Source organism: Nothobranchius furzeri, chromosome 17, assembly GCF_043380555.1.
Source record: "Nothobranchius furzeri strain GRZ-AD chromosome 17, NfurGRZ-RIMD1, whole genome shotgun sequence".
Classification (NCBI taxonomy): domain Eukaryota; kingdom Metazoa; phylum Chordata; class Actinopteri; order Cyprinodontiformes; family Nothobranchiidae; genus Nothobranchius; species Nothobranchius furzeri.
In genome coordinates, this window is record NC_091757.1 from 35,450,306 (window position 1) to 35,726,116 (window position 275,811).

Consider the following 275,811-nt stretch of genomic DNA (forward strand, 5'->3'; position numbering starts at 1 on the left):
TTTCTTTCTTTCTTTCTGTCTTTCTTTCTTTCTCATTTACCATTTCTAGTTTTACATTATTTTCCTCTTGTGCATTTTCCGACTTTTTTGGCAGAAATCACTTGAACCTGAACTAAAATCTTAAACTTCTCCAAATAGAAAGTACATTCATGAAAACCTTGTTCTATTGTGGGTTAAAGAAAGATAATAAAGTAAGAGAAAATAAATGCCTCTTGTTTAGAGTTGGATCTGAACATTCACACTATTTGTTTAAAATTTCTATCTGTGGAGAACATTTTGTACTCAGAGCATTTTCTGTCTGGCTGCCAAACTGGACTTTATTTCAGTGATTGACAGCAACACACTCCTCCTATTGGCAGGTGTGTATAATCCTGATGGACTAGTATGCTGTTTTCAGCAAAGTATGCAGCATAAAAAAACTGAAGAAGAACTTATTAGTTCTACATATTTTGGATGCAGAGGAATAACTTTGCATTAATCCTCAGCAGATGATGCTAAAGCACCTATTTTCCTGGATCGGTGCGTAGGGATGCATCCACAAGTGACCAGAAGGTTTCATCTACCTGTTTCACATTTTTCCGACTCTCTGGTTTAGTTTGCACATAATTTTAGTTGAGCATGTTTACAACAAAACTAAACCTCCTTGAACCGTCACCTTATTGTGGTGCAGGAGTTTGAGTGCCCTAATGATCCTAGGAGCTATGTTGTCTGGGGCACTTTGTGCCGCTGGTAGGGTCTCCCATGACAAATTGGTCTTAGGTGAAGGGTGAGACAAAGAACGGTTCAGAGGATCTTTCATGGATGTACAATCAAGGAGTCGGAGTACCAAGCCGGAGGGTTACCGGGGTCCCACCCTGGAGCCAGGCCTGGGGTTGGGGCCCGTGAGCGAGCGCCTGGTGGCCGGGCTTTCGCCCATGGTGCCCAGTCGGGCCCAGCCCGAACCGGATACATGGGCTCTTCCAACTGTGGACCCACCACCAGCCGGAGGAACATGAAGGGTCCGGTGCAGTTTGGATCAAGTGGCAGACCGAAGCGGGAGCCTTGGCGGTCTGATCCCCGGACAAGGAAACTGGTTATTGAGATATGGAACGTCACCTCGCTGGCGGGGAAGGAGCAGGAGCTTGTGGCAGAGGCTGACTGGTATCGGCTTGATATAGTCGAACTCAACTCGACACATAGCATTGGCTCTGGAACCCAAGTCCTTGAGAGGGGTTGGACACTCTCCTTTGCTGGAGTTGCTCCAGGTGAGAAGAGGAGGGCTGGGGTTGGCTTTTTGTTAGCCCCAAGACTCTCTGCCTGTGTGTTGGGGTTTACCCCGGGGGACAAGAGGGTAGCTTCCCTGCGCCTTCCGGTCGGGGAACAGTTCCTGACTGTTGTTTGTTCTTATGGGCCAAATATCAGTTCAGATTACCCACCCTTTTTGGATTCCCTGGGACGGGTGCTAGATAGCGCTCCATCGGGGGCTCCAATGTCCTGCTGGGGGACTTCAATGCTCACGTGGGCAATGACAGCATGACCTGGAGGGGTGTGATTGGGAGGAACGGCCCGCCTGATCTGAACTCAAGTGGTGTTTCTTTATTGGACTTCTGTGCAAGCCACAGTTTGGTCATAACAAACACCATGTTCGAACATAAGGATGCCCATCGGTACACTTGGTACCAGGGCAGCCTAGGTTGCAGGTCAATGATGGACTTTGTAGTCGTATCATCTGACCTGCGGACGTATGTTTTGGACACCCGAGTGAAGAGAGGAGTGGAGCTGTCAACTGATCACCACCTGGTGGTGAGTCAGATCAGATGGCAGGGGAAGATGTCGTGTAGACCTGGCACACCCAAACGCATAGTGAGGGTCTGCTGGCAATGCCTGGAAGAAGAACCTGTCAAGACAGCCTTCAACTCCCACCTCCGACAGAGCTTTGACCGCATCCCGAGAGCAGTGGGGGACATTGACTCTGAGTGGGCCTTGTTCCACTCTGCGATTGTTGAGGTGGCTGTTGTTAGCTGTGGTCACAAGGTGGCCATTACCAGTCGTGGTTGCAACCCCCGTACCCACTGGTGGACACCAGAGGTTCGGGGAGCCATCAGGCTGAAGAAGGAGGCCTATAGGGCATGGCTGGTCTGTGGGTCTCCGGAGGCAGCAGACAGGTACCGGATAGCCAAGTGGGGTGCAGCAGTGGCAGTTGCCGAGGCAAAATCTCGGGCGTGGGAGGAGTTGGGTGAGGCCATGGAGAAAGACTATCGATCGGCTCCAAAGAGGTTCTGGCAAACTGTCCTGTGCCTCAGGAGAGGAAGGCAGCAACTCGCTCACACTGTTTACAGTGGGGATGGGGAGCTGCAGACGCCACCTGAGGCTATAGTCGGACGGTGGAAGGAATACTTTGAGGAGCTCCTCAATCCCATCTATGCGCATTCCGAGGAGGAACCAGACCCGGGAGACCTGGGGATGGACTGTCCAATCTCAGGGGCAGAAATTGCTGAGGTAGTCAAACAACTACACATCGGCGGAGCGCCGGGGGGCGGATGAGATTCGTCCTGGGTATCTCAAGGCTATGGATGTTGTAGGGCTGTCGTGGTTGACACGTCTCTGCAATATTTTGTGGTAATCGGGGCAGTTCCTGTGGAGTGACAGAACAGGGTAGTGGTCCCCATCTTTAAGAAGGGTGACCTGAGGGTGTGTTCCAACTATAGAGGGATCACACTCCTCAGCCTCCCTGGAAAGGTCTACTCCAAGGTACTGGAGTGGAGGGTCCGATTGATAGTTGAATCTCAGAATGATGAGGAGCAATGTGTTTTTTGTCCTGGCCATGGAACTGTGGACCAGCTCTATACCCTTGCAAGAGCGATAGAGGGGGCATGGGAGTTTGCACAACCTATCCACATGTGTTTTGTGGATTTGGAGAAGGCTTATGACCGTGTCCCCAGGGGCACCCTGTGGGGGATGCTCCAGGAGTATGGGGTGGGTGGCTTTCTGTTAAGGGCCATTCAGTCCCTTTACCAGAGGAACGTGAGTTTGGTCCGCATAGCCGGTAGTAAGTCGGACCTGTTCCCAGTGAGGGTTGGACTCCACCAGGGCTGCCCTTTGTCACCGGTTCTGTTCATTATCTTTATGGACACTATTTCTAGGCACAGTCGTGGTGTGGAGTGTGTCGAGTTTGGTGGCAGGAGAATCTCTTCTCTGCTTTTGGCGGATGATATGGTCCTCCTAGCTTCATCCAGCTCTGACCTTCAGCTCTTGCTGGGTAGGTTCGCGGCCAAGTGTGTGATGACGATCAGCACCTCCAAATCAGAGACCATGGTTCTCGACCAGAAAAGGGTGGCTTGCCAACTCCGGGTCGGGAAAGAGGTCCTACCTCAAGTGGAGGAGTTTAAGTATCTCGGGTTCTTGTTAACGAGTGAGGGTAGGAGGGATCGGGAGATCGACAGGCAGATTGGTTTAGTATCTGCAGTGATTTGGACGCTGAGCCGATCTGTTGTGGTGAAGAGGGAGCTGAGCCAGAAAGCCAGGCTTTTGATTTACCAGTCGATCTACGTCCCAATCCTCACCTATGGTCATGAGCTTTGGGTAATGACCAAAAGAACGAGATTGCGGATACAAGTGGCCAAAATGAGTTTCCTCCATAGGGTGGCCGGGCTCAGCCTTAGAGATAGGGTGAGGAGCTCGGACAATCGGGAGGGACTCGGAGTAGAACCGCTGCTCCTCCGGATCGAAAGGAGTCAGTTGAGGTGGTTTGGGCATCTGGTCAGGATGCTTCCTGGACTCCTCCCTGGGGAGGTGTTTCGGTCATGTCCTGCCGGCAGGAGGCCCCCGGGTTGACCCAGGACACATTGGAGAGGTTACATCTCCAATCTGGTCCAGGAACGCCTTGGGGTCCTGCCGGAGGAGCTGGTGGAGGTGGCCGGGGAGAGGACGGTCTGGAGCTCCCTAGTCGGGATGCTGCCCCCGCAACCCGGACCCGGATAAGCGGAGGAAGACGACGTCGACGACATAGAAAATTAATTTAAAAGCATCTCAAAAGCTCTGTCATCATGTAAAGCAGTAAATAATCAAGTGGAGGAGTGTGTTATCACTGATTCCTTATCAACTTAATAGGTTAGTTCTCCTGGGTCAGTAAGACTCTTAAAAGCAGCTGAGGTTGGAGAGCTCCTGGGCCGGAGCAGTTTAGCTAAATGCCAACCGCATCTATGACTTTATAAAAATGGGGTGCTTCACTGGAAAAATGTGTTGGACCTACAAGATCATGTTTTAAAAACAAAAATATACAGCACTCTGGCCTCCTTGAGTACATTTTAATGACATGCAGGAGCTTCCTGGGGTTGGAAATGTGTGATTTTTCAGCTATAGCTGGATATTATCAAAGAAACACTGCCCTAATTTCTTCTAAAATATGCATCCAACTAATAAAAATATATCTAAAATCCATGATGCTCACACCATAAAAATAACAGCCACTGAAAACGTATCAGTGACCACCATATTGCTGATTTAATGTAATAGTTTTTTCTGAATCTCAATTCAGACATGAATGACTGAGCGTTTTGCTGATGAAGATGACTGTTGTCTTTGTTTGATTGTTATTCAGGTGAAAGCATGTTTTGAATGTTGGGCTGAGAACAGGAGATACTCACTGCATAAACATGTATATTTGGTTCAGTCACAGGGCTGCCAATAAAATGATTAAACCCTACTTCAACGCGCTTTCCTTGGTACTCTGCATATCGCCGCTGCCAAGTTCTTACAGCTTAGCTCCATTTTTTTACAACACGAAGAGATTTAGTAAATATAAATCAAAAGTTCACATCCCAGTTTCTTCTGTGAAATTGCATTTTGAGTTCTGCTTTCTTATCAAATAATTGATAGAATTCTCCTATATCCTTAACTTTCAGGTTTTATATGTGGTGTTCGCTTTTGTGTGCTTTTGTTTTCAGAGTCTCGACTTTGTCTCTTGAGCTTGTTTCATGTCTTAACCCAGGGAAATAACTTCAGCTCTCGTCCGTCTTCATGCACGGGAGGACCGAAACCCTCTCAGATCTCGACCCTCGTCACTCTGCTGGTCAGCTCACAATACACCGCCCAAAAGTTCACTTGTCTGCTCACTGATCAAATCCTGAATATTTCCTGGGACGAATAACTTTCATCTATGAAGAAACAACAAATGAATACCAGAGCTGACACACTCTGTTGGCTTATCTGTGTATCTATGCACAAGATAAAAGCAATATGTGCATGTTAGTGCCAGATATTCTGCAGAGTAGAAATTTAATCCAACAAATGTATTCTACATTAGACTGATTTGGAAAGCTCCAAAGAAGTGGTGTTGCCTCTTCTTTTATTTTTATTTTTGTAAGTTAAATTAGTCATCCCACACACACATGGCATCTGCAATAACACCGATTACATCACTAGGAGTTTCAACAGTCGCCACACTCCCAGAACAGCTAATTACAGAGCTTTCACACAACAATCTTCAAGATTCAGCAGGAACGCAGACACAAAAAAAAAGCTGCAACCACACAGTAAACAGTTATCAAACGCAGTCTGTCAGGGTTAAAAAGCTCCTGTAAACTGCCTGTTAGAGCTTATCTCAGGCATATAGATGCAAATGCTGTAGCTAGCAGGTCTGCTGAACCAATCACATTAAGACCTCGGTCATTGTCAGCGGATCAAGCCAGGAGTAGAGAAGCTTGAACGGAGAGGGCAGCTGTTTTCAATAATTTCAGCAAATTTAAATCCATATAAGTCCTTCACAGCATTACTCCTACACAGTCTACTGACATAACACTCAGCTTTTAAAGTTGTTTCTCCTTTCCAGCTCAAGGTTTTACACGCCTTCAATAAAATAACAATCCATCTCTCTCTTACATGATTTACTCTAATATAATTTCTCTAATTCAGTTATCTTCACTTCATGATCCTAAGAATCATATTATGGAAATAGTTTATGTACGGCAATAAGAAACAAGGCTATGGAAGGAAAACATGAAGACTATTTAGGTTGTGTATATATCGTACAAAAACAATGCAAAGCTTAGACCCGGTCCACATGGCAGGATTTTAAAATTGTCAGACGATTTTCAAAAGATGAAAGATCACACGTGGTATTAAAAAAACAGTTTTGGTCCTATGGTGTGTGGTGCAAAGCATCATAAAATTACACACAAAATAATTTCACACGCAACCATTTCATGGTCAAACGGGAGGTCTTGCAGAACCTCTCGAGATCAAAAATGACTTAAACACTCACGGGGTGAGGTGGAGCATGTGACGCGTTTCCTTCACCTCATTTTGTGCTTGGTTACGTTACATTCAATGGGCAGCACAGTCGTTTGTCTTTGAAATCAGACCGAAACAATCCAACATGAGGGAGAGCAGTCGCTCAGGAGGTAGAGCAGGTTGTCCAGTAATCGGAAGGTTGCAGGTTCTGATCAGAGAATGCTGCTGTTGTGTCCTTGGGAAAGAAACTTAATTGACCTGGTGCCACTGTTTAGCAACCCTCGCCTCTGACAGTGCGCCCCAGGGCAGCTGTGGCTACATCGTAGCCCACCACCAGCGTGTGTGTGCGTGAATGACCGATTGTGTTGTGAAGCGCCTTGGAGGGGTTGTAGAACCTAAGAATGCGCTATACAAATACAGGCCATTTACATTTTTGTCATTAACCATGTTTAACATCCCTGATTTATGTTGTGAGCAGTCCTGAAGACCAAAGCATTCCTAAACCACAAAAATATCTGATAAAAGTGAAACACTAAGCCTTTGCCTTAGAGTCATTATAATGTGATACCTTTGAAGGCACTCATCATAATGTGTGTATCAGAGTATTCCAGTCAGCGCATTGATCCTGTTGGAGACAAGCTCTAGTTCACTGAACAGATGCCTTTCAGGAATTCCACAGAAACACGTCTGCAAAATGGCCAAAAGTTCCCTTTGGAAGGATCACCAGAATCATTAGGTTCCATCCTGGGAGCACCACAAATGTCCGCACAAGTTTGATGAGCTATTTCAGTCCCTGCCAACCATTAAGTGATGAAAGGTTAATAAAATAAAGATTAAATGAATCAAAATTCAGAGTGAGTGGGCAAGACAGCTCTCGGTTTTCCATTAACATCCTTGTGTGGTTTTATTTCCAATTTAAAATTAACTGTAACATTTTTTTAAAGGCTAATCCTTGGTTATCATTGGGGTCGTTCAGCCTCAGCTCGCGGGGGCTCTTTCTAATTTGTGTGAAATTGAGGGCCTCTGGGTTAAGAGCAGAATCTGCAGGCACAGATAGTGACTCAGACTCGGAGCGTACAAACACGACAGCGCTGCCCCTCCTGGCTGGGACAACACCGCAGGACCAGTGACTCACTACTGCCATATTGTCTCTGTTTTGACTGGGCAGCTCTAATCCTCCCTATAGTCATCAGTTTACTGCCCCCCCCCCCCCCCCCCCCCCCCCATCAGGAGAACAACAAAGCAGAGCGAACACTGCAGGCTGCAGAAAACAAAATCAGAGGGCTGAATGTTTGCGGACAGCAGCATAAAAATGTGTCTTTGCCGTATCCATTTTGAAACAAGAAGCCGGAGTTAAAGTTCACACACGTTTGTGTTTCCAGTCTGCAAGCATGGCCTCTCACATGACTTCATTAAGATTTCTTCTCCTGCTGGAGTAACTTGTCTGCTGATTGTACTCTGAGGTAGCCATGACGTTCCCTCTGATTAGGAGCTGGTGATTGTGTTAAAGCTGATTGAAGACACACACATATAGTGACATTCCAATTACATCAAGTGCCATCCAGCCTTTGGTCAAAGTGTACTTCAGGCTATTTAGGATTCATCTCAGTTGGAGCTGATGAAAACATGATTATTCTGATGAGTAATTTCCATTAAGTGTGGTGTTTAAAATCACATTGCATAATGAATAATACATAGTTAAGCTACTATTTCACATCAGGTGGTTTGATTTAGATGCACTCTGGGATGGTATAAAATAGGGATAAAACAGTTACAAAATTGTAAAGGTTACTGCAGTGAATAACATTACTTAGTTTAACAAATCTGACTATATTCTTTATGATCCTAAATGCATCAACTGGTGTGTCCCAGGGTTCAATTTTAGGCCCAGTGCTTTTTAACCTTTATATGCTCCCTCTTGGCAGTGTCATCAGGAGACACGGGGTGAATTTCCACAGTTATGCTGATGATACACAGTTGTACATCTCTGTGTGTCCTGATGACAAACAGCCAATGGATGCACTTTTTAACTGCATTTTAGACATCAAATCCTGGATGGCAGGAAACTTTCTGCAACTCAACCTGGACAAAACCGAAGTTTTACTTATCGGTCCTGAGGCCCAGAGAGAAACTTTTACCAAAATTACGATCACTGTCTTTTAATCCATCTTCACAAGTGAAGAACCTGGGTGTCATCTTTGACCCTGAGCTGACTTTTATCCATCATATTAAAAATATCACCAAAATAGGTTTTAATCATCTAAAGAACATCGCCAGAGTCCGCCCCATTCTCTCTCGGGCCAATACGGAGACGCTGATGCATGCTTTTATCACCAGTAGGATAAACTACTGCAATGCCCTGCTTTCTGGTCTTCCTAAAAATAGGATTTCAGATCTACAACTATTACAAAACTCAACAGCACGTGTCCTGACGAAGATCAGTTTTAGAATCGCTGCATTGGCTTCCCGTATGTTTCAGGATCGATTTTAAAATACTTTTAATGGTTTTTAAGTGTCTTAATGGTCATGGGCCTTCGTATCTTTCAGAACTTCTTTTACCGTATAAACCCACGCGTCTCTGTGCTCCTCTGGCAGCCGTGTCCTTGTCATCCCTACAGTCAGGACTCATATTCATGACGAGGCGTCCTTCCAGTACTACGGTCCTCGCTTCTGGAACGAGTTGCCAGGGGACCTCAGGGCCGCAGAGAACGTTCATGTTTTTAGAAACAGGCTCAAGACCCATCTTTTTAGCTTAACTTTGAACTGATTACTATCACTTTTAAAATTAATTAATTAATTAATTTAAGTAGGTTATTCAGGTTAATTAGGTTCAGAAGATCTTTCATGGACGTAAAAACAAAGAGTCGGAGTACCAGGTCCGGAGGGTTACCGGGGTCCCACCCTGGAGCCAGGCCTGGGGCTGGGGCCCCTGAGCGAGTGCCTGGTGGCCAGGCTTTCGCCCATGGGGCCCGGCCGGGCCCAGCCCAAACCGGACACATGGGCTCATCCAACTGTAGACCCACCACCAGCAGGAGGAACATGAAGGGTCCAGTGCAGTGTGGATCGGGTGGCAGACTGAGGCGGGAGCCTTGGCGGTCCGATCCTCGGACAAGGAAACTGGTTATTGGGACATGGAACGTCACCTCACTGGCGGGGAAGGAGCAGGAGCTTGTGGCAAAAGTTGAGCGGTACCGGCTAGATGTAGTCAGACTCAACTCGACACATAGCATTGGCTCTGGAACCCAAGTCCTTGAGAGGAATTGCACACTCTCCTTTGCTGGAGTTACTACGGGTGAGAGGCGGAGGGCTGGGGTTGGCTTTTTGTTAGCCCCAAGACTCTCTGCCTGTGTGTTGGGGTTTACCCCGGGGGACAAGAGGGTAGCTTCCCTGCGTCTTCGGGTCGGGGAATGGGTCCTGACTGTTGTTTGTGCTTATGAGCCGAATATCAATTCATATTACCCACCCTTTTCGGAGTCCCTGGGACGAATGCTAGATAGTGCTCCATCAAGGGACTCCATTGTCCTGCTGGGGGACTTCAATGCTCACGTGGGCAATGACAGCATGACCTGGAGGGGTGTGATTGGGAGGAACGGCCCACCTGATCTGAACTCGAGTGGTGTTTCGTTATTGGACTTCTGTGCAAGCCGCAGTTTGGCCAAAAAAACACCATGTTCGAACATAAGGATGCCCATCGGTATACTTGGTACCAGGGCAGCCTAGGTCACATGTCCATGATAGACTTTGTAGTCATATCTTCTGACCTGTGGCCGTATGTTTTGGACACCCAGGTGAAGAGAGGAGCGGAGCTGTCAACTGATCACAACCCTGGTGGTGAGTTGGATCAGATGGCAAGGGAAGATTTCACGTAGACCTGGCAGACCCAAACGCATAGTGAGGGTCTGCTGGTAACGGCTGGCCGAAGAACCTGTTAAGACGGTCTTCAACTCCCACCTCTGGCAGATCTTTGACCGCGTCCCGAGAGCAGTGGGGACATTGACTCCGAGTGGGCCTTCTTCCACTCTGCGATTGTTGAGGTGGCTGTTGCTAGCTGTGGTTGCAAGGTGGCCGGTGCCAGTCGTGGTTGCAACTCCCGTACCCGCTGGTGGACACCAGAGGTTCGGGGAGCCGTCAGGCTGAAGAAGGAGGCCTATAGGGCGTGGCTGGTCTGTGCGTCTCCGGAGGCAGCAGACAGGTACCGGATAGCCAAGCAGGGTGCAGTAGTGGCAGTTGCCGAGGCAAAATCTCGGGCGTGGGAGGTGTTTGGTGAGGCCATGGAGAAAGACTATTGATCGGCTCCAAAGAAGTTTTGGCAAACTATCGGCGCCTCAGGAGAGGAAGGCAGCAACTCGCTCACACTGTTTACAGTGGGGATGGGGAACTGCGGACGTCACCTGGGGCTATAGTCAGACGGTGGAAGGAATAATTTGAGGAGCTCCTCAATCCCACCTATGCACATTCCGAGGAGGAACCAGAGTCGGGAGACCTGGGGATGGACTGTCCAATCTCGGGGGCAGAAGTTGCTGAGGTAGTCAAACAACTACACAGCAGCGGAGCGCCGGGGGCGGATGAGATTCGTCCTGGGTATCTCAAGGCTATGGATGTTGTAGGCCTGTCGTGGTTGACACGTCTCTGCAACATTGCGTGGTCATCGGGAGCAGTTCCTGTGGAGTGGCAGACCGGGGTGGTGGTCCCCATCTTTAAGAAGGGTGACCCAAGGGTGTGTTCCAACTATAGGGGGATCACACTCCTCAGCCTCCCTGGAAAGGTCTACTCCAAGGTACTGAAGAGGAGGGTCCATAGTCAAATTTCTAGGCGCAGCCGTAGTGTGGAGTGTGTCGAGTTTGGTGGCAGGAGAATCTCATCTCTGCTTTTTGCGGATGATGTGGTCCTCCTAGCTTCATCCAGCTCTGACCTTCAGGTCTTGCTGGGTAGGTTCGCGGCCGAGTGTGAAGCGGCTGGGATGAGGATCAGCACCTCCAAATCTGAGACCATGGTTCTCGACCGGAAAAGGGTGGCTTGCCAACTCTGTGTCAGGAGAGAGGTCCTACCTCAAGTGGAGGAGTTTAAGTATCTCGGGATCTTCTTGTTCACGAGTGAGGGTAGGAGGGATCGGGAGATCGACAGGCAGATTGGTTCGGCATCTGCAGCGATGCAGACACCGAGCCGATCTGTCATGGTGACGAGAGAGCTGAGCCAGAAAGCCAGGCTCTCGATTTACCGGTCGATCCACGTCCCAGTCCTCACCTATGGTCATGAGCTTTGGGTAATGACCGAAAGAATGAGATCGCAGATACAAGCGACCGAAATGAGTTTCCTCCGTAGGGTGGCCGGGCTCATGTGTGAATGTGCGCGTGTGTGTGTGTGTGTGTGTGTGTGTGTGTGTGTGTGTGTGTGTGTGTGCGCGCGCGTGCCGGAGGATGAGTGTTTTGAAGGGGGTTTTATTCTCAGACTGTTTTTAAATTCAGGGATGGAAGGGAATGTGGGTATGCGGGGCCTTTTTCATTTGTTAAGCACTTTGAGTTACATGCATTGTATGATTAAGTGCTGTATAAATACAGTTTGATTTGATTGCACTGTGTCAGGAACATCTAATTAATTTGTCATACGTTGTTTTTTTTTTTGTCATGGGCACAACAAACAGCAGATAAAACAGACCGCTCAAGGGAAAAAACAAATACTTTCCTAAAATCTAGATTCTGCCAAAGTTTTAAAGCTGCTTTTTAGAACTTTTCCCCTGCATGACTGTGCTTCTCTGAATCACAAAGAGATGCATGACTCCTATTCAAACATAATGTCAACAATCAATCAGCCATGCCACAAAGAAGTCGATGAGCCTTGACAGTATACCTATCAGATCATTGACTTTAATGCAATAAGGTCTGATGCCTCTGAAAGATAGACAGCTCTGCACACAACCAAGTCAATGAACTCTTTCACATGCAGCCATGACCTTTTGCCCACTTGCTGTATCACTTTAAGTTAAAATTACCCGTTGAACTTCTGAATGCATCACGGGTAAAAATGAATATAAAAAAATGAATTTGCATGCGTTTGCTCAAATATCTAACTTCCTACAGCACAAATATTCAAGGAAACTGGGTTTTAGACTGTATTCAGATTGCTCATGCCTTAATGCAGAATGCATTGCATAAATATGTAATATAGTGCAATGCTGTCTTAGCAGCTTTTTTTTCCAGAGAAAGCTCACGGGCTAATGACATTTTTATTAATGTATTATTGAATAAAACCATAATCCACTTCTTGTTCTGGTATTCCTGCATATTCTATGATCCAGTTGCACTCATGTTGCAATAAACCCTGTGAGATATGTTTATTCTTCTTCTCTTTCATCCAAAATGGAGATGTTCTCCTCCCTCAAAACAGAAACAACACATTTACTCTGTGGAAAAAGGTTAAAAAGTGTTTTGTTTTTGTCATATTGCTTTCTTAAAGACTTTATTTATTAATGATGCTAAAATGTAGAAGTAGTAGGCATGCCCAATTTTCAGAGAATGTTATTTAACATCTTTTTTAGTCAAAGGCAACTTGACTTATTCTCTTGTCTTGAAGTTTCACTTCATCATAACTGCTTCTACAGTTCTATTCACTTTTATAATTCAAGGCTTTTAATTGTCATTGCAAGGCCGTTGAGCTCTTAAAGGCAGGTGAGTTTCTGACCCACACCTCCATCATGTGAGTCTTTTGGGTTTTTGGCTCTTGAGGAATTCTTCTTAATACCCAGAAGTAATTTGTTATGAAAGGTGTAACCGGTTTTAGACTCCTGAAGCTTGACCGGATGTGTTGTCTCTTATGTGCTGTGCCAGCCTCTTGTGTAGCTGCTCTTTTATTTCACCCACAAAAAGGTCAAAACTACACAAAACTGCAGATACAGTGCTACTAAGCTAATGTTCGGGTGTCATTAGGTGGACTGATGTTGGGTTTGAAATGTACTGGAAAAGTATGCTTAGGAAAATCCCAATAAGTGTCTCTGAAACTCACATGTATGGAATGACAAGTGTTCCTGTTTTCTTCATTACCTGGATGCATTAACATCAGCCCAATTGGGGTATGTGTCTGTGTTCTGTTCAGCTCAATGATGAAGAGCTCTGATGACTGACTGTTTATGGATGGTGAGGTTCAAAAAGTAGATCCTAGTCTGTATTTGGTTTCCTGTAAACCTCTGCATTAGAATGTCCATCATCCTTAGTGAACTGAGCCAATGGTTTGAGTAAAGTCTTAATTGGTTTGGATTTTGACCCAGGTCATCAACATGAGATCTGGTGGCTTGGTGTTTTTCTTTCATAGGTTTATATAGAGGTTAGTTACAATGGATTAACTGGGACTCCCATGGCCCAGCCATAATTCTCTGTAAAAGTTATAAGAAATAGGTGGTGGTAAGACACAGATACAACAAGTTGCAGATGCGGGCCCTCATTCATAAAACTGTCGAAACTTTCCTTTATGCCTTCCTATGAATGAAATTTAGAATGTTAAGTAAGAATAACCAAAATCCTGATTTATGAAACATGCAGTGGCCACCTGTACACATGTCTCTCCACAATCGACTGATGATAAATCCCAACTGTGCCTACCCAGGTGCTCATGTCTGTTCAAGGTCACTGACATACAGAAACACACTTAATTAACTAGATTTGGTGACACCTCGTTCTCAGCTCATGAAGGGGATCCCTGCACTTTTCACTAAAAAGAAAAAAATAAACTATTGACAGCGAGCTCGAGGCACTGGCTGCTAAAGTAGAAGAAAACCAAACAAGTTGCAGAGGTTGTAAACATAGTCGAGACAGAGAAGATATCCCAGTCAGAAGAATGGTTGATAAATGAGAGCTCAGGTCTCCTCCTCCTTGAACCGTCACCTTATCGTGGTGGAGGAATTTGAGTGCCCTAATGATCCTAGGAGCTATGTTGTCTGGGGCACTTTGTGCCCCTGGTAGGGTCTCCCATGACAAATTGGTCTTAGGTGAAGGGTGAGACAAAGATCGGTTCAAAGGATCTTTCATGGAAGTAAATTCAAAGAGTCGGAGTACCCGGCCCAGAGGGCTACCGGGGTCCCACCCTGGAGCCAGGCCTGGGGTTGGGGCCTGTGAGCGAGCGCCTGGTGGCCGGGCTTTCGCCCATGGGGCCCGGCCGGGTCCAGCCCGAACCGGATACATGGGCTCATCCAACTGTGGACCCACCACCTGCAGGAGTAACATGAAGGGTCCGGTGCAATGTGGATCGGGTGGCAGACGAAGGCGGGAGCCTTGGCGGTCCGATCACCGGACAAGAAAACTGGTTTTTGGGACATGCAACGTCACCTCGCTGGCGGGGAAGGAGCAGGAGCTTGTGGCAGAGGTTGAGCAGTACCGGCTAGATATAGTCGGACTCACCTCGACACATAGCATTGGCTCTGGAACCCAAGTCCTTGAGAGGGATTGGACACTCTCCTTTGCTGGAGTTGCTCCGGGTGAGAGGCGGAGGGCTGGGGTTGGCTTTTTGTTGGCCCCAAGAATCTCTGCCTGTGTGTTGGGGTTTACCCCGGGGGAGGAGAGAGTAGCTTCCCTGCGCCTTCGGGTCGGGGAACAGGTCCTGACTGTTTTTGTACTTGTGGGCCAAATATCAGTTCAGAGTACCCACCCTTTTTGGAGTCCCTGGGACGAGTGCTAGATAGTGCTCCATCAGGAGACTCCATTGTCCTGCTGGGGGATTTCGATGCTCACGTGGGCAATGACAGCTTGACCTGGAGGGGTGTGATTGGGAAGAACAGCCCGCCTGATCTGAACTCAAGTGGTGTTTCGTTATTGGACTTCTGTGCAAGCCGCAGATTGGCCATAACGAACACCATGTTCGAACATAAGGATGCCCATCGGTACACTTGGTACCAGGGCAGCCTAGGTCGCAGGTCGATGATAGACTTTATAGTCATATCTTCTGACCTGCGGCCGTATGTTTTGGACACCCGAGTGAAGAGAGGAGCAGAGCTGTCAACTGATCACCACCTGGTGGTGAGTTGGATCAGATGGCAGGGGAAGATGCCGTGTAGACCTGGCACACCCAAACGCATAGTGAGGGTCTGCTGGGAACGCCTGGCAGAAGAACCTGTTAAGACGGTCTTCAACTCCCACCTCCGGCAGAGCTTTGACCGAGTTCCAAGAGCAGTGGGGGACATTGACTCAGAGTGGGCCTTGTTCCACTCTGCGATTGTTGAGGCGGGTGTTGCTACTGTAGCTGTGGTCGCAAGGTGGCCGGTGCCAGTCATGGTGGCAACCCCCATACCCGCTGGTGGACATCAGAGGTTCGGGGAGTCGTCAGGCTGAAGAAGAAGGCCTACAGGGCGTGGCTGGTCTGTGGATCTCCGGAGGCAGCAGACAGGTACCGGATAGCCAAGCGGGGTGCAGTAGTGGCAGTTGCCGAGACGAAATCTCGGGCATGGGAGGAGTTTGGTGAGGCCATGGAGAAAGACTACCGATCGGCTCCAAAGAGGTTCTGGCAAACTGTCCGGCGCCTCAGGAGAGGAAGGCAGCAACTCGCTCACACTGTTTACAGTGGGGATGGGGAGCTGCTGACGTCAACTGAGGCTATAGTCGGACGGTGGAAGGGATACTTTGAGGAGCTCCTCAATCCCACATACGCACATTCCGAGGAGGAACCAGAGCCGGGAGACCTGGGGATGGACTGTCCAATCTCGTAGGGCAGAAGTTGCTGAGGTAGTCAAACAACTACACAGCGGCGGAGCCCCAGGGGCAGATGAGGTGCGTCCTGGGTATCTCAAGGCTATGGATGTTGTAGGGCTGTCATGGTTGACACGTCTCTGCAACATTGCGTGGTCATCGGGGGCAGTTACTGTGGAGTGGCAGACCGGGGTGGTGGTCCCCATCTTTAAGAAGGGTGTCCTGAGGGTGTGTTCCAACTATAGGGGGATCACACTCGTCAGCCTCCCTGGAAAGGTCTACTCCAAGGTACTGGTGGGGAGGGTCCGATCGATAGTTGAATCTCAGATTGAGGAGGAGCAATGTGGTTTTCATCCTGGCCATGGAACTGTGGACCAGCTCTATACCCTTGCAAGGGTGATGGAGGGGGCATGGGAGTTTGCCCAACCAATCCACATGTGTTTTGTGGATTTGGAGAACGCTTATGACCGTGTCCACAGGGGCACCCTGTGGGGGGACGCTCCAGGAGTATTGGGTGGGATGCTTTCTGTTAAGGGCCATTCAGTCCCTTTACCAGAGGCACGTGAGTTTGGTCCGCTTAGCCGGTAGTAAGTCGGACCTGTTCCCAGTGAGGGTTGGATTCCACCAGGGCTGCCCTTTGTCACCCATTCTGTTTATAACTTTTATGGACAGAATTTCTTGGCGCAGCAGTGGTGTGGAGTGTGTCGAGTTTGGTGGCAGGAGAATCTCGTCTCTGCTTTTTGCGGATGATGTGGTCCTCCTAGCTTCATCCAGCTCTGACCTTCAGCTCTTGCTGGGTAGGTTCGCGGCCAAGTGTGAAGCGGCTGGGATGAGGATCAGCACCTCCAAATCTGAGACCATGGTTCTCGACCGGAAAAGGGTGGCTTGCCAACTCCGGGTCGGGGGAGAGGTCCTACCTCAAGTGGAGGAGTTTAAGTATCTCGTGGTCTTGTTCACGAGTGAGGGTAGGAGGGATCGGGAGATCAACAGGCAGATTGGTTCAGTATCTGCAGTGGTGCAGATGCTGGGCAATCTGTTGTGGTGAAGAGGGAGCTGAGCCAGAAATCCAGGCTCTCGATTAACCGGTCGATCCACGTCCCAATCCTCACCTATGGTCATGAGCTTTGCGTAATGACCGAAAGAACGAGATCGCAGATACAAGCGGCCGAAATGAGTTTCCTCCGTAAGGTGGCCGGGCTCAGCCTTAGAGATAGGGTGAGGAGCTCTGACATTCGGGAGGGACTCGGAGTAGAACCGCTGCTCCTCCGGATCGAAAGAAGCCAGTTGAGGTGGTTTGGGCATCTGGTCAGGATGCCTCCTGGACGCCTCCCTGGGGAGGTGTTCCGGGCATGTCCTGCCGGCAGGAGGTCCCCGGGTCGACCCAGGACACGTTGGAGAGGTTACATCTCCAATCTGGTCCGGGAACGCCTCGGGGTCTTGCCGGAGGAGCTGGTGGAGAAGGCCGGGGAGAGGACGGTCTGGAGCTCCCTAGTTGGGATGCTGCCCCCGCGACCCGGACCCGGATAAACGGAGGAAGACGACGACGAGCTCAGGTCTGCAGTGTTTAACAGCTGTTGGTCTTGTTGTAGCCATTTGCTAACCCTTGCCTTATACATGGGTATCCAGGTGAAAAGTGACATCACAGAGAAAGAAACAAGTATTTGTTTTTCACTGTTCTGTCTTTTTCTATTTTCTTCTTTATTTTTTAATTATTCTTTCCTTTTGTTTTGAATCTGATTTGCTGCTGTGACACAAAATGTCCCCAGCATAGAGAGAGGCAGAGCGATGATCGTTGGTGCTCTCCAGGCAGCTGCGTCCAGCACAAAGGTCCTTTCTCAAAGTAGCGCCACCAAATAACTATAATTAACACACAATCGTTCATGTCCGCACATGTTCTCTACTTTCTGTCTTATTTGTGCCTAAAGCGCTCTGCTACTGCGGAGCTCATCACCTGTGCTGCGGTGATTTCACCTCACTGACTCTTTGCGGTCAGGAGATCCCTTTGATCTGCTCAAAAGTAACTGATGAGGTTATAAAGTAAGAATCCAGGCAGCAGTTTTTCTGGAGAGTTTAGAGGAGATGCAGAAAGATGAGAGACAGACAGGGCAGAAAAATAGTTAAATAAAAACAAGAAAACAAAACAAAGTGTTGAAAAGTAAAATGTAGGTAGATTTATCTCAACTACAAGTTTTTACCTGTATAAAACAATAAGTTATACACATGTCATGTTTATATATCTGATACAATTCAGATCACCTTCAAAACTCAGTCACACACCCAGGGCCGTTTCAAGGCATTTTAGGGGCCAAGGCAAAACACCCACCCCCACCCCCACCCCCCAATAACTGGGCTCCCCAGAAGCCTCTGTGTAATTCATGTCCATGAGTATTAGTTATACACTGTTTGTAAAAACACCTCAGACATTACTGACATTTTCTAATATTATCAGATTAAAAACTAAATTATCAGACATGCTGTCTCATCTGCTTTTTTCAAAACTTGCAAAAAGTAACAAAACCATTTGAAAGCCACTATTTGTGGATTCTCTGAAAGTTTCCATGGAGTGTGGGACAACTTATTTTTTCATTGATCCTATTGTCTAATCTCACAGCTGAAACAAGCATCCTTAATAATCTGTGCACAGGAAGCTTACCGATGCTGTAGTAAAACAAAAGGTATGATAATTTCTTATTAATAAAACCTTGTTGCAGCACTAAAGCAGAAAAATGAGATTTTGCAATAAATATGCAAAATATTCACATATGAATTGTTTTAGAGCCCTTTCATTGGCAGAATCTGATATTAATTTTAATTCTTACAAAAAAATGGGTCCCAACGTGGTTTGTGTGGTGTTGCCATAGTGTGACATCAATGGAACAGATCTCCTGTCTTTTTTGGAAATGGAAATATGATCACCCTATATTAAATAAACTGTCCACCCGGGCTTTTGCGCTGCACAGAGACGCTTCGCTGCCTATGACTTTGAACGTCAGTTGAGAGTCAGTCTCACGCAGACTGACCAATGAAGAGAGGGCCTCAAGTTAAGACCCTCTCCTCATTGGTCAGTCCACACGAGGTGGGTCAAAGGTTACCCTCAGCGGGTTATGTGGCGTCAGGTATTGAAGTATTGAGTATATTCTCTGCATATAACAGTAAAATATTCTGTATATGACCATATTATGGTGATCCTTGGGTCGTGATGATGAGGCCCTTGAATATTGTTGCCTAGGGTACAACAAAGTGTTAATCTGGCCCTGCCACAGAGGGACCATGAAGGGATTGTCTATGCTATTCTATTTTCAGTTTTCTGATTTTGTTGGAAACATCTGTGGGGTTCTGAACATGAAGAAGGTTGTGACCGGAGTTAAAATGGCAGACAAAGTGTTTTCCAAAGTTAGAAGTGACAGCTGATGCTACTGGATATAGGTCTGAGTGGACTTCCTCTCTTATGAATCTTCTGTAGGCTATAAATGCATGGAGTGGCTTCATCAGGGTATAGTCGGTAGTAACAGCTTGATCAATCACTTTGTCTGTTTGCTGCCTTTTTAGTCTGTGACTTTCCTCTTGGAGAATCGGGTTGAGTCTCTGTTCAGAATCTCATCGGTAACTGTACCACTGTATAATGTAGTTAGTACGTTGTGGTAGTCAGATATCTCAGGGAACTTGGTGCATTTATCTTGTCTGCTCTTGTCTTTGCAGAGGGATGACAGAATTTCCAGATAAGAGCTGAATGAGCTTTTTATATGACAGGTGAAATATATTCAATCAACAAAGAAGAAGTCTAAATGCTTTTTAAAATATATATTTTACTGTTCAGATTCCATGTTGTTGATGAATGAAAATCTCTACCAATCTTCACCAGATTAGAAAATCTCAACTAACATTGATTTTCTGGCTAATTTTCCCCACAGCCAATGAGCAGCTTGCACTTTATGCTAGTGGCTAAATATTCAATGATAGCATGCTCAGATGTGAATGATATACAGGATGGTAAAGGTGTGAGAAACTTGTTTAACTTGCTTGGATCAGCACAGACAAGTCTTCTGCAACAGAGGGTGGCAACACACAGCAGGATTTGAACACTTATTTCCTGATATTTGAACAGCTTGCCTCGGATTGGATAAAAGCAACACGACTCTACCACTGACTTGCAACATTGATGTTTTGTCTATACAAATAACACAAGCCTGGAAGCCTTTACGCTAATGCTAACGGTTAGCTTTTATTAGTTGTGACTTTGTCTGCTAATTCCTGGAAGCAAGAACAACAACAACCAAGTCAAGATGGGTGAGTCCATGAATGTTAAGTGACAATGTGATGTAGATCTGTCAGGTTTTCAACTCCTACAGTTTCACCATCTATGTTCTATCAGAAGCTAGGTGTGGGAGACTATTTTCATGTTCATTCTGCATGAAAAAATCAGAGTGACCGATTATAATCAGAAATAATCATTAAAAATTGTGTTTCGGTAAACCACGCCTTTAAAAGAATGAGAGACTCCTGACAGAAGCTGCTTTTGTACAATTTAAAGGGCAGGTCAAGCGTGCCAGAGTCCTTCTCCACCCACGTATCAATTTTAAAAACTGCAACATTAGTAGGCGTTGCCTGGCGGACCGAGAGGGCGGAGCAGTGACAAAGATGGATGGGTAACGTGACAAAGCTAGCTCCCTTCACTCTGAGCAGTCATTGGAAGTGGAGGACGTCTCTCCCCCTCCTTACCCAGACACTCGAGAAGAAAGGGACCAAGTCTATTTGGAGGAGACAAGCGGACCTGAGCCATATTGTTTTGAGCTTGCGAGTTGCCTGAAACTACCGGAACCGACCCAACAGAACCAGCACTGAATGGTAAGTAGCCGTTAGCAATAGCATTGGATTAGCTGCAGGGTTTGGCTCCACTGCCCTAGAGAGTTAGTATTCAGCATTTTTAAGAGGTTTATCTGCTTCAACACACCTGGTTTTAATCAGCAACAAATGGCTGAGCTGCTTAACAGCTAATCTAACCTGTTAAAGCAGGAAAACCACTGAAACGTGCTGGATAGCAGCTCTCCAGGAGCCCTGGGCTTAAGTTACAGTCTGCTGCAGAGAAAGTTATGAAAATACCCCATGAGAAAATTAATCTGTAATGTGTTCATTTATGTTACACAATCCCAAACAGTCCACTAAAACTGCCCTGATTTCATTATTTATTTACTGATACCAGCTGCTCTCTTGGTCGTAAGTGATCCTCTGGTGTCTGCAGCTGGTCTCCTCTAGTGGTGTGGTCAGGATCAGGAGCTTCCAGAAGAATGTGCCTTTGAATGACTCTTTCCTTCTCTAAACAGTTATTTGTTATAATAATTAAATACATCTCAATTTATATATTTCCTGTTTTTGTTCATGTCCATAAATAGTTAAACATGCTTGAAATAAAAATGAGCTTTTAACAGTGAGGTGCTAGTTTAATTCATCACAATAGAGCTAGTTAAACATGCAATAATGTGATAGTTCAATTAATGTAATTTATAAATATCCATTTAAATATAAAAACTGGAATCAAAATGAGATATTTGGCAGCACAAAACATTTGTCAAACACAATATTTATTATAATAAATATTGACAGGAGACAGAGTTGATGGATGAGGGAAGTGGTTAAACTGCCGGCAGCCTACAGTCTCTCAGTACAGGTCCATCTTGACAAGAAAACTGCAGATGGTGGTTTTAGAGTGGACCAGTGTCACCCCATTTCCCTGGAGCTTGAGGGTCACCCCGTTCATTTTTTCGAAAAGGTCAGCAAGGTAGAAAATGTCACATTGGCTGGAAAACAAGTTATTCCTGAGATCTACATCTTTGGTCCCAAGAAACTCCAAAACTGTGGCAAAGAGTTCACAAAGACGAGACAGGCAGTTTCCTCTGGACAGCCAGCGAACCTCCATGTGCAGCAGCAAGCGCTCAAACATCTCATCATTTTCACTGCACAACTGTCTGAAGTGCCGGTCATTTAGCGCGTGGGCTTTGATTTCGTTAATAGACTGCAAAATCCGGCGACTTGTGAAGTTGAGGGCTGATGTTTTTAGCCACCAGGTTGTGACGGTGAAGAATACAGTGAACAGTAAGAATGTCTGGCGCGCGCTCTTTCAGCAGAGCAATGAACCCTCTGTACCTGCCCACCATGGCGGGAGCACCATCTGTGGCACAAGCAAGAAGGTTGCTGAAAGGTATAGACTTCTCCTGAAGATATTCTTCCAGCGCGCTGAAAATAGTCTGCCCTCGTGTGTCAGTTATGAGATATTTTCCAAACAAAAACTCCTCAGCCACTCCACAGTCTGATAGATAATGTACATAAGCCATTAACAAAGCGTTGTTGTTCCCTGTTGTGGTCTCATCCAGCTGAATGCTGAAACGATTGACACGGAGCGTGGCGCTGAGCTGCTCCTCAGTATCAACTGACATTTCTTTTATCCTTCGCGCCACAGTGTCATTGCTAAGTGGAATTGCGTTTACCACTGCTGACGAGTCCTGTTCCATGACTGTAGAGACAGCCTCTTTCACTGCTGGAAGCACTAGCGTTTCCCCAACTGTGAACGGTAGCCCACTTTTAGCTATTAGCAACGAGATATTGTAGGAAGCTGAAAATAGTTCAGTTCCTTTGACGCTTTGTCTGGATGCATTTTGGACAAGTGCTCCTTAAGCCGGGAGGGTTTCATTGCTTCGTTTGAAAAAACTTGTCCACAAAGCAGGCACATGGGGAGTTGTGGATTCGTGGGTGAAGGAATAAATCCATACCGAAGGTAGTCCACATTTTACTGTCGACACTTCTTTTTATTCTGAGCCATTGTCCGTTATGAATGTCCTGTATCGCTAGCGCCCACTATTAGTATCTCAGTGCCCCCTTCAGTGGCAAAAAACTTTCACCGCCCCCTTATATAGTCTGAATGCCCACTGGGGGGCGCTACAGCCCCCGTTGAGAAACCCTGCGTTAGAGTTTTCAAAGAAAACACATCAAAATGCAAAGATAATAACTACACATGTCTACAACACTGTTAGACACTCATTTATACTAGTTATCAGCTAAAATAAGTTGATTTTGATGTGACTTGCCCTTAAATTTGTTATAAATTTGGCATTTATAACAATCTGCAATGTGAAAATCAGTTCAACTCATTTTCTTCTCGTCCCACAATCATCAAAGACAATATTAGTCATTTTACAAAACCTTCTGACAATTTTTCAGCATGTCTGATTATTTCAACACAATATACAAACATGCTGACAATATTTTTCAAATTAACAAATTAAGAAAAGATAAATAAGTCTATCTGTTTTTGAAAGATTTTTTATATTTAAAAATGCAAATGTTTTTTTAGTAAAGACAAGGAGCTTTCACCAGATGACAATCTAAACCAGTTACATACAAATGTCCATTTTTTTCTCAAGCCAATTGACTGCACCTCCAGATACATTGTTCTAACTACTGTCATAGATCCCCACAGCATTTTAGTCGCGCCCACGCAGGAGAAAGAGTCGTAAATGGTTTTATACAATTAGTGCAGCCTGTAATGTGTCATCCTGTGTGCAAAGGATCTTTGGCTGAACTAAGTAAATCCTGTTTGCTTTGATAACACTATGTGAGCATTGTCATTGTGTGCATGTTAGCATTAAATTTAGCCCAGCACAGCTTTTAACAAGCTCCACTCTAAATTGAAATTGCCATTGCAGCCAGAGTTCATGATTAACAATGATTTATTGCGCAGACATAAAGGAAAATTGACAGCATGGCAGTGTGTGGTCTGCTGCAAGCTGTTTCTGCTCGCCGATGTTATCACTAGACTGAACACCGGCGAGCAGGGCACCCATCAGCACTAGAGTCCTGAAGAGAAGCCCATCTATTCACACACACAAGCATTGCATCAGCATGCTTGCCAATTATTTGCAACACACACAAACACAAATCTTTTTAGACCCTCCTCAACTCCTTTAATTGTGAAATTTCATTAAATTGAATGAAAGATCATAGCAGCAGTCATGGGGAGCCAATTAACGTTGGGCAGATAAGCTTTGTAGAAATATTACAGGACATTATACTAATGATATCTGAATTTACAGGGGGCAGAAAGCCTCTTTTGAGTCAGTGATTAGGAAGCTTCAACGTATGCCTCCCACACACACTTTAAGCATGAGGAGCATAACACATGGTACAAGGGATTTAGATGTGTCCACCCACTCAGTGCATCTCATAAAATGATCATTAAACAAACCAAAGTGCATGGATTCTCCTGCTAACTCAGAGCAAATGACGTTTGTGAAGACTGGAGATTAAACAGTAAAGTTAAAAATTACAGCAGTTTTTCTAGTTTATCTCTTTTTTTTTTATTTCCAAACTAAGAAAACCACCCAAACTTTGCCAAATTACATTAAAAAGGAGGAAAAAATATGCCTCTTTTCATCAGTGTCCCCGATGGGAAATCTCAGAAGTGCACTAAAGTGAGCTCAAACCGCAGCTGCATGATAGCCTTGATAAAAATACCACCAAGCCAGGGATTTCTACTTTTCTTTTTATGTTGTCATTTCAGTAAATAACTGAGCAAACCTCTGACGCACCAGCAGTGTTACATTTATCCATCCAGTACAAGCACCTCCAAAACACACTTATTTAAATCTTAACAGCCATGTGCTCCTGATACAAGTATAAGTGATGAGCTGTCAAAGGTAAGAAACAGAATTGAAGATTAAAGGTTTGCTATGACACATCCTGGACTTCATTTCAAATATTCCAGTCCAGGGAAACTGCATAGATCAGAGTCGAGTTGGAATGCAAATATCCTGCTTGAGCAGGCATCGTCCAGCTTGCAGGTTTGTTTCAGTTTGGTCTGAATGATGGAGATGCTGACACCTCATCAACAGGATGACATCTGAGGAAGGGGTTTTATTTAGTTTGTAGAGTCACACTATTTAAACATCTCCTGTTTCTCAGGTCTAGCTTGCTCACAGTTGTGAGAATGCAGTTGAGCGCGCGCCAACACCACAGGGGTATAGGTGAGGATCACAATAATGAATCTTTCTGAAGACAATTACAGATAAAAATCTTTTCATTCAGAAAAAAGAGAGACTAAGAGAGAAATTTTGGTGATAAAAAATTAAATCCTACAAAACGAATTGCATCCCTGTGGTGGCACATGCACTGTGAGGTAGGAACTCAAAGATGTAGGCTGGAGGTAATCCTTGTTTGGTCCCTTTTTTATCTGGCCTCTTAAGGAATGGGTGACAAGGAGGAGTAATTGGACTCTCCTCTGAGGCACCCCAGTGTGCTGCTTTAGTGGAACATACCTGGCAGCTTCAGGTGAGGAAAAGTCAATTTTCTTTCATAAAATAGTCAATTGCTGTTTTTAAGAATGTCAATATAATTTACCACAGGGATTTTATACGTTAAGTCCAGGGGAAAAAACAGATTTCCCTCTCTAATGAAGTTCTGCTTGTGCTCTGCAGATATTTTTCACCAGGATCCAATCCTCTCATTTCCTGATCTCTGATATCAATTGTCATCACTTTTCACCATGAGAGGCAGCATCCTGCAGGTTCATGACACACAATGCTCAATTAGGTTCAGACTGCGTGCGGATACAGAGAGGGTCTTGGCATAAGGCGAGCATCATTATCATATTCTTCAAGCCAATGAGTCACGCACTCACGGACAAGTGCTATCAGAAGAGCACCAAGAAAGGAGTAGCAACCATGGTGTGCACGCACTGAGGATGTATAGGACACAGAGTCTGATGATTAGATGTGCAACGTCAGAGAAGGAATCCATGTAGGGGATCGGAGTGTGTTCCTTCTAATTAGACATCAGATCTATGTCTTATTATTATTATAATTATTAGTCTGCAGCATTTTCAAATATTATAAAGATTTGTGACAAAGAAGCAAACATATTTATCCCAATGAACACAAAAAATGTGATCCAATTTCTCCTCTAAATTAAGATTTCTGCTCTCTTAAAAAAGGTAAAAAAAAATAAAAATAAAAGTTAGGTCACTCTAGGGGGGAAAACTGGCATTAACTGAGAGGATCAAATTTCTAAATGGCTTTTAATGTCAACCCTGTTCCCAAAAGGCAGAGCAGATTCATTAAGCAGCCCACCAGCTGCCCTCACATCTCTACTGTAAAAGCAGGCACCAAACAGCCACAGCAGATGCTGTTCACCCCCTTGTAACACTAATTGTCTAGTGCAATGTCACCAACACACACACACACACACACACACACAAAAATCAAATTTACATAATCAGCCTGCAAAGACAGGTTCTGTAAAAATTAGTAGGTTTTGTGTTACTTTGCAGCTGAAGTTGAGATAAAGGTCTCTCACTGGAACTTTTTCTAATAAAATAATTATGGACTTTGAGATGAATCCTACTGGAATAACTCAACAAGCCAAGGGGTAATAGCCCCAGTGATCCCGTGGCATCAGATAATCTCTGTCATGCTGAAATATTCATGAGAGAAATGTTATTTAGGACTAAATAAGCGCTGTGGGTGTGTTAAGCAGGTGGAGAGCAACTTCATTATATGACAGAAATAATATGAAGGGTGATCACTGACGGGCCGTATGTAAATCAGATGTCATGCTGCACAATTACAGGAATGACTGAAGTCACAACAACTCAAAGGATGCAACTGTGCTGCAGTTAAGTTTCTCAGGTGAGATGATGTCCCACTAAAAATAAATCGAACTTATTTTGGATTTCTTTCAAGGCAAACAAGAAGACAAATTAAATTTGCGCTTACCTCCCCAAAGTATTGCCACCGACTGAAGTATCAGGATGTGCAACATGTTTCTTTAAACCTTCAGGAAACAAAAAAAATAATAATAAAAAAATAAAAATAAAAAATACAAAAAAATCCCTTCAAAACTGATCTGCAGGTGGAAATTTCTTAGTTTGTGGAGCAAATTCCCACATCCAGCGTCGTTGGTACAAAATTATTTTGGACGCCTCATCCAGGAAGTTGGGCTGGCTTTGACGCAGATTCACAAATGTCTAATTTCGTATTTAAATCTGTCAGAAACGAAAAGCTTAGAGAATTGCATCAGTCTCTCTTGCATCTGCACTGCTAAACAATGAAACATCTGCAGAGGTGCATTTTCACCATTATTTTCAGGGAGTGTAGAAGCAGTTTTACCCCCCTAAAAACAACAAAAACAGCAAATGTTGCGTGGCAGATTCCCGAAGTTGTCTTTGGCGAAGAGGCTTGAAGTCCAACACTTTGGAACGAATCGAAGTATCTCCCGTCCGGTATCATGTATGATGGAATATGTAAAGACAGAAAAGTTCAAGTTGCATTAACAAGCAGGGTAGATGTGCTGCGTTCCAGCCTGGCGCCCCGGGAAGTCTCCAGCAGCTCTGCAGCAGTCCGTCACAGCGGCCGCGCTCCTCTTCTGCCACTTCTTAATAGAGCTTGGCACCAAGTGGTGCAGATGTTTCCCCAAAGTCCGGTTCCAAACCTCCGTGCCTAGGTTTGTGTGGACGGACGGACTACAGGCTGCACTGTCTGGAGCTTACGCATGTCAGTCCGTCCAATGCGCGTCGAGAGACTCAGCGGGGAGGAAAGCGGTGACAGCAGCTGCGAGTGGCGCACCTCGGGGGGCGTCTTCTGCTCCCAAACACCATCTATTCATAATGTGATGGAGGAAAACACTTTTTTGTTTATTTGTTATCGGGGCGCAAAAAATCAACCCTTCATTCTAAGCATGGTTGTCTGAAAATGTAATTTTCTTTGAAAAACTACTTTTCCAAATATCACGTTCATCAAAAGGAAAAAAAAAACTTAAAAACTTGTTCTCGAACATAACCAACAGCATCAGTGCGCCGCTTGGCAGGCTCTAGCGACCCCGTGTGGTCAATGACATTTGCTTTGTTTTGGTGAATTCGTGACACCATTTAGTTGTGAAAAAAATCATAATTAAATAAATAAATTAAAGCTAATTATAAAAGAATATATACACATTTAACAAATATCAGTCATACGAATAATTCATTAACATTTTTGTGAATTTTAGTGATTTTTGCAAACATTATTGAGTGATAAAATTCTGAGTAGTTCATTCAAACGTTGCAAGTGAACTTCCAAACGTAAGCATCACTAAAATAACTCACAGTTATAAAATTTTGTAGTTGTCTACATTATTTCTGTTTCTGTTTATACATGGACATGGCTTTTCATAAAAGCAGTATTGGTCCATTTCTCTACACCACTACCAGAAAAGACCAGACTCCAGCAAGAGGAAAATGGAGGGACACCTGCTGGACAGATGTCCCCATATATTTGAAGGTTTCCATCATCATCTTCACCCCCCCCCCCCCCCCCCCCCCCCCTCCAAAAAAAATGCTGTAGTGTCTCTCAACGGCTACAAATTCATTGGCCTGATGTCTATGATCATGAAGTGCCTGGAGCGAACAGTCTCTGAGCATCACATATCTCCTCCCTCCTTCCATTGTCCCACCAGTTTGCATACAGCGAAAATGGGTTCACAGAGGAAGCCATTGCCCTCACACTCCACACAACACTGAGCCACCAGGGGAACAAGAAGAGCTACATGAGGATGCTCTTTGTAGACTACATCTCAGCTTTCAACAACATCCTCACTAACAAACTACAGGAACTACAGATCGTCGCTCTCACCATTGCCTGGATCAAAAGCTTCCTGACAGGCTTCCCACAGCATGTGAGGCTTACCCTCAGCTCAGGTTCTCCTCAAGGATGTGATCTGAGCCCCTTAATAAATTCCCTGTATAACTATGACTGCTCTCCAATCCACCCAACCAACTCATTCATCCATTTTCTTACACTTATCTGAGGTTGGGTTGGGGGGCACTGCCTAAGCAGAGGCCCATACTTCCTATCTATCTTAGAGATAGAGCTCAGTCATCTGGGAAGAGCTTGGAGTAGATCAGCTGCTCCTCCACATCGAGAGAGGCCAGTTGAGGTGGCTCGGACATCTGGTCAGGATAACTCCTGGATGCCTTCCTGGTCAGGTTTTCCAGATCCAGGACACGCTGGAGGGACTATGTTTCTTAGCTGGCCAGGGAACACCTTGTGATTCTCCTAAAGAAGCTGGCCCGAGTGGCTGGGGAGAGGAAAGTCTGACCCCGGATAAGCGGACGATAATGGATGGATGGATGGATGGATGGATGGATGGATGGATGGATGGATGGGTGGATGGATGGATGGATGGGTGGATGAATGGACGGATGGATGGATGGATGGATGGATGGATGGATGGATGGATGGATGGCAATTAAAAAAATCATCTGTTAAAATTTTAAGTATGAATAATTATTTTTTCTTTTACTTGCTGAGTTGTTCCGTTCAGACTTATTTCTTATTTTGATCTTTCCAAAGTTCGTCAGCAGAAACTAGTATTTTTGAATGAAATATTAGTATTTAAAAAATATATATCAATTAATATTAAAGGGTGAATGTGTGTTATCTTTGAGCCTGCTCCGTCCTGACTCTAATGAGGATGAAGTGGTAAAGATGATAGATGGAGGGATGGAAAGCAGCCATTAGTGTAAATAAAAGTGAAGGAATGTGGCCATGTGAGGCCCCCATGCTGCCAAAAAATGAGTCCAGTTTCACCTTCTCTAGCCAAAACACGAAAAAAGGAAACCCCTCCATTAATAATGGGTTCACATTCAGCATTCATTCAGAAGAATGTGGGGATGAATGGAACCAATGGCAAAATAAAAGCCAACACCGACGGGTTACTTTGTTGGTGTGCAATGAATGAAAAACCCTGTTGATGAAGTCTGGGTCAATTAAAGTGATGCTCTTGGATTTCAGATTGTCTTCTTTAGATATTTAGTTTTGTGTTTTATTTTGGTTGTTTAGCACTTTGAAATAGTAAAATGTAAAGTGTATCACAAATATAATGTATTATTTTTATGATTGAAATTTGAAATTAAAATGAATGCAAGATTAAAAAAACTGGTCTAGTTATATTCTAATTGGATAACAACTATAATCCATCCATCCATTGTCTGAACCTGCTTGTCCATGCAGGGTTGTAGGGGGTCTCCAGCAGTCAACGGGTACACCCATGACAAATTGCCAGTCCATCGCAAGGCAACACAAAGACACAGAGGACAAATAACTAAGCACACACACACACCTAAGGACAATTTAGACAGACCAATCAACCTGACAGTCACGTTTTTAGACTGTTGGAGGAAGCCGGAGTACCCGGAGAGAACCGTGTGCACAGGGAGAACATGCAGACTCCTTGCAGAAAGATCCCAGGCCAGGATGTGAACCCAGGACCTTCTTGCTGCAAGGCAACAGCTCTAACCACTGTGTCACTGTGCAGCCCACAACAACTATATATCAATATGTAATTTTATGACAATATAACAGTCCTAACGAAATAATATTGTCCCCCGTTTGATATCTTGCATTAACATAACAGTTTAAAACTCAGTAGGGTCATTAGGATCTGGAGCATAAATGGGTGAGAAGCAGGGGACATCCTGGACATGTCTCAGGGACACATGGAAACCACACACTCACACTTAGGGGCAATTTAGGGTCTCCACGTAATCTGACACGCATGCTTTGGGCCTGTGGGAGGAAACCTATGTTTGGGATTCAATCTTATAGCCTTCTCGCTTCCAGGCAGTAGTGCTACCAACTGTGCCACCATGCAGTCTGGTAAAGACCAAAGCCTGGTCAATCTTGGCAAATGTGAAGGTTGTTAAAAAGTTTGAGGAACAGAATGTAGAAATGTTAGTTGATTTATTTGCACCAAAAAAAGTTTTCTTACTTTAACCTGAGTGCTCTATAGAGCTATAGCCTTCTTCTACTTTGAAGAACGTTTTGACAAAAAAGAGAGATGGGATATAAAATGAGAAGATACATTTTTGAAAAGCATGAAGTTTGAACAACTAGGAGAGGATAGTTTGTGGGACCGCACAGACGAACTGTGATTTGAAAAGCTGCTTTAGATAAAAGCTGTTAAATAAAAATAAACTGTTTTAAATCAGCATGCAGATAAAGGCTGGAACTTCCAAAAAAGCTCCAATTTTGACTCGTTAATCCACCGAACATATCTCCAGAAGTCAATTTGAGATGGGTCATGTGTTCTTCTTGTCAAAAGAAGTCTTGAGTTTGAAATTCTGATGAGGATGCTGTTTTTGTTCATGTTTTCAACTGACCTGCAGTAGGATGCATGATATTTTATTATATTTATGCAATGAATTTCTTTCTTTCTTTTGTACAAATTTGGCTTGTCTCCTTGATGACATCATCAACATTAAATACAAATGTGTTTTATACTTTAATGGTGACTGAACAAATCTCGCAACAGATTTTATTTTCTTTTGTTTTGTGACCCAGATGGTGAGTTTAAGAGCAGATCAAGAAAATGCATGAACACTGATAATACCCAGGGTCTAATCCTTCTTTTCTATTACTTTGGTTTATATAATTGTAGGAAAAGCATCTTGCTGCTTTGCCATCTAAGGTTTTATTGCAGCACATTCATGTGTGCATCTATAGCTTACGTAAACTTCATTCGTTATGCTCTTAGTTGTCCGGATATGTCAGTGTGGTTCTGTGGACAGTTTTCTCAAAAGACTATTTGAAATCTTTTCTATTATGCATTCCCTGTTTTCCTGCTACTTTTAGTCATCTCCTTTCTTTGAATCCCATTTTTTGCTCTCAAAAAGCCAAGCTTTTACCTCCTCTTAAATGTGAGCTATTTGATCCCAGAAACAACATCACTCTCATACAGCTGCAAAAAGCATTAGAGGTGCGGGGGGACAAAAGTGTTGATGCAGAGCTGTCACTTCCTTCGCTGTAATGAAGGACTGGAGCATCGCTTACACAAAGGCTGACAGACGTCAAAAAGTTACCCCTTATTCTGCAGAAACACTTGCTCAGAACCAGCCCACACTTTACACAGAGGCCCATTTGGCTGCTGGGAAGCAAAAACAGCACCAAACAGAACCCAAGTGGATCTGGTTACACAGTCTGAAGCTGGAAGTCATTAAAAAAATCCAGCTCCTCGCTCAATGCTGCACATGGTAAATCCATTTCTCAGATGACATTATCAACACAATTGATGTTGTAAAAGCCCACACATCCATCTTCTTACTGCTGGGTTTTAGTTGGAAACAGAAGAAAATTCAAAGCAGATTTGATGTGATGAAGAAAAAAAATGTTTTGTTGAGACCTGCAGACCTTTCAAGACATTTTTTAATCCATGGTTTCTGGGAAATGGTTTTCATTTTTAAAAATAGATCCTCGGTGGAAAATCCAGGCACATTCAGATGGAGCAAACTGAGCGTTTCTCCCTGCTAGGGTTGAGTGTGATTGATTTTTCAGAGTTTCCAGAACTGCACAAGTATTTTAAAGACTTTAGGTTTTTAAAGTCTCATCATATAAATCCATTAGAGAGTAATCTGAGCTATTGGAGATCAGTTGAGCAGTATTGTTGTCTCAAAACAGTCATGAAAACTAAAAGAGTCCTGTGGCAGATTGTCTGACCACCTTCGAGCCCCAATCTCACTGTTATCGAACCTGCTGAGGATTACAGGGAAAAAAGAGGCAATTGAGAAAATCTCTGTCTTCAGAGGCATGGAACCAACTGCCAGAAACACCTTGAAAAGTTAAACAAATGGTGACCACGTTTTGGTTTTGGTTTATTTTGCTATTTTTTTCCCAGATAAACCAGAACTAGTCTAGATGTAAATATACTTTTAAATGATTTCATTTCCTATGCAGTTGGACCCAGGAACTCATTCCATATTTTCCCTTCTATTATACATAATGAATCATCCCCATGCACCTTATTTCATTCAATATCATTCATCTGTGACCTTAGCTAGCCTCAGTAGCTTGTCCTCCCCTCACTTGACAGACAGGAGGCCCAAATTCATCACCACCTTTCATTCTCCTCCCTTGGCCTATCTGATCAATGATAGATTAATAATAACCGCTGCAGAGTGCCCTGTCGCCCTCCGTGCCTTGCCCACTCCCGGCCTGCGCAGATTACCACCAGCCATCTACAGCCCATTAAAAACTGTGTTTACTTATCAGCCTCTCTGGTGCCATCGCTCTATTTTTGAGACTCATGTCCAAAGGGAAGGCACAGAGTGACCTTCCTACAGCCGTCAGTGCTGTAAGTCAGCACTCCCAAATGCTTTGTCCTATAATTCACAAACTCTCCAGAAGTCAATGTCAGTGGCTTATAATAATAATAATAATAATAATAATAATAATAATAATAACTTACTTGAGACGCTTCTGCCGGAAACAGAAACCCATGATGCCAGAAGAAACAAGATAGCGCTAAACACCAAACACCATTTTCTAGGTCCAAATGTATTTTGTTGTCCGTAACTTCAAAGGATGTTTTTCTTTTTGGGACTCTGGTAGTTTGTCCTGAAGTTGACGTGGTAGCTGTTTCTCCATCTCTGATATTGAGCAGAGAACCTCTCACACTGGTGTTCTGTTGCTAAAACGCAATGAGTGGAGGACCCAGGTAAGTGCGGTGGTTCGGCGAGACAATAACCGAATGGTCCAATGGTTGCTTTCAGTCCAAAAGGTTATATTGGTGGGTTTTTTTAGACAAATGAGAGTAAACCACTTTATTAATTTTTTTCTTTTTTTTATCTTCACAACATATTTATAGGTAGACTATGTTAGAACATTGTTAAGAGGCATGAAAAAAACTTTTACGCTAATTTGTTTTCCAAATTTACCATTGCAGCTTTAAGATTAGTGGAGGAAACATGGAATCATAACTTTATGGTCAAATGTTGAAAACAACAGAAGATCTCACAAGATCTGATGTCACTCTCAGTTTATGTTGTGAATGGTTGTCAGCAAACACAAACATGCACCGTTTTTAACATGTAGATTTCAGATTTGAAGTGATTGTGGCTCCACATCGATGGGCCGTGGCAGCCATGGGGTTGATTGTAGTCGCAGATGTCCATCCGATGATAACTCGATGAGAGTTTTATCAAAATCCATCCAGCTGTTCCTGAGACTTTTGCAAACAAACGCGAATGCCAAATTTACATTATTTTTGAGTGTAAACTTAAAAAACTATTCTGCTTTCACTTTATTCAGCTCATCAAAAGTCCCCTTTTATGAGGTTGCTGATGCTCTGTTGACATACATTTTTGCTGCCATCACCCGTGCATAAGAAAGGGAATGATTTTCAGCTCTCTAACTTCTAAACAACATAAGTTACAAAATCCTTGCAGACTAGTGACCACAGAATCAAAGCTGCACTCCAGTGCTCTTTATACTTGGCTTGAAAATGCTTTAAATTCACTTTTGAGTTAACTTCAAATGTGCTATTTGACTGACAGTTGAGACTCGTGATAGCATAAATAGGACAAGGTGAACTCTCTTCATTCTTTATTATTTTTTCAGCGCAGAACGTTATTTCTTATCTGCCAGAGTGTGTCATGGTCTACTTTGGGTGTGCTTAACTTCCCCCGACCTTTAAAAGGGCTGATTATTTCCAGCCACAATCTTCACTCTGCAATGCGTTCCCAGCACAAAAGGATATTCCAGACCCGCTGGACTGATAATTCCAGCTCTCGGTGCAGCAGCAAGAGAACCAAAACCACGGTGCCCTGCCTCTTTGTTATCATTTGACTTCCTCCATCTTCACCTTCACTGCTGGTTTTCGTTCACTCCTCACCTCAAGCGGGCAACTCTGAGAGGAAAGGAGAAGCTGAGTGTTCCTCCAACTTCTACAGATTCATGCTAATTAACTTTCATGCATCACTCTCTCGGGACAAATTACATAATCTTCAGAGAACTCGCTGTGTAAATCTCCTCTGTGCAAGGAGAGTCCCATGCCTCCAGCTCGCAACGCTAAAAGACGAGGGAGAGAACCAACAGGTCTAAACGTTTAGTAGATTTTTATTCCACTTGTGGTAATCTTGTAATCAGAGGTTCAAGGGCGATCACATCTATCACCCAGGGAACAAATAAAAGTCTTATTGTGCCCTGCTTCCTTTCACCTCAGGAGGAAATGTGAGGAGCAGATAAATAATGGCCTTGTTTCAGGAGAGGCTCAGTCTGTTGGCAACGATTTGTGGGCAACAAAGTAATTTCGATACTGTTCTTTGTATTGATAGATGAGGCCAAAATTTAATATAGAGCCAATTTACCAGTATGGGTCCAGAGGAATGGAACTGCAGTTATCTCCCCTCTCTTTTCCCCTCTTTGCCTCCGTCTCTTCAATCCAGCTGAAAATTAGACGTCGGGAAAAGGACAAACAACACGAAGGGTAATATTTTTGACAAAGCTCTCTTATTAATATCCACCATTCCTCCTATACACCTATACCCCCTCTGAGGGAATCATTTGCACCCCGGCTAACATCAGTATAAAAAAATGTATGTTTTTCCATTTGACTTGTCAAATGTTATATCTAATAGATGACAGCTAATGAAATAAATGAAATATAATCATTTTTAAAAAGCTGTTCAGTATCTCCAATAGTTGTGGCTCTGAACAGTTTTAAATTCTACATTTTTTATGCCTGAAGGGACTTGAAAAGGCAGCACTTTGAGAACAACTCTGACACTTGCTGAGCCACAGGAAGGTCTGTAAACTTCCTGGAGAATCTGCTTTAATGCAGAGCATGAGACCTTGCAGGGGGCCTTACAGCTGAAATACACTGTTCTTTTCATGGTCTGATGCCAGATGCACTGGACCTCCTATTGTTCATGCCACATAACAAGAAACTGGATGCCCCTGTGACCACATAGTGGCAGTGGGGAAACGAGATTGTCTGCTTCAACAAACGAACAGTGAAGAAACTGTTCAGAAAGACTCACTCACCAGCAGCGGCAAAGGAAAGGTTATTAGTAATGGGTTGTGGATAAATTAAGTACACCTGTGAAAAGAGCAAAAGAGACTTTTGAGAGATAATATGCTCTAAAGGGCAGACATTCTAGGAGCACTGCTTTATTGATCAGGTTACTCAGATTGTGATTGTGTTAATTGCCTTAAATATGGCAAAATTAGAATGAATCAATCTGATCAAATGACTGAATTCTGTTTTCTGTTACACAAGTGGAGCTCTCAATTTGCCAAATGAATTCTACCAGCAAAGTTTGTCTGGGATTCAGTACATGGTCACATTTACATGATGAGTTAAGTTCACTTTCATGCACACATAAAAACGTTTACTGATGCATGAGCTGTGTAATAACAGCTGTGGATTATAGATCCTAGAGGCAGGATGTGAGCACTGCAATGCTGCCACCTAAAGACTGAGCATCCACACAGCAATGAAGTCACAAACTGCATCCAAAGTTTCAAAGAACAGTCGTTTTTAGAGTTTTACTTTAAGATTTTTTGATTGGCATCTTTCCTTATTTTTTCTACAGCTATTCAAATCAAAGTTGTCCTAATATCATAAGCAAAGAAACATTAAAGTGGGTTTCCTAGAGCAGATCCTTTGCGTCTCTACATACCCGAGGCAGTCTGACAAGAACAACATATGTTTTGTTCAAATTTGCTGCCGTTAGCTCACACAGAAAACACAATGTGCATGTTTCAAAAGTGACATCTTGTATGAGAGCCCTTCTCAGTAGTTTTCAAAGACAGCCATCTGTTACCAACTCAGGGGTTCGTTTGCTGAGCAGGACAAAAGCAAACGTTAGAAAACTGATGCTGTCAATGAAATTAAGTAGTAAAAATTGGAATTCCTGCTGCTGGACAATAATGTACCTTATGGAGATACAAATAATTAAAACAAAAAGTACCACCAGATGACTGCAGTAGTGAAAAACAAACAAAGAACATTTCTTGGTCAAAACTGACATGTCAGTTACTAACTTATCAGTGATTTGATTGCTGAATGAAAGTGGTATGTTAAATGTTAATGGTACTGTTGTGTTTGGGGAGATGAATGTAAGCTGCAAAAACTGTATTAGGGAGGAGAAATCTAACTTAATATTGGAAAAAAAAATGGGTGAAATTCAAACACAAATATTATCTAAATCACAGAAACAAAAACCAGCCTATTACATTTTACCACACTAATGTTTTAAATGCCTGTTAATCATTCAAAAGAAACTTTTAAAGACCATCTTGAGCAGTTTGAAACTCCATCACCCACAGTTTAATAATGTGTCTCCAAAGTGAAAGAGACAGCATTTTACATGTTCATTCAAGTGAAATAACATTTGAAGGGTTTTAAAGCAAATTATACCAAATTATATTAGGCCATCTTTAGACTAGTGAAAATTATTTATTGTTAAAAAAAATGTTTACAGTGTTCAATTGTGTCCCGACAATAACTTTTACACATGTGAGTTGCTAGTATCAAATTTGAATAGAGAACAAGTAATTTTACTAAACATTTCTCCATATGGAAGTGGAATTAATAGCTTTGCAATTTTTTTTATCATCTTTCCTTCAAAGCCGACACCAAGTTCTACATTACAAATAAAACGTATCATAACAGCTTCTTTTTCTTTGCTTGTGTTTAATCAAATTAGCCTAATCGTCTGTTTCATCAGTGTCAGCAACATCTTTCCAAAGTTAGTGCTCAGAAACATAAATTCAACAGATCTATAGGTTCTTAGTTTGCTTCCTTTTTTATTACTAGAATGCATTGTTCCCAATTGAACGCATAGCCTTTTAGATATAAAACAACATGATTTTTATTTTATTTTATTTTATTTTATTTTATTTTATTTTATTTTATTTTACACTGCAAACCGGAACTTTAGTCATGCAGTTTAAATGGGAAGGCAATCACCGTGGGACCACAGGGGTGTTCATGTTAACTTCCTGTTTTGAAATCAAAGGCTCGTAAGTACCAGTCTGCACTGTATTATTGTAAGAGTTTTATTCATCCATTAAGTAAATTCACTTTTTTTGACAAAGATAATGTATAAATAATTAAAGCTAATAATTTAATCAGTGAAGCTTCAATTATCTGTAGTTTTAGATGTCTTATGAACGAATGAGGTAAATATGTTCACGGGGAGATAACAAAATCGACCTACTTTCTATGAACAGATAGCGTTTATTTAAGACGTTTTATTCACAATTTTTACATAATTTCTGCTCTGTTACATACTCATGGAGGTCCGCTGAACTCACGTTGTTTTTAATCCCGCTCTGTAAGTCGCGCTGACACATCTCCTTTTTGATTTTCTTTTGGATTCTGGCCACGCTAGAGTTTTGTTGGAGTGTGTACAAGTGTAAAAACCATGCCTTTCCTCCACGGGTTCCGGAGGATCATTTTTGAGTATCAGCCGCTTGTAAATGCTGTCATGCGTGTTGTTGGACTTGAGGAAGAAGATGGCAGTCAAGACACCAGGTAATTCTGCTAAAAAAAAAACAACAACATTACATTAACGGGTAATTTTTTTTATATCATGATCAGTTTCTGTATCGTAACAACCACTGCATTTAAAATATAAATTGATTTTTTTTAAAGCTTTGGATGAGACATTTACTTATCTTTCAGTTGTGCCAAAAGTCCCGAGGATGAGTCCAGTAGAAGCAGCTCTTTGGTGGAGCTTCTGGAACAAGAGTCCCAGTCTGAAGTGTTTTTGGAAGGCATCAGCTATGCTCTGTTTAAAGTGGCCGAGCGGGGACTTGAGTATGCCGCAGAAATCCTTCTACAATATGGAGCTGATATCAACTTTGAAGGTGAGTCATCCTTGGATAGTGTGTCCAAGTTTGCAAACACTCCAGGAAAAAGGAGGATTGCTCATTTAGGGATGTGCGGTAATGCACAAATATATCAAAAACTAAATTTACTGAAAATGTTTATTGAGACATAGATGCTCTTTGGTTGTTGTTACAATATTACCTTGTAGTAAGTGTTAAATGTGTGTTTTACGTGTAGATAACTTCTTCTCTTCATCTCATTGCTGCATGTCTCTGATATGGGTTTTTCTATTGCAGAATCAGATGCATGTATGTAAAGGTCATGTTTAGCCGATGGCTGATCGTTGGTCCTGATTCTTTGGGCTAATTTTCATGGCTGATATTTAGATGTTTTCCTCCTTATTTGCAAGCTAAAATTTTGTTAATAACAAGAATGGGTGTACATTTCTGAACCTAAATCAGTTTTTGAACACTGAATTTTACCAACCCATCAATTTTAATTTTGTGCATTGCACAGCATTGAAACATTTCATTATAAAACTGGTAAATCAAAATAAATGTCAGTTGTTTTAGAGCATTTATTAAGCAGATGGTTTTAGGAAATTTAAATTTAAGTAAAATAGTAAATGAATAAAATTTTAGAGTTTAAACAATTTAATAAAAGTGTTTAAAAACTCAATAATAAATGCTGCTAAAAACACAATAAGAACCTGCTGAAACACCAGCAATGTCATCAAAAATGCATTCAAACTTTTTGTATTTTACTAACTTGTTTTAACTTCATTTAAAGTATGAATGAAACATTTTTATGCACTTGACTTTGCAGCACATCATAGCAACAGACCCCTCATTTCAGAGGTTGGATATTCCTATCTGGACACATCAGTAATTTCATCAGTAAGCGTTTTTCTAAATGAGTTACTGACACAAAATGTCCATCAGTCACTTTCAACTCAAGTGTTTAATTCATTCAAAGACATCTAAACTTTTAAGTTCATAAATTATGTGTAATAAAGTTACACATCACTTACATATAACTTACCCCGCTTACACAAATAACACAGGGAAAAAGTATTAAATACATGAAGGAGGGTAACAATGTGCAAAATGGCAAAGAAAGCCAGGAGACCACCTGAAATTACAGTCAGTATTAAGAGTGAAACCTTGCCACTTTTGCTTCCAATGTGCAGTAAGTTTAACCCCTACTGCACAGTGGAAGCGTCAGTGGTGCGAAACGGCACTGCTTCAAATAAAATCCATTATTTTCAATGGAGTGTAACAAAGCAGCCGCGGTGTGGCAATTTTCAGACATGTCCCAGAAGCAGCATGTCGCACCGTCATAGTAGGATCGGGTTCTATTTTTGTGGTGAGTCGCTTCTGGGATGCATCAATTATCGCAGTTAACATAGGGCTAGACAGGAAATCAGTTTCAGTGTAAAATCCCCAGTAATTTTCTAAATAAAAGTATTGCAGTGAAGCAATTACATATTTATGAAGCTTACGTGTGACCTAACGGTTTATTTACTCAAAGCATCATTCCCAAAGTGCAGCGGTGTGTTTTCGTGGCTTTTATCCTGGCAGTGGAGAGGAACAACATAATTTATGACATCAAACAGCGATAACGACGTGATTTCCTTCTTTTTTTGTTCAATAGTGGATTGTATGCTGGTGAAGGTTCTCGGTCATCCAGGTCATGGTAATCCAAAAAGGTTCAAATGAGGGCAACTGGACTTCTTTGGTTTCTCAAAGATGTTTCACTTCTCATCTGAGGAGCTTTGTCAATTCTAACTGGAATATGGGAGAGTCAAAATTATAAGCTGTAGCTGTCTGTTGTTATTTAACGAGCCAAAACTACTCTGGGTACCCCTCCTCTTATGGTGGATTGCATTAACAAACCGTAACCTTTAAAGTCTCGAGGGATCGTGTGGTCTTGCGAGGAGGTTGGCAGAAGTCTCGAGGGATATTGTGATCTTGCAAGTTGAACGAAGAGCATGGCAGAGAAGCTGCTTCGCTGCTGAGACTCTTGGTGTGCACTTAAGTGCAGTGATTATCGCGGGTAAACCGTTCCACGTCGCTGAAGCTTTCAGTGTGCAGCCGAGGTTACTGGGAGTCTGTAGTATGGTCAGATGAAAGCAAAATTGAACTTTTGGCTGTCGTTCTACACACCATGTTTGAAGAAGAAATGGCACTGCCCACCTATGACAGTTAGGTTTTGGGGTGGAAGCATCATGATGTGGGGCTGCATTTCAGAAAGGGGTACTGGCGGACTTCATATTATTGAACGCAGGATGAGTGAAGAAATGTACTGGGACAAAAATCTGGATAAAAATCTGCTGCCATCAACCAGAAAGCTGAAAATGAAGACTGTGGACAGTTCAGCGAGACAATAATCCCAAACAAAAGGCCAAGGAAACAATTAATTGGTTTCAAAGAAAGAAAATCAAGTTGCTTGAATGGCCCAGTCAGTCACCTGACCTAAATCCCATAGAAAATCGATGGAGAAAACTGAAGATCAAAGTTCATAAAAGAGGCCCAAGGAACCTACAAGATCTGAAGACCATTTGTGTGGTAGAATGGGTCAGAATCACTCCTGAGTAATGCAGATGACAGGTCTCTCCAAACATGAGGCGCCTAGAAGCTGTAGTCACTGACAAAGGCTTTTCTACAAAATATGAAACAAAGTTCGTTCAATATTTATTTCCTGTGTCATTTCACGTTATTTATTATGGCTCAACTCGTATACTTAATTGTTTTGATTTCTTGTTATGAATTCAATATTTGGCTTGATGACAACATCTGGTGCAAATGTTGTGTCAATAGCCCACTTAGACATACCCTTACTGATGAACTTGCTGATGTGTCAAATAATTTTCCCCGCTGTGTGTGGATATGCCTGATTTTAAATCCACTCGTATGTCAGTGAATGGTGATATATAAAATAAATGGTAAATATCGGAGCGATATAAATCGATCTACCCCTGACAGAGACAGTAGAGGCCTTGACACTACAATGGGAAATTACAGACATTTAATTTCACCATATGGTAAATCAAATAGTTTTATATAAACAATGCTATGATTTGTTGTTTTGTTTAACCTCCCTTGGTGGTGATTCCATAAATGTGACTTGTAGAGTCACACACAACTTCTGGAAATACATATTTGTATAAAATATTTGTATCTGAATAGGAATGTTAACATTGTTTGTGTTAAATGTATCGTAATGGAACAAACCTTTTCTGTTGGTAATGGTCAGTAGTAATGCAAAAAGTCATCTGGTCTGATCAACCTCATCATACCTTTTTCTTTGTGAGCACATTGTTGAAAGTTATTAGTTGTCAAACATTATTTTTTCATGTGTTTGGAGTCTTGGCTTGATTCTCAGTGGCTCTCAAAAACAGCGTCAGTGTAGGAAGATAAGACAAGTGCTTGTGTTCCTGGTTTTTCCATGTAGCGGCACATGTATAATGGGGGAGTTTTTATACACTTGACAGAAATAAGTCTTTTTATATCCAAAGTTCAGCAACACATACTTCACATGTTGCTGCAGCTGCCAGGACTCAGCCGAGCTGCGCTGTGGTGACCTCTGCTGGATTCAGACATGCGTTTTTCCCATGGGACATAATTAGAGGATTCTTGCAGAGGCTGCTTCATTCATCTCTCACATTTTTTGAATGTCTCTCTCTCTTCTCTAAGTTAGCACTGACAAATGTTCTGACAAAGCATGCAAACATGCTCCAGCTTTACTATATTTCCTAGTATTTGCTTCTTTTTATGCTCAAAAGTAGGCCAGAAGCTTTCTAGCATTGAAAATACTGAGGCAGGATTACATTTAGTTTGTATTTCTTTCTATTAGAAATATCTGCTTTTGTTCTTAATTTTGTTTTGTCTTTTTATAGCTTTTCATGTAGTTAACTTTGATCCTATTTTTCAAACTTCACAAGCTTTAGAGCCAGCAGGGTTTTTGCTGCTATAGCAATACCCTATACCTCAGTCAGGTATATTTTTCTAATAAGCATCCAATTTGAATAATGGGGATTTTTCATTCTCTAGACCCAGTGTCTTACTACAGTCCACTACATATAGCTGTTCTAAGGAACAGGCCAAACATGCTGAGGCTGCTTGTTGGACATGGAGCAGACATCGAAAAGAGGGACAGGGTGAGTATCTGTGTCCTGTTTCACCTTGATCCAGATTCTTTACATTTTATTTTGAATGCTCCATGTTTGTAGATTCATGAGAGTAGTCCCTTGGACCTTGCCAGTGAGGAGTCAGAGAGACTACCCTGTCTGCTCACTTTGTTGGACCTGGGAGCTGATGTGAATGCACAAGACAAAAATGGTAAGTCTGCATGAACTGATCAAACAATGAAAATAAAAATAAATGAGTACATCTCACTACATTTGTCAGATAACATTTAGTTTCCTTTCAAAATCAACATTTTTCTATGAGATACCATAGTACTAAATACTCCCACAAATGTGGGTCATTGATTGCAAACAAGATTTGTTCATTTTACACACAAAAAAGTGACTTTCCTAACAAATCAATTCAAGCCCATGTTGCATAAATGAGCACACCTCAATTATAGTCTTAGGAGAAAAGCAACAAAATTCAAATTAACAGGCATTACAGTTTTTTTCGATTGCTAAAACACGTTTTTCAAAACTGTACGTTTCTTTCAAAACTGCACACACAAAACCCCAAACATAACACACGCATTCCTAAACCGTGGCTTCCCTTTGCAACAAAACCCTGCCATCACATATCGTAACATGTCCCCAAAATGGAACACGTGTTTTCATTTGGTAAACACAGCCACATTTTCACATGACACACAAATACCAGTCATTGCTTAAACACAAGTAGGCTTTGGGTGAACACTACCAAGCATGGAAAGAACACTGAAGAGCAAAACTGAAAACACAATTGTCTAAATGGAACACAATGAATTACACACTGAATGTATGACAGTAACCACTTTTCTCTGAGACAAACATTAGACATCACACAAATTTTGAGACTAAACATTTTATTTTTAGTTAAACCCACCCCCTCTCTCCCATTCAAGCATAATCATGGGGCATCATGCCTCCTGTCTCTGTCTGGCCAGAGGGCCTCATCAACATCCTCCTGGTCCAAACAGAGCTGGAAGTACTGCCCCGAGTGCCTCATGAAGTCCTGACAGGCCTCAAAGGCCACATCTCTACAAGCCTCCTCCATGGCTTGAAGCAGTGGGACCTGGCTCTGTGGATTCCTTTCGTACACCTTCCACCTCCAGGCTGAGAAAAACTCAGTGGGATTGAGAAAGGGGAATAAGGTGGAAGGTATAAAATGGAAAACTGTGGGTGGTCCTGAAACCACTCATATACCTGGGTAGCCTTGTGGAAACTTACTTTTATGCTGCAGTCCCTGATTGCAAATTGCTCGCCAGACCCGAAAGTTTCGAGATTTGAATATTTGTGTGTTGTTGATTGAAGCTTTGAGAATTTATGTGAGAAGTGTGTGTAAACCTGAAAATTGTGTGCTGTGTTTTGACAGCAAGGTAATATGAAATTGACATCAGAGTGTAAAGGAGGAAAATCAGAGTTCTAAAATGATAAGGAAATCTTAAGTAGTGATAAATTGAGTCAAGCGATTGAGAACAGAAGTAGAGGTTGTGAAAATTGTGCCTCATTTTTGCTTTTTGAGTTTTAGCAATAAAAAAAAACTAAACCACAGGTGAGTCTAAGGATCCATTTAAGAGGTGTCCAGCAGACAGGTGACTATACAAGGGCATTACTTAACAAAAAAAGCCCTTTCCATTTCATGCTGTCAGCAATGGCTCCACATGGAAGAGAAATATCACAAAATCTGAGAAAGGAAATCATTTCTTTACATAAAAAATTTGAGGGCTGCAAGATCGGCAAAGCTTCACATATCAGTCAAAATACTGTAGCAAAAGTGATCCAAAAAATGGAAGTGCAACCATCTTACAGAGATGTCCAGGTCGTCCACAGTAGTTAACATCTCAACAGGAGTGTCTTTTGATGAGAAGGGTTGAAGAAATTAACAATGCAAGTTCACTGCAGTTAGCTAAAGCAGTAGAAAGCCAAACTGGAGTGACCGTTTCCCGTGACATCATATTGCGCACACTGCAGAGGAATGGCATGCATGGGTATCGTCCACGAAGGAAGCCTCTCCTAAAGCCCATGCACAAAAAGCACGCCTAGGATTTGCTAGGGCCCATGCTGAAAGAGAGGAAGACTACTGGGACTCTCGAGTGATGAGGCAAAGATCATTGTTCTATTTCATCTAGTCTTAGCCCTTAAGCGAGCTGCTATTGGAAGGGTGATCTCAGCATCAGCCAATCATGAAGAGCTTAAATGTACACCCACCACGTGGGCACCCCTTGTGGGTTATATAAGTGGAGCGACTCCACTGCTCGCCTCCATTTTCTCTTCACGCCAAGCTTAAGAGCTTCCTTTAAGAGCAATTATACAAGAAAAATCTACTCACCGACCATGTCCAGCGACGCCAGGACCTGCCCGGCCTGCCAGACGGGCTTCATCTCCAGCGGCGACCTGCACGCCAAGTGTGAGGTCTGTCTCGGGGCTCACCACGCTGGCCTGGCCTTGACCCCCAGGCCTCGTGCCCGTTTTGTACCGCTCTGCCCGTGGCTGAAAAGGTCCGCCGGGTCGAGTACTTCACCCCCTCCACCGACAAGGAAATTCCGGTGGCTGGCACGTACTCGCTGGACAAGGCGTTACGGTTCTTCAACGTCAGCCAGGAGCCCCGGCTGGCTCCTACCGATTGGACGGTGTCATCGACAGCGAGGAGTACGACGAAGCTGGCTGCCATAGCCCTTCTTCCCTCCTGTACAACACGGAGGTCGACCACGAGGCTGGCTGCCATAGCCCTTTTTCCCTCCTGTGCAACACGGAGGTCGAGAAGCCTCGTGAGGAGTACGACGAGGCTGGCTGCCGCAGCCATTATTCCCTCCTGTACAACATGGAGGTCGACCACGAGGCTGGCTGCCATAGCCCTTTTTCCCTCCAGTACAACACGGAGGTCGACGAGCCTCGTGAGGAGCACGACGAGGCTGGCTGCCATAGCCCTTTTTCCCTCCTGTACAACACGGAGGTCGACGAGCCTTGTGAGGAGTACGACGAGGCTGGCTGCCGCAGCCATTATTCCCTCCTGTACAACACAGAGGTCGACGAGCCTCGCTCAGCGGGTCCTTCTGCTCCAGTGGTTTCTTGCTCCTCCCTGCCAGCAGTTAGAGCGCTGCTCCAGGAGCTGCCTGCCATCATCTCCGCGGCTGCGACCCGCAGGGGGCTAGCCGTTCCAGAACCGGCTCCCCTGAGGCAGATGAATTGGCGGGAATTTTCGGGGCAACACAGACGCGCTGTCCAGACCCCGTCTGGCCGCGCTTCCCCGCTGCCATGAGCTGCTGGTCCGCCACCTTCTCCGAGCCTGCCAGGCTCGAGGCGCCAATTTCCACATATGCGCCCATTACCAAGGTCGAGGGCTTCTCCGACCAGGGCTGGCCATCCGTTCCTCCACTGGAGCCGGACTTGGCCTCGCTGTGTGGCGTCAAGAACCACCTCACTGGACCGCGAGCAGTTCCCGCTAAGCATGACCAGCTGCTGAGGCGGCTCGCCGATCGCGCACACCAGTGCGCCTTCCAGACCGGCGCTGCAGGAAATAACATCGCCTTCTCGCCTTTGGTGTTTCCAAAATGGTGGAGGAGCTTGACTCTCCTGTCGAGTCAAAAACCATCATTACTAAAACTGCTGATGCCATCCTCAATCTGTGCGCTGCTGTACTCACCGGTTCTGCTCGCATTGCTGCCTGGCAGACCCTTATCCAGTAGCCTTGTGGCTCACGGCCCTGCCCTCCATTCCTGAACACCTGCACAGAGAGATGCTGGAAGGCCACATCACCTCTGACGTTCTGTTTGGTCCCCATCTTACGAGCGTCATCTGGAGGGCTCAGCAGCTGAACTTTCAGCCATGGTGCGAGACCTGGTCCACTCTCGGTCAGCCTCGCACTCCGGCCGTTCCCCCAGAGGATGGGACGAACGGCGCGGAAACTCCATGCGCCCAGCTGCACGGCCCGCCCCACGGAGCCGGCTTCCCGCTGAGGCGGGACCAGGGAGTTGGCGGCCAACGGTTCCGAACGAGCCAGCAGACACATACTTGGCAGACACAGGAACCTCGCCGAAAACAACCACGAAAACGACTCGTTGGGGGGAATGTGTGTGCTTATGGCTGCAATGTTAACTCTGTGAATTATTTTGGTTTTGAAATAAAACCCAAAAAACGTCACATCGAGAGCAGAATCCTACAGTCCTCTGCAGAACCTTCTGCCGAATCCTCACACATGATGTTCCCCGCACCAAGCACTGCAGCACATCTTCATGTTCACACAGTCGGACTCGGTCATGTTACACGGTTAGCTGTAAGAGTGCGCTCCATTTGCGCACTGCCCCCAGCCTACGGCCGGGCCCGACTCATCCCGCTTCCCCCCACAACGTTGGGTGGGACGGGATGTCATGGCACTGTCGCGACCACGCGCAAAGCGCGCACATTGCGCGGCTCCATCCCTGGCACTTTGACGTCCCCGTGCACGGGCCCGGTTCCCACTCGTCCTTCATGGACTCCACGCTCTGCGGTGCAGATCAGCCTCTTCCAGCTGTTTCACACTCGCCCTTTCGAGCACAGCCCTCCATGGGTCGCTCCCAGTTCTCTGGTACGAGCGACGGCGGTAAGGGCGCGAAACCAATCCTCAGACGTTGCTCACGTGACCTCGAGCACACGTCCGCTGTCGGAACGCGCGCACGAATGCCTCCCTTTCGGCTACTCGCTAGCCCAGCGCACTTTCTCTAAATGTCTGGAGACCGCGCTGCAGCCACTGTGCACGGCGGAAACGAGGGTTTTATTTTACCGGGAAGATCTGCTCCGATGCGCCCGGTCCGAGGACGGGGCGTCAGTGCAAACCAGGAGGTTAACAGAGCATCTGTCAACCCTGGGGTTTTCTATAAACTGGGGGAAGAACTCCGTTCTTCCATCCCAGTCGATTATGTTTCTCGGGGTGGAGCTGAACGCCTCTCTAATGAGAGCACGTTCGTCGCCGGTGAGAGCGGCAGATCTCACCACGGTGATCTCCCGTGTGCAACTCCGCGAGATCGTGAGAGCCCTGTTAGTCATGAGACTTCTGGGCATGATGGCTGCAGCCCACTCGGTGGTGCTGCTGGGGTTGTTGCACTCGAGGCGCCTGCAAAGTTGGTTCATCTGCCTCCGGGTACACCCGATACGTCAGAAGAGACGTATGTTGAGGGTTCCCCCCTCAGTGGGCGGGGACCTCGCTCACTGGGGGAATCCCTGCATCCCCTCACACGGGATTCCCATCGGACGTCCTGCGTCACACGTATCTGTGTTTACGGATGCGTCACTGTCTGGGGTGGAGGGCACGTGCTTGTCCCATACGGCGGCAGATCGCTGGCCCTCCCACACGCATGAGCACATAAATGTGTTGGAGCTTATGACAGTGAGGAATGTGTTCGTGCACTTCGCTGCCCTTCTCGATGGCCGTCCTGTCGAAGTTCACACAGACAGCCAGGTGGCGGCAGTCTACATAAATCGCCAAGGGGGAGTTCGATTCCCCCCTCTATTGCGCATAGCCACAGATTTACTGTGTTGGGCACATGTCCACCTGCTGTGCCACCTACATTCCGGGGATCCTGAATGTAGCGGCAGACATCCTGTCGAGAGGGGGTCCCCGCGACTCCGACTGGCGTCTGCATCCCGCGTTGATATCTCAGATCTGGATAAGGTTCGGGGAACAGTGTGGTTCTGTTCACGGCTCGCGAAAACGCTCAGTGTCGCCTGCGGTTTTCCCTGAGTCTCCGGGACCAAACCTCGCTCGGAGCGGACGCCTTCTCACACCAGCCCGGGCTTCGAACTCTCCTTTATACATTTCCACCAGTCCCTCTGATTCCCAGTCTCCTGGACCGAGTTCGGTCAGAACAGCTCTCGGTAATTCTGGTGGCTCCCAGACGCCTGTCCGCGTCATGGCTTCCGGACCAACAAGCGCTACTGTCCGGCTCCCCGTGGAGACTCCCGCGAAGGGAGGACGCCCCTCCCCAGGCGGATGGGATAATCAGACATCCTACGGAAATAAGCCATCGGCTGTGGATCTGGCCGCTGAGCGGTTTCGATTAGGGGTTTCTGGGCTGCCGCATGATGTGGTCACCACTAGGGCCTGCACGACTTTATTTTTTTTAAAGTCGACAGTCAAGTAATGAAAGTCGAGTCGACCTCGACTAGTCGTTGATGACGTCATACGCCGGAAGCGGCGGCGGGGGGGGGGGGGGGGGGTTCGGTCGGTAGGTTCGCTGGAGTTTTTGACAATTAAAATTGCGCCCACATTTTCTAAGTTAACACATCTCTTTTAACAACGGTAGTTTCTGCATCCTACTTCAGTCCTCTCCCCCCTCCCCCTGCGCAGCAGCAGCAAACTCACTGATGCGCCTGCACCCTTTCCTGCTGCTCTAAACATTAAAATAATTATTTCATTTTCTGTTCCTCACTTCTGATTACCTTCAGTGGTGTCTGTTTGTTGCAACTACCAAGTACAAAAACAAACTTGTTTTTATTTGACTATTTTTCTGTCCTGCCTGTTTATTATCTTCCTGCATCTCCTCTCAATCCTAAAGAAAAACTGCTACCTGGGTTCATATATATTCACCTCATGAGTTACCTTTGAACTGCAGTTCTAAAAGATCTACCGACCGCAAAAACAGCGGAGTGCCGCTGCTCGCCGGCCGACTACAACGGGACTGTTTTTGCTGCGGAGTTCATGCCGGAGCGGAGCGGAGTGGAGATAGTGGAATCTTGGGGGTGCGTCACCGGAGGACAACAGGTGATGCACCTCGCTCCGCAGCAGCGAAATGCATCAGGCACAAATAACAGACAGAAAACATGAAAGGAAATGAGCTGACATGAACGATCGCGTGTTTAATTTGTTTTTGAGGTGGTGACACCTGATTTGGCGGTGCTCAGGACGCAATGTCTGGAGCGCACGTCAATGATCAGAGCTTTGCATGCACAAACTGGTTAAGATTAGGATGGGGGTGAGGGGAAGGTTAAATTGCAAGAGGGAAAAGGTCACAGTTTGGTTAAATGTCCGTTTTACCGCCGGTGTCAGTACCGCACAGCGCGTCGCCTCCGCCTCGATCCAGACGCGCAGGGGCTCATCACCTGCTGTCTTTTCCGAGGACTGCATCTTGTCGGTCATATCACGTGACAGCGACTAGTTGATGACAGGCATAAAAAGTCACTACAGAGCCGTGAAGTCGACTGGTCGACTATTTCGTACAACCCCTAGTCACCACGATTCAGAGTGCGTGGGCCTGCCCTCTACCGTTGCATCTTACGCTGCTAAATGGGCAGCTTTCCAGAACTGGGGCACAGAGCGGAATGTTCAAGCGCTCTCCTGCCAGCTGGCAGATGTCCTATCGTTTCTGCAGATACGGATGGACAGGGGGCTCGCATTCAGCACCATTAAAACATATGCTGCAGCTATCTCATCCTGTCACCAGGGTTTTGGTGATAGGTCTGTTTTCAATCATCCCCTCACAAAACGTTTTCTAAAAGGTGTCAGAAGGAACAGACCTGTGTCCCGTCCGCTAATTCCCCAGTGGGATCTAACGGTGGTTCTGCGTGGCTTATCTGAAGCCCCATTTGAGCCCTTGGACCAAGTTCCTGTCACTTACAACTGCCTTGCTGCTGGCATTGGCATCAGTCACGAGAGTGAGCAACCAAACCGCCCTCTCAGTGGCTCCCGCATGCCTCAGGATCCGGGCAGATGGCGGGTCTGCTGTTTTCTGCCCCAACCCAGCCTTTGTGCCCGAAAAACATTAATGCTTCCTTCAAATCCAGGTCAATTTCATTGGCTGGACTTTTTCCTCCTCCCCATAATTCTGAGGAGGAGGCGGCTTCCCCTCTTCTCTGCCCGGTGCGCGCGCTCGCACGATATGTGTCACGCACTTCAGGGATTCGCCGCTCACAAAGCCTGTTTGTGCACTACAGGGACTCTTCCCTTGGGCACGCGCTGTTGGCCCAGCGCCTTTGACTCTGGCTATGTGACGCCATTTCACTCGCTTACACATCATCGGGGCTGCATCCTCCTGAGACACTCAGGGCTCACTGAGCCAGAGGGATTTCCTCTTCTGTGGCGCCCCACAGTGGTGTGTCAATGGAAGTCATTTGTCATGCTGCTTCATGGGCTTCACCCTGTTCCTTTACTCGTTATTATTTACGAGATGTGTCTTCAGGATCCATCACTCGTTCAGTGCTTGGACCTCAGCAGGCTGAGTGAACGCATTATGGCACCTCATCAGCCCTGCTTGAATGAATTTCATCCTCTTGTGGATGATATTTTTTAGTGGTGGCCCCACTCTTCTCTCTGGCTGCCTCAGCCTTTTAAGCCCTGGGCTGAGGCTGAGCTACCCCCACTAAAAGGAGACATGTTGGGTGTGTCCATTGGTTGAGCTAACCAGTGTGGCGTAAACCCATCCAGCTGCGCATTATTCCAATAGCAGCTCGCTTAAGGGCTAAGACTAGACGAAATAGAACGTTGGTTACGTATTGTGTGGTTCTTTTTCCTTATCAAAAACAAGAGAGAGACAGTTTATCCAATCTCAGCGTGGGGCTTTATTTGTACAATTCAGCAATACATCACCAACACTTCATGGGGACAGCCTTCAGCCTCGAACTAAATGCCTCGGCTGGAAACCTGCTGCAAAGCCCTCTCTCCTACACCACGCAGCATCGGTTATACTCTTCTGGCCCCCACCCTCATGATTTCGGGAAATGATGGGATGGCTGTTTTATTACCCAATATGGTCAAAGTAAGCCAATACTTACTGGAAGTTACATAAGCTGGACTGAACAACATGTTGTTGAGCACGTACGCAGCAGCTGGACAATCAAGATGTTAAAAGTGCACGTACACAGGATGCTGGGCTGATCAACATCTTGTCAAAATGCACGTACACAGAACACTGCTTTTTTGGCTCCTACAGATCCCCCCCATGGGGGTGTCCACCCCCATAAACAAGCTGGCTACATAACAAATAACATAACACATAAATGAATGTTAACATAGACCAGTAAATGGGTGTTAAATGACAAAATGACTAATATACTGCAGTCTTCAGCCAAACTATATAGATATAAATGTAATGACGAAGTAACTGCAAAGTAAGTATCAGCTGCAAGACACAACATTGAATGTGTCGTCTTTAACCACCCCAGCAATACATCAAAAATGCATGCGCACACTGTAAGAGGGCGAAAAACCTGTCCGCTGTTCTTAACAGGAAAATTCCCCCTTGACCTCCTGCCCCAACAGGACGATCACGTAACGCACAGAGTGAGCATACAAGTCTAGCCTAAGTATATGGCAGACATTAGGTAACATTGAATTAACAAAAGAACACACATAAGAGAAAATGAAGTGATGATACCTTCCAACAGAGAATAAAAAAAAATCATGAGTACGATCGTGCATTAATTACCCTTAGCAATATTGCAACCAGTAACTGTACGTGAATATGCAATCAAAAATACAAACTCATATGAAATAAATGATTGACGTGGATACGAATGAACAACTAGGAGATGTTGATGTGACTAAACCTATAAAAAGTTAAACACAACAGTAAATGTAATGAATATACGAACATACTAGATGTAACAACACAACTGCTCAACCGAAATAGAGAACGGAGTCAGAGTCTCAGTTGCAGAGCTGGAAAAAAAGAAGAAACGGAGTGAAGAAAACACAAGAGTCAAGTTCAGTTTCATTGATGACTGCTGCAGGGGTCTTGTCGCTGGAAGAGGACTTCGAGGCCGATTCCTTAGTCGAGTGCATGTAACCACAACAACAACATCTCTGATGAGACGCAAAGCTTACTCCACCGCCATCTCATCAGCCGTCCCGTTCTTCAGGCACATTGGGTGTCGTGCTGAGTCCATTGCGGCCATTTCCATTTGCACGTATTGAGACGACGCAGCAAGGTTCATTTGGGCAGCCAGAGTTCGCTCCCACAGTCTCCTCACAACAGGTAGGATGCAACATGCCAATAGAGAAATCAGAATTAGTACTACTATTGCACTAATTCCTGCTTTTACCAAAATAGCTCCCCACTGACCCAATTTGAGGGCTAAGGAGTCTAAGGACCAGCTTTCCCTGCCTGCATTCTCCCTCAGCTCTATCTTTAAATCTTTCAATTTCCTCATTCCTTCAGTAAATGCACCATCAGGGGCCGTATTACTTGGAATGTAGGTGCAACATTCTTGCCCACTGGAGTTCAGAAACTTACAGAGCCCACCTTTCTCGGCCAGCAACCAGTCCAAAGCCTGGTCATGCTGCAAAGTCATCTTGACTGTGGCATGAAGTTGTTCACCCAAGAGGCCAAGGTTATTTACTGTGTAATTTAAGATTCTTTGCTGATTAAAATAAACATAGTTGATCCATTTCACATTCTTATTTATTGTTATCCAAGGAAGAATTGACTCTAAACCAGCTACTACCTCATCTCTTGCTTGAAATTCTATGGGAATTCCTGTTGGCAGTCCTATGGCGTTTAAATGCACTTTATGATCAAACACATCATACCTCTTTGTTCTACGTCTATTGGTAGTCTCCAACTGAAGTAATTCACTCACACCTTCATGTAAGATAGTCACTGGAACTTTCATACGTACTAGCGTACACAACCCAACCCAAAAACTTGGCAAAACATTCATTAAAACATCACCACCACACATCCAGTAGCTGTCGGCCACTGGAATGTCTTGCTCACCTATGAGATCCAGAGTGGGGATCGTCATCGATATGTTTTCACAGTCCTGACTAAGAGTTACAGGGTTTTCATACCAAACAGGGGTATCAATGAGAAGTGGCGTCATATTTGCATGCGGGAACCAGGATAATACCCAAGTGACGTTACAGTTGACAGATGTATTACCTACGTCCACTCCTCCATTGTCAGCGAAACCTCCACTTGCAAAACATTCATAATCAGCACTATAATCAATTTTGTAGTCCGTTGGAGGACCATTTTGGTCTGTTTGGATCGCAAATTCAGCACATTCCTCTAAGATGTTATATTCTGCATATTTTTTAACATATTTGTGCTTATCTCGTGTACCATGGAGCAATCTGCAGTGGAATCCGCACAATGGCAACTTAAGAATAGGTGGAATCTTTTTATTTATCTCTATTTCCTTTCTAGTCTTACAAGTGCGTCGTTGTGTAATGGCACATTCACTAGAAGTATATTTTTCTGGAACAACCTCAGGTAACATTCCGGGTGCTTGAGCGCACACTATGCAGTCATTAGGAGTCATTTCTCTCGTCGTATACAAAGCCCATTTATACCAACTATTTTGCATGGCGGCATCCCAAAGCCTATCCTCTATCGGCAATGGTCTGCCCGCTCTAGGGGAGATAGGTCCTGTGTTACTCCCGGGCCTAGGTCTAATCGGCCCAAATAGTGGCTTAGGCACAGCTTTGCGATTGGTCACTTCTTGTTCATTTTGGTCTTGCTGAGTAAGATTACAAACATGGTTACTACCAGAGGCTTCTGTGGGAAAATCAGATTTCACAGCTACATCTCCTGTGGGAGTTGTAGTACTAACAGGTGGCTTAGTAGTTACACTTCTTAACTTGCTAACTGGCGTTGTTTCAGGTCTTAAAATCAGTGGAGTCACTAGCTGTAAGTGAGAGGAAGAGCTCCAGTCGGACCTCCCCTCTTCAACAGGAGCTGTGGTAGTCAAAACATCAGGGATTACAGTAGTAGTAGTAGTAGCGCTAGTAGTTAAAACATTATTTGGAACTGTGGTCACACTGTCAGGGATTTTATTTATCTTAATTGTGGTCAAAACATTATTTGGAATCGTGGTTGTAACACCAGTTTTAACAACTGCTACGTCGAATGCAGGCAAGGATGCTGACCTATGTTGCATCCGGCCTGCTGGATTGTACTTAACTTGATCACGGTGTGCTGCCTCGTCGTTGACCAAGTCGTCTAGCATATGCTCTTGTGATGGGTCGACGATCTGCTCCTCGGCCATCGTCTCCATCTTCACCTCCTCCAGCACCACCATCAGACCCCCTAGTGTCATCCAAAACAGAACTGTTATCAGGCTTAGCACGCCCTTCTTTTCCTCGGCCATCATGCCGGTTTGTTACGTCAGACACAATACTGCCCTGAGTTTTGTCTTTGACTTTCGTGCAGTGTGTCAGATGATGCCACGTCGATCCTCCTTCGACCTGGACTGCCGTTGGCGTTGCTCGAACCACTTTGTAGGGACCCTCTCGCCGCGGTTCGTGCCACTTCCTCCTGAAAACTTTGATGTACACCTGGTCTCCAGGAACTACTGGCCCGTCTGCGCCTGCGCTAGAGACGAGCTCCTTTCTCTTTTCCTGCAAATAGATGGCTTTATGGATGCTGGTTAGTTGCTTGATATAGCTTTTGAATTCAAGCTCTAGCTGCTCCAGTGAAGGCCCCTTGTGGGGTCCTCTGAGCTGAGGAGCTGGCATTGGCCTGCCTGTTAGGACCTCATGAGGTGAAAGATGCGTGCTTCTGTTAGTTTGCATGCGATAGCTCATTAAGGCAAGCGGCAATGCATCAACCCAGTTAAGGTTAGTACAAGCACAGATTTTGCAGATTTTAGACTTCAACGTCAGATTCGCTCGCTCGACCATCCCTTGGCTCTGGGGGTGATAAACTGATCCTAATCGTTGCTTTATCCTTAGTTGTTGCAACACACCTTTAAGGACTTTTTCAACAAAAGCAGGACCATTGTCCGAGCTTATTTCCGACGGGATACCAAAGCGAGGAATCACTTCTCTGACTAGAAACTTTACCACTGTTTCTGAACCTAGATCTTTGGAGGGAACGGCTTCGATCCACCGACTGAATCTGTCAATGATCACCAACATGTACCGCCTCCCATGCACAGACTTAATCATGTCAACATAGTCAATGACCAAATGTTTGAAAGGACCTTCGGGCACTGGAATGTGTCCCGCTGGGACTGTGATGCCCTTTTTTACATTGTTCTCAGCACAAATGTCACACTGATCTATTACTTCCTCAACCATGGCTTTTAGATAGGGTGACCAGTAACCTTGTTTGTTAAGTCTTTTCAGAACCTCTGTACGACCACAATGATCAGGACCGTGGCTCTCTGAGATTAGCATTGTCAGCAGGGAGACAGGTGCAACGATCAAGCCCTCATGAGACCTCCACAAGCCGCTTGAGTCCATTGTTGCACCTCTTTTTCTCCAACACTGCTGCTCGCTTTTCTCTGCCTTTTCCTGAATCAAAATGATGTCTTCTGGTGTTATTACAGGTTCTAATGATATTACAGGCGTCAAAATGGCTTCTTCACACCTGGAGGCAGATTTTGCCGCCTCATCTGCTGCATTGTTGCCTCTGATGACATCGCAGTTACCCTTGCGGTGTGCAGGGCATTTTACAATGGCCAGTTTCGATGGAAGCATCATTGCTGAGATCAGCTCGTTGATCTGCTTTCCATGAAGGATGGGTGTGCCGTCCGTCTTCTTAAAACCTCTTTGCCTCCACACACTTCCAAACAGGTGGCAAACACCATGTGCGTATGCAGAGTCAGTGTAGATAGTTGCTACCTGGCCACTTGCCAACTTGCAAGCTTCGGTCAGGGCTTTGAGTTCCGCTAGCTGTGCAGAACAGGGTTGGTTACACTTTTCAGCTTTTACTGTTTCAAATCTGTCATCTACTTTTTCCACAACAGCAAACGCTGCATGGTTTCCTAAGTAGTCTCTAAAACATGAACCATCAACAAAATAGGTGACATCAGATTGATCGAAAGGAGTAGATTCCAAATCAGGCCTTAGCTTAGTGTATCTAGATACCTCAGCTATGCAGCAATGTGGTTCTCCTTCGAACTCAAAGGGAACACTGTTAGCAGGGTTTGTCGTGGTACACCTCTTTATGACAACGTCCGGATATGTCAGTAGTGGCATATACTGCAGGCATCTTGCTTGGTTTAACACAAACTTCCCTCGGTTGATTAGTTCAGATATTTTGTGATGTGTGTAGATGGTGACAGGATATCCCATTGTTATCACTGAGGCTTTCTCATAAGCATAATGCAAAGCAGCCAATCCTTGATAACAAGGGGGCCATCCCTGTGCCACATTGTCAAGTTTTGCACTGTAGTACGCAATAGGTTGTTTCCGACGTCCACTGCATGTGTCCTGCATTAACACTGCAGAGGCATACATGTCATGTCTGTTTGCGACGTACAGCAAAAATGGTTTTGTGTAGTCAGGTGTTGCTAAACTTGGCGCAGTTTGCATGTCTTGTTTGATAGTTTCAAAAGCTATCTTAGCTTCATTTGTCCATTTTAGAGTCGATTTTAAAGACTCACTTCCAGCATCTTTAATCAGTGCCCTAAGTGGTGCGGTTTTTTCAGCATAGTTTTCAATCCACTCGGAGTTGAAACCAGTCATTCCCAGAAATGTCATCATTTGTCCAACAGTTTGTGGTTGTGGAGCTTTGCTCACACCTTCCACGTGTTCTGGTGAGATGGCGACAGTCCCATGGGAGATTACTCTCCCTAGGTACTCTACCTGTGGTTGGCAGTACTGAAGCTTTGTCAGGGAGGCTTTGTGTCCTCCCCGAGCTAACTTCTGTAGGACTTTAATGGAGTCACGATGGCAATCATCGATTGTTCGTGCGCAAATCAGTAGGTCATCAACATACTGAATCACAGTGCTGTTCACCTCGATGCCTTCGAGGCTCTGTTTCAAAATTTGATTGAAGATGTGTGGACTGTGTTTTAGCCCTTGTGGTAGCCTTCTGTACGTGAGCTGTCTTCCACGAAACGTGAATGCAAAAAGATATTGTGATTCTTTGGCCAATGGGATGCTAAAAAATGCTGAACACAGATCAATTACCGTGAAGTATTTAGCTTCTCCATCGATGTTACTCAGTAATGTGCTTGGATTTGGCACGTCTGCGTCAAAGTCAGTGATCACTTCATTTACAGCTCTTAAATCATGTACCAGTCTGTACTTGAGCTTGTCTGCTTTTAGCACTGGCAAAATTGGAGTGTTACATGTGCTATAGGTTTCTTTTAGTACTCCTGCTTGAATTAGACCTTCAATAGTTGCATTTATACCCTCTTCTGCTTCTGGCTTTAGTGGGTATTGGGGTCGATAAGGCAGTCTTGCATTTGGCTTCAATTCCACTTGAACTGGAGTTGCCGATGTTACCAGTCCAACATCCGTGTCATGTTTGGACCATAGCTGGTCTGGAACCTGTTTTAGCATGTCAGCTTTCAACTCGTTTTGAACTGTTTCTGATTCTGCTACACCCTGCATGTGTTTTTTGTTTGCGACTGTTACAACCTGTGGTTTTGACATCATGGTGGTACCGCAGAGAATTTTAATCATTTCTGCATTTTTTGTAGTGTAGATTAGCGGGTTATCTGTTTTCTGCCACTCTGTTTTAGTTGCTGTTAACATCATTGGTCCAAGATCTTTTGACTCAAAGCCTTTGTTTACCATTAAGGTAATGTGTGGTGCTGATTCTGGCACAGTGTGCCATTTTTCAATAAATGGGTTTTCTTCCACATTCACAGCTGCACCTTGCTGTCCTATCACGATGTATTGTGACACTAGCCTAAAGTGCAAGTCTTTTGTTTCTTTGTCCCATTTTTCTTCAAAGATTCTACTGCATGATGGATCATAAGTCATTGTGCAGTGATAGTCACTGAATGATACAGTAGCTTCTGGAATTTGAGCTTCAATAAATTTCTCCCATTGTTGAAACATCTCGGAGACTGGCTTGTTAATGTCACCAAGCCAGTAGACCTTAGCGTGTTTTGTCTGAGCAGTCATTTGAAAGTTTATTCCAGAGCTATCTACATAAATTCCTTCTGGTGTGCACCAGATTTTTGTTTTTAGTTTACTCAATGCATCTCTTCCTAGTAGATTAACTGGAGTTTGGTCTGAAATCAGAATTGGGATTACGATTTCACTGTCATCAACTGCTAGTCTTACTGGAGCTGTTAAGGGGTTTATTTGTTTTGCTCCCGAGAACCCTGTTGTCTTTACGCTTTTCTCAGACATGGGGAGATGAGTTGCATAATTTGATTTTATGCACGAGTAGGTTGCCCCAGTATCAACTAACATTGGGACCGATTTGCCTTCTATTTTAACATTGATCACTGGTTCTTTATCGGCGTTAGCTGTTAAAATTGGTAGTTGCTCCTCCCCCCCAGGGCCCTCCGGGCATCCCTAGAATCCTTGTTGTGCTGCCCATGGATTAACTGGACCTCCTCTTCCCCGGTTTGGTCGTGTTCCACGACCACGCCCAGACCATTCAGGGTTTGGAATTGGATTCGGACAGTCTCGATACAGGTGACCCATCTGGCCACACCCCCAACATGAACCTGAAAGTGGGGGTCGATTCTGCTGCACCCAGCCTTGTCGAGTTGGGTAGCGATTGGGGAAACGATTTGGAAATCGTCTCTGTGGTCCGGGCTGCTGTCTACCATACTGGTTTGGGTAGACATTGATAACCGGTTGAGATGGAGTTTGAGGCGGGGCCACAGCTGTCTGCAATGCTTGGACTTGGCTGTCACTTTTCACCACTGCTGCCTGAGTTTTTGCCTTGCTCTGGAGATCATTTATGTGCAGCTGCGTGAGTTTTCTTTGAGCACACTTTTCTTGCTCAATCATTTTGTTATTGTCTTTCCGATAGCGGTCCACTGCGTGGACTACATGGTCTCTGAACTGTGCATGTGGCATTGAGTCCAGTCCCACCACATCCTCCAGTTTGTCTCGCACAGGAGTCGGGAGAGTGGAAATCAGGGATGTTCGGAACAGAGAAGTCATTATTGGCATCCCCTCAGGACCCTCCTCCGTCTCCAGCTTCCACCGTCTGAGCTGCCTGTCAACAAATGACGCAGGACTCTCAGTCTCTGAAAGTGGCTCACCTTTCAAGGCTTTGGGGTCAATCCTGTTGGGATATGCTGCTCTTAGTATGTTCCAGAGTGCATTTCTGTGTGTGTTAAACTCCGTGCCGTCAGCCATTGGGTCCAGCATCCATTGGACTCCATTGGATGCGAGCAATGTTCCCATAGCTGATGTCCCAACAACTCGAGCCAAAATAGCTTTGAGATCTCCAAGGGCAAGCATTAGCCCAGTTGTCTCCTGTTCGAAGGCCCGAATCCACTTTCCAGCGCCATCTTGTATCTCGGGCAGCCGCGAAACCAAACCAGTGAGGTCGAGGCTCTGCCAGGGAATATAATTAGCTCTTGTGCCCTTAATTAAAATTGGGTACTGACCATCATTAGTGTATCGAATAGGTGGTTTTAAGTCATGTCTGGGTCTCAGATCACGGCTTTCATTGCTAGGACCTGGTTTTTCCTTCTCTTGAGTCAGACCTGTATTTGGATCACCACGCTCTGGTGAATGAATGCCTGGTTTGTAAAAAGGCTTGAAATTTTTCTCCTTGCTTGTGCTAGTGGTGTTCTCACTAACCTCATCTGAATGTGTGCCTGTGATGTGATTTAAGGATTTCCGCAGGCCTTCAGATATGTCCTGTATAATTTGGTCAACATCGTTTAGCTCATCATGTACATCCTCATCCTTGTTCTCAAGGTCAATCCAGTATGAGTTAGCCTTCGGTTGCCTTTTCAAAAAATCCTTATGTTCTGCAAAACAATCAATCTCCCTTCGTCCTTCTTCCCTTACCGCTCGACGTTCTGTACTGCAATATTTTGGATGCGTTCCACGAGGTGGAGTTGTTTGTTCGAATTCTCTTTCCTCACTTCCTTTTGCATGCTTTTCTTTGCCAGGTGCTTCATCTGATTGCTGTGATGTTGTTAATTTTAAAATTGCATTGTCGACATCTAAACCCTTAGGACCTTTGTCGAATGTGTCGCGCAAATCAAAATCTCCCGTAATTGTAACGGTTCCCAAGAGGGGATACAGGCCCTCTTCTGCTGGGGCCTTCACTTCCTTCTGGGGTTTGTCCAATTTGTCTTTCATTTTGAGAATGGCATGTTTAAAGTTCTGTCTGTAAATCTTTCCTTCATTCCTGAATAAGTCCAGGATCTGAATTTCTTTTTCTCTTTTCTGCTGTCTTTTCTTGGATCCATCTGCTTTATGATCCTGAATTCTCAATTCCAAATTATCACACGCCACTACGTCAAAAGTGCCTTCAGATGGCCACGGATTGCATAGTTTTCTCGTCCGTTTTGACCACTTCTCTGACATGTGCTTTATCTCTTTTGCTAAAGCCGGATTCTTCGCTGCCAAAATTCCTGCTGGCGTGACAGACATTTTGAAGTTTCAGTGACACTATTATTCCTTTGATTAGTTGACTAGTTTGTTTATTTATAATCTCCTGAAAATAACACAAGAATTGAAAGTTGAAACAGATACTGGTGACATATGATGCTGTGGTCTTGAGTAATCTGTTGTTGCTCTGTTTACACAAATGTTGAACAATTTATCTTCTTATTGTAAATGCCTTAAAATCAAATCTCTTCTGATGTAACACTAAAGTAAAGTTAGTTCAAAAAGCTTTATTTATTGTTGAAAGAAAACTTAATGCCTGATGTATTTATTTCTCCAGCAGTTAAGCTGCAAGATGAGTTTGACTCAAATCTTCTGTCCTGCAGAGTCAGGCTTGTGTGACAGGCTAAAATAGCCGTATCCTTGGTCCGAGCTGTGTGTGAGCAATGTTCAGCCCACAGGGTAGGGTTTCTCTACGCCTACGGCTCACCAACCAATCCACACACAGAGGTGGAGTCAGAGGCGGGATCGCCTCTGTACTTCTGTGTCTGTGTGTGTGAGGAGATTAACGCACACACAGCTGGTGGGTGGAGCTTACACTTCTATTCTGATTCTCTGCCCAGTCTAAGCTGAGAGTCTGACCGCTAAGGATGTCTGTACAGAGAAACGAACAAGCCCTGGTGACATCAACCGCACCCAGTCTTCAGAATTTAGCAACTCTCATACAGCTTTATAACATTACAACACAGGAAAAAGTCAACCACAATAGAGACCGAACCAGCAGAAGAAAAATCAGTTTCTCTCTAATTTATCCAAGCAATAGTTTAAACAAGATCAGAGTATTTGAACTTTCACGAGTAAAACAACCACACACAGCAAAGCTTTCACACTTGCATAGAGATAAGAAAAACACACTTCAAGGCAGTTTGACACTGGAACAACGTTTCATGCCAAACAGCAACACACATACACATTATTATTTTTACTCATAATCTATATTTCTCATATTTCACATTACCCAGCTGGTAAAAATAGTTATCATGCTTGTGCACTTCAGCATATATTTTTTATTTATATATATGTCACTCTAAAAACTTATTATTATTATTTTAACTTCTGGTTTTCTGTTCAAAGGCTAATCAGAACAAGATCACAGACTTTGAAATTTGTATAACATTAAACATCAAAACTTAGCACTGCAGTGACTATTGCTAATCCATTTACACTGTTTTTAAGGCTTCTCCTAGTTCTTCTCCTTTTTTTTCCTTTTTCCTCATTCTGACCTCTGGCGCCTCACCCACAGCTGTTCTCACTCACACACACGCTTGTCTTCACACACACACACACACACACTTGTCTCAGCGCACACACACACACACACACACACACAAAAACTCAATAGACAGTTTCCCCGAGCACCCGGGTCTGTCGTTTCCCTTGCAGCCTCTCCGCTGCTCCTATGAGTTCAACACATGCCTTTTGCCAACAACACATGAAATTTACCAATCCTCGAGGGTTCAACCGAATTACTGGCAAGCTTATCTGTCACAACTTCAGCGCTTTTTCTCAGATCCCAATCTTAGCCCGGCCTCACCGGCGCATACTGGATCTCAATTGTCGATCTTTTACTTGTCCTCACTGGACTTTAGTCAGCTGTCAAATTCTATTCCAATTCTCGCTGTCCCAGCTTTTAATTTGTCACTTTAAACTTTGTCCGTCATCAAAATGACTCAGCTGACTTCACACATGTGTGAATAATTTCACCGCTGCTCTGGACAAGCGCCTTCTCTTGTTGTTATTCTAAATTATGAGTAGGGCATGTTTTTTTTTCTCCCAGACCATTTCACAATCCACGGAAATAACTCCAAAATTGAACAAAAGTTGTTCTTACCTATAAGGGCCCCGGAGTCAGGTTTCAGTGGATTGAGAAATGATCCGAAGAGCACACCTCCACTCCCCGCTTCGTGGTCACCAAATGTGGTTCTTTTTCCTTATCAAAAACAAGAGAACAATTGTAACCCCAGATTCTATGAGTCTAGTCGCAGCCCTTAAGCCACTTGGCCACACTGGTTCTGTTAGGACTAAGAGCCATCGGAGGCGAGCAGTGGAGTCGCTCCACTTACATAACCCACAAGGGGTGCCCACGTGGTGGGCGTACATTTAAGCTCTTCATGATTGGCTGATGCTGAGATCACCCTTCCAATAGCAGCTCGCTTAAGGGCTGCGACTAGACTCATAGAATCTGGGGTTACAATACGTAACCAACGTTCTCTGAACTAATGGTTTCAAAACTGTATGCACACACAGAATTTAAAGGACAGGATTGTGCCTTTAGGGGTACAATGTCTTGTCACTGGGGTGGTACCCTCAAAGGTACCATTTTGTACCTTTAGCTGGGGGCACAAATTTGTACCACTGCAGATTGTACCTTTTACAAGTCAAACAAGTACCTTGAGGAGCAAATTTGTACCCCAAATTTAAAGGACAGAAAAGTCCCCTTAAAAAGGGTACATAATTTATTAATTATATATATATATATATATATATATATATATATATATATATATATATATATATATATATATATAATATATATGTGTGTGTGTGTGTGTGTATATATATTTGCATGTATGTATGTATGTATGTGTATATATATATATATATATATATATATATATATATATATATATATATATATATATACAGGTGCTGGCCAGTAAATTAGAATATCATCAAAAGGTTGAAAATATTTCAGTAATTCCATTCAAAACGTGAAACTTGTACATTATATTCATGCAATGCACACAGACCAATGTATTTCCGATGTTTATTACATTTAAATTTGATATTCATAAGTGACAACTAATGAAAACTCCAAATTTGGTATCTCAGAAAATTAGAATATTCTAAAGGCCAATGAAAAAATGTTTGTTTCTCTAATGTTGGCCAACTGAAAAGAATGAACATGAAAAGAATGTGCATGTATAGCACTCAATACTTAGTCGGGGCTCCTTTTGCCTCAATAACTGCAGTAATGCGGCGTGGCATGGACTCGATCAGTCTGTGGCACTGCTCAGGTGTTATGAGAGCCCAGGTTGCTCTGATAGTCGTCTTCAGCTCCTCTGCATTGTTGGGTCTAGCGTATTGCATCCTCCGCTTCACAATACCCCATAGATTTTCTATGGGGTTAAGGTCAGGCGAGTTTGCTGGCCAATCAAGGACAGGGATACCATGGTCCTTGAACCAGGTGCTGGTGGTTTTGGCACTGTGTGCAGGTGCCAAGTCCTGTTGAAAGGTGAAGTCTGCATCCCCATAAAGTTGGTCAGCAGCAGGAAGCATGAAGTGCTCTAAAACTTCCTGGTAGACGGCTGCATTGACCCTGGACCTCAGGAAACAGAGTGGGCCAACACCGGATAGATGACATGGCACCCCACACCATCACTGACGGTGGAAACTTTACACTGGACCTCATGCAACGTGGATTCTGTGCTTCTCCGCTCTTCCTCCAGACTCTGGGTCCTTGATTTCCAAAGGAAATGCAGAACTTGCTTTCATCAGAAAACATAACTTTGGACCACTCAGCATCAGTCCAGTCCTTTTTGTCCTTGGCCCAGGCGAGACGCTTCTTGCGCTGTTTCATGTTCAAGAGTGGCTTGACACACGGAATGCGACACCTGAATCCCATGTCTTTCATGAGTCTCCTCGTGGTGGTTCTTGAAGCGCTGACTCCAGCTGCAGTCCACTCTTTGTGGATCTCCCCCACATTTTTGAATGGGTTTGTCGTCACAATTCTCTGCAGGGTGCGGTTATCCCTAGAGCTTGTACACTTTTTTCTACCACATTTTTTCCGTCCCTTTGCCTGTCTGTTAATGTGCTTGGACACAGAGCTCTGCGAACAGCCAGCTTCTTTAGCAATCACCTTTTGTGTCTTGCCCTCCTTGTGCAAGGTGTCAATGATTGTCTTTTGGACAGCTGTTAAGTCAGAAGTCTTCCCCATGATTGTGGTGCCTTCAAAACAAGACTGAGGAACCTTTTAAAGGCCTTTGCAGGTGTTTTGAGTAAATCAGCTGATTAGAGTGGCAGCAGGTGTCTTCTATATTCAGCCTTTTCAGAATATTCTAATTTTTTGAGATACCAAATTTGGAGTTTTCATTAGTTGTCACTTATGAATATCAAATTTAAATGTAATGAACATTGGAAATACATTGGTCTGTGTGCATTGCATGAATATAATGTGCAAGTTTCACGTTTTGAATGGAATTACTGAAATATTTTCAACCTTTTGATGATATTCTAATTTACTGGCCAGCACCTGTATATATATATATATATATATATATATATATATATATATATATATATATATATATATATATATATATGTATGTATGTGTATATGTATGTATGTGTATATGTATGTATGTATGTGTATATATATGTATGTATGTGTATATGTATGTATGTGTGTGTGTATATATATATATATATATATATATATATATATATATATATATATATATATATATATATATATGTATATATATGTATATATATATATATATATATATATATATATATATATATATATATATATATATATATATATATATATATATATATGTAGGAGGCCCCCGGGTTGACCCAGGACATGTTGGAGAGGTTACATCTCCAATCTGGTCCCGGAACGCCTTGGGGTCCTGCTGGACGAACTGGTGGAGGTGGCTGGGGAGAGGACGGTCTGGAGCTCCTTAGTTGTGATGCTTCCCCCGCGACCCAGACCCGGATAAGCGGAGGAAGACGAAAACGACGACAGCAACAATGTGGAAGGAGTGCTTGATTTGCAACTTGGAGCAGCACAAGAGGGAGGAAAAAATAATCTGCTTGTTTTGTTTTTGTAATCGTTCGAAACTCAGATCGTCCCTGGGCTGCCACCTTACCGTGGTGGAGTGGTTTGAGTGTCTCAATGATCCTAGGAGCTAAGTTGTCTGAGGTTTTCTGCCTCTGGTAGGGTCACCCATGGCAAACAGGTCCTAGGTGAGAGATCAGACAATGAGCAGCCCGAAGACCACTTATGCTGAATTTTATAAATGGAAACCATGTTCCCTCGCCCGGATGTGGGTCACCTGGGTCCCCCTCTGGAGCCAGGCCTGGAGGTGGGGCACGTTGGCGAGCGCCCAATGGCCGGGCTTTCACCCATGGAGCCCAGCCGGGCACAGCCCGAAGAGGAAACGTGGGTCCCCCTTCCCATGGGCTCACCACTTGTGGGAGGGGCCAAAGGGGTCGGGTGAAGTGTGACGGGTGGTAGTCAAGGGCGGGGACCTTGGCGGTCCGATCCTCGGCTACAGAAGTTGGCTCTTGGCACATGGAATGTAACCTTTCTGGTGGGGAAGGAGCCTGAGTTGGTGTGTGAGGTTGAGAGGTTCCAACTAAATATAGTCAGTCTCACCTCAACGCATGGCTCTCGAAACGGTTTCCTTGAGAAGGGTTGGACTTTCTACCACTGTGGAGTTGCTCCCACTGAGAGGCACCGAGCAGGGGTGGGCATACTAATTGCCCCCCACCTTGGTGCCTGTACGTTGGGGTTTACCCCAGTGAATCAGACGGTAGCCTCCCTCCGCCTACGTGTGGGGGGACGGGTTCTGACTGTGGTCTGTGCTTATGCACCAAACTACAGTTCAGACTACCCACCCTTTTTGGAGACCTTGGAGGAAGTGCTGGAGAGCGCTCCTTCCGGTGACTCCCTCGTTCTGCTGGGGGACTTCAACGCTCATGTGGGCAACGACAGTGAGACCTGGAGAGGTGTGGTTGGGAGGAACGGCCCCCCTGATCTGAATTTGAGCGGTGTTTTGTTATTGGACTTCTGTGCCAGTCACGGATTGTCCATAATGATCACCATGTTCGGACATAAAAGTGTCCATATAAGCTCTTGGCACCAGGATACCTTAGGCTGCAGCTCGATGATCGACTTTGTTGTTGTTTCATCTGACCTTCGGCCGCATGTCTTGGACACTCAGGTGAAGAGAGGGCCGGAGCTGTGCACTGACCACTACCTGGTGGTGAGTTGGCTCAGATGGTGGGGGAGGATGCCAGTCAGACTAAGCAGGCCCAAACGTATTGCGAGGGTCTGCTGGGAACGTCTGGAAGATTCTCCTGTCAGAAGGAGCTTCAATTCCGACCTCCGACAGAACTTCCAAAATGCTCCGAGGGAGGCGGGAGACACTGAGTCTGAATGAACCCTGTTCCGTACCTCCATTGTTGAGGTGGCCGACCGGAGCTGTGGTCACAGGATCGTCGGTGCCTGTCGTGGTGGCAACCCCCGAACCCACTGGTGGACACTGGTGGTTAGGGATGCTGTCAAGCTGAAGAAAGAGTCATATCAGGTCTTTTGGCCTGTGGAACTCCAGAGGCAGCTGACGGGTACCCGCAGTCCAAGCAGAACGCGGCTCGGGTGGTCGCCAAGGCAAAAACCCGGGCATGGGAGGAGTTTGGTGAGACCGTGGTGCAAGACTTCTGTACAGCTTCGAGGAGATTCTGGTCCACCATCCGGCGCCTCAGGGGGGGAAAGCAGTGCGCTACCTACACTATCTATAGTGGGGACGGTGTGCTGCTGACTACTCAGGACATTGTGGATCGGTGGGCAGAATACTTCGAAGACCTCCTCAATCCCACCAACACGTCTTCCAGTGAGGAAGCAGATACTGGGGACTTTGGGTTGGCCTCTCAAATCTCTGGTGCTGATGTCACTGAGGTGGTTAAAAAACTCCTCTGTGGCAAGGCTCCAGGGGTGGATGAGATCCGCCCGGAGTTCCTTAAGGCTCTGGATGTTGTGGGGCTGTGTTGGCTGACACGGCTCTGCGTGGACATCGGGGCCAGTCCCACTGGACTGGCAGACCGGGGTGGTGATCCCTTTATTTAAAAGGGGGACCGCAGGGTGTGTTCCAACTACAGGGGATCACACTCCTGAGCCTTCCTGGTAAGGTCTATTCAGGAGTTCTGGAGAGGAGGGTCCGTCGGATTGTTGAACCTCAGATTCAGGAGGAGCAATGTGGTTTTCGTCCTGGCCGTGGAACACTGGACCAGCTCTATACCCTTAGGGGGATCCTGGAGGGTGCGTGGGAATTTACCCAACCAGTCTACATGTTTTTTGTGGATTTGGAGAAAGCGTTTGACCGCTTCCCTCTGGTGGCTCTGTGGGGGGTACTCCGGGAGTATGGGGTACCAGGCCCTCTGATATGGGTTGTTAGGTCCCTGTATGACTGGTGTCAGAGCTTGGTCTGCATTGCCGGCAGTAAGTCGGGCACATTCCCAGTGAGAGTTGGACTTCGCCAAGGCTGCCCTTTGTCACTGATTCTGTTCATAACCTTTATGGACAGGGTTTCTAGGCACAGCCAAGGTGTGGAGGGCATCCGTTTTGGTGGTCTGAGGATCAGGTCTCTGCTTTTTGCAGATGATGTGGTCCTGTTGGCTTCATCAAAGCGTGATCTTCAGCTTCCACTGGAGCGATTCGCAGCCGAGTGTGAAGCAAGCTGTGATGAGAATCAGCTCCTCTAAATCTGAGACCATGGTCTTGATTCGGAAAATGGTAGAATGCCTTCTCCAGGTCAGGGATGAGGTCCTGCCCCAAGTGGAGGAGTTTAAGTATCTCGGGGTCTTTTTCACGAGTGAGGGAAAACTGGAGCGTGAGATCGACAGGCGGATTGGTGCTGCATCTGCAGTGATTTGGGCGTTGTACCAGTCTGTCGTGGTGAAGAGATAGCTGAGTCAGAAGGCGAAGCTCTTGGTTTACCCGTCGATCTACGTTCCTACCCTCACCTATGGTCATGAGCTTTGGGTAGTGACCGAAAGAATGAGATTGCTGATACAAGTGACCGAAATGGGTTTTCTCCAAAGAGTGGCTGGGCTCTCCCTTAGAGACAGGGTGAGAAGCTCGGTCATTCGGGAGGGACTTGGAATAAACTTGCTGCTCCTCCACATCGAGAGGAGCCAGTTTAGGCGGCTCGGGCATCTGGTCAGGATGCCTCTTGGATGCCTGCCTGGAGAGGTTTTCTGGGCACGTCCAACCGGGAGGAGACCTAAAGGTAGACCCAGGACACGTTGGAGGGACTATGTCTCTCACCTGGCCAGAGAACGCCTTGGGATTCCCCCGGAGGAGCTGGCCCAAGTGGCTGGGGAGAGGGAAGTCTGGGCCTCTTGCCTTAGGCTACTGCCCCCGCAACCCGACTCCGGATAAGCGGATGAAAATGAATGGATGGATGGATGGATGGATGGATGGATGAAAGTGATTGGATGGATGGATGGATTCGATTAATTGAGCAGCCCTGCAAAATACTTATAATTGTAAACATTCAAGTTCAGAAAGCAACATTTCTGAAATCCATACAACTTCACCAATTTTAAAGTACAAGTCACCCTCTTGACCAGAGTCTTAAACTGCCCCCACTCTCTACTTTTCAAACAGACAGTGTGGGTTACCACACGCACACAGGTTTATATAATGATGAATAATGAATAGCTAAACGTACCTGGTAAGTCGTCAGTGAGAATGTCCTCATTTTTATCCAGGTAGACCTGGTACAGTGGAGATTTGCCTCAAACAAGATCGATCACCTTTGTTGCGATAGATGAGAGCTCTTCACAAAATCACTGGCTCAGGTTACCAGTTGCTGGATGGATTCACCCCAGTTCATTGCAGAGCTACAATTAACAGATACATTTTCAGTATTGAAAAATAACAGAGTAAAACAAATGGAATAAGTAAAACTTGTTTAGAATCCAATAATATATAATATAAAAAATACATTCAATGTAATTACAAAAAGGGAACAAGGGACAACAAGACATAATTTACAAGTGTATTTATGTTGGATATACAGAAAATTTCTAGTTCAATTTAAGTGTCTGACTCACACCACTTGGTACTCCTAAGAATGGGTACTTCTTCAAGACATCCTCCACAGCCATACCATCTGCAATTTATTTTCGTCGCCAAACAATGGTTTGCTGCATACGGTCACACACCACCATGATGTCTGGTTGCATCTTCTGATACTGGCAATGCAGCACCTTTAGGTGGGCCTCTATGGACAACAAGTCCTCCCCTTGAATACTTAGTCCCTAGAAGAAGCAACAGTGAAAAGAAAATGTGTGCATTAAAAGAAATCTTACAGAATGACATTTAATCATAAAATTATTGCATTGAAATATGGACATAAATAATTCAGCAATGATCTAGAAGCAAACAATAATTAAACAAAAGCTAAAACAACCGCAGTTTTTTGTTTGCCATATACATCAATGAATTTTTATGGCGTGGTTCTTTGTTGTCCAGTTTTAGTTGCAGACTTTTAGGAAATCTTGGAATTTCAAAAGCAGCGGGCAGTCTCAAAGAACTTTCATTGCTGTGAAAATGTGCAAATGTTCATTTTTGAGATATACTGCACAACATTAACATGATAAATATGTTAAAAACAATGATTGTGTTTACTAATTAAATCTAAAAAGTACACAGCTGCCAAAATGCAGACCTCAGATATACCATCTTTGTGATAAACAATCAAAAATTACCGTAATGTTGCTGATGAAGTAGATGGTTGCCAGTCTCTAGTCAGCGTAACTGCAGATTCTTTCAGCCTAGACACAAACTGGTTGAATTTTACCTGCTTTTTGAAAGATCCTTGGAAAAAGTACGCAACCATTGTCTCTGTAAGACCACAACTAACTGTGTCACCATCACCTCCATTATCTGAAAGATAAAAGGAAAGAAAAAACGTTTATTAACTATATCTCTCGCTCTTTCTCTCACTCAATCTCACACACACACACACACACACACACACACACACAAAGTGTTGTACCAATAAGCTCTTTAAGCTGAAGAAATAGCATTTCAAAGATCCGGTAAATTGAAAAATTACTTATGAGTCCTCTGAACATGCATAGTTCTATTTTTTTTAACTGTTTTATTAGGGAATGCACACTACAGCAAGGTATATATATATATATATATATATATATATATATATATATATATATATATATATATATATATATATAGATGGATGGATGGATGGATGGATGAATTTTATTAACATAAAGGATATTTTTGTTTTTTGAAGGGAAAACACCGTTGCTCCATGCATTAGCGAGCAGCGACGGATTGACCGTGCACAACTTAGAGAGCATTCAGCTTCTTCTTGAAAAAGGTATGTACGCCTGAAATTTCCATCTTTTCTTTGATTGCTCAAGTACTTCATTTAACAGTCACAACTGAATCATCAAGAGCTCTTTATTGAATAAACTTCCTATCCAAACCAAAGTCGATCTTTACCCAAAAGCAGCCACAAGTGTTGTTAAACTGTACAAATATTTACTTTACCTAAATAAAGAGATGATCACCACATGGTTGATGGTTTGTCTCCTAAAGGTGCTGACATCAACGCTGCAACCGTAGACGGAGAAACAGTTGAGTCAACGTTGGTCTTTCTAGTGAAGGAGGTGCTGGAGGCCAGCGTGGAGGATGCTGCTGAGATTGGTAACTTTTGCTTGAAAACCACGCAGCTGCTGCTGGCTCATGGCATGGACCCCAGCTGCTGTCTGAAAGAGGATGGAGAGTCCTCCCTGACACAGACGAGCTTGGAGCACTTTGACCTGCTCTTCCCTTTGGTCATGATCCTAATCCAGAGTGGAGCTTCTCTGGTCTGCTCCCACCATAGTTACACCTGTTGGTCAGGTTACAACCTCATTTTCCAAAGGCTTCAAACAGCCCTGCAGCAGTACTCCGATCAGAGTCGTGCTACTGAGCTCCTGGAACAAGCTGAGCTGTTGCTGGACTTAGTGAGGGTGAGCTGTACCACACTGCGTCTCCCGTCTAGGGTGGAGCTCCCTGTGTCCCCTCAAGACTCTCATCCATATGCTCAAGCTCTGGTTGACCTGCACAGTCGAGCGTTGGAGCGTGAAGCAAGCCCGCTGCCTTTACGTTGTCTTTGTAGGGGTTTTATAAGACGTTACCTACAGCCCTGGCCTCTGGAGGACAGAGTCAAAGCCTTACCTTTACCTGACAGACTCAAAGACTTTATTCTTCCTGAGCTTGCATACACCCCAAAGCCCGGCTGGGACTGCTTCAAGCCTGAACAGAACCAGCACTAAGATCACCATTTGTCTAGTTGCTCTTTTCGCTAAGATCTAAAACAAAAGTAAATCTGAGAAAACATTTAAGCTTTTTCTGTGGAAATGAAGCTAAACAAACCATTTGAGGCCTTTGATCTACGTACACATTAGTTTATTGTTACTGCCACATACAAAGTTGTTTGTACAATAAATCACTGGTTTGTACCTTGTCTGTTATAAATAAATTGCTGTATAGTGGGAATAGGAATGCATAAAACTTGCAGTGCACAAGATCACCACCAGATGGCAGTGTTGAATCTGAGCATCAAAGTGAGTCCAAATCTATTCTTGCTGCGCCCATTAAAGTTAGTCAAGCTGAGTGGGGTTTATCTATATTTTAGCTCCTCAACGTGATAGTGGTGTATTGTGTAATTTATATTTTTCCACAACATGATGCTGGAATAATAAAAAATGTTTCATCAAATCTGTTATGGTTTAATTTCTTAATAGTCTGTTTAAATTATGTTTCTGTGTATCATTGTCCTGTTAGTGGCAGCATAGCACTGAAAGGAACGCCAAACCTAACGGGTTTCTAGGGGAAATGAGTAATGTCGTGTGTACCTCATGGTTGTGCTCATGCTGCTAAATAAAGAGGCTGGATTTAGACGCTGCACACAGACTGAGCCTTTGGTTGTTTTGGCGTAACGTGGCTGCAGAAGCTGCTGGAGAAGATAGGTTCACCAAGCATTCCTAATGCATCTGTTCAAATACTGTGTGCAACACCCCCAATGCTCATTATTGCTTCAGTAAATGAAAACTACTTTATAGAAATAAACTGTTGTTTAGAATAATGTGTGTGTCAAGCTAACTAAATAGGACATTGTGTTACACAACTAACCCTTTCCTGACATTGCTGGAGCTGGAGTGGCTCCAAGGCTTGCAGGCGCTCCAGCTCCTCTTGGTTATCTAGGTCACAGCCTCTGAGGAAAAGAGCCTCAGCAGCAGCAGCAGGGCTGCATGACACACGCTTCACTCTCCTGTCCGTCTGAATCTGCCTGCATGCTCTTGACAAACCTCAACACTGGCCCTAGTTGAATGAGAGGGTGGGAGGTGGTTGTAGGATGCAGAACACTAAGAGAGAGCATTAAAGATACAGGATGGGACACGCACACACACACACACACACACACACACACACACACACACACACACACACACAATAAACACTGGATAAGATGTGTACACTGCAGGAACATTATCCCAACCAAGACGCACAACACTGACAAAACAAGCTTGTTCCATAGACTAGCCCCTGCTTGGAGAAAGTGATGGAATAGAGATAGAGTGGGGAGGGCTAAGCCGGTACTCTCCATCCACAGCGTTTATTGGAAAACAGTGCGAGTGAAGCTCTGTACTGAAATTAGTTATTGATCTATTCTCTCCTTGAAGCCCAAAGGCCTTTTCCCACCATACCTGCTTATTCTCTCACAACCCTTTCTTTCAGCAGCTTTAAATCTCTGTTTTTCCTCTTTGTTTTGTAGGTTTTTTTCTACTTGGCATCCCTTGGACAGATTTAAAAATGAGATCTTAATGGTAATGTGGTTGCAGGGGGGTTGGTTGGATGTTTAAAAACTAGATTCTGCATGGTCTAATGAACACTAAGTTTCTCAGAAGTTATGATTTATGACCTAAAAAAGAGATTTATTTTCATCTGATTTGCAACAAATTCACAATACAATGACAAGATCTACAGAAGTTGTGCTTGGATTAGATTTTATTCATTGATACTTTGCTCTTCAGCAGATTGCATAGTTTTGTTTTCATGAGAAGAATTGAAACGTTATCATGGAATACTTGTAAAGATAAACATTCTCATTTTTAGAAATAGAAAAATAGAATTGAAGTAGAAACTTTCTGAGAAGCTCTATTTGTCCACAAGCACAAAAACTTACTTTGTAACTTATGACATTAATTTTTATTTGATGATTTGTAAACGTCCGCATGTTGCCCGAGTTCCTAAAATGATCTGAACATTTTTAATAACTACGTCACCAAGTGAGAGCCACTCTGATCTATTCTGGGCCTTTTCTGTGGAGGGCAGCTTGTGGAGGGTGTGCATCTCCTTGTCTTTCACTAGACAATGTCTAGACACGGGATAATTGCAGACATCACCAAACACTCAGCTGCTGCCTGAAACCCCACGGGAGTTGAGGTGGACTTTGAAAGGAAAGGGCCATCCGTCAGCCAAGGGGACTCACACCCCTCCAGAATGTGTGTCTTTACCCAAATAGTAAACAGAGGTTGTTTACCGCGTGTGTTGGACGGTGTGAACGCATGCTTAGGCTTTGGACTGGGACTAGTTAGAAACAGAGTGTTCACAACTGCAGATGGAGTGACTTCATTCTACAAAAATGCACCCTGTCTTGTTTACTGTGCTAGCGTTGATGGACCCAAATGAAAGGCTACCAACATTTAAACGAGTGCATTTATCAACACATTCCTATTACTTTTATCTTTTGTTTGGGTCAAAATTGTTTGAGTGCTTTGGGTGTATTGTTGAGGGCTGCTGGTGGAGATCTGGTCACTGGGTTCAGCTGTAGCACACGCTAAGCTCAGTGGGGGTGGATAGGATGGATGTAAAATAACTGAATCCTGTTGGGGCAGGCCACCTTCTGCCTCTGCTCCAGGTGTGTGTTCCTGTTTTAGACTAACAAACACTCTTTGCTGCACACAGCATTTAGTACAATTTCATTTTTCATGATTAGAATTAAAAAGGGCCTCATAGTTTTGTTTTTTTTTACCAAGTCTTCAATGTGTATTTGAAACAATGTCTTACATCCCTGATGTTCTTTTACTCTAAAAACTCCTTTTCTTGTTAGGTTTAAGTTGGCGCCTGGTAGTTTTCCACATTGCTTTGAGAACAGTTCTTAAAGAGTAGGATCATCATGACGGCATACTTCGTTCTTCTTTTGACCTTTGTGGGAAACTAATTTGAACGTATAACACGCTAAAAAACAAGGTTACAGTTCTATACTCCACTTCTTATTTTAGAGCTCAACAAAGTCCACCACCCTACATCCCTACAACTGACGCCCTTTCACAGAAATTCCAGACAACTGGCGCCTGAGCTCTGCCTCCAAGAAGGACATGATGAATAGGACACACCCTTGGTATGCTGGTAAATGGCAGAAATATATGGCACACTGCAGTGTAGCAGCCTAGATTCATTAGTCCCAGCTCTTCTCAGAGCCTTTTTCCTTGCTTCTCTCCCCCCTTGCTTTTCATGCGGCTTACCTATTTTTAAAAAGCCTGAATTTTGAGATGAAATACTCTGAGGCACCAGTAAGGCGAGCTACAGCTCTTTTCCAGAGCTGGTTCCTGATCCACCTCCTTGTTGTGGTCTATGCATGCCTTCCCCAGTCACGTGACAGCGTTGCCATGGCAACTCCGGTTTGAGTAATCATTTGCGTTACGACCTTTATTCCCTTGAGGAAAGGGGAGGGGGAAGTTAGAGTGAAGCCTGTAGAAAGAGGGAGTGAGAGCAAAAAGAAAAGAGAGGCAGAAGGGGAGCGGCAGAGAGGCTCAGGGAAGGAAAAATCGGCATAAACAAGAAGTGAGGAGAGAGATTTCTGCTCCTTCTTGCCCATAATATGTTTTCTCTTGTGTCCATTCCAACTTCTGTCCCATCGTTAGTCCAAAAACTCTGAAAACCTCTAAAATCCTGAATTTTTGCTTGATTTGTTTTCCCCATTCTTTTGTGATTCATTGTGGCACTTTGCTTAGAGAGACAGCAGGCAAGTGTACTTCATAAAGGCTCACACACACGCACACACACACACACACACACACGCACGCACGCACACACACACACACACACACACACGCCTCCCCTTCACTTCTTCTTGGAGCAAAGGCAGCACTGTGCCACATGTGCAAGTCTCAGCAGAAACAGATTCTGTATGTTCCTGTTTCTTGCTCTCCCGGCTGCGTTGTCATGGCTACCGAGCTAGTCCACCAAGGCATGCAGCTTCTCTGTCTCTTCCTCTACCGCTCTCTTTCCACCGTTGGGTGATTCAACCCATCAGTTGGGTTGTGTCATCTCCTAGATGGAGGCTGTTGCTCTCACATCTCCTAAATGGAGTTTCTCAGTTCAGCCTTGTGTTCCTGTTGGATTTTAGTATAGGGAAATAAAATTGTGTGTGTGTGTGTGTGCGTGCGTGCGTGCGTGCGTGCGTGCGTGTGTGTGTGTGTGTGTGTGTGTGTGTGTGTGTGTGTGTGTGTGTGTGTGTGTGTGTGTGTGTGTGTGTGTGTGTGGATAATGGGTGGATTTTGTGCTTGAGGGAGGGGTTTTTACCAGAAATGGGAAAGAGTGGGGGGGTGGGGGTGAGGGGCGTCCTGGGTTGACAGGAGGTGGGCTCAACTGGGGGGCTGGTGATAGACACGGGGGTGCTGCTGGTGGAGGTGGTGCTGGCTGCTTCCAGGTGCCTGTGACTGGGGGTGAATATGAATGAGGGGCCCCTGGTTCTCCTGAGATGGCGGCTGGGGAGAGAGCTGCTAAAACCAGAGACCAGTGGAGCCTGGCTGGATGAGAGGCCCCCACAAGCTGCTGACAGGAGCTGGAGCTAGCCATCACGTTAATTAGCGTTTTTGCTCTTGCAGCAGCGAGTGGGGGAGTGGGTTGGAGAAGGATGTGGGGGTGGTATATGACTCACAGACACAGTATGGTTTATTCATGATGGAGGAAGGGTGTGTGTGTGTGTGTGTGTGTGTGCGTGTGCGTGTGCGTGTGCGTGTGTGTGTGTAGTAAAGTGGAAAAGAGAGGAAACAGACATTTGATTTGTGCGCAGTTGTGTGTATGTGTGTGTGTGTGCACGTGTGCGTGCATGCAAGCGTGTGTGCATTGCTGATTGGCACTAAGCCAATTTATTGTTGTTTTGAGGATGATAACAGCCATTCATTGATGTTTTTGTTTCAGTAACACTGATCCTAAATTAATTTTAACTTATTTAAAATGAGATCTTCTCTGAGATCTACGTTCTTCTTAGCCTAGTGAACTAGACCAAATACTTTCTTTGCAAAGTTTATATATTCACATATATAGGATGCCTGCATTCTTCTTAAAACTGCACATTATTTCTGTTTCCTCTGGCACTGAGACGTTATTGATTGGCTGCTTTTGAGGCCTGTCTGGGAAGCTTCAGACTGATGAAACGGATTGGGGTGCCTCTCTCATAGGCGACCTGACCTTGTCTTCTCTGTCTCAGCTCCCGACAGTGATCCTCGGCCCTTTGAGGGATGCACATGATCAATAGATTGGTCTTTCACACACACCAATCACCCAGAATTCCCCATCCGGTGCGAGCAAACTCGAGTTGGGCATCTGCTGCAATATGCAGAACATTCCAGAAGAGTTGGTTAGCTTATTGCTTCATGAACACAGCTGGAATATGATGGCTTAGGTCTTTGTTTGTATGTGCATAAGGTATGAGGGGAGCTAATAGTACAGCTATGGTTTAGCCTAATTGTCTCCTCCTATCATTAGTGACAAATATGACCTCTGTTATGTGCATATCTGCATTCTGCCTGCACTGCAGTGCCTCCACAACACCACTCGTAGCGTTTTCTCCCCCAAGAGCAGCAGGGCCCATGCCTCATAAATACAAACACAATCTCTCCTACACCTCCTGACTGCAGGACAGGGTTCCACACATATCTGCCCGTGGAGCTCAGCTCATTTGCATACATATTAAAGTGACGCCTCAGAAAAAAGGAAGAGAGGGGGGGGGGGGGGGGAGGGGGGGGGGGTAGCGCGGGTAAATGCAAACAAGGCTTTCATCTAATATGCAAGAAGCAGCATTGCTCTGGCATAAATCTGCATCTGAGCTCCGGCAAAGAGAGCAGAACCCATTTGACAGTAAATGGGATAGGGATGACTGTCAGATGCACAGGGGAACATTGTGTTACCCCACGGAGAACAACAGCGATTGATCAGTATGGCATGTCACTTACGACAGGAACTGCAAAATTGCAATAGTATGTGCAAAGTTAAATGTATTATTAAAAAAGAAGATGGAGATTATGCATGTCAGGATATCTTGAAATGAAACGGTTTGGCATTATGTACAGTTCTCTCGATTGGTCCTGTAGTTTGTGTACTTCGTTAAACAACATAAATGTGTTTGTCAAAGTCACTCTGGAGAACATTTGTTAAACTTCCAAAAGAGCCTGAAAAGCTCAGGTTTTTATATTGTTTCCAAGTGTTTATACTCTGACGATCACTCCATTTGTACACATGACAATTATTACGTTTCATAAAGTCTAAAACTGACTTTGTGTTTGATGAAATAATTTTAAAGAATAGTTCTCTATATGATCTTTAATTGAAACAATAGAACAATAATATTCACTTAAAATGGATGAAGATCAACAAACTAATGCTATAAAGAGTGTAATCCTCATTCAGTTGACTCAAAAAAAATCTGCAGAATAATGTGTTTCTATGTTAATGACTAAATGAACAAACCAGTGCAAATATTATAGATGAAGAAAATTGGGTTTTACACTTTTGACTTTGTTCCATATTTATTTCTGGTTTGTAAAAGTTTTGTAGCTTCCTGCAAAAGATGAAAAATGTTGTTGCTGATGATGGAGTTGTTCCATAAATCTGGTAATAAACCTCACAATTGTGTTTGAACAGTCAGTGTATTTAGATTGTTCTTTATTTTAAAAAAATCCAGCTGATGTATGAAGCTCCATCAAGCTCCAACATATATGGTTTTATTTATAATATAATATCATTTTAAATGATAAATTAATGACCCAATCTTGTAGGCTATAGCACCTTTCAAAATCAGAGGACTCCAAAGCACAAATTTACACTACAGTGTATCATTCATCCATTCACACACTGATGGTGATGAGCTACGATGTAGCCACAGCTGCCTTGGGGCGAACTTACAGAGGCGAGGCTGCCGAGCACATGTGCCATCAGTCCCTCTGACCACCACCAGCAGGCAAGGTGGGTTAAGTGTCTTGCCCAAGGACACAACAGCAGAGTTTTTTGTCCAGAGCCAGAATCGAACTGGCAACCTTCAGATTACTGGACAACCCGCTCAACCTCCTGAGCTACTGCTGCCCCAGATTTTAGAGTTTATTCAATAAAGTCTTAATATTTTAATAACTGTCTTAATTTTTGTTGATGTGTTGAGCTGTGGTGTTATTTTAAGATCTGAACCATCAGAATATTTCAGATGTTTTAAATCCACACAGATGAACTCTGACCCTGAGGTCATCCAACCAGAGGATTATTAATAGTCCTTCACACCTGGGGGCGTCCTCCCTTCAGGCAGTTGTTTCTCAGAGGATTTCACCTTATTGTGTCGCTCTGGCTGTGTTGCTTCTACAGCATTTTATGTTTTTCTTTTAAACTTTAATTGATCGTGTTAAATCGTGAAGCCGTTTGTGATTATTATATCAGAGATGGCACCCTATAAATAAACCCTGCTGTAGAATTAAGACCTAACCAAAAAAACATATTAATTGTTAAAAGGATCAAATTCACTGCCTTTTATGGGGATCTATAAGGAAAGTGTTCCAGTGAGTTGTTGATGGGAAGTGAGAACTGGAGATTCCTAAAGACCTATTTACCTTCCACTCTTTCTGTCCTTGCATTTGGAGCACAATTAAGAATACAGAGGTGATATATCAGCATGTCAGTGGCAGATGAGTCAAAGCCATATAATTCCATTATTGCTCATGAGCTTATAATAACCTCTAGGATTCACCACCAGTCCATTCTGTTTTCTTGAATTTGTAAGCTAAGCCATTTACTGAGCACTTATTGTTGGTGAGCTACTGTTGCTACAAAAGTAGCTTATCTAAAGTGGGCAAGAAAACACCCTAATGGACAGAGATAAAACACAAGTCTAAAACCTAAAAGAACAATGGTAAATAGCTTGTATTTGTATAGCTCCTACTTAGGGTTCTACAACCCCCCAAGGCACTTCACAACACAATCAGTCATCCACCCATTCACACACACAATCACAAGTGGGTGGTGATGAGCTACGACGTCTGACAGTACTGTATTTGCTTCTTTTCAGACTGAAATGTGAATGGTTATTCACAGTACTGTGGAAAATGATTTCCCTGTTTACATATTTCTTCAGGTTTTGCCTTCATAGATTTTCAGACCTTCAAGCAACTTTGAAAATCAGATTGTGATAATTTAGAACCGCATTTTTTTACAGAATAGTTTTGCTTCTGCCAGACTGGAAGGTTTTCCAGCCTGAATGGTCTGCTTAAGGTCACAGGCCAGATATTCTCTTTCTCTGCTAGAGAGCAGAATTCATGGTTCCATTAACAGCAGCAAATGGTCCGGGTCCTGAAGCAGCAAACCAGCTCCAGACAATCACACTACCACTACCATGTTTGACTGTTGGTGTGATGATGACGTTCCAAAATTCAGTTAGTGTACCAGAATGCACACCTAACAAAATGGTACACTTTCGTGTCATCAGTATGTATTTTCCAGAAACATCTAGGCATCATCAAGACATTTTTTGTTAAATGTGAGACGAGCCTTCGAACAAAAGTTTGTTGAATCACAAACACCAGTTCAAACCTTTGTTGTTTGTGAGCGCTGTTTACTGATTTCTGATCAGTATTTTTTCAAACCACCCTGAGAACAGGAGTCTACAAACACCAGCTGATGATTAAAAGTTAAGATTTATAGATGGTAAAAATAAGTTAGAATTTTTATGCCATTTCAACAGTATTTATTAATTCAACTGATAACAGTCCCTAAAGGACTTGCGTAGGGCTTTGCAATGTGATGTCACACCATGGGGTGTGGATAGGATATTGCGTTGAGGTGCCATCTTACCAGGCCAAATATAGCAGATTCAAAATGTAGAGGCTTGAAAATAGCCAAATCACGACAAGCGTCGTCTTGAGGCACTTCACATAGTAAACATTCCAATACAGGCCAATTCATTAAGCCAATCAGAAAAATGTTTCCTATATTAGGAACCCAGCAAATTGCATCAAGTCACTCTCTAGTGTCAGTGTCTTTACAGCAATCCTCGTACTAAGCAAGCATGCAGCGACAGTGGAGAGGAAAACTCCCTTTTAACAGGAAGAAACCTCCAGAGGATCCTGGCTCAGTATAAGCACCGTCTAACACCGTATAACACACACACACACACACACACACACACACACACACACACACACACACACACACACACACACACACACACACACACACACACACACACACACACACACACACGCAAGGGAGAGCCGTCTTTACCAACTGTGCACTCCACCTCCTTCTACTCCCCCACTTGTCCAGATCTAGGCCAACATCAGATTTTAACCATAGGCCCTATCAAATAAAAATGTTTTAAGCCTAGTCTTAAAAGGTGTCTGCCTCACGGACTAAAGCTGGGAGTTGGTTCCACAAGAGAGGAGCCTGATAACCATTGGTGAATTTGATCTGCGCCTTCAAAGATTCTTTAACTGGTTCACGGTGTATGTGCTGACTCCACAGACAAGGTATGAAAACATATCAAGGCAGGTCAAAGGCAGTAGATCTTTAGGGTCTCTTCTCCACTGTTGTATTTCATACAGGTCCACATTTCTAATATACTTTATTTTTTGTAAGTATTACTTCTTTGAATTCAGATGCTATCTGTCTCACTTTTAAGCATGGCTTGTTACCATCTCTTTGTTTTGATTCATGGGCATCAAAGATGGTGCCGCACTCCCATAATGCATTGCATCTTGACACTGGTTCCAAAACCCAAGAGGCAGTGCTCTCACCTACTTTTACTATAAACTATATGTGTCTGGTGATTCTAAAACCCAGCAAAAGCTGTCTTGGCATAAGATAAACAGAATCCATCTGCTGGATGGGAACATTATTTTTTTGTTCGGTGTTGTGTCAAAATGTATCATCTGCTAAATCTAACACATGTTTTAGGGCCAATTAATGAATCAAATTTACTATAGCACCCTCACACACACCAGGATGTTTAATATAGGAAATTATATTCAGAAGGTGTTATAAACTGTTTTATTTAATACACATTTTCTATTTTCTAGCCTTTCAAGCCACAACATTTTCATTTGTGACCCTGCTTATTATTGAGTGGAGTACACTAAAATTGACAAGTGGAGGAAAAAAGACCATAATAAAAAACAAACCATTTTTTATCCAATTACAACTTCTGGTTTTATTTTCTTTTGTTTGTTTAGTATGAGTGTGATTCACTCTTGATGCAACACAGCTGAAGGTTTGAGCCCAAAATCTCCTGTAAGAACAAAATGCTTTGGATCCTGGGTTATGGCAGGGTAAACAAATGTCATTAGCTCCTAAAAATGAATTGGGGTTATTAATGATGAAATATTTATGTCTAATGTAATTGACCAGGTGAATTTTCTTCCATGCTGAAATGGTTTGTGTGTGTTTGTATTTAGCTATGCTGATGATTATATTGGTATTTAGCCTGTTAAATCTAAAATACTGATCATCATCATCATCATTGTCATCATCATCTTTATTTATAAAGTGCTTTCCATCAATGAGAGATTGAACAAAAGTGCTGTACACACAACAAAGATATAAAAAGTAAAGCAACAGCAACCATGCGGTGAGTAAGATAAAACAAAATTGATTAAAACAATAGATATTGATTAAAAGACTGGATAAGAACAACTAAAAGATGGCTAGTGGAACGCCATGGTGTAAAAATGGGTCTTCAACCTGCTCTCAAAATCTGTCAGTGAGGGTGCTTGTCTGATCTCTAATGGAAGGTCATTCCACAATTTGGGGGCCCAGACCGAGAAAACCCTGCCGCCTCTGGTCGAGCACCGCACACGCAGCTGACAGTCATCAGTTACTATATGTAGATTTGTGTGCTGTGAACTATGAGATAACAAGGAGCATTCTTGCCAAGTTGCAGAAAAAATGTTAAGATTAAATTTCAAATGTTAAACACTTCATTTCCAGAAAATTGTTGATAGTACATTAAGAATACCCTAAGGAAACAAATGCAATTGTGCTCCAGAATCTGACTACATTTGTTCTGTTTGTTATTATGATCTCCAACAATGATTCTGAGTGTGGTAATACAGAGTAAACTATAGCTAATAAAGCATTTAATTGACATGAGGTGATGTCTGTTGACTTCTGTTAAAGAATCCACAGGGTGACTCTGCAAACCTTAAATCCTTAACATTCAGAGTCTCAAAATATTATAGTTTATTAATACTGTTATTAACACTGTTCTCCAATAAACCTTAGTGAACAGTAATATGATTTTGCAGATGTTTTATGGTAGGTGTGTATGTTTTGTCTCTTATTGTGAAGAATAAGTTCTCATTGTTCCACTGTGGATGCTGTTCTTAATGATGCGTCATTAATCATAATTTACTCTGTGCAAACACACACAGAACCTTCTGTTCATAAAGTGGTATTAAAAGGAATAAACACAGTCAACTTCAGGCGCATAATGGGGTTTTTTCTTCATTGGGACAGTCTTAAATTGGTCTAAACAAATATATAGAAATAAATATTTTTTCAATTAGTATTTAAATGTTTTTGTTTAAAGTGACAATGTTATTTTCCATGTTAATCTCTGGAAATATCCATTGAAATGTTGACGAAAAGGAATAAAATAATGTCTAGTCGACAAAATTAAGTCTAAAGTACATAGGGTGCAAATCTAGTGTCTTTGGGGGACGTCATATTAGACACCATATTTATTTCTGGCCGGCTCGGGGCCCTGCGCCTGTCGATGACATTACACTGGATGATTGGTTGGATATGTTCATGTTTATGTTTATGTTTTTGTATTTAGCAGACACTTTTGTCCAAAGCGACTAACAAGTGATAATGATATGTAACTTATGGAAGTTAAGTTACCACGTTCAAAAACATTTAACAAACACGAATTTAATAACAAAACTGCTAAACTTTCCAAAACCTATGAGAAAGAACATAAATAAAAAATAGTTGCAATAGTTTCATTGCAATTCAGTTTATTTGTATAGCCCCAAATAATGGCAAGAGCTGTCTCAAAGCAGTTCACAAAGTAAACATTCTAATACAGTTCAGGGGTCTCATTTATAAAGCTTGCTTATGCACAAAACAGGGTCAGAAAACTGAGTAAGCAACTTTCCATGCAAACTTTGGTATTTATAAAAAAAAAACATCGGGGAAAAATGTGCTTAACATTAAGTTGACTGAGGACGCGGCTTATGCACATTTTGGACATGGAGATCACCTACAGCGCTGCTGCTGAGAAGAATAAAATAATAAATTCCAGCAGCAGTAAAAATTGTACCAATTCGTGCGCACACAGAAAGAGCCACCCCCCACCCATTTTTTTAATATCCGACACAGATCTCTCTGAGGAACTCACAGCATTGACGGCTTCAGAAATCGCTGTGCCACTCCGTGTGTCACGCCCTGTCCTGTCTCCCCGTTTGGTTCAGCCTGCGTCTCTGTTGATTGCTCCCACCTGCCTCTCGTTTCCCAATCACCCAAGCTCCCAGCCCTCCTGTATTTAAACCCCTCCAGTTCTGTGTCTCTTGTTGCCTCATTGTTTGCATGTACCGTGTGTCCGTGATTAAAATCCCTCTAAAACGTTTCTGCCTGCCTGCCTGCCTGCCTTCTCCCCTGCATTTGGATCCTCACCTCCGCTCCACTCACTGGCACGTCCTGACAGAATGAGGCAACCCCCTAGAGCAGGGGTGTCAAACTCATTTTAGCTCAGGGGCCACATTGAGGGAAATCTAGTCCCAAGTGGGCCGGACCGGTAAATAAAAAAAAAACTTCAGATTGTTTTCTTTGTTTTAATACAATCAATATAAAACAAGGCTGGAGCCTGAGGACAGTGTAGTACAAGTACAACACCTGAAGTGTACTTGAAATTTGAAAAAAAAAACAAAAAAAATCAATCAATAAATTAAAATTCCTTAGTGATTCAAAGAGCTTACAGATCACATGACAAGATCAGTTCCATGCAGCACTTTAAGTATATTTGACTCATTTTACTTTACATCTTTTAGCTTTCACCAGCACATCAATATCAGAAGTCACATCCTGAGTGGCGGCCAACTTCAGGATGTGATTCAAGTTCTCGTGTGAGCCTTGAGCGCAGCTTTGTTTTATTTATACTCATTACAGAGGAAACTTGCTCACAAAGATAAGTTTATTTTCACTCTACATTCTAAAGTATGAAAATAAAGTTTTCATAACCATCTCGCGGGCCGGATTTAACCCGCTTGCGGGCCGCATCCGGCCCGCGGGCCGCATGTTTGACACCCCTGCCCTAGAGGATCCAGCGGGGAGATTCTCCCCTTGGAGTGCCTGCCCCAGTTCCTTTCCTTGGACCACCGGCCGGCTTCTCCTCCTCCGGCGTCGCCTCGCCGCCGTCACCGGACTTCAGCCTCTGCGATCCTCTCCACCCTCCCGGAGCCAGATGAGAGATTGGACCGGGAGACGCTGCCAGACCGCTCCTGCTACGTCGGCACCAGACTGGCTGTGTGCTCCTCCGGAGTTGGCCCACGGCGTGGGGAAGGACGCCGGGCTCCACCGCAACCCTGTGTCCCAGGACGGAGCCGCGAGCTTGCCGCTGACCCGGCTCGGCGCACCAGCTTGGACCCGCCCCCTGTCAGACCAGCAGTCCCGTCTCCGGTCCAATCAGCGCCTCCGTCATCTGCAGGTGGAGGAACCACGCCTACAGCCCAGCTGACAGAGCTCGCCGGTCTCCTAACCCTAACCCTAACCCTAACCAGCTTGACCGGATCCGTCAACTCGTCAGCCTCCGGGAGTTCCAGCTGGACACCCTATCCTCCCCGTATCTCCAGGAGAGGGTTTCTGTCCAGCCAGCGGCCCCGCCTCCGGTCCAGTCAGCAGCTCTCTCGTCTCCAGGCCAAAGGACCGAGCTCGCAGCCCATCCAACAGAGCTCGCTGCTCTCCGAGCTGAGCTGGTCCGACTCCGTCAGATCCTCAGTCTCCAGGAGTTCCAGCTGGACAATCTATCCACCCTGCTTTTCCAGTTACCGGCTCCACCAGGTCCCGCGCCACCAGTCCAGTCAGCACCAGGTCCCGCGCCACCAGTCCAGTCAGCGCCAGGTCCCGTGCCACCAGTCCAGTCAGCGCCAGGTCCCGCGCCACCAGTCCAGTCAGTGCCAGGTCCCACGCCACCAGTCCAGTCAGCGCCAGGTCCTGCGCCACCAGTCCAGTCAGCGCCAGTTCCAGCGGTGGTCCTAGAGGTCGCGCCGCATCCTGTTCCAGCGGTGGTCCCGGAGGTCGCACCGCATCCAGTCCAGCCTGTCCAGGTGGTCCAGTTTGCAGCAGCTCCTCCTCCACTCCAGAAGCCGGTGGTCCAGAAGCCGGCAGTTCAGAAGCCGGCGGTCCAGAAGCCGACGGACCAGAAGCCGGTGGTCCAGAAGCCGGCGGTCCAGAGGTCGACGCCCCCGGACCAGAAGTCGATGCCCCCAGTCCTGAAGTCGACACCCCATCCAGTTCTGAAGTCGATGCCTCTTCCAGTCCTGTGGTCGACGCCTCCTCGTGTTCTGAAGTTGACACCTCCCCGTGTCCTGGGGTCGACGCTCTTTCCAGTCCAGAGGTCGACGCTCTTCCCAGTCCAGAGGTCAGCTCTCTTTCCAGTCCAGAGGTCGACGCTCTTTCCAGTCCAGAAGTCGACGCTCTTTCCAGTCCAGAGGTCGACGCTCTTTCCAGTCCAGAGGTCGACGCTCTTTCCAGTCCAGAGGTCGACGCTCCTTCGTGTCCAAAGGTCGACGCTCCTTCGTTTCCAGAAGTCGACCCTCCTTCGTGTCCAGAGGTCGACGCTCCCTCGTGTCCAGAGGTCGACGCTCCCTCGTGTCCAGAGGTCGACGCTCCCTCGTGTCCAGAGGTCGACGCTCCCTCGTGTCCAGGGGTCGACGCTCCCTCGTGTCCAGAGGTCGACGCTCCCTCGTGTCCAGAGGTCGAAGCTCCCCCGTGTCCAGAGGTCGAGGTCCCCTTTAGTCCGACGTCTCCGCCATCTCCAGTCCAGTGGTCGACGCAGTCTCCTGTCTCGAAGTCGACGCCTCCGGTCTCCAGCTTTGAAGCAGATGTTCCCATCGCCAGCTCTGAAGCAGACGTTCCCGTCCCCAGCTCTGAAGCAGACGCTTCCAGCTCTGAATTGGAAGCCTCTCCGTCTCTTGTCTCATGTCTCCTTGTCACAAGTGTTCCAGTCTCCCAAGTCTCAAGTGTTCCAGTCACAAGTCTTCCAGTCCCCCAAGTCTCAAGTGTTCCAGTCACAAGTCTCCCTATCTCCCAAGTCTCAAGTCTCCCCACAAGTGTCCCGGTCTCCCGAGTCTCAAGTGTTCCGGTCTCCCAAGTCTCAATTTTTCCAGTCTCCCAAGTCTCAAGTGTTCAGGTCTCCCAAGTCGCAAGTGTTCCGGTCTCCCGAGTCACAACTGTTCCAGTCACCCAAGTCTCAAGTGTTCCAGTCTCACAAGCCTCAAGTGTTCCAGTCTCACAACTCTCAAGTGTTCCAATCTCACAAGTCTCAAGTGTTCCAGTCTCACAAGTCTCACTTGTTCCAGTCTCACAAGTCTCAAGTGTTCCTGTCTCCCCAGTCACAAGTGTTCCAGTCTCCCAAGTCTCAGGTGTTCCAGTGTCCCAAGTCTCAAGTCTCCCAGTCACGAGTGTTCCAGTGTCCCTGTCCCAAGTCTGAAGTCTCCCAGTCATGAGTGCTCCAGTGTCCCCATCCCAAGTCTCAAGTCTCCCAGTCACAAGTGTTCCAGTCCCTCAAGTCTCCCAGTCACAAGTGTCCCAGTCCCTCAAGTCTCAAGTTTCCTGGTCACAAGAGTTCCAGTCCCTCAGGTCTCAAGTTTCCCGGTCACAAGAGTTCCAGTCCCTCAAGTATCAAGCCGCCCGGTCACAAGTGTTCCAGTCCCTCAAGTCTCAAGTCTCCCGGTTACAAGTGTTCCAGTCCCTCGAGTCTCCAGAGACCCTTTCCTCGTCGTCCTCCTCCAAGACCCCCTATCCCTGGGCTTTCCTGTTCCCGCCTCCTGGTTCCCCGTCGCCGGCCCCCGAGACTTCCCTGGTCCCTCCTCCTGGTCACCCGTCGCCGGTTCCCAAGTCATCTCTGGTCCCGCCTGCTAGTTCCCCGTCACCACCCCCCACGACTTACCCGGTCCCGCCTACTGGTCCCCCGTCACCGGCCCCCTAGACTACTCTGGTCCCGCCTCCTGGTCCCCCGTCGCCGGCCCCCAAGAGCCCGTCGCCTTCTCCTCCTCTGCCGCAGACGCAGGCCCCCAAGAGCCTGTTGTCGCCTCCTCCTCTGCCGTAGACGCAGGCCCCCAAGAGCCTGTCGTCGCCTCCTCTGCCCCAGGTGCAGGCCCCTGGACTCTACTGGTCCCTGCCTCCTCTCCATCGGTCCCTCGGTCCCTCTCGGCCCTCCCTCCGGGTCCCCCTCCTCCCGCCCTGCTCTGTGTTCCTGTGGGCGTCTGGAGTCTGCCCTTTTTTTTGGGGGGGGGGGGGGGGGGGGGGGTACTGTCACGCCCTGTCCTGTCTCCCCTTTTGGTTCAGCCTGCTTCTCTGTTGATTGCTCCCACCTGCCTCTCGTTTCCCAATCACCCAAGCTCCCAGCCCTCCTGTATTTAAACCCCTCCAGTTTAGTGTCTCTTGTTGCCTCATTTTTTTATGTCCCGTGTGTCCGTGATTAAAATCCCTCTAAAACGTTTCTGTCTGCCTGCCTGCCTGCCTTCTCCCCTGCATTTGGATCCTCACTTCCGCTCCACTCACCGGCACGTCCTGACACCGTGGATTTTCTCTTATTTGTTTTGCAAAAGCACTTCCTTTCATTTTTCCACCTCACCCACAAGTACCTCAATTTCTGCTTCAGTGAAATTGTGCTTCCTTGATCTGGGGTCGCCATCATTAATGGTGGAGCGCTGCAACAAGCCGGCTTATGTGGATGCATGAGATCCACAAGGCACTTTGCATTGACCATTTATGGCAGAAAGTGGGTGTGTTGAGGGCGGGATGTGATCCAGAAACACCGGGGCACACAGTGTGTGTAATTTATGAAGCGGAGATTGCGTGAAGCTGTGCATTCTCCATGTTTTATAGATCACAAACTTACTTGGTGTTTGTAAAAAATTTTGCTGAGCTTGGTTTTAGTAAGGATTCTCCACAATGTTTTATAAATGAGACCCCAGTTTATTAAGCCAATCAGTAAAATGTTTCCTCAACTGGCATCTGCATGGCATTCTCTCAATGGAATCAACTGAAGAACCATCAAAGTCTGAGGAGTCACACCGAGGTTGCATGCTTTCTCTTCCGCAGTTAACAACATTTACCGTAATGTTTTTTTTAACTAGCAACAGTTATGGTTATATAAAACTACCCTGAAATGTTTGTACTGCCCCCTAGAGCCAGGAAACTACACACTGCCACTTTAATGTCTATACATCCTCATTTTAATCTTCCCCATGCTTGTGTTTGGGGATTTTTATGATATGTAAAAAAATGACCTAGAAAAGTCTCATGCTTAGTTGATTCATTAACTAAGACTACCTTTTGAGTCAGCTTACTAGGGAATGCTGCCAAAATTATTCTTGTGCGTTTTGTTTTGTTGCCACACGAGCCACAGCATGACAAGTGGGGGCTTGTCCGGGATTTTAACCTGGAACCTCTCACACTCAAACATGTTTACAAATGCTACCTAATATTTAAAACTGGTGTATCGATTTTTTATTGAGAATTTACATACAAACATTTCCTGGTTTCTTTTGTGTGTGTGTGTGTGTGTGTGTGTGTGTGTGTGTGTGTGTGTGTGTGTGTGTGTGTGTGTGTGTGTGTGTGTGTGTGTGTGTGTGTGTGTGTGTGTGTGTGTGTGTGTGTGTGTGTGTGTGTGTGTGTGTGTGGTACAATTCAACTCTGACAGCTAAGTGGCAGCAGTTTTTAATGCTTTCATTCTGATGGAATCTTGCAATAACTCTGGATGGCCATTTCTCAATCCCCAAGGATGCTAGTACGTTCTTGTGTTCTTGGCTAGTAGACCAAAAAGTCTGTTCTACCAAGTATGGGTGAGGAGGAGAACAGCATTTGGAACAAAACCATACTCTATTGTTTTAACAATTTTTTAAACACAGCATAGTAGACGATTTGCCTTTACCCTTTTTTGCAGACAAGTGCCGGCTGACGCTTTAGCCTTTCTCAGAGCACTGCTGATGTTGGTGTCTCACTTCCTTCTCTGTTTATTTGCGGGCAGCTGAGGACGATGTTGCCTTCTACTGCCCACGCCTTTCTGGCCTGCATGGGACCTTGTAATCAGCGAGGACAATAATGGACAACTTTATGTTTCTTCACTTGTATTCTCTAACATAAAACATTACGGTCATTAGCTTTCTCCTCTGCCGTTTGGAGTATGATGATTTGTGAAGCAATGCATTGTGGGACACTTTGCTATCCCAAGTCCGCAGAAGGATGCATTACTGCATCCTCGGTACAATGGGCAGAGCAAGAACACATCCAGGAACTTAGAGCAAATTTGCCATGTTAGGTACTTAGGATTGGAACAGTACTTGGGCCATCGTTGATGACGTTTCACAAGGAAGTGAATACACAAGTTCAGACTACTAAGCATATTGAAAAATGGTTGATGTGTCTTGGAAGTGTCTTCCGAATAAATTTAGCCCTAAAATTGTAAATATTATTTGGATTTTAGAATTTCAAAACATCGTACCATCCCCCTGGTATTGTGATTTACATTTCATTGCCACATTCCTGCCAATACACAGTCATAGATAGTACTAGGAATGATCTACATTTCTGTGGTAATTTCCTTTCATATCTGTCCAAAAGCATCAGCTGGAACGTTGGACTTGTAGGACAACATCATTCACATCTATTGATAGTGACCGCTGCACCTTTGAAAAAAAAGCATTTATTTAGTTGTTATGGTTTGGCAGCAGCACTGCACCTGATGAGTATGTAGATTAGTCTAAATTGTGTATTTTTGTAAATGTAACAACAAAATGACTCGACTTGGGACCAAATTAGCCTGTACCCTTGTGCTTATCCTGTCAAATAACTTCAATATTATTTACGTGTTTTAGAGTGTTCCTTTTTTTCATTAAAAAGGTTCACCATATTTTCTTGAGTGACATAAAACTGCCATTATACACATTCCTAACCAGGCAGGAGTTTAACACCCCGTGTACAGACAAAATTAGAGCACAGGATGGCAGTGCTAAAACAAAAAACAGGGCCTCAGTAAAACCTTCTTTACTGTCTTTAGAAAGTGGAGCGCTGTCATGTGCTCTCTGGGTTTTCCCTAACTCTGTGAGCTATGTGAGTACTTCATGTTGAACACCCTTGAACTCCCTTTCCTGTTTTCCTGCCTGAGCACGTCGCGCTACTCTGTCTGTTCAGGTGATGTTACGCACAGGATGTGGAAACTCTGAATGTGGTGGAGCGGGAGTGCGGGGGATGGAACTGAGGGAGGGGGCCACAGGGAGGGTGGTGGTGGTGGTGGTGGGGGGGGGGGGGTTGAAACAGGATATGTTGGGAATAACACAAAGCACAAAAAAGTGTCACATGATCTGAAGCACAGGGCTGATTTATTTGGCTTCAGAAAGAATCTGTTGCATGTGGTTTGGAGGAGAGAATGTTTTCTTTCTATGCTCTCAGCACACTCAGACACAACACATGGAAACATTTTCTGAGAGGCCATGGGTCTCTGAAAAAAGCTCCAGACTTTTTTTTATTTCTTCTCCCTCTTTTCATTGCTTTCATTTGAGTCTTTTCCCCCCTCAAACTTATTAAATCACATCCATCTGCTCACCACATGTAGAAATCTCACTTATCAAAATTGGAGATTATTCTGGTGCAGTTTCTTAGATATTTTACTTTCTTCTTTGTAATATTCCTTCATTGGAGTTATGCACAAAGTATTTAGCTCATCATTAAAGCCATGCAGGCTGAGATACATCAATGAACGTATTATTTACATGCTTTGTTTCAGCCTGTAATAAATACACTTCCACTCAGATGAGACACTTGCATGTCTGCTCTATTGTCTGCCATAAATATGCTGGAAGGGTTGGTTAAATATTGATAACACCAATTTTCTGCCTCCCTGTTACCCCACACACTCATCCTCCATACCCACCATACACACAAACACATTCCAAACCCCTCCTTCTTTCTCTCCCTCTATCTCGCGGTTATTTCACCCTCACAGTAACCTTGCTTATGCATATTGCATATGTAAATAAAGCACCCCGCCTCTGAAGTAATTGTGTGCATCTTCTTCAGAGCTGCGTTTCTCAGCCAAGTGTCTAAGAGGAAGCAATAAACCCACTGGATTCCTTTTGTTTAGTGATCATTTTCTGTTGTGATAAATCTACAAAGTTATAAACTTTACATGTATTAACATCCGTGCTAAAAGTTAAAACCTACATATCTATAATTATAGTTTATTTTTAAGGAACAAGTTGATGAATTTTATGTTTCTTTTCCAGATTAATTTATTCTTTATTCTTTAAAAGACCTTGTTCAGACACTGCAACAGTTTTTTTCTTCTATTGGTTAAGAATAAAAATTAATAAGAAATGGCACATGCAAAGGTTGTTGACCACTGTTATGTTTATTAATCATGTTCCAATGTTTATATTGTTTTTGTTTTAACTCATAGCACAGAGATCAGTTATGTACCTGAAACATCAGTTTTATTTCCCATTCTCAGACAAATTTGAGAAAAAAAAACTAAAGCATAAATTCAAATCTAGATTTTGTTGAACAATTAAAATCTAATGATCCAAGGGAATTGTTCACGAATGCCCCCTATATAAGAATGCTTGTTGTTTTTTCTCGATTATTTTAGCAACGATGTGAATGTAATGAGATAGAATACTGGAAAAAAAAAACACTTTGTGTGTAAAAACCACAAAATAACCTTATAACCAACCCTAAATTCAAGGGCAAATTTTAAATTACTGTGTGGGTAAAATATGTCATATTATCTGATAATACTGAGGGAAATTAGAATATACAGTAAGGTGCAAAAGTTTTAGACAGGTAGGAAAAAAATGCTTAAAACAAAAAATGCTTTCAAAAATTAAAGTGTTACTGTCACGGGTGCGAAGATGAGTGAAGCGGAGGTGAGGATCCAAATGCGGGGAAGAAGGCAGGCAAGTGGACAGGAACGTTTTGGAGGGATTTTAATGACAAACACACGAGACATGCAAACAATGATCTGACAAGACAAAAAGGACTGACAGGGTTTAAATACAGGAGGAGCTGTGACCTTGCGTGATTGGGTGACGAGAGGCAGGTGAGAGCAATTAACATGGACACAGGACTGAACAGAATGGGGAGACAGGACAGAGTGTGACAGTTACTCATTAATTTTCATCAATTAACAAATCTCAGTGAATGGACAATACAGAAATCTAAATCAGATCAACATTTGGTTCGACCACCCTTTGCCTTCATAAAAGAATAATAATAATATGCCAAACTTACACAGAATCATAGCGCTGAACCCTCTATTCCATTAGCCCTCAGCAGCAATGACTTCATGGGGTTTTTCACAAGTAAAATTAATTTTATCAGAAACAAAATCATTGGCATCCTCCCTAATGTGATTTCTTCTTCTTCAGTAAGTAAGGCAGCATCAGAGATAACTGTAGAACCTCATCTGTGTTTGAACCGTTTTGACCCAATTGAGCTTTCAGACTTATCAAAAATGTTGGCTTGATTTAATCCTACAATTTGTATTTTAGATCCAATCCCAACCAAATTATTTAAATATGCATTTCCTTTGGCTACTGCTCCCATTCTAGATATAATCAATCTATCCTTAGTAAATGGATATGTACCACAGGATTTTAAGGTTGCTGTAATCAAACCTTTACTTAAGAAACCTTCTCAGGGTCCAGATGACCAAATGAATTATAGACCAATATCTAACCTTCCAATTTAATCCAAAGTCCTTGAGAAAATAGTGGCCAATCAATTATGTGAGCATCAAAACACTGTTTTGAGGAATTTCAGTCCAGTTTTAGAGTATCACAGTACTGAAACTGCAGTACAAATGATTTTCTCATGGCCTCAGATAAGAATCTTGTGTCTGTTCCAGTCTTGGTAGATCTCAGTGCTGCCTTTGACACAGTTGATCACAATGATCTTTTAGAAAGGCTTGAACATGTTGTAGGGATCAAAGGAACAGCATTAGGCTGGTTTAAATCTTACCTGTCTGATAGATTTCATTTTGTAAATGTACATGACAAATCTTCTTCATACTCCAGGGTTACTTGTGGAGTACCACAGGGTTCAGTACTTGGACCAATTCTTTTTACTATATACGTGCTTCCAATTGGTAAAATCATTAGACAGCATGGAATAAACTTCTACTGTTATGCTTACAATACTCAGTTATATCTGTCCATTAACCCTGATGAACTTAATTGGTTGGGTAGATTACAGGCTTGTCTAGAAGACATAAAAAATATTGGATGACTAAAGTTTCTGATTTTAAATCAAGACAAGATGGGAGTTCTCATCTTTGGACCCGAAATTCAGAAAAGGAAATTGCTTGGTCAATCACCTGACCTGAACGGCATTAAATTATTCCCCGAGAACAAAGTAAAGAACCTTGGTGTTAGCTTTGACCAGGACATTTCATTTAAATCCCACATTAAACAAGTTTATATGATTTCCTTTTTCCACCTTCAGAATATTGGTAAGATTAGAAGCATCCTTTCCAGGAGTGATGCTGAAAAACTAGTTAATGAATTTATTACATCAAGACTGGATTACTGCAATTCATTACTCACAGGAAGTCCACATAATGTAGTTAAAATCATCAGTTTGTCCAAAATGCTGCAGCTAGAGTTCTGATGATAATTAAAAAGAGAGATCACATCTCTTCTGTCTTAACTTCCCTACAATGGCTGCCTGTTAAATTTGGAATAGATTTTAAGATCCTCCTTCTCACATATAAAGCTCTTTATCATCAAGATCCATCATACATCAGCGATCTGATTGTTCCATACGTTCCTAACAGAGCACTTCGCTCTCAGAGTGTAGGTTTACTGGTGGTTCCCATAATATCTAAAGATAGGATGGGAGGCAGATCTTTTAGCTATCAGGCTCCTCTCTTTTGGAACCAGCTCCCAGCTTTAGTGCATGAGGCAGACACCTTGTCTACTTTTAAGACTAGGCTTAACCCTCTCAGGCTCAAAATAAGTTTTGATAAAACTACGAACAATTAAGTTCTTCAGGGACACTTCTAGGTTAAAAAAATGTGCATGAAATATGTATGTGGAGTAACCAGGTAGGTAGGCTTTAATGTTGCAAATCTGCAACGCCTGCCTCCAGAGGGTTAAAACATTTTTATTTGATAGGGCCTATGATTAAAATCTGATGTTAGTTCAGATCTGGACAATTTGGGGAGTAGAGAGAGGTAGAGTGTACAGTGGAGAATACAGTCAGTAAAGACTGCTCGTCCTTGCCCTGCCTCCAACATGCCTCCATCTAAAAGGCTAAGTTATCCAAAGATGCCTCTATAGTTATGCTGCTATAGACTTTGTGTGGGTGTGTGTGTGTCTGCTCTGCCTTCTCGATCCCCCGTGCGTCGTGGCGGATGGCTAATTATACTGAGCCAGGATCCTCTGGAGATTTCTTCCTGTTAAAAGGGAGCTTTCCTCTCCTCTGTCGCTGCATGCTTGCTTAGTATTAGGATTGCTATAAAGTCACTGACACTATTGAGTGACTAGATGCAATTTGCTGGGTTCAATTCAATTCAATTCAAATTCAAAAATACTTTATTAAAACCCGGAAGGAAATTCAATTGATTCAATTGTTTCAGTACAAGATCAGACATACATACATAGACACATGATAAGAATTGGTGACTGTGGTCATTTGCAACACGAGTCACGCTACCGTTATAGACAGGTGTGCACATAAGCGGTCCCACCACAATGCGCACCTGGAAAAAAAGCGGCAGCACACATTTGCACACCTAAGATTTTGTGGAGGAAGACAGACATTTCTGGAGCATTTTAAAGATGTCCAAGAAACAAGCTCCATTAAGTAATTATTTTGGTGTTCCTCCACCTCCAAAAAAACGTCAGACTGAGTCGGAACCGCAAAAGAAAAGAATATTCGCGGAGAAGTGGCTGCAGGAGGTCGGCTGTCTTCAAACAAACGATGAACGCACAGAGATGTGGTGCAGATTATGCCGTGAAAATCCCTCCCTGGCAGACAAAACAGCGCCTTTTACATAGGCACTGAAAACTTCAATCATCCAGCGTTTGATAAACATACTAACAGCAAAGAACATCAGAAAGTTGTCCTCTGCTGTGTGTGAACTGGAGGAAGCCAGTCAGGATAGTGATGAGGATGATGATGAGGATGATGAGAGTCTGTAGAAATTAAAAAGGTATTTATGCCATTTTTAAAACTTCAGTGCTCTGAAATAGGAATTTTGTTAAGTGCCTTAAAATTCATTTTATTTGATTTTTGTTATCACAAAAGCAGCTGTTTACACATTGTGGTCTACGTTCAGACAATTCAGTCATGTTATTTGAAAATTAGAAGGTTTAAGTTAAGCTTACAATATGTACCTGTTGTACTTATTGTTTTCAATCAAAATTAAAATATGTTGCATCATCAACGCGTTACTCTATTTTGTTCCTATTGTGGTTTAAGAATTAAGTGCATTAAAACATGTGAGGACCAAGCAACAACCATAGGTTCTCCCCTGAGTACCAACCCAAAAATATTATGTGCACCCCTGGTTATAGATCAAAAGGGTTTATATGAGGATAGAGTCAAGGGGAGGGGAAAAAAGGCACTTCAGAGTTACCCCCGACAGAGAGAATAGCTTTGCTATGCAAAAAAACACCTCAGACAGATATGCACACAGACTTCAGACGATGCACAACATAAGTGTCCACTAGGTAGGGAGGTAGGGTTGGGACTCTCCTCACTTCAGTGCGTGCAGCCGCAAGAGCAGCTCTCATCACCTCCGTTTGGACAGGGGAGGGAGATAATGGGTTGGAGAGAACATTGACTCCTAGATACGGTTCCACAGCCTTCACTGGTCACAGTCCCACCCAGCCTGGGATAGGGAGAAAGGGTTTCCATAGCGATGGCAGCATTCCACATTTCTTCTGAGGGGGGAGTTTTCACTTCAGCCTCACAGGCTTCAAGGGAGCCAGATTCAGATAACAAGAATTGTTTTGGGTACAGACAGAGATAATTTCTCTCTGTCTTAGACCCCTCCATGTCCAATAATGGCATTATCAAACTATTCCAATCCATGCTGATCCGTCAACTCTCTCCTTGATCGAATCAACCTTCTGTGCCAGAGCCTGAATCTCAGCCAAAGTTCCAAGCTTACAACTCATCTCGACAATTATATGAGTTTGTCAGTTTACAGCACAATGCATTCCATCCCTGAGCTCCATCCATGAGTTCCTTACATAGGTGATGTTTTACTCATTGGCTTAATGAACTGAACTGTATTGGAATGTTTACTGTGTGAAGTGCTTTGAGATGACTCTTGTCGTGATTTGGCGCTGTATAAATAAACTTGAATTGAATTGAATTAACAGCATCAATTATTCCAGCTACACTTAAACACAGTTGTTGGCAGGTTGTTCCAGACATCCTGGAGAAAAAAACAACAGATCTCCAGTGGATGTAGACTTCCTCATTGTCTTCTGTCTGTTCATGTAATCCCAGACACACTCCATGATGCTGAGATCAGAGCTTTGTGGGGGGCCAGACCATCAAATCCAGGACGTCTTGTTCTTTTTCATCCTAAAGATGGTTCTTCTTGACTTTGGCTGGATGTTTGGGGTCACTCTTTTTTCATTTTGTAAACTGATAAAAATAAAAAATCATTATTTATATTTCTGGAAGCATTCTTTGTTCATATAATTTTGTACATCTGCCTAAAACGTTGGCAGATAACTCTGTAAAACCTAATGTCTTGGTGATGCTGACAAAATTTTCGAATCCCTTCTAATTTGAAAATTATCAAAAATGCAACCGTATCACATTAGAAACTAAGATTGTAATGCAACAACCTGTGAATTAAATAAAATTTGTTTAAAATTTCCTTTGAAAATTATATGGGTTTACCTAAGGCCTTAAAAGCTAAACAAAATAAAATGTTTTAAAACAGGTAAAAAAAAAAAGTATCTTTAACATATTAATTAATTCAAGCTCATTGCTACTAACCTTTAAGCTTTACAAGTGAACGTTAATTAAAACAGTAAGAAATCACAGGTAAAAGTAAGGCTGAAAGGTGAAAGGTCTAAGGAAAGTGAGGAAATGTAAAAAAAAATCTTCTTTTTTCTCTTTCAGCTTTTCCCTTCAGGGGTCGCCACAGTCAATCATCTGTCTCCATGTAGTCCTGTAAGGAAATGTAAAAAGCAAATGCTTTAGAGCTTGTCACAGAGCTGGATCAATCTCTGCCAACTGTAGGTTTACAGCGATTCAGCCCCAGATGTTTTCCAGAGGTGGTTTGGTTCTCACAGCAGATGTTGATAAAGAATAAAAATATTAAACAAAAAAAAAATCTAAGAAATAGGAATGTTTGACTAAAAGGTTAACATCATTACCACACATTATTATTGCATAAATATTATTTTTAGAGTGTCACAATCTTACCTTTTATTGCCTCAAAATAAAATAAAATATTCAAAAAGAACATTTTACAATATTTTTTTCTTGTTGTGGACACCTGATTTGGACCCAGACTCAATGCATTTTTAGCTTGTTTTAATTTAATTACTTTAGTTTGTTTTATTCTTTGAAATTTGGATATAAACTCTGCAAATGTGAACAATTTGGTCAAGATCTGCTCACCAGCCAAAAAATTCACCGTATGATTATTATTGTTTAGAGACAACTGAACCGTAAAATATATTAAAGAACAACAAAAAGTAAAAATGTATGACTGCAAAACGCATCACATACACCAGAAGGAAAATGTGGAGATATCTCCATAAAATCTGTTTTTGAATCAAAGCATCGTCATGATCGTAATTTTGGACAAAAGAAAAACGTGTAGGTTTTCCTACATTCATCGTTCTAACATTAGTCCTAATGTAGTGAATGATGGATAAACCAATAAAAACATTGGTTTTCTGGGATTCTGCATTCTGATTGGGTATGACAACCCTCCTTTAACTTTACATTTATTAGATTACACAAACACAAATGTTATGTATCAAAGTTTTTGTCATTTAATATATTAAACACTCAAGGTGTGTTTCTCAATGTCAAGGAACCTTTCCTTGATGTCTTGGTCCCACCCGGTTGTCTGGAAGTTACGTCATCAGGAACTGCCATGGCATGTTCCAATGTTCATGTACTACCGAGGCACCTGATCTCCGTTTGTTAGCCGTTTAGCTAGCTGAGCAAGGATAAATGGGAGGTGTCTTGTAGCCTGGCCTTGATCAAAAATTTCCCAGAATACAGCACAACATTTTCAAAAAGATGGCAGTGTCACACCCTTTCCTGTCTTCTCCTAGGTTGTAGTCTGTGTCTCCGTTAATTGCTCCCACCTGCCTCTTGTTTCCCAATCACCATAGCTCCCGTTCCTCATGTATTTAAACCCCTGCTGTTCTGTGTTCCTTGTGGTGTCATTGTTCCAGTGTCAGCGTGCGGCTTTACTTAATAAACCTGTGGAATTCATCCTACCTGTCTGCCTGCTTCCTCCCCGGTCTGGATCCTCGCCTTTGCTCCGCTTCACTCCGCGCACGTCGTGACAGGCAGATCAGAAGCCAGCAGCTACTTAGGGGCAAATTTCCAGTTTAAATGTAAGTCAACTAATTGTAGCTTTCAGGCTGATATCCGAAATGTTTTTTTTTTATCCAAAGCAGTTATCTATGGTTGGTTAGTTGCTTAGTAGCTGCATCTTCGGTGGCTATCAGGTACTAACTCGCTTACATATTTAATTTAACCAATATATACACAAGTAAAAAAGTAAAAGCCTTGTTATACATTCATATTGACACTTATACGTATAAAATATAGCATTACCTCATGTGTCCTGTAACATGAAGCGACCGCCATGTTCACGTGATGTAAGTCTGTTCCATTTAACCATTTTCTTTGACCAAGGAAGGACAGTGTCCTCATAAGCAAAGTGCCTGACTTTGAAAGACATTGCCTTGCAAGGTCGGGCGCCTTGACACTGAGAAACACTCAAGGAGCTGAGTCAAGAGCATTTAGAGTGAACCACCGCTTTATTTAAAACAGTGGAGCAGAGTAGCACAACGGTCCCATTCCTTCCATCGCACTCCCCACGTTACGGTGCCAACATGACAGCAACAAATAACTGCATCTTTGCAACACTGAATAAAGCAATAATTAAGAACAACACAACCCTCCACAATAAACATGCTTAAATACCTCAAATTAGAACAAAATTGTCATGGTCTGTGCTGAGTTCACCTGTGTTTTTGTGCTGAGTCATTCTGTGTGCAGGTGGGTGTGTCTGGAAAGCAGCTGCTGTCGATCTGCTCATCAATGGTCAGGGAATTTAAGGAGTGTCGGGACAACTCATCAGTGCCGGATGATTAATCAGTATTGGGTAGTATTCTCGCCAGTACCTTGACTGACTCTAGATCGTTTTTATCTTCTGTGTACCTCGCTTCCCCGTACTTATCTGCCCTGTTTCCTCCGACCTCCTCGGGTACTTCTCGTCCACTGGCCTACTTCCATCATCCAAGAAATAGACTCATTGGATCAAACCCTGCCTGCCAGCCCCGTCGCTCGCCCCTGACCGCCTGCTCTCCAACCCCCACCTGCCAACCTGGACATCTCGGACTCCGGTGCTCAGCTACCAGCCATTACTTCTGCCTCTCACTCGACCAGCTCAGCCAGCCTTGACTTACCCTCCTCTCAAAGCCTTTCCCAACAACCTGGAAACCGTAAGCCAACTCTCATTACGCTTTATGCTGCTGATCTGCAACTACTCACTCCTGTTTCTGCTTCAGAACTCCATCGGAACCACCCGAACCCCGACCTTCATCCACACCTCCACCGAACAAATATAAATATTTTTACTTACCTTATGCCTTTCTGTGTGATTCTGCATGTCGTGGGTCAAAAAACTACAACCCAACATGACAAAAATAACTAAGAACAAGACTACCCACAATGTACTGCACACTTTTAAGCTTTCACAGTGGGTGAGGTCATTTTTTTATTTATAAATTGCAGTTTTAACTTGACTGAATGCATGAGAACGAGGAAAATATGACAATTTGTTAAAATAACAAGCAATTTTTGATTTTCAATATCAAAACATACAAAAATTAGTTTAACAATCAAAACTTACCAGGGAGAATTGAGTAAAATAGTAAAAATAAATGGAAACAATTTTTTGAAGTTGCCTTTTTTACAGTGTAAAATGTAGTGATCAAAGAAAAACATACACTGGGGTTTAAACATTCACCATTGGAAGATAAAAGGTCTGGATAATTAATGACACTTGTTTGTTTTAAAGGCCTAAATGTTAGTAATAATTTCATGTAAATCAGTCATAAAATAAAGAAAGTACTGTTTGGTTACTGCTTTCAAAAAGGATCATAACAGTCAGCTGTGTTTAGCACCAAAGGTATGATTATAATTCAAGATTTCTGATTTAAATAGGAAAACTGAAATATCTCACATGTAGATAATCTTTTTAAATATTTCATCAACTACTAAAATGTTCATTTGAAGTGTGTGTCAGCCTTCTTTTGTCAAAATGACTCCACACAACAATGTGCAACAATACCAGTTAGAACTGCTACTCCGTCTGTTCCGACATTTAAACTTAATCCCTGAGAGAGAATCAAGTTTGTCAGGCTCCAATTTACAATATTAACCAAGCATGATGACTATAATAGCGGCTGTCCCTCAGATCCACCTATTTGGCAGAAAATCAAAGTCCCATCCAGGTGTTGGGTATGATGTCAGCCATCTGTGTGTGTACATACACACAGATGTGGGCCACAGATGACAGATAATCTTTCTACACAGAGCTTTTCTACCAGCTGACTGTTTTATTCTTCTTTTTTGTCACAAAATCCAGTTTTAATAATGTCACTAACAATTCCAGACCCGTTGCAATTCACTGTTTCTGTACACACGTTCATTTAAATAGGGTGTTTACACCGCAAACAGACATTGAACATGACTGCCTAACTTTGAAATGCTGGAGTCAACACCGTCTGTCTTACACCTGATGAGCAAATGAGTAGATTTTATTTAAACCCTTAAAATGTAATCACTGGATGTACAATAGATTTCCCTTTTGGGTCAGCTCCATTCCAGATATCCACCACAAACAGAAAAAATATCAGCAGCTGAAAACTTTTATAGATATTGAGCTTTAAATGAATGTTGTTGGAGCTGAGAGTCATTTACAACACCAGCGCTAAGATACTAACGGATGGCCATTTTAGGCTCAAAAATCCCTGGGAGCTCAACTTCCAGCAAAATAACAAGCATATCAGACCCTCTTTCGTCACTGGCAACGAGCAAAGAAATATACGTGTAAATCAACAACATTTATAAATGGGGAAAGCTTTTTACCCCATTATTACAAATCAGTAAATGCATTTTGTCCTCATGGACTCACATAGAAAGAAACGCTGCGTCGTACATGAAGTCCCCCAGAGGCTTTAGAACCTCCCATGTATTTTAAAACTGATTTTTATGGTTATATTTTCCAAGGCCACAAATATTTTTCAACAATTGGGCATCATTTATTTCCTTTTCAATGACATTTTGTTGGATATTTCCAGAAATTATTGGTAAAAACTGCACATTATCAATGATATTGTTGTCCTAAAGATTTGGCCAAGTCAAGATGACTGCAGTCATTTATCAACAAAAGATCATTTGGGCATATTAAGGCAGCAGATTATACGATTCCCTTCAATGTGCCCCCATGTTCAATGTAGGATTATGTTATAGAGACAATATAGATACAATTCTGACACAAAGAGAGACTTTTGTCATATTTCATTGTTGAAAAGACCATTGGAGTTCATGTGCTACTGAGGCATCTGTTCTCAGTTTGTTAGCTGTTTAGCTAGCTGAGCAAGGATACACGGGAAGTGCTTTGTAGCCTGACCTTAGTCAAAAATTTCCCATAAAACAGCGTTGTATTTTCAAAAGGATGGCGGATCAGGAGTCAACAGCAGCTACTTCGGGGGCAAATTTCCAGTTTAAATGTAAGCTGTCAGCTGATATCTGATTTTTTTTAAAAAAATTTTGTAGATCCAAAGCACTTATCTTTGGTTGGTTATCTGCTTAGTTGTTGCAGCTTTGGTGGCTAGCTGGTACTAACTTGCTTACATATTTAATTTAACCATATATACACAAAAGTAAATGGCTTATTATACATTTATATTGAAACTTATGCATATAGAATATAATGTTACCTCATGTGTCACGTGACGTGATGGTACCGCCGTGGATTCTGCCGTCACGTAAGGTAAGTGTGTTCTATTTAATCATTTCCTTTTACCAAAGAAGAACAATGTCCTCATAAGCAAGGCACCTGGCCTCGCAAGACAATGCCTTGCGAGGCCAGGTGCCTTGACATTGAGAAACACCCCATAAGGAGCGGCCATGATGGATTTTAGTGTCCAAGCATTCCGGATGTGAATCTGAAAGTCCTTCCTGCTCATTTGGACATGCAGCTCTAAGATGATAACTACATGGCTCATTAGAAATTAACTCCTAAAAAAAAAAAAGATCTGAGATACAGTATATAGTTTTACTTTTTAATTACACAGAAGGGGCGGGACTGAAACCAGCTACAAATGGAGACACTTATCTTGTCACTAAACTATATTCAGATGTGGTGCATTCTGGAGGATTACCCAAAGGACCTGAAGAGCAGAAAATGGGAACATTTTCATGTCTCTAAACATGTTGGCAACATGTTAAAATAAATGTCCCTTTATTAACCATTAATAAATAAAGGGTCCCTTTTTTAATGTTACTGTTGTTAACTATTAAATGTCCTTGAGGTTAGGACAAAGGGCCGGGGTGGCCTAGTAATGCATTACACAATATGGTTAAGCAGTTGGTAATGCCTTTATTTCATAGTTTATTAATGCTTAATAATGCACTAAATAACATTAATAGTAGGACCCTTATTATAAGGTGTTATCAAACATTTAAGGTCCCTAGGCTGCCATCTTATCGTGGTGGAGGGGTTTGAGTGTCCCAATGATAGGAGCTATGTTGTCTGAGGTTTTATGTCTCTGGTAAGGTCACCGAGCAGCAGCAAGCAGGTTCTTTGTGAGGTTTTAAGAAAAAGTGCCCCTCACTGACCCCCCATGAGGAAACCATAAATTGACACAGTGTTCCCTCACCTGGACATGGGTCACCGGGGTTACAACAAGGACAATTTCACAGGATTGTCAGACCAGGGTGGTAGTCCCCCTATTTAACAAGGAGGACCACAGGGTGTGTTCCAACTACAGGGGGATCACACTCCTGAGCCTCCCTGGTAAAATCTGTTCAGGGGAGAATCTGTTGGATAGTTGAGCCCCAAATTCAAAAGGAGAAATGTGGTTTTTGTCCTGGCCGTGAAACATTGGACCAGCTCTACACCCTTAGGAGGGTCCTGGGGTGTGTGTGGGAGTGACCAATCTACATGTATTTTTTAGATTTGAAAACGCGTTTGACTACATCCCTCAGGAGGCCCTGTGGGGGGGTACTTCAGGAGTACGGGGTACCATACTCTGATATGGGCTGTTAGACCCCTGTATGACTAGTGTCAGAGCTTGGTCTGCATTGCTGGCAGTAAGTCAAGCCTGTTTCCAATGAGAGTTGAGCTCTGGCAAGACTGCCTTTTGTCACAAATTCTGTTCATAACTTTTATGGACAGGATTTCTAGGTGTAGTCAAGGTGTTGAGAAGATAAATTTTGAAGGCCTAAGGATCAAGTCTGGTTTTGCAGATAATGTGGTCCTGTTGGCTCCATCAGACCATGATCTCCAACTTTCGCTGGAGCAGTTTGCAGCCGAGTGTGAAACGGCTGGGATGAGAACCAGCTCCTCTAAATCTGAGACAATGGTCTTTTGTCAGAAAAGGGTATGCCTTCTCCAGGTCAGGGACGAGGTCTTGCCTCAAATGGAGGAGTTTAAGTGTCTTGGGGTCTTGTTCATGAGTGAGGGAAAGATGGAGCGGATCGATAGGCGGGTTGGTGCTGTGTCTGCAGTGATGTGGGTGTTGTACAGGTCTGTCGTGAAGAGAGGACTAAGCTGGAAGGAGAAGCTCTCAATTTACCAGTTGATCTTACATTCCTACCCTCAACTATGGTCACAATATAGTCACCGAAAGAATGAAATTGAGAATACAGGTGGCCAAGATTTGTTTTCTCTTTCAGCAGGGTGTCTGGGCTCTACCTTAGAAATTGGGTGAGAAGCTTGGTCATCCAGGAGGGGCTCGGAGGAGCTTTGCTGCTCCACCACATCAAGAGGTGTCAGTTGGACTTGGGCATCTGGTTAGGATGCATCCTGGACGTCTCCCTGGCGAGGTTATCTGGGCATGTCCAACTGAGAGGAGACATAAAGGAAGATCCAGGACACCATGGAGGGACTATGTGTCTCAGCTGGCCAGGGAACACTTTGGGACTTTGGGAGCTGGCCCAATTGGCTGGGGAGAGGGAAGTCTGGGCTTCTGTGCTTAGGCTACTGCCCCCACGGCCCAACTCCGGATAATTGGAAGGTGATGGATGGATGGATGGATGGATGGATGGATGGATGCCAAACAATTATATAAATTTAAAAATAGTTATATGTTTGAGTGTGAAAGTGTTTTATTATGCTGGAGAAGGTTCTTTTGTCCAGGGCAAGGATGTTTTTGCTTCTCATGGAGAGCTTTCAGTATCAAGGAGAAGCAAAACTACAACTAAGCTACAGTTGTTGGTTTTTGCTTTAATTTAAATTTAGTAAAATCCCCCCCCCCCACTCCCCCTAATAAATAAATAATAATTATAAACATATTTTTTTTTTCACACGAAATTTGTGTTCATTTGCAAATATTTAAATAGAAATTAATCAGTGGCTAAAATTATAAAATGTGCCTCTAATTATTAAATAAACTAAACTGAATTCTAAAGAAGATTTAAAACAAGAGGCTAGTTGACTGAGTCTTCCATCCTACTGTGGTGTCTTCTTTGGCATAAACTGTGCCAATGGATACATACGTCTTCCGCAGAAGGGTTATGGTGTCCATTGTCCTCTGGGGACTGTGCAACATTTTTCTTTGCACTATTAGCTGAGGACTCCAGTGAAGAGCTAGCCTTTGTATCAGTTTGTTCAGTTTCATTGAGTCACTGTGTGTAATTCTGCTTCTGCCCCAACAGATGGCTGCAAAGAAAATTAGGCTCTATGTTGCAGAATTACAGAAGTTATGCAACGCCTTGCTGCAACCACTGAAGCCCCATCAAGAAGTACTGAAGGGTTTGTTCTGTGCCTTCTTGTTCTCCTCTTCTCTTTTTCCTGATTTGGGATTTTAAACAAAATGAAGAGACCATATATTATTGTCTGTAAAAAAATGGTATTTAAATATTTGTGAATAATATCAGATTCTATTTATTTAGTATCATGTTGTTACTTTATTTCTTATACTTTATATGATTTTTATTTCTGTGTTTTAGACTGGTTTTACATTCCTTTCAAAACATCTTATCCATCATTGTTTTGTACATTATATTTGCCCATTCTTTTTATTTCTTCTATTCAGTTAGATGTAATTCTGACTGAAAGTCTGATTTTAATTGCTTTAAAGAGCCGAACACACTTGCAGAAATGCAGCATGCCTGCTACGTGCATTTTGAATGAGCCTGGTAGTGATATTTGCGTATAACAGATGCACCGCCTCCCTCCCATTGGACGATGCCTGCGTGAGGGCGTGGCAAGAAAAGATGAGAGTTGAAAATCCATGCCCTTACTGGGAAGATATGGAGCGCCATGGACACAGTCTACGCGAGTCTAGAAGGCATCTCAAACTAAAGAGATAAATATTTCTCTCATCAGAAAACGACTGGTTTGAGAATCTGAGCGGAGAGAACGGGCGGCCCGGTTGAGGATGGAGTGTGCATTTGACGCACAGAATCTGATCTCCATTTCTTTGAGGAAAATCCAGAGCTCCAGGACGCAGAGAGGAGGCATCAAGCTTCACAAGAACTTGCTGGTAACGTACGTCCTGAGAAACGCCAGGCAGTTATACATGAGCAAAACCTCGTCGCAGACGCAGAGGACGCCTCCATACGAGGATGTGGCCGTGGTCCGCGAAAGGCAAGAATACCTCGAATTAACGGGCAGCTTCACGGAGTTGGCTGATGACTTCTATTGCAACTTTAACGGGGTTGAGTCGGGCACTTGGCACTGCGGAGCGCACCAATCCAGCGGCCAGCCTGCAGTGGTGGCGCACCAAGACGCACCAGCCTGCGCTATGGTTTCACCAAGTGACCCTGACCTCATGGTTTCGGAAGCCTGTTGGAGCTGTTCAGACAAACCTTCCTGGGAGTTGATTGTCCCGAATTCTCAGGCTAACCAAAAGACTGTCCTGGACCTGGACACCCATGTGGTGACAACCGTCACCAACGGATACTTCCATTCAGACTGTTGCGCGCAGCCCAAACAGCCGCAGGGCGCACTGGGCGTCACTAAAAAGCGAAAGATGGACACAAGTTACTACATTATTGATCCAGAATTTTATTTGCCGGACTTTGGAGCGGTGCCATGCAAACGGATGAGAAGTGATGAGGATTTACACTCAGACTCGGACCAGCTGGACAGCGCAAACATCTCCAATCTGATCTCGGTGCTGGGATCAGGTGGACTCTCAGAGTTTGTGAGTTGGCAGCAAACGGACCTTGAGCAAATATTCGCCACTCAAACAATTTGTTTAAGACACACACTGTTGACAGGCAGTGGTTGGACCAGAGCAATCGAAGCGTTTTGATTTGTATGACTGTATTTTTTATTGTATCTTTCACTTTGTTGCTTTGAAATAAATCACGACACGACTGCAGCTCTCACTCTCTTCTCTGTTATTGAAGAACATTGCTGAAATGTCGTTTCAGAGTGACACCTTGTCCATGCCTGAGGACTTTTGCACATTGTCTCTTTCTCGTGCCAACTCGTGTCATTAACGCACATGATAGAAACTGCGTGTGTTTTTCTTGTGATTCGTTTAGGGGGCTGGAGTCTGTGTTTGGTTTGTGTTTCTTGAGGAAATTCATCAACGCTGTTTCTCTTGAAAGATGTTGGACGAGCGCCATCAGGTGGCCAGCAAAGATCTGTACAGAATCATGCACCAGCTCAACGCAGAATCTCATTCTGTAAATGTACACCAGGGCCTGCTTTAATAAATAAATAAAATTATCATTATTAAAAAATGTCATGTATGGTCTTTAAATTCCAACTTCTGTATCACGAGGAATCAGTCCGCACCATACTTCTCTACCACATGTTATTTTCTTATTAAAAACATAACGTTTTATACCGTATTCACCGTAATTTAATGAAATTTAAAATAAGGGCATACAGGACTGCCAACTTTGTCAGAAAGTGGTGGACATTCCAAAATCAACAAGACAATGGAAAGATTCGTCTGGCAGAGGGAGTCCAGTTGTAGTCATTTTGGGGTTAACTGATGCAAAGGCCTCGGTGATGAGAAGATAAATTATATCAGAGAAATAAAGAAATATCAAAACAGATTAAATTTTTCGCAGACTAAAATAGATGCTGTAGGCCAGTAAACCTTAACTGGTGGCTTGCCTTAGGGCCTTAATGCCCCTCAATCGGCAGACTTTGAAGTGTTGCAGCAAAGTTCGTGTTCAGTAATTGTTTACATTCTCCAAACACAATGGAAACTACAATAAAAACAGTTAACAAAGCCATTTTAAATATTAAAATGCAGTGAGACTCATACTTTATTTTAGAAGAGCATCTGACCCTCACGGTGTCTGCGCGCACACACACACACACACACACACACACACACACACACACACACACACACACACACACACAGCATGAGTTTCTCACTGAAAGTGAGCCTCCTGTTCTGTTTTGATTGGAGATTTGTCACTACTGAATTTTTCAATAGTTTTATTTGAAAAACATAACTTACTTAATGATAGTCAATATGCTGCTGCAGGTTCTCAGTCATCCAGGTCATGGCAATCTGAAGCGGTTGAAATGAAAGCAGCTGGACTTCTTTGGTTTCTAGAAGATATGTTGCTTCTCATCCAAGAAGCTTTGTCCATTCGGACTGGAATATGGGAGAGTTGAGCTTAAAAACTGTAGCTGTCCATTTTTGCTTAATGAGCATAAACTACCCATGTCCCGATACACCACGGAGTACTTTTAAGGAAATTACAACTACATGGGATTACAACTTGTGGGAGGGGCCAAAGGGGTCGGGTGCAGTGTGTGACGGGTGGTAGTCGAGGGCGGGGACCTTGGTGGTCTGATCCTCGGCTACAGAAGCTGGCTCTTGACACATGTAATGTCACCTCTGGTGGGGAAGGGGCCTGAGTTGGTGTGTGAGGTTGAGAGGTTCCGACTAGATATAGTTGGACTCACCTCAACACATGGCTCTGGCTCTGGAACCAGTTTCCTTGAGAGGGGTTGGACTTTCTACCACTCGAGTTGCTCCCACTGAGAGGCGCCAAGCAGGGGTGGGCATACTAGTTGCCCCCCATCTTGGTGCCTGTACGTTGGGGTTTACCCCAGGGAATGAGAGGGTAGCCTCCCTCCGCCTATGTGTGGGGGGACGGGTTCTGACTGTGGTCTGTGCTTATGCACCAAACTACAGTTCAGACTACCCACCCTTTATGGAGACCTTGGAGGAAGTGCTGGAGAGCGCTCCTTCTGGTGACTCCTTCGTTCTGCTGGGGGACTTTAAAGCTCACATGGGATACGACAGTGAGACCTGGAGAGGTGTGAATGAGAGGAACGGCCCCCCTGATCTGAATTCGAGTGGTGTTTTGTTATTGGAATTCTGTGCCAGTCATGGATTGTCTATAATGAACACCATGTTCAGACATAAAGGTGTCCATATGTGCTGTTGGCAGCAGGATACCTTAGGCTGCAGCTCGATGATCGACTTTGTTGTTGTTTCATCTGACCTGCGGCCGCATATCTTGGACACTCCGGTAAAGAGAGGGGCGGAGCTGTCAACTGACCACTACCTGGTGGTAAGTTGCCTCAGATGGTGGGGGAGGATGCTGGTCAGATCAGGCAGGCCCAAACGTATCATGAGGGTTTGCTAGGAACGTCTGGCAGTCTCCTGTCAGAAGGAGCTTCAATTCCCACCTCCGACAGAACTTCCAAAATGATCCGGGGGAGGCGGGGGACATTGAGTCTGAATGGACCCTGTTCCGGGCCTCCATTGTTGAGGTGGCCGACCGGAGCTGTGGTTGCAGGATCGTTGGTGCCTGTTGTGGTGGCAACCCCCGAACCCGCTGGTGGACACTTGTGGTTAGGGATGCTGTCAAGCTGAAGAAAGAGTCCTATCAGGTCTTTTTGGCCTAGGGGACTCCAGAGGCAGCTGACTGGTACCGGCAGTCCAAGCGGAACGCGGCTTGGGTGGTCGCCTAGGCAAAAACCCGGGCATGGGAGGATTTCAGTGAGACCATGGAGCAAGACTTCCGTACGGCTTCGAGGAGATTCTGGTCCCCCATCCGGTGCCTCGGGGGTGGGGGGGTGGGGGGTTGGGGGGGGGGGGGGTGCACTACCAACACTATCTATAGTGGGGACGGTGTGCTGCTGACCTCTACTCAGGACGTTGTGGATCAGTGGACAGAATACTTCGAAGAACACCTCAATCCCACTGACACATCTTCCAGTGAGGAAGCAGAGTCTGGGGACTTTGGGTTGGCCTCTCAAATCTCTGGTGCCGAGGTCACTGAGGTGGTTAAAAAGCTCCTCTGTGGCAAGGCTCCCAGAGTTCCTTAAGGCTCTGGATGTTGTGGGGCTGTGTTGGCTGACGCGGCTCTGCAATATTGCGTGGACATCGGGGGCAGTCCCACTGGACTGGCAGACCTGGGGGGTGGTCCCCTTATTTAAAAAGGGGGACCACAGGGTGTGTTCCAACTACAGGGGGATCACACTCCTGAGCCTTCCTGGTAAGGTCTACTCAGGGGTTCTGGAGAGTAGGGTCCATCGGATTGTTGAACCTCAGATTCAGGAGGAGCAATGTGGTTTTCTTCCTGGCCGTGGAACACTGGACCAGCTCTATACCCTTAGGGGGATCCTGGAAGGTGTGTGGGAATTTGCCTAACCAGTCTACATGTGTTTTGTGGATTTGGAGAAGGCGTTTGACCGCGTCCCTTGGGGGGCCCTGTGGGGGGTACTCTGGGAGAATGGGGCACCAGGCCCTCTGATACGGGCTGTTAGGTCCCTGTATGACCGGTGTCAGAGTTTGGTCCGCATTGCCGGCAGTGAGTTGGGCTTGTTCCCAGTGAGAGTTGGATTCCACCAAGGCTGCCCTTTGTCACCAATTCTGTTCATAGCCTTTATGGACAGGATTTCTAGGCACAGTCAAGGTGTGGAGGGCATCTGTTTTGGTGGCCTGAGGATCAGGTCTCTGCTTTTTGCAGATGATGTGGTCCTGTTGGCTTCATCAGAATGTGAACTTCAGCTTTCGCTGGAGCGGTTTGCAGCCGAGTGTGAAGCAGCTGGGATGAGAATCAGCTCCTCTAAATCTGAGACCATGGTCTTGATTCGGAAAAGGGTAGAATGCCTTCTCCGTGTCAGGGATGAGGTCCTGCCCCAAGTGGAGGAGTTCAAGTATCTCGGGGTCTTTTTCACGAGTGAGGGAAAACTGGAGCGTGAGATCAGTAGGCAGATTGGTGCTGCGTCTGCAGTGATGGGGACGTTGTACCGGTCTGTCGTGGTGAAGAGAGAGCTGAGTTAGAAGGCGAAGCTCTCGATTTACCCATCGATCTACGTTCCTACCCTCACCTATGGTCTTGATTTTTGGGTGGTGACCGAAAGAACGAGATCACGGATACAAGCGGCCGAAATGAGTTTTCTCCGAAGAGTGCCTGGGCTCTCCCTTAGAGATAGGGTGAGAAGCTTGGTCATTCGGGAGGGGCTCGGAGTAGACCTGCTGCTCCTCCACATCAAGAGGAGCCAGTTGAGGTGGCTCGGGCATCTGGTCAGGATGCCTCCTGGACGTCTCCCTGGTGAGGTTTTCTGGGCACGTCCAACTGGGAGGAGACCTAAAGGTAGACCCAGGACACGTTGGAGGGACTATGTCTCTCACCTGGCCAGGGAACGTCTTGGGATTCCCCCCGAGGAGCTGGCCCAAGTGGCTGGGGAGAGGGAAGTCTGGGCCTCTCGCCTTAGGCTACTGCCCCCGCGACCCGACTCTGGATAAGCGGATGAAAATGGATGGATGGATGGGATTAAAGGAATTGCTTATAGATTAAATCCTATTTAACTGACAGACAATATGTAGGCTGCATGGTGGCGCAGTTGTTAGCACTGTTGCCTTGCAGCACGTAAGTTGTAGGTTCAAAACTCATCTGCAGCCTTTCTGCGTGGAGTTGCGTGTTCTTCCCATGCATGCATGGATTTCCTCCGGGTACTCCGGTTTCCCCCACAGATCACAACATGCCCTATAGGTTAGAAATTGTAAATTGCTTTGGATTAAAGTGTCTGCCAAATAAATAAACATAAACATGTAGGCTACAAACGAATGAGTACAGGTCAAGATTAAGGAACACAAATAGTGGAGTCCAGTCTGCTTTTAGGACAAAAGCTGTTTTTTTTCTAATATATGCAGTGAGTCATCAAAATTTATATGTATTTCATTTTCTGATGACACCACAATATTATACCCAGGCATAGACTTACAGCTCCCTGTGACTGAGAAGACAACAGAATTAGAAATTTAAAGATTGGTAAAAACAAATATGATGTTGTTTGGCAAGCAAACTGAAGAAATTAGAATCCAGATCAAAACCGACAATGAAATAAAGAGTAAATGGGGACTATTTCTAGGACACTAGAAAAAAAATTGACAAATAATATTGCTATTATGAAAAAACCCATTGGACCACATGGGACTGAAAGAGAACCGGATAACAATTAAGATACAGAATATATAAAGAAGACACTAACACTAAATGCTGAAATAATGTAATGGATGACTAAGTAAAACAGAACTGGTCCAAGGGAAACAGAACACAATAAATACAAAATATAACTATAACTGGACTAGAAGGCTGGGGGAGGAAACTAAACCATGAGCAAGAATGATACAGAAAATTCATGAACAAGAATTTAATGAATAGGGAGAAAAACAATGAAGGACTGAGAAAGAGGAGTGGTTACAGTAACTGTAGCTGGAGATAAATGTGAGGGCTGAAGGAGTACAGAAAGTCCAGGAAGATGGGGCATGGAAGGGACAAGGAGGACAAGGACACCTAGGAGGAGGGAGAAACGTGGAATGAACAAGATGGACAAGGGACACAGGACATGGCACTAGTTCTGGGGAGACACCTGCAATAACCATTAGAAAACAGTATGTATACTTTAAAGAAGCCATCAGGTTTGTACATAATATTGGGTTCAGTGACCACACTAATTCACTTTTCATAAAATCAAAACTTTAAAATCTTGTTGATATAGTAAACCAACTGCTACTCTTATATAGAGCAAGGAAGAACCAGCAATGTTCAACAACTGTTTAGTAGAGAGGGTGGAAATGATGGTGCACTGTACTTGCATCACGAGTCTCTTTCAAAGAGGTGTGAAGATATGGAATGCATTCAACAATAACTTAGAGTGCTGTTAGTCTAGACTAGTAGTTTAAAAAGCAGTAGAAGATGATTACTTTTAAGGAAAATGTTAAGGAAATGGATGGATAAGATTTATGGTTTCATTCTGTCTGTAGAATGTTGTAATACAAAAGAACAATATAACTTATACACTTGGGATTATGAGGTAAAAATCCAAACAATGATTCATAAATACACTTTAAGTTACATTAAATGCTACTATTACTTCTGTAAATGTATAATACTGTGAATTTTACAAATGTTGATTAAATTGCAGAAAGGTTGAGTATATGAAGTGAAGAGTAGAGAAACAAAAACTTCCCAACTTCAGCTTACTCTTTTTGAATGCTGTTGTTGTAATGTTCTGTAATTCTATAAAAATATAAGAATGTTCTGCTCAAAATAAATAAATAAATAAATAAATAAACAAACTCAACAGATCTATAAATCTTCCCTAACTGACTAACACAGTGACTGGGATTTTTTTTTTCTGGTTTGACTGTAATTAGGAGGCTAAAAGGACTGGAGTATAGTTTCATCTTCTCACCACTGGAGGGCGCCAACTCACCATCCTCGTTCATATTCAAGCATTAAAAACTGAGTTTGTGGTGCTGTAGCTAACTGGGCTTAGCATTTTAACTCCAGACAAAAATCATGTTGAACATTGTTAGAAAAATGCAGTTTAAATTCTGTTTTAGTTCAATAGTTGATATAGCGAGTTCCCCTTTTGCTTATGGCAAAATGCCAGAGTTTTATTTTGAAAGAATATACAGGAAGTATTTCAATGTAGCAATTCCTTTTCTTTCCCTTAATATTTTCTTCTGAAAAAGACTGAAACAATTTTTTTGTCTTGGCTTGACTGTGATTAAGAGGCTAAATTGTTCTCTGCTAAAAGGTTTAACAGAACTGGAGAACATTTTCAATTCTTGCCACTAAGGGGCGCCTACTAACTGCGCTTGTTCATGTTTAAAGAGCAAGTCACCCCCTACAAAAAACGTATTTCACTCCCTCTTCATGTTTGAAAAATGCTACAAATGCTGTTGCCAGACCGAGATGGCGGAGCCGCTAACAAATACACACACACACACACACACACACACACACACACACACACACACACACACACACACACACACACACACACACACACACACACACACACACACACACACACACACACACAGGCTCACAACGGCATTGTGACATAATGAGGACCAGTTTACATCATAGCATACCTCTTAGCCAATAGCGGTGGCAGATTTAAATTCTAATGCAGTGCAGTTGTTACCTGACAACGGCACAACACTGACAGTTTTAGGCAGAAAATTACAATTTTAACTAAAATGCACTAAAGTACAAAACTATTAACTACACCTGTCTGCAGCATGATTAGACACACATTTATATAGTTTATCAGAAAAAAAATAGTTGATTTGGGGGGGGGGGGGGGACTTGCTCTTTAAGCAATAAAGGCGGATCTGTAGCTCGGCTTAGCACTTTTTCTCCATACAACAGTTGTGATGAACACTGTTAGATAAAGACATTTTAACCGTGTATTGCTAAATAATAAAATAAATCTACTGATAGAGCGAGTTCTCCTGTTGCTAATGGCAAAATGCCACAAACGCTTTATTTTGAAAAAAGTGTTTCTGCTAACTAGTAACCATAAATTCCTTATTCTCCTTAATAATATTCCTTAGAAGACAAAACAAAAATTAAGATTTTATTTCTGGCTAACTGTGATTAGGAGGTTAAAATGCTCTTTGGTAAAGGTTTAGAACTGGAGGACAGTTTCAACTTGTCGGCACTAGAGGGCTCCAACCCACCGTCCTCGTTCGTATTCAAGCATTAAATACAGAGTTTATGGCGCTGAAGTTAGGGCTTAGCATTTGACTCCAAACAACAATAATGTTGAACACTGTTCAATTATTACAGTTAAAATTGTGCTTTAGCCTAATAATTTAGCTTCCTTGTTGCTAAATTGCTAAACGCCCGGGAACTAGAGGACAGTTTCAACTTTTCGCCACTGGAGGACGCCAACTCACAGTGCCTTCATGTTTTAGAAATAAAAACGCTTGGCTCTGAAGCTAGTGTAACCCAGAAGCTAGAACCTTAATGAGGTATTAACTAATTGGCTTACTAATATGATCCATCCTCAATTTAGATAAAATATAAAATATAAATTAAGGAAATTAACAATACTAATTAATAGATATCTAATTAACTAATAGATAATTTCATAATGAATTATTGGAAGGGTGAATAACTAAAATAACGAGTTTAATATTAAACATCGGTTAAAACAAGAATCTTGAACATCCCTAACAGAAACAGAAGAGGAAAGCTGTATACTATTGGTCCAGGTGGGAATCTGAAATTTCATTGGCTGAGAGAAATAAGTCCCGCCTCCGCGAAATAAAACCGTGCGACGCAGCTGAGCGAGAGGAGAGACAAACGGCTGTGCAGCACGCAGATACAGAAAGCAAAGACTGAGCGGTTAGAGAGAGAGAGAGAGAGAAAAAAAAACAACGGTCGAGGCCGTGAAGAACCCTGATTTGGGTGCCGCATAGATAGAGGGAGAGGCGGACTTGACTCCTTCTAATAAGAGCTAGGAACTTGGAACCAACGCGGTGAGTAAAGAAAAAAGAAGAGAAAAAGCTAACGATGCAACTTAAAAAAAAAAAGGAAACTTAAATAGCTTATCAAATTAATTCCATTCTTATAGATTTGTGTGGAGACGACAGAGTGAACCAATCCTCTGTAGGAGGGAACCGTTGGAGCGCGTTGGTGAGTGAATGAGATTAAATTCAGTAAATTATTAAATTCAAAAAGCTAATTACAGCAACCGAGGTGACAGCAGTGGGCTGCTAGACGTTAGATCCCAGGAGTTAACATCTCAAACTACCAGTTAACGGTGGTAGGGCATATAGGAGTTAACGGCTCAAACCGCCAGTTAACGGCGGTAGGGCATATGGGATTCCCAGGAGTTAACGGCTCAAACCGCCAGTTAATGGTGGTACGGCCTAGATGTACAAGGTCCTCAGGGGCGTTATAGCTAACGCCATAGAATTAGCAATGCGTCCCTTAACCAAACATTTAATAATAAAAAAATAGATAAATAAAAATAAATAAAAGCTAACTGATTAGGGAGGAATTATTTTACAAAGGTGGACCAAAGGACCAGAATTTATATTTTGTTGAATTTTGTTATAGAACATTTTATTTATTTATTTATTTATTTATTTATTTATTTATTGTGTTACAGATATACAAGGTGTCACAATGCTGTATAGAAACACAACTAAATGTATCCTTGTTGTCATGAATGTATTTCTTGTTGAATAGTGTAGAGTAATAGAATCTAACTGAGCCTATTGAGCTGAACAATTGTTGTCATATGTAATTATATTTCCAGAGCTACTGAGAATTATTTTAATAGACAATCAAATTGATGTTATGTTAGTTGAACTGTGAACCCAAACATGATTGGCTATGCCAATAGAGTGAAGCATTTGTTTAAGTCTGTAAGACTTTATGCTGTGATGTGACGAGAAGGGTCGATGCCAACTCGCTAACAGTCCTGTTGTTTACAGGCTGGGTTTTTTTTTTCCTTGGGTTTGATCCCGACTCCTATGATCACTCACTTGGAACGAGAACTGGATTTCTTCCTGACGAGGGAGATGGCGAGCCTTAACCACTGAACGAACCAGGACATCTCAAGTAACTGAAGAGCAGACTGCTCTCTTCTGTGAACAATCTCAACGGTGTGGTAGGAAAAAATCGCACCACCGGACTTTGACTTTCACCCCAAGCGTGGGGATTTGACTTGACGCCGGCTGACTTGTGACTCATATGATCAAATCTCATACCGACCATTTTACTATTGTCGATTGTTTTCATCTGTTTTTGTGTGTTATCTTTATGTGTTATATTTCCCATTATTATTAAAATTTAGTATATAAACCGTTTCATGCTATACCCGTGACTCCAGTCATTCTTAAACAACCTCCAATTCTCCCCGAACCTAATTATTGGCCCATTTGTTTATTTTTTCTTTTAATTATCTTATTGTATCCTGTAATCCGGTTACATAAAACTTGGCGAGCCAGCCAGGAGAATTGTAGAGTTGTTACCTTAGCTAACCATTGACTGACATCATAAGAGTGCCTGGAGGTCACAGTGGTTTGCCATTTTGGCATTATTGGTACTTTTGAGTGTTTTAAAATGGAAGTTGTGAAAACAGAAAAGGTCAAAGTTTCAAATGCTGTTTTAATCAGTGGGTTAACTGATACAGACCTTGATAACGAAGTCTTTGGGTTTATGGAAGGATTCGGACCAGTTAACAGGCGCATTAAGTTACCAAACTGTGATCAGATTATTGTGGAGTTTCAACATGAAGCCACTGTTAAGGAATTAAAGAAACAATGTTTACCCTATGACAAACCTTGTACTAGGAACCCAGATGTTTTCTTCCATATTCAAGACCTAGCCAGCGCGTACAGTCTAGAAACTAGCACATCTGCCACTGATGCCTATCTGTCAGAGCTCAGGGACATAGCTGCGCGTAGCAATCAATCATTTAAAGACCTTCTAATGGAGGAACTGGCAAAAATTGGGGAATCTTTAGGAAGGGATACCCATGCATCTGAACCAGTCACTGAACTAGAGCCAATGCTCCATAGTGACCAAGTTACATATTCCCTGCCTTTAACACCAGAAGTTAACTATATGAACAACTCAAAGGACAATTGTCCACCTACAGAGACTGGAAAACAAAACCCTTGCATTCCACCAAATCTTTTAAACACACCTGAGGTTCAGCGAGTTATTGTGGAACACATTGTTAAAAGCAGTGAGGTTATCCCTCCGCCTACTTCACAATACAGACTAAAACCGTTCTCAGGGCGAGTTCCACACCCTTCTTTTGAAACTGACTATGATACTTGGCGTAGTAGTGTAGTGTTATGCATAAATGATCCTTCACTCACCAAGTCCCAAATTGTACGAAGAATCGTGGAGAGTCTGTCAGCCCCAGCAGCGAGCATCGTTAAAGCTCTTAGTCCAAAATCCGACCCGGAAACGTACCTTGAACATCTCGATTCAGCTTACGCAGCTGTCGAAGACGGCGACGAGCTCTTTGCTCGCTTCTTAAACACAAACCAGGACAGTGGTGAAAAACCTTCCGATTACTTTCAGAGGTTATACACCTTGTTAAACCTAGTTATTCAGAGGAATGGAATTTCCTCCAGTGACGCCGACCAGCAGCTGCTCAAGCAGTTTTGCAGAGGCTGTTGGGACAGCTCGCTGATTTCAAACCTGCAACTCGAACAAAAGAAAGACAACCCGCCTCATTTTACAGCACTTCTCCTCAAACTGCGCACTGAAGAAGACAAACAGGCTACTAAAGCAGCACGCATGAAACAACACTTAGGGGCACAACGAACTAGAGTGTATTCAAATGTGCAAACAACATGCTCTCAGAGTAAAAACACTTGTGAACTGGAAATAGATGATAACTGTGATGACTTACGCAAACAAATCGCTGAGCTCAGGAGCCAAATTGCACAGCTTAAGGTTAACAACACAGATAAAAAGGCAAAGAAAACTCAAAAAGAGTCAAAACCCCGTGTGGGGACTAAAATTCCAGATGAGCCCAAACAGATTCAGCAGATAACAGCAGTGGTGCCCAGACCAAAGCCTGGATACTGTTTTAAGTGCGGAGAAGATGGGCACATAGCTTCTAGCTGTAGCAACGAGCCAAATCCAGCACTAGTTGCAACTAAAAGACTTGCTCTTAGACAGAAGCAGCGCGAGTGGGAGATGTCAAAGCCAATTGCTCAGTCTCCTCCTTTAAACCGGTAGAAGCTCCTATCGTGGGACAGATAGGTGCTAAAGTAGAACCAAGTCCCTCTAAGGAAAGGACAGAGAGACTTTTTTGCAAGCCAGTTCATGCTCATTCAGTGCCAAAACTTCCCAAAAGATTAGTGGGTGGGCGATGCACAGCTACAGTCTCAGTTAACAGTGTTGAATGTAATTGTTTACTGGATTCAGGGTCCCAGGTAACCACCATTGCCAATTCTTTTTACCAAGAACACTTACCTGACCTCTCAATTAAACCCATCAGTAGTCTGTTAGAAGTCGAGGGCGCAAACGGTCAAGCAGTTCCTTATTTAGGATACATAGAGATAAGTGTCACATTTCCAAAAGAGCTCGATCAGTCTGGACTTGAGTTACCTACCCTTGCGTTAGTGGTTCCGGATATAAGCTCAAACTCTGATACACCACTACTCATTGGCACAAACACACTCGATCCTTTGTATGAGCAATTGTCTGCCAATAACTTACCTGATTCCAAGGCACTCTCTTATGGGTACCAACACGTGCTAAAAGCCTTAGCAGTCAGAAAAAAACAAAGCAAAGATGGACGAGTTGGTGTGGTGAAGCTTCGAGGGAGAACCCAAGAAGTTCTCCCTGCAAATAAAAAACTGTTACTAGAAGGGTTTATGCAACCCAGCCAAAACAAGCATGAGCCTTATGCACTCATTGAACAACCCACCAATGGTTCTCTACCAGGGGGTATAATTGTAGACTGTTGCCTCATTTCCTTACCTTCACATGGTCCATACAAAGTACCTGTTGTACTAAGAAACGAAACTAACCATGACATCACATTACCCACTAACTGTGTGATCGCTGAGTTAGTTAAAGCCGATCGTGTTATGCCATATCCAGAACCTGACAAAAGTGATCAGAAAGTACTTGCGGCGTGTTGTCACGGTTTGCCTCTGCAGTAACCCATTTGCAGGAATAAAGATCCTTTATCCAGAGTTCAAAAAGATTTAATAAACAAAACTTCCTCCACTGACTGTGGGAACCAAAAACCAAAACCAAACTCAATCCATACATGTACAACTCAGCAAAGACAACTCCACACTGATGACTGGCAGCAGTGGCCTGAAATAGGGTGAGGGGCAATCAAGATGATGTGGTTCAGCTGCAGCACTCCAGGAGGCTCACAGGGAAGGGGAGGATTCCTGAGAGGAGCTGCAGCTGACCTGAACAAAAACAACAGAGAAAAAGTTAAACACAAGCACAAAAAGGGGCGAATCATAACATAACCCCCCTCACAAAGTCCGGCTCCCAGACGGACGTCTCGGCTGGGTGGGGTGTTCCCGGTGAAACTGATCGATCAGATCACGGCTGAGGATGTGGCGTTCTGGGACCCATTGCCTGTCCGCCGGGCCATAACCCACCCAGTCCACGAGGTATTGGACGCCCCTGCCCACTCTCCTCGAGGCCAAGAGCTTATTCACGCTGTAGACAGGTCCGCCATCCACAATGCGGGGAGCTGGAGGGACCGCAGGTGGCGTCTGCAGGGGACAGAGTCTCTCAGGCTTCAGCTTGCTCACATGGAACACAGGGTGGACTCTCAGTGCCCGAGGGAGCTCCAACCTGACGGCTACTGGGTTGATGACCTTGGTGATGGGGAAGGGTCCGATGAATCGGGGCTGCATCTTCCTGGCACCCCCCTTCAGTGGCAGATCAGCCGAAGAGAGCCAAACCCTGTCACCCACCTTGTACTCCGGAGCAGCAGACCTCCGGCGGTTAGCCACGGAGGTGAACCGTTCCTGGTTCCGAACCAGTCGGGAACGGTACTCAGTCCATGTACGACGGCAGCGCCTCACGAATGCTGCAGGACCGGAGGTGGAAGCCGACCTCTCCTGATGGGGGAAGAGAGGTGGTTGGTACCCGTAGGCAGCCTGGAAGGGGGAGAAGCCAGTAGAATTAACCAGGGTGTTGTGCGAATACTCAGCCCAGGGGAGTTGAGAGGACCAAGTCTGGGGGTTCTTCAGGCACATAGCACGCAGGGTGGTCTCCAGATCCTGGTTAAAGCGCTCTACTTGACCATTTGTCTGAGGGTGGAAACCAGAGCTCAGACTGACCGTTATTCCAAGGAGTCTGCAGAACTCCTTCCAAAAAGCTGCAACAAACTGGGGTCCTCGATCCGAGGTGATGTTCTCCGGAAGTCCGTGCAGCCGAAAAACATGCCGCACCACCACCTCCGCCAGTTGCTGAGCCGATGGCAATCTCTGCAGGGGTATAGCATGCACCATCTTTGAAAACCTGTCCACTACAGTCAGGATCACAGTCTTACCCTTAGAGTTGGGTAGTCCAGTGATGAAGTCCATTGCAATGTGGGACCAAGGTCTGGAGGGAACAGGTAGAGGTTGCAGGAGTCCAGCCGGAGGAGTTCTGGGTGACTTGACGCTGGCACACACTGGGCAAGAGGAGACAAAAGCTCGAACGTCAGACGACACCGTAGGCCACCAGAACCGCTGCGCTACCAGGAAGGCAGTCCTGGTTACCCCAGGATGGCAGGCCAGGCGTGATGAATGCCCCCATTTCAACACCGCCGGGCGAAAACCTGGGGGAACAAACAAACAGTGCGGGGGGCATCCAGACGGAATGGTAGTGGGGTCTCGGACTGCAGCATTGATTCTGCGCTCCAAGGACCAACGAGAGACCCCAAGGACCAAGTTGGGCGGCACGATGAACGTGGACTCTGACTCCAAAGCCTCACCTTCCTGCTGGTACTGGCGGGACAGGGCATCAGGTTTAATGTTCTTACTGCCCGGACGGAAGGAGAGGTTGAAGTTAAACCTGTCAAAAAACAGAGCCCACCGTGCTTGGCGGGGGTTAAGGCGCTTGGCAGTCCGTACATACTCCAAGTTCTTATGGTCGGTCCACACCAAAAACGGCTGCTCAGCACCCTCCAACCAGTGGCGCCATTCTTCGAGTGCTAGCTTAACAGCTAGCAACTCTCTGTTCCCTATGTCGTAATTTCTCTCTGCAGGAGTGAGCTTGCAGGAGAAATACGCGCAGGGATGTACTTTATTATCAGACGCTCTCTGTGACAGCACAGCACCCACCCCTGACTCAGACGCATCAACCTCCACAATGAATTGCTTGGAGGTGTCAGGCTGGGTCAGGATAGGGGCCGCAGAGAACCGTCTTTTGAGCTCGGCAAAGGCCATGTCGGCAGCAGTGTCCCAGACAAAACGTACCTTAGCCGAGGTGAGTCTGTGGAGGGGTGCAGCCACGCCACTGAAACCTCTGATGAAGCGCCTGTAGAAGTTGGCGAACCCCAGGAAGCGTTGAAGCTGCTTCCGACCAGTAGGTGTAGGCCACTCGAGAACCGCTTTGACCTTGTCACTGTCCATCTGTACCTCTCCAGGCGTGATCACATGCCCCAAGAACTTAGTCTTGGTGGTGTGAAACTCACACTTTCAGCCTTACAGAAGAGCTGGTTCTCAAGTAGGCGCTGCAGAACGGCCCTGACGTGCTGCACATGTGTTTTACGGTCTGGGGAGAAAATTAAAATGTCATCCAGATAGACGTACACAAATCTGTTAATCATGTCCTTCAACACATCATTAATAAAACACTGAAACACAGCTGGTGCGTTTGTCAGTCCAAAAGGCATCACCAGGTATTCAAAATGGCCGCACGGGGTGTTGAAGGCAGTTTTCCACTCATCCCCCTCCCGTATGCGCACCAGATGATAAGCGTTCCGTAGATCCAGCTTAGTGAACACCCGAGCCCCTCTAATCTGGTCAAAGGCAGACTGCAAGAGAGGCAGGGGGTAAGTGTTACGAACCGTGACGCTATTCAGACCCCTGTAGTCAATACACGGCCGTAAACCCCCATCCTTCTTGCCCACAAAGAAAAACCCTGCCCCCGCAGGTGATGAGGATGGCCGAATAATGCCTGCCTGTAAGCCCTCCTGAATGTATTCCTCCATGGCTGTTGTCTCAGGGATGGACAGAGGATAGAGACGGCCTTTAGGAGGTTGAGCACCAGGAAGGAGGTCCACAGCACAGTCGTAAGGACGGTGAGGGGGCAGGTTCTTAGCACGAACCTTACTGAACACCGCAGCCAAGTCTGTATATTCGGGGGGAACATTACTGATGTCAGGTGGTTCCAAGGGAGGCTGGCTAGAAACAGGGCGAACAGGAGCAGCAGACAAACAGTTCAATAAACAAAAAGGACTCCACGTCAACACGCGGCCAGAAACCCAGTCAATATGGGGACAGTGTTTGCTTAGCCAGGGGTAACCCAGGATCACAGGAGGCACTAAAGAGTCAACCACAAAAAAACACATCCGCTCTGTGTGGTTCCCAGAGACCGTCACAGTGACAGGAACAGTGCGTGCAGTCACCTTGTGGATAAGGGAACCGTTTACAGCATGGATGGGCAATGCAGGAAACACCTCCTCGACTGGAATCAAAAGTTCGCTTACCACTGCCTGGGACATCAGATCCCCATCAGAGCCGGAGTCAATAAGGGTGTCATATTCACCGTGTTTCGTCCCATATGTCAACCGCACACTGGTGGGCGGTCGTGAGGGCGGAGAAAAGGATGACACCCGACCCGCTAGCTGCATGGGCTCCGAGGGCGGGGCGTCACTGCCCAGGTGAGAAACACTCACAGAAATCGGGTGAGGACGAGGTGAAGAAGTCAGTGGGCGGAGCTCATCATGAAGGCGCTCCATCCTCCGCCGATCGATGCGTACAGCCAGATCGATAAGATCCTCCAGCTCCTCAGGAACCTCCCTCGCGGCTAGCTCGTCCTTGAGCTCGCTGGAGAGCCCCTGAAGGAAGACGTCGACCAGTGCATCATCAGGCCAGCGGGAGCTTGCCGCCAGCGTCCGGAACTGTACTGCATAGGACGCCACGCTGTCGTCTCCTTGTTTGAGCCGGAGCAGCTCAGAAGCAGCCGCGCGGTGCGGTGTTGAGGGATCAAACACCACGAGGAGTTGAGTGGAAAAGGCCCGGAAGGAACGAACCACCTCCGCTCCACGATCCCACTCAGCCAGCCCCCACCTCTTGGCTCTGCCCGTCAGGAAACTCAAGGCAAAAGCCACCTTGCTCTGCTCCGAGGGGAATTCGCTTGGATTAAAGTCAAAATGGAGCCGGCAGGAGGTGAGGAATGGTCGACAATCCTCTGCGGTACCAGAAAAAGTTTCAGGACGACCCAAACGAACCTGTCGAGGGGGAGCAGGCGCTTGCTCCAGTCTGGCTACACGTCCATGCAACTGCTGCAACCCTGACATGCAGCTGCGGAGCTCCTGGGTCAGAACAGGAAGGCTGGCTTCTCCTGCAGCACCCTCACCAGAGGCAGGTAAGGAAGGGTCTTGTCTCTGGGTTCTTCCTGCTGGGTCAGACATCTTGGTGGAGTTGTAATGTCACGGTTTGCCTCTGCAGTAACCCATTTGCAGGAATAAAGATCCTTTATCCAGAGTTCAAAAAGATTTAATAAACAAAACTTCCTCCACTGACTGTGGGAACCAAAAACCAAAACCAAACTCAATCCATACATGTACAACTCAGCAAAGACAACTCCACACTGATGACTGGCAGCAGTGGCCTGAAATAGGGTGAGGGGCAATCAAGATGATGTGGTTCAGCTGCAGCACTCCAGGAGGCTCACAGGGAAGGGGAGGATTCCTGAGAGGAGCTGCAGCTGACCTGAACAAAAACAACAGAGAAAAAGTTAAACACAAGCACAAAAAGGGGCGAATCATAACACGTGTAGTTCGCAGCAACAGACTTCACCTTCAAACCCTCCTCTCAGTTTTGACTTCGGTACTTCGCCCTTGTCCGAAGAATGGAAAGGGAGGATCACCAACAAACTTAACACTTACTCCGATGTGTTTTCGCACCACGATCTTGATTTTGGTCATACACAACAGATAAGACATCACATCAACTTAAAAGACGAGACCCCATTCAAACAGAAATCTCGGCCGATCCATCCACATGATTATGAAGCCGTGAGAAAACATTTGGAAGCCCTCTTGGAAACCGGTATAATAAGAGAGTCGGCGTCTCCATTTGCCTCACCAATAGTGGTAGTTCGGAAAAAGAATGGTGAGGTACGTCTATGTATAGACTATAGAAAGCTTAATCTGCAAACCATTCGCGACGCATATGCCCTGCCTAACTTGGAGGAGTCCTTTTCTGCTCTCGCTGGATCACAGTGGTTTTCTGTGATGGACCTCAAGTCAGGTTACTATCAAATAGAGATGTGTGAAAAGGATAAACCTAAAACTGCTTTTGTTTGCCCGTTTGGGTTTTATGAATTTAACCGTATGCCACAAGGAATAACAAATGCTCCAAGCACTTTCCAACGGGTTATGGAAAAGTGTATGAAGGACATTAATCTGAAGGAAGTGTTAGTTTTCCTAGACGACTTGATCGTCTTTTCCAACTCCTTGGAAGAACACGAAACCAGACTTTCTCACGTTCTTGAACGGCTTAGAGAATACGGACTCAAGCTATCACCAGATAAGTGTCGTTTTTTCCAGACATCTGTGCGTTATCTTGGACATATAGTATCTCGAGATGGCATAAAAACCGATCCAGATAAGGTGGAAGCACTCAAAACATGGCCGAAGCCTCAGACTTTGAAGGAACTCCAATCTTTCTTAGGATTTACCGGTTATTACCGACGCTTCGTTAAAGATTACTCAAATATTGTCAAGCCACTAACATCTCTCACGGCTGGTTATCCACCCAAACGGAAAAACTTTAAAACACCACCATGTAGATCAAAGTACTTGAACCCCAAAGAACCCTTTGGGAATCGTTGGAGCCAAGACTGTGAGAAGTCCTTTCAAACTATTATTGAAAAACTTACCACTTCGCCAGTTCTTGGCTACGCTGACGCAAAACTCCCATATCTAGTACACACAGATGCTAGTACGACCGGACTCGGTGCAGCGCTATACCAAGTGCAAAACGGTGTCACACAGGTAATCGCTTATGCAAGTCGCGGTTTAAGCTCTAGTGAAACTAGGTACCCTGCGCACAAGTTGGAGTTTCTAGCCTTAAAGTGGGCCATAACAGATAAGTTTCATGACTATTTGTATGGGAACACATTCACTGTCATTACTGATAATAATCCGTTAACTTACCTCTTAACAACGGCAAAACTCGATGCAACGAGCTATCGTTGGCTAGCTGCGTTGTCCACCTATAATTTTGACATCAGATACCGTGCAGGTACACAGAACGTTGACGCGGATGGCCTGTCTAGGAGGCTGCATGATAAACCTGAAGACAACTCAAAATTCACTGAGGAATGCCAACGACTAGATGAGTTCCGATCTCATCTTTTATCCTCTGTCAAAGAAGTCGAGCTTCAACTTCAAGCCGAAGCAGTGAAGGCAACATGCCAAAAGCACATGGTCTTGGATGAGACTGATTCTCCTTGTGGTTTAGTTCAGTCACTTGCCATGTCTGCAGCGGCCATTCCAGACCTATTCCAGTTGGAAGACAATAGTGACAGTTTCTTTGCTGTGCCCAAGTATAACCATGCTGACCTTGTCTCCTTGCAGAGGAAAGATCCAACCATTGGCCGAGTCATTCAGCTGCTTATGACTGACAATAAACCGCCAACTGATACTATTGCAGAACCCCCGGTGGTTCTTAACCTTTTGAGAGAGTGGAAACGGTTTGAGTTTCAAAATGATTTACTGTACCGGAGACGCCAATTAGGACCAGAGACATCATTGCAGTTAGTCTTGCCTGATTCATTACGTTCAACAGTCATGCAAAGCCTACATGATGATATGGGGCATCTTGGGGTTGAACGTACGACAGATCTCATTCGGTCCCGTTTTTACTGGCCAAGAATGGCTAGTGATATCGAAATCAAAGTTAAAACTTGCGAAAGATGTATCCGTCGGAAGGCCCTCCCTGACAAAGCTGCTCCAATGGTGAGTATTACCACCACCAGACCTATGGAGTTAGTTTGCATGGATTTTCTCTCCATAGAACCAGACAGTAAGAACACTAAAGATGTCTTAGTGATTACAGACCATTTTACAAAGTATGCAGTGTCCATCCCAACCAAAGATCAGAAAGCCACCACCGTCGCGAAGAACCTGTGGGAACATTTTTTAGTCCACTACGGGTTTCCTGAGCGTCTTCATAGTGATCAGGGACGGGATTTCGAATCACGTACAATCAAGGAACTTTGTTCTTTACTTGGTATCCGTAAAGTCAGAACGAGCCCTTATCACCCTCGTGGCAACCCCGTTGAACGGTACAATCGTACATTACTCAGCATGTTGGGAACTTTACAAGCCACTGAGAAACATCACTGGCGCGATTTTGTAAAACCACTTACTCACTCGTACAATTGTACAAAAAATGACGTGACGGGATACTCTCCCTACGAGCTAATGTTCGGTAGGCAGCCTCGGTTGCCTATAGATATTGCCTTTGGGTTACCGCATTTGAACAAGCCCTCTATAACTCATTCTCAGTATGTTAAAGAACTGAAGAGTCATCTGGAACAGAGTTATGACATTGTCATAAAAAACTCTCAAAAAACAGCGAGGAAGAACAAAGAACGGTTCGACAGAAACATTCGTGAGTCCACACTAGGTGTGGGAGATCGTGTTTTAGTCCGAAATCTTCGCTTAAGAGAAAAGCATAAATTAGCAGACAAATGGGAGCAAACAGTGTATATAGTTCTCAAACAGATGGAAAACTTGCCAGTATACACTGTAAAACCAGAGAACGGAGAAGGACCCAACAGAACACTCCACAGAGATCTTTTACTGCCTTGTGGTTTTCTCTCTTCATTAGAAAATGAAACAGAACGCGTTACGAAACCTAGCAGACCTCATACAAGACAGAGTTCAGCCTTAGAACTTGACCCAGATGAGCCACTTGACGAAGAGGTAGATGAGTTTTATTACTCTGATCTTCCACAAGTGCTAAACCGACCATCCTATCAAATAGCGGTCACCTTGCCAAATAGGGAACTCATAGCAGATTCAGGACCGGTAAATAATATTCAACAACAAAACACACTATCCTTACACACAGGGGATCGCAAGGAACCAACCTTAGCTGGTAATGAAAATGCTGAATTGTCCTTACTTGACAAAGGCATCAACACCGAAACATTCTTACCTGACAGAATGAGTGAAACTGCGACATTCTTACCTGAAAGAGTGAAAGAAGCAGCAACATACTTACCTGAAAAAACGAAAAAAAACGAAGTATACTTACCTGACGTAGAAACGGGGGATGAAACTAACACAAACCTACCTCAATTGGATGGTGTCCTAAAGTCGCAGCAACGTGATGTAAGTTTTGAACCCATCATACACGATCAGACACATACATCTGAAAAGACCAAAGTCTTAGAGAATAGCTCATCAGCTCTGTCGGAAACAGAGAGCTCACTTCGTCCTGTCTCAGTTGAGAATCAAACCGAAACGGATGAGCATGATACTGTGCAACCAGAGATGTATGTCAGGAGATCTGAACGAAGTAGTCAGCCTCCTCAAAGACTAACTTACTCTCAATTGGGCAATCCACTAGTGACCGTAGTTAGGTCCCTTTTCCAAGGACTTAATAAAGCTTTTATTGACTCTCTTACTCAAGAAGTTGTGTACCCAGTAGAAACAATGCACAGGGACGTGCATGATATTTAATGGGGGAGGATGTAACCCAGAAGCTAGAACCTTAATGAGGTATTAACTAATTGGCTTACTAATATGATCCATCCTCAATTTAGATAAAATATAAAATATAAATTAAGGAAATTAACAATACTAATTAATAGATATCTAATTAACTAATAGATAATTTCATAATGAATTATTGGAAGGGTGAATAACTAAAATAACGAGTTTAATATTAAACATCGGTTAAAACAAGAATCTTGAACATCCCTAACAGAAACAGAAGAGGAAAGCTGTATACTATTGGTCCAGGTGGGAATCTGAAATTTCATTGGCTGAGAGAAATAAGTCCCGCCTCCGCGAAATAAAACCGTGCGACGCAGCTGAGCGAGAGGAGAGACAAACGGCTGTGCAGCACGCAGATACAGAAAGCAAAGACTGAGCGGTTAGAGAGAGAGAGAGAGAGAGAAAAAAACAACGGTCGAGGCCGTGAAGAACCCTGATTTGGGTGCCGCATAGATAGAGGGAGAGGCGGACTTGACTCCTTCTAATAAGAGCTAGGAACTTGGAACCAACGCGGTGAGTAAAGAAAAAAGAAGAGAAAAAGCTAACGATGCAACTTAAAAAAAAAAAGGAAACTTAAATAGCTTATCAAATTAATTCCATTCTTATAGATTTGTGTGGAGACGACAGAGTGAACCAATCCTCTGTAGGAGGGAACCGTTGGAGCGCGTTGGTGAGTGAATGAGATTAAATTCAGTAAATTATTAAATTCAAAAAGCTAATTACAGCAACCGAGGTGACAGCAGTGGGCTGCTAGACGTTAGATCCCAGGAGTTAACATCTCAAACTACCAGTTAACGGTGGTAGGGCATATAGGAGTTAACGGCTCAAACCGCCAGTTAACGGCGGTAGGGCATATGGGATTCCCAGGAGTTAACGGCTCAAACCGCCAGTTAATGGTGGTACGGCCTAGATGTACAAGGTCCTCAGGGGCGTTATAGCTAACGCCATAGAATTAGCAATGCGTCCCTTAACCAAACATTTAATAATAAAAAAAATAGATAAATAAAAATAAATAAAAGCTAACTGATTAGGGAGGAATTATTTTACAAAGGTGGACCAAAGGACCAGAATTTATATTTTGTTGAATTTTGTTATAGAACATTTTATTTATTTATTTATTTATTTATTTATTTATTTATTGTGTTACAGATATACAAGGTGTCACAATGCTGTATAGAAACACAACTAAATGTATCCTTGTTGTCATGAATGTATTTCTTGTTGAATAGTGTAGAGTAATAGAATCTAACTGAGCCTATTGAGCTGAACAATTGTTGTCATATGTAATTATATTTCCAGAGCTACTGAGAATTATTTTAATAGACAATCAAATTGATGTTATGTTAGTTGAACTGTGAACCCAAACATGATTGGCTATGCCAATAGAGTGAAGCATTTGTTTAAGTCTGTAAGACTTTATGCTGTGATGTGACGAGAAGGGTCGATGCCAACTCGCTAACAGTCCTGTTGTTTACAGGCTGGGTTTTTTTTTTCCTTGGGTTTGATCCCGACTCCTATGATCACTCACTTGGAACGAGAACTGGATTTCTTCCTGACGAGGGAGATGGCGAGCCTTAACCACTGAACGAACCAGGACATCTCAAGTAACTGAAGAGCAGACTGCTCTCTTCTGTGAACAATCTCAACGGTGTGGTAGGAAAAAATCGCACCACCGGACTTTGACTTTCACCCCAAGCGTGGGGATTTGACTTGACGCCGGCTGACTTGTGACTCATATGATCAAATCTCATACCGACCATTTTACTATTGTCGATTGTTTTCATCTGTTTTTGTGTGTTATCTTTATGTGTTATATTTCCCATTATTATTAAAATTTAGTATATAAACCGTTTCATGCTATACCCGTGACTCCAGTCATTCTTAAACAACCTCCAATTCTCCCCGAACCTAATTATTGGCCCATTTGTTTATTTTTTCTTTTAATTATCTTATTGTATCCTGTAATCCGGTTACACTAGCTGGCCTTGACACTTGACTCCATTCAACAATTGTGTTGAACACTGTTAGAATAAATAGAAATGTATTGTTTATTATCTAAACTTTAAAAGAAAACTACTGATAGAGCAAGGTATCTGGTTTCCAATGGCAAAATGCCATAGTATTTTATTTTTGAAAGAATTTACAAGAAGTATTTCTATTAAGTAACAATCATAAATTCCTTCATCTCCTTAAAAAAACATTCCCTACAAGACTACTGACAAAAAGTTGGATTTTCTTCTGGTTTGACTGAGATTAGGAGATTAAAATGTTCTTTGCTAAAGGTTTAGAACTAGAGGACAGTTTCGACTTGTCGTCACTGGAGGACGCCAACCCACTGTGCTCGTGGAGTTTCTGAAGTTAGGGCTTAGCATTTTGACTCAAAGCAACGTTGAACACTGTTCAATAACTGCAGTTTGAATTTAGTTTAAGGTCCCTTGTTACTAATGGCCAAGTTTGATTTGAAAGCATTTACAGGAAGTATTTCCATGTGATGAATCCCATTTTCTTTAATTTAATTCTTCTCTATTCTATAGAAGACAAAAATGGGAGTTTTTCTCTTGACTTCGTTGTCATTAGGCTAAAATGTTCTCTGCAGAACTAGAAGACAGTTTCTACTTTTCGCCACTAGAGGACGCCAACTCACCTTGCTCGTTCATATTCAAGCAACGAAAACGCATGGCCTCTGTAGCTAGCTGGGTTTAGCCACTTGACTCCATACAATTGTGTTAGTCAGTGTTAGATTAAATACATTTTAACCGTGCATTAGCTAGATATTAAAATAAAACCACTGATGGAGTGAGTTTGCTAGTGGCTCACAGCTTTTTACTTTGAAAAAATTTACAATAAGTATTTATACTAAGTAATAAGCATAAATTCATTTGTCTCCTTAAAAATAATCCCTAGAAGACTAATACACTTTTTTTCTGGCTTGACTGATAAGGACAACTATACTCCAACTACCCCTGACTGCATCCCGGAGATCGGGGCGGGGCTAAATGTGGGCGGGGTCAAACGTTTAGAGGTGGGCGGAGACAACTATTTGACTCCTGCGTCCTGCCCCACTCTCAATGGAACCAGGAAACCGCTATGCTACAGGTGCTGGCCAGTAAATTAGAATATCATCAAAAGGTTGAAAATATTTCAGTAATTCCATTCAAAACGTGAAACTTGTACATTATATTCATGCAATGCACACAGACCAATGTATTTCCGATGTTTATTACGTTTAATTTTGATATTTATAGGTGACAACCAATGAAAACATCAAATCTGGTATCTCAGAAAATTAGAATATTCTAAAGGCCAATGAAAAAATGTTTGTTTCTCTAATGTTGGCCAACTGAAAAGAATGAACATGAAAAGAATGTGCATGTATAGCACTCAATACTTAGTCGGGGCTCCTTTTGCCTCAATAACTGCAGTAATGCGGCGTGGCATGGACTCGATCAGTCTGTGGCACTGCTCAGGTGTTATGAGAGCCCAGGTTGCTCTGATAGTCGTCTTCAGCTCCTCTGCATTGTTGGGTCTAGCGTATTGCATCCTCCGCTTCACAATACCCCATAGATTTTCTATGGGGTTAAGGTCAGGCGAGTTTGCTGGCCAATCAAGGACAGGGATACCATGGTCCTTGAACCAGGTGCTGGTGGTTTTGGCACTGTGTGCAGGTGCCAAGTCCTGTTGAAAGGTGAAGTCTGCATCCCCATAAAGTTGGTCAGCAGCAGGAAGCATGAAGTGCTCTAAAACTTCCTGGTAGACGGCTGCATTGACCCTGGACCTCAGGAAACAGAGTGGGCCAACACCAGCAGATGACATGGCACCCCACACCATCACTGACGGTGGAAACTTTACACTGGACCTCATGCAACGTGGATTCTGTGCTTCTCCGCTCTTCCTCCAGACTCTGGGTCCTTGATTTCCAAAGGAAATGCAGAACTTTCTTTCATCAGAAAACATAACTTTGGACCACTCAGCATCAGTCCAGTCCTTTTTGTCCTTGGCCCAGGCGAGACTCTTCTTGCGCTGTTTCATGTTCAAGAGTGGCTTGACACACGGAATGCGACACCTGAATCCCATGTCTTTCATGAGTCTCCTCGTGGTGGTTCTTGAAGCGCTGACTCCAGCTGCAGTCCACTCTTTGTGGATCTCCCCCACATTTTTGAATGGGTTTGTCGTCACAATTCTCTGCAGGGTGCGGTTATCCCTAGAGCTTGTACACTTTTTTCTACCACATTTTTTCCGTCCCTTCGCCTGTCTGTTAATGTGCTTGGACACAGAGCTCTGCGAACAGCCAGCTTCTTTAGCAATCACCTTTTGTGTCTTGCCCTCCTTGTGCAAGGTGTCAATGATTGTCTTTTGGACAGCTGTTAAGTCAGAAGTCTTCCCCATGATTGTGGTGCCTTCAAAACAAGACTGAGGGACCTTTTAAAGGCCTTTGCAGGTGTTTTGAGTAAATCAGCTGATTAGAGTGGCAGCAGGTGTCTTCTATATTCAGCCTTTTCAGAATATTCTAATTTTTTGAGATACCAAATTTGGAGTTTTCATTAGTTGTCACTTATGAATATCTAATTTAAATGTAATGAACATTGGAAATACATTGGTCTGTGTGCATTGCATGAATATAATGTACAAGTTTCACGTTTTGAATGGAATTACTGAAATATTTTCAACCTTTTGATGATATTCTAATTTACTGGCCAGCACCTGTATATGTGTGTGTGCAATGCTGTGACAGGTGTCGGGACAGAGGGAAGTAGCTGCCAAAATGGAGGTAAGCTAGGATTTTTCTTTCTCTGTTTTAACAATATCGAGGACCAATGTTGGGCGAACGTTTTATAAACTTGGAAATTAAAGGTTTTTTTCCCATTATGAGTTTTAGATGATACATATAGCCTATTTTACACATGCGGGGTGACTTACTTTTGAGGAGAAATGTTTACAGGGTTCCCACGGAGTCTTAATGAATTTATGAATTTGAAAGTAATACCTTTAAAAGACTGGCGAAACCCTTCAATTTTGGCATCTGGGTCTTAAAATTTGTGTTGGATGTAAGTTTTCTGTACTTCATTTTTCTTCTGAAGTTCATCAAAATATTCCAAACAAGTGATGACATGAAGAGAAGCACTATTTTTAGACATTTATTTCAATTTTGTGTCTTTACTGTTTGCACTGTTGCTTTTATACAATAGAAATACTGCAAGAAATTAGGGTAATAAAATTAGCAATAATAAAAAAAATGTCTTAAAATTAAACTAAAATATAGGCAACAAAAATTATTAAGGTTATAATGTCAAACCAGATCGGTTATATTTTTAACCATTTGTTTAAAAATATAACCGATCTTCTACCAAGTGCCCACCCAGTGTTTTGTCAAAATATATTGGTAAAGTTGTATAGATAAATAAATGAAATTAGTTCAATAATTTTATTTTATTTATTTACTTTTTTGCTGATAGTGCCGTGAAATAGGTATTAATTTTCCATATGGCTTTAGAAAGATCTTAAACAGACTTAAATTTAAGTTGAAGAAACCTGTAGGAACACTTTTATAGCTTTGGGGAGATATGATGTGTAGTCATGATTACTTTTTGGTGGAAAATATATTTTACAGGGGGAAATATGTTAGTTTTTTAAGCTTTTTATGTTCGTATCTGAGTTCTACACCTGATGGGCTTTATTATTATGGTTAGAGTGCTAATCTGATGTGTGTAATTATATAAACGTTTTGCTCAGTCAAGTGTCAACAGAATAACATGAATGTTTTCATAGTGAATGAATGTTGTCATTGTATCACCAAGGTCTGAGGAAGACAGGGTGCAGGCACGAAAAAGACGGAGAGAGGAAAGAGTAAAACAGGTGAGAGACAATTTGATTATTTCTTGTAGTTCAACTGTTGCTTGCAGACTGAAGCATAATTCCTTCACTTATTTCAGGGCCTGGAAGTGGTCCCTCCTAAGAAGTCCTGCCATACTGAATTAGTCTGTGCAGCATCAGGTATTGTTCAAACAAGTATTATTGTACACAACCCCCTAGGTTGTCGAAATGGGATGTGGGAAGATTCAAGATTCAACCTTTTGTCATATGCACAGCTAGAAAAACACGCTTTCTGCACAATGAAATTCTTACTTTGCCAAGATTAGAAAATTAAGACCGTTCCAGACAGATCACTTTTTTTTCAAAGCAAGTTTTTCAGTCATTTCTCTATTTTCATTAAACCAGAATACTAAGCAACTGATCTTTTTTACAACTTGCATCGTTAATATGCTTTTTATGAACCACAATCTTTTTCCTTTCTAGCAGAGGCTGAGAACTTGCTGGAACTGGACTTTTCTTGTGTCATTGTTTCTTCTCCAACCTTTATTTTAATTAGAGGTGTCAAATAATTCCATTACTTGCATTTAATTTTTTACAGCCATGATTAACGTGTTATGTATTTTAATTATGTTTATCATTTTTAATCTACTGCTTCTTTATGGGACTTTTAAATAAACCAATTTCTTTTCTTGTTCTTGAAGGGTTGATGTAAACTCATAAATTGAATGGTTGACGTTACAGTGACAAGACCGGTGAGAGATTAGCTGCAGCAGTGTTTATTTCAGCGACCTTGTTATCTTTACTGTTTTTTTTCACCCTTCTTGCAACTTTTTCCAAAGTTATTGTTACCATTTGGATGTAATGGGTGTGTCACTGAGCATCAAGGCTGCTGACAGCTTCTCTCCTGTATCAGACGCACATCCGTGCTGCAGTTTGGAAAGACCACAGCATCAGCTGTTTGGCTAGCTGTTAGCATTGAAAATAAGGCTTATATTATGTACAGTTATTAGATTAAATTGAAAGATTAGATTACTTTCAGATCATACATAATTAATGTAAAATATGTTTTTAATCTCTTGACAGCAGTAATTTTAATATTGTCTTTATTTTTGATTAGGAGAATTATCTGCTTGAGGACACCTTTGAGGCAGCAAGGTGGTGTACCACAAGGTCCTTCAAAGGAAGCCTTTCCCTTCCCCAGGTCATCACCATGGACAGGGAAGCTTGCCGGAGGGCAGTGGAGAGGTTATGCTTCTGTGATGGCCTGGATGAAGAGGAGATGAACGATTGCAGGGAACCGTTCCTGTTCATGTTTAGTTTTCAGTCAGACTATGAGGAGTTCTGCAGAGAAATTGAGGAAAAAAGGAAGATGAAGGTGTTTTCTGGTTTTGAAATGCCATAGTACAGCGGTGTCACAGTTTTTGCATTCTTTTTCCTCCTCACATTGTTTTTTTGGAGGTTCTCTTGTTTTTTGTGTGCTTTTTGGTTCATTTGTTTGTACTTTTTTTTTTATTCCTGTGTTGGCTGTTGTTTGCTCTATTAAATTTACCTTTTTTGAAAAATTTAGTCTGCATTCTTGGGTGTCTCACACAATGTCTCACCACCCCGCCTCAAACCCTGGCATGTTTTAAGAAGTATCAACACAATTTAAGTCTCTGTTCCTCTTAATGTAGCTGATATAACGGAGTGTACAACAAATTTACCCGTGTCTGTCTATACTGTTTTACACTAACTTGGGAAATGACTATTAAAATGAAGGCAGCATTGATAAAATCAACTATTAAAATGGTTTTGACAGGTTCAAAGAATAGTCTTATAAATGCTTGAACCTTTTATAGAGGTACCAAAAGTATAGCTAAAAGACACAAATACCTATGTGCTATAAATACACATACCATACAAAAGTAGAAAAAAGAATAAAAATATCAGAACAGATTGGATCAAAAATGGCGCCTGTAATTATCTGCTCTTTAAAATTATCATGACATCCAGCAAACAAGTCATTTGATTACCAATGTTATGCTTTACATGGGTTTTGTGGGTTTTTAGGGCTTTCTAATCCTTAGAAAGGGGCTACTCGCAGTTTCCTGGTTCCATTGAGAGAGGGGCAGGAGTCAAATAGTTGTCTCCACCCACCTCTAAACGTTTAACCCCGCCCACATTTAGCCCCGCCCCGATCTCCGGGATGCAGCCAGGGGCTACTCGATAAGGAGGTTAAAATGTTTTTCCCAAAACGGGACAGTTTCAACTTCTCGCCACTGGAGGGCGCCAACTCACCGTGCTCGTTCACTGTTAGAAAAGTAGTTAACATTTTACTTGTTTTTCACTAAGAGAATAAAACACTGTTAAGAGTGAAGTCCCCTGTTGCTAATGGCAAGATGCCATAGCGTTTTATTTAAAAGAATTTATTTCTACTAAGTCATAATTGTAAATGCCTACTTCTTTGTAACTATTCTTTTTTTTCAGAACATGCGTACTCAAATTTAAGAAAATATTTTGAAGAGTTTTTTTGCGACGGTTTTATGAGCAAATAACAAATTTTCTGATGCAGATGACTCTTCAAACTGCCTCTGGAGACGGAGAGATTAGTCACAGTTGAGCTTGTTCAAACATGGTCTTCTGTCATTACAATAACTCTAATCTTTAGTCTTACAGTGTTAAGCGTTTTTAGCATCTAAACCTTTAAACTGTCATGCATGGATATTAACATGGAATAATCACAGCAGAAGTAGAGTTTTATGTGAACTGTAACTCTGATATGTTTGTGATCATTTCAACATTTTATTGCTTTATATCTATTTCTACCACGTGGGTAACATTTGTAACTATATCTAGTTCAAATATGCCCCCCAAAAAGTGGTTCTATAAAATTCTGCTTTAGAGATGAAGTTTCACCAAACACTTTTATTTTATTTTATTTTATTTTATTTTATTTTATTTTATTTTATTTTATTTTATTTTATTTTATTTTATTTTATTTTATTTTATTTTATTTTTCGAGCAGCGTCTCCTATTTTAACCACTAGGTGGTAGTAAAACTCTACTGTGTTTCCTGTTCAACCACTAGACGGCAGCATCGTTCACTAACTACTGTTAAAAAAACATAGAGGAAGAATAGTTGCAGCTGGGGTTGGTGTTTTGCTCTGTGGGGCCGAGTGGGGGGGGGGGCGTTCAGCTGATGGTGCGACTGTCCTTGAGATATGACTGCCCGAGAGTTTTCCATCTTTATTCCCGGAATAGTCAAAGGCTTCATCGCGTTTTTCTGACAAGATGTTGGGATTATTTGTCAGAGCTTTGGTGAGATTGTTGTTTGTGGTTAAGCGTGTTTCAGTGCGTAAATGTTTGGTGTTTACAAAATCAAATCGAGCCAGGGGGGACGCCGCAGGATAACAACACTGTTGTGAGAGATCAGGACAAGACAAAGTTCAAGCTGTGGAAATATTTGTATTTTGCTTCTGAAGCGTTTATTTCCGCGTCACATATATGTGTCATTTTGCACAAATGTTTGCTAAATATGTTTAAAGCGAATCAGTGTCGGTAAAGACGACAGCTGCAGATTCGGCAGTTAAGTGCACCCATTAATAGTATACACCTATAATAGATTGTCTTTATATTGTCAGTGACACTTCAGTGAAAACCTTGCAATAGGCGCACAGTAATTTTATTTTGAAAATAACCCCGGAAGTGTATTTTTATGAGCTAAATGAAAATTGAACATCTGTACCCAATTTTTATATTTAGACATCATGTCTGCACTAATTGTTTTCATACAGTTGGGCCAAGTTAAAGTAATAATTATAATTTAAATTAATTAGTTAATACATTAGTGAGTGATTTAATATTAAAGCCCTCGTGTAAACACGAGAGCACATGTGGATTTTGTGCTTTCATGTATGTTTGTTTTTGCCACCATCTCTCAGGTTCAGCAGTGTCAGCCTTCTATTTATAGGCTGCTTAATGGTGGCTCCAGACAAATGCTGGAACCGCTTCATTCAGAGGCTTCGGTATCACATTTCAATCTTAAATATCTAACGATAACAAACAAGTATTTGTAAATAATTAAGTATGTTGTTCACAACTTGTAGGCCAGGTCTTATTTCAGCTCATTTTGCTCTTAAGCCTCACCTTTCTAAGCTTAGATAAACACAAGCATCGACCCGTTGACACCTTTGATCTTTACTGTGCCTGGCTTCACCTTACTAACTAGTTTAACTAGATTACAAGAGAGATGGAATTTCAGTTATCACTCAGCTTAAATGAATGACATAATAGATGTGTGATCATGTAATAAACATTTGATTTGATGTGTAAATATCTATAATTTCTTCCTTTACTGTTTTCCCTTTAGCCGAGGCCAGGCACTACAAATCCATGCCGCATGCTCAGACCAGTAACGCAGATCCCAGAGCGGTCCTTTGCTCATCAAGAGGGTCTGCCTAAGCTGCCCGTTCCACCCTTGAGGCAAACTTGTGAACGCTACCTAGCCACACTGGAGCCCATTGTCAGCAAAGAAGAGCTGGAACACACCCGCCAGCTGGTGCAGGAGTTCCTGAAAGGTGGAGTGGGAGAAAGGCTCCAGAAAGGGCTGGAGAGACGGGCACGAAAGACAGATAACTGGGTAAGTATTTGGCTTTATGGAGCAACACACTCCGGTAAATCACTTCAGTGTTTTTTTACTCCTGGTGTCTGTGTAGCTGTCAGAGTGGTGGGTGCAGTCGGCATATCTGGACTGCAGAATGCCGGTGGCGGTCTACACCAGCCCTGGGGTGGTGCTGCCTCGGATGCATTTTGAAGATCGGCAAGGGCAGATGAGGTAAGAAAAACGATTTACAAAACAAACCACAGTTACAATCCTTAACTGTTTTAAGGTATTTGCTGTTGTTAAATAAGGGCCTGATTCCCAGTGCAGCCATAAAACTCATTCACTTTTTGCACAGATCCCAAATTAACAAGCTCTCATGCTGAAGTTTGGAGCTGACTCTTGCAAAGTACCCCCCCCCCCTCCCCCCACTGGTTATTTACAGCTCTTCCACAGCTCGTACTGTTGCTCAGCTGTTCTTAACTGCTGCGACACAAGGCTGTAATAGTCCACAAAGTCACAAAGCTGGTAAAAATCTGAACCACGATCCGTTAAATATAGTAAGAACTGTGGTATAGTGAAGCCAATGCTTGACTTACTTGGTTTACTCGGACATTTAGGTGTGTATTTGGAGATAATTTATGATAACTGGATAATGAATGTTATGTTGAATCATTTGAATAACAAAGTCACTATTTTCCTTCCACAGGTTTGCTGCCAAACTAATAGCAGGAGTTTTGGACTTTAAAAAACTGATTGACTCGTAGGTTTTTATGGAATTACTATGAATAAGATAACTTTATGATCTCATTGACATTATTTTAACTTGGTTTACAAGACTGTTACAACACTTTGTTATGCTACTGAATCCTAGTGAAAACCTTCCTGTTGAGTACTTGAGTGGGAAGCCGCTGTGCATGGACCAGTATTACAAGATTCTGTGCTCCTGCCGTATTCCTGGACCAAAGAGAGACACTGTAGTGCATTACACACACGGGAAGATGGCTCCTACTCACATCACGGTGGTCCACAACTTTCAGGTACACTACATGAACGTGAAGCTAATTTTTTAAATATGAATTAAAGCGTGGATGCTTAATTTTATAAATGTATTATCAATTATCAATCGCTGGTAAAATAACCCTTAGGTGTGTTGTAAAACTAACTTGGCTTTTCTCTCCCAGTTCTTTGTCTTGGATGTCTATAACAGCGACGGCACCCCGCTGACGGTAGATCAGATTTACATGCAGCTGGAGAAGGTCTTGAATTCTTCTCTGCAAGCTAATAAGGAACCAATTGGCATCCTTACATCACAGCACCGCAACACCTGGGGAAAAGCCTACAGCAACTTGATCAAGGGTGAGCAGAGAAGCAGAAAAACCTCTGTTTGCAATTTATTTGGTTTTAAAGCATCGCTGAGATAAAAAAAAATAAACTTCATCCCATGTACTTTGTTTGGCCCTCAGACAAAACAAATAAGGAATCAGTCCGTGCCATCCAGAAGAGTATCTTTACAGTCTGTTTAGATGCTCCGATGCCTCGGGTGTCAGATGAGCTGTACTTGAGTCGCGTTGCTGCCCAGATGCTACATGGAGGAGGAGCACGGTGGAACAGTGGCAACCGCTGGTTTGATAAGACCTTGCAGGTCAGTTTAAGGAAACAGACCAACTTCGCATTTAATACGACAAAACAGGAGTCCTGGCTGCAGTTGAGAATTTGTATGTACTTGCTGAACGTCCTCAGTTCATTGTTGGTGAGGATGGTACATGTGGACTGGTGTATGAGCATGCACCTGCTGAGGGTCCACCCATTGTGTTTCTCATCGATTACGTAGTTAAATACATGTAAGTTTCTCTCTGAACACTGCTTTTCCTATTTTTACCTAAACCTTTACTGAAAAAGAGCCTCGTGTCGTTTTTAACAGGAGGAATATAGAAATGCTTCGCTCTCCCATGGTTCCTTTGGCCATGCCTCAGAAACTGAGATTCAGCATCACATCTGAAATCAAGAGAGACATCGAAAAAGCCAAACAAAACATGAACATGTAAGCAAAGTCCTGATGTTTGTTTTCAGTTTTTGGTTGTTTTACTTTTGACTCCCTGTTGTGTGTGTTGACAGAATGGTGCATGACCTGGATGTGAAGGTGCTGATGTTTTCTCATTTTGGGAAAAACTTGCCAAAGCAACACAGTTTGAGTCCAGATGCCTTTGTGCAAATGGCTCTACAACTTGCCTACTTCAGGTGAGAAAGCTTACAGCAGTAGAAGCCTTCCTGGAGGCTGACGTGGGCGGGATGTTTTAGCCATTTATAAAATATAGATATAGTCATTGTAGAAAACTTTCTGAACAGCCTCTGTTCAGAAAAATAGTGTTTACATCCAACAGGACTGATGAGCTAACAACTAAATATCACATAGATTAATTTAACTTTTATTTTATAATATTTACACTACAGCCAAGTTGAAGTCCCTGCTAGCCTCAGCATCTGGGTGCATCTGTAATACAGTGAAGACAAAAATAGTTGAAATCCTCCGATTGTGCACATTGTTCCACTTAAAAAGAAGAGAGGTCTGTAATGTTCATCATTGGTATGCTTTAAAGGTGTTGAACAGTCATTAAGTCAATACATTGACATTAATTGACTTTAACATCCACGTTGATGATCCCTCTGATCACTTTGCCTTGAATTTCTCCAGCCTTATGGACTCCTTCAGCTTTACCCAGCATGTTTCTGGCCCCACACACACCAGGGGGCACACTCTAGACCTTGTTTTTACCCTGAGTTTAAATGCTGACAGTGCTTGTCCTGAGGATGTTTATATTTAAGATCACCACTGCATTTTCTTTAACTTGCTAGTTTCTGTGTCCCCACCTCCTGCTCGCCGTATGGTTAGTTCTCGTTTTCTTAATGAGAGCACAGCTAGCAATTTTTCTGCTGCTTTTGATCCACCCTGTTCTTCTAATAACAACCCAGATTCCTTAACTTCTCAGTTTAACGAGCACTACCTCTCCATTCTGGACAACATCTGTCCTGTCAGAACCAGATCAGTTCCTGCAGTGAACCCTACTCCCTGGTTTAATGACAGCCTTCGCAGCCTGAAGCACCAATGCAGAAAAATTGAGCGTTTGTGGAAGAAAACCCATCTCCATGTCCATCTGCTGCACCTAAAGGATCTTCTGACATCCTTTATCTCTGCAGTCAGAGACGCCAGGGGTTCCTATTTTTCCAACCTGGTGTCCCAGAGCAAAGGGAACCCCAAGGTGCTGTTTAACACCATCAGCAGTATCGTCTCTCCTGCCTCTCCTACAGCCTCCATCCACTCTGTTACAGACTGTGAGAACTTTCTGTCTTTCTTTGTGGACAAAGTCAATAAGGTTAGATCTAGCATCTCTCCTTCAGCCTTATCGCTGCCTCTCCCGACTCCAACCAGGCCCATCATCCTAGATAGCTTTGCTCCTGTTTCTTTGCCTGAGTTAACCAAACTAGTTAACTCTATGAAGACCTCTGCATGCCCCCTCGACATCTTACCCTCATCTTTGTTTAAAAGTGGTTTTCAGTCCATCGGTCCCAGGGTGCTCTCCATTATTAATGCTTCTCTGTTTTCTGGTCAGGTCCCTGCTTACTTTAAGAACGCTGTAATCCACCCGCTTCTTAAAAAACTGAGTCTTGACCCCTCTCTCCATAGCAGCTTCAGGCCCATCTCTAAACTTCCGTTCATCTCCAAGATCTTGGAAAAGGTCGTGGCCAAACAACTCACAGCTGCTCTTGATGAACATAACATCTATGATTGCTTACAGTCAGGTTTTCGTAGAACTCATTCTACTGAAACAGCTGCTCTGGAGTGGTTCTCCTCTTATCTCTCTGAGCGCTCCTTTTCTGTGGCCGTCTCCAAGTTTAGGTCCCCCACCACCTCTCTTACCCATGGTGTACCACAAGGTTCTGTGCTGGGGCCTCTGCTCTTCCTCCTCTATCTGCTCCCTCTTCAGCACATCCTGAGCTCCTTCAAAGGGATCTCCTACCATCTTTATGCAGATGACATCCAACTGTACATCTCCTTTAAGCCCCATGAGATGTCTAAGCTGCAGCTGTTACACACCTGCTTAGACTCTATCAAAACCTGGATGGCTGGGAGCTTTCTTCAGCTGAATGAAGATAAGACTGAGATCCTCATCTGTGCCCCAGACAAGCTGGTTCCCAAGGTCAGAGACTCTCTTGGTCAGCTTGCTTCTCATACCAAACCTTCCGTCAGGAATCTTGGCGTGACCTTTGACCCAGCTCTCACCCTGGATTCTCATGTCAGTTCTCTTGTTCGCTCTTCCTTCTTCCATCTCAGGAACGTTGCTAAGCTGAGTCCCATTCTGTCCCGCTCTGAACTTGAGACTGTTATCCACACCTTCATCTCCTTAGACTACCTCTCTTTTCACGTGTCTGAGCAGAACCTCCCTGAACCGTCTACAGGTGGTTCAGAATGCCTGTGCTCGGCTTCTGACCAAGTCCTCCAAACACACCCACATCACCCCGCTTCTCCTCCAGCTTCACTGGCTGCCAGTCAACTTCAGGGTTCATTTCAAGATCCTGGTTCTGGTCTATAAGGCCCTACATGGACAAGCACCATCTTACATTGGTGATCTTCTTAGTCCCTACACCCCCAGCAGGTCCCTGAGGTCCAGTGATCAAAGCCTACTGGTTGTGCAGCACACCAGGCTAAAGACCAAAGGTGACAGATCATTTGCTGCTGTGGCCCCCAGACTCTGGAACTCTCTCCCCCTGAGCCTGAGATCAGTGGACTCGGTGGACTCCTTTAAAAAACAGCTGAAGACTCACTTGTTCAAGCTGGCTTTTGTATGACCTTCTTCACCACTCTCTCTTTGTTCTGCTCTCCCCACCTATTCCACCTTCCTCAGGATCCAATGATTTCCCTCTTTCCTATTCACTCTCTCTCTTTCTTAACATCTTTTTTATCACAATAGTCTATTTTTTTGCTCATTTTAAATATATTTTTAACCATTTTCTAAATTATTTTTTATATTTTTACATTTTTTGTTTTTGTGAAGCACCTCATGATTTTTTATCTTGAGAGGTGCTATAGAAATGATATTTTCTTCTTCTTCTTCTTCTTCTTCTTCCTCTTCCTCTTCTTCTTCTACCTTTGCAGTGGGCCCTAGTAGGAATGAATGCCTAGCAAGGGGGCGTCTGTATCAGCACGTAAAATTAAGCCAGAGGAGAAAGTAGCTTCAGACCGCAGGATTTGAAGTCCTATTTCCTGATATTTGCACATCTTGCCTCTGATTGACTAACAGCAATGTGACTCTACCACTGACTCTGTTTGCTCTGCGTCGTTGATGATCTCCACAAATAACACAAGCCTGAAGGAGTTCTGCTTTGTGGCGGAGCTGCTAGTGCTAACAGTTAGCTTCTGCTAGTCGAGACATTCTCTGCTGTTTCTTGGACGCTAAACCAACGGCAGCCTTCCTCGTCGCAAGTCAAGATGGGACAGTCCATGAATGTTAAGTGACGGTGTGACGTAGATCTGTCAGGCTTTTCTAATCCTAGCATTTCGCTGTCTATTTTCTATCAGAAGCTAATGCAGGAGCGAGGTGTAGGAGACTATTTTCATGTCCAGCCTGCATGAAAAACTCAGTGACTGATCCTAATCAGAAATGATAACTAAAAAAATGGGTTTTCAGTGTTCCTCACCTTAACTGAGCAGCTCAGTGACCTAGTGGTAGAGTGCCCACCCTGAGACTGGGAGATCAAATCCCTGTCGGGTCATACCAAAGCCTTTATAAAAATGGGACCCAATACCTCCCTGCTTCACACTCAGCTGGGTTGGATTGGTGAGGGTTAAACCACCAAATAGATCCCGAGCGCGGCCGTGTCTGCAGCCCACAGCTCCCCACGGGTATGGGTCAAATGCGAAGGACAGTTGTCACCACACCAGTGTGTGGTGACAACTATGGGACATTAATCTTTTTAGTGATAATTTTTATTAAAGATGTAAACACACGTTCTCAGCTACATCCAGATTAGCCAGACACCGTTTTCCTGAACAGAGGCCATTCAGGAATCTATCCATAAGATAAGATCATCTTTTTTTTTTATAACTTTTATTTTCAGTTCTCTGTTGCTAGCATTAGCTGGCTTGCTAAATTGCTGTATGCTTGCGTAGGTACATTTCTTTAGGAATTGTGCCAGAAAAAGTGCCAACAACAGGTTGAAAACATAAAACTCTTGGGAATCAGCATTGAGCATTCCTGTTTTGTGGAGGTCTGTCTTAGGAGTGAAGCTTTAAAAAGGGAGGTTGGACTTTTGAATAGTGTATTTTCAATAAGTTGCTTGCTTAAATGACAAGTAAAACATCTTTCATGTTCATTTTTTAACTTTAGGATGTATAATATTTGCTGCTCCACTTATGAGAGTGCCTCACTGAGAATGTTTAAATACGGGAGAACAGATGCAATCCGTTCCACTACTGTAGACTCTCTCGGCTTTGTCCAGGCAATGCAAGATCCAACCAAGCAGGTAAAGATGAACCTCGAGTGTTGCATAATAAATGTTGAAAGTGTGAGATGGTTTAGTGAGCGATGAATGTTTCCAACAGAACACTGAGAGGCTGGCTCTGCTGCAAAAGGCGGTTCAGACACATAAAGAAAACACTTACAATGTGAGAATCTGATTTTTAAAATTACTGTTTGTTTACTTAAACAACAGAAATGTCTCATCCACATGTAACCTTTGGTTTTTAGGCGATTCATGGACAGGCCATAGACAGACATCTGCTTGGGCTGAGGATGCAGAGCATTGTGGACCTGACCTCCATGCCTGGGATATTCATGGATACTTCCTATGCAGTAGCTCATCATTTTAATCTCTCCACGAGCCAGGTATATTTGCATTTCTATGAAAGCCAGCAGCTTATCATCACCTAGCAAATGATTGTTTACACATTTATTTATTTACTTGCATATTTACTCTCTCGCATCTCAAAATCCAGGTTGGCTCCAAGACAGACTGCGTCATGTGCTTCGGTCCAATGGTGCCAGATGGCTACGGAGTGTGTTACAATCCCATGGATGAGCATATCAACATTGCCATCACTGCCTTCAACAGCTGTGAGGAGACAAACGCTGCCAGCTTTGCCCAGGCTGTGGAGGACGCACTGTTGGACATGAGAGCTCTCCTGGAAGACACGGCCAGGACCAGACAGTGATCCCACACATGAGCCCGGTCGCGTCTGGAGGTCGAAACTGAATCAAGTTGTTGCCAGCGAAGTTGGCAGAATGCCACACTGGCAAAGATGCAAAGTGTTCTAAGTGGAAACCTGTTACTGCACAGTTTGGTGGAAATGCACAATGTGTGAATGTCAAAGCACTGTTTATAAGAGGAGAAAATATCTATAGTTAAAAATAAATATTTAAGATTATTGTAAAATAACTGAAAGAGAACAGATAGTTTTTCCTGTTTCCATACTTAAGCAGATTTTAGTGGCTTGTATGTTATATATTTCAGGTCAGAGCATTTAGCACACACTGCAGGTAAGTAAATTATTGAAGATATTTTTTACAGAATAGAATAAACGTTCATTTAACTATTGTGAATATTACACAAACTGACTCGTATAGTTCATCTCTTGGATCCAAGATGCACAAAGGAATATTGAGCTCTGAATGTCCCTTTGGTATGCAGGTAGTCACCATGAAATTCAATCTCAGCCATATTTCCAGAGGAGTGCCACTGGAACAGCTGTGGACCGTTAAACACGTTGGTCTTCAGGACATCCATGTCCCGGATCTGAACAAGAACAACAACAACAAAAAAAAAAAGAATAATGCAGCAGTGAGTCCTCTTATAAACTCCCCTTCTGGCATTGCAGCACATTAAAACACAGCTTTTACGCACCATTATATATGTAGACTGGGAATTGGTGGCATTGAATACTAATCCTATGTGCAGTGCTTGGATTCTGATTTTCACTGAGGGAGGGGCGTTGATGAGTACCCGGCAGGTGTGGTTGGAGTTCAGCCTTACCGGATTCTCAAAAATGCCCCTGGGGGCAAATAGCTGAATATCACAATCTGTTGGGCAAACAGAGCTGTTACAGCTTTGCAAAATATCACACATGCAGTCAAACCCACTGTCATATATGTGGGAAATGGAAAAGGTGGGGCATTGTCACTAGCAGATTCTCGTCTCGTCTTCCTCCGCTTATCCGGGTCCGGGTCGCGGGGGCAGCATCCCAACTAGGGAGCTCCAGGCCGTCCTCTCCCCGGCCTTGTCCACCAGCTCCTCCGGCAGGACCCCAAGGCGTTCCCGGACCAGATTGGAGATGTAACCTCTCCAACGTGTCCTGGGTCGACCCGGGGGCCTTCTGCCGGCAGGACATGCCCGAAACACCTCCCCGGGGAGGCGTCCAGGAGGCATCCTGACCAGATGCCCAAACCACCTCAACTGGCTCCTTTCGATCCGGAGGAGCAGATTCTGTGCTGTGGTAATCTGTCTGCTTTAATACACTTTGCTGTGTTAATACCAAGGATTAGGCCCATCCCAGTCAGCAGGGCGGAGATGTGTGGGAGGGAAACAACACGTGATCGCATTTGACTGTCAAGTCATCTGTAGATTCACTTCATTCATTGATATCAATTTTTTAGAGCATCAAACTTTATGGAACAGTTCGTGATGATAAAACTAGAAGCTGTCATACCATAATGGAGGCTCCTCTTCATGTTCTTCTGTGAGCTGTAGGTAAACACAACTCCATTCCCAGGAGTGAACACATTTTGCCGCACAAGCAGAACGTTGGTTCTGCTGGTAAGTTGACTATCTGCCACCTGCGCACACTTCCTCACAAAAGCCAGACGGTCAAAAAAAGCCACGTACTCCTCTGGAACAACACAACAGGTTTATAAATAGCAACACAAATCTTGGGAAGCACTTCCTATCAAACATACTTTTCTTGCAGTCCAAGGAGCTAGACAGGATTTTCACATGGATGATCTCATCCAGGGGTCGACCTATGGATACGGTGCATCTTCTGTTTACACCTTGCAGATCCACTGTGCCTGATTCCTCCAAGAAGAGCTGTCCACAAACACCTTGATAATCACATACACCACCATTAAAATCATTTACCATATTCAGCTATTGGTGAAATAGAAGTTATGTTCACTAACTGGGTGTCGGGGTGGGCGTGGTGGTTTGTTGAGTGGTTATGGCCTCAGTTGGACTTGCTAGAGCATTGCCCGCACGGTTCTGTGGTTTATCTTTATAGATCACAACTGCAGATGGGAGAGGTGACTCTGCAAGGTTAACTTTTGTTTTTGGAGCAGTGGAGTTGAAGGCCGCATTTGTGCAGCTGGCCCTGTAGCAGCCCTGGATGGTGATTGGTTTAGGCATATTCATACAGAACAAGGGGCTGAGGGGCTCCGGCTTGGAGGGGCCCATGCAGGAGACAGCTCTGGACTGGATACCATATCCACAGGGGGCTGAACACTAATGGGTGAAACAACTTGAGGGTCAGAACAGGTCAGAGTGTCAGTAGGATCATGTGCAAACACAGGCAAGCTGTTGACACTGTAAACATGATTCAAGTGGACATAAAAATACAGTCATGGATCATTTTTACTGCCATCTAAAATGGAAAGGGTTTGTTTTAAACCCAAATAATGTGATGAGTATTTTTATGTTTGAAAATGGTCTTTTGGCTGTTTTGGGTGTGTCAGATAATTCATTTAGTCATTTTAGCTCTTCCAAAAATTATCGTAATGTTCACGTTTCAGTTCTGTCAGATGTACCTGGCTCCATGGCTTCACCTCCCACCTGTAGGTGCAGACCTGCACCAGGCAGGGTGCTGTAGTGGCCGGTTTGACCGCTGAGCGGCAGTTATGCTCCGACACCATGGTTTCTTTGCCGTGGATAAACTGAAGACAGGACACGTTTCTTTGAGTGATCCCCAGATCACAGGATGCAGAACAAGGTGACGTCCTGACTACCCTCCATCTGGACAAACGCTAGAGGTGAGATTACTTTTCCCTTTGCAGAAAAAAATCCAGTGTGTGTTTGTGTGGGATTTACTTTGCAGGACAGCTATGAGTATTACAAGCAACCACTGCTGTGGGCTTAGGAAAGTCACTGCAGTTGGAGTCACCCAGCACCACCTCCTCTCCCTCTACTTCTACAGCACAGTACAGCACCCTAGTGGCTACACCTCCTCCACACGTTACACTGCAGACTCCTTGCTTAGAGCGCCACCTAGTGCAAAATGTAATTCCTTCTTCAATTCCAAGCAGATTTGTATGTCACTGCTCTGTATACTTTAAGCAAAAATGTGCATAATCTGCAGAAATCTTAAATCATGTAAAACGTGGTGTCTTACATAGGAGGACAGGGGGATGAGACACAGATCTCAGTGTGAGGATCAGGTTTGGTAGAAGCATCACAGTTGAAGTCAGGAACCCCCAGTCTGGTCTGGTGATCCACACAAGAGAACCACACCTGCAGGGTTCCTTCCATGCATTAGCATTGAGCTTTGTGTTATTACATGTGAGGAAGGTGGAAACCGTGATATTTGCATTAATATTAATTGAGACTCACCATTTCCACAGGTCTTTGAACACTGACTGACAACAGGACTCCACACAAACACACGAGCCTGTCTGGAGCGTGGTGTCATGTCAGCCCTTTGGATGGGCAGCTCCTGGTAAAGAGAGCCCATTTAAACTTGTGTGATATTTTGAAAATGTAATGAGCTTGTTTTATTTTACCTCCCTCTTAGATTCCCACCCAATGGGGCAAACATCTATGACACAGAGCACAAGATCAAGTGGTTTGATCTGCTTCAAACAAAAAGTTTGATCCACTTCAACCTCTTGTCCATCCTCTTGCCGAACACATGACACAACACGTTTTGCTTCTCCTGGTCCGCACACTGCAGAACAGTTTCCTGGCTCAGACACAGACCACCTGTGAACAAACAAAATGTATTTTCATTTAAATCTCAGTTTGGTGCAACAGAATCATACCACAAATCCTGTTAATTAAAGAAAAAGACACTAATAATAACCACAAACATCCACGTCAAACTATTTAACGATCATCAGCTGTACCTGGCAGGACAGTGTTGCATATTACACTTTTCAGCAGAGTGTGGAGCAGCGTCAGAGGAACATTCAGAGTCTTGAACAATCACCAACTCAGATCCTTGTTTTTGAACACATCGGACAAGACGGAGCCTCACTCCCCCTCCACAGGAGGCACTGCAAGCGCCAAAACTTCCTGCATCCCACCTGTGAAACAATAAATTATTCATGCATTCTCATCTGTGTGTGTGTGTGTGTGTGTGTGTGTGTGTGTGTGTGTGTGTGTGTGTGTGTGTGTGTTTGGGGAAAAAAACAAGACACAACAGAGCTGGGAGTGAAACTAACCTGGGGGGACATGCTGTTAGGTGACAGATTGTGTGGAGGGGGGTGTTTGGAGGAGGATCTTTACAGTGGTGCTGCTGCAAATGTATTTTATTTCCTTTGTCAACACAGACATGCACATTCTTCTGCACACCTGTAAAACAAGAAGTTGAAATAAAATGTCTCTGAAGTCAATATTTGGGCCATTATGGAAATTATCAGTAACTACTGTTTTACTCATTTTACTTTGCATACTGATGAGTTTGAATTGAAATCCAAAGTGCTTTGTTGTCATGTTAAAAAAATCCAGTCAGTTAATGTTTTATATCATAAGTCTTTGCACTGAAATTTAGGCAGAAATAATGACAAAACCACAGAAAACTCACAAAAATCACAGATGTTTGTCTAAACCATCGACATTAGAGGACTTCCGGTATGGCGACAGAGTGAAACAGACGCAAGTGACAAGAGCTCCGTATAACCAACATAAACACGAACTAGAAAACGCCTGAACTGTAAAGGGAAAAATAAGGAAAAGGAAAAGCAACAATGAGCGGAGGTACAACGAATAAAGGGAAGAGCAAAAAGCAGCCAGAAGATCCAATATGCATTGTAAGTACTCAAAAGAAGGAGAAGAAAAATGAATGATTAGAAAGAGAAAACAAGCCAAGAAGATAGAAATAGAAAAACAGGTTAATCGGGGAAGGAAGAACAACGGACACGGAAGGGAATGAGAAGACAAGAAGACAAAGGTAAAGAATGGACAGAATAACGGCGGAAGAGCACAAACAAAGAAAGACTTCTAGAAAACGAACGAGGGGAAATGAACAGAACTCAATGTTAAAAATATGATGAATGCTGAGTACGAAGGGGAATGTGTTTGTAAAGTAAAAGTTGATAAATAAAAAGTAAAAAAAAAAAAAAACCATCGACATTAATATAGGTCTAAACAATGTTTTTCAGTGAAACCCGGAGAGAGACTTAAGGTTTTCCCTCTTTCGCAAGCCCCCATAATTCAGGTCTGAAAATGAAGCCAACATGGAAGTGCACTAGCTGAGCTTAGATTTTAACATGTACTGTTCAACCATGAAATTTAAATGTAATAGGGTAAAACCCAGCGCACTTAACAACGCTGCATTTTTGAAAATGGGTTGAAATATGACTCTAGTGGAGCTGGGTTCCGAGTATCGGTATGGTCTCCCTTCCCTCAGCAGCAGCTCGGCGCATCTCTGATCGCAGCGGCGCCTGTCTGCTGTGCGGGCTGCTGGCTTGTGGAGCACTCGGGAGACCTTTGTGTTCCACCCGGTTTTACCCAGCGGTCAGCCCGGCGTATCTGTGACTCAGAAGCTCTGGTGTTGTTCACAGGTAACTCCGGTTGTAGCTAGGTTGCTGCCTCCGTTAGCTAGCTCCCACCTCCACATTAGTTTTGGGTTAGCTTGTAGCTAAATCGCTTCAGTTCGACGGGTGTCGTCAGTTGATCCAAGCCTTTCAGCGCCACCTCTTTTCCCTTTTGTGGAATTGTCTGGGCGTGACAGAACCTGTGACACGGTCAAAATGGCGGTGGTGGCCACCTCCCATTTTGGCTTAAAAACTTATTATTGGAGCATATGGACACGAAGTGTCCAGTGTATATGTCGATGCTCTTTAGTGTAAAAAAATGAATCTGTTATTGTCAGTGTTCATGGTGAAGATATTTTACACTGCTGTCATGGCAACAGTAATGGCAGATTTCACAGCCACACATGCTACATCCTGAATTTTATAATGAAATATGGGGAAATTACTGCAATAAACATGTGGAGGCATAATGTAAAGCTAAAACGAATAAGTCCAATAAAATCTGCAATAGTGATTAATTCTATTATTCATGTATTTATTTCCACAGCATACATTTTGTTGATTTAAAGGGACTTTTCATTGGCTACTGGTGATTTTCAGTATGCATCCAGTAGAACGTTATTTACCTGATCCACAGGAAACAGAACAAGATGTTGTGTGAACAGCCCATGCACCTCGCATGGTGTCATCAGTCACATTACTATTTCTGGCAGGAACATAAAACTCATAGCTGATGTTCGGATTTGTTTTGTCACCATATTCCTTTCCATATTTGCGATAGATCTGCAGTCATCAAAAGAATTACAAACACCAAATAGCTCTGCATCATGTTTAAAGTTCACATGACCTGTAAAGAGCATGTTTTCCTCTCCTGACCTGCATGTCTATCTCCTGTTTCAGTGGACCGGGCACAATCACTTCCTCCATCTCAGGTAAAAAGTCAGGGGTCAGGTAGAGGCGGTACTCCAGATGGTTCTCATCCAACACGGATGGATGGGTGACATTTACGGCTATGCTGCCTGCTCCCGACACAATGTACTGACCCCCAACCAGCACAGCTGCAAAACAACCCTCGGTTTTAAGCATTTATTAACATTATGTTGTAGAAATTAAAATCTCGTGTGCAGGGATATTGATTACCCAAATGAGTAAATAGCGGTGCCTTGTTGATGATGTGAACCTGTGTGGCATTCACTGGCAGAGTCAGAAAAGTGGTGTACTCTTGTTTGGAAAAGAGAGAAAGAATGTGTGCAGTTCAGCTGCATTCAGTTATCCATCTCATCACAGAGAGAGGAGCTGTAAGTGATCAAATTATTGTCACCTTTAGCCTGACCACCTCTGTAGGAGTCAGATGTCAAACTGCAGGTTGACCCATCTCCATCACACACTCCGCACACATCCCACACTTTTCCAGAATGCAGCACACCATCACAGCCAAACAGCTGATCAGGGACACAAAACACAGTGTAAAAATGCACAAGAGACATCCCTAATCTACTTCTATAGCTTTCTATTATTGTTACCTGGCATCTGCCCTGTAGACAAGCGGCTGTTGTTCCAAAAGCAGACCTGCTGTCTGACTCACAACGTGTTCCATCCACAAAGTGAGAGCCACGACTCACCATGAAGCTTTCTCCATCTGACAGGCACATGTATTTGCACTGCTCATCCCCTGGTCATTACCATCAACAGAAAAGAAAAGCACACTTTAAACCAAGACCTCAAACATCAGAATGACATTTTCCATGCTTTTACCTTTCACAAAGCCGAGAGCAGGGATCCATTTGTAGAAAGAGGCCATTTTTGGTTGCAGGTAGAGAGGGATGGAGTCTGTTTGGGAACACTGCTCTGCCATGAAGTCCTGCTGAGTGTCCTCACAAGGCTGCAGCAACATGAGTAGGACAATAAATGCAAGAATGACTCTGACTACAATGATGTTGAACCACTGTAAGCAGAAAGAACTTACCTGCTGGTGGCAAAGTTCAGCCTCAATGTCTGAACCATCACAGTCATTGCCTCCAAAAGCAGGTCTGGAACATTATGACAGCTTTCAACAGAACAAGTGTAACAAAGAAGGTTTCATTGCTCGTGTAACGTGTTACCTCGGGTTATTGCATTGTCGTGCACGGAGTGTCACTCCCCCACCACAAGTCCGTGAGCATGAGGAAAACTCGGACCAGCTGGACCAGGAGCCATTGACAACAACTGAGGAGCCAATATCATCTGGAGACACACACTGTCCCTTTAGACACCACTGCAAGACAGGATTAGAAACACACCAGAGTTGACTCCTGAGGACAATTATCACAACAAAAATGGATTCCATCAACAAACTGAAACCTGGTTAGGAGCACATTCTGTGCCATCCAGCAGAGGAACCAGGAGGCGCTTGCAGGATCTGTCGTCATCAGGTTCAACATGGCAGGACAGGATACGACAAGCCGGCTGACAGGAGACAAAACTCATGAATGAACATGTGGAACTCACACCTGGCATCATCGAGTTGTAACAGGGCGTACCAGGTCAGGACTTGTGAACGAGCATGCTCTTGCAGTGCTGCCAAAAGCTATACGACACTGGTCATCAACACCGTAATACAGGCCGGGCTTCCAGTCTTGTAGGGAACCTCTGAGTTCAGGCAAGTCCTTCACACACTCTGCTCTCCCTTCTCTGGGAATACCAAGGCACTTGATATCTCATTCCCAAAAATCTTAAGCAACATTTCACGCATCTATTACTTATATTTAGAAATCAGGTCAAAGATATGGTCAGTGAAACATCTGGCCTGAACTGGTTCACCTGAAGAACATGAAAAGCTGCTGCCTGCTGCAGGGAGACCAGGTCAGATCCACGCTGTTGTAGCCTCCATCAGACGCCATCATGAAGCCGCTCCGGCTGCAGATGTTTCCAACGCCGTCGTGGTTGATTCCAAAACTGGATGTTTGGCAAATCAGGTTTGACAAAGCAAACTGAAGATTTGAAGATGCTTGAAAGTGTGTTGATTTTGTTTCAGGTTATAGAATAATTCATGTGAAAGCTTATCATCTTTCTTAAAGTATTCTTTGAAATAAACTTTAGATTTACAAAGTGAAATTTATTATTTATTTATTTACAAATTCACGGACAAGCTACAATAAATACGTCATCATAATTTGTTTTAATTATATCAGTTCTATTTTTTTTATTTGTTTTATATTTGTGCTCCTCCACATCGAGAGGAGCAAGTTGAGGTGGCTCGGGCATAGGATGAATCCTGGACGCCTCCTTGGCAAGGTTTTCTGGGCACGTCCGACCAGGAGGAGGCCTAAAGGGAGACCCAGGACTTGTTGGAGGGTCTATGTCTCTCACCTGGCCAGGGAACGCCTTGGGATTCCCCCGGAAGATGGGGTATGGTGGTTTTACATGTTATCCTTAGCCGTAAGTTTTATTGTGTTGTTATTATTATTATTATTATTTGCTTTACTTGTTCTTTGTCATTAGTGTTTAATCATAAATTAATTCATTTTTAAAAAGATCCTGGAGGCCCTAGATTGTTTATTGACTACAGTGATTTACCTGTGACCAAGTTCATGAGCGATGGTGATGCCCAGATCGAACCCTGTGTCCTCAGTAATCACACAGCTCCACTCGCTGGAACAAACCCCACCCAGCTGCGTCACTCCCCTGACCTGCTTGTTCCCATCAAGCAGCTCCAGGTCAAACCTGACGATGATGGCAGATGTGCAGCATCATGTTATTTGTGTGCAAAAAAATACAGCTATTTAAAGGTCATTTGAATCCTGCGGGTTATGGTACCTTGTAACATACAACAAGAGATCAGCATGCAGCGGATCTGTGTCGTTAGAGGGGTTAATCCTTCTGCCCCAGTCGCACACACTTCTCAGAGAAGATGTGATGTTGGAGGACATTTGGATCTCTGGCTGGAAGAAATGTAAAGAATGAGATAATCACAGCTGTGACTTTTTGAATGTTTATTTAAGTAACTTGAGCAGAAACTGCATAAAATATTTATTTTCACCTCTGGCTCTGAAAGGATAACCATTCGAACCAGGTGCACCCTCATGTTGGCACCCAGAGTCGTGTCTCTCAGCAGCTCTGAGGCCTGTATGGGTCCATGTCAGAATCAGATGATCACATCTCATTCTGCTGACACAAACTAATTGGACTAAAATACCACAGTTACCAGTGGAGCATGTTAGAAAACCTTTCACAACAAATTTCACAACATCTAAACAGATTTCCCCCTCTAATGTGTTTTTTCCCCCTCAGAATTTCATTACTTATTGATCGGTCCTTGAAGCGATCTCCAAACATAGCTCGCCCTACATTTCATTCCCCTACTCATGAAATCACTTAGAAAAACTTATTTTTACTATATGTGTGTGCTCATACTTACAATGTTGAGATTAGTGAGAATGTATTTCTCTGTATCCTGCTTGTGAACCTGCTGGACATCAGGTCCTACGACCACCATCAGCTCCAGATGTGTTACATCAGGCAGAGTTGAGCGACGCAGACGTTCGCTCACTGTGAGTAAGAAAATTGTTCAAAAAGTCCTAATAAAAATCCTTTTAGTGAATATTTGGTAATGTTCATTTGCTTTCATATTACACACACCTGACTGGTCAGCAGAATATCCTGAAGACAAAACAGTATTTCCTGAACCGATGGAGAGGTTATTAAGCTTCTAGGGGGAATGAACAACAATGATTCAATTAAAAACCTGCAGGTTCGACATTTCCAGTGAGAGCTGAGATGGATGAAAATATGATTGATAGCTTTTTACTTCATATGAATCCAGCAACATTTTATCACCCTGTTTTCTTTTGCTTCCACCAGTAGTGAAATCTCCCTGGCAGGTTAACAGTTTAAAGTTGAAGAGTTCATTGCACCTTGCAGGACTCGGGCGGTGGAACCACTCACCACAGCAGAGCTCCTGTTTGCCTGCAGCTTTCCACCTACCTCAACCTGTTGATATCCCATTAGAGCGCTGACGCCAGGCAGCAGGAGCACCAGACAGGACAGAGTCATAAAAATCATGTTTGCCTTCCTTCTGTTGTCTACCTGCTCCGATTTGACACCATGCAGGACAGCGTGTGATCCTTTGTCTCACAAAGGACCGAGCACGGCCATGAGTGCACGAGTAACATGTCTGTGTAAACAGCAGGGACAAAGTTGATGTGTCACGTGTCTGTCTTTTCCTTTTTTTTTTTTTTTTTTTTACTTTATTTTCACTTTTTCAGACCTTTGCAAAAACTGGTTTCTGACTGTGTGAAAGTTTAGGCTTTGAGTAAAATCCATGGATACTTTTTACATTGACAGCTTTTCTTTTGGTGATGTGATAAAAATCAGTGGTTTATGTTTGGGTTTGGTAAATTATTGCCTTTACTTAATTTAATAATTTAATAATTAATTTCCTTTCCTTGCCAGACTATCACAAATACTTCAGGGTGCTGCTGCCTGTTGTGGCCTTTAGAGGGCAGACATGATTCTTCAGCTGAAAAATAAAAATAAATGGCTAAAGGAAAAAAATGAGACATGAGTTCACCAAGTTAAAACTGCTGAGCACATGTCTGTGTGTCATACATACATGTCATAAATGGAGTCCCCTTTATGACAACAGGAAAGCAAATAGAATAGACTTTATTAATCCCACACAGTGGGGAAATTCACTTGCTACAGCCGCATAAACACAGAGAAAAGGAAGAGGAAAATAATAAGATTACAGGTAAACACAAATATAAATTGCCATTTAGTCTTTCAGTGATTAATTCAATAGATTTCATCCTTAAAAAATAGAAAAAGAATTTTCCTTGAGTTTTGTCAAGAAGGTACTCAAAAATAATCAAGAGTGTATTTTACATGTTTAAGGATTTCTTCTACTCGAATCCACTTGTTTCCTTCCCCAATAGGATGTAATTTCTCTCCATGGCTTTAGGATTCAAACCCCATCAGCCAGTTGTTCACTAGAAATCTGCACGTTGTCAGTCTGAATTAACTGCTGGTTGTCGTGGGTAACAGCATCACTGTTCAGCCAAAACCTCAACCCCCTGCCGGATTCACCAAACACACTTAAGTGTTTGTGTATCTTCCCATCCATGCATCCCTCAGAGCCGGGTGAGGATTGTATATTTATGATATCCTAAATTATATATAAGTAGCCATATGGAGTCCTCAAGATGATGCCTCGGGAAATTATTGTTTGGTTGCCATTTCTGATGAGAGGAAGTAAGACAGAAAAGTCAGCTCTTTTAGCTTTGGTAACATTTAACGTCCTTGCTTTTTCCTTTTCTTCTACCGTGAAATTTATAAATTAAAATTCCCCCAAATGGTTTGTCAATTAATTTCAACCTTTTGGCTAGATGCTTGATTAACCAGGATTTTCATAATGAGACCAGACCTCTCAGTGTTCCATGGTTTGAGGTGCACTTATTTGGAGAGCCTTGGATTTGTGCATAATCTGCTCATCTGCTGCTCTTCGTCATTCTGTTCATTTATTACAATCACTGTGTAAAACAACAACTTAATGAGACTGCATGACATATTTGTTTTTGTATTACCATATAAATAATATGCATTTACATTAAAAGTGTCACTTCCTTCTCCGTTTATCCGCGGGCAGCAGAGGATAAACGGAGAAGGAAGTGACACCACCAACAGTGGCGAGCTCTGAAGAAAACTGCAGGAGCGGTTGAAAATGTCAGAAAAAAGAAGATAAAACAACCCTTTTCTGAGTTAAAAAGACCAAGTACTGCAGTTAGAAGAAACAGAAAGAACGCACAAAAGAAGTTGACAGATGCGTTTAGAAATCATTCTTATGAAAAAAATGATTGAATCTCTTGGTTTCATTCTGCTCATACCACTTTACAATAACGGTCCCTTTAATAGCATTATGAAGCATCTCTTAAATAAAGAATAACTGCTTGATATTAATGTTAATATTTAGTACTAGGCAGACATCTCCCTGGCCCTTTGTTCCAACCTTAAGGACACTTATAGTTAACAATATCAGGAACATTAATAAAGGGATCTTTTGTTTATTAATGCTTAATAAGGCACTGAGTAACATAAATAAAATTACCCTTATTAAGTGTTACACATTTGCTGTTTAAAATTAGGTGTGTGACTATTTATAAAACCAGAGTCAGATATTAAATCAACATTATGGCTGGGCATAAAAATACCACTAAAATGATCTGATAGCATTTTTTTTTTGTATTTGTTTAGGCATTAGCATCTCACTCTTAAATATGGGATTTGCTTTAAATGCTAGTCTTTCCTTTCAGCTGATCTGATGAATTGCTTGCTGCCTCCCTGTGTTTCTCTACAAATCAAAACAAATACTGGGTTGATCCTACATTGTCACTCCTCATGACTTTTCAGGCTGTAATATATTACCAAGGGTGCTGAAACTCAATGGCACAGAAAAGTATACAGCTCTTTTCCACATTGTGGCTTTCTTCCAGTGTACCCCCCAGGTGTTCAAGCATATGTCAGCACATCACACTGATGAAAAGATGCCGCATTTAATGATGCCCCGCTGCTGATGAGCTAATGATCGCAGTATGCTTCCTGATAAAAGGACAATTATTCAGTCACTGCACAGAATGCTTTCTGGAGGAACCACTCCAGTTTGTGCACCAGTAATGAAATGTTGGGAGAAAAGGCATCACAACTGAATAAAACTATGGATGTTTCCTGATTTATGAAAGTAAATCAACATTGCAAATTAGAGTAAAATGGAGTGGGAGTCACATGAAACCAGTTTTCATTATTGATGTGCAGAGTTCTTGAAGCTACAGTTTTAAAACGAGCGTGGGATGACCTAAAATGTGCTGCATGTTCTCTCGAGCTTTCTACAAGTGACACAGCTACAAACAAAAAGGAACATAAATAGTGCCCTGAAGTGATGCCACTTAAAAAAAAACACTATGTGAAGAGCTTTAATGTGAGCGCTTTCTAGACAAAACACCCCATCAGCATTCATACAATGTTTTAGCACATATGCAGTCTGTATGGAATCCAATGGTTTATCGAGGAAAGTGTGAGAAATTCAAGTGTGTGTGAGCCTTTGTTTATTACCAGTCACATAAATAAGAATTTTAGAAATCATACATTTCTGTAAGTTCTAAATGGAAGGTCAAAAACTAACTATTTATTTGTCAGATTTAGCAGAATTTAGACCACTTCAATTCAGTTCAGTTTATTTAAATAGTGCCAAATAGTGACAAGAGTCATCTCAAGGATCTTCACAAAGTAAAACAATCAATTGATGTCGGTTCATTATGCATGTTAGTTAAACATTTCTGCAAACCCAGCAGATTGCGCCGAGTCACTGACTTGTTGTGTCAAACACTTCACATGCACACCCTATATGCAGGCACTCAGGGCCGGATTAACACTTTGTTGTACCCTGGGCAACAATATTCAAGGGCCCCATCATCACGACCCAAGGATCACCATAAAATGGTCACATACAGAATATTTTAGTAAATATATTCAATACTTGAATGCCTGACATCACGTAACCCACTCAGGGTAACCTTTGGCCCTCTCTTCATTGGTCAGTCTGCATGGGTGGGGGTGGGGGGCATTTTGCCTTGGCCCCCAAAATGTCTTGAAACGGCCCTGGGTGTGTGACAGAGTTTTGGAGGTGATCTGAGCTGTATCAAATGTATAAATATTACATGTGTATAACTTATTGTTTCATACAGGTAAAAACGTGTAGTGGAGATAAATCTACCTACGTTTTACTTGTTTTCTTGTTTTTATTTAATTATTTCCTGTCCTGTCTGTCTCTCATCTTCCTGCATCTCCTCTAAACTCTCCAGAAAACCTGCTGCATGGATTCTTACTTTTTCACATCATCGGTTAATTTTGAGCAGATCAAAGGGATCTCCTGACCACAAAGCGGAGAGGCGTTTCGATGCTGCGTCAGAGAGGTGAAATCACCGCAGCACAGGTGATGAGCTCCGCAGTGGCAGAGCGCTTCAGGCACAAATAAGACAGAAAGTAGAGAACATGTGCGGACATGAATGATCGTAAAAACAAGAAAACAAAACAAAGTGTTGAAAAGTAAAATGTAGGTAGATTTATCTCCACTACACGTTTTTACCTGTATTAAATAATAAGTTATACACATGTCACATTTATACATCTGATACAATTCAGATCACCTTCAAAACTCAGTCACACTCCCAGGTCCGTTTCAAGGTATTTTGGGGGCCAAGGCAAAATGGGATCCCCTGTCCTCTTTTTTGGAAATGGAAATATAATCACCCTATATTCAACAAACTGTCCACCCGGGCTTTTGCGCTGCACATAGACGCTTCGCTGCCTGTGACTTTGAACATCAGTTGAGAGTCAGTCTCATGCAGACTGACAAATGAAGAGAGGGCCTCAAGTTAAGACCCTCTCCTCATTGGTCAGTCCACACGAGGTGGGTCAAAGGTTACCCTGAGTGGGTTACGTGATGTCAGGCATTCAAGTATTGAGTATATTTACTGCACATTACAGTAATTTATTCTGTATGTGACCATATTATGGTGATCCTTGGGTCGTGATGATGGGGCCCTTTAATATTGTTGCCCAGGGTACAACAAAGCGTTAATCTGGCCCTGGTGTTAATTATAGTTTTTTGGTTGCGCCACTTTGAGAATGGACCGTGCGCTGGACGCAGCTGCCTGGAGCGCTGAACGCCAACGATGATCGCTATATGTGCTCTCTGCTCGAAAGAGTTCATGAATGATGTAATATAGGTAGAAAACGTTTTATCCGGCTCCCCTGGATGTGTAGGATATCCATTTCCCCCATAATTCGATCCCTGCTCCTGGATGAAAAACCCCCGGACGCCCAGACAGAGAGTGAAAAGTGGACATGTCCGGGGAAAAGAGGACGTATGGTCACCCTAGTTTAATATAAAGCGGGAGATTACAGATACAGTATTTTGCTCGTGCCCTTGTTGGCCTGGGCCCTTTGGAGTTCGTGGGCCCCTGGGCAATTGCCCAGTTGCCCATATGGTTAATCCGGCCTTGCAGGCACTTAGCGACAGTGGAGAGGAAAACTCTTTTAACAGGGAGAAACCTCCAGCAGAACCTGGCTCTGAGCTGCTATCTGCCATCTCACGGGGGTTTGAGAAGACACACACACACACACACACACACACACACACACACACACACACACACACACACACACACACACACACACACACACACACACACACACTGATTTCTTAGATATTTCGTAACAGATAAACTTCATTGTCTTTATCTAAGTGAATCTGTAATTAATTTAACAGATGACTTGTACACTCCACCTCCCTCTACTCATCCACTCGTCCAAACCCGGGCCAATATCAGTAAGAATTTAAGCCATTTTCGATGAGATGATGAAGTTTTAAGCAATTGAGAAACTAAGTTTACAAATGAGGCTTGTGGGAAAAGGACTTGTTCTTGCATCATTGTTTTAGGAAAATAAGACACCAGTGCATGTTCAAAACTTCAAAACGATTCTTCCCATCTCTTCTAACAAGTACAGCTGAAATCAGTTTGCATCATTCTTGTTTTGCATTTTGTCCCAGTGGGAGATGCTGCATTACATAGATCAGTAATCTTAATGAAAAAATCTGAGGAACTACATCTGAAAACAGTTTTATGATGATGTTTGTGACTGAAGGGAGATAGCATTTTTGATGGAATTTTTCCAGGAAAATGTCTTCATGATTACAAAAAAAACATTTGGGCTATAGTTCAGTTTGGGAACTTTAGATTTGTACTCAAATCAGCATAAATATGTTGCAGTGAACTGTGATGTTCTCTTTGCGTTTAGTGATTGCAAAGGATAAACGCTGACTGTTGCTGCAAAATAGACTCACTTTTCATTTTATCAATTAGATGAAAATTGGAGTTGATGATCACACTTGCATAAGTGCAAATATATTTTAAACCCAGTAACGGAGACATTGCATGCCCTTGTAGCAAATTAACAAGCCTGTGGCTCAAATGACACCCCCATATATTTTTCTCATCCAATTATTAAGATCCAATTAAAAACTTGAAACAACAAACAAAATTACCAAGCTGAGTTAAGAAACCAAGCTAAAAATGTGTTTTAATTATTCTCACACCTAGGACAAATAAAAGCAAATAGAAATAGAACAATTGATAACTAATGTGACACGGATATTTCTAAGGGCAGGATGAATGGGTGGATAGATGGATGGATGGATGGATGGACAAATAGATGCATAAATGAATTGATACATGAATGGATGGATGCCCTTGCAAACAGCTAACGTCTCATGGACGTGCAAATAAGGTATTGAGTCCGTTGGTCCAGACCAATTCCGAACTATGTATTTGCACATTTGGGCATGGATGAATGAATGACGCATGGATGAACTGATGAATGCGTGGGTGCAGGGCTGGATGATGTATGCATAGGTGCATGGATGATGCACTTGTTAAGTGCAGAAATGGATGGATTTTGGATAAGATAATTACGCTTTAAACTAATTCAGGGGTGCCTGATTTAAATATATGTAAAAAAAAACTTCGGAAAGTTTTCACAAATGGGACCAGACTGGGGCCACTGAAAAAAAAAATCTGGTAACGATAAACTAGCTAAACCACCTTTTTATACTTCGCAGTGAAGACTTGATAGTAAACGTGGTGTGTGTCTGCTCTCCTTTCTCGGTATGGAAAAATGACACGTGTAAAGGCTGTGCAGGCACACAAAGAGTCTGTGTATGACCGTTGCTGGTACCGCGACGTCAGCGACTCTGTCGGGGGCCAGCAGCAGCAGCTACGTCACTCCCTGACGGCGGCACATCAGAGGAGCACTGACGGTCAGCCGGGGCTAGCAGCAGCGAGAGGCGGCGCGCGCTCGGCGGAAGAGGACAGCGGTTCACTGCTTTCTATACGCTCTGTTGTGGGTCAGCCTGGACCAAGTCCTCATACTCCAGTAGCGCAGGTAAATCCTAAAGTATTTCTTCCCGAAAGCTTGAAGCATTTTTATTTTTACGGTCAACTGGCAGCTCTGAACAGCGCGTGGGTACCAAACGTGGCGAGTGGACTAGCGAGCCTCGCATTGTCCCTGTTGTCCTGTAGCCATAAACTGCGTTGCTATGGTGCCGAAAGGCAACATCCCACCTGCTGCTGCCATCACACACACACACACACACACACACACACACACACACACACACACACACACACACACACACACACACACACACACACACACACACACACACACACACACACACACACACACACACACACACACACACACCTGTCAAACGTTTGTAAAGGAGTTTTACTGTTTATGACTTTCGGTTTCTTTAGAACCATTTAATTAACTAATTTAATGGAGTAGCCTACACTGGAAGAGTTTAGCCTCTGCAGCTTCTAGAGGTAAAAAAAAAAAAAAAAAAAAAAAAAAAACAAGTCATCTGCTTCTCAGTGTTTTTCCTTTATTTGAATTCCATTCCATCCCATTCCAATTTCCAGTAAAACCATCACAGGTTGCCAGTTTCATCCTAACTGCTGTTTTGTTTATTTTTACAGCTTCCAGGATCTAAAACGGTTGTGCAAACAAAAGATGGTGATCACCAGCGTGGCATCCCTTAGAAGGACTTTGGACAAAGAGAGCAAATGTTAGCACTGAAGGTGCAGTAGTTTTCTGCGTAGCACGTCTCAGACAGATGCTGTTGTTAGAAATCAGTGCATGCCAATACCAGGCCTGTGACACAAAGAAATTCCATTATCCCTATCTCTCTTGACTGCTGTGACAAGGAGGGAAATCACCAAGCCATTCTGTGGAGAGGCAGGGAGGGAGGGAAAATTATGAGTCAGAATGTAGGAGTAAAAAAACTGTCACTCTTCGATCTGCTTAAACTTTCTAGAGAGTGCACAATGCTTATTTTAAGAGCAGTACCAGATACCTTTTTTACTGTAGAGCAGGTATTCAAAACAGTAGAAACATGTGACACATGCTTGGTATTTATTTAGTTAATAGAATTGATGCTCTTTGAGCAAAACTAAGGCCTATTAATTGCATTTTAGTGTACTCATCTCCTTATCTCAGAATGGGGGGATTCTGTTCTGCTGTAATGTACGCTGAGCAGTAGAGATAGTGGTGGGAAAGGAGGGGTGGGTGGAGTAAAAAGAACAGTGAGCGACTGTGAGGCAGAGTGTGCTTAACCCAGCATTTGAGTGACTCTTGTATCCAAGGACGAAGGTAGCAACGCATCCGAAAGCCACTCCTCGCCCACGGACTGCTGTGAAGAAGTGAGGCGGACGCTCAGACGCTCAGTGGTGCTCAGATAGACTCAACAGCCTCACAAAACCCCTGGGGTTTGATGTCTGATGTGCCAGGGATGATGACAGTGCAGATCATGACCACAGCTAGAGTGAAGGATAGACTCACGTAGCTTGAATGGGAGTTCCCCCCCTTCTTTTTTTTCTCCATCGACACAGACCAAAACAAAATAGTGTTTTGCCTTTTAAGAAAACAGTGTCATTTGTATCCTAAATCAGCCCACGGTTGTTGCATGTTTCTGGCAGAGGAGCACACTGGAGCGAGGTAGTAACAGGTGCCGTGTCCCACAGCGATTCTGGAGGTGTGGATGAGAGCTGAAGATCATGGGAAAATCAAACAGCAAGCTCAAACCGGAGGTGGTGGAGGAGCTGACAAGGAAAACCTACTGTGAGTTTCTGCCTGTCTTTATAAAAATGATAACTTTATTAAACACTTTGTAACTTTGGTTAAATAAAGTTTAATATATGAAAATACATATATTGATGCTGCAAATTCCACCTTCTGTGACCCTCTCTACAGCCTAGAGGGATTCTTCACTCTGGTCATTATTGATAGAACAGAGCTGCAGCTAAATGTCAGGCTTATTTGATTTAAATTTACAGTTCAATGTGTAGCAAACAGATTCGTTAAGGTCAGACAGAAAGTTGGAATCAGCATATTTAAATCATGATGTGGAAACTTAAATATAAGGAATAGGCCTGCACGGAAAACCTGCGGTATTCGATAGCAATGATTAATATTGCAATGACGATATTACTTGCGATAAATAAAAACTTAACTCAAGAACAAAAATAATCAAAAACAAAGAAATAAAAAAAAATCATAAAAATGAGAAAAGCAAAGGATGTGAAGAAAGGTAAAAAGAAAATGAACAAGAAAAGACAATCAGTTGATCCCGGGAAAAGCAGAATCAGCAAAAAGAGCAGAACAAAGCTAACTCAGGTGTTTGCTAACCATCTAAATTAAGTGCTGTCCGCCTCGGGGGCGGGCATCTAACCTATGAGAACCCACCCAATTGGCCAAATGGGTAAAGAGCTCTATTTGATTTGTTAAAAAAAGCATCATGCTTCCGTTTCGTTGACAGAATGCATTATGTTTAGCAAACATTTGTGATATTTACCTGTTCTTTGCGATATGCATATTGTGCATGCTGATATTGCGATAACGATATATTTATGATATATTGTGCAGCCCTAATAAGGAACCTGAGTTTGTGTCAGCTGTCGTGTGGTTTCATGGGTTTTGCTGCAGAACTCTTCTTTGTTGGTAGATTTACTAAGTTAAATCTTTTTTAATGCTTTACTGTAAAATTATCAACATTTCTGCATAGCAGAGCTAGACAAAAACAAACAAATAAATAAATAAGTACTGCTTCTGTAACCTTTCCAACTCGTTGATACATGAAAAAGAAAATTCTCAAGTTTTTTCTATCAAAATTGAGCACATTTCACATTTATGGTTAACACCATCAGTGTCTGCTTTGAAAACTATTTTTAATCGTTTGTGTTATTTCTGGAGTGCAGCGCTGTGATTATTTGAACAGTGCAGGTGTGGGTGGGAGTTGACATCCACTGGCTGCTTAATGACAGTGTTATTTGTGTGGTTGGTCTCCACAGCAGAAGCGAGGAGGGCTGTTGTAGCAGGAAATTGCAGTGGAGGAAGATTAGGCATCATGCTGGGCTGGACCACTTGCTGCTGTCCTGTGCTTGTTGTCTTTCTCTGTTACCCTCTAACCCTGTCTCTTTTGTGTTATTCTCCTAATTGCCCTCTTTGCGTGTGGAAGGGAATAGTACAATTAGGATTTTATCTGGTTAGCTATCGCTGAGAGGGGCACCAAGCCTTTCTCTCCCTGTGCGATTACTCCGAGTCTATCATTTCTGTCGTCTTTCATCTTATTACGTCGTTCTCTTGCCCTCCCACGAGGAGCCTTGTCTGCTGTTTTAGTCAGTGCTTTCCTTTAGTTCTTGACAGATTGAGGACTTATATTTCTCCATGCCTGTATCTCTTTTCGCTTTGGTATTAGAAGAATGAGCACTTATTTATTTTCTCTGGCAAATACCCTACGTGTCAACAGACAAGCAAGAAGACCAGGCCTAAAATAAAACTCTTTATTCCAATAAGATCTTAGAAGGTGAAGTAGCTATTTATTTTTATTTTTTCAGCACCTCTTATCCAAATGTATTAAACCTAGCACTGTGTGGCGAGAAGCCACACTTATTTTAAGATGATAATGAAATACAAAGTCTGGAAAATGTTTTTGATCTAAAAAGAGCTTAGTTTGTCCAGAAGTGATTTTCTGAACGATCGCTCTGGCACTGCACAGAGAGAGCAGCAGTGCTGCTGAAACCTCTGAGGGATGGAGGGCAGATCTAAGTAAACGTGTTAATTTTGCAAGTTGTCAAGAGGCAACGACACTCACAGTGACAGAGTCACGAGCTCAGTGGACCCAGCTGGCCAAGTCCACCTTGCTCTCTCCGGTAACTAGCCAATTAGATTATTTCTATTGCCATTCACTGAGTTATATAAGATATATTTTTTCTAAATTGCAGCCTTGGTAAATTGCCTGAGTTTTATTTTTCTTTTTTGTTCTGTATCGGCTTTTTAGGCCAATTTAATGGTCGCTTAATTTAGCTGACAGTCGTGAGATCGGCTTGGCATTTATTGCCCTGGAAGTGGTCACATGAGGGGTTTCCTGATGAAAAGCTGAGCGGAGCAAATTGATATGGAAATATATTCATGCAAAAGCTGCTTGACCTGACCTCCTTATCAATAGGTTTCACAGCATTATTTTGCTTTGGCACCTCCACAGTTACAGTATTAAAAGGTTTGACTAAAACATTAAAGTTTTCTTGCTTAAGGCACATTTAGATGCATCCTAGCTTTGTTTTTCTGTTGTGCACTGGCCATGACTATGAGTGGCTGAAGGTTAAACATTACAGTAGATAGTTAGAGTTTAACTACGGTAACTGTTAACTGTCTTGCTTTCCTAGGGCCCAGCAGACGAGATCTATTCTGAGACCTCAGCAGCAACAACAGAACTTCAGAAAGTTGATCTCAAAGGACCGCTCGACTAAACTGAAGTTATTGATTTTCAGACCTCATTTTCATTATAAAACCCCAGGTGCTAAAAGACTGAAAATTACTTTGGTAACATTAGAGAAGTAGTCAGGCGGGATTGACTGATGAGATCCACGCAGATTGTTCTGCTTGTGTGAGCGTAATAACACATCCTGCTGCCTAAACTGTGTTTTCTCCTAAATCTGTGGCTGACCTTCATTCTCTGTGTTTTGCCTGTCTGTAAGTGGCTCCCTGGGGTTTACTCCCACTTTCCTACTACTGTCCTAGCCAGGAGGAATGGTTCTTTTGTCTCAGCTTCTTCTCTCAATGAAACAATTGAACTTCACCAGAATCACCTGTTTGTCTTTGCTTTTCTCTGTTCAGAGGTTGTTTTTGAAAGGATCAGGCCAAGATGATAAACTACTAGGCTACTTTTTCTAGGGCAACTAAAGTTTTATTTTATGCTAACGTCACTCTTTCTTTCTTTTACAGTCACAGAGAAGGAGGTTCAGCAGTGGTGAGTGTGTGTAATTAGTTACTGTCTTGCCTTGTTGTTAGTAAAATAACCTTTGCTTTCATACTTGAGTTCAGCGTTTGTAATGTTTTGCATTTCCAAACGCTGCCTTGTTTTATTTTGCCCAGAAGTTGGTTTTTATGGTTATCCTCCCAGTTCATTTGAAGCCATCTCCCTCACACTGCCCTGAAGACAGACAACTTCTGAAAATAGAACAACTTTGAAGCTTCACTAAGGCTAAAGGACTCTGAAGGCTGATAATACCGATACAAGCATTTCCATGATGCATTCCTTCACAACCGTTATACTCTATTTGTAAAAGGGATGGCAGATAAGAGAGGAATGGTGTGTTTGTGTGTGTGTGTGTGTGTGTGTGTGTGTGGGTGGTGGTGGGGGGGGGGGGGGGGGGTTGCAGAGGTTGCTTTACTTTTAGGCTACATGACCTAAGAACGTGTGCAGAATTGCAGATTAGTAATCCCTCCAGCAGATGTGTTACCTGTTAGTCAGCATAGCCATCATCAGCATCATTCTGCTCAGGTTGAGCCTTTTGTCTGATCCTGTTCGGTGTTTATTCATAAAGCATGAAGGATTTCAGTCAAGAGTTATACAATTCAGTTGAGAGGGTTAAGGTTGCAGGGGATGTTACAGCTGCTTGTAAACTGACAGAACAAATGTTTTTACTACAGATTCAGATATGACAGCAATTCAAGTTTTTCTTTTTTTTGTTCCAATGATCTGCTTAAACAAAGAAGCATGTATATCAGAGGAGACCACTGTAAGGAACTCCTCGTGTTTCCGTGTTAACACTTCAGTTCACCCGCTGTGGTTTTGTGTTACATGACCAAATTCTGCATGCATGAAGAGAGCTTTGACTGGAGAGGTAGTTGCTCTTCTTATCTCCCAGTAAGATCTCCAGAGAGGGAAAGAGCAGGGGCACATTTACAGCCACACAGCAGTAGTGGCAGCAGCATCAGATATCACTGGGCACTGGGAGCTCTAGAGTCTCTGAGGCGGCTTGAGTGCACTTGGGCGGAATAACCCCCCCACACCCCTATTGAACCTCCATCTCGCCGGCTGTGCCGCCTGCTAGCTCACCATCACCATCACTGTCTTTCACAGGACATTTTGCACAAATCCTCACTTGAAGATCATCAGCAGCAATCAACACGGCCGAGTGTGAGGGATGAGAGGGAGTTTTACCAGGGGGAATGCCAGATGGTGTGTAATTAGAGCACAGACACAGACACAGAAGAATTAGCAGGGTTAGCTAAATGCCTGTGTTGTGCATTACGTTTGTTCTTCATTTTAATTCTCCTCTAAGGGAAGATCATTAGTATGCCTGAAGTCTACCTGAAATCAATAACAACATCCCACAGCTCAGTGAAATTCCTGCCAGGGAGGAAGCAGCTAAGAAAACGTCCTACACAGCTCTTTAGCAGGCCACTGTGGTAGATGCCAGTGATAGGTGGCAAGTGCCAGTCATAAATACTTAATCTGTACACCAGATCACGGCTGTAGCCAGATGCAGTTTGTTCCATGTTTTATTCTGTTACAAGTTGCATTAATACACTACATCAAGTACAGTCTGTCAGTATGACAGTTTGTCCTAATACCAATGTCCCTGCAAAGATCTGCTGGGCATCGTTTGTTCCTGGAGACAAAATGTAATTCTGATTCGGAAACTGCTGTAAAAACATGTTTACAGCCTTATTAGATAACGACATGCGTGATAAATGACCTGCACTTGTATAGCACCTTTCAAAGTCAGAGGACTCCAAAGCGCTTTACATTGTATCATCCATCCATTCTTACACACATTCACACCCTGGTGGTAATGAGCTACAATGCAGCCGCAACTGATCTGAGGCATACTGACAGAGGCTGTCGATCGCTGTCGCCACTGGCCCCTCTGTACACCACCAGCAGGTAAGGTGGGTGTTAAGTGTCTTGCCCAATGACGCAACAGCAGAGTTCGATCCTACATCCCTCCTACTGCTGGACAACCCGTGCTACCTCCTGAGCTACTGCTGCCCCTATATCTTGTAAATCTTTTGATGTATTTATTTAGTTCCTTGCACCTGTACTTATTTAGAATGAATCACTCTAATCAGAACTCAGGTGGCTTCAGAGCAAGAACAAAAATAGTTTTAGGGATTTAGCTGTAGCCGCACATGCTGATCACTTTTATCATTTCAGCTTTTGACACATCACATCATTCAGTCTAAAAATATGTTCCTCTTCAATCATGCATCCTAAAAGTGTTCTTCTTTTTAAATAAAATGCACTGTGTTTATGTAGTTTAGCCTAAAAATGAGGATGTTCTACCAAAAGCTAAAGGCATGTTTGTTTTGTCAGGGATCTCCACAAGAGGGCGCACAACCACACAATGATATGAACAATTGGTTATATTTATTTCATCAAATATAGGTTTACTAAACACAATCCTGCTGTTCTGGTCATCAGATTACACATGGCTGGGTGTTTATTGTTTATGTCCTCACATTTTGTGGTGAGCTAGTTAGCAGGAACAATGCAGCCTTAAAGGATGCATGACTTGTTTACGTTTCTCAACACTTCATGTTCAAAATCTTAGGTTTTACATCCTTTACATGGTTTGGAGAGCAAAGGGTCTCTCTGACCAATTTAGTTTATGAATTTTATAATTAGCATAAAAATAATGTTTAGTTTTTACTGGCTCCCCCACATTTTATTTTCTGTTAACGTGATAACCTGTGATAGCTGTTCGTTATGTTGTGTATTTATAGCAGCAGCTCAACCCTGAACCACTAGAGGCAGAAAGCTGATCACATATGTCCCTTTTTTACTTTGTAAAATTATTTTAATGCTTTACATGTGAAAAAAAAACAAGAATTATTGCTCATTATCAGTGAAAATTATTGTAAAATGATTTTAAAACATGCAGAATGCCCAATTAAAGATTTAATTTTGTCAAGTTAAGTGGTTCTAATTTAGACAGTTCATCTCATATTTGGATGTCTTGGTCACACGACTTTGCAGTTTTAGATGAGTTTTTTTCCCCCCTCATTTAAAGGAGCATTATGGAAGTTTGACAGCCAAAACATGTATAGAAATAATAAATTATTCTTCATACATTCTCCTGCAATGCCCTGGTCCTGTAGAATGAGCCCTGGCATTTTTACTGTGATTTCCTATTTTTCTGTAAAATCACAGAAAAAGAGAGCTGCTCGGGTCGAGCAGGCTGCTTCATGCGCGTTCACGCTCAGGCATAGCCCTCCGAACCGCTCTTTGAACGTTGTTTCAGCTTTGATCAAGGATATAAATGTTACAGATGCGGAAGACGCTACTGGCGATTTAGCTTGCCTTGTAAGATTTCGGGCTATCATGCCGAAGACCCGGGATCGATTCTGGATGTGATCATGATTGTTTTAGAGTTTATTTTTTACATTAATGATATATTTTTTTACAGTAAGATGCCCAAATTTTTATTTGAGACTCGCCGAACGGCATTGAATTCACAGATAAAAAAGATGTGGGTTCAACTTTCATTCTGGAACAATTTTTCAAGCAAGGGAAGGGAATGATCTGAGCATGCAGGAAGACTGATCCATCTTAAACCTTTGTCGGCTGTGCTGAAGAGAAAGGTACAGAACCAAATTATTTAATTAATTAGCTGCGCATCCTCCTGTCCTCTGTCCTCCGGGTAGGGCTGGGCGATATGACGATTTTAGACCGTTTTACGATCTACACATCTGACGGTCTGTCATTTTAGAGAGACCTTTTCATCACGATTCACAGCTCTGCTGTTGAATTTCTGCCTCTGAATGAAAAGGGAACTTACCCCAGGCGAATGACACGCCTTTGTTTGACCCTTAACCAATCAGAGTGAGTCATAGTAATATATTAGTGCCCCGCTTGTTTTCGCCTGTGTGTGACATTGCTTTGGCCGCGGCTGAGAGCGACAACGAGGTTTTCGTTCCGAAGAGGAACGCAGGGTTTCCTTAGCACGCGGCGCTAACAACTTAGCAACGTGACATGTTTCGGAGAAAGCGTAAAAACACGTTAGACGCTTCTTCTGAAGCGGGAAAATAACACAAATTCTTAAGCAGAGCACGACGTCGTCTCGGTTCGTTCACCCTCTGCCGAGCCGGACTGAGCTCAGCCACTGGGTCGCTGGAGCTGCCCCGTGACTGCCTGATGGAAAACCAGCGGGTTTCATCAGACTCGTAGTTTCTTGTTTTTGCTGGGGACCCCCTGTATTTTACCGCTTCCTCCTGCAGTCTTCCCCTATTACAATTTAAAATGATTCTGTAAATCCGTGTATCAATAGAAACAATCTCTGCCTCTGCCAGCTGCAGTAAATGTAGTCTCCAAATAATAAGAGGTGCATTCATCTGTGCATCTCCTTTGATCCGCATTAGTGATATTTTCAGCACCAGAACAGTGAAGCAAAGAAAGATTCCTGAGTTGTTAGTAATTTTATTTATTAGGTGCATCTAACCTGTTCTATTTTTCTCTGAAATGAGATCAAATCAGTGCTTCTATGGGTTGTCTCCAATCTGCACTGGAAAATTTTACTTTATTTAGAGACTTGTTGAAGAAAATATTCAGAATGCGCAGTTTGTTGCTACCACAAGCGATCTCTGGTCCAGCTGCACATCAGAGCCGTATTTGAGCTTAACTATCCACTACATGAGCAACTGGGAGCTACATAGTATTTTGAACAAGTTAATGTTTGCACAATACGTTTGCAATTGACATGTTTGCACTTTAAATATGTTTATGATTTTAATTTATGTTAAGTTACTTGAAAAACGAGAAAAACTGATTTTTGTAATTGTTTCTCTCAGGGCTTTTATCATCTCTGGTGTGAGTTTAAAATATAAGTGTGTTAGCACTGTGTTGATTATCCCTAATATGAATAAATGTTTATTTATTCAATGTTTCTCTTCTTTAATACGCAATTGAAGTTATGCTATTCATGGATAAAAAATCGTGATAAAATATTGGAAAAATCGTGATATTCTATTTTTGCCATATCGCCCAGCCCTACCTCCGGCCCACACACACACACACACACACACACACACACACACACACACACACACACACATACACACACACACACACACACAGGACTGTCTCAGCTGTTATTTTCGTTAAGGAGTGTGCACGTACAGCATGCGCGCCTCGTGCACGAGCCTCCTATTGAAGCTGCCATTACGCTTTTTGCCTGAGGGGGCAATCGCGAACATAAAAATTCAAAACTCCGTAAAGTCCCTTTAATTGTTGTAGTGAAATTTGTAGAAAAAAAGCCACAATTATTCATCATTTTATCTAAATCATTTACAGTTATGCTGACAATCATATTGCTCAGTAGAAAACAGATGATTGAGCATCCCTGTAACTGGTAATCACACCAAAGATGTGTCAGTAATAGGACAGCAGTTATAGATATAGAACACACATGTTTTATTGCAAAAAATATTTAACATTTTTCAGGTATAAACACATTATTATTATTATTATTATTATTATTATTATTATTATTATTATTATTATTATTATTATTATTATTATTATGTGCTCTATCAATCTAAACAGGTGTTATTCATATTTTATTATCAGACGGCGGATTAGCCGAACCCATAAAACAACTGGAGGATTCAGGTAAAGTGGGTCAGCGCTGGATTTTGACGTGCATTGTGTCTTCTGCAGCTTGAATACCAATTAGGTCTTACTTTACATTAAAGCTGGGCTTTCATTTTCCAGCATATCTCCAGATAATTTAAATGTGAGAATTACATGGTTCTGCTGTCTCCTTGCCTTGCTTCTTGTTGGACTCTTTTCTTTTATAGCATCTGCAGCTCTCCGTTTCTCTGACTCTGTAGAGCTGGCTTTATTATCTCCCGCTAAGATTAAAAAGTGTGCATGAAGAAGCTCAGAACTGGCTTTCGTTCTTCATCAGAGCTTTTTTCTTGCCTTAATTATAGCCTAACTTCTTTTTTTTTAACCCCAAGCAGAATCTGAGCTGTACAAGCACTGCTCCCTTGTGTGTAATTGCTTTGCTATTGTAGTTTTTTTCTTCTGCTATTTCCTTCTTGCTCATGTAACATTCAATTTAGTTAAGAATAACACTCATCCTCGCTCCTTGATCTGTTCTTTAGACTCCATGACGATTGTTTTTCCGTTACGAAGGCATTCCAGGAAACCGCCTACCTTTGAGTGACTGTGCTTCAAATTGCTTATGAGATGCTGCTATATATAGGCTTATAGAGATGTTAAGTCGTTCTCGGGATGTGTCATTTCCAGGGCCAAGAGGAAGCTCTCAGACCTATCTATCTATTATACCTAATATCAAAAGAGAAGCAGAGAAGAATTTGATTAGAGTAAACCACCTTTGGCTTGCTATTAGATTAGGGCGATTGCCTTATCTGTAAATGAGACAAATAGCTTTCACCTTCTAGATCTCTGAGTCAGGGATACCTACTGTAGAGGTGAGGAGGTGGCTTCTTGCTTTCGTCACTGCAGGCCACTTGTGTTTTGATTTTATAGTTGCGGTGTAGAAAATGTTATTTTTATACCTCAAAAGATCTCTAAACTAGTTCTGCTTTCCAGGTACAAGGGCTTCATCAAGGACTGTCCAAGTGGGCAGCTGGATGCTGTTGGCTTCCAGAAGATTTATAAACAGTTTTTCCCTTTTGGAGATCCAACAAAGTTTGCTTCATTTGTCTTCAATGTATTTGATGAAAATAAGGTTTGTTATCATGCCTCTTGTTACTTCAGACTCACTATAAATAGTTTCTGTATAATTTTCATTAGGACATTGGGCCAGAGGATACTTTTGAGGGCTACAGCTTCTGTCTGTTGAATTGTAGCTCCAACAAATCATCATTTTTCTGATTAGTTTAAATTCCTTTATTATATACATTATATACCAGCCCCAAGTTAGATTAACTTGAAAATACACTAAACAAAATTTCTGGTCTCAGCAGGCATTTGTTAAGATTGATGCATTTTTTGGGTCCTGGAGATAATTTCTGATGAAATTCTAGAAAATTCCACCTTAAATTCTTAGAATTTTCCTTTATTACAATAAAACAACTTCATAAAGATGTCTGCCTGGGAGAGTGTTCACATTGCAATAGGTTGATTAGGAGTAAGTGGTCCCAACACACATATAAAGTCTGTACAGTTTGTTTTTAGTAGTGTAACAGATGTTTGTGTCTGTGTGGGCACATCCCCTAGGGATCCAAGTACATGATGACATGGCAAGTTTTAACAAGGCCAGCCTATACATTGGGCAGAAGAAACCCCCCATCAGCTGCACACAATTATTCTTATTGCGTTTACGTGAACTAACTATAAGTGAGCAGCTCCTGGGTCGTTGGTGAGCCCCTGTAGGTTTACTGATTCCAGATAAGTGGCTTTATGTTGGAAAGATCAGACGATCTCCAAACGTCTGACGTTTATCTGTAGTCTCATTAGCGATAGGCACCCTGTAGCTGGAGAATGCATTGATCTTAACAGTTTTTATGGCTTCTTTAATCGATGGTGCATGACTTCAGGATTTTCTGATCAGGCAGATGTCTGCTAGAGATAAAGTTAGCTGACCTCAAGGGCCTTGAGGCTTTTTTTTTCTCAAGGAAATGTAGGAACTCGTTGAGGTACAGATAGTCAGCTGTTGTAAAAGAATACAGGAAAATCTTTGGAATGACAGGAATTTTTCAAAGATCTGATGCCTTCAGGCAAACTTCTTGATTTTTGAATTCATTTTCGGTGTGAGCGGGTTTCATTTACAGCTGGACGCTGCCTGTTTTTTTATGATGTTGTTGCTTCAGGCCGCTTGATAAATGGTCAGAATATGAGCCACTAGTTGTTGTTTTATTTTTGGTTGTTTTCCATGCCACCAGGCTTTCTTCCACACAAATCATGTCGTCCCCCCCCAAAAAAAACCCTCTGAAGGACACAGTTCTTGAATATTCACAGGAAGTTAATGTCAAAAGAATAGTTTCTCCATTGTTTGGACAGAGTTTCAGAGATGGAACATTTGGAAGATACTGGCCACCAGTAAAGACTGGTTATGTCTGTGAAGTCTACGTTTTGGAAAATGAGCCAGTAGCATCGATCTTGCTAATGACTCAAAGTGACGTTTCAGCCTCAGAGAAGGCCAGGTGTGGGGCGAAAATAGCAGTTTCTGTAAATCCATTTAGAGTGAACGGGAACTATGTTAGTCATTTTGAAACAGAAGGGTTTCCTGTCACACTCTGTCTCTCTACAGGATGGACGCATTGAGTTTTCAGAGTTCATCCAGGCCTTGTCAGTGACCTCCAGGGGGACTCTGGATGAGAAGCTTAGATGTAAGATGATGGTCTACGCTTCTTCCTTTGTTTTTGTGAATTGAAGGTTTGATTGTGATGATCCTTAAAGAACAGCAGATTAAACAATAATAACCCAGAAGCTGCAGGGTTTTGCCTTCTGGTTTAAACTTGAAAAAGAAATTAAAAAATGCAACTTTAACAAAGCTTTTAGAATCACAGTAGTCCTCCACACCCATAGTGATAATACATGAGCCAGGTAAAACGTCTCCTTGGTGCACCAAAGCCTGTATTTAACGTTTTGTCTTCATACAGGGGCTTTTAAGCTTTATGATCTCGACAATGACGGCTACATAACTCGTGATGAAATGTTAAACATTGTCGATGCGATTTATCAGATGGTGGTAAGTTTTGGCTACTCCTTTTATTTTTGATCCTTCTCAGCTCTCAGTGAGCTCGGATGTAATTGAATTGTATTTTAGGGGAACACTGTGGAGTTGCCAGAGGAGGAAAACACACCAGAAAAGCGAGTGGACCGTATTTTTGCTATGATGGATAAGGTCAGTATTTAAATATTAAGAAAAGTAAAGTGTCAAAGACAGGAATACTACAGGTCTGTAGCCCATCATGAAACTAGATCTGACATTGCTGTGAGTGAACGGAGAATTATTAGTTTGCCATTTATAGGAATGAATCTGCCTTTGTTGCCACCCATGGGGGAGTTTAATTTGGGCACTGTTATGTTTAGAGCTGTTAAATGTACCCATGTTAGTGTCACTAATACTGCCTGCAGTCTATAAACATGGTTTATAGTCACCTACACCAGCAGCGCAGTGCCCACTCTGTCAGCACAGAGAATCCAATCAGTCTCAGTGAAAGATGAGACGCCGGCTGTATTTGTGTGTTTGGGGTTTTACTGGTGCCAACACTGGCCTGTAGGACTGGTTGTGCAGCTCTCACTCGTTTCTACAAGGACTGCAGCTTCTATCCAAGTTTACTAAGCTGAAAATCAGCCTAAAATAGGAGCTCCATGAGTCTGAGAGCAGCTTTGGCCCCCTGCTGGTGTTTTTAAAGAGCAAGTCACCCCCTACAAGAGTCTAACTCCACTCCCACTTCATGTTTGAAAAATGCAACAAATGCCGTTGCCTGGCAGACCAAGAGGGCGGAGCCGCTAACAAATACACACACACAGACTCACGACAGCATTGTGACATCATAATGTACCAGTTTACATCATAGCATACCTCTTAGCCAATAGCGGTGGCAGATTTAAATTCAAATACAGTGCATAGTTTTTACCTGACAAAGGCACAACACTGACGGTTTTAGGCAGAATATTTAAATTTTAACTAAGATGCACTGAAGTGCCAAATTATTGACTACACGTGTCTGCAGCACGATTAGACACTCGTTTATTTAGTTTATCAGCAAAAAAAAGTTGATTTGGGGGTGACTTGCTCTTTAAGTTAAACTCTTCAGTGTCTTCAGTTTCATGTTGTTTCATGTTGCAGAATTCCGACGGGAAGCTGACACTGCAGGAGTTCCAGGAAGGTTCAAAGGCTGACCCCTCTATTGTTCAAGCACTGTCACTGTATGATGGACTTGTTTAAGATGCCAGGTGAGTAAGGGGGTGGGGTTAATGAGCGACAACGTTTCAAGTCATGCTTTACTTTTATGTTAATAATGTGTACACCCGAGTAAAGCTTAACAAAGACCACAATCTTTGAGCTGAAATGAAAGGATGGAGGCAATTTGTGTTCTCAGTTTGTTTCTATGAATTATTCAAGTGGCCCACTTGTTTACTGGCACTATAACAGTCTTGCAGTGCTGGATGAAGGCTGAGACAGCCATCACATCTCACTGCCTAATGTAGTGCACTTGCTGCTGCCAATTGTTGCTGACGTCCTGCTCAGTGTTCTGTCAACTGTGAAGTGAGGACATAATGTATGTGTTCATAGCAGGGATCTGATCAGATGTTGTCATGCTTCTCTTGAACGCACCTAAACTCACTGTCATCAGGCAGCACAGTAACCCGTTTTACAACTTCTCAGATGGCTCCAGTTCTCCATCCTCCTGCCTCATTACACGCCAATGCAGCACCATCACTTCTGCAATGGGAGGAGGCATTATTTACCCCGATCACCCAAAAGAGGACAACAAATGTTCATCACACGACAAGATGCGTCAAGTAGCTGCTCATCTACAAGCATCTTCTCTGATGTTCCAGTAACACATGCCAACTATCAGTGCTTCTACAGCTATGTAGCACCACCTCCTCTGTGTTGTGGACTGAACATCTCTGAGGCTGTTCTCCTGGACAATCCAAGGATTCCTGCTGAGTTGTTGGTGTGCTTCTTGTCCACACTAGTGAGATGAACTTCTCAGAGGAACTGCTGCTGCTTCATGGAGAGACTTTTAATCCCCAACCTGAACAAGAGTGTTGCTGAGTGATGACATGAACAATAACTTAATGTTACAAGGCAGTATAGTGTGTATTATACCATGTAAATATAATTTATTTTCTGCTTTGCTGCATTTATGAGAATTTCCTCATAAATATGGAATGAATTTTATTTTTATCAAAAGTGTTTTGCACTGTATTTTCCAATTTTATTGTTATTGTTGTTGGATGATTCTTTTGACACATTCTTGACTGAAAAGGGTTTTTAGTTAGAGGGATGCTTCGGTGGCATGGTTTTCTATAGATTTTACTACGTTTGCCATACAGTGCATCCCATTGTGTTCTCTTTTCACTGTTAGCATGAGTGTTGCACAATTACATCCTGAATGGCACGATAAAGCAACACAGCAAACTGTCCCAGCTTTGCATCAGAATTGAGACTTTAGTGTTTCTTTGGCGAGCTCCACTGCCCACCCTCAGCTACACAGAGCTCTGGCTGTAAAGCTTTTGTGAGCGCTGTGGTTGCTAATGTGATGTTTGTTTAGTGTGAGACCAGAGCATGTACTGATGCCTTTTTTCTTACTTAAATCACTTATTTTAAAGAATTTAAATGTTTTATCAGCTTCTATGCCTTATGCAACTTTTAAGTTAATAATGCCATTTACCTGTTTAGTTTAAGAGCACAGAATAAAATGCATTTAAGTGGCTAATATTTCTATTACTGTATTTTTAGTTTTTAGTGATTAGAAGTGTTTCTTTCTCTTTTGTATAGCTGTTTGAATGGGTTTAATAGGCTGCTTTGTAGAATATTTATTCATTTTTTAATCCCATTGATGTAAAGACAGCAACCCATAAAAGCAGATGTTTGTGGGAATGGGATCTGGTCCAAGCCTTCCACTGCACTGTGCTCCATCCCTAGTAGTGAAAGGTGTCATATCAAGCTTTAGTGCCTGTTCTGCTTTGCAACACAGAATCTAACACTCCAGCCTAGTCTGTGGCGTGAGTCTGCTCTGTATGGTTGTGTAAGGAACAACATAAAACTGTGAAGTGTTAGCACTGATGGGTGAGTTAATGAGGCGTAGCGGCTTTTTGAGGTTGCTGAGTCTCCTCAGATCATCAAGGACATGGAGCTGATATCAGAAGATGGAACTGTCCAGAGCTTTGACCGGAGACTGTTTTGTCCCATGGTTCTTCTTTTGTATTTGCAGCATGTTGCTGGAACAAGTGCAGTAAAACACAAATGTATTTTGAAGTAAACTGTCAGCTTCTTGTCTCAAAAAGTCTCTGGGTCCCCACCATCTTTGGGAGAAGACAACTAATGATTTGCCTACAAAAACACATTACTTTGATTATCAGTATTTCCTTCAGACCAAGTGTTTATTTCTTGGTGTTGATACAGTTTTTGCATCACACTTAATATAAACATTATTCTTTATAAAAGAGGTTGTTACTGTAAGATGTTGCTCCCTGTCTTCAGCTTCATGTGCACGGAGTTGTTTGGGACTGTGTCACGAGGGGTCCATGCACTGCTAAGAGAAAATCAAACTGTAATGGGGCGCTGGTATTTGAGTCTCCTCACTCGGTGGGGTCGAGTTACACTCAGGCGCATCAAAAGCAGGTTGGGTCTTGGGAACCTTTTAATACCCATCTCCGCCCCGTTTGAAGCGTCAGAGCAGCAGCCCTCCGGGGGATCCCTGCGCGCAGCCAGTCCGCGCGCTCCTCCAAACTTTACGCACGCATGTCCTGTGGAACGACTTAAAACCGGATTTTGATGCGTTTTAACCGAGTTGCGCCGGTCCACAAACTTGTTCTATGTACCCGGGCATCCAAAGGCTTTGAATTAACACTTTTTTTTTTTACAAAGTTTCTCATTCTTTTACTGTTTTTTATTCAATTTTTGTTTTTAATGTGATTAACCTCATTCCAGCAGACAGATGCGGTAAATATAGGGACTGAAAAGATGACCGGTGCCTTATTGAAGTGCCTCTTGTTGGTGCTCCATGTCAGCGCGCAAGGGCTCTTGGGAGAGTCCTTGTCGCACCCCCGGGTTGACGAGGGCGATGAATCCGATGACAGCGCCTCAACCCTGGCCTTTGTGTTCGACGTGACCGGCTCTATGTACGATGATCTGAAACAGGTGATTGAGGGAGCCTCGCGGATCCTGGAGAAGACTCTCAGCAGAAGAACCAGACCCATCAAAAACTTTGTCCTGGTTCCCTTCCACGACCCAGGTACCATACACAACCTTAGCTTTTCTTTGATTTTTTTTTAAAGAATGAGGGTTCAAAGAAACAACATTGATCTAATCAGGCATATAAAGCACACTCCCTTTTCCACAGATTCTGAAACTATCATTTAGTGTTTGTAGTAAAAATTCAGTAAAAGCTACACATTTGAAAAGTAATCCATCCTGTTAGGCAGCACATTTAACCCAAACTGATAATTGTTAGAGTTACAGGTAAACCCCCTCTCCCGGCAGCATCTGTCCTATCTGGTGTGGCTTCAGCTTTCGAATAAGAGTGCTCCAGTCCTGTTTGTGCTCTGATGAGAAGCATATGCTGACTGCTTGTGTGTAATTACCTCAATCACACACACACACACACACACACACACACACACACACACACACACACACACACACACACACACACACACACACACACACACACACACACACACACACACACACACACACACACACACACACTTCTCAGCCTCCGGAAAACCCTCACAACCCCCAGTTTGGATAGCCTGCAGGGGGGCAGATTTAGATGGTGGGGGGCAAACCCCACACATCTTGTCTGTGTTTAATGTGTCCTGCCCTTGGGGACTTTGTAAACTTCCAAGATTGCAAAGAAGCAGCAGTGGCTGACAAACAAGAGTCGTGACAGTGCTGTCAGTGTTTTACAGCCACCCAAGAGGGGGAGGAGGAGGAGGCAAAGACATGAAAGGTGCCTCTTCTTGAAATAAGATTGTGAATGAACACAAACAGTCATCAGCTTGACACATGTCTGCAAGTTCTTCATCATTAATCTCACAAAGATGTGTCAAAATGGGTTTTTGACAGTTGGGAGAACAATCACGGTTGCATGGAAATCACCCCCGCCCTGAACGATGAGGTTCTTCTCTGACTGCGCACATTCTCAGCGTGATTTCTGCTCTTTCTGATTGACCACAGAGGATGTCGGAGTACATGTCAAGTTCTGACAGACTCTTATCCATCACGCTTGCCTCTACTGCTCCTTGAGGCCTGAGGAAGTAAAAATGCTGACAGCAGCAGCAGAAAGGGATTATTTTGTCTTCATTCAAGCTGCCGGTCGTGTTTCAGAGATTTGTTCTAAACAATACTTGACAAATTTGCCACTACATTTGTCTACTGCTGTGTGCAAATTAGATCTCAACCAGAGGCAGCAGGACATCATTCAGGTCCTGATGAATTGGACTCTTATTCATCAGAGATTAGGTTTTGATGCTTGTTTGAAGGATGAGCTGAAAAAAAAATCTTAACCATCAAATTCAGTTTGCTGACAACTACCACAACTGGTGTTCTGATGTGTTTTGAAGGGGAAAAAAAAACGGAATCTGTGTTTTAAGATTAAACTATTGTTCGTACATTAAAACAAACTTTTCTGACTTCGTCTAAATTAATTCTATAAAAGAATGTTGACATTTTGAGATATGGATGTATCACTTCACAGATATCGGACCCGTATCCATCACCACCAACCCACAGAAGTTCCAGCAGGATCTACGAGAGCTGTTTGTGCAGGTGAAAACATAAACTGCCCTAAATTGCTGAAAAGAACAATTCAGACAAATTTCTTGTAGCTGCTCTAGCGACTTAACCACTCTGGCCTTGGGAATCAATCCCAACAACTCTCTAACAAAGTGGAACAGCAGCAAGAAGTCACTTAACAAACTCAAACATTGTTTTAATTCCTAAAATGATCTGTTCCTTACTTTTTGGTAAGAAATGACACAAATATGAATAACATGTAAAAGGAATATTCGTATTTTCCTACAGTATGTGTTGATGTGGTCTCTGTTGTACAGGGCGGAGGCGATTGCCCTGAGATGAGTATTGGAGCTATAAAGAAAGCCTTGGAGGTTTCTCTGCCTGGATCCTTCATCTATGTCTTCACCGATGCCAGGGCCAAAGACTACCGGCTGAAACGAGAAGTTCTGAGGCTGGTGCAGCTTCGTCAGTCACAGGTAGACCCAACGCTCTCACGCCACTTCATTTAGCCAAAAGTCAAATAACAGCATCAAGCTGCTGATCACGCGTGAGATGGATATCCAGTCCTAAAGCACATTAATGGATGCAGGAACATGTTTTCTAGAGTCTCATAATGATGCTGACACTGTTCAGTTGTTGCTATCAGGAGATCCGAGTGCATGCTGTAGAAAAATAAGACCATTTAAAAGATCTGACGTTTCTTCTTGTTAGGGCATCAGTGGGAGGTTACCTCAGTTCATCCACTTGAAACATCTCTATAAGCTCCATAGTCAGAGTCAAGTCACAGCACATCCTTGAGAAGCACTGAGGTTAGCAAACCAAATTTCTGCCCCCCTTGTCCCAAAAGGTTGTGTTTGTGTTGACGGGGGACTGCGGGGACCGCTCCCAGCCTGGTTACAGGGCATATGAGGAGATCGCTGCCACCTCGTCTGGACAAATCTTTCACCTGGACAAGCAGCAGGTTAACGAGGTGAGAGCACCAGAGTCAGCTGTAATCCTACCTGATGATCAATAAAACTATTAGTTTTTCTGCACATGTGAGAAGCCAACCTTGTCAGGGCAATAGTTCCTTCTAAAAGTGATGATAATTTCTAAGCTTTATTAATGCTCCGGTCCTCGTCTCAACATGCAGCACTATGGAACAGCTGCCTAGCTCTCTGAAAATGAAAAGAGTCTTTGCACACAAGCAGGAGCGGGTTATTAGATCATGACAGAACATTTTCAGGTAGCTTATTCCTTTACGGTCTTATGTAAACAAGAAACAACAATTAACAGGAAAGGTGGAGTCAGCTCTAAAACAACTGCTCAAGGGAGAACTACAGAGATAAATAAGAGCTTATTTCCAACGTAAAAGAAGACCTTTTGCAGACTTTTAAGTAGCGGTGCACTAATTTTCCAACTGTATGGCTTTTAGTGAGGATTCTTAAGAAATAAATCTCTGCTTCCAAAGTTTAGTCTGAGAAAAGGTCACACATAAACGTCTAAACAAGCCTGCTGCATTTGGCGTTGTTTTGGAAACAAATGCTGCTGGTTTAGTTAGACGAAGAGGTTATATATTTCATTATTGCTTTCTTTTTTTTGTCATTGTGACACTACAAAGCATGGGGGTCTCAATAATCTTGAAGAATGTCAAATTGGGCTTCCTACCATCTTTTACTCACATATCTATTCATAGCAACATAAATTCTGCCAGCATCTTTTCTGGTTGTCAGTTGTTCATAAGACTGGAGAAAAGCACAAGCGTGAATTCAGTGTATACATTATTAGTCACTTCATTCAGAGTAACCAAGAGATTTCCATCCTGATATTAAACTTCCTGTTCATATGATACGGTCAGTGATTCTTCTATATCAGAAGCAGTGTGTAACAGAAGCCCTGGCTCATAGGCCAAAGACAGCAGGGCTCACTTCCCAGTCAGAGGTAAAAGAAGCCAGAGTTTCCTCTGGAAGAGACACCAGTATCCGACATGTCAACACAGGAGATGGCTGGGCAGCTCTGGGCTCAAGCCAGATACTGTATGCTGGTGGCCCACTGAACCCCTGAACTCACATGGGTTTATGTGTGTGTGTGTGTGTGTGTGTGTGTGTGTGTGTGTGTGTGTGTGTGTGTGTGTGTGTCTGTTTCCTGTCAGATCATGCTTGTACATGGTGAAGTGTGCGTTGTTTGTGTTTAGAGCAGCTTAGTTGATTTTCACACCATAATCCTGCCAGCTGTTTAACGAGAGTTTTAATGTCATTTTTCTGACTTAGACTGAATGAAGTCACACACCAGAATGCCAGATGCCTGAAGTATGTCTGCATACCCTAAAGCGTAGCGTTACACATAAATACATCTTGGTTTATTTCAGGCTTGTCCAAAATGCTGCCTGCGGGCCATTTGCTGGCCCTCAGAGTAATTTTGTGTGGCCCCATGGTGGAACTGTGTCTTCTCAGCAGGCTTTTTAACATTTCTGTGCTCAGAATTTGACAAATATGTGTATTTTAGCCCTGTTTTGCATAGTAAAAAACAAACAATAACATCATAAAATATATTTTGCATTTAAATAGAAAATATCACATTTGTGTGGCCAGAGTGGACTCATGTTTGGACACCTCTATTTATTATATATTTTTGAAATTGCGTGATTATAAGTTTTGAGTGGCACACCTTCATGAAGCAAATCTAAACATTTCTCTCTCTCTAACAATATGAAGCTAACTCAGAGATACAGCCGTTTTTCTTGGAGGAGTGGAGAAAAAACAGACCACATACTGTATTTTCTAATCCCAGGATGTGATCTGTAATGGCGCCACTCCTTCCAGCACAGCTGCCTGGTGGCATTGGCTCCAACTTCTCACACAACAGCTCATTGTCATCTCTGCATAGCAGGCTCTTTTACATATAAAGGGTTATGATTTGAAATGGAATGAGTTAACAAAAAGTGTGGATAAAAAAAGACAAACACGTGAATGCACCGTCCAGCTCTTTATAGTGAATCCAAACATGCTTGTTTAGAGCTTACAGCGCTGATCAGAAAGGATGACTGATTTTTTTCTGGCTTCTACATAATGAAAGCTGCCGGTGGGAGAAAAGAACATTAACAATGGGGATTCAGGTATACAACTATTATTTATTAATAATTAAATATTTAGACTCATATTATTTACTTTTCACATAGAACAACAAAAACAGCTAAAATGTTTGTACATTCCAGTAAATAATCTTCAAAATAGATTCATTTATGCCATTTACATTTACAAGTGAAACTACAAAAATTACAATATGATTAAAAAGTTCATTTATTTCAGTAATTCAACTTAAAAGGTGAAACTAATATATGAGATATAATAATTACCTGCAAAGCCAGACATTTCATGCCTTAGAGGGCTTACAGCTGACGAAAACCCAAATTCTAAATCTCAGACAATTAGAATATTGTGAAAAGGATCAATATTCTAGACTCAAAGTGCCACACTCTAATCAGTCAATGAATCCAGATCACTGCAGAAGGTTCCTGAGCCTTTAAAGGGACACCATGCTTTTAGCACCTCTATGTCCCATACTAATTCCCAGTTATAAAAATGATGGTGAAACTCTTCACCTCGCTGTGCGTTCGCTTTTTTATCCCCTTAATCTAACTGCTGAAATGTCTCCTTGACCTTCATTAGTTCCTACTGGAGTAATTCATCACTAACTGAAACAAATCAGCTGTGTTCACGACCTAAAACATGCAGGAATCATGTGCTGGAAGCAGACTCCAGTGCTAGCATGTCGACTCCACTTTACTAAGACTGACAGGGAGCAATATTACATAAGATATAAAGGGACATACACCTTCTAGAAAGTTGCTTTCCTTTCCTTTCCTTTCCATCCACCCATCTATTTTTCTTTACCCACTTATCCACGCTGGGTCACGGGGGGGCTGGTGTCTCTCTCCAGCATTCTTCGGGCATGCAGACGAGGTACTCAGATTGACAGTCCGTTGCAGGGCAACACAAAGACACACAGGACAAACAACCAAGCACACACACACACACACACACACACACACACACACACACACACGCGCACACACACACACACACACACACACACACACACACACACACACACACACACACACACACACACACACCTAAGGACAATTTAGAAAGACTAATCAACCTGACATTTATATTTTGGACTGTGGGAGGAAGCTTCCAGAAGAACCCGGAGAGAACCCATTCGTGCACAGGAACATGCAAACTCCTTGCAGAAAGACCCCAGGCCAGGGTGCAAACCCAGGACCTCCGTGCTTGAGGGGCGACGGTGGCACATGAGTTAAGTGCTCGCCCCGTAATCGGAAGGTTGCAGGTTCGAGTCCCACTCAGTCTGTCGCTGTCGTTGTGTCCTTGGGCAAGACATTTAACCCACGTTGCCTGCTGGTGGTGGTCGGAAGGACTGGTGGCGCCAGTGCTCGGCAGCCTCACCTCTGTCAGTGCGCCCCAGGGCAGCTGTGGCTACATCGCAGCTCATCCCCACCAGTGTGTGAATGTGTGTGTGAACGGGTGAATGACTGATTGTGTTGTAAAGCGCCTTGGGGGGTTCCATGACTCTAGAAGGCGCTATATCAAATACAGGCCATTTGCTGCAAGGCAACAGAACTAACTAGTGTGCCTTTTAACCTTTGAGTCTACAGAATACTTTTCAAAATATTTTGAACATCTTTGAGGTGTTTCTGACAAATATGACACATATCCTTGTGTTCTTGTTGGTCACCAGAGGTTTTAACCACAAAACCCTCCCATGGATGACATTTTTGCCCCTTTTCTCCATCTAGTTGGATCATGACCTCTGACCTTATCCAAAAATTGGCTAAACTTGCATTGCTTTATATTTGATTATAATTTCTTTTGTTCTTGAATTTCTTAATAAAGGGTACACGAAATGTTGCTATGTGATTGTTTACCCTATACTGCCAGGCAGGTTCTGGTAAAGGTCGGACAATATTCAGGCCTTGTGTGATTGTTGAAGCTGAACTCAGCTTTCTAAATAATTTGGTTAATCATCACAGATAATTCATGGTTTAATATGGGGGTCAATTACTTGTTCATAATGAGTCAGGTTTCCTTAACATATGAACTCTTCAAACACACATTTTGTACTTGTTCAGGTTTTCTTTGTCTGGTATTTATTTATTTTTTGGTCAGAAATATTTAAGTTTGACAAAAAAGGCAAAAACAGAAGAAATCAGTAGGGGGCAAATAGTTTTTCACAGCACAGTATCAATTATTTTGCTGTCATATGAGCAATCCAAGCATTGCACATTTTGTGAGTTTTAGTAGAAGTATTTTTGTTTTTCTATCTACCAAGGTGCATGCATTTGTGCAGAGCCTATTCCTTCTGCTTTCCTCATTATGTGTATTCAGTGGTGAGTAAAAGGGGTGGTAATGGTTCTCAAGCATAAAGTAAAACAGGTATCATCCATCCTTGGTCGTCTGCCTGAGTTTCCAACACAGATGCATCTCCTATGATGTAGCTTCTTCCCTCTACCTTCCGACAGCAAGGGGCCTGAGTGTGGAAACTCCCACTGAGAAGGATCAGGGGACCCATCTGGTGCGGTCCACTCCATTTGGTGTGGGACATTTTTCTGCAAATGTCTGTGGTTGCAGTGTTTAAACCTGGGTAAAGACTAAACCGACCCACTGGGATGTCTGGATTCAGGCTGCATAATGACAGCTTGGGCTTATATTTTTTCTGTTCAGGTAACTTCCCTGGATGAGTTAGAGAGTTTAACATCACTTCGGCTTCTGCTGCTTCTCCTCTACCGGCCCATCTGTTACTCTATGAATAGCAGAGGGGAGTCCTTCCTGTCTGAGACAGACAGGATGGGGTTTCACCGGACTTTAGATCTTCTGCCCTCCTGGTGTTTGAAACAGGGAGTGGCTGCAGAGCTCAGCATGCTCCTCCAGATTCACAGCAGCCCCGGACGGCGAGTTCTCCCTATCTCTGTGTTTCACTTCCTTTTATCTGGGTTCTGAGAGCAGATTACAGCCCCACTCCTCTTCTCTGCCTTGCACAAAGAATAAACATTATCCTGGGGCAGATGTAGGACTCTTCGTAGCAGTTTCCTGCGCTGCTGGTGATGGCTGCACATGTGGCAGACATTACAGCTGTTTCCAGTTGTAAAAATGCTAAAGGGAACAGCTGCTGTCAGCACTCGGTGGGATTGATGCACAAAAAAGTGGAAGTCTGATAATTAAATTAAAGGCCTTTCTTGTCTTTTTCTTTTGTAATTGTCCTAAAATGTGTTGCTGTTGGCCCTAACTCCTAAGGGTCCTGATGAAGAAACGTCTTTACTTTGATTCATTACAGAAGTCGCTCGATCGCTGCACATCCTCACATGAGGTCAAAACAAATAGACCAGTATTGCTTGTTAAGCACTCAGAAGACGGAATACACTGGGTCTGCTGTGGCTGCTGAAACAAGCTTCTATGAAACGTGCTTCTTTTCTCTTTATTTCAGAGGAAACGAAGGGAAGCTGGAATCAACACCACGATAATGATTATACATAGAGTCAAGCAGCTGTCAAAACTGAAAGCCTATATTGTCAGACATGTCTCCTGAGAGCCACTGAGAGACTTAAAATTCTAAGTAATAACTGTTTTTCCCATTAAGTATAATCAGCCTGTCTGTGGTTATTTCATGTTTTGTCTTGATCTTTGCTGGGAGTGTTGGGGTGACCAACCTGTGTCACTGTCTGACATCATCCAGGTTTCTTAAATTTAACCTGTTTCTCAGAGGAAAAAGAGTTATCTTTGGTCTGGATTATGCAGTTTAATTTACAATTTAAAACTTAAGTTTGTCTCCTAACACTCAGCCAACCACACCGCCCCCACATCCACCAGTTCTGTCTGTTCTGAGGAAAAAGCCGTGTGATTCATGAAAGCTGTGCCGTGGCAGCGAGACCGCCGCCTGACAAACTTCCACTGTGAGAGACACTCTTCTGGGAATATATGCTTGAGAGTGCAGAAAACTGTATGTTATCAGTTTGACAGCTGAGCAGTTTCACTTGGTCTTGTTTAGGCAAATTCCCTCTGTGGAATACTTCAACAATGAAAGAAAAAGACAAAGACAAAGAGCAGAGATGGAAGGGCTTTTTTCATAAGAAGGTCACATTAGAGTCCCTTCTGTCCTGTACTGTCTTTCCAAGTAAAGAAGGGTCCCCTTCGGTTGTCTCATGCACTCATGAATGTGTCTTCTATGTGAAATGTTGGTTTTTTGGGTTATGTGACACTGATTTGCTTCTTCCAGGTTTTGAAGTGGGTAGAAGAGACAGTTCAGGCGATGAAAGTCCACCTGCTGTCTTCCAACCACGACAGTGCCCAGGAAAACAAATGGGAAGTGCCCTTTGACCCCAGCCTCAGAGAGGTCACAGTGTCACTCAGTGGTCCGGCGCCACAGATCGAGCTCAGCGATCCACTTGGTTGTCACACAGTTTTCTATTTCAGTCTTCTTATACATTGAAAGCGCGTTTTTGATTTCGGTAAATAACTTCTGTTGCCTGTTTTTTTCCAAAGGTCGGGTGGTCGGTGTGGATCAGGGCCTCACAGAGCTGCTAAATATTCCCAACTCTGCTCATGTCATCAACCTTAAGTTTCCCAGACCCGGATCCTGGAAACTCAAAGTACTTCTCCTGTTGATAATTCATAAAACTGTTTATTTGACTCTTGTGATGCCTAGCTGAATGAACTTTATTTTTAAAGGCGAGCTGCAGTGGGCGACATACTCTGAGGGTCACAGGGGTCAGCAGTCTAGACTTTCGGGCTGGTTTTTCTACTGTACCCGTCACTGAGTTCAACCACACTAGAGAAAGACCAATTAAAGGTGCCGACAGGTTTCTGTTAACTTCCTAAATATGATTTAACAAACAGTGAGCTGAATATTTCCTTACTATGCAGGACTTCCAGCCCATGTTATGCTAAAATGCACAGGCCTGAAGCCTCCAGGTGTTCTCAGCCAGGTAGAGCTGATGTCAGGCTCAGGTCGCTCCTTACGTACCATCCCAGTACCTCTGCCCTCTGACCTTGGCCAACAAGGGCTGTGGATTCTCCCGGAGTTCCATACCCCTCCACAGAGCTTCTTCATCAAGGTAACAGGAAATGACGAGACGGGCTTCCGCTTCCAGAGGCTGTCCACGGTTTCCTACACCAACATCGTTCCAGGCAAGGCAGCAAGCATGCTCCCTCACCACACCACAGCCACTCTGCAGGGTTTCTTGCACCTCATCAATCTCTGCTGTACACTTTAACCTTTGTTTCCTCCCTTGTGTAGATCTCCCAGTTGTGAGAATGCCTGATGTGGTGAGAGGCTTTTACATGCAGCCAGCTGTGATTGGCTGCTCCGTGCAGAGCGACATTCCCTACAGGCTACGGTTCGCCAGAAGTGGGATCGCACTAGGAGAGGAGAAGCTCTTTCAGTGAGTCCTTGCTTTGCATTCTGTATAATTTGTCTCGCCTTCGTTAGGCTGCCTTCAGATGTTGCAGCTTCAAGCACCCGTGACCCGCTGTAAAGAAACAAATGAAGCTGCTCACTACTGTCACCAGTGAGCTTGTCTGTAATGCATTTCTGCTGCCTGACTCGTGCTTTTTATTGGCTCATCTGTCGAGGTAGGGTATACGCAGTCACTTTTGTGAACATGACATATTCAAGTGTGTCATCTTGAAAAATTAACAAGCACTGATTTTCTTTCCCACTGTTGATAATCTGCTTTGAATTAGCTGACTTTTGATGAAAACTATGTGCATACACCCCAACCCCCCAAAGTACTAATTAGACGGACTAAGAAATTACATCCTGACACTGAAGTCACACTTCATCCTGCCTCATGGTTTTGTGCATCAGGAATTCTGCTGCTGCATCATGGGAGATTGCACATGCTTCTGGTGAGGATGAGGGGTCATATGAGTGCATAGCACAGAGCAGCGTAGGGCAAGGACGGGCCTTCACACAGCTCACTGTTCAAGGTTAGTCTCTCTCTCTCTCTCTCACACACACACACACACACACACACACACACACACACACACACACACACACACACACACACACACACACACACACGCACGCACGCACGCACGCACACACACACACACACACACACACACACGTTCATGTCTAAAAACATCATCCAGAGCATGCCAGCGTAAACATTTGGTTTGAAAGGTAGTTCTGTTTGCTCACTTCTGATAACTACAGATGGATGTTTTGCTGTTGTGTCCACAAAAACAGAGCCTCCTCCGGCCTTGAAGCCTGGAGCGAATGTGACTTCCTCTATAGGTGGAGTGGCTGTACTTTCCTGTCAGGTGGAGGGCTCCATGCGCCATAACCTGACATGGCATCGGGCAGGTCGTGCTGTTCGGGCCCGTGCTGGGAGGGTGAGGCTCCTTGCTGACTCGTCCCTGCAGATCACCGGGGTACAGGCTGAGGACGCCGGCGCGTACCACTGTGTAGCTACCAACACCCATGGGGACAGCAGAATCACGGTGTGGCTTCATGTCCCAGGTATAGTCGGGCATTACCAGCGCAGATCATCTGCTTAAGCACTTAACACGCAGGAGCCTCATGCTCCTCTCGGGCCCCTGACATCTGGTTTCCATTACTGCCTTCACCTCCTCACGATCAGGTTTGAGCTACTTCCTCCAAAACCGATGCCTGATGAAAAATGCGTCTTGTTGTTGGCATGATCTCACTGCGTTTTGTAAACAGCCAAGTAAATTAAACTTGTCCTCACCGATGATCTCAGACTGAGCTAACTAACTGCTTCAAGCCTACTGTTGTTAATCTCATCATAGTGAAGCTATAAATGACATCATGCCGCTTCGAGAAAGCCTTGAGTCACCGTTGATGCTTTTTGTTTTTTGCTTGTACTTGACTCCATTCACAGAGGCTCCTTCTGTAGTTGTTCACCCCCAGACCCAGTTGTTCTCCCGAGGGGACGAGATCCGCTTCGTCTGCTCAGCGTCCGGTTCCCCCCCTCCACAGCTCTTCTGGAGCCGTGGAAACATGTTTCTGGCTAATCAGCCGAGGTAAGGGAACTCTCAGCCCACTCAGCACCTCCGGCACAGAGGACTCGGAGAATCATTATGGCCCACATTTACTGCATGCACAATTGCAATGTCTTGTTTGCTTTGCTTTGGAAAATTAAGTCTGCTGATTTAAAATCTGTAGTCCAAACTAACTTTTGGATGTTCTAAAGAAAAATGTCCCAACAAAAACAAACAATAAAATACAAAGAAGAACAATTCAAGCATGTTTGTGAAACATGAAATTCTTAATGGTTTGATGCAGGTGGAGTGTAGGCCAGAATGGAGTTCTGACCATTAGAGGGGCTCTTCCAGAGGACGCTGGGAACTACACTTGCCTGGCAACCAATGAGGCTGGGAGTTCCTCTCAGTCTGCATCACTAACTTATTCAGGTAATGTCTACAGCTGTTTGCAGGATGATACCAATGCAAAGGCATGCTGCTGTAATGTGCCTTTCATCGGTCTGTTTATTGGAAGTTTTAAATACTGACACCATCTTTAAGAAGTGTGACCACACACCGATCCAACACATTTAGATATTGTTTTGTCATGTCGAGTGCTGACAGTTTGATATGTAAAGCTTCAGTCAGAGCTGTCAGTCTTTGCTTGGCCAACACCCTAACATAGATGGGCTGTGGCAGCCTCTTCCTGAGGCGAGCTGGTTTTATACTCCCATCTGACTCCGAATGCCATTTTTAACACTGATCTGTCAAGTCAGTCAAAACTGAGTACGATAGTCTGCCAATCCAGCTCAGCTGTTGGTGTGTGGCATGTACTTTAATTTAGTTAATGCTTTGATTTTTACATCTTAGCAGTTTGTGGTTTAAGATGTTGCATTACTTTGGTTTATTGTCATGTGCTTTTATTATCTGCTGGGTAGAGAAATTAAAGCATAAATTAATTTTGGCAAAATATCTCATGAATCAGGACTGATTAGAATAAAACTCAGTGAAGATCGATGGTTACGTATTCTATTCCCAGGTTCTATGAGTATAGGCGCAGCTCTTTAAGGCATGCTATCGGGTAGTCAATCAACCCCCCAATTGCAATAGTGGTAGTGTCCGCCCTGGGACTGGGAGATCCAGGTTCAAATCCTGGTCGGGTCATACAAAAGACTTTAAAAATGGAACCCAATGCCTCCCTGCTTGGCACTCAGCTTTAAGGGGCTGGATTGGGGGGTAAAACCACTAAATAGTTCCCGAGCGTGGCCACAGCTGCAGCTCATCGCTCCCCATGGGAATGGTTCAAATGTTGAAATGTCATTTCACCAGTGTGTGATAATGGCTATGGGACTTTAACTTTAAATGGCTGCACCTATACAAAACAGAAATTTGCTGGATGTGCAGTTGTTCCGATAAGCTTTTACACCCTGGTGGAGTTTTAGATTTATTTGTTTTTTTGCCACTTTTCAAAGAATGTGAATTAATGCAAACACAAAAACCTTTTTTCACTTGAGGATAGTGATATTGTGAAGCCATTCATTGTAAAAAAATAAAAATGTGTGAACTCATTTCAACTCACCATAACAAAATAAATACCAAAGCAACTCTGTCGAAAAGTTTACCCCAGTGATTTTGGCCTGAAACATGCATAAACTTGACACAAATGGGTTTGAATGCTGCTAAAGGTAAACATCCTCACCTGTGATCTTTTTCCCTGATATCAGTGTGAAAAGTTATGACGTTTCCAATTTTTGAGTTGTGGGGAAAGCAAAAATAATTGTCACAAGATCTACGAGAAAAGAAAACTCTATATAACAGAAAGGTGATACTGACAACACCAGTCAGCATTGTTACAACTCTGATAAAGAAGAGGAAAATCAGGAGTTCTGTTGAAACCAAACGTCAGGTAGACCAACAACACTTTCTGCAACAACTTGCATGAAAATTGTTTCCAATGCAAAGACAAATGGGCTACAAGGCTGAGATGCCAGAAGAAAGCCATTACTACACAAATGCCACAAAGCATCTCACTTACACAATGCCAAACAGCCTCAACATTTCTGGAACAAAATCATTTGAAGTGATAAGACCAAAATTGAACTTTTTGGCCACAACCATTAACATTTGGAGAGGAGTCAACAAGACCTTTGATGAAAGTGCACCATTCCTACTGTGAAATAAGGAGGTGATGGCTTGGGGATGTGTGAGTTACCAAAATACTGGAAATCTGGTCACAACTGATTGCAAGTTGAATGTAGCAGCTTCAAAATGCTGGAGGAGAATTTGCGCTCATGAATCCGAAAGCTGTGCACGGGTCACACTCGGGCGTTTCAACAAGACAATGATCCAAAACACAAAGCCAAGTGGATCTGTCACTGGCTCCAGCAGAATAAATTAAAAGTTCTAGAGTGGACATCTCAGTCTCCTGACCTCAGTATCATCAAACCACCGTGGGGAGAGCTCAAACTTCCTGTTCATGACAGACAGCCAGTGAATTTACTGGAACTGGAGACTTTTTCTATAAAGATTGGTTCTGCTTTACCATTAGAATATATACAGAACCTTCCCCACAATGAAATCCTAGGGGAATCCTAAGGCAACCCACCAAGAAACATAGTCCCTCCAGCTTGTCCTGGGTCTTCTTTTATGTCTCCTCCTGGCTTGACGTGCCCAGAAAACCTCATCAGGGAGGCGTGCAGAAGGCATCCCAATCAAAAGCCCGAGCCTCCTCAACTGGCTTCTCTTGATGTGGAGGAGCAGCAGATCTACTCCAAGCCCCTTCTGGACCTACATGCACTTTGAGAGCCATTCTACCATTCAGTCAGTTTTACAGATACAAAACCAAATTGACATCTGTTAGTAGTGATGAGTGATTCCAGACTCTTGAGTGCTAACAGACTGTCCAAGACCTTGTGAAATCATGTCAGATTGAACTCAGTGTTTTCAAGGTTTCAACAAAACAACTAGACTTTGACAAACATTGGTAGTTTAAGATTCTTACATGAAGTTGATATGCATCCCTTGACGTATTTTGCAACACTATTATGCTTCTTATCCACAGAGGTGCCGAGAATAACGGTGACTCAGCAGGTCGTACTTGTGTCTGTTGGCGGTGATGCCACTCTAGAGTGCCAGGCAGCAGGTGTTCCTCCTCCTCTTGTCCACTGGCTCAAAGGTCAGTTATGTTCAAACTAATCAAAATGACAGAGACAATATCCTTGCTGTAAAGCACTATTCTCACTTCGTATATTGTCTCAGGTGAGCTTGAGGTGGGGTCTGCTCCTTTTGTGGAGCAGGATGAACGCAGGGGTACATTAAAAATTCGAGGGGTGCAGGAGCTTGATGCCGGCCAGTATACCTGTGTTGCAAGAAGCTCTGCTGGATCCTCCAGTGGCACTATCAGTCTGGAGGTTGGAGGTAGGACCTTATGTCTATTCTGCATGAAACATGTTTTTCTCCCAAACCCTTTCAAAGTAACGTTCATCTTGTGCCACTTACACAATCACAGCGAGCCCGTTGTTTTTGGAGGCACCAGTTGACGTGACAGCTAATGTTGGGGAGAATATCACTCTCCGCTGCATCGCCCGAGGATTCCCGCAACCAACTGTGACCTGGCACAGAAAGGACGGCAGACAGATTCCTGCAAGGACAGAAATCCACACCAAGACAACAGAGAGAGAGAGAGGAGAGCTTTTGATTCAGAGTGAGTTTTCCATGAATCCCTTTTATAACAGAGCTTTGGTCTTCAGCGTAATGTTACACAGCTTCATGGTTTACTTACACTGACTGGCGGATTCAAACATTCATAGTGAGTCTTTATAGAGGAGAAGCAGACGTTCATATCAGATTCAGCTTTTACTTCTGTAAAGGGGGGCAACAGGAAATCACTGCAAGTGCTAGAATTTACAGTATGTGAAGTCACCTTATATGGCCTGGACGAGCTGCAGGAGTGTTGTTTTGTTTGACTTCCCATTAAGGCTCAATAAATATAAGTTGTGACCTATCAGCCTGAAATCTTTGTAATAGTGGTGGCTGTGATTCTATTGTGCTGATGGGATTAAGCGTTTGTACTCTCTAATGAAAAACCAAAATGGATCGGGCATTTTTAAGCTGCTTCTGTCACAGTTTCCACTTGTGGCTGCCGTCTGATCTAATGAATTCAGTCCGTAACACATGGCTCTGGTTTCTACCTGCTATTGTTTCACATCATGTCATTGTCCACGCTGTGCAACACATAAATGCACAAGCCTTTGTCACCGTGTTTTTGATTTAAAGCTTTTTCTATTTGCTTTTATGTCTCTAATGCTTATGTCATTACCTCTTATAATCATTGCCTGATTAGCTTCACACAAGAATTCAATTATAGGTCAGTCTTCCTACATATGATGTCCAGGGAATTCACAGAGGGGGAAATGTGTGTCAGCTGGTTGGAAGCTGAGCCAAACCCATCAATCCTGTTTTTTCTTTTTTCTTTTCTATTTTTAAACTCATGAGCCGTCAGAGCCGTCAAACCAATAATACCAATAATTATTGAGGAAATAACTTAACTGCTATTAGCGGGGGCTTAATATGCTACACGAGAGTTTTCCTAGTATGAGTGTGTGTGGAGTTGCTTTGGTCCCACTTGTGTTGTGTTTCCATTTTGCAAGATGTCTGGCTGCACGATGAAGGGGTTTACATCTGTGAGGCCAAAAACCAGTTTGGAGCCATCAAAGCTGAAGCCAGAGTTAGTGTTACTGGACTGGGTAAGTTTACCTGCTCTTTAAGGGTCTTAAAAACAAAAACATCCCGTTATAACTGAGAAGTGGCCTTATTAAACATCAACTTCTCTTTCAGAGCCTCCTGTCTTGGCCCAAGCTGCTCCGATCATCACCACTGGCATCGGTCAGTCCATCAGCATTCCCTGCATGCTGCTGGATGGCATACCTCTTCCAGAAAGACACTGGTCCAAAAACGGAAGACCCGTAAGCCTGTCTGCTTTAAAATGCCCTATCAATGCTGTGCTCCTTCGTTTTGGAATAATACAACTTTTTTTTTTTTTCATGAACAGGTTCAGCTCAGTGGGAGAACGTTTTTACGGAGCGATGGTAGCTTGTACATTGAAAGAGCCACCATAGAAGACACAGGGACTTATGTTTGCACTGCGGTGAATGTAGCAGGCTCCACAAACATCACAGTCAGCGTGGAGATCCAGGGTAGGATAATAATGAAATAGTGAAAGGTTTAGAGAGCACACGTTCCCTACAGTCACTTTTGTTTTGAAACTGAACTCAGCAGGTGTTTAAGTAGCTTAGGATGAAAAATGGAAGCTGAGCTATTTTGGAAACCACTAGTTGTGGTCAGTAATATGATCTTTTAGCACATTTCACTCTGTGTGCGGAGACACGACAGCAGACAGGAATCCAGTCTGCACTAAAACAATGTCTGATTGAGTAAAATTGAAAAATGTTTGCATAACTGTTGGTTCTTAGCATGAGTTTATTGAACACATTTTAAATTACCTGGTAAATAAACTACAAATTGACACATTTACCAAAGAAAAATGGCTCAAACAACAACACTTTTCCACTGAAACACCAAACTCTGGGTGTCAAACAAACCCAATGACACCAGTTAAAGGGAAAATACAAAAATGAACCAAACTCAGCCTCCAAAAATGTGCTTGTTTACCAAATATATATAATTATAACCTAATTGCTCCATTTTGAAAGAGAAACATAAATTATGTGTAAATTGTTCCCACATTTTTCATGTTCGCTCAACAAGTTGTTTTCTGGAGTGACTATTTCAATGGTAATAGACTCCACCATCTTATATCATGCATGACATTGAAATATAAAACTGAGGACTGAGCAATAAATCCCTTTTCCTAAAGTTTCAAAGAATTCCTTCGAGCCTTCTTATTTCTAGACACTGGCAGACTACAAAATACAATTCTGGAAAGAAGTCTAGCAAAAAGCAACATGTGAATGATTCAACCATCTGTTGTCATCACAGAGAGGAGGTTCATTTGCTGCATGTTTTGATGAATGAGGTCATTTTGCTTGTAGGCTCTCAAATGACAGACAAGACAGATTATAATTCATCACCATCTTGTGATGAAGACGCTTCACATGCTGCTGGCAGGGTTTAGCCAGTAATAATGCTGCAGACAGTTTCCTCATGGTCAGACAGATTTGTTTTACAATCTCCTTCTTCTACAGTCCCCCCACAGATCAGTCCTGGTCCGTATCACTACATAGCCAATGAGGGCACAGACACATCGCTGTCGTGTGAGGCCAGTGGAGTTCCCAAGCCAGATGTTGTTTGGTCCAAGGTAGGAAGTCACACTTACATCACAAATCTACTTTTATGAATGGCTACTGATGTTGCACCCCGCATACGTTCATGTAGCTAGCTCAGATTCACACTGACTTATGTTATGTTCAGACATTTGGCTCAGAAAACTCAGTGGGAACCAAACAAATCAGCTGATCGAAAAATATTTCCTATTGTTCTTTCCCCTAAAGTACTACATTTCTCCTGCACCATCGGAAGAATTTTAAGAAAACCTAAAAACTAAATGTGGGATGCACACACACACACACACACACACACACACACACACACACACACACACACACACACACACACACACACACACACACACCATTTTACCTTTAGGCTTGGTTTTTTTAATACTGTAATCAAGTTTACAAAGTTTTCGAAATGTGACCAAAACAGGATTCAATAAGAATCAAAATATTCAGTAAAAGCCTTTTCACACAGCAGGCATGCTTGGACCAGCTTTGACTCTTCCAACTAAGTTTGCGCATGATTACTGTAATGGCTCTAAAGATAATCTTATCAGATAATCCTACCTACACATAATCAGACAATTTAAACATCCTGCCTTGTGAGAGGTTAGTTGTGGGTGCGGCCTGGGGGGAAAAGTTGCACCAGGAACAGAAGGACCAAGGGAAACAGAAGAGCTTTAGGAGTGGAGTTCAACCAAACAGTTGATGGTGAACAGTGGAAAAAACTGACTCTGAGGCAGAGATGGAAGGTGCTGTGCACAGGTGAGGTAGAGAGACCAGTCAAGCATAGCTCAGGGGGGCTGAGTAAAGGAGCTGAAGGGCAAAGCTAAAAATGAACCAAATAAACAGCAGAAATTGATATAAAGAGCTTTAAACTCATCCTTCTGATCATGAAACTCCAGCATGGAAGATGACAGCTGCTATGCACTCCCTTAAGGATCACTTTGGCTTTTACTTTTATTTGTAATTACCACACTCATTAAAATACTTCATCTCACCTTTTAAACCAACAGTCGTTAATGTGGAAGGTGTTAGTGTTGGGCTTTACAAGCTCTCCAGGGTTACCTGCACACCATTTTACACAAGAGCCATTAAAGTAACCATGACTGCATTTACATAAGTGTTATTATTATAGTTATAATCAACATAATTAGCATCTAGTGTTTTCCTTTTGTCAAAAACCCACAGGAAACCAGCAACAATAGTTTGTGCTGCAATCAAGTGCTGGTTATCTGGAACGGGAGCATAGTAACCATGGCAACTTTGCCCTGTTGCTACTTGTTTGTGTGGAATAACCCAGTATTTTATCACACCTCTGGGATCTATTTTAAACACATATGATTCATCACATTGTGAGGGAAACCCAGAAGGCTGTTTGTCTCAGGGTCCAGCATGCTCTGTCCATCACGGATTCACATCCTATTCATCTTTTATTGTCTCAAGCGTCAGACATCCAGACAGAGAAGCCTCTTCTGCGTTTCTTGTTGTCTCAGGTCCCGTCAGCAGTGTGATCGATAAAAGAAATGGTTTATGTGCACGGACGTTGTTGTTTCCTGTATTACTGAAGGGAAGCAGATCTGCCTTTCTGTGCTCTCATCCGGCATTTTCAGAGTGGTGCTTTTCTGTAAAAATAAATACATTCTCTTCAGATAAAAGTGAATCTGTAAAAGTAATTTTATGTTCAAAGCAAGTACTTTCACAGCAGGCTGCATTTTTTGTGTGTGTTTCTTGAATATTTCAGATAGAGAGCATTTCAACAAGTATTCTGTAACTACTTTTGACATCAAAGGCTGGGTTCTAAACTCTAAACTAAGCTTGACATATTCTGCATTTTTGTTGCTTCTTAAGTTTTATCTGCCTATTCTGTCTACTTATCTGATGCCATTTTTCCAGGGTAGGCAGCCTCTGTCCAGGGACCGCTCCTCTGTTCAGTCCGACTCAGGTGAATTCCTCCATATTTCCCGACCTACAGCTGACGATGCAGGGATCTACATCTGCACTGCCACCAGTCCTGTGGGCTACGCTAGTCGGGAGATCCAGCTCAGTGTCAACAGTAAGGCAAATATGTAACCAGTGATGCTTAATAATCTAGCATGCAGGTAATATTTAGTTTTCTGCCAACTTTCTTTTCCTTTTAAGCAATTCCAAAGATAATGGGCATGAGTGGTGATGACAGCATAGTAGAGATGGCTGCAGAGGTAGGGACAGAGGTTGTTCTTCCCTGTGAGACCCAAGGAAGTCCTTCTCCATTGGTCACATGGAGCAGAAACGGGCATCCCATCCCCCCCGTCACAGCTGGGTAAGAAACAGTCTTCTCTAGTAGTTTGGTAAGATTAAATATCAGTAGAAAAATCATTTCCCACCTTTACCAGACAGTAAGCATCTAACCCAGCTTTGACATGTGCCTCTAGCTGAGGTTGGTCTGCATTCCTGAGTCATGTTGACATTTGGAGTTCAGTTTTTATGTCCCTTGAAGAAGAGCTGCTGGGCTGAGGAAAGGCTGTGTGTAGGCCTCACCCGCAGTCTAAACTGAGGAGGAACATCTGGTCCCACACGGTCTGATTCCTTAGTTTCATGTGTGGTCACCGAGGTGCAGACAGGCTGCCTGATCTGAGACACACTGCATGGATGAGAGACACACTCTCATAGCCAGACGCTGTGCAGGGTGGTTTAGGATAGATAAGAGCTGAACATGTCTCAGACGCTGTAGAACCTGTGTGGGGCCATGAAGGAGGAGATTGTGGGGGCGGTGTGGGGGGATGTCGGGAAGTGGAGGGAACATGAGCTGACAGAAAGAGATCCAAGCCCCGTCTGCCTGATGTTCACAGTCCCTGGAGTGCCTCAGCAGTAAAACAACATGCTGACTCTTTACTAGTTGTGTCTGATGAGAATAACACGTCTCTGTGAACAACCCCCACATCCCCACGGTTTGCAAATGCAGGACCTGAAGAAACAAGCAGGCGGAGTACAGATTTGGTCTTTTCAGCTACGTGTTGTGGGTCAGGGGAGTGAGCAGGGGGCACTGGTTGCTGACATAAGTTGTGGGTGGTGAGATTTCTTTACTTGGGGGCAAAAAGACAGAGGTCTGTGAAGGCAAAGAGATGTTAAGAAGATGAAGCCAGTTTATTCTAGTTCAGTCCTAGCTCCAGACTGTGTACACAGATGCGCCAACACCAGCGTGGGGAGTAATGAATGAGTGAGAGGGCTGCTTCAGGTCTTGTGTGGCTGCTGTTGTTTAGTTTTAACGCTGGATGCTGCTTACCTTCCTGCGGCTTTTTCAGGAGATGGAAGGCGCCGTACAACAGCTGAAACAGAGAGCTCTTTGTGCTTCCAGCTGGTTTCCACTTACATGAGCATGTTATTGTTATAATTGAGCTCAGCACATACACTTATCTCAGATAAATTACAGAGGTGTGTTTACTTTTCTGTGTTTTATGCATTTAATACAGCTGCACAGCTTCTGGTGCAAGTCGCACAGCCTCACTGCTACATTTACCTTACTTAACAAATGTGTGATTTGTGCTGTTTTTTGTGTAATAAAGCATCGTCTTAGAGTAGAGTTTAGTTTGATGGTTTCCATCAATGGAGGTTTTTCTGCTTTGCTTATTTATAAAACTTTTCTTTTGACATTTTTCCCTGAAAGAGGCAAACATCAGTGAAAGCTTTGCATGACCTTGCGTTCCAGCTCAGCTGTTCAGTCAGCCATTTGATTTTCAAATATTCTCTATTTCCTGTCCTCTAAGTGATAAACAAACAACAGTTGCTGCACTTGTTGTTCCTCCCAACGGGGAGAAATGCATTGATCTTTTAGAGTCAGCGACCTTTCCCACAGCGATTTCATCATTGTGTCAAAGTTAACTGATGACTGGGGAGATTACCTGGACCTGCTAGAGATCCAGACTTTATTTCCTCAGAACTGTCAAGCCTTACAGATCAGTGTTTGTTCAATACAGCAAAGGCCAGTGAAGGTCACCGCCAACTGTTAGACAATTACATTCTACTCTCACTTTTTATTTTATATTTACAAAAGTCAATGAGGAAATAAATATAATGTGGAAAAAGATTATTTATTTTTGCATCTGTGCTGAAGTCAAAAGACACAGGAGCAGCATAAGACAGGATTACTGGCTCAGCATTTAGTCTGATAGATGCTTTACAAAAACACAGAGAAAGAGGCAGACGTATTGACTGTTCTGTAGTGCCTGATGGTTTCTCTATTTATTTCCCTTCTCTCCAAACCACTCCCCAGCTTTACTGTTTTGCCTTCAGGCTCTCTGAGAATCACTGATGTGCGTCTGATTGATAGTAAACTGTACACCTGCACTGCAGAAAACCCAGCAGGCAACGTGTCCCTGAGCTACAGTCTACATGTTCAAGGTAACATAACAAGGTTTCTTTAATGAGCTGAAATTCCTACATTCTTAAAGGACCTTTATACCAACTGGTGCACTTTCCGTTCTCAGCGAAGCCCAGGATCCAGCCAGCACCCTCCGTCCTGAAAGCTCTGCTCGGCCAAGTCGTGACTCTGCCGTGCGTGGTCCAGGGAGAGCCCAGACCAGAGATCAGCTGGTTTCACGATGGACACCCTGTCGGCCAAAAGAACTCCTCTCCCCTAAAGATCCAACGGGTCAGCCTCGCAGACCAGGGCACCTACCGATGCGTGGCCAAGAACAGCGCTGGATCGACCACGTTGAAGATTAAGTTGGAAATTCTTGGTGAATATCACATCTTCGCATCTTAGATGCAGTTTTCTTGCTGAACTATGAAACTATGAATTTTACTTTCTGTATTGACTGTTCCATTTTCCTCAAAATTTAAATTAAGCATTGTCTCTAAGAGAGACGTTTGTGAATAAAAGTAAAACGGGCTGGTGCCTTTCTGCAGCAGTCTTCAGGCAAACAGATGGGTCACACCTGGGACGGGTTGCCAGTTCATTGCAGGAACTGCAGATACCTTTGTATGAAACTTTCTTTCCATCAGACATGAGGAGCCTATTGCTAGTTACATTATATACATAAATACTTTTGACCCACTCTTCCTGCTCTTCTCTAAGATACAGAAGCCAAACTCAAACATGATCTATCCTGAGTATGGCTGCTAAGTTTGACAGATTTAAAATATTTTAAGTATTATATTTATTAGTGTGACTGATGCTTTGGCTTTAGATCATATCTTCCTGTAGATGTTTATCAGAGTACAGGTATCTGCAGATTGACATTTGCTCATATAAGATAACTTTTGTGTCTGTGTGTCTGGGATTCTCCAAAGGCACTCATCTGTCTTCAAAGTTTCATCCTGATGCTTATACTGTAGATGTCGTTGGAGTGAAACGGACTAATTCTCTTGTCTTCCTCCTGACAGAGGCGCCATCTTTTGCAGAGCCTGGAGATGCCATCATGGAGAGAGTGGTGAACAGCAAGGTTGTTATCCCCTGCCGAGCTGAAGGTATGAACTGATCTATGGATGAGTCAGCATGGATCGTGTACAGGATATGAATTTTAGGGTTCATCCTATTCTTATGTTGTGGTTTCTTCTGTGACATAAGAAAAAAGTTTACAGAAACACAAGTTTAAACAAAAACAGGTCATGAATTTGCATTACGGCAAAATCTCCATCCTAGCTAGAACTTAGTGTTTTATCAAAGCACACGGGTACAGTTCCTTGTTTTTGGATATACAGAAGGATGCGTCTCTCTGACCACAAACATTTGTGAAGCTCTGTCGTGGTGACCAGCTGAATGAGAGAAGGTGAGAGCTGTGTCTAATGTGGAGCAACAGCTGGAACATCGGTCTGCCTCCTGCCTCCGTGAGCCACATCTGCTTTCTTCTGTGCCGCAGCCTGCTGGGAGAGGAATCCTAATTACAGGCTGCTGCTGCTGGCAGATAAAGGACAGAGATGTCTGAGTTGCACCATGAAGCAGAGGAAGAAGAGGAAGAAGCCAAACTAGCCTGCCTTCCTTCCAGGCCATCCATGCTTTAGAGAGCTTGTATAGAAGTCCATGATGCTCTCGACACCCCACGGGGAGGGAGGGAGGGAAGGAGAGAGAGAGAGAGAGAGAGAGAGAGAGAGAGAGAGAGAGAGAGAGAGAGAGAGAGAGAGAGAGAGTAAAAGAGAGAGTAAGAGAAAGAAAGAGAGATATAAAGAGAGAAAGAGAGCGAGAGAGAGAGAGGGAGTAAGAGAGAGAAAGAGAGAGATAGAGAAAGAGAGAGAAAGAGAGAGAGAAAGAGAGAAAGAAAGAGAGAGATAGAGAAAGAAAGAGAGAGATAGAGAAAGAGAAAGAAAGAAAGAAAGAAAGAGAGAGAGAGAGAGAGAGAGAGAGAGAGAGAGAGAGAGAGAGAGAGAGAGAGAGAGAGAGAGAGAGAGAGAGAGAGAGGATTGCTGTTTTGCTCTCTTGAGAGCTTCATAAATAAATGAGCTAAAGCAGGTCTGGCCAGAAGATTATTTCACCAACAAGTGTACTGCATTTGATGAAAGTAATTATTTGAGAAACACACGGAAGAGATAATCTCTGACTGATGACTTAAGGAAAAAATTCAGACTACTAATGAGACAGAACACCTGTATTTCCTCCCAGCAGCAGAAACCTAATGAATTAGCTTCAGAGCTCCTAAACTGTAAACATGTGTTCAGAGAAGCAACACATGATAACATCACTTATGATGTCCCGCGGTTAGTGTATTATAGATGTGAGGGAAAGTGCTGTGTTTATTTCCACCTAGACTTTGGGGTTTCTCTCACACCTCTGTAAATAGACGGAGCTGTGCATTTCCCTCTAGTGGGCTGCTCTCATGTGCCGGCTACAAAAACCTAAACATTTTTTCCATTCCACTTTTCCTCCCGTGGACCGTTTTCAACTCGTTTTTTTTACCCAGTAATCCACAAAACACATCTGTTTCAGGCAGCCGAGTTAAGGCGCCGGTCGCTTTGAACTGCTTGTTCACCCTCTCATATTCTTACAGCTTAAGACTCTCATTTCAGTGTGTGGTAATAAATCTTAAGTCCTGTCTTAAATATTACATCTTGCATTGCCTCAGTCTTTAGTTATTTTTTGTTTTTATGTGACTCTGACCTTGGGGTTTTATGCCTCCAGGCTACAAGGACTCTAACCGTTTTGGCAGAGTCTTGCCTGCTGTCCTGCAGATAGATGGAGAGCATTTTCTAGTCTGGGCAGCTTGCCCACAACGTTTTTCAATCGAGAATCAGATAGATGCAAGTAACTTTTTTTGTGTCAAGCATGGCCAGTAAGGCTTATTTTTTTCTCTCTTTATATCTGCAGGTTCACCTCGTCCCAAGGTACGCTGGTTCAAGAATGGCTTGGAAGTACACCCTGAACAATCAGAGTTTTCTGTGGCGAGGGATGGAGCTCTTGTAATTAGCACAGCATCTGCCAGCCACAGCGGAGACTTCAAATGTGTGGCAACCAATGAGGCAGGCTCTGTAGAGAGAAAGACTAGGCTGAAAGTAAATGGTAAGAATGTATTTATAGCTTGCTGGCTACTTTCTGCTCCAATAACAACACACATTTTTCACAGTAATGACACAAATCCCTTTCTTGTTGTCCTGTTTTAGTCCCACCAGAGATCACAGATGATGGCCAGCCACTTGATCTCACTGTCACCCTGAAGCAGCCGCTCACTCTGGGCTGCGACGCCTTTGGCATCCCATCTCCATCAATAACCTGGACTAAAGATGGTCATCCGGTGAGTGTGTCCTGCTGTACCTGTTTGATATAGCTGTGCAGTGGCACCAAGTGGCTGTAACCTCACCTACAGTAAAAAGCAGTTTTCACAACAATGAATGTGTCCAGGTGGACAGCCCGGGGGTGTACCTGCAGAACGCAAACAGGATGCTCAGAATCTACAGAGTTCAGCCTGACCACGCAGGACGGTTTGCGTGTTCTGCTCAGAACTCAGCAGGAGAGGCAAGGAGGGAATATAACATAGTGGTGCAAGGTGAGCACATAACACCAGTGACAAACTGCTAAAGAGATAAACCAGAAGCACACTTATACTCTTAACGTCTTTAAGACATTTGATGGTAAAATTGTAGGACATAAGATTGTAGTGCTCTAAATAAATGTGGTTAAAAAGTTAATTTATGTCAGTAACTCATTTTCTAATATCTAATATCTGAGATAGACTTATTGCATGATAAACCAGATAAGTCAAGCCTTTATTAGTCATAATTGTTATTATTGTGGCTTACAAAAACCCCACATTCAAAATCTCAGACAGTTAGAATATCATGAAAAGTTTCAATATTCTAAAGTGTTCCACTTTAATCAGCAAATGAAGCCATAACACCCTCAAATGGTTCCTGAGCATTTAGATGGTCTCTCAGTCTAAGTTTTTCACCATGATTTAATTTTTCCAGTTTCACCTGCATGTTAGTTAACCACTACGTTCTAGGTCATTTGAAAAAGTTTGAGCATATATTTGACGATCTGTTTACAGCTCCACCGGTGATCTCAGGAACGTCTCAACTGCAGGAACTAACTGTGGTTCAGGGCCAGGAGGTGGAGTTCCAGTGTCGAGTTAGTGGACGACCAGCACCCAAAGTGGAATGGAGCCGCGATGGAGAGTAGGGTTCACTAGTATTTCATTCACACACACACACACACACACACACACAGACACACACACACACACACACACACACACACACACACGCACGCACGCACGCACACACACACACACGCACATGCTAGAGAGGTCATCCATTCCTTCTTCTCTCCAGGGTTCTGTCTCGTGATGGAGACCCACATGTGGAGTTTCTGGAAGACGGTCAGGTGTTGAAGGTGAAGTCAGTAAGACTGAGGGACCAGGGGCTTTACCAGTGTCTGGCCAGGAATGCTGCAGGAACTCAGATGCGCCAGTTCAGACTCACGGTTCAAGGTGCTGTTGGCTTCAGAGATGTTCCGTACAAAAGACTGGAGTCTGGCTGATGAACTGTATTTATGTTACAAAGATTTAAATAAATTAATCAGAAGGAATACGAAAGGTTCGGAGATGGGTGAAAACCACTGGTAGTGTTAGGCTAAGTCATGTGTGTTGCTAATATCTGAACTCGGCCAGGTCCATGAACACATAGAGCAGGACACTGGGGTAAATGTACTCACCAGCATTTTACATTTCTGTTTCAGGGACTTTCTTGTACAACAAGATCAATCCACTCTACTTCAGGCCACTAGAATTACAGGCTATTCAACATTATTAAACTGTCTGTTTTCTTCTCCAGCTCCCCCTGTCATCAAGGGAGTGAATGAGACCTCGGAGGTGACAGTGGTGCTGGGATTCCCCTCAGTCCTCCCCTGCAATGCTGAGGGCTCACCTACACCCAGCATCACCTGGCTGAAGGACAGCCAGCCCCTCGTGTCCACACCCCAGCTGACTTACACTAACGGAGGACGGGCTCTGCGTCTCAGTTCAGCACACGGAGGCAGCAGTGGCTTTTACACGTGCAGAGCAACGAATCCAGCCGGCACAGCCGTTAAACACTACTCTCTCAGTGTACTGGGTAACTTATTACAGTTCACATGTAAACTGAGACACAAACTTAGACACTGAACCTTTAAACAATTCAGTCTTTTTTTCTCTTCCTCTCATCAGTGCCACCACAGATAGAAGGGCAATCCTCATCCTTTCTGTTTGCTGGACAGGAAGAGAAAGTGAAAATCAATGGGAGTTTAACTCTGTCCTGTTTGGCTAAAGGTTTTCCTCAGCCCAAAATCCACTGGTTCAAAGATGGACAGGTTGGTGGGTTATCTGTATAGGCTGTGGATCGAAACCCCAAAGCTGTAATAAGTTCTTTCCTTTATCGCCCTCTACTGGCAGTCTGTGTGATTTACAGCAGCCTTTACAAATACAGCTCATTTTGCTCCATCCCTCCTCCTCGCTGCAGATTTTGTGCAGTGAGTAAGCAAGCAAGTTAATTATAGCAAATGCGTGTAGAAGAGCAAAATGCCAGTAATTAAGTATCAGAACTGGTAGTAAAATGCAGGTTTTCCTCTCTTGACCTGCAGCCTACAATTAGAATACTGCCTTCTACCAAACATTCTCATTTCACTCAGACTCATCAAAATCTAATGATGCAAGATATTTTGTAAAGGTTTTAAAAGATTATTTAAAATAACTATAAATAAATCTTTGCAAACATATCAGAGTAGATTTTGTTCTTAAAAGTTGAAGCAGCAGAATCAGAGCAATCTCCTTTTACTTACACTTTTCTTTTTTCTAACAAGGGCTACAAAATACTCTATTCTGATGATTTTTTTCGTGTTCAGCTACTGAGTGAAAACTACCATGCTGGCATCCAGGAAAGTGATCATCTCCTTCACATAGAGAATGCTTTACTGTCCCATGAGGGACAATACACCTGTGTGGTCACCAACGCTGCAGGAGAGGACAAGAAAGACTTTCAAGTAACAATTCAAGGTCTGTTCAGTTATCGCTGCACAGAAGGTTTAGATCATAGACATTTCTGTTATGATGGGACTTTATATTTGTGTATGTTTTTATTTTCTAGTTCCGCCAATCTTCCAACGAGTGTCTAACAGCGAAGCAGCCTGGGGTCTCGGACATGAGGGAGACAATGAGGACATGGTGGATAAGCGGGAGGTTGTTTTAGGTCATTCAGTCAGCCTGTCCTGTGAGAATAATGCCATCCCGACCCCAAAACTCAGTTGGTACAAGGATGGACGAAAACTCACCTCCACTGATGGAGTGGTGCTGATTCCAGGTGAGGAGGAGATCGTTCATGTGTTACCTGTTGAGTCATTTGATTTTTCTGTGTTATTTTTATGAATCAAACTGCTGTTTTACAGGAGGGCAGGTGCTGCAGATCTCTCGAGTGCAACAAGAAGATGCTGGGAGGTACACATGCCAGGCTGTTAATGAGGCAGGGGAGGACCACATGCATTTTGAGCTGGAGATCCTCGGTAAATAGTTGTTTGTTATTATAAATGAAACATAGTAATTATCACCTAAACCCAAGTCAGTATAAGTATTAGTGTGTAAATAGCAACATGGCTATAACTTTAAACGTGTCATGTGTTAGCAGCTGAGCGTCATTCACAACACAGACTCCCAAGTGTTAACACATCATGGAAGATCTTGAGATATAACGCTGAATTATGCATAACGTTACTCTTTTATTTAGGATTTGACCAAAACAGCTAGGTCTTCATCAAGATTAGATTTTTTTAGTTTACATCTCTGACAAGAAAGGTGGTGAATGATATGCATTCCTTCAAGAAATGCTAGGTATTACGTTTGTGTTTTATTTTCTTTACCTGCTTAGTCCCTCCTGTGATTACGGGAGAATCAGAGGAGTTTATGGAGGAGATGGGAGCAGTGGTCAACAGCACTGTGGTTCTGCACTGTGACGTGACTGGGCATCCAGCTCCCATCATCTCTTGGCTGAGAGATGGGAAGCCAGTGCACTCAGACTCACAGCACCACGTCAGTGAGGATGGGTCACGACTTCAGGTGAGCTGCTGCTGACTTGAAGAGTTTTATAAGGTGGGACCTGCTCAAGCAGAGGAGAAACACTCATTGTCTGAACCTTCAGCTCCTCAGTGTTCAGGTTTCAGACATGGCTGGATACTCTTGTGTGGCTGAGAATAAGGTTGGAAATGCAGAGAAGCATTTCAGTTTGATGGTTCAAGGTAGGATGCAGTTTCTTCTAAATGCTATCAGATCTTCTCTAATATTAGAAGATGCACTGATTTGTCATTACAACGCTTTTGTTTTTAGTACCTCCTAGAATAACCGGGCCAAAGGAAGAGGAGGTGAGTGTGATTGAGGGCCACATGGTGTCGTTGCTGTGTGAAGTCCAAGCGTACCCTCCTCCAGAGATCACCTGGACCAGAGATGGGCAGATCCTCCATTTCAGCACTTCCATCCACATTGTGCCAGGTCAGCTGCTGGTTAACTGCAGTACACAAATAATTTTGTCATCAGTCACATTTCCTTTCTTAAAATCTAATTCTGGCACTGATATTGCATTTCACACATAAACACCTTGTTTCAAAGGTGGCCAGATGTTACAGTTGCCTCAGGCACGACTGGAAGATACAGGACAATATGTGTGCACAGCTGGCAACTCAGCAGGACAGGACCAGAAGAGCTTTCTTCTCAGCGTTTCTGGTGAGCAATCACACAGTGAACCCATCTGCACAGTTCTGGCTCATATACACATGATCAAATCCCTAAACTCTGCTCGTTTCATGAAGATGTTTATCTTAAACCAGCTGGGGCCGAGGACAGTTCAGGAGTGAATCATACAATGTCTGATTGAATCAATCTGTGTGCACCTACAGTCCCACCCTCCCTGAAACCCAGGCATGATGCTGACACAAACACAGTGACCTCCCAAGTTGGCTCCTCAATCACATTGCAATGTGAAGCCCGTGGTGTTCCTGAGCCAGAGGTCACATGGTACAAGAATGGGCTGCAACTGGCTTCAGGAAATGGGCTGAAGATAAATGGACACCAACTGGAGATCATAGGAGCTCAGGTCGGGAAGAATTCATTACATCACACTCGTGCCCAGCAACAAACAAAACAAAATCCTTTTAAAGTGGCTTCCAACAGAACTTTTCAAACACATTTTCAGTGTTTATTGTCTGGTTCATGGAATGGGTCACATAATAAATTAGCTGACTGAAAGCATGTGTATGAGCTAGCAGCAGAAACCGTCAGATGTTTGGATACATCCTCCATCAATGCCACATTTTCTTTTTGGTTTCTAGACTGCAGATGGTGGTACTTACACTTGCAAAGTGTCCAATGTAGCTGGACAGGTGGACAGGACATTCAGGCTGATGGTTCATGGTAAGAAAAACCTCTGAAGTACACATTACCAATAAAAAGGCTATTTTAACGTTAGCATTTGATGGATGGGTGGTGAGTATCTCTCAGCCATAGACAGATAGGACATAGATGTTGGAACAACGTCACATTTTTGCCTTTCTAATTGGTTGATAGACACATTTGTGTGAGCTAAAATGGGAAGTTTGAGAGCACTCTGGTCCACACGGAAGCACGTTGGGAATGCTCCAATCATAAATTTGGTATTTCAGACGTGTTGGATTATTTTGGTCTGATTCTCAAAGACATATAAGTGGGCTGCCTGTTGAATGTGATGTGTAACTAATCACGAATTAAGGTCATGTAAGCGCTTTGCACGGTCCTCCTCTGCCATTTTCTTTATGTTGCCTGTTTGTGTGTTAAATTGGTTCATCGCCGCATACGGGGCCTCGCATGCTTTGAAAGTCGTCCGACATGTCTTGCCACGTGAACTTGATCTAACAGAATTAATGACAAATTTAAAGTAAACAGAAAATTTGTCATTTTAAATTTGTTAGATTAACACTCTTACGCTAAATCTTAGCTCAGTATGTAGACAGTTGACTTTGTTGTAGCCATTGTTGTGTTAGCTAATGTCAGTTAGCTTTGGCAGCCTTCTTGAATTAGCATGATTCCAGTTGTAGGGAATTTCATTCAAATCTGTCTTGAGGTGCCAGAGGTTTCTTTGCTAACAGACAGACAGGCAAGCACACAGACAGTTAAATATGTGAACAATCTCTGCTCAGCAGTGGGTGAAAACAACCTGTGAAAGGCTTGGGTTCATTTATTTGAGTTTACAACAATCATTTATTTCCACAGTACCACCGGTGCTTGACGGTCCTTTGCGGCAGACGATAAATTACACCCTTGGCTCCCATGTGACCCTGTTGTGTGAGGCCACAGGAGTACCTGTCCCCAGCATTACCTGGCTCAAAGACGGAACTTCTATAGGTAAATGGGAGACAGTGATGGGGCAAATTGGAAAAGTGTGGATTTGTCGAGTATGGCAGTCAAAGTTGGGAAATGTGCTTGTCGTCCAGAGAGCAGTCTACAGTGGCAGTGGTCTGTTCGAGGTAACAAGCTGGAACTGGGCCCCCTAACGCTGTCTCACGCTGGAAGATACACATGCGTGGCCAAAAACAGCGAGGGCCAAACCCACAAAGACTACACACTCACAGTGCAAGGTAAAGATAGTTTCTAAAGTATTTGTCTCATCTCAGAGCAATGTTTTTGGGTGGCATTTGAAAGAGACCATTGTGACTCCCAGTATCGCCCACCATCCTGAACTCTGACCATGCATCTGATGTGAGTGCACCCATGGGAGATGAGCTGACCCTGGAGTGCAGAGCAAATGGAATCCCTACTCCCCGCCTCAGCTGGCTGAAAGATGGAGTGTCTTTAGAGGGATCAGACGCCCATCACATCTCGTAAGTCGTTCAAAGCTCCACTGGATGTTCCACAATCATCATTTTGCTTCTGAAAACTGCTCAGTGTGTTTTATATGCAACATAACAAGCAATTAACTTACTTCCCTAGTGGTTTGGAAAATTACTACACGAATCATCACAGAGGGTAATGAGCATAGCCAAAGAATGTGTGAACTGAAAAACAAGATTCATAGTCTCATAGCCAGTTTCACGATGAAGAACATCGAGAGCAGCTGTTTTACAGCTGTTTGCTTTCTGATGGGGTCATCACAACTACATCAGCCAGAGAAAACAAATCTGTGTTTGTGTGAAAACCGTGGAATGGTGATGATGATGAGACGATCCTTCTCAGATGAAGAGGTGGGGTGATTTAAAACATTAGACGTGTTTGTCTCCCTGCAGTGTGACCCCTGATGGGAGCACACTAACCTTAATGAAGCTGGCCCCCGAGGATTCTGGGACATACATGTGCTTGGCCATCAACTCAGCTGGCCAGGAGAGCAAACTCTATTCCCTTGTTGTATTAGGTTGGTTTTGACATTTATTTAAACTTTGTTCAAATTGAAGCTCATCAGTTACTTGTTTGAACTTGCATTAATTTGTCACAGTTCCACCATCAATCTCTGGTGAGACCACGATCCCCAGAGAGATACAGGTCACCCAGGACAGCGTGGTGACGCTGGAGTGTCAGGCAGCAGGAAACCCTCCACCTCAGATCAGCTGGTTGATGAACGGCCATCCTCTGCTTCTCTCTCCTCGTGCACGCCTCCTCTCTGGTGACTCATTACTGAGGTGACTTGAGATAATTGCAGCTATTCTTTCTAAACAGATTACATTTTATGGATTCTGTTCTAAATTTTCTACTTTTTAAAAAATAAGGATTGCGCCTGTGCAGCTGTCTGATTCTGGAGTTTACACATGTGTGGCTCGCAGTCAAGCCGGTCTGGCTGAGCTCAGTTATGATGTGCAAGTCCAAGGTAAAGTCCAAACATGCCATCTACCTCTTCTCTTTAGAGACAATACAAAGGCTGATCATATATGTGGTCCACAGTGCCCCCTGGAGTGGATCGTTTTGAACCAGTGGAACCAGTTACAGTGGTCCAGGGATCCTTAGTGACATTAACTTGTGAGGCGCGTGGAGTTCCTCCTCCCACTCTGACCTGGATGAAGGATGGCCAACCATTGTCTCTTCATCGCAACCTGTTGCTGGATGGGGAGGAGACACGTTTGCAGCTGCCTGACGTGGCTACCTCAGATGAAGGCCTCTACAGCTGCATGGCCAGTAACCAGGCTGGAAGCAGCACCAAGAGCTTTAACCTCACTGTTCTCGGTGAAACTATCTGTTTATTTTATTTTTTTACTAATTCCTACTCAAAAGTTAAATACTGAGCCAATGCATGCTACATTTTAATTTAGTGCCTCCAAAGATATCCTACTCTGGCTCGCCAGAGGAGCTGACCATAGCAGTAAATAGTCCACTTGAGCTGGAGTGCTCCGCTGTGGGAATCCCGACTCCCAAACTCAGCTGGCTGAAAGACGGCCACCCCCTAGACGGAACGGATATCATTCAGCAGGATGGACACGCTGTCAGGATCAGTAAAGTTCAGGTACATTACAGTTTGAAATGCTGCCTCAGAAATGTGGACTTTTGTTCGTGGTTATACAAATTCACAGCAAAGATGCCATCTTGAGGTCACAGCATCATTCATGATAAAACAGGAAGGTAATGCCAGAACCACTCAAGCTGATTGAGCTCTCTGTTTGAAGGTAGAGGATGCAGGTCTGTACACCTGCCTGGCCAGCAGCCTCGCTGGAGAAGATGGAAGAAGCCACTGGGTCCGAGTGCAAGGTTCTTTCCAACTCCTCAACACTGATGCTAAAAATCCTAATCTCCCTTTTATTAAATGTTATATGTAGCTGAAATGTCATGAGAAAGACTTCACTGTAAAGAAACTGATACAACAAGTCAGTAACTCGATGCGACCTGCGGGGTTTGCTTGCGTAAGAAACTTTTAGGGTCTATTAGAATGGTTGCTTTGTAAAGTGCCTTGAGATGATGCTTGTTGTGATTTGGCGCTATATAAATGCATTGAACTGAATTGAATTGTCCAAATTCATACTGATGCATATGCAATACGCACAGGATCAAAGAGTAACACAAAATGCTCCAAATCAATATTATTTTTGTGTCTGCTTTCATATTTTACATCTGAGAGTGTGAAGCTAAGCTAGTGTTTCTGCAGTTTGACCACTTACTCTCATTTTCCTAACAGTCAGTGGAATAATTTTAAAGAGTTTCGAAGAAGCTGTGATTCATCTCTGATTCATTACATCCTGTTTGTGTTTCAGTCCCACCGACGCTGCTCAGCTCTGCTGATGTGAAAACTCTGACTGTTCCAGTTAGTGGACACCTGACCTTAGAGTGCTTGACTGACAGTGACCCCCCTCCTGATATTGAATGGTACAAGGATGAGGCCAAAGTGCAGGTACACAGCTTTTTTTTTAAAGCTGCTCTGAGCTGTTATACAACACTGAACTCCTTTGACTCACACATTGTGTTTTCCATGCCTCCTGTTTAAATCAGCTGAATGGTCGAATCCAACACCTGGCAGGAGGTCAGTACCTGGAGATCCAGGAAGTCCAGCCTGAGGACAGCGGTCATTATAGCTGTGTGGTCACCAACATGGCTGGAAGCACAAGCCTTTTCTTCATGGTGGAAATTCTGTGTAAGCCTACATTCAGATTAGGAGACTTTAAATTTTTATTTAATCTTTTATTGAAAATCTGTCATAAAGAACTCAGATCCTTTAAAATCGTATTTTAGGAATTGATGCTGCACACGGACACCTTCCACTAAGTGAAGCAGTAATTCCATCCACCAAAGCAGTATTTCTCTCTGACTTCACTTTTCTGTTTCTTGTTTTTATCTGAATCAGGAGCTTTTATTTTGTAAACTTGAATAGCTAAAATGTCTGCACTTGATTAGTTTATTATTACAGAAAAAAACGTTTTGTGCACTGATGTAAATGTAAACACATTTTAAAGGTGATTCATTCTTTGTACTTTTAGTGCCTCCAGTAATAAAGCAGAGCAGTTCCATCGTATCTGTTGCTGTTGGCCAGGATGCAGTTTTACCTTGTGAGGTTGAAGGTGACTCCTCAGCTGCAGTCATGTGGAGGAAAGATGGCTTCCCTCTCCCTAAAAACAACAACAAGTATGTTAATTATAAAACATAGTACCCTTTACATTTACCTAAAGCCAACACAGATGTAGTCATGTTCAGAGTTCATTAAGTCTTTTAATGTCAGGTACACATTGCTGTCAGAAGGTTCCTTGCAAATACGTGGAACCCAACCAAATGATGCCGGTCGCTACTACTGCACAGCGACCAACCAGGCTGGTTCTGATCACCGAGGAATGGATCTTCGTGTTTTTGGTAAAACCAAACGATCACACTTTATCTAAATTGTTTTGTTTTTAGCTCAATTGCTCAAGTGTAAACACAGAGCGATCATAAAGCCATTCTTTTATTTTAGTGGGTCCTTCAATCGGACCAGGTCCATTCAACGTGACTGCCACCACTGGGATCAGAGCTGTGCTGAGCTGTGAGACAACAGGTATACCATCACCTAAAGTGTCCTGGAAGAGGAATGGGACTCCACTTGATGTTAGCCAACAGCCTGGTGCATATAGGTAAAGACGAGCCTGTGGTTTTTCTACTCCATACATCTTTAAACACTGATGCTCATTCTGATTGTCCTTCTGACCCAGGTTATTGTCTTCTGGATCTCTTGTTCTTCTGTCTCCATCCAAAGAGGATGAAGGTTATTTTGAGTGCACAGCAGTTAATGATGTTGGAGAGGAGCGCAGGGTTATAGAAGTCATCCTGCATGGTAATTTTTGGGATTTATGTTCAGAATGAAACATGCTTATTTAGATTTCTGAATTCTTGGATTTGGTTTATTCTTCTGCAGTGCCCCCATCTATTGAGGATGATGTCACTGCAGTAAAGGCTGTGAAAATGTCCCCTGTGGTGTTGCCTTGTCATGTACACGGACACCCTCAGCCTACGGTCACTTGGTCAAAGGGTGGAGCCAAACTGGTCATGAGAGGAGGAAGCTATCGTGTCCTTCCTACTGGTAAGTCTGAAGAGCTGTTCTGGATTTGTAGCTTCTTACACTGTTCATGTTGTTCAACTGTTTTGATCATTTCTGTACAGGGGTTTTGGAGATCATTGCTGCCTTGCCAAGTCACGCTGGCAGATACACATGTTCAGCCCATAACCCAGCTGGAGTGGCTCACAAACACATAACTCTCACAGTACACGGTAACGGACCTCAAGCTAATATCCTGCTATGGAGAGTTCTTCCACTTACAGATTTTTTTCTGTCTTTGCTCTTTTGTTGCACTTAAATGTGTCAGATCAGCAAACCAAATTCAATATCCAAGCTAATTTGAGTAAATGCAAGGTGCGGTTTTAAAAGGTCCCTCTGTGAAAAAGTAATTTGCCTCATGTTAAAGCATGAAATAACATCCCATTCTTTAGAAAAATGAGTTTAATTAAATTAGCCACACCCAAACCTTACCGTCGGACTAGAGTCACTTCAGTAGAAACTGTCTGGCATGAAGAAGTTCTCAAAAGGCAAAAGATCATGCTCCACTCTAAAGAACTCAAAGAAAAAAAGAACTAGATGATCATTGGTTACATGTGGACATGTTTTGGGTGATCTGGAAAATTTAAATTTGGCAAAGAAAGAAAAAAATTATGTAAAAAAAGCAGCACTGTATAAACCTACATGACTGCATGTGTGCTTGTCTGTGCCTTAGAGCCCCCAGAGATCAGGCCAGCGGCTGAGGAAGTGCATGTGGTGTTGCATCATGGAACTGTGCTTCTCTGTGAGGTTCAGGGCTTCCCCAGACCAACAATCACCTGGCAAAGAGAAGGAGTTCCTATAGCAGCAGGTAACATGCTATAAGTCTGCTAGATTTCTGTCTGCCAAACAGTCTAGCTCTACAGTTCTCACTGGATCATAACTGATTCTTATGTTTTTTGATCACTTGACTACTACAGATCACAGGCTGGCTGTGCTCTCAAATGGTGCTCTGAAGTTTTCTCGAGTGACACTCGGCGATGCTGGAACCTACCAGTGCCTTGCGAAGAACGACGCTGGTGTAGCCATAGCAAAAACCAAGCTAGTCCTTCAAGGTAATGTAAAATTTGGATGGCACAGATGGACATGGAGCTTTTCTCCCCGTTTTAGTTCAAATAAAATCTATTTCAGGCATTTTTAAGTGAATTCATGTCTGCCTACCTCCTGTTTTTCCAGTTCCACCCGTGCTGAGTGTACCTCGAGTTGACTATACCGCTGTCATTGGCCAGCCAGTCAGTCTGGAGTGTGTGGCTGATGGGCAGCCTCAACCTGAAGTTTCTTGGCAGAAAGAACGGAGGCTGGTGGTTGATGGTGCTCATATTCGTGTCTTTTCCAATGGAACTCTGGCCATTCTTTCCACACAGCGCAGTGATGCAGGGCTTTACACATGTACAGCTAAAAACCTGGCAGGAAGGGCCAGCCATGATATGAGGCTGCATGTTCAAGGTAACTGTAACCTTCAACATAATCTCACATTAGGTTGAGATAATGACATTAATGTTTTGGGGGGGTTTGTGTTGCAGTCCCTCCCCTGATCTCTCCTACACAGACAGAGCTGTCAGTCATCCAGGGCTTTCAGGCACTCCTACCCTGTGCAGCTCAGGGTTCTCCAGAACCTAGAGTGTCATGGGAGAAGAATGGTATCATCATACCCAACCTTCCTGGCAAATTCACAGTCCTACGATCTGGAGAACTGATTATAGAGAGAGCTGAGGTTAGTCTAAAATATAAAAAGCACTCCATTATAAATTATGTCTGACATTGTAGAGGAAACATGTTTGACACTTTTCCCCCCCTCCTTACAGTCTGGAGATGCTGGTGTGTTCACATGTGTAGCCACAAACCTTGCAGGGTCAGTAAGGCGAGATGTTCATCTGTCAATCAACACAAGGCCTGCCTTCAAAGAGCTGCCAGGTGATGTAATCCTCAATAAAGGGCAGAATCTGGCCTTATCCTGCCATGCTCAGGGATCACCACCTCCTACCATCTCCTGGACTGTCAATAACAGACTTTTTAAAGGTACTGTGGTAAAACCCTTGCCCTTCTGTAATATGACGTTTTCAGAGCATTTTGGATAAAACTGCCTTTTGATGACTATCTGACACTGGTTAAACTGTTTTAGGAGCAACTGTTGATGAGAGTGGTAGGAGCTCTGTCATCATTGAGAATGTGACAATGAGTGATGCTGGGACCTACGTGTGCTTAGCAGAAAACAATGTGGGCTCCATCAGAGCACTCTCATTTATTCGTATAAGAGGTGACTTTTGTCTCAATGATTCTCTTCTATTTGACATTACAATGTGACTATCTCACTTCATTCATATACTATAAACACTATACTATAAATACATGTCTTGTGAACCTTCAGAGCCTCCGGTGTTGAAGGGCGAAGCCCACATGTCTCAGACAGTCATCCAAGGTGGCTCTGCGATGCTTGACTGTCCAGTCCAGGGTGACCCCAGCCCCGTTCTCCGCTGGTTACGAAACGGAAAGCCCTTAATTCGCCTTCTCCGAATGCAAACACTCCACAATGGATCCTTGGTTATTTACAGCATTACCGTAAGTATGTTTTTTCTCTCTCTTAAAAAGCTCTTTGTGAAAAAAGTTAAACTGAAAAATATAGTTTAAGTGTGAACTTACAACCCTTGTGTTACATTGTGTATCCTGGACAAGCCCCCACTAATTATGTCATAGTTGACTGAAACACCAAAACATCTCAATGGCCTTCAAACTTTTTTGCTTAAAAACTGTATAATTGGGTCTTTACAAATGCAATCTTTCTGTTTCTGTGCATTTATTGACGTGTGTAAACTTGATTAAATCTAGAATCTAGATCAAAAAACGCCTTAGTGCTGCCCCCTGTGTGTTGAACTGTGTCTACTGCATTTTAAATTTGTGATTGACTGGGGCTGGTACAACTTTACGCCATCAGTACAGTTTCCTCCCCCCCCCCCCATCCCAGGATGGAAATTCCCCACACTTGGCCATGCCATTCTGTGCCTCCTGGCAACGCCCACTTTCATAGCATTTTTCAAATCTTGACTAGGGGTGAAGTTACGTTTTCTGAAGGTTTGCAGTCCCTCTTTAAAGTTTAAAATAAAAAAAATAATTTAAAGGAAAAGTATATATTTTACTAGGTACACTGGGGTTCTGCTGAGGAGAGAACACATGTATAGAAGGATATGCCTTCTCCGGATTCAAAGCCTAGCCCATTGACAACAAGTATAGGTCAATCAGCTGATTAAGCTGAGAATGGAAACACAACAACTATGTAAAACTCTGAATGTCACATGTTGTAAATAAAATGCAATAAATGCTTTGGGTCATGGAGAAGAATAGAGCAGCTTTCATTGTGTTTATGCGTTGGTTGCTGTCCCCTTAGATAGAGGAACAGAGTGTGACTGCAGAGTGTCCTTTCCCCAACCAAATCAGATTCAGTTCAGCCACAGACACTAACAGCATTAGCAAACGAGGAAAGGGAGGAAGAGAGCTGCACGTTCCCAGACTCTGCCACTCCTTCCCTCGCCTGTAACCTCGTTATGCTCTGTAGCTGCTGCTGTAATTGCACAGCCTGCAGCTGAGACTTTCTCACAGATGTATGATTGTCCTTCCCACAGAGCACTCAGATGTTACATTTACCCTCCCTGGCCAAATCACGTCTATTATGACAGTTCAGCAGAATCAAATCAGTCGTCCCTCTGAATATGCCAACTTTTTTCTTAAATGTTTCCTTTCTCTGTAAAAAAAAAAAAAAAAAAAAAGAAACTTAAAATAGATGTTGGTCCTGTATGATTTATTTGAGTATTAATCAAAGTTATTTCGTGTTCCTGTTTGATGTACAGACTTCAGATGAAGGAGAATATCAGTGTGTGGCTGAGAGTGAGGCTGGGACAGCTGAGAGGACCATTACTCTTAAGGTTCAGAGTGAGTCCTGCACTCAAAATTATATAGACTATTTCTCAAATCTTAATGTTCTTTTTCTTCATTTTATGTTGGTTTAGAAGCCACTGTGTAAAGCAACCAAATCCACAAACAAAAGTATAAAGTTACACTAAGGCTCTTCCTCTCTGCCTTAGTTAATGGAGGCTACTCTAACTGGGAGGACTGGGGTCCATGTAGTAGCACTTGTGGACAAGGTGTCCAAGAACGAATCAGATTGTGTAACAACCCAGAACCAGCAAACGGCGGGCGCTCCTGCAGTGGTCCGAGCACTGACTCAAGGAAATGTCAGACTGGGCTCTGTCCAGGTAAGACTAACAGACGTCCTAGATTTTAAGCTTAACTATTATGTGAAGGGCATAAATATGATTCTGTGTGTGTTGTTGGATTTAGGCGAGGTTCCTCGTAAGACCAGAGGCAGCCTGATAGGAATGGTGAATGACAGAGAGTTTGGTGTTTCCTTGCTGGAGGCCAACATCACAGATGACATGGACAAGGGTAGCAGCACTCTGCAGGCTCACCTGGATAACATCCCCCCGACTGTGGGTGAGTCAGCATGCAGAAAACACAAGCTGATACATATCTGTATGTTTTCTATCTGTACATTTAGGAGTGGGGGATCTGCAACCAATCATCATTTTACACTTGTTAATTAAGTGATACTTATTACAGCTTTAGAAAACACAACTGTTTTATTGACAGTTGAGAAGTCGAATGTTGTCCTTTTATTCAGTCTGAAAGGTTTAATTGGACTGGTGTCTTGTTGTAGGTCCCTTGTTGCGGGTTCTGGTGTCTGTGTTCACTCCCATCTACTGGACCACTGTGCTCCAGAGCGACGCCACCAGAAACGGCTACTCCTTCACACAAGGCCAGTTCAGACAGGAGTCTCAGCTGGAGTTTGAAACTGGTGAGCGTTTATTCTTAATCAGGTTTTTAGCCTAAAAGCTCAGTGTATTTTAGGCATCTTTTTATGACGCCACTTGAGGATCTTGGCAATTCATTAAACTCCCTGCCATGTAAACGAAATGTTGGGCTTATTTCATGTTTTCTTTATGTAACACATTTATGTCCAGTTCTTATAGAAAAGCTGTGATTGTAATGAAATCAGAAGTTGACACATTAACAGAACCTATCTACTAATGTAAAAGCAACCAGCAGAGGGCAGCACTTCCAGCCTAAGCCATGCACAGATTTACACTTAAAACATTGTCTTATGTTTCTCACAGGTGAAATCCTCCGTTTGACCCACATTGCCAGAGGCCTGGATTCTGAGGGAGTTCTGCTAATTGACATCGTAATTAACGGATTTATTCCTGCATCACTAGCATCATCTCATCTGAGCCTCCAGGTGTGTTTGCTGCAGAGAACACAATAATTACAGCTCAAGCTATAACACACACACACACACACACACACACACACACACACACACACACACACACACACACACACACACACACACACACACACACACACACACACACACACACACACACACACACACACACACACACACATATATATAAACATTGCTCAGGAGAATTACAACAATGTCACACTTTTTATTTATTTTTTTACTGGTCTTCGTCTTGCCTTCGTCTCACAGGAGTTTGATGAGTCATATGTGCAGACCGGCCGAGGGCAGCTGTACTCGTGGTCTTCGCAGGCTCATCAGAGGGGAGGAAGGCCCCTGGTGCTGCGTTGTAATCACACTGTCGTTTATGAGGGTCAGGAGAAGCGCCAGGGCCCACTGCTACAGCTGCTAAAAGTCTCCAGGATGAACAGCATCTACAATATGTTTACTCTTACTTTAGACTTCCATATCACCACAAACCTTCTCATACCAGGTCTGGGAAACATTCAATAAAACCACAATGACTTATATCTTTATTGTCACAGGCATTACTGTATTTAAATTGTGCAGCAGCCAACAGTGCATGGATTATGTTTGCAGATGGTTATGAAGACACATGCCCAAAAGGCTTCGTTCTTGACACAACCTCCTACTGTGCTGGTGAGCTACTTTTCCTCATGCATGCCTTATTAGTCTTTTGGCAGCATTTATTTGAATAATGGTCTGTATGCCACAGTTTTATTGCTTTAACAAAATGTTTTTCTATTAGATGAAGATGAGTGTGCACTGCAGTCCCCCTGCTCTCATTCATGTAACAACATTATGGGAGGATTTTCCTGCTCTTGCCCTTCTGGGTTCACCATTTCTGCAGAGACCAACACATGCCATGGTAAGCTGAACATGTAACCTACTGCAGGTTTGGTGATTATTATAGATCACAAAATACTATTATTATTGCCTACTGACGAAAGGTGGGCAATAATGTTTGTTTGTGTATCATGCATGTGTGTGCCCGTCTAAAGGCTCAGGAACCCTTTGCAGGTGTTTTGGTCCATCAGCTAATTAGAGTGTGACACTTTGAGTCTAGAATATTGAACCTTTTCGCAATATTCTAATTGTCTGAGATTTTGAATGTGAGATTTTCATAAGCTGTAAGCCATAATCATCACAATTATAACAAAGATACTTAACATATCTGGCTTTACATGCAGTGAGTCCATCTCATAAATTAGTTTAATCTCTTAAGTTAAATTATAAATTAACTTGTGCACAATATTCAGAATTTTCCAGTCTCACCTGTACATCTACCACAGAATAACTTTCATAAAGGGTGAAAGGTCATTTGCATACAGTGACTTTGACTCTTATGATGCCGTCCTTGACCCTCATGCCCTTGCATCACTTTATGAACATCATTCAGATATTGACGAGTGTTCCCAAGGCTCCCAGATGTGTCTCTTCAACCAGAAGTGTATAAACACAGTGGGTACATACCACTGCCAGGCCAAGTGTGCTCCAGGATTCAAGTCCAGCACCACAGGAACCATTTGTGAAGGTACGCCTCTACTAATCACTAGTTTACTTTAAAAGACAATATTTAACATGTCAAGTTTGTGCTTTAGATGTAGATGAGTGTAAGGAGTCCACCGTCTCTCCGTGCCATCACCAGTGTCTCAATACTCTTGGTTCTTACCGCTGTGTCTGCCATCCTGGATATCAGCTGTCAGGGCATCGCTGCATCGGTCAGTAAGCTCTCTGAGATTTTAAAGTTTAATGTTAGTCACAGAAAATTAACTATTTAGACTAATTAAAACAGAACTCAAATTAGAATGCCACACACGTGATTATGTGCAGAAATAAGTAAAAACCCAGATATAATGTTTGAACGTTCACAGACATCAATGAGTGCATGAGGAGCGTCTGCCCAGCTCACCAGCAATGCCGCAACACAGACGGAGGATACCAGTGTTTTGACAGCTGCCCTCCTGGGATGACCACAGCAGAAAATGGAGACTGTGTGGGTTAGTGTTGACCATGCTGCACTCTGATCCACTTTCATTATTTAGACTGTGTTAAATTTAGCATCAGAACATAACAAATGTAGAACCACCATAATACTTGCACAGACACAGTGTTAGAGCTTTTAGGTTTGATTTTGCAAAGATGTTTGTTTGCCTTAGGGGATGGGCATGTTCTAACAAGTCAAACAAACTGGTTTGTTCACATTATCATGTGACAAAAGTCTGGAGGTATTTGATTTTATTGTATATTAAACTAAATTTATATGATTGTATGATCTTTTGGTGCTTTAGTAGTAGATGGTGTAATGAAATGATTGGATTTTTATTGGGTTATGGTTAAAATCTGTAATGTGCTTTAGTATTTTTATGAATTGATTTGGAAAAGGACTCCAGGAAGAGTAATTGTCAAGGATCCAAATAAAAACAATAAACACTCATAAGACATAAAATACAATGATAATTTCACAACATTTATTTCATACGCATCTGTAATAATTCTTCTTTATAACTGAATGTTCATGGCAAAACTCTTTTTTCAGCATCACACCAATTACTGTACTTATAAAAGCAATCATATTTAGTCCATTTAATTCTAATTGAACTACAGCATGGGCTATTAAAATCATATCATTCAATAAAACAGTGTTTAGCTACTACTTTGAATGCAAAATGTAATGGTATGGTTTGTTTTCCAGACATTGATGAGTGCCATGATGGAAGCCACATGTGTCGCTACACTCAGACCTGTCAGAACACAGTTGGAGGATATGGTTGTGTTTGTCCCAGAGGATACAGAACCCAGGGGGTTGGGTTGCCATGTCTGGGTGTGACATCACTTAAATTATACATTTATATATTATATATTTGATAAAACACCTAACCGCACCTTTAGCCAACATAAGGTTTAACCTGAGTTTTCTTCATCCTTGCAGACATTGATGAATGTCTGCAAACACCTAACCCCTGTGCGCACCAGTGTCGTAACGTGCCCGGCAGCTTCAGGTGCCTGTGCCCTCCGGGGACTGTGCTGCTTGGGGATGGCCGCTCCTGTGCAGGACTAGAGAGAGGACAGACCTTCACCAATGGTACTAGAGTCAGAACAAGATTCCGTCCACAGCTGGTTTCATCCCTTGGCAGGCCAATCCTGTCCCGTTCTAACGGAGTGTCTCGCATCACCAGACAGAGCTGTCCTGTGGGCTATACCAACAGAGACGGCACGTGCGTTGGTAAGTTTGAATTAAAGTTCCTTAACAAATTAACTCAGCTCAGCTTTTTATAATGATGGTTAACTTTTGTGTACAGATGTAGATGAGTGTTTACTGAGGAAGCCGTGCCAACATGAATGCACAAACACACATGGCAGCTTTAAGTGTCTGTGCCCTTCAGGATACAAGCTTCTACCCAATGGCAGAAGCTGTAAAGGTGAGAGTCCACCTCAACCCAGAACCTTCCTGACCCTAGACCAGTTATACTCAATTTGTATGCACCACATTTTATTTTATTTTTATTTTTTTAAGGCCCAACAAAGTCTTTTACTGTTTTTTAACACTTTATTTATAATTGTTCAATTATCAGACATACCACTTTTCATACAAATAGCCATGAAGAAAAAGCAATCCCTACATATAATGACTGTACAGACAGACATGAAAAATACAAAAGCAGAAGAAGAAAAAAAACCCCAACTAAACAGATGATTACTTGACATACCTCTGATAGACTCACACAGGACCTCCACAAACTGAAAAATAAAAAATAAAAAAGTGCACCCGATGTTAGTTTTTACAGGATAATTCAGGTAGGGCAGATATGCAGTCTTTCAAGATTCCAATTCCAGGCCAGGTAAGTTGTTCACCAAAGTTATTAGAGGGTCCCAAGTTTCGTGGAACTTGCTGATGGAAACATTAAGGGTACATCTGATTTTTTCTAGCTAAATGTTCTGCATAACATCCTGTATCCAGTGATGATGTGATAGAGGAGTAGAAGCCTTCCATTTAAAGAGAATCAAGCGCCTGGCTAGTTGAGAGGTGAAGGCGATAACCCTCTGCAGACGAGCAGGGGGAGCAGTTCCATTACCAGGAAAACAACCAAAAACTGCCACCAAGGGAGAGGGTGAGATTTTATAACTGTAGGCGTTGGAGATTACTTAAAAAAAAAGATGACCAGAAAGGAATAAGTGTACAGCAGGACCAAAACATATGATAAGAAGTAGCAGGCGTTTGTTTACACCTATAACATAGCGGACCTATATTTGGAAATATTTTCGCTAATTTTGCTTTTGAGAAATGTAACCTGTGCAATACTTTAAATTGTATCAGACCAAGCCTGGAACATATGGAGGAGGAATGAATTCTGGAGAGAGCTGTATCCCATTCCTTATCCAATAGCTGGACTTCCAAATTGTTTTCCCACTGTTCCCGATTATGAGAGATAAGCAGCCATGATATGGGAGTAGATGAATGATATTCTACTTTTTTCATTGTATTAACCTTTAAGATAGAATCCAAACAAGAAGGAGAGGGAAGTATTGGAAAATTAGCAAGCTTTTTACGAGTAAAATCTCTAATTTGCAAATACCGCAGGAAGTGATTGTTGGTTAAACCAAATTTCCTGGATAGTTGTTCGAAGCTTGCAAAGGTGTCATTTATATATAAATCTTCAATACTACAATGTTGTCATGCCAAACTTTAAAGCCACTGTCCATTAAACAGGACGGTTGAAAGAGGTGATTATGCATTATTGGCGAGTGAGTAGAAATTCTTTGACAACCAAGAAGTCGCTTGAACTGATTTACAATGCACAGTGATTGAGTTACAAGTATATTATCTTTAATATTATTAATTAGTGATGGTAGGGGTGCGCAGAGCAAGGCAGGGAGTGAATGTGGGCTGCTTGTAACCCTCTCAATCTGTAGCCATGCAGGAATCCTATCAGTCCGATCTTTTAGCCATGAAGTGATGGCGTTGAAATTTGCTGCCCAATAGTATGCGTGCAAATTTGGGAGTGAGAGTCCACCTACATTTTTCGGTCTTTCCATGAATTCTTTCCCAATATGAGCTGCTTTATTATTCCATAATAAGGAAGAAATAATTTGATTAAATGTTTTGAAGAAAGGTTCTGGTATATACACAGGCAATGCTTGAAATAAATATAAGAATTTTGGTACAATAGTTATCTTAACAGAATTTGTTCTCCCAATAAGAGATAATTGCAAACTTGCCCATCTTTTAATATCTTGTTTGCACTGATCTAACAAAGGAATAAGATTACTTTTAAACAAACTAGAGTAGGATTTTGTAACCTTACCCCCTAAATAAGTGAAGGACTCTGTTGACAACCTAAATAGAAGATTGGGGTACTCTCTAGCATTGCTGCTTATTGGGAAGTATTCGCTCTTAGTAAGATTTAATTTATATCCGGATATGCTTCCAAATTTCTGCAATGTTCTAAGGACTTCCGGGGCAGAGGTAATGGGATTGGTGACATATAATAACAAATCATCTGCGTAGAGCGGGACAGTGTGGGTTAGGCCACCACGTGAGATGCCTTGTATAGTGTTATTACTTTTTAAAGCTATAGTGAGTGGCTCTATAGCCAAGATGAAAAGCAAGGGGCTTATTGGGTCTCCCTGTTTAGTCCCACTTAAAAGAGGGAAGAAATCAGATGACAACCCATTAGTATTAACAGAAGCAGTTGGACTCGTGTAGACGAACTTGACAAGCTGAGTAAAGTTAGGACCAAAACCAAACCTGCCAAATGTATGGAAAAGATAAGCCCACTCGATACAATCAAACACCTTTTCGGCATCAATTGGTATTCCTGCTTCTGGGGATGAACTGCCAGAATCAGTGTAGATGATATTGAACAATCGTCTAAGATTAAAATACGAATGTCGACCCAGGACGAACTACATCTGATCCCCTGAAACGATATTAGGAAGAACTGTCTCAAGTCTAAGTGCAATGGCCTTTGAGAACACGTTGCCGTCAGAATTTGTTAAGCTTATCGGTCTATAAGATAAGCAATCCCGAAGATTCTTATTTTTCTCTAATAGCAGTGTAATAGATGCCTGCCGGAGTGTAGGTGGAAGAATATTTATAATACACATTTATCATGGGCAGATGTTGAATGTGAGGAGTATAATTCAGAGTAGAATTACTTGAAGCGATTATTGATAGTCTGATGTTGTTCTGTTAGAGAGCTATCAGGGATAGTAATTTGCTAAATAACACGGGATGCCACTTTCTGGCGGAGCTGACTGGCTAATAATTATGGAAGGTTTATCTCCATCTTCATAGAATCTACATCGGGATTTCAAGATAAGTCTCTCCACTTGGGTGGTGGTTAAAAGATCGATTTCAGTTTGTAAGCTCACTCTCTTCTTAATCAAATCAGGGGGTTGGAGACCCAGACATAAGTCCATCCAGGGCCTTGACTTCAAAGGGTAATTCCTCAATATTTTTGTAATTCATTTTCCTAATATAAGCAGAGCGGGAAATAATCTGCCCCCTGAGATATGAATAAACTTTACAAAGTCTGAATCTGGCAACAAGAGTGTGTCAAGCTGCCAGGTCCATTTAGTCTTCTGAGTGGGAGGAGTCATCTTAATACTAACCGGGGCATGGTCCAAAATAATAACTGTGTCGTATTCGCATTCTATAATGTCACTAAGCAAATAGGGATCAACCAAGAAAAAATCTATTCTGGAAAATGACTTGTGCACATTAGAGTAATATGAATATTCTCTTTTGATAGGATTTTTAAATCTCCAAGGGTCTATTTATCACCAAGTTGTAATCTCTAGCCATAATCAAATGATGACTATACAGACTGGGGATACAGCTGAACAGTTTCTTAAAAATATTCTCATAGTCAAAATTTGGACCATAGATATTGACCAATACTAAGCTAAGTTGAAACAGCTGTCCCACAACAATTACATATCTACCATTTGGATCCAGGATGGTATCTGATACAACAAAAGGAATATTTTTGTGAATGAGTATTGCTATTCCCTTACCTTTGCTGTTAAATTGCGAATGAAACAGTTGCCCCACCCATTCTCTGTGAATTTTAGTCTGGTCTCGCTTTTGAAGGTGGGTTTCCTGTAGAAAAGCAATACCAACCCTAAGATGTTGAAAATGAGAAAAAACCCTTTTACTCTTGATAGCCTGATTTAAACCCTTCACATTCCAACTTATAATTTTCAAGTAATCTTTACTTGGAATAAGATTAGAATTACTCTGAGCCATTAGAGCCAGTCGGCTCCAGTATATCTGTTACTCCCCTATTAAAATTATATTAAAAAACAGAATACTGTTGGTGCACAAAAATAATCTAGAACAAGAGCCACATAGTTACAACATAAAACACTTAAACAGGCCTCTAAAAGGCTATCCCCCCCAAAAAAATTTGAACTACTGCAAACCTGCATTTGCATACTACCTGCAGAGTTATGTATATGAACCGTTAATGAACCCCTCTAACAGATCTTCAAACAAGTTGTGATATTCTTTCACTTTTAAAGAGTGTAAAAAAGTAGAAAAAATATCAAGAAGAGAAAAAAGAAAGAAAAAAACAAGATTAGTAGCAGTAATAATAGCAAATAAAGTGCTACAGAGAATGTCAGAAAATACTAAACACTACTATAATACTGATCAGAACCGACAATACAACTCGTTTTTCCCCCTCTTCTCTTTCTCTCCTCCCTTCCTTTCCCTCCCCCTCTCCTTCTAATAATTGTCCGAGTCATTGATCACCTCATTAACATTACCTCAGTCGCCACCCTCAGTAGTGTGTGAGGTGGGGCCTCCGTCCGCAGCATAGACATTATTGCTTATGTAGGTCAGCGCCTCCGCGGGATCGGTAAACCTCATGCGCTTCCCTTTGTGTGTAAACTGCAGAGTGGAAGGGTAATAAAGGCCGAACTTGATATTTGCCGAGTGGAGCTTCTCTTTGGACTCGGAGAAGGCAGAGCGTGGTTTGTTGACATCTGGGCTGTAGTCAGGAAAAATGTGAAATCTTGATCCGTTGAATAAGAGTGGGCCCTTCTGTCTGGCGAGGCGCAGGATCAGCTCTTTGGTTTGAAAGTGGTGGAGTTTGACCATAAAGGGCCATGGTCTGTTGTCGCCATCTGCTGGTTTAGAGACCAGGCTCCTGTGGGCTCTATCGACAGTGGCCTCTCAAAGTTGTCTTCATCAAACACATCAATAAGTAGTTTGGCGATGAATTCTGTCGGTCGCGGCCCTTCCGCGTTCTCTGGAATTCCCAAGATGCGAATATTTTGCCGTCTCGTGTAATTTTCCAAATACATCACCTTCTCTCTCAGAGCCTCGTTCTGCTTGGCTTGTGATGTTTGGGAAACCTCCATAGTATTTAGCCTCAGTCCTTCCTCCACGTCGGTAATTCATTGACCATACACACTCAGAATTGAATGAAGAGAAGCGATAGCCACCCTGTTTTCCTCATGGAACGAATCGATGGAGGCCTGCACCGCAGCAACGGCCTCTGCTAGCGTCTCCATACCGTTAGCATTAGCTTCCGTTTCTATGCTAGCCGAGGAGTTATTGGAGTCGCTTCGCATTGCAGCTTTCACAGACTGTCGTTTGGGAGACATTCATCTACTCATGAGCTGGTAAAGTCCCTTACTAATTAACCCACCAATCTCTGACCGGTTAGGTGGTCCAAAATAAGTAATTTTAGTAGTATTCAGCGGGAGCTGTGGAAGACACGTCTACTCACTGTGCATGCTCCTAAACTATCCCACATTTTAGTTTTAACCCTTTTTCAACACACCCAGTTTCAATCAGCAGGCAATTAACATACTTCTGCAAAGCCAGATGAGCTGCTGCACAGGTGATTCAACCACCAAATCAAGTGTGTTGGAGCAGAGAAACAACTAAAATGTGTTGGATACCCGTCCTCCAGGACCAGGATTGTGAACCACTGCCCTTTTTTCAGCCCTTGTTGCATTTCCACTGAGGCCTGAACTACAGGTTTGATTAGGCAAATTAGTTGCTATTGGTTAAAAAGCAAGCTGTTGTCTCAGTTTTAATTTGATGGTCAATGGAATGCTGGAAATGCTCAGCCAGCCAGACATGTTGATTGCATTTCTCATGACCTTGGAAGTTCTAGGTAATATCAAAAGCACTACCTCCTTACCAGAGCACTTTCTGACGTAAATGTCTGCCCTGGTGACATGTTTTGGGCCTGGTTCCTGCAGTGAAAACAGACAGGGGGAAAAGAAAAACCCCTGGTTCTTGAAAGTGCTTCTGAAGTGGAAGCAAGCCTGTGCAATTCAACATTCAGTCAAAGTATAACAACTTATTTTCTTCTTTTTTTTTTTACAAATAGATATTGATGAGTGTGTTGAACAGGGCATTCAGTGTGGACACAATCAGATGTGTTTTAACACCAGAGGGGGGTACCAGTGTCTGGACACACCCTGCCCTGCATCCTATCAAACAGGCGCAAGTCCTGGGTATGTCACATCATTAATAAGGCTGTCAGCATACTGTTAATATATAATATTTATGACATGCTTTCTCTTTCCTTTTAACTCTCTAAGAACTTGCTATAGGCCCTGCTCTCGGGACTGCGCTACAGAAGGCTCCAGTCTGATTCTGCAGTACAAACTCCTCACACTTCCTTCCGGCATACCAGCCAATCACAACGTGGTACGACTATCAGCATTCTCAGAGTCCGGCATCCTGCAGGAGCGCACCTCCTTTACAATACTTGAGCAAGAATCAGAGACGGGTACAATGGGCCAGGTGTTCGGCATCAGAGATGAGGCTGGCAGGGGAATCATCTTTACTCTGAGGGTTCTGGATAGACCAGGACTCATACGGCTGAAGGTGCAGGCCACAACTATCTCACTACAGGGTCGAATCACATACCAGAGCATCTTCATCATCTACGTATCTGTCTCAGCGTTCCCCTACTGAGACTACACAAAGAAATATAACTCTGTCCATTGTGACTAAAATGAAAACAGTCCAGTAAAAAAAATGTTTGAATGTCTCAACCAGTTGATTTCAAATGATCCAGTGTTGAAGACCTCTCAAAATACAAACTTACCATTTGCCTGCTTTTGAAAATATAAGAGCAACATGGGAGTCTGTTTTGGAAACCAGACAATAAAATATTTAGTGTAAATCAAGGACTTTGATGTATTTTTCTGAATGTTTAGCAATCAGCCATTTTTGTGAGTTTATTCAAGTGTTGAATATCTAATTTGGAATATTTTTATGTAAAACTCTTCAGACCCGGCACTTGGAAATGCAGTACAAGTCAGATGTTTCCACAGCTTTTAAATGTACAATATTTCTCCTGTTATTTATTTAAGTCATTTGAACACATCACTGATTACCAAGCTTTTATCACATGGTGGTGTGGTACAGTGACTTATGGCTGTGTAGCTGAAGGGCTCACAGTCAATCTGTTGTGTTTTTGTACTTTTATAACACTTTCTGTAGATTACTTGTCAAAGGTGCTACTTTGAATGTACTTCAGTTTTGGACCTGTGTACTGGAGTTGAAATAAAACAAATTATTTTTTATTTCTTACAGAAAGTAATTATTTGGACCACATTTACATTTTCTTTCTTTCTTTCTTTCTTTCTTTCTTTCTTTCTTTCTTTCTTTCTTTCTTTCTTTCTTTCTTTCTTTCTTTCTTTCTTTCTTTCTTTCTTTCTCTTTCTGGTAATTTCTCAGCCTGCCAGTAGGTGGAGCAGGGTTCAGGTTTTTATGCTGATGTCCACCTCTGGCACCAGCAGCTCTAAATCTGTTGGTCTTAATGTAAACTAGTAGTAATAATTAATGAGCAGAAGAAAAATCCAAATACAGAGATCCTTGCATGAGCTTATTTCATTCTAAAGCTAAACTTGATTCTTTTTTGATGTTTTTAACCTGATTGTTTTGCATTTTTATTCTCCTGAAATGAGATTATTCCTCAGCATTATCTATAAAAATATTGTCACAGGCTCTTCAAGCATGCTGAAATTCTGAGAAATTGCATTAAAATAAAACAATAAAAGGGAAAATTGTATTTAAAAAAAACTTGAACATCTTTACACGTGCTATACAAATAAAAGCTGCCTTGCCTTGCCTAAAGGGAATGAAACACACACACACACACACACACACACACACACACACACACACACACACACACACACACACACACACACACACACACACTGTCTTTGTTAATACATTTGGGTCATCATTTAAAAAAAACCACTTGTAAACATTTTTACAAATGTCCCAATACATGTTAATAAGCTTTATTTTTTTGTTCATTATCACACTTAAGTTCAGTTCAGTTCCAGTCAACCACAGAGACTTAAATTACTTCCATGTTAAATATTTAAAAATCCATCTTATCATGGATTCATTGCTTATTAATTAGGTATGCCCTAAAAGACATATCTCATTTATTTCACTTTGGAGCATGTGTTTTTGATTAAAACAGTGTGTGCTGTGTCAGCTGCAGACACAACAAATAAACAACTCTATAGACTTAGCAGACACATAAACAGAAGTTGCAGTGAGTGCAAATACCTGAAGTGAAAGTCTTAAAAAGGAAAAATAAAACATTTGGTTTCTAAGAAAAATCTGCAGGACTGTACTCAAACCTAGAGGCGAGTCATTCATTAAGATTTCACACATTCCTTGAAACATACACCCAAGTGTGAGGCAGACAGAGGGCTGTTTCCTTTCTTCTATAAAACACAGACTTTGAGTTAAAATGAACACCTAGAGCTGAGTGATGGCCGCTAGTGCCGTCTCCCCTACTGCTTTACACAGTCAGGATGTCAATAAAAACAGACGTGCTGTCCTTCACTCACTAATGAGCCCAACACTGCTGCCCGTTAAAAGGCAAAAGCAATGTAGCTCAGAACATAACCATTATCCACCAATAATCCTTCCAAATTAGAGCACTTCCCTTACTGAAAAAAAATACTGCTCTATGTATTTATTGTCAATTTATTATACATTTTCTAAATTTCAGCATTTGTCCTTGCTTTACGATGATTTCACAACTTATTCCATATAGTTTGCTCCCTGGGACACACACACACACACACACACACACACACACACACACACACACACACACACACACACACACACACACACACACACACACACACACACACACACACACACACACATTAGTATATGTACATACTGTGCAACGGTTTTAGGCAGGTGTGGAAAGAATGTTGTATACAAATAATGCTTTCAAAGATGGAAGGTTAATCATATTTTCATCACTTAACAAAAGAAAGTAAATGAACAAAAGAGAAACCTAATCAGACCGATACTGGGATCCCCTTCGTCTTCTAGCTACACTTACACACATTTTTTGAAGAAATTGGGCTGGTAGATTGCTCCAAACATCTGGAAGAACTAACCACTGATCTTCTGTGGATGCATGCTTCCTCACATCCTTCTGTCTCTTCATTCAATTCATTTATATTTCATTAAATTAGTCCTATTAACAAATGTCCTGAAAGCTCTCTCTCTCTCTCTCTCTCTCTCTCTCTCTCACACACACACACACACACATACACACACACTGTTCTTCCCATACACACACACTTCTGATTCTTTCCTTACACTGTAACAAATGATTGTGAATTACACAGTAATATACTGTGTTTCTGTAAAGTAACTCACTGTGAATGTATTTAAAGTAATATACTGTGTAATTAACAGTAACTGGTGCAATACTGTATACATCACAATAATAAATGCAATACTGTAAAACTTCACAGCAGACCAAATTCTACTGTAATAAGTCACAGTAATATAATCACTACTGTAAGAAACAAAGCAAAAATTTACAGTACTATGAAATTACTGCATAAATTATGGTAATACATGCAATATTTTATAAGTTCACAGCAGATCAAGGTCTACTGTAGTAAGTCACAGTAATATAATCACTACTGTAAAACTCAGAGAAAGAAATTACAGTGGTGTGAAATAATTGTATAAATTATGGTAATGAATACAATACTGCAGTAATTCACAGCAGACCAAGTTCTACTGTAGTAATTCACAGTAATATAAATACTACTGTAAGAAAAAAAAATGCAAAAATTTACAGTAGTGTGAAATTACTGCATAAATTATGGTAATACATGCAATACTTTATAAATTCACAGCATACCAAGTTCTACTGTAGTAAGTCACAATAATATAATCACTACTGTAAAAAAACAAAACAAGACTTTACAGTGATGTGAAATAATTGAATGAATCACGGTAATAAATACAATACTGTATAAATTCACAGCAAATCAAGGTCTACTGTAGTAAGTCACAGTAATATAATCACTACTGTAAAAAAGAACAATAATTTACAGTGGTGAAAAATTTCACAATCACTTATTGTGTACTGGATAAAAACCCAGCAAGCATAACATTACTGCAGAAATTCACAATAATAATATAAATTCACAGTAACATGTGTACCATAGGGAATTGCAGTACCTATTACAGTACTGTAGAAATTCACAATAATATATTGGAATTTAAAGCAACATATTATTTATTATTGTAATAACATGCAAAGAACTTTAAAACCATTATACAGTAACCATTACAGTATACTGTTGAAATTCAGTTACATATTGTGCACTATAGAAACCTCAACAAGCTGTAAAATGTCACAGTAACTCATTGCGTACTGTGTAAAACTACAACCAAAGGGAATTTCAGAGTGATACCGAGTACTTCGGGAAATCACAGCAAGCAACATGATACTGTAGAAATTCACAGTAATTTTTTAAATTGTACAATGTATTTTTAAGTAATTATAGCAACCAGTACATTACTGTAAATACTGTATTTGCAGTAACATCATATGTAACCAATGGGTATAGCCTCTCCGTGGGCTGCCACCTTACCGTGGTGGAGGGGTTTGAGTGTCCCAATGATCCTAGGACCTAACCCCAAAATTCCACTATCTCCGCTCCGCCCCCACCCTCCGCTGCCGCTCGCTTCCGAACTCAAATTATACTGTACCCGCTGTACAACGGCTCCACTCCGGTGCGGAGACCTGAGGTGCGCAAAAAGGCATGCGTGGTATTTTCGAGATCTTGCGATACAGTCCGAGCAATAAACGCGGAAGTTAGATCCAAACACCCGTTGTGTGGGAGAAGCATCGAAATTAACTGTTTAATCTGCCTATCATTTGTGTTGAGAGTTCAGCAGTGTTTGGATCAACAAAGTGTGACTACTTTGATAGTGGAAACTGTATTTATGGCTTATTTTTGTGCATTTCAAGTTCAACCGCCATTGTTAGTTGTTAAAAGTTGTTAAACCTGTGCATATGAAACAAAAAACACTTTTTGTTTATCGATTCATTGTGAAATAACGGAAGTTGTGCTTGCTCCCTTTCCTGTTGGGCGGTTGTGGTTTCGGTCCATTGACTGCGGAGTTGCTCCGGTGTCCGGCAAAAATAGAATCAATCCTATTTTTGCCGGATGGCGGAACGGCGGGCGGCGCACTGCGCCGCATGGCCTCAGCAGTGGAACAGCTCTGATTGACTACAACGGGACTGTTTTTGCTGCGGAGTTCGTGCCGGAGCGGAGCGGAGATAGTGGAAATTTGGTGTAAGTTGTCTGAGGCTTTATGCCTCTGGTAGGGTCACCCATGGCAAACAGGTTTTAGGTTAGGGGTCAGACAAAGAGCAGCCTGAAGACCTCTTATGATGAATAATATAAATGGAAACTGTGTTCCCTCGCCTGGACGTGGGTCACCGGGGCTCCCCTCTGGAGCCAGGCCTGGAGGTGAGGCACGTTGGCAAGTGCCTGGTGGCCGGGCTTTCACCCATGGAGCCCGGCCGGGCACAGCCTGAACAGGAAACGTGGGTTCCCCTTCCCATGGGCTCACCACTCGTGGGAGGGGCCAAAGGGTCAGGTGCAGCGTGTGACGGATGGTAGTCGAGGGCGGGGTCCTTGGCGCTCTGATCCTCGGCTACAGAAGCTGGCTCTTGGCACATGGAATGTTGCCTCTCTGGTGGGGAAGGAGCCTGATTTGGTGTGTGAAGTTGAGAGATTCTGACTAGATATAGTTGGACTCACCTCAACGCAAGGTCCTGGCTCTGGCTCTGGAACCAGTTTCCTTGAGAGGGGTTGGACTTTCTACCACTCTGGAGTTGCTCCCACTGAGAGGCGCCGAGCAGGGGTGGGCATACTAGTTGCCCCCCATCTTGGTGCCTGTACGTTTGGGCTTACCCCAGTGAATGAGAGGGTAGCCTCCCTCCACCTACGTGTGGGGGGACAGGCTCTGACTGTGGTCTGTACTTATGCACCAAACTACAGTTCAGACTACCCACCCTTTTTGGAGACCTTGGAGGGGGTGCTGGAGAGTGCTCCTTGCGGTGACTCCCTCGTTCTGCTGGGGGACTTTAATGCTCACGTGGGCAATGGCAGTGAGACCTGGAGAGGAGTGGTTGGGAGGAACGTCCCCCTGATCTGAATTCGAGTGGTGTTTTGTTATTGGACTTCTGTGCCAGCCACGGATTGTCCATAATGAACACCATGTTCAGACATCAAGGTGTCCATATGTGCTCTTGGCACCAGGATGCCTTAGGCCGCAGCTCGATGATCGACCTTGTTGTTGTTTCACCTGACCTTCGGCCGCATATCTTGGACACTTGGGTGAAGAGAGGGGCAGAGTTCCTTAAGGCTCTGGATGTTGTGGGGCTGTGTTGGCTGATGTGGCTCTGCAATATCGCGTGGACATCGGGGGAAGTTCCACTGGATTGGCAGACTGGGGAGGTGGTTCCCTTATTTAAAAAGGGGGGCCGCAGGGTGTGTTCCAACTACAGAGGGATCACACTCCTGGTAAGATCTATTCAGGGGTTCTGGAGAGAAGGGTCCGTCGGATTGTTGAACCTCAGATTCAGGAGGAGCAATGTGGTTTTCGTCCTGTCCGTGGAACACTGGACCCGCTCTATACCCTTAGGAGGGTCCTGGAGGGTGCGTGGGAATTTGCCCAACCAATCCACATGTGTTTTGTGGATTTGGAGAAGGCGTTTGACCGTGTCCCTCAGGGGGGCCCTGTGGGGGGTACTCCGGGAGTATGGGGTACCAGGCCCAAGGGTCAAAGGTCGCCACAATGCGCAAAAAATCCCCTTCATGAATGACAAAATGGAGGGAAAATGAATAACTCCCAAACGTTTGACCAAAGGAGCTGAAATTTTAATGTCTACATTGTGGTGGTCGAGCCATACACTGTGCAAATTTTTAGACTCGCAGCATCTTGGGAAGTGTCAAAAGTTACAGAGGTCATCCATCAGCGTGGCCTTTTGGCCTGCTTTTGTCTAACAACTCAACACAACTCACGCGTTGAGATAAAAACATGAAATCTGAGTATGTTGCTTATCAGACAGACCTTTACCCAGATGTCTTGGTACAGTTGTGATGGGACCCCTTGGGGTTACACTTGGCCTTTCAAAGGTCTTGCAGATGGTTTTTGCGGTAATTGATAGAGGCCTCTTCACAAGCCAACAGGCAACGTTCAAACAATTTGGTTTATTCCTATGGAAATGGCAGCACTTGGAACCCAAAATGTGGTTGTTAGAAGCCCCGCCTTTCAGGAAGTAGGGGCCTGGTTGGGACCGAACACACATCTCCACGCTCGTCTCGGGCCTCTGAACAACATATTACATTTTCAAACCCAAGCAACTTTTAGAATTATGTTGTGTTCATACATTTTTTCTAACCCAGAGGGTCTGAAAGGCCAAAGGTTTAAGAGCTTCTGATTTTCTGGATTTCAAATGGCCAGTTAAATTAACCACTGGGATTAGGGTTATTATTCCATAAGATTATTGTAAAGTGACCCCTGTTGTCTGACCCGAGTTTTGAGTCCGTGGGGTCAAAGGTGGCTACATAGCGGCCAAAAAGCAGTTGATTGAAATTTTAAATGACAAAATGGAGGGAAAATGAATAACTCCCAAATGTTTTGACCTAAGGAGCTGAAATTTTAATGTCTAGATTGTGGTGGTCGAGCCATACACTGTGCAAATTTTTAGACTCGCAGCACCTTGGGAAGTGCCAAAAGTCACAGAAGTCAGCCATCAGAGTGGCCTTTTGGCCTGCTTTTGTCTAACAACTCAACACAACTCACGCGTTGATCTATGAACATGAAATCTGAGTATGTTGCTTATCAGACAGACCTTTACCCACATATCTTGGTACAGTTATGATGGGACCCCTGGGGGTCTACCTGGTCTTCCAAAGTTCTTGCAGAGTTGTGTTTTGGGGTGATTGACAGGGTCTCTTCACAAGCCAACAAGCAAAGCTTCAAACAATTTGAAAATCTGACTTTTAACTCTATGGGTTAGCTGTTGCTGTTATGTCTACATGCTTTTATGCTGTTATGTTTTTATTGTTTGTTTCTTAAACGTTTTAACTAGTTTTATATGTTTTTATTTTTATTGTACAGCACTTTGGTGGCATGTTTCATGCCTGTAAGGTGCTTTCTAAATAAAGGTGATTGACTGATTGATTGATGAGATTATTCTAAAGTGACCCCTGCATCATCTGACCTGAGTCTGGGGTCAAAGGTTGCCGCGTGGCAGCCAAAATGTATTTCTTTGAAATTTGAATTTAGAAAATGGTGGGAAAATGAATAACTTTAAAACTATTTGACCTATGAGGCTGAAATTTGAGTAGAATACAATAGAATAGAATAGATTAGAATAGAATAGAACAGAACAGAATAAAATAATCCTTATGTCCCACAATATGGATATTGAGTCATAGCAGCTAGTTTGTAAAGTAAATGCAAACCAGATTACAAACTAAATATTTTGGTGCGACCTAATTATTTAATTTGTAAAATGAACATTTAGGTCTAAATTAAATATTTAGCTTGTAATATTAATATTTAGTTGGAAACTTTAACATTTATAAATGTATGAATAATCATGGTGAAAATATTACTTAGAAAAATGAACCACCTATTTTTTTTACCTTGTTATAGTTTAACTTAATTGCTGTAAAATATGTTTGATTTTAAATGGCACCACACAGATGTGTGCAGAAATACAAATTATTAATACTTTAAACTGTTATTCACAGCATTTTAACCTATTAACATTTTAATTATATTTCAGTTGATTGCATTTTACTTCTTCCACCAAGTCTCAGAATTAGTTTTCTGAATGATACCATACCAATTGTCAATTTTTCTACAGTCTTTGAATTATACCCAGTTGCTAGGAACTACTTTTTCTTCTGCCTTCCACAGTACAACTCATTAACTATTCAGGAAAACGGTCAGATCGGATAGATAATAATATTAACTGCATTTTGCGATGTAGGTGATGACTAACATGCAGTTATTGTGTTATTTATAAATGGTGCATTTTTACTGGTAATTCATCTCGAGTCACAGTATTCATGCGCTCATGCCCGGGAAACCACCTGGCTCATGTGATCACTATCAGTGAGCAGTTCACAAGCTGTAGCCAGCGCCGTTAGAATGCCGCTGGGCTGCACATTGGTCCAGCCGACAATTGCGCGGCAGTCTTTGGCGGTGTTCTAACCGGTTCTAACCAAACAGCGGCAAGAAAGAAAAAGAACAGGAGGAAAAAACTTAACCTGCAGGAAAAAAGTGATTCGCAACGTTCTCCAGTCTGCTGCAGGACGACGAAGACTGTTTTCACAACGTAGATGCGTGGAGCATTGCATGTAAGTGTCTTTTCTCTTTACTGACTTTTAGTCAAACATTGTTTGCTCATAAGACCAGTCACCGATATTTGAGAAAGAAAAAGTTTGAGTTAACTGCCGTTCTGGTTCAAAATGTCTTACACGTGTAATGTTTGTAAATTCAAAGCTGTGTCAACTCCCGCATTTATTCGACATGTTAAAATGCACAGAAATGTCGCTAACATTAGATTTCACTGTGGCTATGCAGAGTGTCATTCTGCTTTTTCAACAGTAATTGCTCTTCAAAAGCATATGTACAGAGTCCATACGCCCACAGTTAAATCAAGGGCCCAAACGCAAGGACATGCTTTGACATGCAAATTTGAGGGGTGTACCTTTGTGTCAAAGCGTGTAGCAACCTTATGGGAGCATCTACAGCTACACAAGACAGGTGGGACAAAAGTGCCTTGCCCCTTTGATAACTGTCCAAGGATTTTTTCTGTCCGTTCATCTTTCACCTCACACATCAGTCTGAAACAGAAAGCAATAATTTGCACCTCTATTGCTGCTGCTGCCAGCACAGCTAGCTCGTTGGACACTGGAATGACTAAAACAGCTCAACCAGGTTTAGATGACAATTGTGAAGCAGAAGTGTTGGATGGTGACACTGAATTAGATGAGAATGAGTTCATGACCAGTTTGGCCTTGTTCTATCTCCAGATGCAGGCTAAAATGCTGCTGCCTACCAGTGTGATTCAAAAAATAATTGAAGAGTTCCAGCAGGTGCACAGTTAGAGCACAGCCCATCTTTTATCTAAGCTGCATCAAGATTTGACTCAGTTTAATGTGCCTGAAAATGAAATCAGAAATCTCATTGATAATCTGTCAAAAAACGACCTGATGAAAAGATGCAAAGAAGGAGTTTTTAGAAGTGATCAAACACAGAAAACGCTTTTCAAGCGTGAATTAAATTATGTTGAGCCATCAGCGATTTACCTGGGTATTGACAGAAATGGAAAAGAGAGATTTCGCCAGTATGTGTCCATTAAAGAGACACTCAAGGCATTACTTTGCCAAGGATCAGTTCAAGAGCAACATAGCCAAGCAAAATCTGAAACATCAACTCCTGATGTCCTCGAAGATCTGAGAGATGGTAAAATCATGAAAAACAATACATTATTAAATGAATAACCATCCTCAGTAGGTATAATCTTATATCAAGATTCATTTGAGGTTGATAACCCCCTTGGTTATGGCAGAAAGAAGCACAAGATCTTGGCTATGTATTTGACGCTAGCAGAGATCACGGCACACAACAGGTCTTCTGTTGACCAAATGCAACTAGTTTTGTTGTGCAGGGAGGAGGACTTCAAATTTTTTGGCCAAGAAAAGGTATTTTGTGCTGCAGTTAATGACCTGAAAGAAATGGAAGACAATGGTATTCATGGTCCTAGAGGGAATAATGTGAGGGGTACTGTTTTGGCCATAACTGGAGATAATCTAGGATCTCATTGCATTGGAGATTTTACTGAAAACTTCAGTAGAAGCAGATACTTCTGCAGATATTGCCTCATTGACAGGGAAACCTGGGAGCAATCTCCAACAAAACCAGGTCCAGCTAGATCAGTAGAGACCTACAAAAACTGTGTGGCAGATGGGGAAATGGAATATGGGGTAAAGTTTGACTCTGTGTTCAATCAGCTGCAGTATTTTCATGTTAGCCAGCCAGGCCTCCCTCCATGTCTGGGTCACAATCTGTTTGAAGGGATTGTTTCTGTTGATCTGGCTGTATATATAAAACACTTAGTAAAGATTGAGAAACAGTTCACATATAACCACATAAACAGGATAATATCACATTTCCCCTACAAAGGCAGCGATGCTAACAATAAACCATGTGAGGTAAAAGCAGATGGTGAAAAGCTTGGTGGCCATGCTGCTCAGAACTGGTGCCTCTTGCGTCTCCTTCCTGTAATGGTTGGGGACAGAATAAAAAATCCCCTTGAAAATGATGTTTGGCAGTTGTGTCTCAAGTTGAGAGAGGTTGTTGAGCTAATATGTGCACCGAAGATCCACAAAAACCAAGTAGCATGTCTTCAGATGCTTATTGAGGAGTACCTTGAAATGAGAAAAAAAAATTCCCAGGAAATTCACTGCAACCCAAACATCATTACCTTATTCACTACCCTGCGCTTATCCTCCATTTTGGTCGACTTATTTGATTATGGTCGCTGCGTTTTGAAAGCAAGCACAGTTATTTTAAACAGTGTGCATCGAAGCTTCTTAATTTTAAAAATCTCTGCAGCACTTTAACTGAAAGACACCAGTTGCTGCAAGCTTACTTGCATGCTGGCAGATTCTTTCCGCCATTGCTTCAAATAGGGGAAGCCATGAAGTTCCATGACAAACTCTACCAGATAGCAATACAGAGAGCTGCCAGTCTCCGTGACCTTCGTCCAGAGAACACTTTTGAAACAGCCTCTGTTACATTTAAAGGGACGCTGTACCAAAGAGGCATGGTTATTGTTGTCAACCAAAATGACACAGGCTACAAGTTTTGGAAAATTGTGCTCATACTGATTAATCAGTCATGTGTGCATGTTGTTGTTGAGCTGTACCAGTCAGTGCGTGTTTTGGATCTCGGTGTACACTGTCTACAAAACAGTCATGATGCTCATTACGAGTGTGTGTCTATAGACAGTCTTGCAGACTACTATCCATTGGCCACATAATCAGTTTAGTCTGAACTTGATTGCCTTGCACCATTCATTGTGTTACAGGTAAAATACATGGACTCCATTGAGCATGCTATACAGAGCGTGCTACCACAGCTACAGAGGGAGAAGGTGGAAGCAGTGATTCACGAGTTTGAAACCACATTGGGTGTGGAAGGGCCAGATGATCTTCAGTTTATAAAGAGGCAGACATCAGTCACCTACTATCACCCATTCAGTGCAGAAGATTGATTAATTCTTTCAAAAGTCGTAAGCTGTCTCAATTAGCCTACATGTTTATGTTCACTGCAATTGTATTTTGATCATAATGACTATTAAGATGAAAAATGTTGGGATGAAACAAAATTAACCATTGTGTTTTTTGTGCCTATGTCAATTTGTTATGCAGATCCAAAAAGTCCACAGCCTATCACCTCCTCACCCGTTTCTCCCATTGTGTTGTGTCTTCCCCCTCTAGCTCATTTTCAAATGAGCCTTACACCAGTCCATTAACCAGTCCACAAGGACTGGGTGGACGGATTTCAGGTGCAATGGGACAAAATGAGGCCCTCTCTCAAAAGAGATGGTAATAATGGTAATCGTCCAGAGCTAGGGGGTCGCAGACACATGGTCAAAGTTATTGTTGATTCCACGAGAGAACACTGCTTGAACCCAACACGAAAAGACTGCTCAACAGTAGCAAAAGCTATAACTCAGATGTATCCTGGCAGCTTTTTAGATAAAACAGATGAGGGAGAAAGTATTGGGTGTGGATACTTCACTTTACTGCAGCAGCTGAAGACCAGAGTTGAATATGTCAACAGAGACAACACACTCTCCCGCCTGAGAAGGCCCAGAAGGTCAGACATAAGTGATGATGACCAGCCGCTGCCACCACCTGCCAAATGTGCTAAAATCGACAGTTATGGTTGTATTAACTGTCAGCCACAGGAGTACCCAGAGGGGGAAACGGCTCAATCAATAGAAGAAAAGAGGAAAGAAATGATGGATATTTTTACTCAAGAGGGGCCAAAAGCAGCTGAGAGAGGAAGGGTAAAGGAACTTATGACAAACACATATTCAAAACAGCGAGAAGACATCAATGCTGACCCATCTCCTAACCTTCTGGACATAAGATTGTCTTGATTACTTGTCTGCTTCCTTATTGTCTCCTGTCTCTTTCTAGCTGCAGGAAATGGGTTTTATTGATATATTGATAAAATCCCTAACAGATGTGTTAACCAGAAGTCCAGAATGATAACAACGACAATGACAAACATAGCAACAAAAGTGACAGTAGACAAATAACCAGTTCTTTTGAAGAGCTGACAGAGCACCTCTGGCACTAGCAGAGAACCAGCCCTGGTTCTATTTGGGTGGAAAGCCCTGCCCTGGTGCATTCTGGGATTGGAAGTTTTTGTTTGTGCAGGCTGCCACAATACAATTAAAAGATCAACTCGCAGATCAAATTAAACTGTAAAACAGAGCAGAAGTGTGCTTAGTATGTCTGATTGAAATTATTTACTTACTTTAATGTTTTATTAAATCAATTGAAACATAAATAATCAAAGTAACAATTATTATGTTACCAACAAAATCACAATTAGGTTGTCTCTTGTCTTGGCTCGTCTTCTTACGCCTATCCAGGTCCGGGTTGTGGGGGCAGCATCCCAACAAGGGAGTTCCAGACCGTCCTCTCCCCGGCCACCTCCACCAGCTCCTCCGATAGGACCCCAAGGCGTTCCTGGGTCAGAAACGATATACTTTCTCCAACGTGTCCTGGGTCGACCAGAGGGCCTTCTGCTGGCAGGAAATGCCTGAAACACCTCCCTGGGGAGGCATCCAGGAGGCATCCTAACAAGATGCCCAAACCACCTCAACTGACTCCTTTCGATATGTAGGAGCAGCGGCTCTACTTCGAGTCTCTCCCGAATGTCCAAGCTCCTCACCTGATCCCTAAAGCCGAGCCCAGCCACCCCATGGAGAAAACTCATTTTGGCTGCTTGTATCTGTGATCTTGTTCTTTTGGTCATTACCCAAAGCTCACGACCATAGGTGAAGACTAGGCGGTAGGTTGACTGGTAAATCGAGAGTCTTGCTTTCCGGCTCAGCTCCTTCTTCACCACAATAGACCGGTTCAGTGTCTGCAGTGATACGCCCTAAATTTGCCTGTCAATCTTCTGCTCCCTCCTTCCTTCACTCGGGAACAAGACCCCAAGATACTTGAACTTCTTCCACTTGAGGCAGGACTTCTCTCCGGACCCAGTGTTAGGTAATTTTTATCGATCTCGTATTACCTCAAAGAAAGTTCAAAACACACAGAGGGATTAGATTAATAATTTGGTAAATTGTAAATAACCCACAACAAACAACAACAAAATACTTTGCAAAGGGTGAGAGAATAATACACACCAGTCAAAAGCCAGTTCCCTCTCACAACACAAGCAAGGCTGGAGAATTTATTTGGGAACACACACACACAAAGTTAGAGATAAGCACACACACACACAAATTCTTCACAGACAGTCAACCGAGTGCACAACACATTGGTCTGGCTTCTAACCATAATAAAAAGTACTCAGGCGAGGTCAGGTTTCCTGCACCTTATTTAAATGTAAATAAGCGTTGATGAACTCTGTTTGAACTAACAACACCAGACAAATGAGTAACAAAGTGAGGTGAAAATCAGTTTTTATCTATCAATCCTCCCTGTTTCAAACAGAGTTCATCTTAAACAACTATCATTATCAACTGAACTACAATTAAGATGCTAAGCAGTCAGGAGTCTAATAACCCTAACAATCCTCCCAGTGGAAACATAGGTCATCTTCCATGAGTAGCAGAATAAAATAATAACAACAAAACTACGATTAAGGTAAACAGTTTGTAATACAAGAATAAACCTCTAACACACCAAAAGATCACAAAATATTTAGTGATCCTCAACAAAGGCTGTAAAATAAGCAACAACCTGCAATAAATTGGATGAGTATAAAAATGATCAAAGGTGATTAATTTTAAGATGATTATAATAATGAACACACTGATTAAGAGAAAAATAAGTTGATAAAGGATAATAAAATCATCTGAGCTGATAACCAGGACATCAATCAACAATGGTTACAGAACCTGCATTGTAGAAACCAAAACGAAACCAGTTTTATTAGGGGAAAATATGAACTAAAGTTTATTAGGAAAAAATATGGACTAAGGCATCTGTCATGAGCCTGCCAACTATTCTTTTACCTCAAACAAGGCTTAAACACAGCTTAAACTAAGTAAATCATGAACAACCGTTGTCACAAAAGCCGATACCAATTTCTTTTTGACAGCCAAACTATGAAGCATGGGAAGCGTCAGGGGGCTTTAGCAGCTCCAATTGGGATGAGTCGAGGGTCAAAAGGGCTTATTAGTGGGGATTTATGTGGGACTGCAGCGGGGGCAGAGCAAAGAAGGTCACGCTGGGATGGTGTTGCACTTTCGTGGAGATGAAACAGAAGAATCCTGGTGGTGGGGCTGTCGATGTGAGGGGCCTGGTTTTTCTAAGTGGGGAAAGGGCAAAGGGTCATCACAGACCCAGACTCTCTTACTTCAGCTCGAATGTCCGCGTAGGGACGCCCGTTCTCAGGCGATGTGAGGCAGGTGGCAGGGAGCCAATCTGCATTTTGGGCCACACCAGTTGTGTGGCAGGAGAGAGAGCCATTCTGAGCAAAAGGTGTGTGTCAGCAACTTTGATGATGTTATAGCAACGTGGGATCCTGTGACGGTTGGGACGGTGAGGGGATGTCTTTTTGGTCAGGGAGCCATGAAACCAGACGGGAGATTTGGGGTACTGGATCTTGACATCGTTGGAGGCAGGTCACAGTGTCGTGTGGACGGACCCAGGGGGGGTCTCAACCACCAGGTGTTGATTCCATTGTTCCTCCCAACTGCTGCTGTTTCCACTCGTTCCGTCAGATGTTGAGGGGCGGTTCCAGGGTAGAGTGCGACCACCAAACATCAGCAGCGGTATGGTGGATATGCCCTGCAAGCTTAAGGCAGACTGTTTACTTATCTGCCACCCTCGGTGAGCTCGCATGAGGATGGTTCAGTCGTGGCGGTCTACTCAGCAGGTCAGCAGCAGTGGGAGGGATGAGATGAGTGACCTTGATGCCCCATCTGGTAGTAACACTTGCATAAGAACACCAATCTCCTTGGTTTCACGGCCTGTAGCAAGAAAGCACAAAAGAGTCTGCGAGATCACTGTGGGATGTGACTTGTCTTCAGCAATGACCATCCAATATCCTTTCTGACTGGACCCCCAGTGGAGGCAGCTCTTCACCAGAAACTGACCACCACAGTCCACAATGGTACCATCCTAACCTGTTCTGGTGCTGAGAATATCACTAATGCAGCTCAAAGGAGATACATAGATGAATGCACCTCTTATTTGTTATTTGGAAACTACATTTACTGCAGCTGGCAGAGGCAGAGATTTTTTTCTACTGATACACAGAATTTACAGAATCATTTTAAATTTTAATAGGGGAAGACTGCAGGAGGGAGCGGTAAAATACAGGGGGTCCCCAGCAAAAACAAGAAACTTTACGAGTCTGATGAAACCCGCTGGTTTTCCACCAAGCATTCACGGGGCAGCTCCAACGACCCAGTGGCTGTGCTGGGTCAATGTTATCGAGCTCAGTCCGGCTCGGCCGTGAACGAGCCGAGACGACGTCGTGCTCTGCTTAAGAAGAGGTGTTATTTTCCCGCTTCAGAAGAAGCGTCCAATGTGTTTTTACGCTTTCTCCGAAACATGTCACATCGCTAAGTTGTTAGCGTTGCGCGCTAAGTTGTTAGCGCTGCGCGCTAACACGTCAATAGTGCAGCGTAGCCTGCTGGAGGTTTTAAGGGTTCAGATGAAAACACCCGACCTCTCACGCTGCTCACACATCGATCTTAAGTTGTCGCTGTTGCGCTCACGCCGTAATACTAGATGCGGTTAAAGTCAGACATGAAAAAATAAATTTTACATGAATAAGTGATGCTTAGCCTGGTGGGGGGAGGAAAACCTGGCCTAATAAGCACTGGAGGAAACCCTGTCAAGATCATCAACACTCGTTTATCTTAATGCTATTGAAACATGTAAACCAAAAAGCATTATATCCACTGCTACCCTTCTAATTTTAAACTCAGTAACTTATGCTTTAACTTCACCTTGCCCTGCCTGCTCCTCCTTGCTGCCGCCGGCTGTGATCACAAGCGACAACATAGTAGTTCCCGCTGCTTCTTTGGGAAACAGCGAAAAAAAAAAAAAAAAAAAAAAACTTGGGATCTTGTAGGCGTGGCAGTGGGATTTCACAGAATTTATATAAGCCACACCCTTCCAGAGAAAACTGCTTGGGTTAATTTGTTTGTAGAGAAGATAACAATGTTTGAAGTATTGAAATTATGTCTTTATCCTTAATTCACCTCAGCTGCCCATTGCCGACTGTATCCCCACGTAAGTTTTGCTGTATTGACGCTTTTGTTTGGGTTATTAGTTTGACACTCTATAGTCATTGTTTGTTTTTCTTGTCCATCACCTAGTCAAATCTACAGATAAAGCAGCTTTGAGGAATTATTGTTTTGTTTAGCACCCTTGGCCAGCGGAGCAAGGTAAATGTGAGAATATAATCTATTTCTGTTATGACATCAAAGTTGTGTTCACCTTTTATTTATGCTTTGTATATCTCTAAACAGTTTTCACGGTGCAACTCACGGAGTGAAGTCCAAGGCATTGGACAAGAGAAACTAATAAAAGTTTATGCACCAGTCAAGGCTCTCCATTCTTTTCTTCATGGTGTCAGGGGCAGCTACACAGAGTGATCACTGCGCTAGTGTTCAGACCATTTTTGGAAGCCAAAACAATGTTGTTTGATGTATGAATAATTAAGGCTGCTGAAAGTAAGTCATGTTGCTCTCATAAATAATAATAATATGATGTTTTAAATGTTGGTCTGCTGCTCAGAAATGGGAACAAAGTGAGGCAGAGCAGATTTACACTTTCAAATTGGTCACTGCAGTAAAAGTCAAACGAGGCAATTTGTGAGTCAAGTTTATCCTAAAGGAGAAAATCTTGGAACAGTTTACACAAAAGGGTAATTTAAAGAAGCCAGCCACACATGATTTAAACTTTTTTTACTGGAATGCAAACCAGCATGTAATGACTCCACATTGTTCTGCCATGCCTGTCATGTTTTTTTTTCCTTTCTGCCAGTCCTCCTGTTACTAATCAGCAGAGGCGTAGCACCAAATTCTGGGCCCTAGGTACAAGTCTTCTAGGTGGGCCCCCATGCTCAATTACTTAATATCTCTCTTACACATTTTTTGTCATGCTATAAGACAAGATAATAAATATGATCTTAGTTTAACCTCTATATTGAGCAAATACAAATGCCAGATTAATAAAAGTGAAATGCCCAGACTTCACATATAAATATTTTTATTTGCCAACAATGTGTTCAAACAAAAATCCTGGAATTTATTTTCCAGTAAATGCCCACCGACGGGTCTTCATGTTAGCAAAATCACTTATGAGATCTTTAAAGTCCAATCCTTTGGCTAATTGGCTTTCAATAGAAAGAAGAGCTAGGCTGTTCAATCTATCCTGGGACATTGTTGATCTCAAATAATTTTTCACCAGTTTCAGTTTGCTAAAAGCCCGTTCACCCCCAGCAACAGTCACAGGTAGTGTGCAAAATGTCCTCAGTCCAATACAAACTTCTCCAAAAATGCTCTGTAATTGCATCCTGCAGATGGCATTAAGCAGCTCAAGAGGAGACCGAATGTGTGGAAATGTGGCACCATATATTGTTCTCAGGTGTAGCATCTCATTCTCAAATTCAGCTGTGAGATACTTGTAATATTTTCTCATCAGTGCCTGGCATGATATCTTCCTCTGCTCTTCAGTCATGTCTGTCATGGTTCATGATGTTAAGCTTTGCTGATATGCATTGATATATTAAATACATATGACATGAAATAAACCAGGTTCTCTCTGTGAATGTAATGTACTCTAAATTTTATAATCCCTGCATTATCAGCCAAATTATAAGATTGTCCGTTTTCAAGATCAAATATAAAGAAATTTAAAATAGGCTTAAAATATCTAACCAAGTCAATAACAATCCTCTAACACCAGTGTCATCATGCTATACGAAAAACAGTGGCAGCTTCACATTCCTGAGATTACCACGAATCCATCTATACCAAGTTTGTCCTGGTCCATGACTGGGAAGGAGCTGAAATATCCACACAGAGTGAACCTGTTTTTACTGCGAGGTCTGTGAATTAATTGGCGGCGGCCGCCCACGATAATAATTCTGATTAATATATATATATATATATATATATATATATATATATATATATATATATATATATATATGTAAATTAATTAGTGTTTTCACTGATAACACTAATTAATTTATATTTGATCTTGATGGTGAAACTAAAGGCGTTTAACACTGAACACCTAACATGATTGCAGCTTCTGAGAACTAGCTAATATCAGCTAAAACTGTGTTCTGCTGCTGCTGGCTGCTGCTCACCTTCCTTCTTGAAACCCTAGTCAATACTTGCTTCTGTTCAATTTACTTTTTCTCCTTCTCCTTCTTTTCTTTTCTGGAAGCCAGATTTCCCTTTCTTGGGAAAAGACATGACTGACTCTCCTGCCTCCAGCTCTGGCTGTCGGCATCTGCGATGTCTCATAGCTGTACATGCGGCCGCGCAGCCCCTAGCCGCTGGTGTGGACTAAACCACTTTGCACATTTTTAAGGGGTGATAGATGCCTCAGAGATTATTCAGTTATTATTTTTAAGGCACAATTCTGTTTCTTAACCTCTTTATCCAGGTAAAGGGAAGTTTATTAAGACATTAAGTAAGTTGGGGGGAAAAACAACAACAATAAAACATTTTTATTCAAAGCTGTCTCAGGGCCCCTCCCTGCAGTGGGCCCTGGGTAAACGGTACCCCCCCCCCCCAGTCCGACGCCCCTGCTAATCAGCTTCACACAGTTCACCTGAGCCCTACCTGATTGTCTCCCTGCTGCACCTGTGCGCTCCTCTTTTAAAGCAAAGCTCAGGCTCTGTCTTCCTGCCGGAGAGAAGGGAGTTGAGCTTGGGGATTGTCGGACGGACTCGAGTTCTCAGGCTTCAAATGGCCGGGAAGGGAGTTGGTGGATCGGCCGATGGCCTGTTAGGTCCGGTAAGACGATTTTTCCTTCTCTGTTCCTGTTCAATCTCTCTATGCTGGCATGGGGCGGAGGGGCCGGTGAGGGTGCCAGGGCTAAGCCGGCGGAGAGTAGGGGCCTTTCCAAGAGGGATCGTAGCACCTCGTCTCCGGACGAAGTGGTGGAGGTGGGTTCTTCTAAACAGCCGCGGACTGGAGGGGTTGGTGAATTTGGCCTGGTTGTTAAAGTGAGGGCGTCTATTGGGGGTGGGTTTGCTTCCATCAGCCTGCTGCGGCTGTCTCGGGAGTTGAAGGAGATGTTGGGGGAAGTGGAGGATGCTTCTATCTTGCCTGGTGGGGTGTTGGTGGTGGTGTGTCGTATTGGGGCGCAGCGGGACAATGCGCTCAAGCTTAAGCGGTTTATGGATGTCGGGGTCGAGGTGGTGCCGCGGGTTGAGGCTGGTGTTCAGGGCGTGGTGTATGGCATTCCAAATGACGTTCTTGAGTCGGAGGTTCTTCAAAGTCTTAAGAGGGGGTTCTGTTATGGCTGTACGTCGACTGGGCTTCAGCCAGGGGTACTACGCCCTTGTTGGTGTCCTTCAGCGATTCTGAGTTGCCTGGCCATGTCATGTTGGGACACGCCAGCTATTCTGTCAGGGAATTTGAGAGGGCACCTTTGGGGTGCTTTTGGTGTCAGAAATTTGGCCATGTGGCAGGAGTCTGCATCGGTGTTCTGTGATGTAGGAGGTGTGGGGGCGACCATGATGGGCAACAATGTGAGGAAGCCCTCTGTTGTTCCAATTGTGGGGACAGTCACCAGACTACTTTTCGGGGCTGTGCGTTTTATCCTGAAGTGGTGGCTGTTGAGGCCTATCGGTCAGACCGCACGGTTTCATATGCTGAGGCAGTGAGTCGGTTGAAGGAGGTGGAGGGGTGGGGTTTCGGGTGACTGAGGCAGGTGCTGTGGCTTCGTTGGTTGTAGACAAGGGAATGTTGGGAGGTAGTGGGGTGGTGGTGGGGGATCGAACGCGGTTTCTGGCTTTTATTGTGGAAGCTTTGTGGAGGGTGAGGAATGCAGCGGTGACGGCAGTGGCTGAAAAGCTTCTGAGCTTCTCTGATGTGGATCCCAGTGAGGTTTGGAGGACTGCTTGTTCAAGGGGGATGGGTGGTCCCGGCGTTGGGGGTGGTCGGGGTGCGGTTTTGGTTGGGGATGGCGGTGGTGCGCCTGACGAGGGAGGGGGTGGGGTGGAGATCAGCACTTGATGAAGACTTTTAAAGTCCTGCAATGGAATGCCAGGAGTTTGGTAGCTACTGGTCAGGAGTTTAAGAGGATGTTGGAAGTAATGGATGAGCCGACTGATGAGGTGTGTGTACAGGAAACGTGGTTGAAACCGATGCTGGATTTTAAATTGTATGGTTATGTTTGTGAAAGGAGAGATAGGATGGGTAGACCAGGTGGGGGTTGCGCCACGTTTCTCAAAGATGGGCTGCAGTATCGTCAGCGACTGGTTGCGGGTGACCTGGAGTGTGTGGTTGTTGAGGTGAGGTCTGTTAAAGGGGTGGTGTCGTTGATGAATTTTTATAATCCTGGTGTGGGCTTGGTGGTGCAGTGATTAGCACTGTTGCCTCGCAGCACGAAGGTTGCAGGTTCGAAAACTCAATTGCGGCCTTTCTGCGTGGAGTGGCGTGTTCTCCCCATGCATGCGTGGGTTTCCTCCGGGTACTCCGCTTTCCCCCACAGATCACAACATGCCCTATAGGTTGAAAATTGTAAGTCGCTTTGGATAAAAGCGTCTGCCAAATAAATAAACATAAACATAGTGGGGGACGATCTTCACGGATTGTTGTGGGGGCAAGCTGCATCAGTGTTGTGGGTCTGGGATTTTCATGCCCACAGCGGTTTGTGGGGGGACCGGCGCACTGATGGGAATGGTAAAGTCTTGGAGGATTTTTTTTAGATTGGTCGGGGCTGGTGGTGCTGAATGATGGGAGGCCTACTTGGTTCAGGGGGGATGGTTTGTGTTCGTCAGGGTTAGAGCTGACCTTCGCTTCGGCTGACTTGGCGGCGGTGGCTTATTTGTGGGAGGCGTTGGAGCATCTAGCCATGGATAGTGATCATCTGCCAGTTTTGTGTGGGTTTGGTAGGGAGTTGGTAGAGGCTTCGAGTAGTCTGGCAATAGGGTTTAATTTTAAGTGTGTTTGTTGGTCCTTGTAGTCGCAACAGTTGGAAGATGCAGTGTGCCAGCTGCAAGGGGGAAATCTGTGGGCGGCTGGTATTCGGCTATCTCTGGGTGTGTGTGTCCGGTGGCCAGAGCCACTATACCTAGGAAGCAGATCCCTGCTAGGCGGTCGATGGTCCCATGGTGGACTGAAGCGTGTGGCGTAGCGATACGGGCCAGGAATCGGCCGTATAGGCAGCTTAGGAAGCATCTGGTGGAAGGGTACGTGCTGGCCTATAAGAGGTTGAGAGCGCAGGCTAGAAGGGTGGTGAGGGCTGCGAAGAGGGCTGGCCGGAGGGAATTTTGTGGCACGTTGGGGCCTCGTACCACTGTCACGTCACTGTGGGGTATGGTTCGCAGGATGTCGGGTGTGTGGATTGGGCACAGGATTCCAGTGCTTGTAGACGGAGGCCGGTTAGTGTTGGATGATGGGGAGAAGGCAACGCTGTTGGCTGCTCACTTTCAGAGGGTTCATAGCTCGGCGAATGTCTCGGCTGAGGACTGTGCTTACTGGGAGGGGGAGGTGTCGGATTTTCAGCATCAGCTGTCGGACGTTGAGGAGGGGTCTGTTGATCTGAACCTCTATTTCTCCATGGTAGAGCTTAAGAGAGCCATTCGTACTGGGAGAGATACTAGTCCTGGGAGGAATGGGTTTGGGTACCAGATTCTGCAGCACGCTGGGGATCTATTCCTGGAGGAGTTCTTGTCCTTTATTAACTTTGTTTGGGGGACTGGTCGCTTGCCAGCTGAGTGGAAGTACATGGTCGTTTTGCCGTTCCTGAAACCTGGGAAACCTGCAGGGGCTCCGGATTTGTACAGGCCCATTGCTTTGATGTCTGTAGTATGTAAAGTGATGGAGCATATGGTTTCCTCACGATTGGTGTTCTCCCTGGAGCACGGTGGTTTCTTCGCCCGGTACCGGTGTGGGTTTCGGCAGGGGCATTCCACTATGGATGTGGTAGCACCCCTGGATTTGGAGGTCAGGCAGACTTTGAAGAATAAGGAGGTGGTCTTGGCAGTGTTCCTGGATATAGAGAAGGCATATGATATGCTGTGGAGGGATGGGCTTAGGAAGCATCTGGTGGAAGGGTACGTGCTGGCCTTCGGGGGAGGGAGGATGCGGCAGTGGATCAGGGGCTTCCTAAGTAATAGAACACTGCAGGAAAAGGTGGGTTAGGTGCTGTCCGAATTGGTCGAGGTGGAAAATGGGGTACCACAGGACAGTGTGATCAGCCCGGTTTTGTTCAATGTCATGGTCAACGGTCTGTTTGGCTCCTTGGGTGGTTATGTGGACGGTCACTGTTTGCCGATGATGGGGCTTTCTGGAAGCGTGGTCCAAATCTTTGTTATGTTTTTCGTAAGATGCAGGAGAGTTTGGACGGTGTGGTGTCTTGGGCGAGACATTGGGGCTTTGTGTTGTCCCCTACCAAGATTTATGATTTTTGGTTTTAAGAGGAAGCGTCCTGAGGTGGGGCTGCGGTTGGAGGGGCGGGAATTGAAACAGGTGTCAGTGTGTAGGTACTTGGGCATGTGGTTGGATGAGAGACTGACGTGGAGGGTGCATGTGCGGGGCTTGGTGACCAGGTGTGGCCGCATTCTGAACGTTATGAGATGTCTGGCTGGGTCGGACTGGGGGGCGGACAGAACCGCTTTGATGTTGGTGTATGCAGGTATGATCAGGTCAGCCTTGGATTATGGGAGTTTCCTGTATGGTTCGGCTGCGCCATCGACCCAGAAGCAGCTAGATGTGTTGCAGGCAGTGGCTATGAGGTGTGTACTGGGGCATTTAGGTCATCCCCGGTGGCAGCCCTCCTTGTTGAGGCTGGGGACGTCCCTTTAGAGTTTCGGCGGGTCAAGTTGGGGCTCCGTTACCTGCTGCGGGTTAAGGGCATGGGGGAGTCTGCCCCTGCGACGGCATTGTTGAGCCAACTTTGGGAATTCGAGGGGCCAGGTGGAGGAGTAGGAAGTGGTTTTCCAGATCTTTTGAGGAGAAAGGGCAGTGGAGTTGGGATTTCTCCAGTGGCCTGTGAGTTCTCATTTGGTATGGACTAAGGTTCCGCCCTGGATTCTGCCTGTACCTGAGGTTGAGTTTTCCTTCTTGGGACGGGGCTGGGCTGCTGGGAGGGCTGATGATTTTATGGGGGGTTTTTTTGGGAACGGTTTGGGGTTCTTATTTGCAGTTGTTTATGGATGCCTGGAAGGACCCGGTGAGTGGGGGTGGGGTTGGTAGTTCCAAGTCTGGGTTACAGCTGTGGCCGCCGGCTTCGGGATGGCTGTTCTGTGTTTACAGCTGAACTGGTGGCTATTGTGTGTGCTGTACATTGGGTGGGGGAGCATGCTCCAATGTCTTTCTGATTGGTAGGCACCCGACTGGTGGGTGTGAATGCAGAGAGCTGTAGACGGTAGGACACGTTCTTCTGAGGTGCGGTATTAGGTATTAGGTGAGGTATTACTGACTTCTTCCTGCCTGTGTATGACCTTGCCTGTACCTCACCTAGAAATTGGATTTTGGAACTGCTCATGAACTTTGGCTGTACTAATTGTCTGTGTCATTCTGAGGAGAGGAGTTCCCATAGCTGGCACCAAGACTGTGTTTTGGCTGCATTTCCCAGTCTTCAGGTTATATCTATTACACAGCGAGGAACATGAGCAATGCCCTGGCTTCAGATTGTCTATATGTAGTTTTTCTCTGACTGTGAGAGGAGAGTGAGTGAAACTACAACATGGTGACTCTGAACTGATAACTATGCACTGATGGACACAGAGCAGAGAATGTCAACAGAGTTAGAAATATAGCTTTAAACTCGAGCAAAATACAGCTGCATTTGCATCACTGAGTTTGTCTTTGGAAGATTTATTAAAACATAGTTTTGATTGAACAAAGAGGCTTTCTGGCTCTGGCCGATCAAAGTTAAAATAAACAAAAAAAGCAAATAATGACCCAATCTGTCCAATCATCTTTTAACAAATCTATGAATAACTGCAGCCATGTTTGTACAAAATGATCTTGGCAGCATCTTAGAAAACCATGAGCAGATTTTGCTGTAGCACACACTTTGTCAACAGAAGACCATTTTACAGCAGTGAAGTATATTTTCCAGATGACATATCGAGTTTCTAGATGTCGCTGCAGCTAGTAAATGTAACAATCAGAGAACACGGGGCAGTATATTCTTACCCCAACGTTTTACCCTATGGCTTGTTGGAAAGTCGCCATGTACAGATTAAAGAATGAGATGTCAATATTTACTGGTTGCCATAGAACCAGAAAAGTTTAAATAGAGTTTAAAAGAGAAAAGAAAACTGAAGGGGGAATAATTAGAATTAAGCAGCCATTCTGTGCATCTTGTTCATGTACACATTTTCCAATTTGTTCTTTGTTTTAATAACCTTTTTTTAAGCTTTTGCATAAATTGCTGAAGGGTATGAAAATCTCCAGCGTTTGTAAGTGTTGGTGTGCATGAGCTCATGGAGATCAGAATTAAGCTCAGAGCAACATGAAAGCCCTCAAAGCTGTCTCCTGTCTCAGAGTGGCAATAAAATGCCAGCCTGCTGTGTGGCAGATTTCCTTTACATCACTATTTTCTGCCAACTCCACAATATTTCCCAAACACATTGGGGACAGCTTGCCAAGCACATCAGTAAGTTTTGGACGAGTGTTTACTTATTTTTTTTACAGGCCCGTTTGAGACTTCTTACATCTGTCTGGCGAGTGTGCAGTCAGTGATATCATTACTGGGACAGTCTTCTCTGAGAACCACCCACGATGCTCTCTCAGCCTTTAACAGCTGCCAAGAGGAAATTCAAAGGTGACATTGGCTTGTCTAAGTCAAAACAACACCTTCATACATTCTGAACACGTCTGCTGGAGAGGAGCGGTTGTGTAAGAGTGTGATTCTGGTTGAGGTTTTAATGCGAGTAAAACTGACTTCATCCCCACAATGCTCACCACAGTGGTTCCATCCATCCTGCCTCCCCGTCTGCCAGCCAAGTCCTGTTTCCTACCATTACTCCCCGCAACAGCAGATGGAAATGAGGGGTGGGTGGGGGTGGGGGGGTATGAAATCAAACATTTGGTTGTTACAAATGGAAAGAGGTAGAATGGCAACCACATGAACAGGTTTCAAGTCTCTAAGCTACTGTTTTGGGTTTTGTTTCACATTTCACTTATTTCACATCGGAAACACACAAGAACTACAGATGTTGGATTTTCTTGTTCCAAATCCGCACACTCACTTTTTGTTCGAATTAAACTGACTTTCTAGTCTCAAGTGGATATTAAATATTAGCAGAAGAGATCCGGGTACAGTAAGCTAGCTCAGTACATTGCTGAAGCTAATCACACTCCCTGCTTGACCTATAACTCAATCACCACTTTAAATGCTGAAAGACATTAGGATTCAGGGCTAAACCGATCAAAACATAGAAAATCAAAACTGTGAGATGTCATAAAGTCAAATAAAAGTTGGAGATAATTATTGAACACAATTTTTGATATTAAAACAACATTAATGCATACAAACTATTTTCTATTAGCTCAACAGTGGACAACATTCTGAATGTGTTAAAGGACTGAAGAGCCTGGCATTGAATTGATTAATAACATCACATCATAAGGAGTAAAACCTGGCTGGGTTTGACTTGTATTGCAACGTGTTATTTATGGTTACAACGGTTTTGATTGCTGTAAACTGGCTGATGGAAGATTTATCACTTAACACTTTAATTATCTACAGCTACAGGAAAGAACAAAAAGCATAAACTATTGTCATAGCAACAGCACCAAGCTTAAAGCTACTCAGCAGCTTCCTTAGAATATTGTCTGTTTTGTTGCTGAGCTTTTGTTTATCAGACCTACAGTTGTGCACTAATCGCTCTGCTGAGATTTACAGCCTAGAACCCAACCAGGACAGGTAATTGCCATTCTAGCTTCATTTACTGCTCAGACATAACCCCCTGCTGAAGAACACTGATACACAAATACTTTCTCACGCTAATGCTGGAGGGAGTAGAGTAGCGCCCAAAATAATCGGCAAAACAGTATATTTCACTGAAAGGAGAACATCTCAGTAAAACAGCAGCATTGTAGATCTGATTCCTGTCTTTTATGGGCCATGTATGAAGAACAGCGACAAGGACAACAAACTGCTCCTGTGTCCTCAGCCAGATGTTCAACCAACCAAAAGTTTGTAATCAAACAGTTGTAAAATACCTTCTTACAGTTCTATTGTTTCCACACCTGTACTCTTATCTCCAGACATCAGCTGGACCAGATCTTCATACCTGAAGCTTTGTTGCACACATATCTTTATAGTGATCAACAGATGCAAGTTGCAACTGGTAATAAAACTTGGATGAAAGGTGTGGAACCGGATAGGATGGGACTGTTATCAGTATTAATAGCTCCACAGCACAGAGGTGAAGACAAAAACAGCTCGGCAGGGTGTTCTGGCACACATGTGCTTCTGCCTGTGAGGCGCCTGTTGTACCTGTTGATTTGATAAAACAGAAAAAACCCTCTCACATTTCAAATTGTAATGACATTTTTATACATTTGTGGCAGGTACTTAAACTTTTAATAGGAAGGTGCAGCACTAACTGTTCTTATAAAGAGGCTCAGGAAAGAAGCCACAAAACCTTCATTATGTAGGGTTAACTACATACTAGAATCAACACTGTTTGCTATTAGTTATTAGATTTAGAGAATGACTGAGCATATTAGCATATGAGCTTATATCATGTATAAATATCCAAGATACTTATATAATCAATAGAAGCTCATACACCAATTCACTTGGTCTATTTTTAATCCAAAGATTAATGTTTAATTTAAGATAATTAAATTTAATGGCAAAAGTTTATTTTGAATCAGATGCTAGGACTCTTTGCTTTTCAATAACCAGAAATATTATACCTTTCTGTGTTTCATTTCAAAGAATGAGGCAAGTTTAAAAATGAAGAATTTTATGACTAACAATTTTTAACTTTAAGATTTGAAAGACAGTTATAAATGACAATTCATGGGTGACAATTTAATGACAATTTTTAACAGCTTTGATATTAAACTTGTTTTAAAATGCAAACCTGTGGCTGGATGAAAGTTAAATTGAAAATACGAGTTTTGATGCGTGAATGAATTTCTCAGAAGATTTCTTTCAGAGAGAGGAAAGCGTTCTGGCTGGAAATGATGTTTTGCAGCTACCTGAGTTGTTTACTTAGAGAAAATGGCATCAAACACATTCCTGTGTGCTACCTCACCCAAACAGGAGACCCTCTTTGTGGATCCGGAGATCAGGGAGGATGGTGTCCACCTCTTGGTACTCGGTCCGGTAGAGAAGACGCGAGTGAACTGATCCTCTGGTCCAGAGATGTCGCCGGGTACACAGTGTCGAGCGTTTGGATTACTCTGAAGAAGTTTCTCGTCTTAACTCAGAAATCAATAACTTCTGGATGGAGTTTTCGTCAGCTGGTTACAGTTTACGTTTATTCTTAGCTATTCTTATCTGCGTGACAGAACAGCTTGGCAGAGGATCAGGGCGGCCGACCCATCTCCTCGATGGTGTTGGTTCAAGAACTAACTTGAAAACTGGTGGAGGTTAGTTTACAAAGACCTCAGAACACTCCCACTCTCAGCAAGAAAGCTTTGGTCATGCGTCAAAAACGTGTTGGCAGTTATTGTTTGCTCTGGATGCACTCTGTGTTAGATGGATAAGTGGAACTGACCTTCTGATTTGCTGAACACAGATTACTGTCATTAATCATAATCATAATTATACCCAAAGCATAATAATTCATTTCATGTAATTAAAATACATTTATACTGAACCAAGTGATTATTTATGATGATTATAATAAATAGTAATAAAGTCAAAGAGTTTATTAATATTATTATTTAATTATTATCGTGAACTTGAAGTGTCCTTCTTCTGGGATGGAACAGCAGCAGATAATGATGGTTCTTTAGCAGACATCATGGCCCCTTGGTTAATCTGTGGACTTGAAAGTTACTGTTTGACCCAGCTGGGTAAATGTGACCTTTGCCACAAATTAGAGGACCTTCCGTGATGCTACAATGAGTTCTACTTAAGTTGCAACATTTGATGCCAAAGCCTTGTTATTTCCTGTCAAACATGCCATAGACCATCACCAAAGCTGTGAAGAGTAAAATGGTGGGGGGTGACATCAGTGGATCCACACCCTTACAACTGCAAACACAGAAACGACCTCATCAGAGAAGAATGGGCCAAACATGGGTTTAATAAAGGCAAGTTAAACCACTACTAAAGGCCCGTCAGCACTACACCTCTTTTTCTTTTAATGAAAATTAAAGAAACCAAACGACATCATCCCACGCCGTGACTACTGCTTGCTTTAGCAGCTGCTTCATTTAGTTATCTTCGGTTTCTTGTTCATGTTTTGGCTTCATTTGTGAATCCAGGATGAACCGAATCAGTGGTTTGTACTTTTACTCTGTCTTGGACCAGGGAGAGATGGTGACTCACATCCAGAGGAGAAATGTGACTTCTTACAGCGTGACCTCAGGAAGCTGAGTGGTACTGGCAGCCATCCATCAGTGCTAGTGTCCAGGGACATGCTGAGGAGCATGGTTACAGAGTGTTTTTTCACTTTCCTCTCAGCACCGACTATTTCATGCTTCTACAAACCCAACACATGCATATATTTAGTTTGTCTGCCCCTACATTTTAGAACCTGAACAGGGCCAAGAAATACTTATGATTTATGAGGCATGGCAGTTAATGGTTATCACATGAATTATTACTGCCCCTGGCAACAAAACCTCTGCTGCTTCTTTGTTACATAAAACAGTAGAAGGAAATAGTCCAAGTGATGAGATGACCACTTAAAAATAAAGAATGAAAGCTCTGGAAAATAAAGCCACACACGCAAGTAATGATGTTGGAATGTTAAGTTTTGAAAACCAAGTTGACAATTTTTCATCAGCTTTCAGGCCAGCTCACAAGCACAGCGCTAAAAACAGAAGCTCTTTGCTGCTCGGGTGCATGCAATACAACATACAATGTGCTGCAATCAAGCATTTAATTACACTTCAACAACTGTAAAAAGATTTTGGCAAGAATAGCGACAGCCACAAGTAAGCTGCAACGTAAGCAAAGACTGTGAGGTCAGTCTCTGAAAGACAGAGGAGGGTTATGGAAACAAACAGACAGAGGATGAGCCACAGCAGCTAGTAAGGGAGTTTATTCATGACCATGAGTGGAACTGAGATGCAGCAGCAAGTTCTTACACTCATTCTAAAAAATCTGAGATTTGATCATCAAAGCATCTCCTTACTTTTAACTTTTGTCCTTTCTTGTTAATAATTATGGCACACGTTTAAAAAGACAATGTGTAGATTTTACCATTATTTTCTAGAAATATCCAAGAAAATGTTGTTGAAAATGAATTAAATGATGCCCAGTTGTTGAATAAAAATGGTGGTTTCGAAACATGTAACCCAAAAAAATATGGTCTAAATTACATGGGAGCAGGTCTAAGGGTGATTCTCAATGTCAAGGCACCTTGCTTTGCGAGGCGATGTCTTGCGAGGCCAGGCGTTTTTCTTACAAGGACACTGTCCTTCTTTGGTCAAAGAAAACGGTTAAATGGAACAGACTTGCATCACGTGACCGCAGCTTCCACAGCGGTCACGTAATGTCACATGACACGGGAGATAACGTTATATTTTATATGTCTTAGTTTCAATATAAATGTATAATGAGCCTTTTACTTTTTAAATTGTGTCTATGTTTATTAAATTAAAAATATAAGCAAGTTACTACCCGCTAACCACTGAAGCTGCAACTACTAAGCAACTAATCAACTTCTTTGAATCTAAAAAAAAACATTTTTAATTTGTTGACTTACTTTTAAACTTGAAAACTTGTCCCCGAAGTAGCTGCCGGCTTCTGATCCGCCGTCCTTTTGAAAATACCGTGGTGTATTGTGGGTAATTTTGGGCCAAGGCTAGGCAAAAAGACACCTCCTGTGTGTCCTTGCTTAGCTAGCTAAATGGCTAACAAACAGAGAACACATGCCTCAGTAGAACATGAGCATTGGAACCGATTGGAACACGCCTTGGCGGCTCCTGATGATGTATCTCCTAGGCAACTGGGTCGGAGCCAAGACATCAAGGCAAGGTTCCTTGACATTGAGAAACACCCTAAGTCTCTGGGTGACGCCATATTAGAAGCCATGTCTCCTTCTACGGGAGCTCATGAGGACAAAATGCATTAACTGATTTGCAACAAATGGTTAAAAAACATTCATCATTCTTAAATGTTGCTATTTTACACATTTACTTCTTCACTTGCTGCCAGTGATGAAAGGGAATCTCATGTGTTTGTTATTATGCAAAAACTTGCACTCCCCTAGGCTTTTTGACCCTAAGAGGCATCCCTTGGTAAGGTCCTAAGCCTAATTTATACATCTTCGTTTGCGTTGCTTCGGACAAACCCAATGCCATTATCCGTCCTGTCAACCCTGCTGGACAGCCCTCGCAAGGATGGACAGAGTTGAGCTCTCTTTTTTAAACATCCGTCCGTCGAGATGGAGAAAGCAAGCTTGTGATTGGTCAGGACGCCTCTGTCGTCTACAACGCCACCTTTGCGCCCTCAAAAACATAAAGAGAGCCGAGGTTATCTAGCAGCAGACAAAAAGCAGCTTGAAGAATACCTCGCAGAAAAAGCTCTAAAAATATGAACATTTGATTCCCCGTGACTGGATGAGTGAAAAGATACGTAGAAATCATTTTATTTGTGGACAGAAATGACGGGAAACGTGGTTTTAGAGGTGGCGAGCGCATGGAGAGGTGAAGGAGAATGAGAGACAAATTTGTCCGTGTTAAAAATTCCCTTAAATACAAAAAACAATATAAACACACTATCTTGGATCAGATACCTAACAGGATACCACAGAACACTGCTCCGCCCTCTGTTGTTCTGGCGGGGAATTGCTTTGCAACACTCCCCAGGAGAGGGAGAAGTATGAGGGCAAATTGTCTCCATCCGTGCGTGCTTGTCTCTCCCTTGTAGAGGTGACGGAAAAGTCTAAATTAAGCTTTACTCTAACACAAAAATACTGCTTGCTTGCAACGATTTAGGTATATACTGCCCCCTGTTGCCAGGAAAAGTACACACCGTCACTTTAAGTCTGTAAATAAACTTTATAGATCCGATGCAATTTTGAGTTGTCTTCTGACGTTGGAAGCCTTTCCCGAATCAGATTTCAGGCTGAGGTCATAAATTCATCCACTAATCCAGACTTTGTTGTCGCTTGTTGCTGTACTTTGTTTTGCCTGATTTTTCATGTTTATGTTTATGTTTGTGTTTATGTATTTACCAGAGACTTTTGTCGAGCGACTTACAGGTGATAATCAAGCCATCAGGTTGCTCTTGAGGCTAACAACACTATACATGTCTGACCCTCAACATACAGAATCAACCAGGAGGCCAAAAGGACAATTTAAAGCCAAAATGTATTTGTAGCAGGGCAAAACTAATGGCGCTGCATGAAGTACTGAGCAGGATGGTCTTCGGGTCACGGTCTAAAACATAAACAGACGTTAGGATCAAGGGCGCCCCTAAGGGGTGGCCGTGGCCACCCCAGAAAATTGCTGGCCCCCAGGACTAGCCAGTGTTAACAAATCATATTAATGTTCAGTCAAACCATACATTGATCTTGTTCATTCAAGACATAATTATAAAACAAAATAAAAATATTACAATTAATGAGTAAATAAATAATCAGAATAAAAAATATACATACGTTTCTGCTGCTCACATTTAAAAAAAGTTTTTATCTCCATATTTTTTATTATTTATCTATTTATTTATTTATTTATTCATTCATTTATTTGTGAACACAGCAACACAGGTGAATAAACCTAAAAAAATAAAATTTTAAATTAAATTTGGGGTAACATTTTAAATAACTGAAATGTATTTTTCTAAAATGTTTGCGTTCGTAAAATTTAAGTTAAATGTTTTGGATACGTACTGTTATTTTAATAAAAATGAATAAAGGTGCAATGCAGTACATCGCCGCAGGCTAAAATATCCCAGAGTTACCACAAGGACCAATTAGGTGTGCCACCCCAAAAATTTCTTTGGCCCCATCTGGCCACCCCATCAAAATTTTCTGGAGGCACCCCTGGTTAGGATTGCCTGATTTGGGAGAATGGCTGGAGAGACAGGAGTGGGAAGTGGGGCTTATGGTATCCTGGGAAAGTGACTCCTGGGAGGGGTCGTTATGTTCTGGTTGCTGTGGGGGAATTGGAGACAAGGAGGGACGTGAGGCTAGTGGGTGATCCTGATCCGTAAGGGAGGTGTCCAGGTACGTGATGAGGCCAGGCAGGTGACCGAGGGTCCAGAGGCAGGGGGTTGTCACCGAGTCAGGTAGGGTGTGGATCCTAGGCGTTGTTTCAAATTTAGAGAGATGCTGGGTGAGAAAACCTGGTAGGAATAAGATGCAGAGGAGAACAGGTTCAAAACATAACAGAAGTCTGGAGTTGGAGGTCCTGGAACAAGGAAAGGTTAGGAGGCCGTCTTACTTTCAAACTGAAAATAGCAGTGCAAGTAATCATCCAGCAACGAGTCTGTGTCTGACTGCTGCTTAAATCCGCAAGCCAGGCTGATGACAACAAGCAGCAGCTGGGGACTCTCGGCCATGCCTACCTGCCCTTCAGGGAGAAAACAGGAGCACACAACAAAATGTGACATTCAGTCAATCCTAGGCGGCAGTGAGGCTGCATACTAAATCATAGAGGGAGTTGAATATGTAGTGGGCAGTACAGTGGGGGACTGCTGCTGGGAGGGTGCTAGTTTAGAAAATGCTCTCTGAAGAGCTGGGTTTTCAGGAGTTTCTTGAAAATCGACAAGGAAGCCCCTGTTCTAGTAGTGCTTGGAAAGTCATTCCACATCTGTGGTATGATACATGAAAAGAGTCTGGATTGTCCTGAGCATGGTGTAAGCACTGCTAGATGATGATCCTTCGATGACCAAAGGAGCTCGGCTGTGACGTAAGCCTTTGCAAGAGGATTCAAGTAGATGGGAGCTATACCATCCAGGACTTTGTATGCTAGTGCTTAGTGATTTGAGGTTGAATTGGAGATCAATCATTCAATCATTCAATCAATCAATACTTTATTAATCCCAGAGGGAAATGATTGTGGGATTTCATCTATCATGATATGTCAGAAAGACAGTTCGAGAATGGTGCAGAGACTATGAGGTCATCTGGTGGGAATGATACATAGAGCTGGGTATTGTAGGCATAGCAGTGGTAGGAGAAGCCATACAATCAAAGAGGTCCTAGTGCAGAGCCCTGGGGGACTCCTGTAGCAAGATGGTGAACAGCAGAAGATTGTCTGAGCCATGTTAATCATGTTTCAAAAACTCTTTTTTTTACCAATCTATTTGAATGAGCAAAACACATTTGCTGCTTTGTCTGTGCATTGTGTGTTGGGGGGTAGCCGACGGTGGAGACCTTGGCGATCTGATCCTCGGCTACAGAAGCTGGCTCTTGGCACATGGAATGTCCCTTCTCTGGAGGGTAAGGAGCCTGAGTTGGTGTAAGAGGTTGGAAAGTTCCAGCTAAATATAGTCTGGCTCATCTTGACGCATGTTCCTGGCTCCACAATGAGTTTCCTTCAGAGGGGTTGGGCACTCTATCACTCTGGAGTTGCACCCACTGAGAGGTGCCATGTGGGCAACAACAGTGAGACCTGGAGAGGTGTGGTTGGGATGAACATCCCCCCTGATCTGAATTTGAGCTGTGTTCTGTTACTTGACTTCTGTGCTAGTCATGAATTGTCCATAATGAACATCAAGATCAGGCATAAAGGTGTCCACATGTGCTCTTGGCACCAGGATGGTAAATGGCCTGTATTTGATATAGCGCCTTCTAGAGTCGTGGAACCCCTCAAGGCACTTTCCAACACAATCAGTCATTCACCCATTCACACACACGTTCACACACTGGTGGGAATGAGCTACAATGTAGCCACAGCTCCCCTGGAGCGCCCTGACAGAGTCGAGGCTGCCGAGCACTGGTGCCACCGGTCCCTCCGACCACCACCAGCAGGCAACGTGGGTTAAGTGTCTTGCCCAAGGACAGAACGACAGTGACAGACTGAGTGGGGCTCGAACCTGCAACCTTCTGATTACTGGGCGAGCACGTAACTCCTGTGCCACCGTCGCCCCAGGATACCTTAGGTCACAATTCAATGCTTTTGTCTCAACTGATCTGTGGCTGCATGTCTTGGAATCTCGGGTGGAGAGGGGCAGAGCAGTCAACTGACCACTGACTGGTGGTGAGTTAACTTTGATGGTGGGGGGATGCCGGTCAGACCTGGCAGGCCCAAACGTATTGTGAGGGTCTGTTGGGAATGTCTAGTGGAGGCTCCTGTCAGAAGGAGCTGCAACCCCCACTTCCGACAGAACTTTCAAAACGTTGCGGGGAAGGCAGGGGACATGGAGTCCAATGGCTCTTTTTCTTACCTACATTGTTGTGGCCGACCAGATCTGTGGCCACAGAGTTGTTGGTGCCTGTCAAGGTGGCAACCGCCAAACCTGCTGGTGGACACTGGTGGTTAGGGATGCTAACAAGCTGGAGAAGGAGTTCCATCGGGTCTTTTTTGACTGTGGGACTGGGCAGTCCAAGCGGAATGCAGCTTGGGTGGTCGCAGAGGCAACAACCCCGGCATGGGAGGAATTCGGTGAGACCAAGGAACAAGACTCCCACATGGCTTCTAGAAGAGTCTGGTCCACCATCCGGCGCCTCAGGAGGGGAAAGCAGTGTGCTGTCAACACTTTATATAGTGTGAACAGTAGGCTGGTGACCTCTACTTGGGATATTGTGGATCGGTGGGTGGAGTTCTTTGAAGACCTTCTCAATCCCACTGGCACATCTTCCAGTGAGGAAGCAGAGTTCATGGACTTTGGGTTGGACTCTCCAATCTTTGGGGCTGAGGTAACTGAGGTGGTCAAAAAGCTCCTTGGTGGTAATACCCCGGGGTTGGATGAAATCCACCCAGAGTTCCTTAAGGCTCTGGATATTATAGGGCAGTTTTGGCTGACACGGCTCTGCAATATCGCATGGACATTGAGGGCAAAAAGTTCCCATCTCACCCTCTCGGTTGGTTTCATCCTTCCAAGCTCGGGTCCTCTACTAGAGGCCTGGGAGCTTGAGGGTTCTGCGCATTATCTTAGCTGTTCCTACAACTACACTTTTATGGATTGAGATGTCTGATGTTTCCTGCTTTAGCCACTTCTCCAGTTTGGGGGTTACTGCCCCGAGTGCCCCGATGACCACGGACACCACTGGTGTCTTCACTCTCCAGCCTTTCTTTGAGGACCCTGTACTTCTCTAGTTTCTCGTGTTCATGTGGCAAGGTGGAGAAACGAAGGCCCGGCGGGATTCAATCCCGAGACTCCCGGTGTGAGAGTCATGCGCGCTAACCAGTTGGCCAAAGGGACATCCCCTTGGCCAAGTAGCCAGGGCACACGGGATAGAGTGACAGGATGCTCACACTGTCACGTTAAATTCTCTCTCTCTCCCTCTCCCTCTCTCTCTCCCTCTCTTTCTCTCTCTCCCATTCTCTCTCTCTCTCTCTCTCTCTCTCTCTATATATATATATATATATATATATATATATATATAGATAGATAGATAGATAGATAGATGGATAGATGGATAGATGGATAGATGGATAGATGGATAGATGGATAGATAGATAGATAGATGATAGATAGATAGATAGATAGATGATAGATAGATAGATAGATAGATGATAGATAGATAGATAGATAGATAGATAGATAGATAGATAGATAGAGAGAGAGAGAGAGAGAGACAGAGAGATAGATAGATAGATAGATAGATAGATAGATAGATAGATAGATAGATAGATAGATAGATAGATAGATAGATAGATAGATAGACTGTATGTATAAATGAGAATGTTGACATGAAAAAAGTACATCAATATACCATAATGTCATAAAGATCTTAATGACAAATAACAGTGAAAGCTTAAAGGGATTCTCCACATTTGAAGCAAATGAGGGTAAATCGAACAAAACCAAAGGACTGATAGGATTTTGACAAATGTCCTTGCTTCTGGGTTTTTGTGTTTAATTTGTAGTTTGAATATGATTTTATTTGGTGAGTCACACTTTATTGGTATCATCCTCTTTGACATTTTCCTGTGTTTTAGTTTACTCCATTTTATTTTCTTCAGCTTCCTCTGCTGTTCAGATTTCTAACCTGTTATCCATTTACTGATTTGCTGACAATCTGCTCATCCACACATTATTCATCCCTGTATAAAAAGTTACTGCCAGATTATCATGATCCCAGTTGGTTTGTGCTGATTTTCTTAGTCCAAAAGGAAAATAGCCTCTTCTGCTCAGAGAGAAATTCAGATCTTCAGTTCTAATGGCTTGTTTCTTTATTTAATATTACGTAGTCCTCGCCTGCTTTTCATCTCTGCTAAAATCACTAAAACATGACAATATTTACACATAAATTACACAAAAAGCTGATACTTTCCAAGACTTCTTTAATCTTTTTTCAAAGATTGGAGAATTTTTTTACGTGATATTGAGATCGAGCCAGATATCATCACACCAAGGCTCACTGGCTTTAGCTGCCACTTGGATCACATTCCACCTCACATTGAAATATTTTTCTGCAAGTGCTGGCCCATCATAAACTTAGTTTACATTTGCTTTTGCAGCCTAAGCCCAACTGAATCTACAGAGTCAAGGATTGACCACCAAGCACTTGTCAATGAATCAGACTCTCAGGCCTGGCTCGTCATCACATGAATCAAAAGAGCTACAGATTCTATGTCTATTGAAAACAAATTTGAAGGAGTTACACTAAGAATAGTGTGTGTGTGGCAGATGTATTGTACACCAAATTACTGCTGCTTGCCTTCATCTGCCCAGTCAGCAGCTCACTGCTGTGATCATCACAACCATCCTGTGAAATAATTTGACACATTTCATGATTGGATGTGAAAGGAGCAGCTGATTTTCCTTTTAGAAGACATCAATACCTCAAGAAGTGGCACACATGGACCGGGTGAAAACACACATTTTATTTTTCCTGTGCCGTTCGCTGCCTAGTCCAACATTTGCGGGAAAAACGAGCTCCCTGACTTGATCGTAAACTTTAAACATGAAACACTCAGCAACGATGCCAACACAATGACTCAAACTGTCCAGGGACAGCTGCAGTGGAAGAAGTGCAACATGTCTGCAGGCAATAGAAGGCTGGAACCAGCTAATCAGACAGGAGTAAATACTTCAAGTTTAAATATCTGTGGTGGGTCAGATTGAAGATAGATAGATGGATAGATGGATGGATGGATAGATGGATGGATAAATGGATAGATGGATAGATGGATAGATGGATAGACTGGATTGTTTAACTCCAATTAATGAATAACTTTATCTTTAGTGCCATTTTCCTGCTCATTAATGATCAGGCTCTGTTCCAGCTACCAGGCCCAGGTTCTGCAGCTACCAGACCAGGCTCTACTGGGCCTCCAGGCCCAGCAGCCAGGCTCCACCATCAGCCTCCAGGCCCAGCAGCCTGGCTCCACTAGCAGCTTCCAGGCACAGCAGCCTGCCTACACCAGTAGCCTCCAGCCCCAGCAACCTCCAGACCCAGCAGCCAGGTTCCACCATCACCTCAATACCAGCCACCTGATCCAACCATCAGGCTCAGCCTGGGGCTCCAGGCTCCAGATTCACTGGCAACCAGGACTGAGAGAGAGGTAAGCCTATTACAATGGCCCCTCCTAGAAAAACGGAGAAACTTGAGGAAGATACGGAGGAAATTAAAAAAAATCATTGAATTTTATGTCAGCCGAGCTGTCTAAGCTAACAGTACAACAGGATCAACTACTATCATTAATGGACGAGGTCAAGACACTGAAATTCAAGCTTGCAGAAAGGGACAAGAAGGTCATGGTATTGGAACAAAGGGTGGATGAACTGGGGCAGTATACCAGAAGGGAAGACTCGGTGATAACTGGTTTGGAAAAAAGACATAGGACTTATGCCAGAGTTACTAGAGATGGAAATACTACTGAGGATGCTTTGCAGGAAGAACTCCAGTCACTAGAACAACAAGTGTTGAGCTTCTTATACAGTAAGAACATTAATATCCAAAGTGAAGCAATATCAATCTGTCATACCCTTCCAAGAAAGTTAAAACCAGTCATCATAGTGCAACTTACCAGTAGGAAGTACAGAAATGAGTTGTTGAGGCAAGCAAAAAAAGTGAAAGGTAAAAATGTGTACATAAATGAACACCTGACGAAAAATAATGAAACAATAGCCAAAGAAACAAGGGTGCTGAGAAAACAGAAAAAAAAAAATCACAGCCACGTGGACAAGAAATGTTGTATGGCTTAGAGAGCAAGAAGGTCTAAATGCAAAAATGATCAAAGCGTTGAAAGATCTGGAAGTGTTGCAGGGTAAAAGATGATTTATTGTGTAGCACTGACTAAATAATTGATAGTGGAATCAGTTTAACTATAGATATGGGGGTACAAATGAATTTATAAAGAATAAATGGATTCCCATGAGAAAATATATGAACTTGACAGTAAAATAGACAAAAGTTTATTTCAGTTAAATATAAATAGTAATTATTATGTAGAAGATCAGCTAAATAGTGGGTTAATTAACAATGATTCATTATCAATCATACACATAAACAGCAGAAGTTTAGTTTCCAAGTTGTCAACAATAAAGGACTATTTAGGTAAATTTAAAAGTAAATTCAAAGTCATTGCCATTACTGAGACTTGGCTTTATGATGAAAGGATGACTGAAGTACAAATAGAAGAGTATGAACTTCATTTTGTAAATAGAATAAATAAAAGTGGTGGTGGCGTTGCCCTGTACATTAACAATGCTTTAAAATGTAAATTAGATAAGAAAATGACTATGATGGAAGATAATGTTATGGAAATGGTAACAGTGGAAATTATCAATGACACATAAAAAAATATATAATAATCAGTTGTGTATATAGAGCACCGGGTTCTTGCATCGGGTCATTTACAGATAAAATAAATGAGTTTGTGGATCATATTAAAAACAAAACATTGTTTATGTGTGGGGACTTTAACATTAACTTAGAACATCCTGTTGGACTGAGAACATCAAGTGATTTTTTAATATGATATATAGTTTAGGTTTGGTTCCTTTGATAAACAAACCTACCAGGATCACAACCCAAAGTGCAACAATAATTTATAATATATTCACTAATAGAAAGGAGGACGTTGTTAAAACTGGGATATTGATGACAGATATTAGTGATCATTTACCTATTTTTGTAGTGTCTAAATGTCACAATAACAATAAAAATATCATAAAACCTAATTGTATTAATTATAAAATAAATAAATCAGTTAAAGCCCTGGAGCACCTAAATAAAGATCTTAAAATGCAGAACTGACAGGGTCTATGTCAGTGCATATACATCCTTCATGAAAATACTGCGGAAATCTTTTCACAGTAGTTGTAAATTAATTAAAATAACAGGTAAAAGGGACAACCAACCATGGATGACTAATGGAATTAAAAACGCATGTGCAAAAAAAAAGTCTGTATATGAGATTCTTAAAGTTACAAACAAAGGAAGCCGAAGATAGATATAAAAAATATAAAAATAAATTAGTAACAATAATTAGGAAACAGAAGAAAGAGTACTATGGTGAGCTATTGAATAAGAACAAAGACAACATCAAGACTACATGGGGAATAATAAATAATGTGATTAACAGAGATAATACAAATGCAAGACTTCCAAACTACTTTGTAAAGGACAATGAAGACATTTATAAAGTTAAAGAAAATTCTAATGAATTCAATGATTTTTTTTTTACAAATGTAGGAAGGAGTCTGGTGGAAAGCAAACCAATAATTCACAATAAAATGAATACAATACCTAGACATGTCAATAGTATTTTCCTTGACAAAGTAGAGCAACAAGAAATAAGAAACATTGTAAAAAACTGGGGAAGCAAAAGATCAACTGATTGTGATGATCTGGACATGGTGACTGTAAAAGCTATAATTGAATCTGTTATTGAACCATTCACTTACATCTGTAATCTGTCACTATCTACAGGAGTCTTCCCTGATTTAATGAAAATTGCCAAGGTGGTTCCATTATTTAAGAGCGGTGACAAACAGAGTTTCACTAATTACAGGCCAGTGTCACTGCTTCCACAGTTTTCCAAAATATTAGAAAAAGTGTTTGCATTAAGGTTGGACAAATTCATTGATACACATTTCATTTTAAATCATGAACAGTATGTCTTTAGGACCAAACATTCAACAGCAATGGCAGTTATGGATTTAGTAGATACAATTTCATCAGCAATTGACGATAAAAACTATTTTATTAGTGTTTTTATTGACTTAAAGAAGACATTTGATGTCATTGATCATTCAAGGTTACTTCTTAAATTACACCGGTATTTAATAAGAGGGGTGGCTCATCAATGGGTTAATAGTTATTTACGCAACAAAAAACACTTTGTTTAAATAAATAATGCTAAATCTGAATTAAAAGATATTTTTTATGGTGTGCCACAAGGGTCAGTCCTCGGACATAAACTGTTCATATTGTTTATTAACGACCTGGTAAATGTATGTAATTTACTTGGCACAGTTTTATTTGCGGATGATACCACATTGTTTCATTCAGGATTAAATAAACATGAAGTAACTCAAGTGATAAACATTGAATTGATTAAAGTTAAAAAATGGTTTGATGTAAATAGACTGAACTGACACTGGAATCAAAGCCAGGTACATTATCACAGAGTTAATCTGAGAATGTCATGGGATTTAGCAAACTTATGCAGTGTCTGTACAATCTGATATGGAACTACTTCAGCCACACTGACGATACCATCCCCTGCAAGCCGATGACTCAGTTTTACTGCCCTAATTTGGTTTTCACTTTTGCAATGCATGCATCCCTGAAGACCCCTGAAGGGTCTTCTACCCTCATCTGATACACACCATGTGTGCTGACAGAAGCCTTGCTCTTTTACAAGCTCCACGCTGGCTGGTGCTCGAGTCCAGAGAGCTGCTAAAGGAATGGAAAGTTTCAGATG

General features: G+C 43.1%; 8 protein-coding genes and 1 long non-coding RNA gene across 14 annotated transcripts in view; 7 read left to right on the forward strand and 2 right to left on the reverse strand.

The window, feature by feature from the left end:
- The window catches only part of si:dkeyp-14d3.1 (transmembrane protein 132C), a 299,252-nt gene extending 271,732 nt beyond the window's left edge, over positions 1-27,520 (reverse strand). The window contains exon 1 of one of the 3 annotated variants that reach the window (XM_070546538.1): positions 26,639-27,520. In XM_070546538.1, the coding sequence (XP_070402639.1) occupies positions 26,639-26,684 (46 nt within the window). In that variant the 5' untranslated portion in view covers positions 26,685-27,520. The remainder of the gene's footprint in view (positions 1-26,638) is intronic. The other 2 variants (XM_054731359.2, XM_054731358.2) reach the window with 2 other exon arrangements.
- A 10,108-nt stretch (positions 27,521-37,628) lies between these two features.
- Positions 37,629-72,449, forward strand: asb6 (ankyrin repeat and SOCS box containing 6). 2 transcript variants are annotated; one of them, XM_054731362.2, is made up of 7 exons: positions 37,629-37,699; positions 38,071-38,213; positions 38,364-38,548; positions 42,563-42,669; positions 42,742-42,850; positions 70,975-71,061; positions 71,283-72,449. In XM_054731362.2, the coding sequence occupies exons 2-7, from the start codon at positions 38,104-38,106 to the stop codon at positions 72,002-72,004; spliced, it is 1,320 nt and encodes a 439-aa protein (XP_054587337.2). In that variant the 5' UTR covers positions 37,629-37,699; positions 38,071-38,103; the 3' UTR covers positions 72,005-72,449. The 2 variants fall into 2 exon arrangements, with proteins under 2 accessions (XP_054587337.2, XP_054587336.2); XM_054731361.2 differs by having other exon boundaries at positions 37,670-37,726.
- A 34,334-nt stretch (positions 72,450-106,783) lies between these two features.
- Positions 106,784-108,422, forward strand: LOC107374115 (immediate early response gene 5-like protein). The gene has a single exon (XM_015942268.2). The coding sequence runs from the start codon at positions 107,108-107,110 to the stop codon at positions 107,984-107,986; it is 879 nt and encodes a 292-aa protein (XP_015797754.1). The 5' UTR covers positions 106,784-107,107; the 3' UTR covers positions 107,987-108,422.
- A 7,497-nt stretch (positions 108,423-115,919) lies between these two features.
- LOC139063759 (zinc finger CCHC domain-containing protein 12-like) lies at positions 115,920-120,332 on the forward strand. Its single transcript, XM_070546539.1, has 2 exons — positions 115,920-116,449; positions 116,545-120,332. Exon 2 carries the CDS (start codon positions 118,044-118,046, stop codon positions 119,679-119,681), a length of 1,638 nt encoding a protein of 545 aa, XP_070402640.1. The 5' UTR covers positions 115,920-116,449; positions 116,545-118,043; the 3' UTR covers positions 119,682-120,332.
- Positions 120,333-138,318: 17,986 nt separating this feature from the next.
- Positions 138,319-147,193, forward strand: LOC107393635 (carnitine O-acetyltransferase). Its single transcript, XM_015972138.3, has 14 exons — positions 138,319-138,477; positions 139,529-139,798; positions 139,875-139,993; positions 140,469-140,522; positions 140,634-140,799; positions 140,944-141,118; positions 141,226-141,404; positions 141,503-141,603; positions 141,684-141,803; positions 141,878-142,000; positions 146,146-146,281; positions 146,361-146,423; positions 146,506-146,643; positions 146,754-147,193. The coding sequence occupies exons 1-14, from the start codon at positions 138,451-138,453 to the stop codon at positions 146,967-146,969; spliced, it is 1,887 nt and encodes a 628-aa protein (XP_015827624.3). The 5' UTR covers positions 138,319-138,450; the 3' UTR covers positions 146,970-147,193.
- Positions 146,431-157,665, reverse strand: adamts13 (ADAM metallopeptidase with thrombospondin type 1 motif, 13). Of its 2 annotated transcripts, XM_015972136.3 has the most exons (29): positions 157,456-157,665; positions 157,111-157,180; positions 156,890-157,020; positions 156,512-156,595; positions 156,289-156,413; positions 156,049-156,195; positions 155,293-155,427; positions 155,013-155,163; positions 154,834-154,938; positions 154,596-154,747; positions 154,460-154,523; positions 154,249-154,375; positions 154,017-154,165; positions 153,815-153,935; positions 153,634-153,714; positions 153,370-153,551; positions 153,120-153,276; positions 151,180-151,309; positions 150,862-151,041; positions 150,520-150,718; positions 150,350-150,452; positions 150,132-150,261; positions 149,831-150,007; positions 149,551-149,755; positions 148,930-149,248; positions 148,708-148,851; positions 148,461-148,640; positions 147,659-147,834; positions 146,431-147,550 (listed from the first exon to the last, which is right to left on the reverse strand). In XM_015972136.3, the coding sequence occupies exons 1-29, from the start codon at positions 157,531-157,533 to the stop codon at positions 147,383-147,385; spliced, it is 4,170 nt and encodes a 1,389-aa protein (XP_015827622.3). In that variant the 5' UTR covers positions 157,534-157,665; the 3' UTR covers positions 146,431-147,382. The 2 variants fall into 2 exon arrangements, 1 of the variants encoding a protein (XP_015827622.3); XR_001573919.3 differs by lacking the exon at positions 146,431-147,550 and having other exon boundaries at positions 147,694-147,834; positions 148,461-148,596.
- Positions 150,333-151,350, forward strand: LOC129152958 (uncharacterized). Its single transcript, XR_008559190.2, has 2 exons — positions 150,333-150,455; positions 150,531-151,350. It is a non-coding gene; the product is annotated as an uncharacterized lncRNA (long non-coding RNA).
- Positions 157,666-164,326: 6,661 nt separating the features above from the next.
- On the forward strand, positions 164,327-179,932 carry LOC107393637 (neuronal calcium sensor 1). 2 transcript variants are annotated; one of them, XM_015972140.3, is made up of 10 exons: positions 164,327-164,466; positions 165,063-165,164; positions 166,062-166,203; positions 169,366-169,390; positions 175,985-176,123; positions 177,648-177,726; positions 178,000-178,088; positions 178,167-178,244; positions 179,196-179,302; positions 179,736-179,932. In XM_015972140.3, exons 3-9 carry the CDS (start codon positions 166,140-166,142, stop codon positions 179,292-179,294), a joined length of 573 nt encoding a protein of 190 aa, XP_015827626.1. In that variant the 5' UTR covers positions 164,327-164,466; positions 165,063-165,164; positions 166,062-166,139; the 3' UTR covers positions 179,295-179,302; positions 179,736-179,932. The 2 variants fall into 2 exon arrangements, with proteins under 2 accessions (XP_015827626.1, XP_015827627.1); XM_015972141.3 differs by having other exon boundaries at positions 166,107-166,203.
- Positions 179,933-181,810: 1,878 nt separating this feature from the next.
- Positions 181,811-234,000, forward strand: hmcn2 (hemicentin 2). The gene is made up of 81 exons (XM_015972142.3): positions 181,811-182,316; positions 183,784-183,854; positions 184,139-184,297; positions 184,669-184,791; positions 191,094-191,265; positions 191,360-191,466; positions 191,546-191,666; positions 191,741-192,004; positions 192,114-192,258; positions 192,684-192,805; positions 193,071-193,343; positions 193,726-193,867; positions 194,130-194,257; positions 196,869-196,982; positions 197,066-197,224; positions 197,316-197,510; positions 198,457-198,552; positions 198,644-198,771; positions 198,858-199,002; positions 200,011-200,123; positions 201,997-202,156; positions 202,243-202,402; positions 204,353-204,480; positions 204,567-204,818; positions 205,465-205,548; positions 207,380-207,571; positions 207,673-207,803; positions 207,911-208,055; positions 208,557-208,683; positions 208,840-208,997; positions 209,341-209,619; positions 209,712-209,854; positions 210,386-210,536; positions 210,628-210,840; positions 210,926-211,039; positions 211,402-211,589; positions 211,672-211,768; positions 211,857-212,018; positions 212,136-212,249; positions 212,423-212,619; positions 212,855-212,936; positions 213,771-213,902; positions 213,992-214,135; positions 214,219-214,378; positions 214,781-214,905; positions 214,987-215,170; positions 215,258-215,355; positions 215,430-215,708; positions 215,795-215,985; positions 216,146-216,227; positions 216,728-216,864; positions 216,963-217,104; positions 217,448-217,592; positions 217,687-217,814; positions 217,915-218,071; positions 218,150-218,271; positions 218,353-218,517; positions 218,598-218,705; positions 219,206-219,340; positions 219,450-219,584; positions 219,706-219,975; positions 220,053-220,243; positions 220,335-220,548; positions 220,652-220,786; positions 220,898-221,088; positions 222,372-222,453; positions 222,606-222,776; positions 222,862-223,014; positions 223,238-223,375; positions 223,695-223,816; positions 224,075-224,315; positions 224,423-224,482; positions 224,592-224,711; positions 225,243-225,377; positions 225,445-225,564; positions 225,718-225,843; positions 226,539-226,667; positions 226,776-227,069; positions 227,146-227,265; positions 233,197-233,323; positions 233,411-234,000. Exons 1-81 carry the CDS (start codon positions 182,046-182,048, stop codon positions 233,787-233,789), a joined length of 12,612 nt encoding a protein of 4,203 aa, XP_015827628.3. The 5' UTR covers positions 181,811-182,045; the 3' UTR covers positions 233,790-234,000.
- The last annotated feature ends 41,811 nt before the right edge of the window (positions 234,001-275,811 follow it).

Bases quoted from the DNA above. Each gene is read 5' to 3' on its own strand.
- LOC107393635 (XM_015972138.3), top strand. From the start codon at position 138,451: ATGTTGGGATTATTTGTCAGAGCTTTG. The intron at 140,800-140,943 runs GTACACTACATG...TTTCTCTCCCAG, and splicing joins CGGTGGTCCACAACTTTCAG to TTCTTTGTCTTGGATGTCTA. The intron at 141,804-141,877 runs GTAAGCAAAGTC...GTGTGTTGACAG, and splicing joins GCCAAACAAAACATGAACAT to AATGGTGCATGACCTGGATG.
- LOC107393637 (XM_015972140.3), top strand. From the start codon at position 166,140: ATGGGAAAATCAAACAGCAAGCTCAAACCGGAGGTGGTGGAGGAGCTG. The intron at 177,727-177,999 runs GTAAGATGATGG...GTCTTCATACAG, and splicing joins TCTGGATGAGAAGCTTAGAT to GGGCTTTTAAGCTTTATGAT. The intron at 178,089-178,166 runs GTAAGTTTTGGC...ATTGTATTTTAG, and splicing joins ATGCGATTTATCAGATGGTG to GGGAACACTGTGGAGTTGCC.
- adamts13 (XM_015972136.3), bottom strand. From the start codon at position 157,533: ATGATTTTTATGACTCTGTCCTGTCTGGTGCTCCTGCTGCCTGGCGTC. The intron at 154,748-154,833 runs GTTTCAGTTTGT...CCTGTCTTGCAG, and splicing joins CAGAATGTGCTCCTAACCAG to TGGTGTCTAAAGGGACAGTG. The intron at 154,376-154,459 runs GTAAGTTCTTTC...ATGTTGCTGCAG, and splicing joins CTGAACTTTGCCACCAGCAG to CCTTGTGAGGACACTCAGCA.
- LOC107374115 (XM_015942268.2), top strand. From the start codon at position 107,108: ATGGAGTGTGCATTTGACGCACAGAATCTGATCTCCATTTCTTTGAGG.
- LOC139063759 (XM_070546539.1), top strand. From the start codon at position 118,044: ATGGAAGTTGTGAAAACAGAAAAGGTCAAAGTTTCAAATGCTGTTTTA.
- asb6 (XM_054731362.2), top strand. From the start codon at position 38,104: ATGCCTTTCCTCCACGGGTTCCGGAGGATCATTTTTGAGTATCAGCCG. The intron at 38,549-42,562 runs GTGAGTCATCCT...TTCATTCTCTAG, and splicing joins AGCTGATATCAACTTTGAAG to ACCCAGTGTCTTACTACAGT. The intron at 42,851-70,974 runs GTAAGTCTGCAT...TGTTTTTTGAAG, and splicing joins GAATGCACAAGACAAAAATG to GGAAAACACCGTTGCTCCAT.
- hmcn2 (XM_015972142.3), top strand. From the start codon at position 182,046: ATGACCGGTGCCTTATTGAAGTGCCTCTTGTTGGTGCTCCATGTCAGC. The intron at 198,553-198,643 runs GTAAGTTTACCT...CTTCTCTTTCAG, and splicing joins AGTTAGTGTTACTGGACTGG to AGCCTCCTGTCTTGGCCCAA. The intron at 202,403-204,352 runs GTAAGAAACAGT...ACCACTCCCCAG, and splicing joins ATCCCCCCCGTCACAGCTGG to CTTTACTGTTTTGCCTTCAG.